General features: G+C 42.2%; 1 protein-coding gene and 1 pseudogene across 11 annotated transcripts; one reads left to right on the top strand and one right to left on the bottom strand.

Moving 5' to 3' along the window:
• The first annotated feature begins 73546 nt into the window (after positions 1–73546).
• On the top strand, positions 73547–207009 carry Arhgap21 (Rho GTPase activating protein 21). 11 transcript variants are annotated; one of them, XM_037206019.1, is made up of 27 exons: positions 73547–73569; positions 75751–76195; positions 129798–129977; positions 132462–132486; positions 163597–163689; positions 165341–165419; positions 167788–167842; positions 172333–172362; positions 173554–175438; positions 183136–183294; positions 183413–183515; positions 184042–184134; positions 186254–186290; positions 188459–188584; positions 190594–190878; positions 193524–193588; positions 193664–193803; positions 194283–194425; positions 194693–194848; positions 194938–195016; positions 195620–195693; positions 195774–195863; positions 198734–198859; positions 199041–199082; positions 199393–199498; positions 201397–201428; positions 204544–207009. In XM_037206019.1, exons 2-27 carry the CDS (start codon positions 76115–76117, stop codon positions 206224–206226), a joined length of 5967 nt encoding a protein of 1988 aa, XP_037061914.1. In that variant the 5' UTR covers positions 73547–73569; positions 75751–76114; the 3' UTR covers positions 206227–207009. The 11 variants fall into 11 exon arrangements, with proteins under 11 accessions (XP_037061914.1, XP_037061912.1, XP_037061911.1 ...); XM_037206017.1 differs by lacking the exon at positions 73547–73569 and adding an exon at positions 73803–73882; XM_037206016.1 differs by lacking the exon at positions 73547–73569 and adding an exon at positions 74794–74912.
• On the bottom strand, positions 88877–88995 carry LOC114708620 (annotated as a pseudogene).
• Positions 207010–212738: the final 5729 nt, after the last annotated feature.

Below are 212738 nucleotides of genomic sequence, written 5' to 3'. Positions count from 1 at the left end.
GTAGAGAAGGTACCCTCGTCTTTTACACAGCAGGACAGCACCCGTGGGCTTGACAAAGCTGTGGTACAAGGACGGGCGAAACAACAGTTAACACATCAGGACCCGATGCGGTGCGCAGTGTGGGGAGAGGCAGGAACTGTGGAAAGACAGTCCACACCAGTCACAAAAGCCACGCTCCGGAGGCTTCATGCACTGCAGACACCATGCCCAGAAGGACCATGGGACAGGACTGTTGATGGACGTGTGGAGGAAACTCAGAGCAGACAGGAAGGAGCACTGCTGAGGTGCAGGCTGTCTGCGCTGCCTGAGCCTGCTGAGGACACTGGGCTGGTCGGACTCCACGCTCATCCACCCAGGATCCTTGCTAATGGCTGCCGTGGCCCCGGAAGTGGTTGCTTTTGCCGAAAAGGCGTCTTTTTCTTACCTATTCAAAGTTGGGTTGGTTGGGTTGTTCTTGATGCATGTGGTTTCCCAGCTGGAAGTGGATGGCTTTTCCCACCAGAGCAGACTTCCCTCAGAAATGAAAGGCAAACATGAAGACATATAGACATGAAAAGTTGGGGCACAATCCTACATTTTCAAAGCGGGGGAAGTAAGCCTGAACTCACGTCACCATGGCCTCATTTGGGGATGGGGATGGGGGATCCAGACAGGGTTTCTCTATGTATCCCTGGAACTCACTATGTAGACCAGGCTGGCCTTGAACTCAGAGATCCGCCTACCTCTGCCTCCCAAATGCTGGCATCTACAGCATGGCTCCATGGCCTCACTTTTTAAGGAGAGCCTGGTGAGTGTTGAGTAGACTTCAGAAGGCTGAGTGCAGAAGGTTCACTTGAGAAACCTGGGTCAGAAGAGACAGATGGTGGCCATTTTCAGTAGATAGGTAGGGTTGTGATGTACTGCAGTGGTACTTAACCCTAACAAAGAAAAAAAAAATAAGAAAGGACAGGGAAGACACTTGTGCTTTTTTGTTTGTTTGTTTGCTACAGAGAGTAACGCAATCCAGAGGGAGGGAATCAATTATTTATTGCTTTGTGTGGTGGCTAGTTTTATGTCAACTTCACACAAACTAGAAATATCTGAAAGGTGAGAACCTCAATTGAGAAAATGCCTCCACAAGAGCCAGCTGTAGGGCATTTTCTTATTTAGTGATTGATGGGAGAGGGCCCAGCCTATGGTGGGTGGTGCCATCCCTGGGCTCTGGCCCTGGGCTGAGCAAGCCAGTCAGTAGCACTTCTCCATGGCCTTTGCATCAGTTCCTGCCTCCAGGTTCCTGCCCTGTTTGAGTTCCTGTCCTGACTTCCTTCAACAACAGACAGTGATGTAGACGCATAAGCCAAATAAACTCTTTCCTCCCCGACTTGTTTTTGGTCAAGGTGTTTCATCATAGCAGTAGAACCCTTACTAGGATGCTTTGTAACAAAACATCCCCAGGCTGAGGAGCTTAAACCAATAATAGGTATTTATTTGGCATATCTTGTGTCTGGGAGGGGCATGGTCTGGGTACCTCTGTTCCATGAGGTCTGACGCTTCAGACAGAAGACCTAAATTTTGAGCGCTTCAACACTGAACTGCCTAGTAGGAAGGACAACCATTAACTGCTCAAGATTAAGTTAGTGCTAAATAAAAGCAGCGATGCACGTCCTCGTTCAAGCCAGCTATACCACCGTTGCTCAGTAACCTGGCATGGCATGCGATACCACAAGGGGCAGGGCAGACATGGGACATTTCCCTTCTCATAGAAAGTCACATAAACACCCTGACCTGAACGTTTATGTGTCACTGTTGGATCTCAGCTGAGAGCATCTCCCGTGTGCCTTTCTCTAAGGCCCAGGCTTCCTCAAAACATGGCAGCTGTGTTATAAAGGTAAGGGGTGGGCCTACATTGGATTTTGTATGGCGGATTCACTTCTACCACATTTTTTTTTTTTTAGTTTGGAGTTATAAAGGAAGGAAGAAGACTACCACAACCTGATAGAAGAATAGTAATGTATTATAAGATCAAATGGGATGGGTGTATGTTGCTGTGACTACTTTTAGAAAGTCAGCCCCCTCAGGAAAGTTATATACCGTGGTAGTTTGAATAGATACGGCTCCCATAGACTCATGTGTTTGAATGCTTGGTCCATAGAAAGTGGCACTATTAGGAGGTGTGGCCTTGTTGGAGTAGGTGTGGTCTTGTTGGAGTAAGTGTTGGGGGCAGGCTTTGAGGTCTCATATGCTCAAGCCAGGCCTAGCGTGGCACGGTCTCTTTCTGTTGTCTGCTGATCAAGATGTAGAACTCTGAGCTTCTTCTCCAGCACCATGTCTGCCTGCAGGCTGCCATGTTCTCTCCATGATGATAATGAACTAAGTCTCTGTAGGCCAGCCCCAATTAAATGTTTTCGTTTACAAGAGTTGCCGAGGTCAGCAGGGCGGTGGTGGTGCATGCCTTTTATCCAAGAAGTTACTAGGGAGGCAAAGGCAGGCAGATCTTTGTGAGTTTGAGGCCAGCCTGGTCTACAGAGTGAGTTTCAGTACAGCCAAGGCTACACAGAGAAACATGTCTCTGGGTGGGTGGGGTGTGTGGGGGGGAGTTGCCATGGTTATGGTGTCTTTTTATAGCAATAGAAACCCTAACTAAGACATATATCCTGTGCATTTCCTATTAATAAGATCGATGAAGAAGTTATTCAGTGGTTATAATGTGTGGGTAAAAACATATCTATTTACGTATGTTCTTTGTGTATGTTTATGTGTGTGTATGTATATGTGTGTGTGTGTACATGTGTATAAAATGTGCATGTGTGCATGAATTTGTATGTGAATGCAGGCACCTGTGTGTAGGGATCAGAGGACAACTTTGGATATCAGTCCTCACTTCCCACCTTGTTTTAAAGCAGGATCCTCTTTGTTGTTTTCCACCGCGGATGCCAGGCTAGCCTGTCCACATGCTTCTAGGGTTTCTCCTGTCTCCACTTCCGATCTCCTACTAAGAGAGCCAAAATCGTGGATGTTTGTGTTATGTGTACAGCTGTTGTGTGGTTCTGGAGATTCTAACTGAGGTCTTCACCCACCGAGCCATCTCCCAGCCATGTTTATATGTATGCATTTGTTTCTCTTTGTTCTTGAGGGTGGATGTGCTATGAGCAGCTAGCTCCATCTTTTGCCTCTGTGACTTCCCTGCAGTGATGGACTATGGCCTGGAATTGTGAGCTAAAATAAACCCATTCCTCCCCTAAGTTTCTTTTGGTCAGGGTATTTTATCACAGCAACAGAAACAAGTATGTGTGTGTGTGTGTGTGTGTGTGTGTGTGTGTGTGTGTGTGTGAGAGAGAGAGAGAGAGAGAGAGAGAGAGAGAGAGAGAGAGAGAGAGAGAGAGAGAAAGAGAGAGAGAGAGAGCACCTCAGTTAGGGTTACTATTGCTGTAATGGAACACCATGACCCAAAGCAACTTGGAGAAGAAAGGGTTTACCACACTCACAGTTCCATGTAACAGTCCATCATCAAAGGCAGTGAGGGCAGAAATTCACATGGGGCAGGAACCTCAAGGCAGGAGCTGATGCAGAGGCCATGGAGGGGTGCTGCTGGCTGACTTGCTCCACATGGCTTGCTCAGCCTGCTTTCTTATAGAACCCAGGACCACCAGCCTAGGGATGGTATTACTCACAATGGTCCGGGCCCTCCCCCATCAATCACTAATTAAGAAAACGCCCTACAGGCTTGCCTACATCCCAATCTTAAGGAGGCATTTTCTTAATTAAGGTTACCTCCTCTCAAATGACTTTGGCTTCCATCAAGTTAATGAAACTATCCAGCACAGCGATAGCATATAAAAATATGTAGATATGGGATTTGTATGAACAATGGGAACTAAATTCAAAATCAAAATTCAAGGGCTTCTACCTCAGTAAAATTTCTAGGAGTGTGGTGCATGTAGAGATTTTTTCCTTCTAAGTTGTTTCATCTGCCCCTCCCACCACCAGGAAAGAAGCACAATGGTTAGTGAGCCTAATTAGATCCCATAAGCAGCATATTCCCTTCTTTGTGTATTACTCCAGCCCATGTACCAAACGGCTCAGAAAGCTACTAGTTTTAAGTGGGACTGGAAATAGAAAGCTCTAGAACAGGCCCAGACTGCTGTGCAGGCTGCTCTACTCCTTGGTCCATACATTCCAGCAGACCCGATGGTACTTGAGGCATCCATGGTAGATAAGGATGCAGTTTGGAACCATTGGTAGGGCCCTAAAGTTGAATCCCAGAGGCGGCCTTTGGAATTTTGGATCAAGGATCTACTGTCATATACAGACAACCATTCTTCCTTTCAAAGGTAGCCTTAGTGGAAACTAAACATTTGACAACGAGCCACTAAGTTACCGTGCGACCTGAGCTGCCCATCATGAGCCGGGTGTTATCCAGCTCACAAAGTTATAAGGTTGGATGTAACAGCAGCAATCCATCATCAAATGGAAGTAGTAGAAAATGATTGGGCTTACAGTCTTCTTCTTGGAAACAGTAACCACCAAACCAGCTAAAAGACATTTTTAAAACAGTCTACTGAGTACTGACCAGCATGGTTCCACAATGGAAGTTCATTGGTGCTACCTAATCTAACATCAACGGATGGTTACATGGAAAAACAGAAACAAAACCCCAGACCTTCCTTATTATAACAAGGAAGCTGGTTCTGCCATGTGAATAATATCCAACAATAACCTAGAAAACGGTTTGTCCCACACAACTTCAGGATGTCTGTGCAAGTTCTTAGGTGTCTTCAGAGGACTCTGTCACAGGTGTAACACAGCAGATTGTGGAAGAACCATGCCTCAGGCTCACCATGAAGGCTCACAACCGTTTGTAACTCCAGTTCCAGGGGATCCAAAGCCCTCTTCTGACATCTGTGAAAAGTAGGCATGTGTGCGGTACACAGATATGTATGCAGGTAAAATACTCATACACAAATAAATCTAAAATATCTTAAGCTGTTAGAGAAAATAAACTAGACAGTGTCATCCCAAATCAGTTTGCTCAGAAGCATATTGTATTGTACATGCCCTGAACTGCCGTTCCATCCACATCGTAGAATCCCCTTTTTACCCTCAAGTTACCTTAAATTCTAGACTTGACATGTGACAACTTGCACAGGACCAGGTGACGGCTCCCATGGCAGCCACGTGTTAAATGCTAGTAAGTCTTTACATCTGGTTTTTAAATTTAGAAAAAGAAACAAATTTCATATTTCATTCCTACCCACGCAGTATATGCACCCATCTTGAGACAGAAATAACATTGAAATCTCCCACAACCGTGCTAAAAAGCTTTGACAAATACTTGTTGATTGAATAATATGGGGTAATAAGGGTGGTTTGTTCTCTTGACCTAAGAACAAACTTGACTTTCTATCATATCATCAGTACCATGGCAACAACACATTTTAAAACTACAGAGGAAGCAGGGCAGGGTAGCATAGACAAGATGATCCCAAGTCCAGGGCCTACCTGGGCAACTTAATAAGACCCTTTCTCAAATGTGAATTATGAAGCTATAGCTCAGCACTGGGATAATATGTGAGAAGTCCTATGGTCAGCTCCCAGTGTCATAAATAATAAGTAAGAAGACAGAGAAGGATAGAAAATGGTGAGGGGAGGTGAAAAGTCTATAAACAGGAATAAAGAAACCCCAAGGAGATCTTAGGGATGGTAGAACTTTGGGGTATCAGGTTATGTTCCAGGGGAAAGGCTGACTCTTGAGAGTCAAGCAGAAAGAGTCTTGATTGCCACTGGAAAGAAAGATTGGTAACCTGGATTCATTCTGATATAAGGAGGACATTCGTCTCCATTCTCTGTCCTGTAAGATACAAGGGCCTGGTTTCTAGTCCCAGCACATCTCTCTCTCTCTCTCTCTCTCTCTCTCTCTCTCTCTCTCTCTCTCTCTCTCTCTCTCTCTCTCACGCACACACACACACACACACACACACACACACACACACACACACACACACATAAGCTTTTCTGAAAGGAGCCCTGGGGAACAGCATGATGCACATCCCTGCAGCTCTGTCTATAATGGAACATTGAGACACAGTCTGTGCTGTGACTCCATAGCTCTTAATTTATCCTACCTGGCCCTTTCCTGCTCTTGGTAGCATATGCTATATTGAACTAAACAAAGAGATATGAGACCTCCTATCAGATCACCAAAATCTTATAAAAGTCTGATATTTGCTCCGGGAGTTTCTTCGAAGACCCCTTAACCCTGTCTCTGAAGAGCCTCCTCGGGCTCCACCCCCTCCCTCTAATGGCAAGCTCTGTCTCTTTCTTCTCACTCTAAATGAAGTTCTCCTCCAGGTTTTAAAGGGAAGCCTCTCCTTTAAGGCCCTGTTATACGGTGGGTAATACATTGAATACATTTCCTGTATAATGTTCTCTTCCACCTACAGGCCTAGACAGCTGTCATAGCTTAGACATCTTTCCTTCTGGTAAACCACGTTTCAGCCTCCTCTCCATGTGGACTGGTACGCTGCTGCATTTTTAAAGCCAGTCTAGACCTCCCAAAGTCCTTTTAACTCTCTTTAACTATCAAGATTCCTGAATGGACAAAGGTCAAAGGCATTTTTCTTATCTCTAAAATATGTGTGCAGATATCCACTTTGATAATTAACCTTGACTAAGTTTAGGACTTCCTAGAAAATAAAACTCTGGGATTGTCTGTGAGGTGTTTCTAGATGGTTTAACTGAGAAAGGAAGATCCATACTGGACGTGAATGGCACTGTCCCTTACACAAGAGTCCTGCACTGAATATAAAGAAGGAAGCAAGCAGAATAGAACATCCATGGCTCTTGGCTTCCTAGCTGTGTAGGCAAGGTGACCCACCAGCTGCCTCATACTCCCGTTGTCTGCCTTCCCGCCCCCCACTCCCATGAACCATGGACAGAAATAAACCCTGACACACCTATACACACTTGATAATAAAAGACAGCTAGGACTATCAACAGCTAAATAGGACTATCAAAAGCTAAATATCTTCCAGAGTATTTTAGATCAATTGGTCCTAAGTTTAGCTGTGTGTTTGTTTTTTTGATCCTACACTGTATACACAGTTCTCATTCACTTCCCCAACATTCGCTTTCAATATCATTCACATTTATAACTTAAGGAGTCCTTGGAATTCCAAAACTGTTTGCTGCAGAATCAATTCTCCTCATTTTACAAGTTGCTTATCACACATATTACAACGTGCTTTAGCTGATGGAGCTGCTAAGCTCTGCTGCTCTCTATGACTCATGAGCTTTTTTAAAAACTTGAGTTCAACAACATCTGGCCGCTTATATAAGGAGAGAGGATGATCTTTACCATCCGTGATTTTTCTGGACAGCGTGTTTCTGCACCTGGCAGCCTTCCATTTTTCTCTCAGTGGCTGCTCTCTTTGTCTAGTCCAACAAGCATCTCCATTTCCCCCATGAAGATTAACACATGCAGGAACTTGGTCGACTGCTGCACCATAAACTCTTGCGGTGATTGATTCCTGGATCTCTGATGTTAATCTGCTCGGAGTTGATTCAATGATCTCAAGAAAAATGAAAACTAGAAATAATTGAAAATGGATTCAAAGAAATAAAAATCCCCATGTTGTATGTGTCAGTGAAGAATGTGGTGGCCTTTTTGTTTACTTTGGTTTGGGTTGTGACTGGCCTCAAGTTTATAGCCATTCTTCTGCCTCCGCCTCCCAAGAGCTGAGATTTTGGTTTATATACCTGGTTTGGAATGGTATTTCTTAGAGGGAAATTTATATTATGAAATTTCTGTGATCTCTCTGATAACCACTACAAGAAGACAAAACTTACGGTTTCCAAAGTGCATCTCTAGGTAAACTAGTTTCTTTCTACCCAGATGTTTTACTCATCCTTTCTGCCTCACAGTCCCTTAGACAGGAATGAAGTATGCATAATATTCATATGATGGAGGGGTCTAACAATGTTCCAAGATCTTCTTAATTCATAGTTTAGTCTGCTCTCTCTTTATCCTCTGGAACAGCAATAAGGGAAGGAAGCTTGCTGATGGGAAGGAATCACATTTGCAAATGCTTTTAAACCTTTCTACCATTATTACTTCAAGCAGAAAATACTTACAACAGCATTAACTGCAGCCACTGTTCTCCACATGTCTTCATTTCTATTTCTCCAGGGGACACGGAAGGGTCCAGTGGGGAGCCCAGGTGTTAAAAAAAAAAAACTGTAATAAAACTAGTATAACAATGAGATGATAATTGGTTCAAGATATTTAATAAGATCCAAATGACTTTGAAATAAGATGATGTTAACATTCAATTTAGGATGGTCATGAATTAATATTGGTTACAAATCAAATGTTCAACAAAAACTAGTTTTTATTTATCTTCCCATGGAACTAGTTTAGTTTACTAATAAATGGATGGGCCAAATTTGATGGTTTGAAAGATTTTAATAAGTGTAACATTTCTATATCCTTTGCAATATGTACTTTAGAATATTTCATTTCATACTAAACACTGTCAGCCAGTCCAAAAGGAAAACAATTTTGTTTAAAATAATTTGTTTTGTTTTCGAAGGAAATGAGCATATACACTGAAGATGTGGCCAGTGACATTCTTTGAGGTCTTGACATAGTTGGAGATGTTGGTGATTTTGTAAAGCATTGCCCCTACTCCTCGGTGAGGCCTCACGTGTACCTACTCTTCCCTGGGGCAGCTTAAGAACTCACTATTTCCTAGAACATCTACATTCATAACAGCAAATGTTCACAAATAGCTAAGAAATGGAAACAACCCAATCATCTGTCAAAGGCATTGATGGGTAAATGAATAAACAAAACCTCGGATGTATAGACAATGGAGTGTTCGATACCCAGAATGTAACAACAAAAGATGGGGATGTTGCTCAGTTGGCTGACTGCTTGCCCAGCATACACAAGGCCCTGGGTTTGATTCCCCAGCACCACATAAATGGGGCATGGTGGCACTTGGGTTGGAGGAAGGAAGATTAGAAGTTCAAGGTGTCCTCAACTATGTAGGAAGTTTGAGACTAGCCTGGGGTGCATGAGACTCTGTTAAAAAAAAAAAAAAAAAAAAAAAGGCAAAGCAAAGACTGTGGCATGCAACATGAATGAACCTTGAAGAAAATATGCCGAATGAAACAAACCAGTCACAAAAATACAAATCACACAAATGCTGTGCGATTCTGTTCATACAAGGCCTCTAAATACCTATGAGATAGATAGAAGCAAAGCCATAGAAGGCATATGGAATGGCCATTGCCAGGGGCTGGGAGTGCTTAATGGCTATGGAGTTTCATTTCTGCCAATAAAAAATATTCTAGAATTTTGTGTGCACGTACCTAACACTACACACCGCATCCACTGGAAACACTTAAGATGGTACATTTGGTATGTGTTTGCTACCAGGATAATAAAGAAGTATTTCCTCAGAAAGTTTTTTATCTCTCTCGAGTTTTATGCTTTACATTTTCCCACCATGGTAAGAAATGAATGGGAACCTGTTGTCTCAGGGCAACCAAAAACCACATATGAACTTCTGTTGCTGAATTTTATCAATATTAAACAATTCACTCTGTCAACGTCTGGTGGGATGTTATAAATTCCCAGATTTGGGGCAGGAGGATGCTTGGAAATGAAACTGGGAAGTAATTGAGTGCAGTGTTCCTTTTACAAAGCTATTGAAAACTGCAATTAGCGCATGTCCTCCCTGTCTGGAGAAGTACATGTTCTCAGTGTTCAGATCTGGGATGGAAAACCCACTTCTGAAGTGAGAAGGGTGAAGGAGCACAGGTTCAAACAACTGAGTCTCCGGAGGTGTGCAGCTGCTCTGCTCCTCTCTTAAGCACTGGGGTCCGTCTCTGTTGTGTGGGTGTTTGAGGCAGAGTCCAAGTGACTAAGATCTGTTTCAGATGCTCCCACATGCAGCATTTAAGAACCTGGCATTTAGCTCAGTTCCTCATCTGCAGCTGGTGCCCACAGACTTCAGGCAGCTGAAGAAGTCCCCTTTTGGACTGGCATCTGTGTGGAGACAGGCGGCTGCAGGGCTGAACCGACCTTCGCTGGTGATTCTCCATCCTCCCCACATCTCTTCTCCAGGCAGCCTCCAGTTCCTACTCCTCTTCCTCCCCATCCCTAGACCCCTCCTCTCTTCCTCCCCATCCTTTTTCTCTCCTCTCTTCCTCCTCCTTCCCCCATTCTGCTTCCTCTCTTCCTCCCCTTTCCTCCTCTTTCTCTTTTGTGTTGGGAATGGAATCTGGGGCCTTAGTATGCTACCACACATTCTCTACCATGGAGCTAGGTGCACTGCAGCCGTTTTCACTGTGGAGGAGTTAGAAGGTTTATTCACTTCTGAAATACACTAAGCAATTCATCATGTATTGTTTTTAGGTTCTTGGATGTATGGAGGCTTCCCAGAGTTTAAAACTAAGGAAGACTGTCTCCAGACTTACAAAAAATACAGATCTTTCCTCTGAATTATTTCCTGTTTATGTGTGTTATTTAATAACTACTAGACCTTAGTCACTTTCAGTTAGAATAGTCCTTTAATGTCTTAGAGATCCTTTAAGACTGATGAAGATCTCAAGATTATATTGAAATGGAGCCATCACCTTGACAACCAGCTAAATACGAGCTATGTAATGAGGCAAAACATACATAGATTTTTGCCTCACTTATGAAAACAAAGTAACCAACAACCGTTCAAGTATGTTATCTTCCAAATCACATATGGAGATGCTGTGCAAGCCTGCTCATAAGGAATCTATTCCATGCTTGTATGTCACTTCTGTGGCCAACTCTAGTCCAGGGTTTGTGTGCCCAGCTGCCGGCAGAGCAAAACTTCTGACTGGCTTGCTGGATTCTGGTGCCCCGCAGGCAGAGGGAGGTGTTGACTGGTTGACACTTTGGCCCGCCTGGCCTTAGCACACAGAAATTTCTCTGGACCCACACTTGACTCCTATCGAGAGGCTCTCTGGCTCCTTGGTAATCCCAGCTTGCTCCAGGCTTTGTACCCGCCGCCATTATCCACTGCTACACGACCCCCAGCTTAACTGCTGTGACAGGAGGGTTAAGTCATCCCTTCAGCTTCACGCACTTCGCCCACCCCATCCTTCTCCCACAGCCTTTCTCCCCAGCCCCAGAACCTCAGTCATGCTCTGTGCATTTGCTTCCTAGACAGCAGCAAAGAGACCAAACGCCCTTCAGTCTCAGTCATTCTTTCTCTACGTTACTAATGCATCATTTTGCCATTCTGGAACTCCTACTTATAATAACTAAACCAACCCTTTTCTCCATTGTTAATAGTGTTTTCTGGGATAGTGTTTTCAGGAGCTTAAGGGCACAGATTTTGGAATCCAGCAGGCCGATGTTTTTTAGGTTTTCTGCTAACAAGTGGCCTAACCCATTGGGCTTCAACTCAGTGAAGCTGATTCCTACCTCCCAGTGTTAGTGTAGGATTAAGTGAGATAATGTAAGTAAAGTCCTTGCTAAAAATGCAAATATATGGTCATATGTAAATACTTCATTCTGGCCTTTTCCTGTTATTTTCTCTGAGTATTCTTTTCATCTCAATTCTTGCATTTCACAAATATTTATTTTTGGGGGTTTTTTGAGACAGGGTTTCTCTGTGTAGTTTTGAAGCCTGTCTTGGATCTTGCTCTGTAGACCAGTCTGGCCTCGAACTCACAGAGATCTGCCTGGCTCTGCCTCCCAAGTGCTGGGATTAAAGGTATGCGCCACCACCGCCCGGCCATTTCACAAAAATATTTTAAACAACTAACAAGCATGTCTAGGGAAAGTGCTACAGTTTGACTCTGAAATGTCTTCCAAAGGCTCATGTCCTGCAGGCATGTTTCTTAGATTGTTACTAATGGAAGGTTTTGTAAGCCCTTGAGAAGCTTTGGATAATTGGGCATACCCTCCAAGGAACTGTGGGAGTCCTTCCTCACCCCCACCCCCACCCCTTCCTTGAGGCCTTGCTCCACCACACACTATGACATGAAGCACAAGGGTCAACTGATCATGGATTGAACCTTCCAAAACTGAAACCAGGATAAACCTTTTCTCTTTATAAGCTTGTTGTCTCAGGCATTTTGGTGCAGTAGTGAGAAGCTGACAATGAAAAGGTAAGATTTCTTGAACCTTGGTTTTGACGTCAAAATACGGAATGTGAGCTTTTGAAATCACTCTTACTCAAATTATGGTTAAAATAGTTGTGGAGCTGTTTTAATATGAACAGATGGCCTTTTTTAAAAAGTACAAATTGTTTTGGCAATCATCTTCGAACTGACTATAATCTTAAACTTTTTAAAAGAAGTTTCAATTTGCTATCAAGAAACCAAAATGTCTTGTTACACCACTTCCACACAGAGTAGAAACCCTGGGAGAGATCCTCAGCCCTTCCTAGGCCAGTGTCTCAATCTCAGAAACAACTCTGTCCACAACAGCCTTCAAAAGGAGAGTGTGCCCGCTCACAGGGGAACAAGGACAGTTTTTCAGAGGTCTTTAGATGTGTGTCTTTTAAGTGTTTTGACTGCATGTGTGTATGTGCACCATGTGGGGGGGGGGCCCACAGAGGCAAGAAGATGGTGCCAGATCCCCTGGAACTGAGTTACACATGGTTGTGAACTGTGATGTGGGTGCTGGGAATGGAACCTCTCTGCAAGGATAATAGGTACTCTTAACTGCTAAGCCGACTCTCCAGTACCGAGAATTTTAATCTCACCATACACAAGCCTACAAACAGTTAGGAGTCAACAAGCTCCACCCTCCCTTACCAGTGAGAAGCAAAGAGGTGAAACGCCAAAGCCAGGACTCTGAGCTTCCGACTTCTCCACCACTGATGCCCAATCTAGGTACCAGCGAATCCACCCTAGTGCTCACTCCACTTACTCTTACTGTTCTTCTCTGGAAACCCAGACACACGAAAGGTTCTGACTGTGTTGCTTCGTGGCATAAACAATTAATGAAACACAGGTATTGGTAAAACAACAAACTTTAAGATGCCTATAATTAATATGGGACAAAGACGCGAAGATCAAGAGCGGTCCTGGGATACTCGCCCTCGTCTCGAACTGCCCTTGTCACTGAGTCAAAGCTGCTAAACCGCCACCACCATTTGGAAATGCCCACTGCAGAATCAAACATCCTTGGGATTTCTATGGGGTCCGGAGAAGTATTTTTCAGTATGAGACCCATTAGGTAAAGCCCCATGGTGAGCAGAGGCCCTGGAAGGAAGTCCTCGGGTTCGGCCTGCTGTTCTTTCCTTCCTAATGTGGTAGTGAGGATTGTGGTCCTGAGAGTGGTCCGCACCCCCACTCCCAGATGGCGCTGCTGCTGCTGCACCCAGCAGAAAGGGATTTTCCGGTGGTTGAAGTAAGGCTTCTGAGATGAGGAGGTTCTCCTCTTTTGTCCAGATTGGCCCAGTGTGTTCACAGGGGTCCTTATGACAGGGAGGGTGGGAGAAGGGGCAAGGGAAGAAAAAAGATGATGGAAGAGGGTGTCAGACTCAGCAGCAGAGGTGCTTGAGGATGTGGCTTGACCAGCTTTGAAGATAAAGGAGGGGCACATGAGCCAAGAAATGCAAGTGCTCTAAACAAGCTGGGAAAGGCAAGTCGAGGAGGAAAGTTCCACACTGAGCTTCTGACAGGAACATAGATCCCCTGACAGTTCTAGCTTTATGAAAAACACTTTGAATTTCTGACTCCCAAAACTATAAGATTAGATAGATAGATAGATAGATAGATAGATAGGTAGATAGATAGATAGGTACTGATGTTGATTGGTATTGACACATTGTGTTAATGAGGTGTAGGGATATGTGTTCATATTTATACAAGTCCATGTGTGTATATAGGGGGTTGGAGGACAAGTTTATGTGTCATTACTTAGGCGCTACCCTTGTTTTGTTTTTTGAACAGTCTCTCACCAGTCCGGAGGCTCACCAACTGATGAGGCTGACTGGCCAGCAAACCTTCAAGGCCTTCAAGGACCCTGCTATTTCTGTCTCCCCAGACTTGGGATTACAAGTAAGCGCCATCCCATTATGCCTGGGTTTTTTAAAAAAACATCCATTCTAGGGATCAAACTTAGATCAGTCTGGGCTACATAGTAAGACCCTGTCTCAACAAGTCAAAAGAAGTCCAATAACCACACAGCACCACTGTACACCTGTTATGGTGTAATCTTAAATGTTCCCCCAAAAGCTCATGTGCCAGAGGTTTGGTTCCCCAGTCTACAGTGCTATTGGGAGGTAGAAGAACCTATATGAGGTGAGGGCCTACTTGGATAAAGTTAGGTCTTCAGGGTCACACTCCTGAGTGAGGATATTGGGTCATAGGTCACTTCTCTCTTCCTGACCGGCCATGAAGTAAGCTGCCACACTACCACCGTAATGTATGTTTTAAGCCCAGGTCCAAGGCAAGGGCCCGGTGACCAGGGAATGACACTCTGAAACCATGACCCTAAACAACCCTTTTCTCTTCTTAGTTTTCTTAGGTGTTTCCCCCACAGCAATGGAAAGCTGACTGATGCCATGTCTACATGCTGGTAAGGCAACAGCAGGTCGGCTGGGCTCCTAGCCAACAGAGCGAGAAGACCCATAAATGGATGCCTATTTCTCTCCTCAAGTTGGTAGCAGGGCAGAATAAGACCACCGACTACTTGCTCCTTTAAACATGCATGAAACATGTATTGATTATTTACTGCTCCTGGAGAGAGTTTCAGTGATATTGAAAATGTAGGTTTTCTTCTAGAACTAATGTAACAAAACATATCTGTTAAAAAAAAAAAAAGTGTACCATTCATGTCCTTGAAGCCCGGCATCATGCCTGGAATTCAGTAGAGCTAGCTCATCCTCCGGCACTGATTTATGTCTCTTAGTTAACAGCCTCAGGATCACTGGTGGTGGCTAACTATGGTCTTCTGGGAAAGCAAGCAAGGAATTTCTTTGTTTTGCCGAGAACTAGCCTCATCCCTTACCTATCAAACCAGGGTAGATTCTTCCGTGTCTCCAATGACAGACAGTCCCTACCTTCAGGTATGACAGGAATGTTGTAAAAGTCGGTTTGTCTTCATGAGGTCATTCTCCTTGCTTGTTGGTACATGGTCTACAGCCCAGCCACACAAACCAGTTTGCTGCCTGCGATCAGGGCCCTCCCCGGCTGCTGCCTTGACCTCTGGCATGAATGGTATTTTGCCACTGGATGCTTTTCACTTTCTCCAGGTTCACAAGGCTTTTTGTGTGCTTCTGAGTTACCACCAACCCAGGTAAATGGTCCCGGAAGTCGGTTTTCTCTGTTCTTACACTTCCGCCAGAGTCACAAGGGAAAGGTCTGCGTTGTACTCATCAGTGCAGGCTTGTGTCTGCTGGGTACCCCCAGATTTCAATGCAAGCTTCAGAATGGGAGGAATCTTATCACTGATATTTTCCCCCATACTTCCCTGCCAACCACAGGCATTGGGAGACACTGGGACTCTCAGCAATTTAATCAAGTTCACACCTCAGGAGCTTAGATTCTAAGTGTACCCCAAAGGCCCATGTAAAGAATGGCACTCACTGGCTTTGCTCTTTCAGGAAGACACAGTGTAGCCCTCATTTTAAATCCTGGCTCCATCGTCAACCCTCATGGGTGGTATTAGTCAGGACACAGTGATTCATGCTCCTCAGCCTCCCGTGACAGTTCCCGCCCCAAAGCACCATTTCTGTCCCTGCAGCGTTCCCTCCATCCCACCTTCTCTCTCCCCACTGCCACTGTTGGACCCTCCAAGACTCCCCCAACATCTCGAACATTCTTGACGTATGGTAGCTGTCCAGGAGATGACAGCAATGTGATGAGCTGGCCCGCCAGCCCTCCCCCAGCACGTGACTTTCTGGAGGGTTTGTCTTGGAGTCAGGCAGGTTTGTTGGGACCACAAGTCCCAGCACAGTCTCATCTCAGACTAACTCTTAAAAGGACACCCGACAAGGCTCTTGGAGACTCTTTTCCTGTCCTGTGACAACTCCAGAACTCTCTAATGGCAAGGGCCTAGCTGGCCATTTCATCACAGACTCGGAATGAGTCACCCGCACTAGTGGAATGCTCCTCAACAAAGTGGTTTCTCTTGCAGTGTGAGCCTGGCTAAGTCCCCGGGGACGGATAATGGTACCCACTCCCGGGGTTCTTATGAAGAGTCCAGGAATCACCACTGGACTGGAGACACAAGTGCTCAGCAGATGCTTGCTAGCATTATTATACTAGGGAGCCTCTTCTGTATCAATTCTCCACAGGACCCTCGCCCACGTGACCACAGAAACCCAGACAGGGCGGGGAGGAGAATCATGGAGCAGCCAGCAACTTGCTGAGCAACACAGAATCCGGGGATTCCTCCTGCTAGTATTTTTTTATTATTATTATTTAGCAATGATGGTGAATCACAAGCATTTAGTGTCAGAAAGACTTAAAATTGAAATGACTTTTAACATCTTTACATTATTTTTACCACATAATTTTATATGGGCATTAAAAAAATATGGTTTTAATTATATCTTGTGCGGCAGAAAAAAAAGGAAGAAAAGAAAAGAAAAACAAAAAACCCAATCACTTGCCATGTCTCTTTCTAGGCCCGTCCTTCACTCCCATAGAAAGCGGGCTTCTGAAATCATCGTCCCCGGTGAAGGGTCTCTTGGTCAGGTGGAGCTGGCCAGTGAAGCCCACTGTGACCGCAGGAAATGAGTGCATTGTGTGGCCGGCTCTTTGTTTCCCCATTGTTTCCCAGGCACGGGCCTGTGTGGGAATGTTTGTCCGCTAGCACACACAGCAGCCATTGTGTCCTCTGCAACATCCTACATGCAGCTGTGAACACTTGTGCCTGGGCCAGTTTCTGGGCTGTGGAATTCACTCAGAAAGGAACTCTGTGAGCCACATACCACGGCAGGGCCCTGCTTTTCTCTGGGAATGTCCTGCGCTTTCCAACATTCCTCCTTCTACTTAGCCAAGAACAACAAGTAAATAGAAGATCTCTGTGCTGTACGTAACCCTAGGCTACTCAGAGGTGAGACTACAGGGGAAACCGTTTCCAATCTGTGCAAAGAATCTTTATTCACAACTTTCTGACCCGAAGCAGGGAATGGGGATGCCCACTTGACCAGGTGTGGCTTTGGCCTAAGGCAGCAGCACCCTTGGTGCCACCATCTCTGGGGCCACGTGTGTCTGCACGAACAACATCTAGAGGATGTCCCACCTGGTCATTTGACACCCATCCTAGCCAGAAACCTAATCTATAGTGTGTCTCTGAAACCCATATGGTCCCTTTCCACATTTCCTTCAGCCCCTCCAGCAGGAGTCTCACATTTAAATCATAGAACAGGAGAGGATGGTTCCCAGGGCTTGAAATGTGTGTCCAGGATGACAAGGCCTTGAGTTCACAGAACAACCAACAGCTTATCATCTCTGTGGATGAGCCTAAGGCGTGGATTCGCAATGGCTGCCTTGGGAACGATGGGAATTGCTTCGTAGGCACAACATCCACGGTTTCAGTTGTCAAATAACGGTATCTGAAGAATTGCTGGTTGTTACCCTCAAGATATAAAGTGTCTTCTCAAAAGGCTCAGGAATTGACTGCTTGGCCCCCAGCTGGTGGTTGGCTGAGAGGTGATCGGATCATGAAGGCACTAACTTCATTCATGGGCTACTAGGAAGGAGAGGCTGACTGAAGGCCACTGAGGCGTCTCGTTGAAGGGTAGATCTGGTTGCTAGTCCCTTCTATGTTTCTCTTTCTGCCTCATGTTCACCATCAGGCAAGCTCCTTTGCTTACCACATGCTCCCTGCTGGGATATTCTGCCTCAACACACATGAGGCCAGAAGCTACAGAGTAAAATGACCAGGGACTGGAGTCTCTGAGTCTGGGAGCCACCATGGTCAGCACAGGGTTGGTTAGCTTTTTGGTTTTTTGGTTTTTTTTTTTTTTTTTTTTTTTTTTTTTTTTTAAATCAATTTGACATAAGCTAGAGTCATCCGGGAAGAAGGAACTTCAGCTGAGGAATTGTCTCCATCAGACTGGCCTGGAGGCACAACCTCAGGGCATGCTCTTGATTAATGAGTGACATGGGAGGGCAGTGCCACCTCTCAGCAGGTGGTCCTTGGTTAGATTAAAAAAGCAATCTGAGCAGGTGGTGAAAGCAAGCCAGTAAATATTGATCCTCCATGACCTCTGCTTCAGATCCTGACTCTGGGTTCCTGCCCTGCTGGAGCTCCTGCCTTGGCTCCCCCTGACGATGTGGAGCAGAAGTGTAAGATGAGATGAACCCTTCTATCCCCAAGTTTCTTTTGATTATGGTGTTTACCACAGCAATAGAAAGCCAAGAAGGATAGCCTTTTGGTTATCTTCTTGGGTATTTTGTCTGGGTAGAAACACTGGCCACAAGACATATATGTGTATGTATACCTATAATCTATGTGTACATATCAAACTGTGAGTGTATTCTCATCAGGATAAATTTTTAAGAGTCACAACTTTTAAAAATTTGGCAGTAAATTTGGAGAAGACGTCACTAAAAATGTCACGTAGGGGACATATATATATATATATATATATATATATATATATATATATATAGATGCAGGCTTCCTGTTTTCATTTTAAACATGACTGGTGTTCATGACCAGGATGAGGTATGAATGAGCTTCCCTGACTCCCAAGCATCTTCTCATAGTCTGAGGCCTTTCTAGGGCATATGCTCAGCTTCCTCACAGCACTTAGACATTAAAGGCTTTTTTCAGTTTTCTGTGATGCTAGTATAAATGACCCACTGATGGTAACTCCTTCTGAAGAGCTTGCTGTCTTTGGCCACGGATCTTGAAGACTCCAATTCTCTACAGTTTTGTTCAAAACGCCTCTCCCCCAGCAGACCTGACCACTGCTCATTCTGACCACCAGCAATGCAAAGTGTAAGGAGGGTTGTGGAAAGTACATCCCCATGAGCCACCTTCTTTAGCAACCTCTTTTCTAGTTAGGGAAGACTTCTCTTGATAATCGAGTTTCCCTTGATCTTTGGAGTTTGGAGAGGCAATGAAGAAAACCACACTTCTTCCTACCCAGACTCCTTACCAAGCAATCCTGGGTTCCGCCACTTATTTTTAACAGAGCAGAAGGGGAGGAGGCAGCAGAGAATGAGTGAGATTGGGTTTGGCTTTAAAGCAAAGGTGCTGAGATGGTTTCCCTGCGGGACCCGCTTCTTGAGTGGCAGCCTGCCTGCCCTCCCAAGTGTCCCCAGAGCAGGAGACTGAACTGCATCTAAAAGGAAGGAGGGGTCAGGCAGTGGGGGCTCCTGCCTTTGATCCCAGCACAGGAAGCTGAGGCATGCAGATCTCTGAGTTTGAGGTCAGCCTCGTCTACACAGAGAGCTGCAGGACAGCCCCGGCTACACAGAGAAACTCTGTCTTGAAAAAAAATTGAAAAAATAAAGGGAAGGAAGGTTGGGTGATTTGAGTAAGAATAGCTCCCCTAGGCTCATATATTTAAATGCACAATCACCAGGGAGGGGAACTCTTTGAAAGAATTCAGAGGTGTGGCCTTGTTGGAGGAAGGAGTTTGTCACTGAGGGTGGACTTTGAGGTTCCAACGCCCTTGCCAGGCCTAAGCTCTCTCTGCCGATGGATCTCTCAGCTACTTCTCCAGCACCATGCATACCACCATGCTCCCCAACATGATGACAATGGACGAAACCTGAGACTGTGAGTGAGCCCCCAAAGAAATGGTGTCTTTCCTCAGAGTTGCCTTGGTCATGGTGTCTCTTCACAGCAATAGAATAATGACAAAGACAAGGGTAGACTAAATTATTAGAACTTACTGCTCAGTTTGTTTGGATTTAGGGCCAGGGTCTCATTCTATAGTCCAGACTGACCTCAAACTTGGGATTCTCCTGCCTCTACCTTCAAGTGCTACAATTACAGGCATGCACCACCATGCATAGCCTAATTTAACTTACTTCTCTAAGATAATTATTCTCTTTCAAGTTTTCCAATGGAAAACAAGCTTAAACAAATTTATAAAATAAAATGCGAAACCCATTCATAGAAAGTAATCACTTCTTTAAAGCATATTTACAAAAATCTACACTGGAGATCCTTAAACATTTTGTTCACACTCCCTGTGACCCACTCGAAAATAGAAATTTAAAAAGCTGATCACTTTCTCACTTGTCTGAAGGGTACCATGCAACAATTTTCAACATAAGCTTAAGTAACTGCTGGGGCTGTCACTTCCAGCAGACTTTAAATAGTAACATTTGAAACTAAGACATCATGCCATTTTTACATGTGTCTGACCATGTGTCTAGACCATTTAATGCCCATTTCCATCTACTAAAATATACAAGAAAAGCACTGTTTAATATGTGGAGATGGGATAGCCTGTCTTTTTCTCTATTCCATTCCACTCATATCATTCTATCCTAATGAAATTGATTTTTAATTCTTGAAAGTCCTTTATTAGCCTAGATATAATTCCTTGCAATGAAATAGGTTCATGAACTGTGTTTATGGCTGGAATGCGGAAGGAGATTTGGAAGTAGACTGATGCTTTGAGGAACTGCAGCTCCCCTAGGAAATTATTCAGCGGTTTAGTTCAACATCATTCTCATTGTGATAAACTCTAGCAGCACAGGGGTAGAACAAGGCCATTCCTCCCAGTTCAGCCTCGGTGAGCAAGCTTCAGCATCTTACCTAGGAAAGGGAAGGAGGCAAGTTAAAATGGAGACTACCATTAGCATGGGATGCTCTCTGTGGAACCTTGGGAGTATATGGCAACACTTCGTTGGCCTGGAGTGTAAGAGTATGTATCCCCTGATGGCTACAGAAAGGTTTAGCCCTGATTTTGGCAGGCCATCTCTGTACAGGGAGTCACAGACACTATGAGGCTGAAGTCCCGGGAAGCAGCAAGCAGTCACAGCCACCAGACCAGCACCCACCCTGGTGGTAGTTGTCCAGAAGGAGTGAGCGAATGCACCCTGCGGGCAGCAGCTCCATTGGCAGGCCCATCAGAATGCTTTGGCTGTCTCAGTGTGGTGTTGGCACAGCAGCTCTGCCATAGCAACACATTCAGTGCTGGCCAGTGGCTCCAGCAGCAGCGGGCAGCACCAGCTCCAAGGGTCAGTGCCTTTGCTGCGTGTCTTGTCGCAAGTTCCAAGGTGACATTTCCAAGGGAGCCAAAGCAGGAGAGCATACAGCCAACACTTTAAGGATTTATAGGCAGAACCACAGGAAACACTAACTAGGCATCTCTCAGAAATACTTACTGTACATGAGTCCCAGAGGTACTGTGACAGAAGAATGTGCCAGGACCAAGAAAGTGTGGACTCGTTTATCTGTGAAATATAAACTAGGGATGTTCTAGTATGGGAGAATGCCCAATCAAATGAAGTGGACAAAGTATTACTGTGGATCACACCAGAGCCAAGTGTACATGCAGAGGAAAAAAAAAAAGCAGAATCGAACAAGGCAAAGACTGCATTCTAATTCCTATACAGTAAAAAGGGTGGGAAAAGGTCATGGCTGAAAAACAGCCTTCTGTTCCATTCATCACCATTTTAGTTGAAGGGCACTACATGGCTAATTTTAGTCATAGCTTCAGAGAACATGAAGTTAGGTGATGACAAATATATAGAGGACCTGAGTCTAAAGCAGTGGTCTCCTCCCCTCTGAGCAAAATGGGGCTGTGGGGCATGGGGGTGGGGGGCAGACAAGAGGAGACTCTGTGCTCCAGGGAAGACATATATACTACAAAACTGAGGCCCTGCTTCCAGCAAGTCTCTAAAGTGAAATTCCACAGGCAGCTGAGGCTGAGATGGAAGATGTTCTAGGAAGAAGTTGTACCCGCTGCCACGCTGCCTTTTTGTTTTGTTTTCCTAAGAGGATGAGAAAACAACCCTTTGCTGAAAAACAGCGCTGAGTTCCGAAAGCTTCTGGCTCCTGAAGACAAGTCGGTGTGCATTCCCAGAAGCTTCCAGACCTTGCCTCACACTGACAGGTACCTCCCCAACCCATCAGCTTCAGGCAGGGGAAAACAGTGCCATCAGGTCCAAGGCTCTGCAGTGCAGGTACACAAACGAAGCGTCAGGCTCCCTTCCTCCTCTGAACTCAACATAGCAAACTTCCAGACCAAGATCCATAAATTGGTTCAGTTCTGTATTATTTGGGGGGAAGGAAATCCTTTTGAAAAATTATAGACTTTTCTCCTTCCTTTATATCCTCTGTACTACACAGGACACTGGCCAGGGCTTAGTAAATACTGTTAAATGTAAAGCAGAAGCCTGGGATTCAATTGCCAAGCAAAACAAGCCATTATCAGGGGGTCATTTAAGACAGCCCTGAAAATCCTCCTTTCTGTAGCTCCTCCCATAGTGAAGAGTATAATCTCCATGTCTCCATGTAATCTACGGTATAATCTTCTAGGGCCTGTGCATTCTAGTGTGGCCTGGACCGGATCCCTCTTGTTACCAGAAGCTGGAGATGTATTTGTGGACTTGTAATTATCTGTAACTAGAAAAGAACAGGGAAGGAATAAGAAAGAAATGAGAGTAGAGTCCAGGTTATGCCAAATCTTACATACACTAACTCTGCTTTATACTAGAACTCAGAGAAAACTTTGGATCTGCCGATCTTTACAGAACATCACAGGTCCTGCTTTGGGAGAGAAGTCAAGGTTAGGGCAACTTTGTGGCTGCTGGTGCTCACTGACCTCTGCCACAGAGTGCAGGTCCCACCTCCTCCACCCCCATCCCACCCTCTGCTCTCTACCTGCCCTCCCTGTTGGGCAAGGGTTGAGTGTGGCAGGTCAGCCAGAACAGAGTTTCTCACCCAACCCCACATTAGTTCCATCCTCCCAAGTGTTTCTCATCTATTTATAGAGAAGGAACCAGATGAGAAAGAGGACTTCCTGAAGACAAGGAAGAGGAAATGTGGGGATGCCGTGCATTCATGTAAGGTTCTTGACCCATCCTGTGCCCGTGTAGAGAGCGGGGTTTTGTTAGGCAAGCTCCAACGTCACTCTGCAAATACTAACTCCGTATAAATCTTCAGAAAAGTCCTTTGTGCTCTACTTGAAGCCTAGTCACTAAAGAATAAGCCACTCGTCTAGTATTCCATCAATAGCTATGACCCCAGCTGTTCTGTTTTGTTTTGCCTGCAATGTACTTACTGAAAACCAAAGTAACATTCCCAACAATGTGTCGCTTAAGGTAACAGCAATAATCATGATCAGCACCCATACTACTTAAAATGGATAAGCATTATTCTGTTTTAACGTATCCTCAAGAACTGGTTTCTATTGTGTCCCCATTTCACAGATGAGGAGTATCTCATTCAAGGTCATATATCTAACAGGTAATGTAGGCAGAATATAAACACAGGTGATTCAGATTCCAGATCAGATTTATAAGCAGTCACCTAAAACAACTCATAGGTCTATATTTCTTGTCAGCCCAGGTATGTAAATAATAAATATTTATTTCTTATCAGCCAAGGAGAAATGGAGACAACAGTAGAGGATTGGACCTTAAGCCAGAAGAGAAGTCTAGAGTCCATATTGTTTGCATAATTTTCTGCCAGAAGGAGGGAGTTAAATTTATAAAGAAAAGAGAAATTGTATGCTCCAGTTCTTTCCCTGATTCTGATGTGTGACCCTCGCAAAATTCCTTGGGCAGAAAATAATGGCCATCTCTAGCTTCAAAGACTCACTTTGAGAGTCCTTTAGAGTTTTGGTTACATACGATGAGTTTAACACATAAATCTAATAAAATATCAGAAATAAAATTTTGAAATATCAAATGAACAATATGCTAACATATCTTTTGTAAAATGATCCTCCACCCCCACCCCTAGACAGGGTCTCTCTGTGTAGCCCTGGCTGTCCTGAAACTCACTCTGTAGACCAGGCTGGCCTCGAATTCATAGAGATCAGTCTGCCTCTGCCTCCTGAATGATAGAGTTAAAGGCATTCGTCACCACCACTCGGTGATTTATTTATTTTTATTTTATGTATATTGGTGTTTTGCCTGACTGTATGCCTTTGTGAGTGTGTTGGATCTCCTGGAGCTGGAGTTATAGACTGTTGTGAACTGCCATGTGGGTGCAGGAAATTGAACCTGGGTCCTTTGGAAGAGCGGCCAGTGTGCTTAACTATGGAGCCATCTCTCCAGTCCCAACATCTCTTAAGAAAACAAAAAAGAAAGAGGCAGAAAAGATGGATGAGATTGCATTCAGAATGGAAGTCCTAAATTCTGTCTACAAAGAGGAACAATATTGAAAAGAGTCACACACACACACACACACACACACACACACACACACACACACACACACGGGGTGGGGGAAAGGGAGAGAGGAAGGAAGGAAGGAAGGAAGGGAGGGAGGGAGGGAGGGAGGGAGGAGGGAGGGAGAGAGAGAGAGAGAGAGAGAGAGAGAGAGAGAGAGAAAGAAAGAAAGAAAGAAAGAAAGAAAGAAAGAAAGAAAGAAAGAAAGAAAGAAAGAAAGAAAGAAAGAAAGAAAAAGAGTTAGAAAGCCACAGCATTGAGGATTTCGAGGAACTTGGGAGGCTGTGGGTTGTTAGAGGCATAAACTGAGAATACGGATCCATAGTCTCTCACCTGGGGCTTCAGGCCCTGTGCTTCCCAAACCTGTAGTAATTCTGGGTTAGGAATAAACATTGCAAATAAACAAATAAACAGACACAATAAAAAACAGATCCTAAAACTTATAGGGAGAAAAATTAGTTCACACAAAGAGTACCAGAAATTAAAACAACATTGGTTCCAGTAACAGAATAATAACAATAACACACTGCTTTTTGATCTCTAGAAAGAATTAAGGGAACTTTTTCAAAATTCAGATTTCTAAACACAGCCAATTTTAACCAAAGATAACATCATTTTAGATGTTTAAATGCTCAATGTTTCACCTTTCATAGACTCTTGTTTTAGAAAAAAAAAAAATGTAGACTATGGCTCTTTGAAAACTGAGGAGATCTATAAATGGAAGGAAGTAGAGGCTCCTCTGAATGTCAGCTGTGGAGGAAGCGTGGACGGGAATCGGTCTCTCTTACACAATGCTGAGGAAAGCATCCAGGGGAAGAGTGCTCAGATTTAGACCAGCAGCGGCAGCAGCAAACCCTGGTGTACTTGACTCTGTGGTGGACAGAACCAAAGGGCATACACAGAACTGTGAGAACAATTAATACTGGTGGTTGTACAAGCTAAGAAAAAGATACTAGGTTAATAATTCTAGGAACACTTTGAAAATGTGAACAAAAAATGAAACAAAATTATGTTATGCTGTTCACCTTAAGTAAAAAAAATAATAATAATTTCCATAGTCTTAGTAATATAAACTCTACTGATTTACCAGCAAAGTACTGTGTCAATTAGGAAGAGTGGGAAGCAGGGAGAGCAGTGAGGAGAGAATGTCATAACCTCATGTGTGATGACAGGTCTTTAAATTTCAAAAACAGTAAGTCCAAAATGGAGGTTAAAGCACATTATTTTAAATTATAGAAGAAGAAAAGGCTAAAGATGTAGCTCAGAGGTAGAGTGCTTGCCGTAAGATGAGTACATGGATTTGGTCCCCAGCTTTGCAAGGAAATAAAATCAAGACAGAAGAGCCACTCATGATAGAACACATCTGTAATTCCAGCAATCCAGAGGCTGAAGCAAGAGGATCATGCATTGAAAGCCAGCCTGTGGTGTAGAGTGAGACTTGGTCTCCAAAAAAATTGTTCTAATTAATTTAATTATGGAGAAAAATGTCACAGGAAAGTATGTTGGAACTCGTGGGTGGAGCCATTCTCCTACCCCACCCCCCTGAACAACGGGATCACTCCTTTTCTTAGAAAGAACTTGGAGGAGGCGGAGAGGTGCGTCTGTGGTTAAGAGCACTTGCTGCTCTCCCAGAGGACCATGCCAGGTGGCTCGCTACCACCTGTAACCCCAGTGCCAGAGGAACCAATGCTCTCTCCCGGCCTCCACAGTCAGCCACACATGCTCACATACACACATGTGCAGACATGCACACAAATAAAAATAAGATCAATCTTTTACACAAGCATCTTGGAAATACTATTGGATTTCTAAAAATACGTTCATGAGTTGTTTTTAAGAAGAATGAAAACTGGTGTGCAGGCATCTGGGGCTCCCTGATGGTGTGTCTGCAACACTTGCAAAGATCATTATACAAAACGAGAAAAACCAACATCCAAAGAAGAGGAAGGGAAGCAGCAGGCTATTATTGGCTTCGTTACTGAAATAATCACATGGCAATTTGGTAGAGAATTCAAGAGGCAGTCAAAGTGATTTGGAGAGTTTATCCTTATGCCCATGTATATAATAGTATTATATCCATGCATATCTATTTATAATAGTTATATTTCATAGGTGTATATGCTACATATATTCCAAATGTGGAAGAGCTTGGTATCCTGGTGAATGATAATATCATGAATGATCTTGGATTTCATCTCTGTGCTGTAATAGAAAAAAAAAATCATGGCTTTTAAATGAGCTCATTTATTGACTGTGTTTTCTGTTTGCCTTCTGCCTTGTACTTATAGAGTTATAACACTTAGAATTGGAAGGGACAGGGGATTAGATTAAGATGGCTAACTGGGCACAGATGTCTAAAACTGACAGAAGAGATTCTGTGTTTAAAATGATAAACTCGTAACAGAGCTGGAGCACGGCAAGGCATATTCTTGTGGGTCAGAAAGAATGAATTCCTCAGGAAGAGAAGGCAGGCAGGATTGGATCAATAGAGGAAGCTCTTTTTAAAACTCCACAGTGTTGTTGTTGTTGTTGTTGTTGTTGTTGTTGTTGTTGTTGTTGTTCTTCTTCTTCTTCTTCTTCTTCTTCTCCTTCTTCTTCTTCTTCTTCTTCTTCTTCTTCTTCTTCTTCTTCTTCTTCTTCTTCTTCTTCTTCTTCTTCTTCTTCTTCTTCTTTGGTTTTTTGAGACAGGGTTTCTCTGCGTAGCTTTGCTCCTTTCCTGGAACTCACTTGGTAGCCCAGGCTGGCTTCAAACTCACAGAGATCCGCCTGGCTCTGCCTCCCGAGTGCTGGGATTAAAGGCGTGTGCCACCACCACCTGGCCACAGTGTTTTTAAGACAGTTGACTCCATTGGTAAAGAGATGATATCTACAAGTTTACAGTTCTCTCATTTAGAGTCTTACGTCTTTATAAATAGCAAAGGCCTGTTGTAGAAAGGAGGGTTCAGTCTGGATTGCTCTGAGCCTCTATCCACAATTTGGGGGTGGCAGTATGAGCAAAAAGGAAATCCATAGAAAACAATTGGGGGTTAATGATTTCTGAAGTACATAAGGAACATCGCATGGGGTGACCTCTGACCTCTACTTACCAAACAGAGGTGGCTATCCTCAGGAGGTCAGAGTGATTGTAAACTGCTGAAGAGTATTTTGTTGGTTAGTTTTTTTGTCCACTTCATACAATGTGGAGTCATTTGAGAATAGGGAACCCCAAATGAGAAAATGTCCCTAAGATTGGTCTGTAGGCAAACCTGTGGGGGATTTATGTGCAAAGGCCCAGCCCACTGTGGGTAGGGCCATTCTTTGGCAGGTGATCCTGGGTAATATAAAAAATCAAACTGAGGAAGGTATGGAGAGAAAGCCAATAAGCAGTGTTCCTCCGTGGGCCCTGATTCAGATCCTACCTCAGGTTCCTGCCTGAGTTCCTTGTTGGCTTCCCCTGATGATAAACTGGAACCTCTAAGCCAACAAACCCATTGCTTCCCAAGTTGCTTTTGGACATGGCGTTTGTCAGAGCAATAGGAAAGAAACAAACTAAGGCTGGTGCCTTAGAACTATCTAGAGTGTAAATGGAGAATCCTCATACCTAAGAGACTGTTGACGCACGGTCTGACAAGGCAGACCCAGCAGTGCTTGAGAAGGCTGGGAGACAGGTAGAGTGATCACAGACAGGCTGCAAAGAGACTTCACGATGAATAGGAGCTCATAACTGAGAACAGTCAATCTCTGAGAAAAGCTAATATCCCAAAGAGTAAGAAGGAGATATTTTTTTTTTTTCTGAGAGCCTTGCATTAATATCCCCAGAAGGGTAAGAGAGGATGTTGTGTCCTTGAGACTAGGACTTGTTTTTTTTAAAGAGAAAACTTCTAGGTGACTTGACGGGGGGGGGGGGGGGGGGGGGGGGGGGGGGGGGGGAATATGATGGTCACACTAAGGTTCTTTGGGATCTGATCTGCATTTCACTTTGTACTGTCGAGAGACAAGGAAACACCCTATGGCAACAGGCCGACCACTGTGTTGCTGGAAAGCTCACGTTTGTAAGCCCTCATATGGGCTCTTGCCTCTTTGCCCCTAAGCCTGTTTGTCCCGGGCCTGTCATTAGAGCCTATCAAGTCACCTTCCTTTTCCTTGAGAATGCCTTTCCAATATCTGCTTTTTGCCTTCATGGTCTTATCTCCAAACTAAATAGTAGCTCATTCATGGGCTTCTCGCCCAATCGCTGACTTTATTCTTCTGCTAACCTTGTCCCAAAGCTCTTTTTGGATTATCCTTAACATCCAAAACAGAGGCCATTCCAGAAGGCCCATAGTTGTCCTGTACTTCAGATGTTTTGCTTTATTTTTCACGATGATATTATTACTTCCTCTGATTATGCAGCTACTATTAATACATGTAAGTCCACATGAGCATAGTGCCTTCCCCAAAGAACTCCAGGAAATGAGTAAGCAGGTCTGTTTCTCTAATGTTTTCTGTTGGGTTCATCTGTTTAGTAAATATTTATGAACTTCAAGCCATGTTCCAGAGACAGTGCTAGGTGCTATTGGGACTCCTGGGGGATTTGAAGCAGAGCTCCTGCCTGAAGAAGCTCATCATCTGGTAGGACAGAGAAGATATGTGTCTAAATAACCTCCAGCTTAGAGCATGGTGCAGATGGGGGGGGGGCGGAGCTGTGAGTAGACAGGCACACACGAATGAAAAGCAGAAATGCTTCCCAATCAACAGGATTTCAGAAGTCTGGAGTCAGAATGCCAGCTCAGATTCCTTCCCTGGACTTGGATCTTGTTATCCCAACTTCCTGTTCCGGGTGTGTCCTCAATTCCAGGACTCAGTGAGTGCCTATTTGTTCTTATTATTCTCCTGGGCTTAAAGATCAGCAAAGAAGCCTGGCTTTCAGAATCAGGCATTCAGTAATCCCATTTCTTCATATAAGCACACAGACACACACACACACACACACACACACACACACACACACACACACACACTGAAAATTGTAAATAGGGAGTTGAGTTGAATGGATATGTATGCATCCATTATATAAAAACACTATTCACATAACCAAGAGGCAGAAGCACCCCAAGTAGCCACTGATGGATGAATAGATGGACAGCCTGTGGTTACACACACAATGTAGTATTGTTCTGTCAAAGCATGGAACTTCTGACACATGCCACAATAGGAATTACTCCTCAAGATGTTATAGGAAATGAGATGAGCTATTCACAAAATGTCAAACATTAAATGATTCCACTTACGTATTATTCATAGAGATGGAAAGACAATGATGTTTGCCTTGGGACAGGGCCCTGGGAGAGAGGGGAAACAGGGTTTGATGGCCACAGAGTTTCAACTGGAGAAGACGAAACAGTTCTACAGATGGTCGTGCTGGTTGTGCATCAGTGTGAACGTGTGTACGTGTGTGTGTCCATTTGTATTTGTAGGTACGCAGCCCTGAGTGTCCACCTGTGAAGGCCAGTGTGTGGTCCTCTTCTACTCCTGTCCTACACCTTGTTCCCCCGAGGCAGCATCTCTCACAGAATGAAGAGCGTGCTGCTGTCCATCAAGGCTAGCAGGCCGAAGTTCCAGGGACCCTTCTGTCTCTGCCTCCCAGCTCTGGAGTTACAGGTACATGTGGCCACAGCTGGCTGTAGCAGGCTTTTTTGGACCGCCAGTCCTCAAATCATGGCACTTATTATGACCTATTAAGAAGCCTCTCTCTGCCCAGCTAACTTTTTAAGGGAACAATGCATCTCCTTTACTGTTCAAGTCCAGTCAACATCTAAATGCTTCTCCCTTGTTCTCAACTTATGAGAGGAATTTTTGCATCGCACTTGAAGACAAAACAGCAGCAGTATTTACTGAAAGCTGGGCAAGAGATTTGCCCTTATGTTGTCTTCCATCAGTATCGTCTGTCTGGCAGGCTAAGGCGCACAGCCTGATTTCACACCCAAGTACATGTTAGATGCACTAGGAAATATCGTTCACAAAACATAAAATTTAGCTGGCTACTCTCAATCGAAGCTTGTGAGTGTACTGTGGGAAAGGTATGAATGCACACTTGCACACACACACACAGGTTGAGGCCAGAGGATAACCTCAGATATCAGTCCTCTTGCACTGTCCATCATTTTGCATGTTGGCGAGGCTGGCTGGCCAGTGAGCTTCAGGGACCTGTTTGTCTCAGACTCTCCAGTGATGGCATTACAAACTTGAGCGTTCACATCCGGCATTTTTTTATGTGAGTTGTGGGGATCATACCTGTGTCTTCATGATTTAAGTAACTGGGCTATCTCTCCAGCCTTCATTTATGCTCTTTAAATTTTTTCATCTTTTGTTTTGTTTCCGAGATGGGGGTCTCTACTTTGCCCAGGTTGGTCTCAAATTCTGGGCCTCAAGTCATGCTTCTATCTCAAACTCCATTTTGGTTGTTGTCTTTAGGGGTGGGGAGGGGGGGTGACCAATGAAGTCAGCTAAGCCATGTTATTTTACACACTCCTACTGGCTCCTAGACTGAATAATACCCTTGCTCAGGTCATCACGCTCTCATTCTCTTCATCTAGCCGATTACAAGCTGCCACAGTTCTGTGATGGCTTTCTTTGCCCTCCCGTTGCATTTTGAGCATTCTCACTCCAGTGTTTCTCCCTGTTCAAAGCCAGACCATTGTGTGTGCCGAGCTGATTCTGCCCAGGCTGCGCAGGGTGTGCTGGGAGCGGTGTGGACTTTGTAGCACAGAGAACTGCTCTTGGGAATACTAATGGCATGGCTGATAAACTGGGGTGGGGGGAGCCTCGGGGACAATGGCAGACCCGCCTGAGAACAGAACCAGAAAGCGCATCTGCAGAAACAGCAGTCAAGGGAAGCAACCCTGCTCTCTCTCCTAACTTTTCACGTCCTTTGGCATCCATCCTCTCTTAGGCCATTCCAGGATCAACCATTTCAAGAGCCTGAACAAAGCAGAACCATCCAAAATTAAAAAAAAAAAAAAAAAACCACAGAGCTCAGATTCAAGGTCTGTTTTGTCAAGTTCAGGATTAGCTGGAAAAGCCCTGCCTTTCGGGTCTCGTCTCCCCCCCCCCCCCCCCCATCATGAAACGCCATTTTCCCAAGACATTCTTGTGGTACGTCATCATTCACCAATCAGAGAGCCCAGTGGGGTGATATTTAATTCATGTCTGTCAATCAGGACACAAAGAAAAGGCCTTCAGCTGGCCAGAGAGAATCCTGTGCTCACCAAACAAAGAGTCCACAGGGATCTCTGGGCCCAGCCGCCAACCACTCTCAGGGAGCAGGCTTCACGCTACCAGCCCCTTGTGTGGTTTCAAAATAATTGTGGCTTTGGAAGCTGCGAGGCAGATGAAAGAGATTAAACAGAGCATCCCCGCGACAGTCGGGATGGGACTGGGACTCTGGTGTTTGAGCCCCTCTGTCGTGGATCAGCATGTCCTTGGCATCAGACCTCTGTGTCCCATCCAAATATTTGAATTTTAGAGACAAGCAGAAGTCTGACCCTCCCGACTTGCGGTTATATTAGTTCCATGATTTTTAAACACACATATCAGCAAAACCAAATCGTGAAGATAAGAATCTTGTGTATGAAAAAAAAATTTTTTTTTAAAGCCTCACTTCTATGCCTGTCATTGATCTTTGGAAGCTGGAGGGATATGAACAATAAATAAATGAAATGAAATACTTCCGCGGCAGTTGTCGGCAACACAAACACAGGATTCAAAGCAGCAGATGGGCGACAAAGGAGCCGGTCCTCGCGTTCAAACTTAGCTCCCTGAGTACTTCCTCCACCACTCCCCCAGCCCCCATAAACAGTCCCTGGGAAGTGCAGCGAGCTTCTCTCCTCCCTTTCGCTCCGCTCCGGAACAGCGGTGGACCAAACTGCTTGTGCACTTGACCCGAAACACAGGACCCAGAGCTGCTGCTGCGCAACCCAGTGAGGCCCTACCCCTCATTTCTTTTTACTCAGAGAACAGTTATTTCACACCTTTTTCTTTCGAATTATATTTCCCTTGCTCGCTCATTTTAGTGGCGGTAACAAACGACCAAATAGGAGGGAGGGTAGGAGGGAGATGAATGAAGAAGGGCCAAGAGCCAAGGCAAAAGTGTGCGGCCCGGAGAAGACCAGCTTTTTAATCTTAGCCCTCCCGACTTCGGGCTCTCTGGGACTAGCAAGAGCTTAAACGCCTTGATCTTCAATTTCCTGTCTGGTGAAGTGGGAAACACCTACCCGCAGTATTCTCATTACAATTAAGTGAGATTACAGGGGTGAGAGCTCTTGGCAGGACCGGAGCTCTTAGACACAGTCGTTTCTTCCATAACACAAGAGGAGGTTTAGAGCATGGCTGAACGGTCTGCGCGTAACCGGGACGCCCCTGGACCACCAGCTAGCTCAAGTCCCTGTTTAAGGTTGTGGTTTCGCTGGCATTGGTCTTAGGCTAACGCCCTTAGATTCCTTTCTTGCTGCAGCCGCAGCAGGACTGGCAACTGTCCTTCGAGAAGGCTCTCTCCTGCTTATTTACTGCTGTTATTATGAACATTGGGGGCACAAGAAATTTCAAGAACAGGTTAACCCCTGTGACGGTTAATCTTGATTGACAACTTGACCGGATTTAGAATCACCATAGAAACATGCCTCTGGGTGTGTTGGTGGGCGTTTCCGGAAAGGGTCCACTACAGAGGGAAGACACATAGCACCAAGGATGAGTTGAATAAGATGGACAAGTAAACAGCACCAGCAATCGTCTCTCTCTGCTTCTTGACTGTGGACACCATGTGACCAGCCACCTCACACTCCTGCCAGTGGACCTTGTATCCCCACGGACTATAAGCCCAAATAAACCTGCCTTCACTTAAATTGATTCTTGTCTGGCATTTGATCACTTCGATAATAAAAGCAATTAACACGCCCCGTTAGAGTCAGGCAGGTACACCATGCCTACCAGCTTAGACTATAATTAAAGGTTCAAGGAACTGTAGTCTCAACTACTTGGGAGGCTGAGGCAGTAGGGTTGGTTGAGCCCAGTCTAGGGCCAGCCTGGGTAACAAACTCCTTATTAAAAACAAAAGCAATAAGCACTATTTGGACTAAGTATACAGCTCAGTGGTGAAACCTATCTGGGTTGGAGCTTAAGCACTAAAAATAACTGTCTTTGGAAAGGGAGAAGTGATAGTGGTATTAAGGTTGAAAAATGGCAAGTTGGAGCTAGGTGGTGGTGGTGGTGGTGGTGGTGGCAGCGGCGGCGGCGGCGGTGGCGGCAGCTGCGGTGGCTGCTGCTGCGGTGGCTGCTGCTGGGGCGGCCGCGGTGACGCACTCCTGAGATCTCACCACTAGGGAAGCAGAGGGGAGGATGAGGATCCCAGGCCAGTGGAGACTACAAAGCCAAGTTCCCTCACTGTCTCCACATCTTAGTTGCCTCGGTTATGAAATGAGGTGTTTGACACTGTTGTTGGTGTTCGTTCTCATTCTTTGTGTAATCTTCCGTTTTAATGACTGTAGAATGGATACAGGAGTGCATCCTCCTGTGCTCTGCTCTCTTCTTATCCACTGAACGGCTGCACACAGCTGCCTCCACTCTGCCGCCTAGCGCCATGCTTTCTCTGCCACTCCTCCAGCAAATGGCTTCTTGCTGGGTATTGGGTCAGAAAATCTTTTGTTTGGGTTTGTTTGTTGTTTAGTCTTGTTTTTGTTGTTGCTGTTGTTTGTTTAAGTAACCAATACAGAAAATTGGTGGAGAGAAGTGGGGTTGTTGTTATGATACCCTAACTAAGATTCCCAGGCCTTTAGAGCCAGCTTGTGGAAGGAATGGGGAAGGATTGGAGCTGTGGCCTGGAGAAGTGCTAGCCGCTTGCAAGCAGAGTTTAATGGGCCATGCTGCCCCAGCCTGGAAGGCAAGAAAGCAGATAGAAATGGAGAGTGGAGGCTGAGCTCATTAGGTTTCTGAGGAGAACAGGATTCTACTGGGAATGGGGCCAGAGGCCATTCAAGCTATACTCTGGCAAAGAATCATGCTCTATCTATTTCCTGAAAACCTGAATGAGGCTGAATTCAGAGGCAATGGACTAGCTTGTTAGACCAAGGTAATTTCAAGACAGCATAACATTTAGGCTGTAATGTGGTTTTTACTTACTGCATTTATCCAGCTTACACTGAGAGAGACTAGAAAGTAGAGTGTGGGAATGTGAAAAATGACCATAGTTAGAGCTTAGGACAGGACAGTTTCAGAACAAATAACTATAATTGTTAAGTAGATCAGCAGCAATACAGAGAAACCTCTGACTTCTTACAAGGACAATAGTGTTGTGGGATAACCTTTTCGTACACTGTAAAGATGTGTCTCTGCCCAAAATACCTTGTGATTGGCTTAATAAAGAGCTGATAGCCAATAGCTAGGCAGGAGAGAATAGGTGGGACTTCCCGGGAGAGAGAGGAACTCAGTGTTAGAATCTAGGCACACAGGAGAGCTAGAGAGACACTGAAAAGGTCGGACATACGGTACAGAGTAGAGGTAACTGAGCCACGTGGCAAAACGTAGAATAATAGAAGCAGGTTAATTTAAGTTATAAAAACCCATTAAGGACAAAAATAAGCTAAAGGCCAAGCTTTCATAATTAATATGAAGTCTCTGTGGTGTTATTTGTGGGCTGGGAGCCCAAGAAAGTTCAACTACACAATAGGGAAGGTGTCTGTATGGGAAGATGTACCCATGAAGAGTTCCAGGTTGTAATCATGAAATCAATTTGAAAGAAACAAACGCGAAAAAGAAGAAACTTTGGGTGCCCCGTTTGAAAGTTGTCCAGGAAAGTGTTTTCCTAGACTCATCTACAAAGGCACAAGGAGGCTATTGCCACTGTAGTGCAGTGAGCAGGTTATATTTGAGCTGGCAGAAGAACTTGCTGGTGGGAGCCACAGAGCATTGGTTTTGTAGGCATGCAAGTGAGAGACACATGGAGACTGGCAACAGCAAGCCACCGAGGTCCAGTGACATCGCAGCAACACCAGACTCCCTTCCTGGAAGTCCCGAGTGGGCTGTACATGGAACTTTGAAGGAAAACCCTGAATTTCAACGGAGACCTTAAAAAATTGGAAATAGCCAGGTGGTGATAGTGCATGCCTTTAATCCCAGCACTCAGGAGCAGAGACAGGTGGATCTTGGAGTTCGAGACCAGTCTGCAGAATGAGTTCCAGAACAGCCAGAACAAAACCTTGTCTAAAAAAAAAAAAGAAGGAAGGGAGGGAGGGAGGGAGGGAGGGAGGGAGGAAGGAAGGAAGGAAGGAAGGAAGGAAGGAAGGAAGGAAGGAAAAGAAAGAAAGAGATACTGGAAACATGGGTGTCTTTTGAGGGAAGGTGCAGGCATGAAGTGGGATAGACTGAGCAGAGAGGCTACATACAGCCTAGGAAACAGAGTTTCAGGAGGAGGGCTACCTACCTGAGGCTGGTGGAGCCCAGGCAGAGATACTTGATGTGAAGCTACAGGGTCAGCCTGCTGGCACTGATCTCTTATTTTTAACCTATGCTTGCCACACTCCTATGTCTCCCCTTGGGTACGTTCACTCTGCCACTGTATATTGAAAGTATATGACTTAATTTTTAATTTACACTTGTTCACTGTTGGGGCTTTTGGACTGTTAAAACTGTTAAGACTGGGGATTCTTCCAATGCACTAAGTGCTTCTTGCATTCTGAGATGGCTATGAGCCTTTGAGGACTGGGGGCTGGAATGTTATAGGCTTTTGTTTTCGTTTTTCAAAACAGGTTTTCTCTGTGTAATAGAGCCCTGGCTGTCCTGGAATTCATTCTCTTTGTAGACCAGGCTGGCTTTGAACTCACAGAGATCTGCCTGCCTCTGACTCCTGGATGCTGGAATTAAAGGTGTGTACGGACCACTGCCAGGCTTTGAACATTATAGCTTCAAAGTGATTTGTTTGAGTCCGCGTTAACAAGATGTGGCCTTTTGATGATTCATCATCACTATCAACTTCAACGGATTCAGAATCACCTAGGAGACATACCTCTGGGCACATCTGTGAAGGCATTCCATTGGGGGGTTCACTAAAGACGGAAAACCCATCCTGACTGTGAATGGCACCAACCCGTCCCAAACTGAATACAAAGAGAAAATGGAGGAATCCAGCTGAGCGCTGGCTTTCCCCTTTTTCTGCTTCCTGGTCTACTGAGATGTGGCAAACAGTTGTTACACATAGAACCAGCAGCCACAGAAGCACCTGCCACCATGCCTTCCACACCATATTTCTTCAAACAAGAGCCAAGATAAACCTCCCTCTCTCTCTGAAAGTGGGGAGGATAATAATAGTCCATATACAAGATCATCATGAGGCCTAAAGGAAATGATACATCTAATTGAATAAATCCCAAACCACAAATACTATTATGAAAGTGTGTGTATGTATATGTTTGTATGTTTTCTTTTACATGCATGTATTAGTCAGGATTCTCTAGAGAAACAGTACTTACAGAATGAATACACACACACACACACACACACACACACACACACACACACACACGTATAAGGAATTTATTAAAATGGCTTATAGGCGATGGTCCAGCTAGTCTAACAATGGCTGTCTACCAATGGAAGAGCCAAGAATCCTGTAAGTATTAGTCCATGAGGCTAGATGTCTTAATCAGTCTTCAGCATATGCCAGAATCCCAAAACAGTAGGCTCTAATGAAGTGAAGGAATAGACTTGCCAGTGAAGTGAGAGCAAGCTTCTTTCTCCCATGTCATTTATATTGGCTGCCATCAGAAGGTGCGGCCCAGATTGAAGGTGGATCTTCCCACCTCAAAAGATCCAGATTAGAAGTGATGGTGGTGCACATCTTTGATCCCAGTGCTTGGAAGGCAGAGGTAGGCAGAGGCAGACCTCTATGAGTTCGAGGCCAGCCTGATCTACAGAGTAAGTTCCAGGACAGCCAAAGCTATTACACAATGAAACCCTGTTTCAACCACCCCACCCCAAAAGTAGGTCTTTCTGGGGCTAGGGAGAAGGCTTAGTGTTTGAGAACACTAGCTGCTTTTCCAGAGGTCCTGAGCTCAATTCTCAGCACCAACAAGGCAGTTCACAAACGTCTTTAACTAGTCCCATAGGATACAATGCCCTCTTCTGATGTGCAGACATACATGCAGACAATAGATACATATACATAAAATAAATAAATCTTTAAAACAAGTAAGTAAATAAATAAAAATGGCTCTTCACACTTCAAATGATTTAATTAAGAAAAAAAAATCCCTCACTGGTACCTAGCCTTTTTTTTTTTTTTTTTTTTTTTGGTTTTTCGAGACAGGGTTTCTCTGTGTAGTTTTGTGACTTTCCTGGAACTCACTCTGTAGACAAGGCTGCCCTCAAATTCACAGAGATCCGCCTGCCTCTGCCTCTCGAGTGCTGGGATTAAAGGCATGCGCCACTACCACCCGGCTCCTAGCCACTTTTTTAGTTAATTCTAGATATAGTCAAGTTGACAACCAAGAATAGCCATTACATATATGTATTGTATGTATATATGTATGTACACACATATATATCTACAATGACATGCATGTATAGTATGCATGTGTATATATGTGTATATATAACCAACAGCATGTATTCTAGTATGTATATGCAATACATACACATATAGTATATGGTATATACATACTATACATACATGTCATTGGATATATATAAATATAATTTTTTAAAAAACATCACACATTCTCTGAGTCATAATCCCCTGAGTTAACAGGAAATTTAACTTCAGACCCTATTGGGAATTTCCACCCATATTCCTGGGCACCATTTCAGTGTCTCACATAGATGTTGTCCATTAATTTCTACCAGGATGGTTCCAGGACCTCTTGAGAATACCAACATCTACTAGTGTTCAACTCTCTTATAAAAAACAAAATGATATTTGCATATAATTTACCTATGTCTTTCTGTATATTTCAAGTCATCTTTAGGTTGCTTATAAAACCTGATAAAGCAGAATGGTTTATACATCTTATCATTTCATGGTGTCTGTATATGTTCAGATTTTTAAAAATGTCTTCCATTCATGACTGGTTAGATCTAAAGATGAGGACTCTGCAGAGGGCTGATTTCCTAGTGTTCAGCAGGAGATGGAGGCAAGGGCATCCTCCCGTGTCTCTGAGATGCCTCTTGCATTGTCGATAGAGGCCAGTCAGTAACTCTTCTGCCGTGTTTGGATAAAGGCTCCTGGGCTGAGACTAGGAAGTCCAGCATCCTGATCTCTTCCCTTTGCTGAGATCTGACGCCTGTCCTCCATGACTGGGGAGTTTCTTCATAGTCTAGTCACCACCTAGGTCTGGGACCAGTCTCTAGTGCTTGAAAGGCTTTGACACCAAGGAAGTGCCTGCAGCTCTCCAAGCCCGCCATCACCTCACCAGGTCTCCGAAGGCAGCTCATGGTCCACATTTGCTCTCCCTGACACCTCAGATGACTTCCCTCCATGCCCTCCTCTCAGCTAACTCACCCTGAAGCTTAGACTAACTTGTGGTCTCATTCAGCGGAGCTTCTTCTATCTTGCCTCCAGACAGAGCGGGCTCTTTCACCTCATTGCTACCACCCAAGTAACACGGTCCTGACTCCATCTTGTTACATATCCTGAGTGAGTGTCTGTTTTCACTGCTCGTTTGAAAACAACGTGAGTTCTCTTTGTCTCCGGCTAGTGCTGGACCCAGCAAGTACCCAGTTTAGGTTTGGTAAGTAGACTTTCTTAACAGCAATTCTATGCATTTAGCTTTCTCTCCTAATAGAGCTTGTCCTCTGTACTTGAACCCGTGGCAGTGCTGTGCACATTTAAGCCATTTAGGTCTGTGACCACCAGTGACCACAGACTAAATGAATTCCGTGGCTTCCTAATTGCAGATCCTGGAAAAGACCCCAGCTGTCAGCCATTCCAACCTCCTCTTCTGTGTAGTGTAGAACTCATTTATAGATGCTCACTCACTCTCTTCTTAAATAATCCCCAAGGCTTTCACATTAACTAGATTCAGAAGCACATTGTGGAAAACACTAGCATGTGGGTAGACATTACCAAGAGAACATCCTGGCATACAGCACCTGACTCATTCTGTGGATGAGAACGGAGCAGTTCAGAACACACAGATGCTGGGAGATAGGACATTCTGTTTTTGATGGGAGCTTATTTTTCTTTCGGATTACAGCCCAGGCAAATAAGGAGGCTGGGCGGCCCTAATCTTCCAGGCCCTGCTCTCTTAGTTGGTTTTGACTCCAGTTCCACAGGTGACAGACACACCCAGAGCCTTCTGCTCACTCTTCCAGGAGCCATTGTTATCACCACCAAGAGTTTTGGACTCGAACAGTTTTTGGAGATGAGGACGAGGCAGGGACAGTGGCTCTTTGTGTCTCTCAAAGGCAGCACTGTTTCCTCGTGCTGGCACAGACCACCATCAACCATCAACGTGCTGCCCGTCATGCGGGACTGTTTGACTTCCCTGGCACATGGACTGCACAGTGCCAGCCCTCACGAGGGAGAAACGCTGGTGTCCCCGGCAGTGCCTTTGCAGGGCAGCAAATGGGGATACCTTCCCAGCAGAGACTGTCCATAACTCATCCTCCTCCCTGCTGCTGGCTCCTTCGTGTCTCCTCTAGCTAGCTGCCAGCAGGGGCCCTGAGCTTTGAAGTGGAGTTGCTAAAGGTCCCTCTCATGTTCCTCTATTTGGATTCATCGTCCCAGGCCATACGTCAATAGCATGGTAATCTGTAAAGGTACCTGTTTGTTGATGCTACTACAATTTTCAGATTCATCCTCCACCAGTCACTCGTTGATACAGTTAGCAAACACTTGCTGAGAACAGCTTTTATGTCACCTGCCTCAGCTACCAAAGTGCACATTGACACACCTAGCTTAAGAGTTTCCTTTGCAGCCTACCTGTCTCTTTTGTTTTTTTCTTAAGAAGGGTGGAAATGGTGATCATGATGTTGAGATAAACGGGCCAGACTCAAGAAGACAAATAGTGCATGTTTTCTCTCACACATGGAATCTATACTATACATGACATATGTATCTTGGGGGAAGAGGGAGGAAGGGTACAAGGTAAATATTAAGGCACAAATATTGGCAAAGTACAATGATACACATCTGTGGAAATGTCATAATGAAACCTATTATTTTGTATGCTAGCTAATAATAATAATAATAATAATAATAATATGTAACTCTTTATAATGGGAAGACTATCATTGTTGGTGTTAGGTGCTGTGGGTCCTTTGTTGGTTACAGAAATACCAGGGACAAAGGACCACACTGCCTCCTTGAAGCACAAAATAAGCCCTTGCTGTCTCAAGCCTCTGAAATTCTGGGTGCATCTGTAACTACAACATGAACCATTCCATCCTAATTAGCATGGAGTTTATCATACACTGACATTCTTGTACTTAGGTCATAGTTATCCTTTGTTTTAATTTCTGTCCTATGTTTCTATGGTGATGAATCTTGATTATTTTTCCTTTGGTTCCATACTGTTTATTGAGCTGCAATAATCCTCTCCGATGATTTTCCAGTGGGTTTTATTTTCTGAGAAATAGTCACATCACAAAAATCTTTCTTGAATGACTATCAATAGTGGAGTAGTTGGAATACATACTTTATTCATTATATTTGGCAAAGGGAAAGTATAGTTCTTTTTAGCGGGTCCCCACCCTTCAGCTGCAACTCATTACTGTCTACCTAAATGGCCTGAACTAGCCAGAAAGCAAATGTTTCCCATTACACATGACATCCATCAGCTAGTCTCAGCAATAGGCTCCCTTCAAAATTGATCTAGCTTGGAAGTAACAGTTATGACTCACTACTGGATCTCTTCATGCTTTCAAAGTGAAAAAGGACAATGGATGATACGGTTAATCTTGACCCACTACGTCTTTCTTAGGCATGCATCAGCCTTAGCATTTATTTCTCTGGTAAGATACTACTTTTGCCTATCAGTTCTAGAATGCCTTCCTCTGCAGGTCTGATAATCCTTCATCTGCAGGCATAGACTATATTTAGAAGTTTTTATACTTTTTTTTTAGAACCTGTTATCTTATTCTGTAATGCTACCCACAAGCTGAATTATGTGGCACAATGTTTGAGTAGATGCTAGAGTTCAGACATCAATGCTGATTGAAATGTATGAAGTACCCCAACTTCCACATGGGTTGTATTCTGAAAATGTATGATCTACATTTTTGGAACTTAGGTGACATTTCCCATAGGTAGTTCTGAAATCCACCATCTGTTCCATCCTAACTACTCAGATCCAGTTTAACCATAAGAGCAGGTGAAACACACTCCTTCAGTATGTTATTTTGTGTGAGTTATCTTCGAAATATAATCACTGTTTATAAAAATGTTTGTTGAAACCAGTCTGTTGATATAAAAAAAAGTGGTGCACACTGGTTTGGGGAAATGTGTGGCCTCCCAAACTATCGATGTAAAGGAAAGCAACATAAAATCCACAAGAACATATTCTGGTCACTCACATGTATTTCAAAACAGCAAGTGGCCTGTGCATGTCTGATCAAGAGGGAGAAAGCATCAGAGCCTTTTTTAGGGGCTCTGGTGGGTTCCTTAAAACATGAGCTATGGCTTAAGATGGAGAGTTAAGATCAAAGGGTCATTGTCAAACAGATAAATCTAATTTCAAAGTTAATTTTATGCAATAACTTTGAGAACCCTTGAAGTCAATCCATGTCACAGCAGCATAATGCAAAAGTAACTCAAGTGCACTGGACTCTGTTATTCTGATTCCAAGCATAATGTACGAGTGGCCACCTGATAGGAACATCCATCTAATAAAAAGTATCATCGCCAGCTGAGAGGGCTCTGCAGTAGCCTGCCAGGAGGCATTGAAATGCCTCTGGGAGTCTTACTTTAGTAGAAGTGGAACACAGAGTGTGTGCTGAGTGATAAACTGTTGCTACTGTCCTGCCTCCTGGACTCAAAGATAGACCAGCTCGGTACCAAGTCCACAAGTACCATTTTTTCGTACCATTTGCTCCCTTTTGAAAGCAAAGTTAAACAAGAACCCATAGTCGACACAGGGAAGTAATGAGAAAAAACCCAGGACCCCATAGCAGTATTATATAACAATTCTGCCGTTGTCTGTGATAATTCATTATGATTAGCTCATTTTCAGAAGGAAATGGATGGTATTGAAAATTCAGCTGATAACCCAGGTCTGGGGAGGGTGTAGGCCCAAATGGAAGAACTTTGTTTTTTAACTAAATTGACATAGCATCAAACTGCCTTCTAAATGTGTAAGCTTCTACCAATAAGCAAAAGCCACCCCCAGCCTCTATCAGAGAACCTCTCCTTGCAGCAAATGGCAGAGAATAAAGAGATTCATGGCTGCCCAAGAAGTTCAGATTAAGTGGTAGTGGTGGTTTCATCCCAAAACAAGACATTTGCATCATTCCCTCTGAGGCTCAGGGACCATTTCAGAAAATGGGTTGGGAAGTGTGTAAGAGCCAGAAGCTAACTAGGATCGAAGGGCAGTGAAATGCTACCTCCTAAGCTCAATACAACCTTGGCAATCACTAACTTTGGTTGCCTACACTGGGCGGACACAAGACTGACCCCATCAACAGTCAGCCATGGATGGGGTTCGGAGGCCCTATCCTTTCCCCCTGAACTATTGACGGATTCTAGGACAGGGGAATTGCTGTCTCTTCTTGTATGCTCACCATTGAGTCTACTGGTCTCCACTGGATAGTGCCAAAGCAATGGACACACAGATATCATGGTTAAATTCAGTCATAAAACAAATCAGACATGAACCTGAGGAGGGAGAGAGGTTTGTAGGGAAGTGGCATAATAGGAAAAAATGGTAGGGAAATAGGAGAAGTGTAGGCAAAGAGTGGATATAAGAAATTATCTAAGAACACATTTAATTAATAAAAATAACTTTTTAAAAATAAATAGAAAATGCAAACAAAATAAGTATTTCAATTTTTAAATTCTCTTAGAAATAGCTATGAAATGGAAATTTAATTTAATAATGAAAACAAGAGGTTCTTTCTCTCTCTCTTTCCCTTCCTCCTACCCTCTCTCCCTTCCTTTGCTTCCTTCCTTTCTTTAAATTTTGACAGGGTCTTACTATATAGTCCAGGCTGGCCTTGAACTGACAATCTTTCTGCCTCAACTTCCTAAGTGCTAAAATTATAGGCAGGCACCACTGCACCCAGATTTCCTATACTTATTAAAGACTTGAAACCAGAGCCAACCACGAGGGTAAAAGTCTGGAAAATATTAATTTGTTACTGTAAAACTGCAATAGAAAAACAAACCTAGTTTTCTTTTTCTCCCTGGACCAGGGATTGAACCCAGGATCTCACACACATGAAGTGAATGCCCTCTCACTGAGCTTCATCTCTAACCCTGGGATGTCCTATAAGTTACCAATATTGATTCATTTTCTCCCTTAAATTGGATAGACAATTCTGAATGAGAAATCTCTGGCATTAGCAGAGCCTGAATTAAGTTTCTCTACTCCTGGGCAGCATACTTTCCATGGTCATGTAAAGGCACTTCAAAATTAACCACTACATTCCAACTTAGTAAGCATCCATAAAGTATTTTGAATGTTACATATATTTTAAAAAGATAGCCGGGCGGTGGTGGTGCACGCCTTTAATCCCAGCACTCGGGAGGCAGAGGCAGGCAGATCTCTGTGAGTTCGAGGCCAGCCTGGGCTACTAAGTGAGTTCCAGGAAAGGCGCAAAGCTACACAGAGAAACCCTGTCTTGAAAAACCAAAAAAAAAAAAAAAAAAAAAAAAAAAAAAAAGATACGTGTTTTGCGTGTTTTGGTGTAAATATCATGGGTTTATTATGATTGAATTTTTAAAGTCAATAAATTAAAAATGCTAAGGGAAAAAAAGCCAGGTGTGATGTTCCACTCTCGTAATCCCAATATTTGAGGAAGAGAAGTAGGGGTACCAGCACAAGTTCAAAGTCAACTTAGTCTCCATAGTGCATTGACATCAGTGACTGGAAGTTCCCAGCTATGCCTCTGTACACACTTGGCTAATTCTGTAAACCGTCACTGACTCCCTCTGGCACCTACCATGCATGTTAACATGGTAACTACCACACAACTCAAGACCTCTGGATCTACATCTTCCTTTTCTAAAGCTCTCATACAGCCTAGAGGATGCAGCTTAAGGTGAAACATAGTCCTACTCAGTTTCACTTCGAAGGGAAGGAAAAGGCATCGAGAGTCAACAGATCTACTCATTTCCAGTTGTGGTTCTCGGGTTTTGTTAATCATGGAGTCTGGCTGTTCCACTACATTTCTAAAGATTAAATAAGTTAATACCATGAGAAATACCTCAACCTGGTTCTGCCTCAGACACAAATATACAAAAGAAGAACTCATACAGGTCTGTTTATAATTTAAAACAATAAAATAAAATGAGATTGAAAAAGTCATGGAGATGAGTCCAGAGTGTCTGAGCCAGCTTCAACTTATCTGGCCTCTGAGTTGCTAAGGTTTATTTTTTCCATCCCCTTCTGAAAGCATTGTTGCTACAAAATCTCAGAAACAGAACTGCAGTGAAGGGACAGAACTACTTTATTCCATCAACCCCCAGTCACCAAACTGTGATTAAATGGGTGTGAAGAGGAAAGCAGCCCAAGATTCCTAAAATGTCACATATTTGCAATTTGCCCAAAATGGAACCAAGCCTAGAGAAGCCTGTCTCATTACTTTTTGGCAAAGGACAGGGAATATCCATGGAAATGCTCTTAAATTTGTCTTTGTTTTCTTCTGAAAAGTGGTATCAATTTATAAAATAAATTTGAGCCCCAGTGTGAAAGGGATCAGCATATCCAGCCAGGGACCCTCAAAGAAGAACCTGTCCACCCCAAACTTCACTGTTAGCGTTATGCTTGGAGCGAGAGCCAATAGCCAACCAAGCATACATGTCCTAACATGCCCTCACCTTTATTAACTGTTAGAAAGAGTTTTCTCCCATTCAAAGTGGCTGCCTCTTTGGGGGGTGTAAACACTAGGCCTTCCAGGATAATCACTGTGCCTCTTCTCTGAAGTAAATGAACCAGTCCCTTTGGACTAATAGAAAGCATTTTAATGATCTTGGATTATGGTTGAGTTAGTTCTTTCTTTGTAGAACTGCCCATTAGAGAAATCAGTAGGCCCAGTAATCCACTCACAGAGTCTAACCATAGTTTCACAAGTAGAGCAGTTATGGACTTGTTCATACTTCTGCTTATTTGTCTAGAAGTTTCTGAAGCTGATAATAGCACACATTGGCACATCTTAGCTCTTTATTTAAGGAGGTGGCCATACCCATCAGCTTAACCATCTTCAATGTCCCTATCCTTTGTTAAGGATGGAAATGTAAATCAAAAAGATAGACCTCTCTGTGTCTTTCTTATATTCCTTACAGCAGCCTGTGCCTTCCAGGGTGAGTATCTGACAACCTTGGAGTCCTGGACCTGCTGCTCTGGGCTTTTTGGCATTAGAGTTGTGTTGGTTTCATTCCTTATCAATGAGACAAAACATCTACGGAAAAAAACATAAGGGAGGAAGGAAACCCAGTGCAGGGAAGGCATGGCAGAGTTCTTGGTGTTGGGATTCTTTAAGAGAGGACTGTTTATATCTTGGTGGATCGGGGAACTTGAGATAATCAGGTGAGTACAGTCTTCATGGCCTGCTCCTAAAGAGTCACTATTGCCAAAGGTTCTATGACCTCCCCAAATAGAAGCACAACCTGGAGACCAAGGGTCCGAACATACAAGATTGTGGAATACATTTCACACTCAAGTCCTGACAATAGTGCACTCATAAAAAATGTTGTTGATCTTAAGTGGTTTTGCATATGGCATTGAGGTAATAATGGTATAAAGTAAGGGAATTCTTATGTATTTAATCAAGGTCAAAGATGAAGAAAGAAAAAGCGTATCTCATCTATGTTTCAAGTGTTAGTTGATATAAACTTGTTTACAAAATAAAATGCTACTTAGTATCATACTGTAGTTTATAACCTGTTCAAGGGTGGGGGCAAGCATCCAGATTGAAAAGGGACAAATAGAACCTGTAGATACATCACAGAAGAAGGATGCAGAAAGATTATAAAAGCCAAGGACTTGGGAGGACTGCTGTGGAAGTGTCTTCTGGATGTGTGTCTCAGTTAGGGTTAGCATTGCTGAGACAAAACACCATGACCATGAAGAGGTGGGAGAGGAAAGGATTTATTTGACTTACTCTTCTGTATCACCGTTCATCCTCAAAAAAGGAACAGGCACTCATACAGGGCAGGAACTCAAACTTATCAGGACAGGAACTCAAACAGGGCAGGATCCTGGAGGCAGGAGCTGATGTTGAGGACATGGAGGAATGCTGCTTACTGGCTTGCTCCACATAAGCCTACTTTCTTATAGAACCCGGGGACCACCTGCCCAGGGATGGCACCACCCATAATAGGTTGGGCCCTCCCCATTCAATCATTAGTTAAGAAAATAATCTACAGGCTGGCCCACAGCCCAATCTTATGTAGGCATTTTCTCAATTGAGGTTTCCTCCTCTCAGATGACTTGTATCAAGTTGGCATAAATCTAGCCAGCACATCATGGCAGGGTTGTTGCACCGTGAACCCACAGCAGCTATTGAAAATCACTATTGGGGAGTGGCTTCCAAGTACCCACCCCTAGCCGAGGGACGTTTTTTGCTGTTGAAGGCTGTTGAGGGCAGGAAGAATCAGTGTTCCTCAGGGGTGTGGGCCCTGGTGGGTTTCCATGGCATCAATGGATGGTCCCACACCCATGGGCATTTGGGCAGCACTAATTGGACTCTGTGGGGTTTCGTGTTTGGTTTTATTTATTTATTTATTTTGGACGTCTTGAAAGGCTGGATGTGGTGGTGCACACCTTTTACCCTAGCAACTGAAAGGCAGAGGCAGGCCTTTGAGCTCCAGGCCAGACTTATCTACATAGTGATAACCTATTTTTAAAAAAAAAAACTCAAAATGTTGGAAAGTTGTGAGGGAAATATGGAAAAGGGATCCAGGAGGCTTTGGAGGAGTATAAAGAGTGTGAATAGGATCAAGATGCATTGTATAACACTGTATACAAGTATAAAATTCTTAAAGAATAAATGAAAAATATCATATTAAAAAAACTTGTTCACAAATGACATAATAGTCTATGTAGAAAATCCTTTAGAATTTATAGAACAGAGTTCAGAAGTAGGTCAACATTACAAAGAAAAGTAAATAAATTTCACAATGGTCTTAATGTAATTTAATGAATCAAAGGAATGTTTTTTTGTAACAAAATTAACTTTAAACTGTATCAATATACCAAAGTCCATGCCAATGCAAAATATCTGAGATTAATAGGGTATTTTTACCTTATATTCCTATATTCCCTTACATATAACAAATATCCAAGACCCACCAAATAACCAAAAGCCTCCCACAACCCAATCCTTGGGAATGTGGACATTATTTTCTCTAGACTGCATCCTGTTGTCTGTAGGCAAAGACATCTTTAAGGTTCCCTGAGAAAATCTGAGATAATGGTCAAGTCCTGGGAAAACCAGCTCTAACCTTTGTTGGTAGATATCACCTGTCAAGTTTCAGGAGGTCTCCTTTGACCAAACCTGGTCTGTGTTAACAAGGCCTCTCATTTCTTGTGGAAGCAAAAGCAAAATCTCTTCTCCAAAGCATTTTAAACTTCCATTTGACAAATATATTTTTCTGACTTCCTTTTTAAAGTTAAGATAACCCTAAAGTGTTGTCGGAAGTTTTCCTCTCCTGACCACCTGCTCCCCATCAAGGCAGCTGCTTCCAAATTACCACACAGAGACTTAATATTATTTATAAATGATCAACCAATATCTCAGGCTTGTTACTAGTTAACTCTAACATTTAAATTAACCCATATTACTATTTATGCTTTGCCCTGTGGCTTCTAGCTTGTTGTTTCATTTTCTACACATCCTGCTTGCTTGGCGGCTGGCTGGCATCTCCTGTGACTCCACCCTTCTTCCTCCCAGCACCCTCTGTGTCTGACTGTCCTGCCTATACTTCCTGCCCAGTACCAGTCTGTCAGCTTTTTATTAACCAATGAGAGCAATGCATATTCACAGTGTAGAGAAGGATTATTCCATAGCACTAAAGTATCTAGGTTGGTCTAATTTGGCAGTCCTGTTCACAATCCCTGCGTATTTTCCATTGTTACATGTGGCTTTTTTATTTTACATTATTTTTACTCTCTCTTTAAAGACTTTGCTTTACTATTTTTTTAACTATTCATTTCTTTCTATGACTGTCTATACCCATATTCTTTCTTTCTTAAGGCTACACACATTGTAAAACACACAGGAACTTGTTTAGAAGTTTTTTTGTTTGGATCTCTTTTACTGAATATGTTTTAGCCTTTTTTGTCTGCATTAACAAAAAAAAACATGAAGTGGTGAGGTTATGACCTCCACACTGCTTTGGTGGCTGGCTCCACCTGCCTCTCGGGTCAAGAAAGCCAAGCCTAAAGCTCACAGCCCGGTTGGAGGTTCATGATCAAGAACTGAATTAAACCTTCCTCGCTGTAGGAAACTGGTACCTGTATTGCCACAAGCATTTTTTACTTAGCTTGCTGTTTTTATTTAGCGCTGCCCTGTCAGCTGAACAGCAGTGTCTCTTAAGGGAGCAATATCCTTTTTCTTTTTTCTTTTTTAGCTTTCTCGGGCCTTAGATGGAAATATAGCCCATGTTGGTATGCCAAAATGTTGTTAGTTTTTTTTTTTGTTTTGCTTTGTTTTTTTAACTCTTTGACTCTTTGGGGGATCCACAACCCTGCTCCCAAATAAATACACATGCAGACTTATTATTACTTATAAATGCCCAACCTTAGCTTGGCTTGTTTCTAGCCAGCTTTCCTTAACTTCAAATTATCCCATCTACCCATTGCCTCTGGGCTCTTCCTTTTTCTTACTTCTGTTATCTTACTTTCACTCTTTCCGGGCCCCTCCCCCCCCTCGAAATGAGGACCAAACCCAGGGCCTTGCGCTTGCTAGGCAAGTGCTCTACCACTGAGCTAAATCCCCAAGCCCCTTACTTTCACTCTTACTCTGTGGCTGGCTGGGTGTCTGGCCCCTTCTTTTCTTGATCCTTGATTTCTCTTGCTTCTTTTTCTTGCTTCTTCCTTGGTCCCCTTTTCCCAGATTTCTCCTTCTATTTATTTTCTCTGCCTGCCAGCCCTGCCTATCCTTTCTTCTGCTTCACTATTGGCCGTTCAGTTCTTTACTAGACCAATCAGATGTTTTAGACAGGCACAATAACACAGCTTCACAGAGTTAAACAAATGCAACATAAAAGAATGTAGCACATTGTTTCATCATTAACAAATGTTCCACAGCATAAACAAATGTAACACATCTTAAAATAATATTCTACAACCGTTTTTTTCCAACAAATTGTTTACTCAGTTGAAGTTCCTTCCTTTCAGATGACTATAGGTTGTATCAAGTTGACATAAAACTAGCCAGTACACCTAGGTTAATTACATCTTATAAAAACAAGGAGGACAGCACATGAGGGGGAAAAACTTTGGAGGTTGTTCCCTGGCCTGTATGAACTCATGTATGTATTTATGAATGTGCATGTGAACACACACACACACACACACACACACATAAAATAAAATAAAACTGACAACATCAAATGTTGATATGGCTATAGACCTAACAGAACTCTCATAGAAGCAGAATATTATATGTCACTTTGAAATGCTATAAGATTTTATGTAAAGCTAAACATATGCATACTTTATGATATGATAATTCTTCTAGGTATTTATTCAAGAGAAATACAACATACTTAAAAAATATTTGTACAAGAATATATGTAGCAGTATTTGACTTTATTTATAATAGTCCCATACTGAAAAAGGAAATATATGTTAACAGTTGAATGTTTACACATGTCATGGTGTAGTCATATAATGGAATATTACTAAGCAGTTAAAAAAAGAACTACTAATGTACACATAATATTGGTAAATTAAAAAACAGCAGTACAGTAGGTTAAAGAAGGCAGTAACTGCTTTAGTTTGCTTTCTATTGCTGTGATAAAATAGTAAACAAAACTAACTTGGGAAAGAAAAGGTTTATTTGGCTTACACATCATGATTACTTCCCAACATTAAAAATCAGAGCAGGAATTCAAGTGAGGAATGCTGCTTACTCACTTGCTTTTAATGCCTTACTTATTCTACTTTCTTACACAACCCAGGACCACCTCTAAGCTATGGCATTGCTCCAAGTAGGCTGGGTCCTCCCATGTCAATTACCAATCAAGAAAATACCCGACAGACCCATCTCATGGAGATAATTCTGTAGGCAGAGTTTCTCTGTGTTTTGGCAGCCACTCCCAAATACCACTCAAAGGCTTATTATTAATTATAAATGCTTGGATGATAGCTCAGGCTGGTTACTAGCTAACTCTTACATTTTAAATTAACTCATAATTCTTATCTATCCTCTGCCATGTGGCTGTACCTTCTTTCAATAAGGCCTGTTCATCTTGCTTCTCCTTGCTTCTCCTGAGACTCCACCCTTCTTCTTCCCAGCATTCTCTCCGCCCTAAAAATCCTGCCTATCTATCTGACAATTAGCTTTGTATTAACACTGAGAGCAACACATTCTTACAGTGCACAGTGTAATTCCTCAATTGAAGTTCCTTCTTCCCAAGTGTACTGTTTGATGGTACCATTTGGGAAAGATAGGAGGTGTGGCTTTGTTGGAGGAGGTGGTCACTGCGGGTGGGCTTTGAGGTTTCAAAAGACTCCCAGTATTACCAGTGTGTTCTCTGTCTGCCTCGTGCTTATGGATCAAGGTGTGAATTCTCAGCTCTTCCTGCTAGCATGCTTTTGCTCTGTCATCATGGACTCTATCTAACCCATTGAAACTATGGCACAATAAACACTTTCTTTTATATGTTGCCTTGGTGATGATGTTTCTTCACAACAATAGAAAAGTAACTGAGACAGAAATTGGTACCAAGAAGTGCCTATACCCATGACCGGGCCTACGCGTGCTGTTTCTTGGAACAATGTGGAAGACTTTGAGGCTTTGGACTAGGAACTGGGTTGAATGCGCTAAGCTGTGCTTAAGTTACAGGATTTTAGAAGAGAGAAGTGCTGAGAACTATGTGGACTGGGGAGGCCCAGCTCAAGAGATTTCAAATGAGAATAATATTAGTAACTCTGCTAGAAACCATCCTTGTGATATTTTGGCAAAGAATGTGGCTGCCTTCTGCCCTTGTCCTAAGACTTTTCTTGTGTCTAAATTGAAAAGTAGTGAACTAATTTCTTTGACAGAGGAAATTTCAAGACAGCCTAATATTGACGTCTTTGTATGGTTATTAGTAATCACTCTTTTTTTTTTTTTTTTTTTTTTTTTTTTTGGTTTTTCGAGACAGGGTTTCTCTGTGTAGCTTTGCACCTTTCCTGGAGCTCACTTGGTAGCCCAGGCTGGCCTCGAACTCACAGAGATCCGCCTGCCTCTGCCTCCCAAGTGCTGGGATTAAAGGCGTGCGCCACCACGCCCGGCTAGTAATCACTCTTATGCAGGTCGCTAATGAAAAAAAAAAGAAAAAGAATGTGGAGCAAAAGGAAATACAAAATACATGGTTTGAAAGAAAAGGAGCCCTGGGAAATTTAATGTTGGAGCCAAGGCTTGTGCTGAAAGAGATGAGATCAAGCCTAAACTGCATTGGGACAAAGGGAGGGATGCCCCCAGGACAAGACTTCACCTGGCTAAGCTTCCAACTTGTGAAAAGAGGAGGCCTAAGGAATTTTTTGCTCCTAAAAAGCAACAACAAATCAAAGCTGTCATAAATGTGATTTAAGGGTGCCAGGATACAACCCACATTTGGTAGTCAAACCACGGTACACCCCACAAGTGTAGTCAAAGTCATGAAGGACATATGAATAAAGGGGTTGTCGAATCTTCCTCTGACATTAAGGAAAGCCTCAGAGGCCAGGCATGTGAGAGGCATGGAGGCCTGGAGAGGCCATTGCATAAAGTTGTGAAGGTAAAACCTGGACTGCATTGGAGAACCCAAGATGTTGGAGATTCCAGAGCCCTGGAATGTCTTCCATGGAGAGCTGCAGACAGGGGATGTAGCCAGACCAAGAGAAAGAAGTTTGTTGAAGGCGATAAAGCCGGAAGGTAAGAACCATCTAATCCCCTTGCCACTGGATGCAGAGCTACAGAATTCAGTTTTCCTTGCTGGATTTTGATCTTGTTTTCATTCAGTATGTTCTCGATATTCCCTCATGCCTGCCTTTTGGAAAGGTAACATGCATTCTGTTCCATTGTGTGTTGGAAGTATATAATTGGCCTTTTGATTTTTGCAGGGGCGACAGTTAAGGGATTGCTTTGAGTCTCTGAAGAAACTTTGAACTTTTAAACAGCATTGAGACTGAAAGACTGTGGGGACTTCACAACCTGGACTAAATGCATTTAGTATTATGATATGGTCACAAGCCTATGGGGGCCAGGGAGTGGGATGTGGCAGTTTGAATGAGAATGGCCCCATAGGCTCATAGGTTTGAATAGTTGATCTCCATTGGTGGAACAGTCAAGGAAGAATTTGTTAAAGGAGGTTGTGTCACCACCACAGGTGGGCTTTGAGGTTTCAAAAACTCATGTGATTCCCAGTGTGCTCTCTGTGCCTGCTGCCGGTTAATACGTGAGCTCTCAGCTGCCTGCCTTTGTTCTGCCACTGTGGACTCTAACACTCTGAAACCATAAACCCAATTAAACACTTTCTTTGATAAGTTTTATAAGTTGGCCACAGTGTTGAAGCAACAGAAAAGTAACTAAGACAGATGGTGACTGTATTTTCTGTATTTTTTAACGCTAAACAAATACTTATTTCATAAATAAGTATGCATTTAATATTTTTTAAAAGCTGGTTTTTAATTTTTACTCTATATTCCACTATACATCTTGTTTAACTAGAGTTAAAATGCAGGTGTTTATAAAGAGTGATGTATTTCTGAGCCATTTCTTCACCTAAGAGTTAAAATTTGAGAGAAAACCCCAAACAAATGCCGCTACAACATTGGGTGAGATTGATGGATTCAAGACCACAATGAAATGCCACACAACAGGAGGGAACAGTAAAAAATGGAAAACAAGTGGGCCTTAATAATAATTAAGCCCCCTGGGGGTAAGCCACACAAGCAATGGATGTGAGTAGCCAGCCTTCTATGATCCCCACGGAGGAGCACAGCTCACTGCCAGCCCTGCCGTGACCTTGGGTCTTGCTCTCATGCCATGCATATCTCTCATTCCATGGGACACAAATATGCCTTTCATATCAGAAAGAAGACTATCCCCTATATGCCCAGCCTTCGTGTCCTTCCACAGACACAGGGACAGACAGCTGGACAGAAGCTATTTATGTTTCCCCAAACCTTTATTTCTTCCCAGATCAGTCAAATTTTTCTTCAGAACTGTTTTCACTGGACTCACTAGATGCTGTCTTCAAGAACAAGATTTCACCATCTGTTTATTTATTTTTTTTAAAAAAAAAAAGATATTTTGTTTGAGAAGTAAAGTGTGTTGGTACAAGCAGCCGTTATTGCAAGCTGTGGAATGGAGATGTCCCGAGGGCTATAGGTGTTTCCTACGGCTTGCTTTTGGTTAGAAGTGCTTGTTTCCTTCACAGCTTAAGCGCAAACTCCTATGGGCAGGCACCATGTTTGGCTTCTCCTCCGTGTCTCTCCTGCAGAGCTTTTAGCACGTCTGGACTTTGACAATTTACTGTATTAAAATGAATTGACGAGTCTTTCGCCCGTCCCTCTACATCCTCAGGGGCTCCAGAGTGTCTCTGGCACAAATTCCTCTCCTTCAGCCGTCTTCCTTACACTTCTCAGTCTGTTTGGAAGGTGGGTATGTTCCATTCATCCGTGCATCTCATCCCAACTCCTCCTGGCTTCTCTCTATCTTCCTAAGAAGGTCAATTGCTAAATAGATAAGTAAGAGTTGGCCTGAGTCCTGTTTTCTCTACAACTTCCTCCCAAAGAAAAGGCAATAAATAAAGCAGAGCAAGTGGGGGCTGTGTCAACACAGCAAAACACCTGCACAACAACTCCAGGCTGACAAAGACTTATGCAACCCTCAGTGGCTGTCCTGGGTCCAACAGTAAGCTTTTCCGGACCATAACTCTCTCCTTGCCAAGGAGTCATGACCTTTGAACCTGGTGGAGTTCAGTGTAACTCCATTATTGCATTATTGCTTCATGGAGCAACAGGATAAAATACATGATTGGAATTGGTCATAGACAGAGGCTATGTGTCAATTAACAGATGCTAGAAAATGGTAAAAATGATGACAACCCAAACAACCTGAAATGTATAATAGGAGTTACTGTTTGCAAGCCGATTTTGCATACATTATATCAGCCTTCTTTACTTCCACTTCCATTAATAAAATAAGCCTCAAAGTGGCTGAAGTTTTCTTTATGGTACCCACGAGGAAAAGTGCTCTGAGTGATGGGGGTATTTATTCAGGGTCATGAAATCATATTCCTCTTCAATATTCTGTCTCTCAGGTACTAGTCATCTAACTCCATTGTGAAATGTGTCCCATAGCCAAGTTTTATTCTAGCCATCACTGAGCTTTGATATAGTGTTGTTTAAAGCTCAAAAGTGACTTCTCTTTGCTAATTTAGTTTCCCTAATTGTGCACAGAAATAACCATAGATCCATAGCAGAGGAGGAAGAAAAGTCACCACAAGGAAAATGGGAATATATATAACTCATAATGTTGGGTGTATTTGACCAATATTAATGAGAAATATTGAGCATATATTCCATATCAGGCATTGTGTGAGGTGCCTATAGAATCTTTGGGCCTGTACTAGGCTGGGGTGTAGACTGGCTGTAGAGCATTTGCCTAGTAGGCAGGAGGCTCTGAGTTCAGTTCTAGTACCACACAGACACACAGACACAGACACAGACACACACACACACACACACACACACACACACACACACACACACACACACACACATTCTCTCTCTCTTTCTCAGAATAACCCAAGAATAATAGTCTATGAAAATGTAGTATGAAGCCAGTGGAAAGGAATGATCTCTACAGAGCTCTGAAGAATTTCAGGAATCTTACTGACATCTTTACTAGAATGCCAGAAGATGCTCTCTCCATGAATAAGAACATTAAAAAAGAGAGAAAAAAAGAAAAAGATTTGAAGAAGAAGAAAAAGATCATGAGAGAGGAAATGAGTAGAGATAATTTGGAAAGCAAAGTAGATAAAATAAGAACATTTTAAAAAGCAAAACAAGAAACAAAATAACAACAACAACAAAAAAACCCAGAGTTAAAGTTGTTTGTGTTTGAAAACAACACAATGACTTTCCTAAATATGCAAGAATTAAGAAAATATAATATCTGACTACACATAATAACAGTCTATAATCCCAACACTGTGGAGTCAGAGGTAGGAAGATCCTGAGTTTAAGGACAGCCTGGGCTAGCTAGACCTGTCTCAAAAACAAACCCCAAAAGTAATCAAAAAGAAAAAGAGAAACCAAATATAAAATGCAGTGTTTCTGTGCCTGGTCATTGCTTCTATTTAGGATTACTCAGGGCCTTTCAGTCAGAAATAGGTCAAGAAAAGGGAATGGTCCATTAATCAGAAAGGAGAAACAAGCTTTGGGGGTTTAGAGGATTCAATGCTATTTATTAAACAAATATGCAAAATTATTTCCTGCATATAAAGAAATAGTTCGAAAATATACAGGCAAGAATTTCAATCACAAATCAGAATGAGTTATAAAACACCTCAGAATAAACTTAAATAAAGGCAGGGTGTAGGCAAGAGGGCTCAGTGGACAAAAAGTGCGTGATGCCAAGATCTGAGTTTGATCCCTGGAACTCACATGGTGGAAAGAGAGAACCAACTCACTCCTGAGAGCTGTCCTCTGACATCCACATGTGTGTTATGGTTCACACACACACACACACACACACACACACACACACACACACACACAAGTGTAAGAGAAAGGAAGGAAGGGAGGGAGGGAGGGAGTTGGGCATGGATGTACACATCTGTAACACCAGTGCTCAAAAGGCTTGAGGCAAGAAGATTACTGTGAGTTCAAGGCCCACCCGAGTTCCACAGCATAAAAGGACTATGTAAGTCTGTGAGTTCGAGGCCAGCCTGGGCTACCAAGTGAGTTCCAGGAAAGGCGCAAAGCTACACAGAGAAACCCAAGAAAAAAAAGAAAAAAAAAAAGGACTATGTAAGAATGACATTAAAAATTGTAACGCTGGGGCTGTGGAGATGGCTCAGCAGTTAAGAGAACTGGCTTAGTCCCCAGCACCCACATGGCAGCACACAACTGTCTATCACTCCAGGTTCAGGGGATCTGATGCCCTCCTCTGACCTCTGCAAGCACCAGGTACACACACGGCTCACAGACATACATGCAATCAAAATACTCAAGCAACATTAAGTAAGTCTGAAAAATGAAACACTTAAAAAATTATTAAACTCCACCCCAAGCGACAAACTAAGACAAAGTGCTGCAAAGAACATTTATTCATGCATGGGTAGAGAAACATAAAGTGCCATCATATCCTAAAAGCAACTCTGAGTCCATGCAATACCATTTCAGTTTCAATTTTGGTGTTTTTTGTTTTGTTTTGTTTTTTTGAAATGACTATTCAGAGAAGAAAAGCCAAGAATCAAATTAGAAAAATATTCCTGAAAGGGGAAGCTTGCTTCAACAAGGGAGGGTACATGTTAAAACAAAACAAAACAACATATGTATATATTCACTCTTAGTTCTGAGCTTGTCTAGACAGCCAGGCTCAGCTTTCCAATTAGCTGGTGGATCTAGAACTTCAAAATCAACATATCTGATACATTCCCTCCCCACACTGTGTTTACAGCCTATGAGACCACAGTTGGATGGATTCCAACTCCACATACTTCTCTTCCATTTCCACTCCTGAACCTTAAGACAGGCTCCTACACAGACAGAGCTATTGCCATACTCTGCTGCGGGTCTCTGTGACCCTCTCTGTCCTTGGCCCCAGGCCTGGATTCTTCTTCCTCCTTTGTTTCTACGTGACTAATCTCCATGGAGAGACCTTGGTCATGGCATTCCTTCAATCACATGCTTCAGAACCTTTAGTGACACCTAACTGTCTACTAAATATAGTCCAAACTCTTTAGTTTGGTATTTGTAAAAGGTCCTGTGCATTCTAACCCTCCGCTTCTGTTCTCGGCTTTACCTCTCATTAGCTCCCTTCTTGGCAATGAAAAGGACTAGAGTCTTCTGAGCAAAGGACATTTTAGTGGGAATTTCAGAGAAACCAAAGGAAATAACAGAGAGTGAAGCATATGCAGACCATTCACTAGAAACCTTTCATAAAGCCAGGCATGATTATGCGCATGCCTGTAACAAGAAGGTAGAGGCAGGAGGATTGCCAGTTTGAATGAGCTTTCGGTGAGACCTGTTTTCAGAAATCCAAGGATTAGGCATATAGATCAATAGTAGAAAACCTAGCACATAAGAGCTGTGAGTACCGTTTCTAGCACAAGACAAAAAGCAAAGCAAAAACAGAGAAGCACTCTAATGTGAAAGGATGGTGAAAATTGAATACTCTCTAATACTCTAGAAGAGGTTTTGTCTTACTTTGCCTTGGAATGGACTATTTGAAAGATACTTATTTCATGAGTTCCTCAGTCATTGCTCTGTAACACACTACCCCAATATGAATGACCATTTTATATTGGGTGCTTATTTAGTTCCCTACTCTACAGGACTGCTGATGGCTTGGCTGATTTGAACCATGCTTAGCAGATCTTGGCTGGGCTACCATTAGTCAGCTGATGGAAAGGTAGCGGACTCCTGATCTAGTATGGTTACAGCTGGTGCAACTCATCTCATTTGTGGAATCTTCATCCAGCATCAGGCTTGTTCACATGGTGGTGGGAAGGTTTCAAGGAAAAGCCAAAAGCAGCAGGGCTTCCAGGTTGTAAGCATCCCAAGGTGTGTAAAGGGAACTGAACTCAGGTCCTCTGCAAGAACAGTACATGATCTTAACCACGGAGTTGTCTCTTCAGTAGCCACATGGGGCTTCTTAAAGCTTAAACTCAGAACTGGCACGCTGTTGCTTCCTTTGGCAGAACAAGCGACAAGCAGCCTAAATGCAATGGACAAAAACACTGAAATCATCTCCGAACCGTAAAAACTTCAAGGACACACCAGAAAGGACAGAAATAGGAGGAACAGCGAGGATTTGAGGCCATGTTTGTAACCAGTAGTCACCAGTCCCTACAGCTTCTATTATCATAAGCAGGACAGGCAAGGGGCTGAACCCACAGCACTCAGTTTTGATTGACAGATACTTAGGCCAATCTGATTGCTCACGGTATGTGCTCAGCAAGGATCTCCTTTGTCCACTAATCTCAATGGTCACCTCAAGAGCTTTCTTGCAGATGCATCACTAAGAAAAGTAAGATGAAAGCAATATACATTTTTTGTGTTTGGGGAACTAACTCAATGTTTTACCATATCAATGTCATAATTTGTAAAATTTTGTTTACACGCTGATAAATGCTTCTTGCTCTTTTGCCCTTGAAGATACTAGAACTCATCCTGTACGGAATGAGTCCCTCTGTCCTCAAGATGCACCATTGATCCCTTCTACAGAGGTTGGAAACCATATTTTTAAAATTTTATCTGTTCAATTCTTCAAACCAGTTTACCTAGCACTAAAATAATTTTCAAATGGCTTTATTATTCTGAAGCAGCCTCGTTTAGTTGGCCATTGTTTTTAGTCTTTATGCAGCATAGCAATATCTGTATGTATGTCTGTTACAAATACTATTTGTTTTAAGGACTAAATGCAAAATCTCAGCTTTTTTGAATGACAACTTAAGTGGTTTATAGAAAGCAAGTCTACACTTTCATTCAGTATTTCAGTTTGTGCTGGCTCTGAGTTATTGTGGTAAAGAGACATCTGAGAAGACCAAAGGATTCCATCCTGTGCCAGCTGAGAGTCATCCCCTACCCAAAACAGCTTACAAATACAAACAAAAGCACCATGCCAAGAAATCAGATCACAGAAATTCCCTCCCAAATGAGTATAACTTATATAATAATCGTGTTTTCAGCTCATTTCATATATAACTGTGTTTGTACCCTAAAACAGTATTGTTACCTCACATTTAATACTAAGTAGAAAGGAAAATTAACAGACGTGTAACTAGATCCACATGCTAACACTTTCAAATATAAATTAAAAAAAAAAAAACAACTCAAGGACATTGTAGCCCAGCATAATGTTGGAGCCCTTTTAACATTGAAGATTTTCCCATTGTTTCTTTGCTGTTGTTGACTCTTCCTCCTTCATCAACTTATTCTCAGTCTCTTCCTTTTTGTCATCAAAGAAGCCTTGAATCTTTTAAAATTAGCACCACCTAGATCCTTCCAGCACAGCTACGCAACTACACTGCAGGCAGCCTGAGTTCAGTCTTCTACTGCGGTAGCAGCCAACGTTTCTCTCTGTGGTCGTCAGTGTTCACTTGCTCGGACAATTTGTCAAGAGACAGAGAAGAGCTGGATCTGGTGGCGCAGACCAGGAATCTCAGCCACTTGGGAGGCTGAGGCAGGAAGACCACAGTTCAAGGCCTGCCTTGGAGAGATCTTGAGGCAAAATGAAGCTGGAAGAGGAGAAGAGGGCTAGTGGTGCAGAGACAGAGAGATTAGACCCCGAATTTGAGGAGAAGAGGGCTGGTGGTGCACAGAGACAGAGAGATTAGACCCCGAATTTGACGCAGCATTCTACCTATATTTAGATGTTAACACCAGGCTCTGAATGTTTTTCTCCACGTTGACAAGAAATAAGGAATGTCACCCCAAGCATCCAAACATCTTAAGTTTCTTTTAATGATGAATTAAAACTTTAAATGTTGTTATTACATACAACGTTAAAATTATTCAAATAGCATAGAAAAATAAATCTCAACCCCATCACCTGGCATCTAGTCCAATTCTTTAGTTAGTTTATAACTTTCCTGACAATAAATGTCTATCAATAAGGACATATAAGTTATACACAGATACATATAATCAATATTTATTGTGTTATTCCATAGCTTATGAACCAATCCATAAATCTCTACCCAATTCATTTCGACAACCACATAACGTTTTTACTAATCCTTTCGTATAATCATTTAAGCCAAATGTCCATTCCTTGTTGAGGAGCTTGGCATATTTATTCAAACTAAGCTCTACATTCTATTTTTCTATTTATATATCTACAATATATAATTTGCCATCATCTTTTTAAAGACTGCTCTAAGGCGGTGGTTCTCAACTTTCCTAATGCTGAGACTCCTTAATATAGTCCCTCATGTGTGGTGATCCCCCAACCATAAAATTATTTTTGTTGCTACTTCATAACTGTAATTTTTTTACTGTTTATGAATTGTAATGGAAATATCTGATATGCAGATGGGTTTAGGTGACCCCTGTGAAAGGGTCATTCAACCCCCCTCAAAGGGAACACAACACAAAGGTTAAGAACCACTGCTATAGATGATTCTTGTGTCACTCATGGTTTCATTATTCTTGCCTTGTTCCTGATGGAAGAATCTTCTTCATTCTGTTTTTTGTTTGTTCGTTTTTTGTTTTTCGAGACAGGGTTTCTCTGTGTAGCTTTGTGCCTTTCCTGGAACTCACTCTGTAGACCAGGCTGGCCTTGAACTCACAGAGATCTGCCTGTATCTGCCTCCCCAGTGCTGGGATTAAAGGCGTGTGCCACCGCCACCCAGCCCTTCTTCATTCTTATGATTGAAGGGAATAGTTTAATAATATATAAATTTGGGGCTGACAACACACATATGAATAAATAAAGTAAAGTAAAAAGTTATAAAATTTTAAATTAAAATACATATTTTGTATATGCTGAAAATATTAACTTACTACAAACCTTAAAAGAACCTTAAATATGACTAAGCCCTGTACATACCTTTGATTTTGAGTAGATAATCAAAACTTTCTTCTCACTCCTTGAAATGATGAAAGGAGTTTGCCGTGGAAGAAAAGGTGTGCCTTGCTCGTGTTTAGGAATTCAGGAATCTGAATCAAATCTCCTAAGACCTTGTGAGTTACAGAATTCCTGGCAGTTTCAGACTGGAAAGTTTATCAAACATTTGTCAGGAATGAAGAGAACCTTCCCTATCCACGGACAGCTAGGAAGTGCATGGGAAAAGCCCAGTCCCATAAGGTATGGCTCTAACTACGCCTTGGGCCAAAAAGCGAGATAACTGGGCATAAGAATCATCTTATGTATTTTAGTTTAAATCCCTCTAGTGAAGCAAACTTTAAAGTTTTGTGAAACTATGAAACACATGCATTCTACATAATAATGCAAACTTAACATTGTACTTTAAAGTCCTTTGCATGGGTTAGCTCATTAAATCTTCAAAATAAAAGGAGAGGTGGCACATGCTAGTAGTTCCAGCACTTAGGGGCTTCGGGAAGAGAACCAGGAGTTCCAGGTTGTCCTCCATCAGTTGCACAGGGAGTCTGTGGCCTGATCTACCCAAGATTCTTAACTCAAAAAAAAAAAAAAAATTCCCAAACACAACAGGTGTTTTGTCTGTTTTCAATATTGGAGAAATTAAGAAAACAAGAGAGGTTGCCTAAGTTTGCAAAATCAGATGTGGTCATAGCAACATTTCCTTTGGCTGCTTTTAAATAAAATATAGAGCTACAGACATCATATATAATACATAATATATAGTGATTAAAATCCACACTTCATAAACAATGCATGTGTGTATAGGTGAGCATGGGAGAAAAAGTTCTGCATCAACAACCATGAGGAAATACAAATTGAAACCACAGTGAGCCATCACATGAGAGACTTTCAAGTCCCCACTAGGAAACTCTTAGAGATGCTAAGCACTTTCAGCAGAGTGGAGGATACACAGCTAGCGTGAGAAAACCAGTAGCCTTCCTGGACACCGCTGACAATCATCTGAGAAAGAAATCAGGGAAGCAATCCTAGTTACAAAAGCCTTTGAAGAAAACCAAACAAAAAACACCTTGGAATAAACCCAAGTGAGGAAGAGAAAGACCTGCTAAGAGAAGGACCCGAGGAAGACACTGGAAACAGGAAGATCTTATGCTCACGGATTAGGAGAATTAATATTCGAAGAACAGCTATTCTACCAAAAGCCATCAGTCCCCATGATAACCTCAACACCCTTTTTCACAAAAATAGGAACAACAACAGCAATAACCCTTTAAATTTATATGGAGGTAACAAAGAGCCTGGGCAGGCAAAGCAAGTCTGAGTAAACAGAATACTGCTGACACGATAACACCTGATTTCTAGTTGTACTACAGAGCCAAAGTAATAAAAACAGCATGGGAGCTCGGCGGTGGTGGCGCACACCTTTAACCCAGCACTCCCGAAGCAGAGGCAGGCAGATCTCTGTAAATTTGAGGCCAGCCTGGTCTACAGAGTGAGTTCCAGGACAGCCAGGACCATTACACAGAGAAACCCTGTCTTGAAAAACCAAACAAACCAACACAAACACACAAAAAACAAACAAGCAAATGAAAAAAGAAACCAGCATGGGACAGGCACAGAAACAGACCCAAACATTAATGGGAGAGAATCAAGAACCCAAATACAAGCCCACATAGTTATAACCACCTGATTTTTGACAAAGATATGAAAAATATACAAACCCTTCCACAGTCTTCCCAAAACCAGTTCCTCAAGCCTAAGCACTACATACATGGTCAGGTTTATCTCAGCCATGGCCAGACTCCTCTGGACCAGTTTTCTGAATTAGTCACCTTTTTTGTTGTTAGGATAGACTACCTGACAGAAGTCACTTAAGGGGGGAAAGGTTAATCTTGGTTCACAGTCAGGCTACCATGCATCATGGTGGAGGACACGTGGTGTCCTTGAGTAAGAGCTTGAGTAGATAGTGTCTACAGTCAGGAAACAGCAAGACGAATTTTGGTGCTCAGCTCACTTGGACATCAACTCATGGGATAATGCCACCCATATTTAGGATGGGTCTTCTGTCTTCAGTTAACCCAAACCTAGAAGCTTCCTCATAGACATGCCCTGTTTCTTATTCCTTATTGTTTTTTTTAACCTTTCCTCTTCCTGTTTGAAGCCAATATGAATCTGCCCATGATTTTTGTACTTTTAATGAATGTGTGTGTGTTCAAACATACTATGTGACAAATATATACTATAAATCAACTCACACTTTGCAATTTCCATTCACATTCAGGATTCATTTTATTATAAATTGATATATATATATATATATATATATATATATATATATATGGACTTTGATTGATAATTCAACTTGTATTGCCTAAATAAAGTTGGTTTTATCCATTTCCTACAGAAGAAGAACTTATGTAGAAGGGGTTATTTTATACACATCTGCTTACACAGAGAAGATACATTTTGTTGGATGAAAATGCAGAAGCTTGACTTTTTTTGTAATAAGATTTGAGAATGCTCAACTTTTCAGCCATTATATTTAAAAGCCCCCTTTTCCCCAGAAGTGGTTATTCATTCAGTTTTCAACACATACTTTATTGAGTATCTCATACAAACCAGAATCTGTGGGAGGCACCGAGGAGACAGCAAGCCTCGAAAGAGAACTTCTCCCAGCTCTTCTGAGGCTTACTGTCTAAAAAGAAATAAATACACAACACCAGGTAATGATGAATGCTTTGAGAGACTGAAACCCAAGGGGCAGTATTATAGTTTGGATCTTAACTGTTCTCCAAAGGTGCATATGCTGTTGGCGGGACTGTCTGGAAATGGGACCTACGGAAGGAAGTTGGGCCACCGAGGGAGTGTTCTTGAAGGGGATCTTGGCACTCCAGGCTCTTTTTATCCTTCTTGCCCAGTGTGGCATGAAGAGCCTCCACCACATGCACTGTATAAACACACGGCAGTCAAATACCTGATCAACACGGACGGTGGAGCCATGAGCCTGAACAAGCCACGTCCTCATTTTCTGCTGCCCATCTAAGGTACCTGTTAAAATTACTGAAATCTAATGCAGGTAGAGGGAGAACCAACTGCAGGGCTGAGGTGGGGCCTGTGGGGGTAGCTAAGGGGCCATCTTAATTAGAGTGATCAATGAAGACCTCTTTAAAAATGACTCTTGGGGCGGGAGAGATGGCTCAGAGGTTAAGAGCACTGACTGCTCTTCCAGAGGTCCTGAGTTCAATTCCCAGCAACCACATGGTGGCTCACAACCATCTGTAATGAGATCTGGTGCCCTCTTCTGGCCTGCAGTCATATATGCTGTATACATAATAAATAAATAAGTCTTTAAAAAAAAATGACTCTTAAGTAAAAGGCCTCAATGGAATGATGAGGCCCCTTGGCTGTGGGAAGGAAGCCTATTCCAGTCCGGGAGGATGGCAGGTGTGAACAGTAGGTGAGCGGCAGTTGTGGTGGGAGCAAGCCCCCAGTGCTTGAGGAATGACAGTGAGCGGATCGGTGTATCCTGGAGGTGGACCAGGAGAGCCAGTGTAAGTTCTTGGAAGGATTTAGGCTTTTTGTCTTAACAAAAATGAGAAGCCACGGGAGGACTTTAAGCAAGGAGGTGTCATGATCTGACGTGGGTTCTCAAAGGCTTCCCCTGGCTCCTGTGGATTCTGGTAAAGATAAGGGCAGAAGTCAGAAGACTAATCAGAGGCTGTGGTTTAGTCCAAGTGAGAGATGGCTTGGCTGGCGTTAGGGTGACAGCTGTGGGGGTGATGGAGGTGACAGATACTGGGTGTAATTCAAAGTCGGAGCTGACCGATGTGGTTGTGGGCTGAGGGAGAAAGAGGGGTTCAGGGAGCCTCATAAGTTGTAGATGTGAAGCAACTGGAGGGACAGAATTGCCACTTATGTGGGCAAAGCAGATTGGGGATTCTCACATTGGAGACGCTTTGCTGGGAATACCAAGGTGGAGATCAGATTTTGTAGACAGTTTGGAATGGGGGCCTGAGCAACCAGCATGGATTGCCTTATGATGACCTTGAATTGCCCACATGCTGGGAAATCAGGGCTTTCCTCCCCCACACAGTGTGGTGGGTTTCAGAAGGCCTCATCCTTTCGATTGGCATTATCCCAACCACAGTGGCATGCAACACCTTTCTTTAGGCTTAGGGTCAGAGGTATTTTCTCTTTTGTGAACTATTGGTCTTTTCTATTTTTCTTACTGGCCTCTGGGAGCTCTTTCCACATCAGAATACAAATCTCTTTGAGTTGCTTATGTCTTGTGAGTCTGTGGTTGGCCTTTTCACTTTCTAAGTATTTAGTCATTAGAATTTAAAACAGCTCAAATAACTTAATGGCCTTTCAACTGTTCCTTGTAGCCAATGAAGAAATCCTCATCATTGACATTTCTCCACCTTCTTCCCCCCCCCCTTGTTTTTGTTCTGTCCTAGTGTGCTATTGCAATATTAGTACTACCTTTTTCTATAGTGATTTTCTTCTCAAGATTTTTAGTATCTGCGTTCTGTAATAACATAGTGTAGCTCTGGCTCTCCTGGAACTCACTCTGTAGACCAGGCTGGCCTTGAACTCAAGAGATCGGCTTGCCTCTGCCTCCTGAATGCTGGGATTAAAGGCATGTGTTATTTGCTCTTTATTTGAAAGTAAAATGGAACTGGGTGCCATTTATACATTATTTATGATTGAGACAGGGTTTCATGCAACACAGACTGGTCTGAAAACTTATGTTCAAGGATGGTATTGAACCTGATTCTCCCTTCTCCACCTTCCAAAGTGCCGGGATCACTGGTTATGCCACCATGGCCAGTTCTGTCTAGCCCTGGAGATGGAACCAGAGCACTGCATGCCAGGCAAGGGCTCTGCCCAACGAGTCCAAACTCTAACCCTGGCCTTTCATTTTTCTATGCTAAACCTGACCACCTATCTTGAAACACTGTGAAGTCAGGGACCCCTTTAAGGGTAGAATCCTGGAGTGACCCACAGTCATTCATGTTTTATGTAATGAGATGGTCACACTTGGGAGGAAGGCTGGGAAATAAAGCCTAACTTGTTGCCCCAGTAAAATGAGGACAGTACAGATACTGGGGTACACTCAGCTCTAAGTCCATTTTACCTCTGAAAAGCTTTTTAGTTTTGTTAATGCACACTCTTTGTCAGAGATCTTTATTTCTTTAAATTATATTTTTATCATTTATTCCTTATATTTATTTTTCTCACCCTCCTCCCTCCTGTTGTGAATAGTTTCCTCTGAGATTGAAACATTCTGTCATGCAGGAAAGTACCTTAAATAGCTTACAGGAAGGTAAACTATTCAAAAGAGCTTCAGGAAGTCCCTGAAACTGACCAGATTCACTAGCGCCCCTCCCTGCCAGAGTAAACAATAGACTCTGAGAGTCCCTCTCAGAGGAGTGAAGAAAAGCTGCAAAGACGACTTTTAGGCAAGCCAAATAGCAAAAAAGACTCTGAGACCAGACCAGCTGCCTGGAAGAGGTTTAGGCCAAATGAGTCACTGGGAAGGGACACTCACCAATCCGTTGAGCTGCCTGCAGGCTGTGCAGTGTGCTCCAGGTTCCCAGCTTTTGTGAGCTGTCACCATGCTGGGGTGGGCCTTGGTGATGCAGCTGTCTTTGAGTCATTTCTGCTCCTGTAAGTGACCCCTCACCTACACTTCTGTAAGTAACCTCAATAAAACTCATGGGTTTACCAAGTTGGATTTTGGAGGCATTTGTATTTTGGTCTGCTGTGGCTTTCCCGTCTAGGGTGAGTAGACGTGTGTGATTCTCCCCAGGAGAAGTAGAAGTGTTGTCACACAGTACCGCCCTCTCCTTCTCTTTTGTTCCCCCTTGCTGCAGAACTGACTATGTAGTTCAGGCTGCTCGCCCGACTCCCACCCCCAGACAGGGTTTCTCCATGTAACAGCTCTGGCTGTCCTGGAACTCGCTCTGTAGACCTGTAGACCAGGCTGGCCTCGAACTCACAGAGACCCACCTGTCCCTTCCTCCTGAATGCTGGGATTAAAGGCCTGGGCCACCACTGCCTGGCTTAGGCTGGTCTTGAACTCACAATCTTTTTGCTTGCTCCTCTGGCATGATTTTAATCTCTAGCCTATTCACTTTACATCTCTTCTTTTCCTTTGGGTTTCACATGGAAAACAACCAGACCAATGCTCCCACACACTAAAAGCCTCTCATTCAACCACACTGCGTTCTACTAAATATTTCTTACCCCTATTGCTAACTCACTCTTTACCTCCACAATGGTATGCTTCTTCCCTGTGGATATATTCTCTCAGCTCTCCTAGTGCTTTTTATATTGTCTTCATTCACTTTTAATATATCATTTTCACTAAGGTATAAAATGTTTGTCTACTTTTCTTCAGTTACTGGAGTTAATTTTCTTCCATAACATATTCTTTTCTCTCTTGTAAGAATATTCTCTGTTTTTGAAGTTTTTGCAGTTTATTAGTCTTCTGATAATCAGCCCCATCACTGCAGATCCAGTCCCTGCAGAGTTTCTGCTCATCCTGCTCTTCGCCCAGCTGCAGTCCTGACTTCACGATCCTGCTCTTGCACTCCACACGCCGATTTCTTGAGGTCCATTTTGTCTCATTCAGGGCATGTTTGCAAGGCTGTTTGGGCTGGGTTTTCTTTGCACAATCCAAGGAATCATCAATGCCAATGTCACTTGTTTTGCCACCACTAAACTCAGTTCTGAACCAGTACAAAAAAACGACACTGAGTATAGCCTTGTACATTTTGGATCATCCCCCTGCACTTTTTGTCTTAGGAACCATTACCTTCTCAGAGTGAGAGAAACTGATGACCATTCATTTCCTTTGAAGAGATTGATCACAAACCTGTTACCATTGATGTCCAGTTACCATTGATGATGGTAGATCCTCAGGCAGCCAGGAAAGGAAAACTGCATGTTCCTTTATTTTACCTTCATCCCCACAATGACAATGTAAAATGTTTCTATCAATTAAAAAAAAAAAAGTAGCCCAGGTATGCGTAGAACTCACTAAGTAGCCCTCCAAGTTGGCCTTGGACTTGTCTTAGTCTTAATGGTTTAAGTCTTCCTTAGTGCTGCAATTAAAAGCCAGCATGTCTGCCTCTCCATTCGGACTCACACTCTGCCTTTTCCATTTGTATATAAACAGACCTCAGAGTAGATGAAATATCTCTGAGCATCTCAGGATTCCTGTTGGATTCAACCAATAAGGAGCTTTTGGAAGAAGGCCAGGCAATGGATTTGTATGATATGAAGTCAGCTCTGCATAGTCTGAATGTTTATTTTTTGTTTTGTGAATCTTTTAGAAATTAAAATATAATTGAGCTGCCTTTAATCACAGCAATTGGGAGGTAGAGGCAGGTGGATCTCTGTGAGTTCGAGGCCAGCCTGGTCTATAGCTAGCACTATATAATAGACCTTGTCTCTCTTGTGCAAAGAAAACAAAACCAATTATATATTTATATATAGTTGAAATAATCTTTAGGGGGAACGTTATGCAAGCCTCAATTTATCCTTCTTAAACTTACACATGAATTGCCACATATTACTCTGTAATGTGTTCCTATCTCAAAGAAGACTCTTTAGTTAGTTGACTTTTGGATTAATAAGGAATTCAGGCAATTTTAGGAATAAGAGAATCTAATCTAGGGAGCTAAGGAGTATGGAAAGACAACCAGAGTTTCACTAATGCAAGGATGTCTTTCCTGCTTCTGCCCACGACGATGAAAGGAACTGTTAGGACCTTTTTTTTTTTTTTTTTTTTTTTTTTAATTCCTTTCTTTTTTAACTATGATGAAAAACTTGGGTTACTCTGGATTGGGCCTACCATATTAAAAAATCAACTGCTGGCAGTCTCCTGGTTAGAACCGACCAGCTGGAATGTAGCACTCTCTTCCAAGATGATAAAACACACTTCACTTCTACTGTAACGTGAGTTTCCACCCAGAGTGCACAGTGTTTGCACAGCATGTTCCAGTTCAGATTTAGGTGAGTGGGTGGAAACATTTTTAAAAATTGGTCTCATATTTTTTTTTAAATAGAATATTTCTAAATGAAAGTCACGATTCCTAGGACAAAATAAAAGCTGTGCCTAAATGTATTTAGTTCTATTATTCTTAAAATGCAAAAATAAACTCTTTTTAATGATGCTGATTCATTGTAGCACTACACTGAAATAACACAAATTTGAATGCTGAAACACCATTTGAATTCAGAAGAAAATGTTGGGTCTGTGATTCTGGATAAACTGTGAGCTGAGATTTTACACCACCCAAATGCAAGTGATACTAGGTTTGGGATGATGTGGTGAGCTCAAAGAGTCGGTCATCAGAGATGGAGTTAGGTAAAGAGCTAAAACCTGGCCTGTGTGGAGCCTGAGGCACACGGCTCCTGTTCTCTTTATGGAGACCTCTTTGAATTTATTCTCTCCAACCATATGCACTGTGATCTGGATAATTAGTGATCAGCAAGGAATCTGAGATAAAAACATTTATCAATAATAGTGATACAGACTCAGTGGTGGTACACTTGCCTAGTGTGTGTGAGGCCATGGGTTCTAACCTTAGAACTACAAGTAATAACAATCATAACAATGCTACCTTGATTATTTATTTGTTGAGTAATTGAGTACCAAAATCTGTGGGCCAAAGATGTGGCAGGTATTATGGGAATCTAAATTAAAGCTTCAAAATGAATACTAGTATTTTATTACAGAATTGGGGGAAAAATAAACTGAGAGCAAAGAAATTATTCACAATTAGTATTTAACTCTTTGCTGGTCACTGTATATTAGAAACTAAAGACTATTACCTTCACATTCAGAAATTAATGGTAGAAACTAGATCATCTGTAATGTGAATAAGAAATAATATATTTAGCAAATGCATAACATTAAACTAGCAAATAATTTACAGTATTTGTTTGAAAGGGTTGTGATGAAGGGCCCTAGGATTTCCTTACCTTGGAGAATCACTCCTGTCTCTTGATTACAACAGTTAAATGCCTTGTGAGTGAGGTGAGGTTTCTGTAGCTATTTACCAGGAAAGTGTCCTTTCAAAGAAATGTTAGTAGATATCATATCCCCTTCGAAATTGTATGAGTAAGAAATAAAGCACCCAGTGTTTTCCTCATTAAAAAGGAAGTCGCTCCTCCGATGGCATTTGGGCTCAAATATCTCAGACACATAATTTTGCAAGTGCTTCATACTGCATTACAAATTTCACTCGTGGAATTCTCTGGCAAACACTTGTGCCTCTCAGACTTGCCAGCTTCTGTATTCAGAGTAGAAATCATCCATAGATTGTCACAGAATGACCTCAGACCAGACCAGGCCAGGACATTGTGGTTCTATTTTTGGCTTTGACATTTTTCCCTGATAATGGGTCACCAAACAGTATTATTATGCCGTCCACAAAGCCAAAATTTATATTTTGAGGATATCGTTGCCATCTTTAAAAAAAAAATGTCTTGCTCGAACTGCAAGAATTATAGTTTATGAGTTGGCCTTCTAGTTGTTAATATAGTGATTTTTGAAACTCGAATTTCAAGTGAGATGATAGTAAATCACACATTAGACATGCTGTGGGAAGGAAAAGATCGGTCTCTCAAGTCAACAAAGCTAGAATTACTGTTGGTTATCACTTATCCAAGAGACTTGGGTAAACAAGAGTCCAGGTATCAACCATGAAATCCATGAAACCCGTCAGAGTTCATTCCCGTGCCCTCTCAGTTACAATGACCCCTCCCCCCCCCCACACACACATTGTTTCACCAAGTATCTCAGGAGAGCTTTTAACAAGTAGCCACATGATTGAAGCTTGGCTGGGTTTCCTTTCCCTTGACCCTCCCTCTGGTGGAGGTGTTAATGAGTGAAACGCCAAGATGGGCAGCTGAGAATTCCATGGGCTTGTGTCCGGTACCCTGTACTCTATTAGCCTGGGGCGTGGTGGTGAGTGACTGGTGTTGGTTGTCACTTTCTGGATGAGCCAAGGGTGTCTGTGCCCTTTTGTTATACAGAAGGAATCTAAATGGGAGACGAATCATTTATTCAGAGATTACTGTGTCTCACGTCTTCAGACAGGAAAAGACCCAACCCTTAACTGGCTAATGTGTTCCTAGTAAGTGTCAGTGAACGAGTGAAGTTCCATTGGAGAAACAAGATGAAGTCTTGCTTCACAGTAACTTAATGGTTTAATAGTTAATACACAATGATTTGGTACTTTAATTAATTAATTAATTAATTAATTATTTTGAGACAGGGTTTCTCTGCATAGCCCTGTTTGTCCTGGAACTAGCTCTGTAGACCAGGTTGGCCTCAAACTCACAGAGATCTGCCTGCCTCTGCCTCCCAAGTGCTGGAATTAAAGGCATGAGCCCCCATTGGCATACTTTAATATTTTAATAGCCAACATAATATTTTTATATTTTCAAAGTCCCTTTATAGCTGTGATTTCACTTGATGTTCTCAGCCCAACAAAAGTACTGTTATACTCACAGATTCTAGTGGAGGGACCAGAAGCGTGTTTCCCAGATTCTAGCCACACAGTCTTCTCCATCCAGCTTGTGGCTGATACATACAAGTCACACATGATGTAACTAACTTACAAAGTTATGAAAAGCATTCTCACATTTTTGAGACACCATGATCATACCTGTCCCAGGAATAGGATTAAATTGGTGCTTACAGACCACAAAAACTAGCACGTAGTAAGTTAATGTTAGCTAACGTGGTTATTATCATTGAAAAGGATGTTTGAGGTAGTATACAGCTGTATATAAAAGAATGGATTCTGGAACCAGACTCTCTGGGCTTGACTCCTGCCTCCATCACATAGCAATCTCATAAGATGTACATATAACTCTTAGAGTAGTACCTGCCAGGAGACAGCGAAGGAGACGGTGGCTGCTGTTGTTCCTCATTAGCTCTAGTACTTACGTACAAACAAGACTTTGCCTGTTACATGAAAAATGAAGAAGATAGATTATATTTTAAAAACACTTTATTTTTAATTGTGTGTGTGTGTGTGTGTGTGTGTGTGTGTGTGTGTGTGTGTGTGTGTGCAGTGAGTAGTAGACAGAGGTGTTGTGTTACAGATGAGTTAGCTGGAGTTACAGGTGAGCTGGCTGGTGTGGGTGCTAGGAACCAAACTCTGTTAACTGCTGAGCCATCCATCTCTCTGGCCCCTGGATATAATCTTGGTTCTCATATATTACTTCCTTTGACAGAAATATCGCATCTGTAGAGTATGTTCCTTTCCAGTATTTCCACAATGAATGTCATTTCCTTTCATGGCCAACCTTTTATTCTCTAGTACCAAATGGAAACCCTTTTCCCAAGCCAATGTTTTCAAAGATCTTCTGCAAAACTTCTGGGTATCTTCAGCTGTTAGGCACTCAGTTATGCCACGTCTGCACATCTGCACCTGTAAGTAGAGGATGTGAACTTTCGCCCATCTCCTCTTATTCTCTAAGCTCACTAGAGACAAACTGCTCGAATGTTATATTTTTATTCAGTTTTTGTTGATTTATCCAATAGCAGGGTGGAACTAGATCTGCTATAGAACAGTGGGGCTGCTACGGAGCAAATTACTGAGTAGTAGGATCTATTTTCTCCTTCTCTTTCCTTCCTTCTCTCCCTTTTTCATCCTTGGCTATTGGTTAACTATTTTGGTTAGAGCCTGTCAGACCTTGCATATCTCATGGCTACTGAAAATGATCTAGTTAATTTCTCTCCTCTAAGTGTGAGGGTTTGGTTGTAAATTCTTTCATTGTAAGGAACTATAAACTAAGGTTCAGGTTCTCCACCAGCTCCAGAGTGCTTTAAACCTGGAAAAGAAACAGGACCCTAGGCGGTGGGTGTGGAACGGGGAGGAGTCTTCAGAAGATAATTGTAGCCAAGAAGAAAAAGGTAACACACGTCCCACAGTGTCTTGTTTTTGTTCTGTTCTCTCAGGATGGTGGTGACAGTTGATCAGACACAAAAGCTGGCAGTCCTCTGCTGAAGTGAGGATCAAAATAACCCTCAACAGTATCAGCAGGAGGACAGCGATCGGGAGGAGGGGTGTGCATAAGAGGAGGAGAGGACGACGGTGACAAGGTGCCAAGCGCCACCGCCGCAGCTAGATGCTCCTCTAAGGATCAGAGCCGGTGAGCCACCTCCCGAGAAGGGGTGGGGGTGGGAAGGGGAGGTTGGAGGGGCGGGGCAGAGGGCCTGAGCCGGTAGCCTCTGATTGGCTCGCATTCTCTCGCAGCGTCTCCGGATTGGGCGGTTTGCAGCGGGAGATGTTGTGAGGCGCAACAGGGCGGAGCTAGCCTTTGGGGTCTGAGCGCAGGCCCGGGAGTAGGGTGTGCAGCCCCGGCCGCGGTGCAGGCGGCTGGCCCGCGGGGACGGGAGTGTGGGGGATAGCACAGCCGCCGCTCGGTTCCGCTAGCCGCGCCTAATCGCTCTGCCGCTCCGCAGGTTAAAAAAGAAAAAAAAAAAAGACAGCAACTCCAAAAAAATCTGAACGACATGTAGCCGCCACCACCGGGTCCCCGCTTACCGCAGGAAGCTACCTTGCAGTGGGGCGGGCGGGGACACTCCCTTATCTGGAAGCCCCACATCCCGTAGCCTCTAACCCCACCCGCTGCAGAAAAGGGGCCGCCGTCCCCCAAGACCTGTCCCCGCGGGTCGGGGACCCTCGGTCCCGCAGACAGCAGCAGCAGGGCTGCGCCAGCTCCCGGAGCGGCGCTCGGGAAGCGGCCGGGGTTGTGTGGCCGCCTTCGGGGTGCGGGGACGAGAGGGCTCACGGGTGTCCAGGTTTCGGGGGGCTTGGCGAGCACCACCCCTGTCCTGGCCCGTCTTCCTCCTCCAGCTTGGCTTCCCGGGCCGGGTGACTGCAGACCGAAAACTCCTCGCCCCCGAGCGTCCCCCGGGAGGGGAGGGGAAGGAGGTGGGGTGGGAGGAGGTGGATCCAGAAGGAAGGCGCGAGCAGTCCGCCCCCGGGAAGCAGCTCGCGCGCCCGCTGGCCCGGACACTCTTCGCGTTCGGCGATCGCGGGAGCCGGGGGGCCCCGGCCGGCCCGGCCAGGCGAGGGGAGAGTCCGGCGGCCGCCTCCCCGCCCCACGCCCTCCCGCGGCGCCGAGAGCCCGGGGCCGGCCGGGGCAGGTCGTGGCTGTGCCTGGGAGCGGACCTCTCTAGCCCGCGTCCTCCGTTGCGTGGCCGGCCGTCTTTCTCAGCGCCTGGGGCTGAGGCGCGGGCCCGCGGAGGCCGCGCCCGCGTGTGCGCAGCGAACGAGGCCGGGGCACAAAGGCGGGCGGCGGGCGCCGGGGTCCGGCGGGCCGCGGAGGAGGGGCGGCGCCTCATGAATATTAACCGAGCCGCGGCCTAGCGCGCCCCGCCGCGGGCCGAGCCGCCGAGCGGAGCCCTTGCTTACCCGCACGCGCCCGGGCCGCGCTTCCCGGGAGCCCGCGCCGGCGACCCGCCTCAGGAAGGGGCGGAGGAAATAGTGGTAGGTGGGTGGTTTGCTTTGCGCTTTGCCTTCTTCAGGTGGCCACCCGGGAGGGCGAGCCGGGGTCGAGGGTTGGGGGGAGCTGGGGGGTTGGGGGGTCTGCAGCGGCGAGCTGAGAGTTGCCGGGGCCGCGCGGCTCTCCCAAAGCATGCCCCGGGAGCTGGAGCGGGAGCGGCGCCGCGTCCCAGCCGCGGCCGCACGCCTCCCCACCCAGCCCCGCCGCGGGCCAAGGAAAACAGCCGCCTCCTCGGGGGCGCGGGCCGGGGCGCAGGGCAGGCTGCCACGGGCGGCCGGAGTCACCCGCGGCCCGGGCGGCCGCCGCAGACGCCGCCGAGCCCACGCCCGCCCGGGTCGGAGCTGGCTTTTTGTTTGTTTGTTGGGGGAGTTGGAGGGCGTCTGCGAGTCTAACCCCGGTGCGGTGCGGAGAAAAAACTTCACTTAAGAGTAGGTATCCGGGTGCTGCAGAATGCGCACACTGCCTCGGCACTGCCCAGGAAATGCAGCAATTAAAATGCACTTGAACCGGGAATTTTTTTTTTTTTTTTCTTGAAGGCTTCATAGCAGCCGGGCGTGTTTGACACAGCCACCCAGGGCAGTTCTGAGGTCTCGCTTGCTCATTCTCTTCCCCACGTTTAGGCTTTTTTTTTTTTTTTTTTTTTTTAAAAAAAAAACGTGTTGCATGCGAGGATTGTTTCTTTCCTTTGCGGGGTTCACCTTCGTGGACTGAGTAATCCTTCGGATTGTGGGAGAGGGGGAACTTGGTCTGGACTTGTGGGCAAGGCTAAAGATCGGCGCCTGGGGAAAGTTCACGTCCTTCATTAACTTCTCCCTGTTCTAGGAAGGATCTCCGAAAGCTGACGCCAGAGCAGCCCAACTAGGATTTTTCTCTGGCCTCGGAGTAACACCGCTTGGAAGTAGACCTCTTCTCGCTGCACTTGGCCTCCACCCGGCCTGCCAGGGAAACCTGTCGCCCCTATACTTTTAAGTCTGGAGACATGAAGAGGGCGAAGTCTGTTGACGAGGGCATTTGAAGGGGCTTCCTGCGAATCTTTCTTATCTCGCACGTTGTTTGACCAGTCCCTCCCTACCCTGCACCGGCCGCCCCAGAACCTGCTGTGGAATTGGTCCCCTTTTGGTGTGTTGTGGCGGCACCTCTCCAATGTGGACTCCAAAGGATTTGTCCCTTTACAGCGTGAAATGAAATGATGGCCACACATTGGACTGGTCTGCCTGAGGGAGATGGTGACAAACTCAAGGCCTGTGGGGCCGCCTCTGCCTGTGAGGTAAGCCAGCCAGCTGGGCGGTGGCTAATGTCCGTGGGCGTCCTGAGTGAGTGGGGTCCTTTACCGCTGGGCCTCACGAGGGGGCTTCGAGGGGGCGTTCAGCGGCTTGGTGGCAGCGTCCTGGTTGACCAGGAGGGAGGGGAAACCTGGCCTACTTTTGTTTCTAGCGACTTTAGTGATTTAATTGGGAGGAACGAGCCTCTCATGGCCACATACGTCTGGGTTACCCTTGGGGGCAGGGGCATCCTTCCATTCCTGAAGGCTGAGAAGCCTGAGAACAGACAGTGCAGCATCCATTTTTCCTCTCAGTGTTTTGGAGATCGAGCTGCTCGGGGGTGGCTTTATGTAACTCGTGTGTGTGTGTGTTACATCCCCAGTGGAGAGGGCAGATGGTGTGCTTTGCTGCACCTGGAAGCCAGTGTTTTTTTACTCGGGTGGGAGGGGATCCTAGCTAGTGGTGCCCAGAGCAGCTTTGGGTGGGAATCGAAGGAAGCCTTCCCACCGACAGTTTAGGCTCAGTCTTGGAAAGCGCCTGGAGTGTTGAAATTCTAACCTCCAAAAAATCTCCCAGCTTTGCTGTTCTTTTATTGATGTTCTCTGGGCCCTAAGACTGCTCCACAGTTCTGGAGGCTGCTCTGGGTGTCAGGTGGCTTGCACCACAGTTCAGAGAACGGTTAGCTGGGAAGAATGTACTCCAGGTTTCCTTTTTTTTTTTTTTAATTAACTAACAAACAGAATTTGTAGAAAATTTATCCATTTATGGCATCCACATGTCCTGTTGTCTTCTCCTGCCTTTTTATTCTCCTTGTATGTGAGTTGGTATATGTGGAGTTTATTTCTATATTGGAGCTATTGTGCTTTGTTTTTGTATAGTTTCTCTAATTTGATTGGTAAGGGCCCTGAACGTTGTTATTCTTTAAACTTTATCTTTGAGGTGCGTGTGTCTTTATTAAGATGTCAGCGATGACAATAATAATATCTCCAGTGAGCCCTCACTACCTCACTGTTTCCTTTGCTTCGTTTGTAAATTTTCACTTCTTGGTCTTTGGAACACGGCTAGTTCTAAGCATGTGAATTTGGGCTTTAGTCAGTTAAATTTTGGTCCATAAAGCATGCAGAAAACGTGCTTCAGACAGTTTATTTTGTGTGGGAATAGAAAGTTTGTGCAGAGGGGACATTCTGTGTGTTACCACACAGTTTATTGGTTGGAGCCTCAGGTTTACATCTAGAATAGGTATTCTACTTTTGGGTATCGGTAAACACCTGCTTGCAGGTAAAGCATGATTAAGTCTGACACCACAATCCTCTGATCCAGTAAACCATAATGACGCCTTTTGGAAGACCTACCTACAGCCTGGTGATTGCTTAATGGGTATTGTAGTTACGTAATGATATATGCTGTAGTCCGAAAGCCTTATTTGTCATTGTCTTGTGAACACTTTAATTAGCATATTGCTTGCATTATGTTTGCTAGCACTAACGTTTACTTGATAACATCCATATATGTGTGTGTTGTTGTTATTGTTTAAGAGTTGCTCTCAAACCAAGAATTTAGACACACCTTGTACTTGTCTATAAAGCATTGTGTACTTCCAGTTAGTTGCATACTGTCTTTTATTGACAGAAGCAGTATGTATGTGTGTATGCATATATACACACACGTATATATGTATATGCATATATGTGTGTATCTCTATATATATACATATGTATGGATATATGTATATATATATTTAAGAGCTTTGAAATTTGTTTTCATCTTGGCATTTTTTTTTTTTTTGCTTGTGTGGCTATATTGTTTCTAGTTGGGAATGAAGAAACAATGTCTGTATTTTGCTCATTTAAAGAGTACTTGAATTTGGTATTAAATTAATATGTTTTGGCTTTCTAAAGAATAGTCTTAGATTCTTTGTGCTTCAGGAAGCGTTTTCAGATTGGCAGGTGGGAAGTGAGGAGGAGCACTGTGACTATTGCCTGCAGTTAGCTGGGATGTGGGTTTCTCTCAAATGCTGCTTTCAGCTTGTGGATATTTCTGAATACTGGGAAGGGAGTTGCTATAGTTTGGTTTGATAAGTTTTTGTCATTGAACACCACACTCAACATTTGTTTTTAGTTTTACTGGGCATAGTCTATTCTGTAATACTGTCATTCTTCAATTAAAAAGAAAAAGGAACAAAAAGGAGAGGCAGTAGCTGTATTCCTGAATGTGTTTGAATAGTAAATTGATGTATATCTTTAACTAACCAGGAAACAAACACATATGTCTTGGTTGTAATGCTGTTTGCTAGTTGACCAAAATGCATAACTTTGTGAGACAGAAGAAACCAATTGGTAATTTAGTTGGAATTTCTTTCATGCCTTATCTAAGTAGCTCATTCCATGTTCTATGGATAAGGTCAGTTGCTTTGCTTACAACAGAAATTTCACGTTCCTATTAAATGATAGAATCCCCTTGGGTTGATAAGTATAATATTAATTTAGGCACCCTTCCTCAAGACTATTGGAAGACTGAAAAAGCAGATTACCAATTGCTCTCATGACTTAAAGAATTATGATAATTCAGAAAGTGTTTTGGACACAGTAAGGACAGTAGTAATTGTGTTCTTACTGTCTTACATGGACTTACTCTGTGCCTCTAAAATGTCTTTCTCCTTCCCTTCCCTCCCCCACCCCCGTCCGGTAGGGCCCTGCTGTGTAGCCCAGGCTGGCCTCCAACTCAAAGCAGTCACCCTCTGTCAGCCTTCCAAGTGGTGGGAAGAAAGGCTCGAGCCGCCAGGTGGGCTTTAAAGATGTGGTTTTTAGTGATGGTTTTAGTCACTCTGAGCTGTGGTGTGTGTGTGTGTGTGTGTGTGTGTGTGTGTGTGTGTGTGTGTGTGTGTAAAACTTGGGCTTGCTATTTTGTATTACATGGACTCCTTTAATTCTGTGATAAGATCATTTCCCTTACATATTACTTAGTTTTAGTATTCAAGGTTTAGCTTGCTGTTTTGTTAACTAGAGAACTGAACAGTTGCATTGATTTCCCCTTTCCTTCATTTTAAACACCAATTTCACCTTTTAGTCTGAAGCCCCGAGTATTCTATAGTAATGAAAATTTTAGCAACTTCATTATTAAAAACTTACTTGTTATTGTTAAGTTCATTAGTTCACTCTGTGTCTTGCCTTTTTTTTAACTTAGCCTGAGATTATTCTGTAACCGTGATGTATTTGTGGCTGATGAAAACTCTTTGCTCGTTGATAATGGAATAGTGTGTAAACACTATGATAGGGTGATTTTTCTGAGTAGGAAGTTGTGTGAAGTCTTGCTTCGGTTGTCTTTTATAATAGTGCTCATTTTCTTTTTGTCCCAGACTCCCTTGCTCCATCTCAGCCTCTTTCTGTCCTCCTCCCCCTCCTCCTCCTCTTTCTATAAGATTCTTTTACTGTCTGCCCGTTTCATACTGGATTAAGCCAGAGCCAGGCTCTTTCTAGTCTTATCCTCTGTTTTCATTCCCAGGCTTTATTTTATGGTTTCCTGGGACTTGATAATATCAGTGATTCTCAGTCTACCACTCCATCCCAGATTTTGTGGTTGTCTAATCCTAGACCCACATAAGCACTTTGTTTAGTTCTCGGCAGTGGTTCCGAAAACCCCACAAGCAATGCAGACTTGACAGTCTTAGCCCTGCCACCAGCCTTTCTGTCTGTCTGTCTGCTGTTTGCTGTCAGTGGGCCGAGCCACCGCCTGTGGACTGTCTCTGATCAAAACTAGGTGGGTCGTCTTGACTAGCTTCGTGCCTGGTATCTAAGTTCTGTCCCGTCTCCACTCCACATTGCTGCTGCCACTACCTGAGTTGAGGTCACCTCCTCTCTGAACCACAGAAACAGGTTTCTCCAGGAGCTTCCCAGTAGCCCAGCTGGTCTCTGTCTTCTTCCAGAGCTTAGTCTTAAGTGACTTCAGTAGTCAGGGTCACCTTTCTCCTTTCTCGGCTCTTTCTGTACTCCTATAGTTGAACTTGCGGGGTTGTGGGGCAGACAAGGCCTGTTTACCTTCACCTCCTCACAGGTGTCTCTCTCACCTTGCAGTCACTCTCCTCTGGCGTCCCCACGGCTGCCTTTATCTGATTTTCACTCAGACCTCCAGGCTTTCCTTTTCCATGAGTCCTAGGGAAGTCTGCCCCGAGTCTCCAAGACTGATTAGTTTGCCCCTAGTGCATTAGTCCAAAGCACACTGTACTTTATTGGGAACAAGTGCTTACAGCCCTGGCCATCTCGGTCTTCTTTGGACTGCAGCCGACATAAGAGCACAGCTCATGTTTATTTCCACAGTGTCAGACACGTAATAAAGGCCCAGTGTTTGTTGAATAGATGAATGAACACACTGGCAGGCTTTACATTTCATTGACTGGTCACTGAGATTCTAGTACACTGATGGTTATCTCGGTTACTCCACCTCACGGTTCCTTCCTTCATCGTCCTTAAAGTTTCTTCAACTTTCTGACCTATGTACATCTGAGGACTCAGTTTGACCCTCTACGTTTCCTCCTACATTTCATGGTTTTGACCCCAGGGTAGTCTCAAACTGGATGTCCTTGAATTTATGATCTGCCTGATTCCACTTCCCAACTTGGGGATTACAGGCATATGCCAGGAAGTCTGCTTTTCTCTGTTGTTTTTGTGTTTGAGACAAGATCTCACCATAGAGCCAGGGTGGTCTTGAATGTACCATCTTCTTGCCTCCGCCTCCCCAGTCTGGGATGACAGGTACCTGCCCCCACGTCAGGCCTCCCTTTATCTCTTGAATTCAGATGCCCACAGCCTCCTGACCTGAGTACTCAGAATCCATCTGCACTCGGAGAGTAGGCAGGCAACTCCAGAGCCAGACTGGAGCTTCTCTGCCTCCCGCTGCTCACCTTCTCCACTTGCTCCTTCTGGGCATGCTCATCACATGCCTCCTCTCTGCAGGGTCTGGAGTGATTGGTGTCTCTCTTTTAGTGCACACATGACATGTGTATTTGCGTGATTGGGGTCTCGGCTTCCTAAGCTGCTGTTTCTCTCCCTGCTGTAAGCAGAGCAGAGCGTTTACAAATCAAATCATGTCCTTTTTTTTCACTCAGATTCCTTTAATGGCCTTTCGTTTCCTTAAAAACTGAAGGACAGAGTTCTTTCAGTGACCTTCAGGGCTTTTCCCCTTTCGCCTTCCTGCCCTCACTTCCTGTTACTCTTTCTCTCATTTTCTACTGGCTTTCCCAGAGTTTTGCTCTTCGGCTGCCTCCAGCCTCCCATTCGCCGTCCCCGCCCTGCGGGCTATTCCCCTTCTCCTCACAGCTTGCTCTGGCTTGCTCTGGTCTCCCATTTGTGTGGACAGGCCGTTCTCTGGACGGAGCCCTGCCACCGACCCAGGTGAGTGGACACCTGCCCTCCACCTCCTGCCCACTGCCCCTTGGCTGGCGTTACTTATCCCCGCGTCACCCGTGTCTAGTGGGCGTGCCGAGCTAGATGATTTGACTCTTTTTTTTTTTTAGAGACATATAGAGAATAAAGGTTCCGAGTGCCGAGTGTGGCTGATGTGTTCATGTGCTCTTTGTGTTATAGTACATTTCTGAGATGACTGAAGACAAGGGAATTCCCACAGTGTGGTGGAGCTTGTTCTTAGGCAGGTTATATGGAAATACTGTGTGTGAACCATGGAGTAGGAAGTGCTTGTCCTTCAGGAGGCCTCCTCACTCCTTCAATTCCCTTCCATTTCCATCAAGATTACTGCTGAGATGGTTGAGTCATGTTTTTTTTTTTTTTTTCCTTTGTATCTTTCTTACCTTGGGGAAGTTGGTTACTAAGTTACAGTAACCAGGACGATTTGTAGTACAAATGAAGGAAATAATTCGCACCACTGGGTTTGGTGACAGACTAGTAGAAAGGTAGTTAGAGTGATGGGTGGTGAAATCGTACGAGAAGGTAATATACCAGGGGTTAGAGTGCTTTACCTAGCATGCATGTGGCTCTGGGTCTGAACCCCAGCACTTAAAAAAAAAAAGTAATATGCCTATATTTACGTTGTTTCCTTAGTGAAATGATTCTCTAGCATATGACCGACACTTATTGTCTATTTTTGTTTTTAATGTAACAACCATGCAAATTTAACAAGTGTTAATTTTGATGAGAGTATAGAGATGATAAGTTTTTATCCTTTTAAATTCCAAACTGCTGTTACATGTTACCAGTCTTGTGAAATTCTGATTTCTAGCAAACCCATACTCAAAGCAATACATGAACAGCCTTTCAGAGGCACATGCTTTGTTCTGGGAAGTCCTGGGATTGATTCTACCTAGTTATGGTATAAGACAACACCATTACTTAATTTTAAGTCTTCTTCCATATAAATAGATCCAAAGCCAGAATACCATTTTGCCAGAATCTCTGTGTTGAATTAGGAGTGGGGGTGAAGCCTGCCAGGATTGAGAGCAGTTCAGTAGCAGAAGCGCCTGTCACTTGGGGCATCCTGTGTGAGTCAGGATTTGAGTGCGTCAAGCAAGATCTTTCACTAGAGAAGAGCCATCAACAAAGAAAATTTCCCCATAAATTATTAGTATTCCTTAGCATTCATTTCTCTTAACACATTTGAAGTCTGTTGTGCTTTGATTTCATGGTTTTAATCTGAGCAGCTATGGGTCAGGTAATCTACAACAAAGGTAATGCTCTCTCTCTTTTGTTCTTTGCGCTGTGGAGAGCTTTGTCGTCTTGTTATATTAACAGTATGCTCGCTGAGTTAAGGATGGGCAGCGCTAGTGTTGATAGATGCACAGATGCTGTTCCTGAATGCAGCTATTTTCTGTTACAGAAGGACCATATGGTAGGCACTTGTTTTTCTTTCTGGTTGATGTGATTAGATTACTAAAATGAAAGGTTACTGTAGTTAAAGATGGTCCCAGTAGTTATCTGCTTTTAATTGACCTTAAGGAATTAAATGTGTGAACTATTATAAAATAGCCTTCTGTATAGTCTCTGGAGGAGAAAGACTGTGTGTAAGTTACTTTTCTAGTTTCGGCAATGAAACACCTGACATGAAATAGCCTCAGGAAGGACAGGTTTATTTTGGCTTAGAGTTCACCAGGATCTAGTCCGTCGTGGGAGGAGCAGCATTGTGCAGAAGGGAGAAGGTGCTGGCCACGCTGTATCTGCAGACAGGAGCTCAGGCTGATGACTGCCAGTGCTCAGCTGGTCTCTCAGTTTTAGCCTCTCTAGGACTCCAGCTCATGGAGTGGTTACACCTGTAGTCAGTCCTTCCTCAATTAAGTTTTCGGGGAACATCCTCATGAACATACCCAGGGGTGTGTTTCCATGGTGATTCTAAATCCAGTCAAGTTGGCCATGGAGACACAAGAGCTCCATTTTGGATTATTTTTATGAAAATAATTTTACAGGTTGAAGTAGTCAAACTACAAACCATAGTTTCATCAAACTGAGTACTATACAAAATAGTTTATTTCACAATGAAATAATGGAAGACAGCATTCTGTGCTATTAAAGTAGTCTGAAAGTAGGCTTGAAAGACGGCTCTGGGGTAAAGGCACTTGCCATGTGAGCCTGGCAGCCTGAACCCAAAGCCTGTAGCCCATGGTGGAAGGAGAAAACTGATTCTCCAGGGTGGTTTTCTTACCTCCACATGTGTACCATGGCATGTGCACACCTCCATCACTCTCTGTCTCTGTCTCTGTCTGTCTCTCTCTCCCTCCCCCCTTCTCTCTCTCTCTCTCTCTCTCTCTCTCTCTCTCTCTCTCTCTCTCTCTCACACACACACACACACACACACACACACACACACACACGCACACACACACACTGTAAATTTTTTACAAATCAGAGAGAAATGGATATACTGTACTGTAGCTTTAAACACTTCACGAGATAGAGTTTTGTTTTTTAGTTAATATAAAAAATTCCATTCTCTTAAGTGAGGATTAAAAGAATAAGGCCTAAAACTTAAACTCAGTATTTCTGAATATTTATCTATTTATGGGAACATAGTTAGACAGACCAGAGCAAACTGTCGTCCCTTACTATAAAGAAGGCTAAGTTAAGGACTTTTATTTACTTTCACGTATCTGGCTGCTCCCCGGCCTTCTGTTTGCTGTTGGGTATGTTTGCATTCTGGCTTGGTCACTTACTGCCTTTTGCCCTGTTGCTTATCTCAGCCCTGGATGGACATCTGGTGCAGCTGTGGGTCCGTGCCAGGCATTCTCTGTCCTTCTTACAACCTAATGAGCACACGGTGTCTTGACTTCCTGGCCTTCTTTTCTCTGCATTCATTACTAACATAGCTTATGAGGACTTACATTCTTAATAACATGTTGATTATTTGATATCAGATGGGTTTAGTACATTTGGAAGTTTCTTCTGGATATCATTGAACTTGTATGATCTTGGACTTATAGGCACTTTAAAAAGTATCTTCAGGAAAAGTGTTTGGATATACCAGTATCTCCTGGTATGTCAGGGTTCTGTATTGAAAATAATCTCTGTGAGCTTGATTTGTGAGGCCTGCTTTCTGGCCTCTAAATATTGGCTTCTGGAAGTAATAGGGATTGGTATGTGAGGTGAGGGAAGGAAATGCTTGGGGCACTCATTTTTAAATGGATCTTTATTAAAAAGCTTTTAGGACATTGCTTTTTACTTCATTCATCCATTCATTCATGCTTCTCAACAGGTTTGAAAACAGGAAAATAGAGACAGGAAAATAAAAAGCCTAGAATTGTCTCCAGGTGTACGTGTTTGCAAGTTCTGGTGAGCATTGCTGAAGTTATGGGCTGAGCTCCTGTCCTGGATTTCTTCCTTGACATTCCAGTTTGTTCTTTAATCCTTGAAGTGAGAGAAACCCAGGAAGGAAACAAAGGCAGGAACCCCTGAGGTACTGGAGACGTCTGAGAGGCCTATCATTTTCTAGAACATTCTCTCTTCCAGTGCCAGCAGTTTCTTACAGGGTTACTTCCACTGTGGAGCATGGGCCACAACTTTGATGTAGCGAAGTAGAGTGCAACATGATTAGAAACTTGTTTTCGCTTTTTTAATTTTAAAAATTTCATATTTTGCACTATATATTTTTTAGAAAATCATTTCATAATATATCATAGGCATATGTCTTTGTCCATAGGTTTTATGGGTGCACCATACCCATATTGTATATGGAGGACAAGAAACCTAAACATTATAGGCCAGAGGGAATTTCCAAGTCTGTAATGTAGAACTACGTATGATTCACCTCATTTCTGTGTCTGTGAAGGTAGAACTAGGCGATCCTAGGTAGATAGGCCCATTTTAATAGAAGTTTCCAGAAATTAAATGTATTTTCTTGACAGAGGTAGGACAACCTTCAGTTAGAGATGTTCTAGTGGCCACTTCTGCCTTGGCGGATTTTCAGTCAGGTGCCTTGGGGTGATCATTTGAGTAACTTTTTGAACTATAGATTTCTAGTCTATAATCACTAATGTAATGAATAGAAAACCCTGGAATTCACCCAAACCTTTAACTATTGAATGGGTTTGTGGTATATCAATGATCATCCCAGTTTGAGAACAGCATAACTCTAGATCATATTCACTGACCTTTCCAGGAAGATTCAAGCGGCCATAAACTTAGTTAACTATCTGCAAGATTGAAAGCGTATTGTAGCCCCTTCTTTGGCAGTCAAGCATTATGTCCATGTTGCTGCTCTCCTGAAGTGATATCTTAGACACAGGAAGCTGTCAGGAGAGCCAGGCATGGTGGTGCACATCTCTAGATGCAGTTTTGCTAGCTTGGAAGCTGAGGCATGTGTATAAGTTGAACCCAGGGGCTCAGGGCAGCAAAACAAAACGCATTTTAAAATTCAACAGGTGTAAGTGATAGCTAGTGTACTCTTGAAAAATATCTGCTGTCCCTTAATTAAATGAAACATTTTAAAGTGGTGGAATTCTGCTTCTTGGCTCAGTGCAGCTACAACTGTTAGGTTTTTTTTCTTTATTATAAAAGTAATTTATTTGGTTTCATTTGCACAAGACTGTACTTAGAAATAAATTGTAAGCAGTTGTTTTTACTAGTTTTTTAGCAAGAACAGAAAAAGTTACAGTGGAAGGATATATATGCACACCCACATGCACACATTACACATGCATGCACATACACACACAGCTCTGTCCCTGCGTATACATTGAGTACACATTGTGAGTGACAGAAATCATTACAACATAAATCTTCGATAATGAAGTGTTCATTAGTGAGATAATGTCCCCTGTAAATCCGTCCCCATTTCCCTCCAGCCAGCAGCTCTTCTGATTCTGTCCTTTGAGTCAGTCTGGTCTTTCAGTCTGACTCACAGTGGCCGCCATTGGATAATATGATGCAAACACAATGCAAACTAATTGCAGTGTCCAGTTGCAGTTCTGAAAAAGAAGTGGGGTTTCTTGAAGACAGCGAATGTGAAGGAGAAGGCGCACAGCCACTGACAAAGAGGCTCTGGCAGAGTGAGACCCGTTCCCAAATGGAGAAAATGTAATCAGGGTTGATAGGCATCTCAAAGGAGAGCAGTGGAGAGCATGTTTAAGGATTAAGAGCTTTTGAGAAATTGATGTCTTTGACTGTGATTGCATCTAGGAGGGTGCAGCTCTTCTCAGAGGCAAAGTTTAGCTTAGACTCAGTCTTTCAGCAGCTCTGTTTGCCAAGAGACAATAAAAAGCAGGTATGAATATATTGATGGATGGATGGAAGTAGTGAACAAATTTCTCTTACCACTGAGAATTAATAGAAAACCCTAGCTTTTCTGGTTGACTTTTAAAGGAAGCTGTTTAAAAAAAGGTGCTCAGGGGCCGGGCGGTGGTGGCGCACGCCTTTAATCCCAGCACTCGGGAGGCAGAGGCAGGCGGATCTCTGTGAGTTCGAGGCCAGCCTGGTCTCCAAAGCGAGTTCCAGGAAAGGCGCAAGGCTACACAGAGAAACCCTGTCTCGAAAAAAAAAAAAAAAAAAAGGTGCTCAGGGATAGCCTCATACAAGGTTGTGGTTCTTAGATGCCCAAGTAGTTCAGAATTGTGACTGTTTTAGCTGCTACCATTTGTGACTCTCACAGGTCTTTGCTGCTTAGAGTCCCAGTGATGCCTTAGCCAGGAGGTCAGGTGATTAAGACCAAGACTGATAGGCACAATTAGGTTATAAGTTCCGTGAGAGTCTTCCTTAGGATATATGACTCAAACTGTCTCTAGGTGATGATATTAACAGACCCATAGTTGGTGGCTACCAGAAATGTGTCTGCTCTAGGCATGTAGAATACAGATTCTCCCCAGCTCAGGGAGAACCTAAGAATCATTTGTTTCTGTTTGGCCTTTGATTGCCGCTGTCACTCTTGACAGTCTTTGGCCTCTGTAATCATCATTTCTAATTTTGACTTTTAAGCAGATTATTCGAATGATATGTTTAGATTAACCAATATTTTGAGAAGAAGGTAGACAGTTATTTAATGGCCTATAATATGTGTGCCCATTTGGAGAGCGCAGTGATTCCTCCAAACAGGGCTTAGAAAGTGCATGCCCCACGCTGTGCTGAAGTGTTAGGCAAGCATTGACAGGAAAATGGTATGTCTTTCCTAGCTGGCTCTTAATTGACCGTAGACTAAATAGAACTCTTAGTCTCTTAATAGGATTTGAACTTTGAAGTTATTTTGTATATTAACTAAGAGGGATAGAGTACTAATTTTATGAATAAAATAGAGGTCATTGTTCAGAGCCTATATAGATAATAAAAAAGAGAATTTCATTAATTAATTTATGTCAATGAATTTGGCAAATGAAATGGTCACATTCCTTAAGAAGGACAAATTACTGAAACGGACACAAGGAGAAATTAAGGAATCTTCACAGTGCCATGTGTTAGAGCAATTGCATGTGGAATCATAAGGCTTTGCAAATAAAAGGTTCTAATCCATTTGGTACATTGGTATATTTAAGGCATATATCTATATACCTATATATGTCTTATATATTAAACGTCATATTTAAGAAAGAAAAGATCCTATAAACCAATTTTTTACAAACTCAAAAAACAGGTAGAGAGAACTTTTCTGATCTCCATTTTTGTGAGGCCATTGTATGCCTTCCAGATACAAATGTAAGAAAAGGAGTTTGTATTAACAACTGTCATGTTTAAATGAATTTAAGAATATTAGCAAATCAGATCTAGGAATGAAATGAAAAGGGCAATATACCGTGAAAAGGATAACATGCCACAAGTCAGTTTGAGTTATTCTAGAAATGAAAGTTTGTCAAAAATGAATTAGTAACAAAACGAGAGAGTTCATATGATCATCTCAGAAGATGCAAAGTATTTTGACAATGTAAGTCAGAAAACTGGCACTATAATGAAACTTGCTGAATTTGATGAAGAGCATCTATCTATAAGAAAAACAGCTGTCATACTTTGTAGTCATGAGTGTTTACATTCAGGGTAGCACTGCAGACCTACCTAGTGTGTAAGTCAACAGAGGAACTAGAAGGAAGGAAGAAGAGAGGAATAAATCACTTCTCAGATAGAATGTGTCTATACACATTGAAAACTATAAGGGATGCACCCCAAACGCCTACTAGAACCAGCTAGTAACAGTTGCAAACTTAGGGATGCAAAGAGGCTGTGTGGTAGACTTTCTTTCTTTTTTTTTTTCTTTAATTTTTATTAATTTTTCTAAGCCTACAGCACCTGGTATTTCCAGGCAGTCTCCCATCCAATTACTAACCAGGCCTGACCCTGCTTAGCTTCTGAGAGCAGATGAGATTGGGCGCGTTCAGGGTGGTATGGCCGTAGACCTTTTTTTTTTTTTTTAAATAGAAACACTTTTAATTAATTTGAGTATCTTTTAAATGGATCTGTTTAAGCTTACCAAAATAAAAGAAAGTTGGCATGGTGTAAACAAAACAAAACAAAACACCCTTATTGGTAAAGGCTGGAAATCTGTGGGATATTTTTGGTCAGGAAATGGCTGTGTGACCCACTCCACATATTAAATTGAAATTAGTTATTCAGTTAAGATCCCAGTGTCTAACTGAAGCTTCATTCCCATAGGTTAGTGGTTCGGGTCTTCCTGGGAGGTGATCCTAGCATCAGTCACCAGGGGAGATGCAGGTCCTCAGACACAGGTATGGAGAGGCCTTTAGGTGGCTTCTTTCCCTGGCTCTGGATTACAGGGGTCTGAGTGGTTTCTGGTAAGTGGGGGTGAAGAGTGCACCGCCACACAGGGAAGTGGGGAGCCTGGCCGGTGGCGTGTAACACGAATTGCTAAATGGTCTTACAATAAAAAACCCAGAGCCAGATACTGGTGTAAATGCTAAAAGATCAGCGAGACAAAGGAAGAGACCACTGCTACCTCTTACCTCTAAAACTCCTCAGCCTGAAAAGGCTTTAGCCAATAGGCCTCTAGCTGAATGAGCTTCCTCAGCCAAAAAGGCTTCTAGTTCCTGTCTCCTCAGGCCTTGTTAGGCTTTATTTCTATATGCTAACAACAACTGGAAAATGAGACTTAGAAGTGAGCTTTATTTTAATGTTTGAAGGGGAACTAGACTGAGAGTTAGCTACAAACTGCTCCGTTAGATTCCATTTCGTTACAGTTAGAATTCTAGCAAAAGGTTGTTTGCTTGTTTTTTGAGACAGGGTCTCTCTCCATAGCCCTGTCTGTTCCGGCACTCACTCTGTAGACCAGGCTGGCCTCTAACTCATAGAGATCCACCTGTCTCTGCTGGGACTATAAGTGTGTTTTACTACACCTGGCTTTTAAAAAGAGAACTAAATAAGTATGTGGGAATGCAAAGGACAAACAGTTACTAAAGCTATACTGAAAAAAAAAAAAATACCAAGTTGGAGGGCGCACAGTATCATGTTGACTGAAAGCCGTGGAAATCAAGACAGTGTAGAATCAATATAATCTTGATGTATGCAAGAATGAAAGAGAGTTGGGAGACCTATTTGTCCATCCATCCAAATGCAGTGGGGAAAGGATAGTGTTTTCAACAAGTGGAAATACATACAGAAAAAAAAAGAGTATCATTTTTTATGTCTCATTGGACAGAAAAGTTAATATATTGATCACTGATGTGAACATAAAAGCAGATTATAAAGCTCCAGTAAAGCAATAGAACTGGCAAAGATTCTGGGAAATGACAAAAGTGTTAGCTAGAAGAGAATAATAGTGACTATTTCTACTTTATCAAAATTTAAAACTTCTGTCCTTGCAAAATGCCATCAACAAAATGTTTTCTGGCAGCACATGGTAGCATATGCCTTTAATCCCAGCTCTTAGGAGTCAGAAGCGGCAGATCTCTCTGAGTTCAATGTCAGCCTGGTCTATAGAGTGAGGACAGCCAGGCAGGGCTACACGGAGAAACCTTGTCTCGATAAAACAAAATAAATAGATAGCTGTATAGGTAGATAGACAGACAGATAAATGTTTTTTTAAAACCAGAGATAGGGAAGAGAGGTTTGCAGAATCTGTCTTGGATGAAGGGATTGGTTCCAAAATCTGTTCAGAAAATTATGACTCAGTGATAAGACAGCCTAGTTTTAAAAATGGGAAAAAGCTGAACTCCACAAGACAAGATAAATGAAAAGCACATGCAGACATGTTCATCGTTATTAGTAACCGGGGAGGGGAACAAATTAGTTTGTAGCATTAGCTGTTCTTTGTCACAATAAGATTTGCTGCTGTGATTTAACTACACTTAGTCAACTCTGATAGTTCGTGGGAAGGTCTTCATTTAGGTCCCCTTGGAAGTAGTAAAATAATACTGCTGTTACTTTTTTAAAAGTTATTTTTATTTTATGTTCATTTGTTTGTATGTATGTCTGTGTGAGGGTATCAGAAGCCCTGGAACTGGAGTTACAGACAGTTGTGAGCTGCCATGTGGGTGCTGAGAATTGAACCCTGAGCCTCTAGGAGAACAGCCAGTGCTCTTAACTGCTGAGCCATCTCTCCAGCCCGATTGCTGTTACTTTTAAATTTCATTTTCCAGTTAGCCATTACTACCACATAGGAATGGAGGATTTTGTGCAGCAATTTTGTATATTCAAAATATGAAAGTTTTGGCTACTACCGTCTACCCATTAGAATGGCCAGAATTAGAAGTCAGAATACCAAGTGTTGGTCAGTGAGGAGCAACTGAACTTGACATACTGTAGCTGACATGATGACAGAGCGTGGAGGAAGACATTTTGGCAGCTGTCAGAAATCCAGGCACTCATTCACTATGTAGCCCACTCTAGCTAATTATTTGTCTTATTTTGAGACAGTCTTGCTATGTAATAGCCCTGGTTCACTTAGTACTCGCTACATTGCCTGGGATACCAGGATAGCCTTGAGCTCAAGGTAGTCCTTCTGCCTCAGCCTCTCACATTCTGAATTTACAGGCATGTAGCACATGTCTCTTTTTCGATAGACACACACACACACACACACACACACACATTTGGTTTTTTTTGAGACGACGGGTTTTTTTTTTTTGTTTAACAGCCCTGGTTGTCCTGGAACTTGCTTTGTAGACCAGGCTGACCTCGAACTTACAGAAATCCGCCTGCCTTTGCCTCCCAAGTGCTGGGATTAAAGGCGAGCGCTGCCCCCCCCCCCCCCAGCTGCTGTTTATATTCTTAACAGCTAACATCTTCAAATTTGAAATAGCCCATGTGTCTACCAACAGATGAACCAGAAAATAAATTTTAATGTATTACATAGTAGAGTACCATTCAGCACTTAGAATGAGCTGATATTTGCAACCATATAGATGTATCTCAAAAAGAGAAAAAAGATGTGAGAGTGTATGTGTGTATATATATATATGTATATGTGTGTGTATGTACACACTCTTATTATATATATACACATTTATACACTTAGACATATATGTATACATCCATCCATACACACACACACACACACACACACACACACACACACACACACACACATTTCCACTTATAGGGAATCCTAGAACTGGGGAAAAAAACCTCCAGTGATGGAGAATGCACTGTTGGTGGGAAGATGGATTGCAGAGGCTCGAAGGAACCTGGGGTAACCTTGTGTGGTCGTGATGGTTATGTGTATACATGTATTTGCCAAGATGAATTGTGCATTTAATGGGTACATTTTGTTCTGTGAATTACATCTCAGCAAAATATATTTCAAAAGAAAAAAGTTTGGTAACATGAAATTGTGGTAACTGCTGACTGCCCTCTAAAATGGCACACTTACCCAAAGACTTGGTAGCTTCCTATGATTGACATCAGATACCTACAGTATGACCCAGAATTTTCATTCTTAGATGATGTCTCAAGGGAAATAAAGCAAATGCCCACAGGAGTATTCATAGGGCTTGCTCATGGGAGACTGGAAGCAACTCAGCTGTCTATCATAGGAAAACAGATCAAGCATTGTGTGTGGTTACACAGCCACAGAGGATGGATGGATAGGAAAATAACCTGAACAGAAGAGGCAGACAGACAGACATCAGGGCCCAACACTATGATTGCAGAACCATTACATGGTGATAGAAAGCAGAACTGAGTTTGTTTTTGTGCCTGAAGGCCAGGGCATCAATCACTAGGAGGCACACAGGCAACTTCCAGGGTAATGGGAATGTCTTCATGTGTGTGTGAATGGCATAGGTGCATGAACTTGGAAAATCAAAGAAATGGGGCTCAGGAGCTGCATGTGACTGTATAGACTGCAAAACACACTTGAACCATTTTTAAGTGTATAACTGGCTACACTAAGAGTATTCATGATGTTATGTAATCATCACTCTTTATCCCAGGGTCTTTTCGTCACACTAGAGTGAAACCCTGCCCCCTCTCCCCAGCCCCTGGCCACCTCTGTTCTATTTCAGGGTTACCGGTTTGCCAGTCCTTTGCAGTAGTCACACAGCGTTCATCTCTTCCTGTCTGGCTACTGCACTTAGCACAGTGCTTTCGTGCTTCTCCCACACTGTGTGACATGTCAGAACTCCATTTCCTTCTATGGTGAGCAGCATCCTGCTGTAGGAACATAGTGTAGTTGTTATGCATTCACTTGTGTATGGTTTCTTAGGCTGTGAATAGCACCATTGTGAACATACCCCACAAGTATCTGTTTGAATTCCTGTTTTCTTCCGAGAGGAGAACTGGTGACAGTTGCAGGCAGAGAGGACAACATGACAAGAGCAAATGGGAGAGAATGACTGATGTCCAGAGCAATCCAGAAATTTATGCACGGGAACTCCTGTTAAATATGCGGGAATACATACATTAATTTCCAGAGGAGATTTTCACTGTCACGTCTTCCAGTGATGATGCAGGGAACAGGCTCTAGTGTCTGAACAAGTCTTTGCTGCGTTCCATTCCAGCTCAGACCTGTTTTTGGCTCATGAGGGCACTGTGCAAGGAATCTCTGCTATAGTCTGCATCCAATATCTGACTTTTGAAAAACACTAGTGTTAGGAGCAGTAAGCCACTGGTGTTGGTTTGTTTATTTGTTGTTTGGTCAACCTGGATCATCTGTTAGTTCTCACAGAGAGTGTTTTGAGGACTGAGAAATGATAGTATTTTTTTGAGTTTTTCCTTTCTAGTGAGTTAAATCAGAGGTGTCTCCATTTTTATTATTTTAATAAGTTCTGGTTTTGTTTATTCATTTACTTAACTTTGTTTCTGCCCATCTCATTTCACTGCTGGTTTATAACCTGTAATCTGCTGGGGACTTATGAGTGGCTGTTTTACCTTTCTGTAAATGGAACAGACACAGTCATTAGAAATAAATTTACTTCTATCTGGTTAGTTTTGCAGTTTTAGAAGCTTGTTTGCCAAGTTACTTAAGCTTTTAGCAGGATACTAGTTAGATTGTTTTGTCTTCAGGTAAAAATAGACTATGAGAACAGATTTTAAATAGTTGGAGTAATTACATTAAAGACTTTAAAAAGTGTGTGTGTGTGTGTGTGTGTGTGTGTGTGTGTGTGTGTGTGTGTGCGTGCCAAATGGGTGCAGGTGTTGAGGAAGCCAGAAGAGGGCGTTGGATCTCCTGGAGCTGGAGTTAAGTTTTTGTGAGCTGTCTACCACAGTTAGGTGTCTGGAAGAACAGGAAGAGCTCTTAAACATAAACTCTTTCCAGCCCCTAGGGAATTAAGTCTTTGCAGAGGGTGATATGGGCTGTTGTTAAATAGCCATATAGCTTATGCCTTGGTTTATTGTTTTGTTTTGTTTTTTTGTTTTTTGCCTATAAATGTGTACATCAAAAGAAAGTAGTAGTTGCTCTGCTTTCTAACATGCAGTATGTAATTGCATCTATTTTCAGTTTTGAGTATTCACAACCTTTTAGTACTCGTTCCTACTGTACTGTAGGCATTTATGCTGCTGACATTTGTGAGCTATGTTTGTTTAGTCTGAGAGTACCGATGAGTTCTTTGTAAGCTCTAGACTGTAGTATCTGTTTCCTAGAAGTAGGCTATGAGACAAAGAGCATTTTAGATAATTTTATAGTGCTGAAGAAAGAGCATTAACACTCACTGAATATTTCAACACTCACAGCATTCCAGGAAGGTATGTATGACTGTATGTGTTTTCAAGGTAGAAACTGAGAGCCCAATTAACGTGGCCAAAGCTACACAGAAAGCCTGTGTTGAGGTTGAATCTGACCTAAGCTAACCTCGTCCTTGGAGCTCTCCATCTTGTCTTGGTAGCAAGTGTCATATCCGTGGTTCCTTGAACTCAGGAGACATCCGAAGTCTGTCATGTCTGTTCACGTTCATTGTGCTGAAATACCTTTCTCGTGTCTTCTCATCTATGTAAATCCTGCACTTTCTTCAAGCCTGCCTCAGATTGCACTGCCTGAGAAGCCTTTTTCTGACCTCACTGACCTCAGGTAGAAAATATTTTTCCAATTCTGTAGGCGAAGTTTTCCTGTTCCGACCGCCTGATCCCAAATAATCACTCAGAGGCTTAATATAAATTATCAATGCTTGTCCAGTAGTTCAGGCTTATTATTAACTAGCTCTTATATTTTAAGTTAACCTATATTCCTTATTTATGCTCTGCCATGTGGTGGTACCTTTATTGGCATGGCAAGTTCATCTGCTCCCTCTGTGTCTTGCTGGTGACTCTTCTGACTCTGCTCTTCCTCATCCCATCATTCTCAGTTTGGCTCTCCTGCCTAACTTTATCCTGTTCAGCTATTGGGCAGTGGGCTTGTTTATTAAACCAATCACAGTGACATATATCCACACAGTGTACAGAAGAATTATTCCACAGCACAGTCCCAAGGTGGATAGTCTTGCTTTTGGTGGCTTTTCTTCCTTTACTTTTATGCTTTCACTCCCTCTGGACTCCTGCTGTCCTCTACCTTATTTTTAGTATTGAGTAGATCTGCAACTCCTTATGTTCAGAGTTCAGAAGTTCTCAGATCTTGGAAGTGTTAGATGATGCAGATTCTGGCTGTGAACTGTGTGAGTATTTGCACTTCATGGAATAAACACAGACTTAGAGCCTGTGTTCAGCTTAGGTGAGGCTTTACTACCAGTATGTTAAAAAAAACATTTTCACTTTCAGGGCTGTTTGAAATTTAGGATAGTCAATATGTAATTACAGATACAGATCAACTGTTGTTTTAGAAAACCTATCTAACAGTCACATGATACTTTGACTTTTATATATATATATTTGGAAACAAATTGGTCTTGATTACCTTAGAGATGATGTGAATGTGTGGGTATTGCCTGCCAGTTGATCCATCATTAACAGGTAGATGTGAGCATATCATATCTTTCAAAGCTTATTATACTTTGATTTTTTGGTCACTGGTGACCTTTTGTAGTTTTCTCCTAAATCCTTTAGACACAAACCCAGTTATCACCAAAGGTTTTTTTATTTTCTAGTTCCATTTTATTTGCTGTTACAGCCTGAGATCTGGAATCAGTCATTGTTGCAGCATGTCCTGGTGTCTTTGAGTGGACACAGTATTCTAAGACCTCGTTTCCTGTTAGAGATGTTCATTCCTAATGAATTGACTCTGAGGCTTTTCACACAAACATACACACTCATGTCCTGTAATCAACCCTCTATACTTATTCAAACTAGGACAGTGGTAATAATATTGCTATAGTATTGTTACTAAGTTATAGGCCCATTTGCTGTTTGTTTGTTAAGATAATGAGATAGTGTAAGTCATGCTGTTTTCCTTTCAAATTCAGGGTTCGGAGGGTGGTGTTGTTTGAGACAGGATCTCACTATGTAGCCCTGGCTGTTTTGGAACTCACTGTGTAGACCAGGCTGGTCTAGAACTCACAGAGATCCTCTTGCTTCTGCCTCTTGAGTGCTGGGATTAAAGGTGTGCGCCACAACACTTGGCAGGGTTAGGAGTGTTGTTTAACTTCTTTGGGATTGCATTCTGTTCCTCTTTACCCCCAGAGTACTCATTTAATTGTATCTCAAACAACATACACAACAATCTGGAAAAAAAGTAGTGCCCGATGAATGTAATCACTGAGAAGTTACAGTCACCCCCCCCCATTCTTTCTCTACTACTGTCCTTCCCTTCTTCCCCGTCTGTTTTTCAAGTTGTATTATATCTGCCTTGTCAAACTATCAGGGTTACAGGTCCACTTTCCCCTTTTAACTGTCAATTAGTGTTAATTCTAAAATAGTTGAGTGTTTAATATCCATCTCTATTTCCCATGCCCTTGCCTATCTATCTATCTATCTATCTATCTATCTATCTATCTATCTATCTATCTATCTATTGGTTTGTTTATTTATTTGGCATGGGGGGTCCTTCTTTGTAGCCAACACTGGCCTGTGATTTACTATGTAGCCCAGGCTGGCCCAGGAGTCATGCTTCCTTAATTACAAATGTGAGTCACCACACCTGGTTGCTTTAGTAATTTTGATTGTCTAGAGGTGGTTTTCTGATAGGTTCTGTGGGAAAGTCCTAGGACACAGAATTCCTGGGGTCTCACAAGTTTGTCTGTGGCTATTACAATGGAAAGCTCTAGCCTGGGCAGTTGTTCCCAGACTCATTTTCTTTCTGAAAATGTCTTAAATCTGATGCTGCAGTTTGTTTTTGTTGGGGGAAAGTCAAATGGGCATTTAATTCTATTCCCATCGGTACTTTGCTCTTTCTGCCTCAGTTGGGCAATATTGGTTATTTTTCATTGCTGAGATAAAACACCATGACCAAAAGTGACTTAAGGAGGAAAGAGTTTATTTTGGTTTACAGTTCATGGCAGGGAGTCCATGGCAGGGAGTCTGCGATGGTGGCGGAGGCGTGGCAGCAGACAGCTAGCGCCAGACGCCGGGCAGTTTCATCTTTCACTAAAAACACTAAGCAGAAAGCAAACTGGAAGGGAGGCCCGGATAAAAACATTCACAGCCTGTCTCCAGTGATGCAGTCTTCCATCAAGAGTCAACCCCTCAAAGGTTTCACAACCTCCCCAAACAGCACCCCCAGGTGAGGACCAAGTGTCCCAATACAAGACTAATGGGAGCCATCGCTCATTCAGATCACCACAGTGGCTCCAGTTTTCGTCATGTGTTGATGGCCATTCTGAGGGTATTCTCTTTCGATTTCCAATGTTTATTTCGGGAAAGCATCATGAATTAACTCCTTGTACATGCTCTTCTTTCTGCTTCCCTGTGATTCTTTTGTTTGTTTGTTTGTTTTTTTTGTTTTGTTTTGTTTTTTGTTTTTCGAGACAGGGTTTCTCTGTGTAGCTTTGCGCCTTTCCTGGAGCTCACTTGGTAGCCCAGGCTGGCCTCGAACTCACAGAGATCCGCCTGGCTCTGCCTCCCGAGTGCTGGGATTAAAGGCGTGTGCCACCACCGCCCGGCTTTCCCTGGGATTCTTAAGGGACTGGGCTGTGCGCACATAGAAACTTCTCTCCTGTTTTCAGTGCTTACCACATCCTCTCGTGCCTCCTCCAGCTTTTACAGTTTACTTCTGGTTTTGTGTCTTTTTCTTCTTTTGAGTTTTATCGTCTCATTTCTGAGTTTGTGTAGTGTGGAAGTAAGCTTATTTGACCAGCTGGTGATTGTTTTAAGGCAATTCTCATTCCCGTTCCGTGTCCTATAGAAGAAGTGGGAACGTACCTTGTGAAACGGTGCTGTATCCTGACAGAAAGCAGCGGTGGAAGTGATGGACCCTGGGTAGTCCCGTGTTTAACTTTGCCTTTAAATACTCTGTTGTTAATCCTGTGGAGCAAGGTTTCAGAGAGGTGTGACAGAGTGGTTGAGAGACCAACCCAGGAGAAAGCTTCTGGGAGTCTAATTCAGCGGGAGGCAGAGGGGTAAGAAAGGGACAGCCTTTTAGAAGTGACAGATTTGGTAGCTGGGTAGACAGAAGGGACTCCGGGAGGACTGTTTGCTGTTTGGTGACCAAGGGCTTGAACTGCCCTGTCGTTATGTAGATTAGGAGATTATTGGTGCTGGGAGGTCGGGAGAGGGAAGAGAATGAGCTCTGTTTGGGGCATGTAGTGCAAGGCATCTAGGTACCCAGGCTTAGCAGGGGCTCAGTCATGCAAATTGGGGCTTTGGAGAAAAGGTGGCATTGGAGAGGGTTGAGAGTAATTCATAGTCATGAGCCTGGAGGATGACATCATCCAGGGAGAGCGTAAGAAAGGAGAAAGTGGGTCAAGGAGAGAATTCTAACTTAGATAAGAAGGGAAACCAGCCTTAGGCATATTAATAGGAATGACTAGGAGCCCTTCTCTTTTAATCTTGGTATGGTTGTTCATGCTAAAAGGCCCATGCAGGTGTTACTCGTTTACAAACACGATTTGGAGTTCAAAGGTTAAACCATTCCCTCCTTGTTGCTCTTGTAGCAGGCAGCCATTGAGGAGGAATCTGAGTCTGGGTGACTTGAACCCCTGCTTCTCACTTCCTCCCTGGCCTCTTGCTGGGCAGGAGTTAGGGAAATACTGCCCAAGTGCTGATGTGCTACCTGGGGTGAGAGCGAATGGAAGGTGTACGGTCCTGCTGAGAGATTAAGAAGGATAAGGCACGTCATCGGTTCTTCTGTTGGAATTGCTTTGCTGTGGAATGTAGGTAGCATGGTTAGTTTATTGCACCGCTTCCCTAAGCAGTGCTTTTATTGACTGAGTAAATGCCAGCTCACAATTCCCCAGAAGAAGAAGACAGCAAAAAAAAAACGAAGTGATGCTAAATACAGACCGAGACTGCTGTGAGACAGGCTCTCCTGCGTGATGTAATAATATCCTGGCGTTTGGGAGGGTGATGCAGCTTGGCCAGCTGCTGACGCGGCTCAGGCAGGAAAGGGAGGGGAAGAGCCTCTGTGCGCACTTGACTGCGGAGGGAGGGAGCGCTGCTTGCTGACAGAAGCTGAGTCAGAGGATGAAGAAGACTGCGCTATAGCAGACATGGCCCAGTTCAGGCTGCTGGACTGCATGATCAACCACAACTGGGGTCTGCTCTGCAATCTGTACTGTGCCTGGAGTGGCCAGGTGTGTCGGGTGGGTGCATGCTCTTGCTTTTTAATTTGAGGCTGCTGTGACTGTAGAGCAGAGTGGAAATGCTTGACGTGAGAACATCGCCTTGTTGCAGTCGTCTTTTCCTACTTTCTGCTGATTAATTAGGTTTTTGCACATGGCGTATGGTAAATCTGAGGATCTGAATTACTCTGAGAGACAGTTCACTCAAGTAGTACAGAGGATGCTGTTTGTAGAGCCTTGCGTGGTGGGGGAGGGGAAGTGGGCATGAATTACTTGACACAAAACTAATAAATATGCAAACAATGCAGGTGTAAAAGAAGGCAGACAGCACAGCCTTCCTAAGAGTTTAGGATTGTGTTAAGGTAGTAGGAGTCTGGAATGAGCTACCTTTTAGCAAGCTTTTTATTTGCAAAAAAATACGGTTCTATTTCTTTCACAGTGGTATTGAAAGAAGTTCCTTTCTGAACTTTCCGTGTTACGAGCCAGGCTTTTCTGAAAACTGTTGTTTTGCAGTAGAGAAAACTTGCTGTGCATATTTCTTAGAATAGCTCTCCGCTCTTGAGTGTTCTCTAAGAAGCAAACCGTTCGTTCTCTGTGCATCCCATCAACGCTCTTAGCAGGTAGAGTGCTTCAGTAAGCCGTAAATCATGTTGTACATGCTCAGCCTAATGGCTTTTAAAACACAGAAGACCCAGCCACACCCCAGGTATGTCTCAGTTCTTCCGCAGGCCAGACACTAGCTTCCTAGGTTGGGAGACTTGAAATTTGTTCCAAGCAGGACATTCGGGTCTCAGTTCTTTTCTATATGTCCTATTTTTCCTGGCCTGGAAAATAGTTCCATGGATGCAATAGACCAATAAATCAGAAAAATTAGAGATAGAGGTCATTTAGTGTCTGTTTCTTCCAGGCTAAGATTGATCCCTCAATGCACTTTCTAGTACTCTCCCTAATGCATTTACATTACCATAAAAATATGGGTTTTACATGGCTGCTAAGAGAATAAAAGAAGATACTGCAATTATCTTAACATTTAAAATTCATGATATCAGGAGCCTAGTGAAGCTGAAACTTGAGCTCTGTGCTTTCTTTATACTTGCTCCATCACTATTACTGAGGAAACTTTCTTGTTCGAAGTCTAAAGCTTCTTGGTCATAGCTAACCCCAGAGGAGTGCCCCAGGATGAGGAGATGCAGCTGCTGATCCTGAGAACTTGGTGTGTGCCCTGGCCCAACTGTTGTAGAACTGCTGTTGCTGCCTTTCCTGTGGTTTCCATCTTGTTGGCCACTTAGCTAGTGGCATCTCTCAGAGAGTTTGCAGAATGTAGCATAAGGAAAATGGCACAGGACACCGTCTCTTGTGATTTTGATGCCATTACTTAAAAGTATTTTGTTTGGCCAGGCGGTGGTGGCGCATCCCTTGAATCCCAGTGCTTGGGAGGCAGAGGCAGGCGGATCTCTGTGAGTTTGAGGCCAGCCTGATCTACAGAGCAAGATCCAGGAAAGGCACAAAGCTACACAGAGAAACCCTGTCTCGAAAAACCAGGAAAAAAAAAAGTATTTTGTTTGTTTGCTGGGTTTCTCTTTGTAGTCTTGGCTGTCTTGAAACTCACTCTATAGACCAGACTAGCCTTGAACTCAGATCGCCCACCCCTGCCTCTCCAGTGCTGAGATTAAAGGCATGTGCCACCACTGCCTGGCTACTTAGAAGTATTTAATAGAAGTCCCAGATGTAGTACCTTTGAGGCCAGACGATTGAAGTATGAACGGAGTAAAGAAAGAGCAAAGAGACTGGTTGGGTGTGATGGCACATACCTATAATCGCAGCACTTGGATGCAGAGGCAAGAGGACCAGGAGTTCAAGGCCAGCCTGAGCTTGAAAGAGTGAAGAGACCTGCATAGAGGCAGGTATTAGAGACTACAGATGATAGGAGAGCAAGCACTCGGAGATAGTTCCTCTGCCGGACCTGGGGGTGACAGATTCTGCCTGTGTGTGTGTGTGTGTGTGTTAACACACATAGCTGGTGCCGGCAGAGCTCAGAAGAGGGGGTTGTGTAGCAGGCTTTCTTGGGCTGCCAGCCCCCAAATCATGACACAGAGACTTATTATTAACTATGAATGCTTGGCCTTAGTTTAGGCTTGTCCCACTAGTGCTTATGACTTATTTTAACCTGTTTCTCTTCATTATGTTTTGCCTCAGGGCTTTTTAACTTTCTTCATTCTATATATTCTGCTTTCCTACTTCTTCCATGTCTGGCTGGCTGGCAGCTGCCTGGCTGGCAGGCTCTGGGCTTCTCTCCCTTTCCTCCTTGTTCTCTTCTTTTCTGAGCCTAGATTCCTCCTACAGATTCTTTCTGCCTGCCTGCCTGCCTTGCCTATTCCTCTACTGCTTAGCTATTGGCCATTCAGTTTTTTATTAGAACAATCAGGTGCCTTAGGTAGGCAAGGTGAAACAAATGTAACACAACTTTACATAGTTAAATACAGTATAAGCAAATGCAACACATCTTTTCATAGTTAAAGAAACATTCTGCAACATAAACAAATGTAAAACATCCTTACATAGTTAAAGTAATATTCCACAACAGGGTTGGATCCCCTGGAACTGGAGTCATGGATGGTTGGGAGCCACTGTGTTGGTGCCGGGAACCGAGCCCAGGTCCTTTGCAAAAGCAACAAGTGCTCTTAACTTCTAAGCCTCGTCTCTAGTCCCTCAAGATACTTTATTTTAAAAGAAGCTAAATTTTTAGATTTGTATGTGAACTGACATATCTTTTAAACATTGATGACTTATTAAAAAATTTCAGAACAGTAGGATCTGAAGCAAATACCAATGGTGGGCAGATGTGGCTCTAGGTTTCCAGTGTGCAACTTGTGATTTATAGTAGACTTAGGGTCGTACTTGGTTCCCTTGATTCCATCATTGAAGCTAAGCTGTGCCCAGAATGTTGCTGGATAAAAACATGTGATATTGATAGGGAAGGTGTACAGAGGATGAGGAAGAAAGGGAGTAAATGAAATGGTGGGTGAAAAAGGGAAACAAATTTGAGATGATAGAATGATAAACTAGGAATCAGGAAATGCCACCATGGGCACAATGCTGGTCAGCGTGGCACACCAAGAATTCTGATCAAGGTCATGTTAGTTGCTGCATTTTTCACTGCTGTAGGGAGACAGGATAGTGGAGAAGGATGCCAAGTTTAGTGTCCCTGAATACCTAAGGCAGAGGTAATGATGGTTCTTGATGGCCATATGCTGCTAACTTTGTGCACCTCAAATAGTGTGGACATCAGGGATGACCGTGAAGATGAAAACTAGGGAGCGTGGTTCAGCATTTAGCACAGTGCCTGGCACGTTATATTTGATGTGTGCTTACTGTTATTGTTCATGTATTCTAGTTTGAGACAGTGCTCATACAGGCAATACCATATGAAATTGATATTGGAAATTAAAATTACATGTAAGTTGAATGATCACGTATAAAATGAGAGCTATAAGTTAAAATTGATTTACACATTTCAGTCATTCAGCTATCACTCCTACTAATATTTGGTTATTATATGACCAGTGTTTTCCAAGTGCTTTTGAGTGTTTTGAGTAGTTCATAGTTTTTACAAACTGGAGTCATATTGTGAACACCTCTCTCTCCACCCCTAGCCCCATTTTAAAGGCTTCATAAAAGAATTATTTGTGTGTGTGTGTGTGTGTGTGTGTGTGTGCATGTTGAGTGCAGGTGTTCATGGAGGCCAGGAGAGGATGTGGGATTCTCCTGGAGCTGGAGTTCAAGGTGGTTGTGAGCAACCCTATGTAGATGCTGGGAACCAAATTTAGGTACTCAGCAAGCGCAACAGGGACTCTTAACTGCTGAGCCATCTAGTCCCCATGGCTTTGTTTTTAATAACTAATATTCTAGCTAGAAAATTATATATTTTGAATACATTTGTTGGGCATTTAAATTGCTTCTTTGTATGTTTTCAGGTGTGTCTGTATACAAGTGTGTGTGCATCTGTATGTGCATGTGTGCATGCACTTGGAGACCAGAGGACAACCTTAGGTGCCATTCCTTAGGTAGCATCTACTAGAGTTGTTTTTCTTTTTCTTTTTCTTTCTTTCTTTCTTTTCTTTTCTTTTTTTTTTTGAGACAGGGCCTCTATGTGGCCCTGGCTGTTCTGGAACTGGCTGTGTAGACCAGGCTGGCCTTGAACTCATAGAGATCCACCTACCTCTGCCTACAGAGTGCTGGGATTAAAGGTGAACACCACCACTCCAGTCTCCTAGGCTTTTTAGTGATAGGGCCCGAGGTTCTCTGATTAGGCTAGGCTGACTATCGACTGAGCCCCAGGGATCTGCCTCTCCGGCCTCTCCAGCGCTGGGATTTAAAGCCCAGGCTACCATGCCTGGCATTTTTGTGTGGGTTCTGGGGATTGAACTCAGGCCCTTGTGCTTGTGTGGCTCACTTTGTTGACTACCATTTCTCTAGTCCCCTCTGGTGGTTTTAATAACAATGACTCACACGGGACTGTGGGGTGTGGCACGGTTAGGAGGTGTGGCCTTGTTGGAGGAAGTGTGCCATTGGGGGTGGGCTTTGGGGTCTCAGAAGCTCAAGCCAGGCTGAGTGGCTCACTGTCTCTTCCTGCTGCTGTGGATCCAGATGTAGAGCTCTCACTACCTCTCCAGCACCCTGTCTGCCCGCATGCTGTCATGCTCCCCCCCCCCCCATGATGATACCGGACTAAACTTCTGAACGGTAAGCCAGCCCCAATGAAATGCTTTCCTTTACAAGGGTCGCTCTGGTCCTGGTGTCTCTTCACAGCAATGGGAACCCTAGCGAAGACCCCCTGCTTCTGTATCTTCGCTGTAATAAATTGCTGAGTATCCTTCAAGGCCAGGGCTGCAGCTCAGTTGACAGAGTGCTTGCTTAGCAGCAGGCAGAAGTCCTGGGTTAGATCGCCAGGGCTGCATAAACTGGGTGTTGCAGCACATGCTTGCAATTTCAGCACTTGTGAGGTGGAGGCAAGAGCATCAGGAGGTCATAGTCATTTTCAGCTACAGGAAGGTTGTGGTCAGCTTGGGCTACCCCCCCCCCACCCCAGTACCAGTACCAGTACCCTCCCCACCCCCCAAATCCAATATACTCCTCCAAGAAAACCAATAACCTCAGTTTTTCATGTTTTGTATTTCACTAACATAGAAGGTATTTAATTATTACTACTTTAACCAGCTAGGGGCTTCAGAGGGACTTTCGGCAAAGATCCCGAAGGTTTTGTTTCCTAATGGACACAGTGCTGTAAATGGGCTGTACTCCTTACTTCCAGGACAGCCCTGTTTATAGCTTTGTGCGTATGCATCTGGAGTCTTCTGTCTGCTCATTCTGTTTGCGGCTCACTTCCATACAAATGGCCTTCTTAAGATGCGCAGGTGACATCCGCTGGGAGTGGCACATGAAAAACACACTAGTGAGTGGGACAGATACAGGATGAACACAGGTAGGACTTGGAGATGAGGTCAGGAGACACGGGGATGGGAGAACAGAGGCGTCCTCGTCACTGTTGAGAGAGGTCCAAGCTGAGCCAGCTGTGTTTAACCACTGGTGTATAAGGACTGTTAGCCCAGGTCTCAGGACAGAAGCTCTCACACCCTTGGTCTCAGGAGGAGGAGGAGGAAGCACTGTTCCGCCATTAGCTCTGAGGTGAGCCCTGTCATAGGAAGCCTGCGCAATGATGATAAAGGCCACGAGGAATTTTAGTTCAGCGCTTTCAGAGTGATTAAAAATAGGTGACAGGCATTTCAGATATGGAACCTCGTTCAGTGCTTCTGATAACCCCACGGTGATGGTCTAACTGTCACATTCCTGTTTTTGCACAGGCAGAAACTAATGCAGTGGGAGGTTCAGTCCCCTGCCCAGGTTCCCACAGCCTCCATGATGCAAAGCAAGATGTTCTGACAGTCAGACTCAACAAGACAGGTTGGGCCGCCTGTTAAACTAATTTGGTGATTTCCAAGGATTCTCAATTCTAACAAAATAAGATATGATTTACATACTGCTGTATGTTTGAGAAATGACATTTTAATTGTGCTTTGTACCATGGTTAATGGTTAAGTCATAGTTGATGAGGTTACTTCTCCGAGTGGCCTTGGGTTCAGAGACTGACTGGGGAAGTTCTTAGAATGAACTTCACTTGGTGCATTAAAGAACACCGTGCTTGATTTTCCTGCAGTTATGCAGGCATAAGCAAATGCAGCAGCCATGGGCTCTGCTCACTTCATCAGCAAGAGGCCTGCCGATGTCTCTCTCCAAGTGCAGTATGTGTCTGCCTTATACTGTATTTTCTCTTAGAGAAAATTGGGCTCAACCACTCATCCGGCTTTAAGTTAGGAGCCATAAAGCCACATTCAGAATGTTTAAGAAGTAACGAGTTTAAAAACTGATGAACCGTTGGCGGAGTACGAGAGGTTTGGCCTAGGTCGGTAATCAGAACAGGAGAGAGGAAAGAGGAAGATGGCATAGGACACAAAGACAGCAGCTCCTTCTCACTGCTTCCCATCTTTCTCCACGCACGCACGCACGCACCCCTTTGTTTTCCGTTCCTCACAGTCCACTTGACGAGGCCAGCCACCATCCCCCTGTGGCCGACCCTTCTCACCACCCTCCTGACCGCAGTCCTGTAGCCTAGTGAGATTTGCCTCTCCTGTGACATTTCCCCACTCTTTTGGAGGCAGGTGGCGGCGAAGGTTGGGCCACATTTAGGAACAGTGTTTTATTACTCTTCTCTATCATTTCTGACTCGGGCCCTTTGGTACTGTTCTCACCGGAACACTCATTCCTGAATTTCATCTTGTAATGAAGGTTAAAATGCCACTGTTGGACCCCTGCCGCTCCCTGTGATGATGCCATCCCTGTTGCTTAGTCACAAGGCTGTATCTTCATTCTTAGTGCTGACTTGGAGAGAGAGAGAGTGAGAGCAAGAGCACGCGCAGCATCTTGGCATTTGACGCTGCCCTGGTAAATGGAGTGTCCTCTGCTCCCCCTGCAGATCCCTGCTAGCTGTTTTCTTTTCTTTTCTGATGCATTGGCCTAGTCCTGGATGTCCAGTTCCTGAGCATCATGGTCAGCTACAGCAGTTCTGTCCCCTCTGTTTCATATGAAGTCTCACTTTGTCCAGGCTTCTTCCCCTCCGGGTGGTATGTGTGAGCCTCCCGTTTGCTCTACCATCCCTACGGCCTACAGCTAGCAGTTCCCATGCACCAGTGGGTACTGGCCAGGGCCTGCAGTTCTTGGCGAATAAGAACCTTTTCCTCTTCGTCTTGTTGGCCGTGTTTCTAACCGTTATTGGGTGGACCAGATCATTTTCAGTCGGGGGCAGATCCACCCTGTTAGTGGGCAGTACCCTTAAGTATTTTGCTTGGTGGATCACTACTGACTGCATGTTCTCTTTCTCACTGGTAGGAACAGGCTGTGTTCCTGGTCCTGTGTGCTTTTTCAGGGACTGGCCATCCATCCTTTCAAGAGGTCCTTCCTTCTGGCAGACTAACCCTGGCTTCTTAGGACTGGGCTTCTGGGGTAAAATCCCCTGATCTCTCTCTCTGGTTCAGCCCTGTGAACTCAGTCTTCCCTGCCTGGATTTCCTTTCCCTGTGCCGAGGTCTTACAAATTGTGTAGAAGTGAGGGTGGTCATAGGCTCCCTTCGTCCTCTCAGGCTCATTGCTCTTTGTCATCTGCTGATCCCTGTCTGGAAGCCATTGCTTCAGAGCTATTATTTGAGTTTGGCTTGAGTACATGGTAGAATGTTAGTTATCTATTACTGAGTAGCAGATTACCCCTGCAACTTAATGGCTGAGAGAACATTATTATCTCAGTTTCTTCTTGGGTAGAAATAGAAGCATACTTTCCTAGGGTTGTGGGCAGCATCAGTCACAACACACTCATTCATCCTGGCTCTTGGTTCACCTGGGGAAGGATCCTGTTGTTGATGGTGGACTTCAGTTCTTCAGAGGCTGTGGAACTGAGCACCTGAGTCCTTTTTTCTTTCTTTTTTAAAAGAGATAATTTCATTTTATTTAAATACATCTTTTACAAAGAAGTAAATTTTTATTTTTAATGTGGGTGTGTTTGCCTGCATGTATGTGTGTGAATCTCATGTATGCCTGGTACCCATGGAGGCCAGAAGAAGGTGTCAGATTCCCTGGAACTGGTGTTGTAGATGGCTGTGAGCTGTCATGTGGGTGCTAGGAACCAAACTCTCAGGTCCTTGGCAAGAACAGCCAGAGTCATCTTTCTAGGCTACCTCCCAACATTCCCCCTCCTGCATAAGCTTTGGTTCTTAAGCAGACCGCTGAGTGGAAGGCACCTTCCATTTTGTGTTTTGTGCCACGTGACCCTTTCCAGAGAGAGTAGTGTACAGCACGGTAACCTGTTTCATAGGAGGATGGAAGGGAGAAGAGGCAGAGAGTGGACAAGGCAGTGATTCCTGTGTTTTGGAATCTAACCTTGGAAGGGACATTCCATCACTTTTATGGAATCCTGTTCTTCAGGAGCTAATCACTAGGTCCAGCCCACACTCAAGGGAGGAGTTTGCACGTAGACAGGAATGCCAGGAGGTGGGGAGATTGATTAGAATCCATTGCAGAGTTGGGGAATGTGTTGGAAATCATCCCCAAATCCCTTGGTTTGTGAGGCGGCGCCTCACAGATCTGCATCTGTAGGACTCAGCTCTGGTAGATCTATCACAGTGAAGGGACACAAAGCAGATCAGCAAAGAGAAAAGGAAAAGGCCCCTGGGACAAAGGTCAGTGGAAAGCACACACAGGCTTCCAAGAGTCCTCCCTTGGTGAAGTCACACAGGATGTGCTTAATTGCTTCAGCAACAGACTGTTACAGTGAATGGAAAAGAGCAGTGCACCAGGGAAACTCATTCAAGGTGAGATTTTGGTTTTTTTTAACTGCAGCCCAGTCAGTCACCTTGTGCCTAGAATATACCAAAATTCTAGACTCCTAGAAAGCAAGTGCTTAGCATAAAACATTGTTTGCACTACATAGTTTAGGCAAAGAAAGCCTCTTTCATCAGCTAGGAACTGATGGGAACATTCTTAAAATCTAAACAGCATGACACCAGTCTGTGGCTTCCTTGCAAGCAGCTCGCAGGTCCTGTTCTTCTGAATAGGATGGAGTTGGAGTTTATGTCCATCTTACTACAAATCATAGTAACCAGTCAAAATATTTTGTTAAAACCAGGTGTGGCAGTGCATACTTGTGATTCTAGCATTCAAGAGATTGAGTTAAGAAGATAGACAGTCTTTGCCAGCCCGGGCTATATAGTGAGACCATGGCTAAAAAGAAAATAAAGTAAATTACTCATATAGTGGAATAATGTTATCTAATTCTTTCTTTTAGTAGTCTCTTTTTTTTTTTTTTTTTTTTTGGTTTTTTGAGACAGGGTTTCTCTGTGTAGCTTTGCGCCTTTCCTGGAACTCACTTGGTAGCCCAGGCTGGCCTCGAACTCACAGAGATCTGCCTGGCTCTGCCTCCCGAGTGCTGGAATTAAAGGCGTGCGCCACCACCGCCCGGCTAGTAGTCTCTTGTTGAGTAAACAAAACAGGTTAATAATGAATTATAAGACTTTGTATTTTTTTCAGCAGTTCTAAGAACTGAATAACTAAACATTAACTATTATTAAATATTTTCTACACAGATAGTGTCTATTTTGGATATAAAGAGTTTTCAAGAGAATAGATCCGAAGTGTGAATTAGCATTGTTAGAACTCAACTAGAGTTGGGAGCTGGCTCACTTGGTAAAGTGCTTGTTTCACAAGCATGAAGACCTGGTTTGAGTCCTCAGAGTCCACGTGAAAATGGGCATGACGGAGCACACTTGTCATCCCAGTGCTGTGGAGGCAGCTCTGGGGCTCCTTGGCCAGCCAGTCTCACCTGATAAGTGAATTCTAGATCAAAGGTAGACCTTCCCCCAAAAGAGGTGCACACAAGGTTTTTTGCTCTGGCCTACACACACACACACACACACACACACACACACACACACACACACACACACGCATGCACACACAAATGAATGAAAATCAACTTTCAAAAAAATAACATTAGTTGGGGATGCAGGTGAGTTGGTAGAATGCCTAACATGCTGGATGCTCTGGTTCAACCCTAGTACTGTGTTAAACTGGGATGGTGGTGGCACCCAGGCCTATAATCCAACGCTCCACAGACAAAGCAGGAGGATCAGAAGTTCCAGGTCATTCTCAGTCCCAGCCAGTTCCTGGCCAACCTGGATTATATAATATCTTGTCTTAAAAAACAAAACAAAACAAAACAACAACAATAACAAAAAATACATTGTAAGAAGACTCTTGTTCTTCTTTCACAAGAAGAAACAATTTTTAGAAATAATTTTTAATTAATAATTAATTATTTAAGCCCAATTTACCTGTAGGTTACTCTTCTGAACACAGGTTCATTTTGATATCTAACTGTAAAGCCTCTCTACATGCACCTTACAAGTACTTAAGGACTCATGTTAATGACTAGTATATCCCTGTCTCCCAGTACCATATCCAACATCTCTCAAACTCGGACAAGAATAGCATATCAACATCAACAAAAATGTAGTATTTGGTTTTGGAGATGTCCTGACTGACAAGTATTTCAAGACATGCCCCATGGCTTTCAATGCACCCAGGAGCATCTGCTCATGAGCAAAGCAGAGCAGTGCTGCCCATCCTCGGCTGTTTACTGTGAATGATGCATGCTTCCTTTAGCTTCTACATTTGTATGCATTTGTGTTTTCAAAAGTTTGATACAACTTTAAGACACCTGAAAATATTCCTTGTGTAATATGCAACTTTCTTAAAAGTTGTGATGGATTAGGTTGTAGTGTGGAGCACTTGGTCAGCATTCACAAGGCCCTAATTTGATCTTAATATCTTCACATTATAGATGGTTTCTGAGTTCCCAATTTCTATATCTTTGCTTCTTGATGATTGTTGGGTCACTTCTGGGTTTGGGAAGCATTTGTCTTTGTAATCTATTAAAACAATCTGTTCTATAATGTCGTTTCTAGAAATACAGTACATTGAAAGGCTGTATTGTAGAATTGTTGAAACCCTTCAGTGCTTTCTAAAAGATTTACATCAAGGTTCTCTTAAATATCACGCTTCCCCACAGTGCTCAAATGTGTTTAAAATACTTTCTCGATATTTAATTATAGCTTTTTCATGACCCAATTGTAAAATAAATATGTCCTTCATTTGGAACGTTTTACTTGGCTGAGTTTTTAGTGATTTTGACCCTAAAACGACCTTTGAAAGTTCAGGAAGGAATTGTGTATTTCTACAATGGAAGTGGGACAGTAGGAATCTTGGGGATTGGCTCAGTGGATGAGGCACTTGTCGTGAAAGCATGAGGGCCAGAATTTAGGTCCTAGAACCCATGTAATGCCAGGTGCGGCATGGCTGCCCATCTCTAGTCCCAGTGCACTAGGAGAGACAGCCAGACTGGTGATCACCATGTTCAGCTGAGATGTCTTGCCTCAGTTTATAAAGGTGCAGAACAATTGATGAACACACCTGACATCAATTTCAGGCCTCCATACTCACATATGTACCACGCACATACCTACCTCATACATGACATGAATGCTTGCTCATACACACACACACACACACACACACACACACACACACACACACACACATATGCACACAAATGCATGTGGACAAAAAGACAGAAGGAAGGAAGAAAGAAAGAAGGAAGGAAGGAACAGTAGCCTCCTTGCTCCACCTAAAGGGTGTGTCTTCCCCCCCCCAGGGAACCTTGCATTTCTAGTTAACTGTTCCAAGGTCAACCCACTCTGCTGGTTCTACCCATTTAGGGTGCATCCCTGTGCTGTGACTAATCAGATTATAAAGCAGTTCCAGCCTACCTTGGTTAGGACATTATCTCCTCTGTGAACCCAAAGGTCTGCTATCTTTGGTGATAACCTCTGTGTATCTGCAGCTCTTGCCAGCCCTCAGGGATTTTGTTTTGTTTTGTTTTCTGCTACCAGGATTTAAGACATTCCTGTCAATTTGAACTGCATTCTGAATTTCAATGAACCACACACTCTTCTCTTTGGGGAAACTGTGCATTCTTTTCTGCTATTTATATTATTTATATTTATATCTAGGAAGAGTTTAATGTGCTTAGCTTTGCTAGATGAAAGAAACAAAAAATTAAGTCAGTGAAAACCTTTTTCATTTTAGCATATTTGTAAAACTTAAGAAAATCCCAGTGCTAATTGGTATACAACAATGTCCTGCTGTAGATGGGTTTGTTCTCTATTTTATGCTTAGCACTTTGAAACTTTGAAATGAAAAACAAATAAAATGATAATATAGTAACAAGCCCATTCTCAGGAATTTATCCTAATGTGATTCTCATGTTTTTTCAGACACTAGCCTACAAAGAGGTAGTAAGTAGTGTAATAGTAAGAGAAGTTCACTGGTCGTATAAAATGACCTGGCTAGAGACTTGGCTCACTGCTCTTGCAGAGGAACCAAATTCAGTTTCCAGCGTGGAGGTGGGGCAGCTCAAACTCAGTTTCAGGGGATCCTTTACCCTCTTCTGAACTGCAGGCACCAGTACTCATACCAGCACTAATGTGCGCGCACACACACACACACACCCACACACATGCTCCTTAAAAAGAAAACAATCTTTAAAAAAAGATAGTGAATGTAGCCCATTGTGGTGGTGCACACCTTTAATCCTAACACCTGAGAGGTAGAGGCAGATGGATCTCTGAATTTGAGTTCTAGGACAGCCAGAACTACATAGAAATCTATACCAAAAAGAAAAAAAAAGTGAACAGTGTATATGTCCAATTTAAAAAAGTTTAAATGAACAAAGTATGTTTTATTCATGTGATGAAATAGAGTTTTAAAGATAATAAAGACATATAAGTTTTTTAAAAAGCAAATTAGAAGAGAAATTTCTCTAAAGTATATTTTCATATGAAAAGTGTCTGAGAGTATACACATATAACAGAATTTTGACTTAGTTTTCTCTAAAGAGGTTAGTTTTTCATCAACTTGACAGAGAACCTTAATTGAGGAATTGCCTCCATCAAATTGGCCTGTGGACATGTCTTTAGGGTATTTTCTTACAAATTCTTGATTAATGATTGATATAGGAGGGTGCAGCCCACTCTGTGGTACCCTGGGCTTGTGTAAGAGAGCAGTCTGAGCAAACCCCTGGGGAGCAAGCCAGTGAGCAGCATTCCTCCATGGCTTCTGCTTCAATTCTTGCCTCCTCCTGCCCTGAATTCCCACAGTGATGGATTGACCTAGGTGTTGGAAGATGAAATAAACTCTCTCCTTTCCAAGTTGCTTTTGGTCATAGTGTTTATCATAGCAACAGCAAACAAAATAGGACTAGAGTGAATGGTAGATAAGTTCAGTTATTTTCTCCTTTGCTTATTTTTATCTTTAATGAACATTTATTATGTGTCTACTAAGAAGAGTGGAATGTCACCCGCTAGCTGTCTCCTTGTATTGCTGAGATAGTCTTGTTAATGATGTACTTTACTGGGGAAGTTCCAGTTCAGGAGACTGGAAACTTCAGCTGTAGTCCAGGCTGTGCAGCTAGTTAGCTATGAGACCGTCAGCGAGTCACCGTGTGTGTGTGTGTGTGTGTGTGTGTGTGTGTGTGTGTGTGTGTGTGTGTGTGTGTAGTAGTAGTAGTAGGTTGGTTGAAGCAGATCTCGGATTCTGGGGGTTCTGGTTGTCAGAGCTCCATGTATGCTCCCCGCCTCTCTCCCCAGCAGCTCTGTGTAGTTGCCCATGTAGTTTCTCTTTTCATCATTCATAGATGGGGAGAGGAAGAAAAAGAAAACCCACCCTCAAGACTTAGCAGTCTGTGCTGGGCATGGGCAGGCGGCACCTTCAGTCTTCTCTCTTCTAATACTGAGACAGACCGTTGTGAGTTCAAGGCCAGCCTGGGTTATGAACTAAGATCCTAATTGAAACATAGTCACCTGGCTTGGTGGTGCCATACGTGTCAGGATGCCCTTGCTGGTCTGGAACTCAACATTCCTTTAGCACCTGTTGGTAAATGAATGATTGTTCTAATGAGCTCCGAGAGAACTATGCTTTTACACACGAGAAAGCTGTATCAGCACTTGCTCTGTGCTGTTTTCTCTTAGTCCTGACCCTTTGAGCATACTGTCTTCTGGTCTGCCCAACTGAAGCTGGACCCTGATGTATAGTTTGAGCTGCCATATTTGCAGAGTGTTAGGCCATTTGCTTGAGGTTTCAATGTTATGCTTTATAAATTAAAAAATATTATTTATTATTAGCATGAGTGTGCGTGTGTGTGTCTATACATCGTACATCAGTATGTGTAGCTGTGGCGCATGGTGTGAAAGTCAGAGGACAACTTTGGGAGTTGGTCCTCTTCTTCCACAGTGGGTTCCAGGGATCCAGCTCATCAGGGCAATCGCCTTCACCTGCTGAGTCATCTCACCAGATAGATGTTTTGAAGATGCCAAATAACTGAGTTGGCTTATTTCATCTCCAGGTTTCCTTTGGCTATAAGTTTCTGTGAAATTATATGTAATCTTTACACTATTAGCTAATGAGTCCACTGTTAAGTTGATAAAACTGTGTGTGTGTGTGTGTGTGTGTGTGTGTGTGTGTTTTCTTTTTGCAACAAAGTTTCTCTCTGTAGCCTTGCCTAGCCTGAAACTCACAGTATAGACCAGGCTGGCCTAGAACTCATACGTGATCCACCTGCCTCTGCCTCCTGAATGCTGGGATTAAAGGCACTCACTGCCACACCAAGCTGATATTACAGTGTCTTAATACTATATTTGGGGTGAAAGGTGCCAAGGCTGTGTTCATGTTCATTATATACAAAGTCCTGAGATTGCTCAGCAGAATAGTAAAAGCCTGTGCTGTGGGAGGGAAGAAAAGGGGGAGTTAAAATAATTTTGATTATATTGTGAAGTTTTATATCTTATTTTCTTTAGCATTACACATTGGGCATCTTCTCATACCCTGAAGAGGTTTCACACTCATGACTTGAGTAGCTCGGTCATAATTCTTTTTTGTTGCTGTTGGACATTGGTTTGTTTGTTTATTATTATTATGGAGCTAGAACTCAGGGCTTGACCCATGCTTGGAAAGTGCTTTACTGCTGAGTCACACACCTAGCCTCTGAACATTTCACTAGTTCCAAATTCAATTTATTATTATAATTAGGATCAAGGAGAGATGGGGAGGGGGATGACAGAGGGAGAGCTTTGCTTTTGAAGAGATGATGAGAGGATTAGCTGACCGTTAGATACTGAGGTGACTTCTTCAGAAATCCTTAGCAGAGCAATACTTTGGATATTGAATGTTTTTTCTTTATAATTTGAAAGTCTCTTAGAAAGGTATTTTAGGAGGAGGCTAACTTCATAATGGAGAGGATAGTGTATCACAGTGTAGTAATTAGAAAAGAACAGGGTTGTTGGTTGAACTGTACTTGTGGACAAAACTTTTCCTGGGGAGAAACAACCCGGATCTGCTCACCCCTGATAGGGAGCCCATGACAGACCAAAGTCAGGATACCACCAAAGTTCAACTTAGTAAACCCATGAGTTTTATTGAGGTTACTTACAGGAGTGTAGGTGAGGGGTCGCTTATAGGAGCAGAAATGACCCAAAGACAGCTGCATCACCAAGGCCACCCCAGCATGGTGACAGCTCACAAAAGCTGGGACCCAGGAGCACAGCCTGCAGGCAGTTCAACAGGTCGGAGAGTGTCCTTTCCAAGTGACGCTGGTCTAAGCCTCTTCCAGGCAGCTGGTCTGGTCTCAGAGTCTTTGCAGCTTTTCTCTCTGCCAGTCTGCATTGCAGCTCAGCTTCTCTGGCTCTTCTTGGCCCCTCAGCTCCCATATGAGAGTCTTCTTTGCAGCTTAGCTTCCTTTAGTCTGAGAGGGACTCAGCTTCTATGGCTTACTCTGGCAAGGAGGGGCCTAATGACTCTGGTCAGTTTTAGGAACTTCCTGAGGCTTTTTTGAGTTGTTTACCTGCCTGTTTAAAGAGCTTATCCGCAGGATGGAATGTTTACATCAGTTATTATACAACATTATCATTCTGTTATATATGTTATGGTTAGGAAATGCTTAGGAAAGTTAGAAGCAAATAAAGAATGAAAGTAAAATTATGGTGCCAGGCTTTGGTACCATGCTTGAAGGTGATGGACTATGAATGCTCAGTGCAGTTGGAGTGGCTTTAAAAGGAAGGGTGGAACTACTTGTGCCAGCAGAAATCGTAGTAAACTGCGGGTGTCTACACTGATCTAGTGCTGTGGTGTGGTGTCACCCTTGGCCTGTGCCAAATGTGGTTGACTCTTGTCTCTTTTTATCTTTAGATCTCTCCCTGCTGTTAGGAAGTTGCATGTTTGTCAAAAGGTAGGAAAGGAAAAGCAATTGATCGGAAAAGCTAGTGCTTATTAATACAAAGCCACAACATGACTTGTTGAGGAAGAAGTCAATGAGTGCCTAAAATTGTGTTACCAGATTGTTTTTTCTATTTTACCATGCATTTGATTTGGTCACTCTAGTTGGTGCTCCTTAACAACTAAGTAAGTCATTATTCATTGTAAACCTATTCCTAGTATGCTTAGAGATACTCAGCAGTCAAAGTGATGCATTCTTGGGATTGAAAATCATTTGTTCACTGGCAGTTTTGTACATGTGTACAGCGTATTTTACTCACATTACCGTTGCTGCCTCTTCCTCCTCTGTTTCCTCCTCCTCTTTTGTTTCTCCTTATAACCCACTTGAATCCAGTTACTGATAACCTGCATGTGTTGGACCTGGAACCAAAATTTCTAGAAAATTTTTATTTCTGACATTTAGTTTGAAAATTTTGTTTCTAAGTTGCTTAATCTTTTTTTTTTTAAATAAAATACCTGAAGTATATATCTCAATGAAAATAATTTTCTTTTTCACAATGTTCTAGTAGCAGCTGTTCATTGATTCATTGAACTTCCAGTCTCCCATGTCCTTGTGTTTAATCATGATTAATGTTTGAATTTTTATTGCAGTAACATATCTAAGTAGAAACACTGTCTTTTGTAAGTAGAATTTGGACCTTCGGTTCCTTAGGAGACAGCCCCTTAGTGTGCTTACATTATTCAAAATACCTTCTTTTGTTTTTTTAAAAGTTTAAGCCATAAACCATTTTTAAAATAATAGTGGACAATTTCAACTTCTTCTGATGCAATACTCAGGAGAGTTTGAGTAAATCTTTGAATAAAATTCTGAGCAAATCCCACAGATGTCCAGAGAGAAGTGACATCCTTCTCTTGTGCCTGTCTGGGTGGAAGATGGCAGAGCAGACCACACTGTAGTAGCTCTTGGTGGCTGAGACCCAGCTCACATGTTTCAAATTCACTCCATCTTAATATTATACTGTAGAGACACTCTATCCCAGCCAAGTTCATGAAAAAGATAGAAATACTATTAAGCATGTGTAAGTACCTTAGAGAACTCATAAAAATACTGTGTAGATACCATGAAGAAACCACAGCACAATGCATTTCCCTACAGACAGATGTTCCGAGGAACATTTAAAAATTTTATTGGTGAAATAACTGGACACCCACATTTCCATTTACTGGAGAATGGATAAATATAATGTAGTTTTCTCCTATAAGATCCCCCCCTTTTGTGGTGGAGCACCTAAATCTCATGGCCTTGCATCCTCCCTTTAATGAGTATTGTTAATAACAGAAGCAATGCCAGAAGATGATAAAGAAGTGGCTGCAGACATATTACAGATGCAGTCATTTGTATTTCGGAAGGAGAGAGAAGGGACCCCCCCCCCGGGTTTCTCTGTGTAGTCTTGGCTGTCCTGGAACTTACCCTGTAGACCAGGCTAGCCTCGAACTCACAGAGATCCACCTGTCTCTGCCTCTTGAGTGCTGGGATTAGAGGTGTGCGCCACCACTGCCTGGTGAGAGAAATTCTTTTAAATTATAAATACAAATGCCAGAGGACAGGTGAAAATTTTTGTTCCAGGCACAATTTTGAAAACTTTACCCTTTACTTTCACTTTTTAAAAATTTTTGTGTATTTTTCAATTTGTGATTGAAGAGAGACACACATGTTGAGGTCAGAAGACAATTTTGTGGAGTTGGTTCTTTCTGTCTACATTTACTTGGGTCCGTAGGCTAGAATTCAGGTCACAGGGCTTTTGTGGCAAACACTGCCTACTGAGCCATCTGGCCAGCTGAACTTTCTCTTTTAGAAAGACAATTGTCCCTGTTATCATGAAGATATGTATTGTTTGTTACAAGGAGACCAAGGGAGATAGGAGCACATAATTGGAATATGTCATTACTACCAATAAAACAACTCAGAGAATATGCCTAGAAAATAGTCTGGGGGACTGTTGTTTATGAGACATACCAGATGACATGACACCCTCTTGTTATTCTGTGAGGTGATAATATTGTTGTAGGATTGTGTGTTTGTAAATTAATGAGATTACTTTCAATGTCTGCCTGTTGTCACAGCTAACCTACTTGTGAAGCATTCCTGGATGCTTCGTAACCTTGATGCATTTTTGGTTTCTTTTGCTATTATATAAATGAAGTATAAAGTGATGATGATCTAGGAATCTCTTTGATGGGTTGGGATCTAAAAACAGAAAGAGGGAGCAGGGAGACACGCCGGGGAGGTGAGAGAAGGGGAGCTGTTGAGGTGATAAAGACAGTCAGAAGCAGATGCGGGATAGAAGGGCAGTCTAAGAGTGACTAGTCTAGCGAGCAGAAACTCTGCACAAGGCGGCTTCCCAAGTGAGCTGCAGGGGTGGTGCCACTGTTCGCCCTAAGACTCGCCAGAGAAAAACCAGCTTCATCATTTTGACCAAGTTCAGCCAGCTGTTGATGAAAATGTTCAATACTGACCAAGATGGGATTTGGTCAGGACCACTCCTGGAAACTTTCCCGATGAGTGGCCCGGAGGCACATGTTGGGGCTTATATGGACAAAACCTGTAGGCCACCATGCTTTCCCAGTTTCCCATGAGGCTTTGTTGAGAACTACAACTCAAGAACTACAACTCCCAGCATTCCAGGAAGTTATTTGGTCTTTGGGTAGGTGGGGCTTACCTGTTACCTTAGGGTCTAGCAAACAAAAGTCTACCGAAATGGTAAACTTCAGATTGAGCTGTTTGTAAGAATACTGACTCTCAAGGGTTTCCTTTGCAGTATTACAGGCAGAAGTTACCTGGGTCTTCAAGCTCCAAGCTATGAGTTCATTTCTTTTGTTATATTAACTGTGCCGTGAGCTAGAGTCACTGTTTAGAAAAATATGTGCAGGTACTGCAAGATACATAGTGTCAAAGCACATGTCCTTGTTTTCAACCTGGATTGGCAAAAATGTCTTTAGGGCTGGAGAGAGCTCAATGGTAAAGTGCAAGGATGAAGATTTGAGTTTGACTCCCAGAACCCATGTCAAAAAGCAGGCATGGTGTGGAATATCTATAATCCCAGTTCTAGGGAGGCAGAGGCAGGTGGAGTCCCCTGAGGGCTCTCTGGCTAGCCAGTCTTGCCTGGTGAGTTCCAGAGCAATGAAAGGACCCTGTCTCAAGAACAGTGAATGGCATCTAAAGAATGTCACCCAAAGCTGTCCACCAACTGGACTCATTTTCCTCTGCAGTGCTCGCCCCCCCCCAGACACAGATACACACACACACACACACACACACACACACACACACACACACACAGATACACACAGACTCACTCTCTCTCTCTGTCTCTCTGTCTCTGTCTCTCTCTCTCTCTCTCACACACACACACAGATACATACAGACTCACACACACTCTCTCTCTCTCTCTCACACATACACAGATACACACCAACACTCTCTCTCTCCCTCCCCCCCCCTCTCACACACACACACACACACACACACACACACACACACACACACACACGCACACGCACTTTCTCCCCACCACCCCATATAAACTAACAATCACACACAAAAAGATTTCAAATTAGGGGGAAAAAAGGAATTTGCCAGCAAGCTGCATGGTAAGAATGAATTTCAAGCACACTTGGCATATCCAGATTACATTTAAGAGTTTTTTAACTAACTTAGAACCTAAACCAATAGACCAAAAAGCAAACAAACAAACAAACAAAAAAACTTCATTTCAAAACACCAGATTATTTCTCTGACATGACTTTAGAGAAATTACAAGCTATATCTAATTTATCAACACCATATTATTATTTCATTTCTGCTAATGGTGTGCATCGGAGAAGGTGAGCTAGCTCATCACTTACTAGCTGTCTGGTTTTGAGAAATTACTCCCCACTGTAAATCCACTTTTCTATCATACTCATGATATGCAAGATTTTGGCTGGCAGTGTTGACTTAGTCTTAGAGTGAGGCCCTGAGGGTCAATCTCCAACAATGAAAAAAAAAATCAATAAAAGTATAGATATTCAGGCTTTGTTTTTCTTAGACAAAATCATATTTTACACTTGATCTCAGTATCTGAACAGTGATTGTTTAATAATTTTTCCAATAAACTTTTTCTGTTTAGTGACACTTGTGATTTTATTTTACAAAAGAAATTTATTATTTACTTTGCAAGGTACCATTTTAAGTATTATGTACTTTGAACTCATTAAAAAAATTCAGGGATGGTAATGCTTGTGTATAGTCTCAGCACTTGGGAGGTAGAGGATCAGGGGTTTAAAGTCATCCTCTGGGGCATAGCAAATTCAAGGCCAGCTTGGGCTACATGAGACCCAGTCAAAAAAATAATTAAAAATATCTCTGAAATAATAGGTAATAATGACACAAACAGGCATATGATGTCTTTTTTTATATAGTTTGACTGGTCCTTATCCCAAATGCTTGGCCTAGAGTGTATTTAATTAATGTGCTGGTTTGTTGGTTTGTTGGTGGATGAGATCTGACACTGTGTACGCATACATCTGGCCAGCATCTCAAGTGCTGTCTCTCTAGTGCTCTCTGGTTTTCCCGAGACCTGTTAGGTGAAGTAGGGAGTTTCTACTTCTGCTGTCATATAAATACTCAAAAAGTTTTAGATAGTGGAAGATGGTTGAGTTTTTAATTAGTAATACACCTTACATTATCATCCTCAGAGCCAATCAGTCAAGGCATAGTCATGCTTTAAACAGCTTGCCAACCACAGTCTCAGCTATAAACCAAGGGTCTAGATCAAAGAGTCGAGTTCAGAGACCATGTCCCTCTATGCCATATCCTAGAAACAACAACAAAATAACTTTGAGCCAGATGAAAGTTGCAACCATAAAGTTAATAATACAAGGACATAAAAAGAAAACCAGTGTTTTGTGTTTTCTTAGCAAGTAAAATCATCAAAAGAGGTTGGATGGCTGTGAAGAAGATCTGGCTCTTTAAGTAGACTCTGTCTTTAAGTCACTGTATGACCTGTGGTAAGAGGTAACAGAGAACAGTCTTATATTAGGACTTGTAGAATTTATGTGAGGGCCTCTTATGACAAATAGAATGCAAAAATGCTTTCTCAGGAACACATCCTGGGATGTACTAATATACTAGGAAGCTGACTTCATTATACGTTAAGTACAAACAACTATAGAAGGAGACGTGTATACTTACTGTGTATGTCAGTATCTGTCCTGTCTTATTCACTTGGAGGACAACCCTATCTCTTTTCCTCCTGCCTCTGCTTTTCTTCTGTCATTGATCCTGGAGCCTTCCATGTTCTAGGCAAACACTTTACCCTAAGTAGTCCCCGCAGCGATTTTCAAATAAAAAAATTCATCCACTGTAAGCATGCAAATTTACTTGTGTAAATGTTTACCTCAGTCCTTCAGAAAGTTCCATCATGCCGTTTCCCGTTTTTTTTTTTTTTTTTTTTTTTTAACAATGACTTTTATATCTTCTGATTGGTGTTTCCCCCTTACACTCTATCTCAGCCTTCTTTACTTTGCTTTGTCTAGTTACTCTGATTTTTATAGATCTGTTTGTTATCCTTTAGTTTCTTCTAATTTTGAGCTTTTGTTTAATCAAATGACCTTGTTATAAAGTCTTTCACAGGAATTGAATCTGATATCCAGCCATTTCTTACCTTCTTTCACTCTTAGTTAATGGGCACTCGTGGTTGGGAAGTGAAATGCACAGGGAGATGCAGATCAGAGTCTTCTTAACTGGAGGGATCTGTGAGTGCTGTCTTCTTTCCTCACAGTCCACAGTTTGCCCTTGTTACTAAATCCGGAAGATCAAAGGCTCTGTGGGTATGTAGGAGTGAAGAGGCACTCATGTATGTTTCTTTTTATCTCTTCTTTGTATACAGGCCAATGAAAATGTAACCTTCCCTTCTTTCCTACAGGGGAAAGGTCAGAGACCAGAAGGGCTTGGATGTGTTCTTCTGGGTGGATGGAATAATTGAAACAACTGAGCTATGTGCTGTTAAAAAAAAATCAGTTTGTGGAGGGCAAAGTGAAATTGCTTACACTTACCCAGAAAGAACGCAGTAAAGAAGATGTAACAAAGCCAATCAGAGACTGAAGAGGAGGAACCATGAATCATTAGAGGTTCCTGTGTGATTGAAAACAAACTGGAATATATCTGGGGTTGTGAGGCTGTCAAAAGAATATTCTAGCCGGGCGGTGGTGGTGTACGCCTTTAGTCCCAGCACTTGGGAGGCAGAGGCAGGCGGATCTCTGTGAGTTCGAAGCCAGCCTGGTCTCCAAAGTGAGTTCCAGGAAAGGTGCAAAACTACACAGAGAAACCCTGTTTCAAAAAACCAAAAAAAAAAAAAAAAAAAAAAAAAAAACAAAAAACAAAAAACAAAAAAAAAAACCCAAAAAGAAGAATATTCTAGATGTGAATGTAATGCACAGGTTAGCTTTAAAGTGTTAAAATTAGAGTCCAAAAGGATATTTAAAGATCCTAACTTAGACTGAAGAACAAAAATACACACTGCTTACAAGGTAGAAGAGATGATGAAAGACGCTAGTAAAGGAATCAGGTGGATTCTTGACATAAGATCTTGCTATATATCCCAGGTTGGCCTCAAATTCAATCTTCCTGCATCAGCCCCTTCTCCCACCTCCAGTGCTGGGGTTACCTTGTCCATTTTAGAAATCATGTCTTAATTCCATACCAGTGCAGTTGAAGGAGCTCATGTTTCTTCTAAGATTTCAGCTTTTTCTTTCTCTTTCACATTCTTCTTTCTCAGAAAAGCCATGGACTTGAGTTCATGGCCCTCATTCCATAGCATCTTATTTTGTTTAATTTTCTTTAGGAGCTATGTTAGTCATGTAGTCAACTGCACATATTTAACTTGTATGATTAACTATACGTGTAAAAATGTTACGTGATCAGGGAAGTGAGCATCCTTACTCCCCCCCCCCGCCCCCACTACTCTTTCTGTCTCCTCTGTCCATCAGGGTGACTGCTGTCTGCTTCCTGATAATATAGACTCAGTTGTAGAAATTAAGTCTTTTGTGAATGGAATTATGAAGCAAGTACTCTATTGGTCTAGATTCTTTAACTTAGTGTAATTAATAGATACTTACATAGACAGGAGTTCATTTCATTGCTAAGTATTGATTAATGTATCACAGTTCATCTTTGTTTCAAAACCTTTGAGATATTTTTCAGTTATAATAAACGAAGCTGCAGTGAACAATTTTGTGTAAGTTTTTATATTGACATAAAAAATCTGAGTTTCTCTTGAGCAAATGGCCGTGTCACAGGAAAGACACATATTTAACTGTTTATGAAACCATAAGGTTGTTTTGCAAAATATCTGTACCATTTTAGTTGTCCATTAGCAGTGTGTGAGAGGTCCAGTTGCCTCACAGCCAGCACGGGCTGGTCTTCACAGTAAATAGGTCTTGATGTTCCATTGTGGTCCAGTGTGCATTTCCTGATCACTTACAATGTTGACCATTTCTTAGCTTCTTTAGTAAGGCATGCTCTGATCTTCTGCCCATTTAAAAAAAAAACAACTGGATTTCTAGACTCATTTTTATGTTCCATATGTCAGTTCTTGATGAGATTCCATTTATAGATACTTTCCACTTCCAACAAATTGTCTTTTTATTCTCTTACATATTTCACACAACAAATTTTGATGAAATACGTTTTTTTTTTTTTTTAAATAGAATGTAAGTAAAGGAAATGTCTTCCTTAGAGTTAGATTCTTAGCATGCTACAGTGAATTTTCGAAATAGTATGTCTTCATGCAAAAGTGTTCTAAGATCTTGATTGGGAGTGCTTTGAATCAATATACAAATATAAATCTATAGATAAATCTATAGTTAATATGGTAACAACTCCAAATCTTGTAATCACGAATGTTCTCCGGTTATGTGGATATTCTTTCAGGTGTCTCAGTAATGCTTTAGACTTGAACCTTCAGTTTTAGGTCTTGCAAATGTTGTGTTATCTCAAAGTTCAGTGCCATTTTAGTTGATATGTCCGGTTTTTTATGCATATGTGTTTGTGTGTAGGTGTATGCAAATGATCACACCCTCTTCAGAGGTATAGAATCCCCTGGAGCTGCAATTATAGGCAGTTGTGAGCTGTCCAATATGGATGATGGAAATCAAATTCAGGTCCTCTGCAAGAGCAGTACATGCTCTTAACTACCAAGCCGTGGTTATAGCCTGGTTGATACATCTTTTTAATTGTTAAGTTTCAGTTGTTGATTGCTGATATGTGAACATACCATGACTTTTTTTTTTTTTTTTTTTTTTTTTTTTTTTACATTGCATAGTACTTTCACATTCCAATTACTTAGTTACGTTGCTTTACTACAAGCTTGGCTGGGTAATGTTTCTGTCTTACCCTTTCACCTTCATATTGTGGAAATAGACTTGCTGAGAGAAGATAATAGGAAAGGAGAGTCAGCATTTCTAAGTATTTGCTATCGGATGAAGGTGACAACTTTCAAGTTGCTGCAAGGAGCTTAGTTATAATTTAAAACAAAATTTTATTAACAACTCAGTCATATAAAGTTACCTATTGGATTGGAGGTATGCTTGGACAATAGATACCTATTTGATGTTGAGCACACGAGACTAAATGAAGTCACCCAGAGAAGAAAGAGTTTAAAGAAGTCAATGGGTTCACTGTGGGGGTGGCGTTGCTGGCACCTCAGCTTGTAAGAAGCCTGTGGGGTGCACTGCGCTTCTCTGGGACGTGAGCCCGCTGTCAGTCGTCCCTCTCATGCTGGATCCAGCCTCTCCAGCAGCCAGACCAGCCAGATCTCCCACATTCTTCTCCCGCATCTAACCCGGTCTACACTCGGTCCCACTAGTCCAACCACTCCTGCCTGCACTGCCACAAACCTCCAGGCTTCTACCAGGACCCTGCCTGCATGCCATCACCCACTGGTCCCTCTGGCACCACATCTAACCTTTCCACTCATCTCCATCTCCCAAGTCCTTCTCCAGGGTCTAGCCTGGTCCCCCCCAAAGATTCTCTCTTCTGCCGCAACCTACTCTGTCCATATAAGATTTGAAACTAACAAAAAAAGTCCATGTACCCAGATACCATCAAAAAATAAAATGTGAAAGATCAAGCCAATATCTTCTCTTCAAAACCCACCAGTTTAGTCTTTAGGAATGTTTGCCAACGAGAATTACCTAGAAGAACCTCAGGACACAGAATTTAAAAGAACAATCATAAACGTCAAAGAATTCAAGGAATTTAAAGAAGACACAAAGAAACAGCTCCATAAAATTAAGGAGAAAGAACTTAAGGAAAATAAATGTCTAAGTGATGCCCGATAAACACAGACAAGGCTGATGGACATGATGAAGACAATCCAGGATCCAAGAACAAAATTCAGTAAGGGGATGGAAACACTGAAGAAGACTGAAGCTGAAGTGAAGCTGGGATTGAAAAACTCAGTAACTCAACTAGAAAACGCAAAGGAAAACTTTACAGGTAGACAAAGGATCTAGACCAAATAAACAAGGAATCTGAAGAAAAATATTTTTAAAAATTAAATGTGAGACACCATGAAGAAAACCAAACCTTTGAATTAGAGGCACAGATGAGGGAGAAGAATCTGAAATCAATGATATAAATCAGATCTTCAATAAGCTGATTGAAGAAAACTTTCCTAAACTAAGGAAAGACATACCCATAAAGATGCAAGAAGTACACAGAACACCAAATAGACAAGATCAGAAAAGAAAATCCCTATGGCGTATCATAGTTAAAACAGTAAGTATGCAGAACAAAGAAAAGTATACCGAAAGCTTCAAGAGAAACACACACACACACACACACACACACACACACACACACACACACACGACACATGACACACGACACATAAAGGAAAACCCATCAAGATAACATCTGATTTTTCCTTTGGAACATTTGAAAGCCAGAAGAGCCTGGAACAGTGCATTCTAAATCCTAAAAGACCACTACAGCCAGTCCGGATTAATAAGAAAGAAAAACTTTTGATGGCATAAACAGCCTAAAAAGATTTTTATATCCAAAAACCAAAATAAGAAGATACAGGAAGTATTCTTTTGGGCTAGAGAGAGGAATGAGCACAGCAGAGACTGGGGAGAGAAGTACAGAGCTTTACTGTACCACAAAGTACCACCAAGAGCACAAACAGCACCAAAAGTCAGCAACAGGATGACCACAATTAACACACATGACAACATTGTAGTAACAACTTTAAATATTAATGTCCTCAATTCTCCAATCAAAAGACACAGACTGGCTGGATCAAGAAACAAAATCTACCTATCTGTTGTCTACAAGAAACATCTTAGTTTTTTTTTTTTTTTTTTTTTTTTAAAGATTTATTTATTTATTATGTATACAGCATGTATGACTGCAGGCCAGAAGCGGGCACCAGATCTCATTACGGATGGTTGTGAGCCACCATGTGGTTGCTGGGAATTGAACTCAGGACCTCTAGAAGAGCACTCAGTGCTCTTAACCTCTGAGCCGTCTCTCCAGCCCTCATCTTAGTTTTAAAGACAGACACCACAAGAAACATCTTAGTTTTAAAGATGGGTACCACCTTAGAATGAAAGGATGGATAAAAATACTCTAATCAAATCGGGCCAGGAAGTAAACAGGCCTTCTTATCCTAATATCTGACAGACTAGACTTCACATCAAAACTAAAACTTCATTCTAATTAAGGGAACAGTTACATTACCATCCTAAACATATATGTACCAAACCCTTGTGCAATCAATTTCATTTAAAAAAATGTACTACTGATTTAAAGACAAAGATTAACATCAATCCATTAATAGTAGGTGGTTTGAATACCCCACTTTCTCTAAAAGACAGGTCATCTGGACAAAAATAGATGCACCAGGATTAATTGACATCATACATCAAATGGATTTAACAGATCCACAGAATATTCCACACAAACACCGAAGAATACACATTCTACTCAGCAGCACATGGACTCTTTTCTAAAATAGATCACATCCTGGGACACAAAGCAAATCTTTACAAAGTAAACAAAACAAACAAGCTTAAATAACTGCTGTACCCTGTCTGACCACAGTGCAATAAAACTTAAAATTGATAGCAAACAAATCTCTAATAAATGTACAGACTCATGGAGATTAATCTGAATGATGAGCGAGTCTAAGAAAGAAACAAAAATTTATCTGGAACTAAATGAAAAACAAAAATACAATACAACAAAACCTCTAGGACTCACTGAAAGCAGCCTTATGAGAAAAATTTATAACTAAGAGGTTACATTAAAAAAAAATCACAAATAAGTGACTTAATGATGCAACTCAGAAATCTGGAAAATCAAGAACAAACCAAATCCAAACCTAATTAACGTCAAGAAATAGTAAAAATCAGTGCAGAAGCCAATGACATAGGAACAAAGAAAATAATACAAAGAATCAACCAATCTAAGAGCTGGTTCTTTGAGAAGATAAACACGATTGACAGAACCTTTGCTGTGGGATGTTCTGTATGGCAAATGTGTTGCTCTGATTGGTTAGTAAATAAAACACTGATTGGCCAGTAGTCAGGCAGGAGGAAGTATAGGTGGGACAAGGAGGAGAAGAATTCTGGGAAGTAGAAGGCTGAGTCAGAGACACTGCCAGCCAACACCATGACAAGCCACATGTGAAGGCGCCAGTAAGCCACGAGCCATGTGGCAAGGTATAGATTTATGGAAATGGATTAATTTAAGCTCTAAGAACAGTTAGCAAGAAGCCTGCCACAGCCATACAGTTTGTAAGCAATATATGTCTCTGTGTTTACTTGGTTGGGTCTGAGTGGCTGTGGGACTGGCGAGTGACAGAGATTTGTCCTGACTGTGGGCAAGGCAAGAAAACTCTAGCTACAACCCTTGGCCCAACTAACCAAAAGAAAGAAAGAGAGGATCCATAGTAATGGAATCAGAAATGAACGGGGAAATACTACATCAGACACCAAAGAAACTGAAGATATTATAAGGGAAAAGGGAATATTGTAAGGAAAGGAGAATTCCCAAACCTATCTACGAAGCCTGTATCATCCTCATACCAAAACTAGTAAAGGCACAACAGAAAAAGAAAACTACAGGCCCATATCCTTAATGACTATAGACTGAAAAATGCTTGCAAACAGAAAACAGACATATGTCACAAAGATTATACACTATGACCAAGTTGGCTTTATTCCTAAAATGTAGGGATGGTTCAACACATTCATGGCAATAAGTGTCATAAACTATATTAATGAACTTACAAAAATCCCACAATCATCTCAATAAATGAAGAAAAAAGCCTTTGACAGAATCCAGCATACTTCATGATGGAAGTCTTAGAGGATGTAGGAAATGGGGCCATTACAAAGCTGTGAGGTCTTACACACTTCAATCTGTTATTATGAGAGAGGACAGGGAAACATGGGCATGGTAGGTAGGTACATGTCAGGGGAATACATTCTCTTTGTGTCTCTGTTTTCTCACTGTGAAAGCCCGATAGGGACATTGACTCCTGTGAGGATGAGGGAGAAGGGATGAAATAGCTGCTTAGGATAAGGATACAAGATGTAATGTATCTGACTGACCATTCTGACTGATGATTCCTCCTGGACTAGTCAGGTGACAGTGAGGAGTTTTGAAGGATCAAAGGTAAGGGAGTAAATTAATGCTGTTCTAGAGTGTGAAGAGTTGGGATAGGTGAGGCACAGTGTAAGGATTAAGACTTAGGGCACAAAAGGGAATGAAGTACTGAATGGGGGGGGTGTCTTTGATTTTAATCTGTAAAGGACTTTTTTAGTCTTGGTCAGGCAAAGGCTGAAGAGCAGAGGTCAAGGGACCTCAACAGTCAGAATCTTGGAAGGATTGTGATCTCTGTGCATATGGAATTTGGGCTTAGAACTGAGCTTTTCTGCTATTTTTTAGTATTTGTTGCATTGAACTATATGGAAAGGCTTAGTCTCCTTCCTTGCTGAGAGTTCTACATCCCTTCCATTGTTTCTCCTCTTCACCCTTTGTGTTTTGTGGGGTTTCCTTAGTATCATCTTCCATGCCTTCTATGACATTTTTTGTTTTAATTATTGTGCCAGTGATTTTCAAGAATTCTCTCTTGTTCATTAATTTCCCACAGTATAGTTTTTTTCATAGTTTTAGTTTGGGCGTGGGGATGGAGAGATGGCTCAGCAGTTAAGAGCATTGCTGTGTAAGCTTAAGGACCAGAGTTTAGATCCTAGCATCCACTTGATAAGCTAGGAGAGATTCTGCATACACCTGTAACACCATCAATGAGTAGGTCACTCAGAGGAGGATTGCTGGAACTTGCTGCCTGCCAGCCTAACCTAGCCAAACACCACAAACTCCAGGCTCAGCAAGAGACCCTGTCTCAAAGGACATAAGGCAGAGAATGGTAGAAGACACCAGACACTCTCTGGCTTCAGCATGCATGTAGAGGTGCCTACACATGTGCATACACCATATGCACACACGCACATATATGCACATCTTTTTGGTTTGGGCAGTTGTAATGCATCTAACTCTATCAGCAAATATACATCTTCTCCACTAAGTTCATGCTTATACTTGGGTATTATGTTTGTACATAAAAATTTTTCTAAATTAAGTACCTTGTGCTCTGTAGTTAAGTGTTACTTATCTTTGCACTGTAGGTGTCAAAAAATAAAGATGGAAAAGAACAAAGTGAAACCGTGTCACCATCTGAAGATGAACCGTTCTCCTGGCCAGGTCCCAAAACAGTTATGTTGAAGAGAACATCTCAAGGATTCGGTTTTACATTAAGACACTTCATTGTTTATCCCCCGGAGTCTGCAATTCAGTTTTCATATAAGGTAAGAGAATTCCATCTCCTCTGGGCTTCTTCCCTTTCTCACCTCCCCCCTTGCCTCCTTTCTATCTTAAAATTAGTGGTATATTTGCATTAAAAAATTTTTTATGTATTTTTTAAACCTATAACAAAATTTTTGCCGGGCGGTGGTGGTGCACGCCTTTAATCCCAGCACTCGGGAGGCAGAGGCAGGCGGATCTCTGTGAGTTCGAGGCCAGCCTGGTCTCCAAAGCGAGATCCAGGAAAGGCGCAAAGCTACACAGAGAAACCCTGTCTCGAAAAACCAAAAAAAAAAAAAAAAAAAAAAAAAAAAAATTTAATTTCCAAAATATACTGATTCTAAACTATATATATTTTTCAGAGACTTATAGCTTCGTTTTATTCTTTGTGATATGTAACTTCCCCTACTGTCTAGACAGATTCTGTATTCTCTGGGCAGACAATGGCAGTTGTTGGTTAAAATACGATGGTGGTTACAGATACTTAAGAATAGAAACTGCTAACTTTTGGATGTATCATATGGTGGTGAGTCAGAATCTTAAAGCATGGTGATCAGGGTAAACTGCATGAGCTTGCTTCAGTAGAGAGCACTCCTGTCGGAAAGGGTTCGTGTGTGGTGATTTTAGCTGCAGTTGACATATTGACTCACTGTTCTTTACCACCATTATTAGTGTTAGCTTACTTTATCCACAGCAGAGACGTGGAGCAAGTGGTATTAGCCTCATCTAACAGACATGAAAACTGAGTTAAGTCCTATAAGTAGAGAGGGCCTGGAATTTGAACTTGGCTAATGTGTTGATTAGAGACATGTAAAGATAATTGTCCAGTTGTACCTAGAGATCACGCTTTTTTTTTTTTTTTTTTTTAAGTTTTTGAGATACAGTCTCACTGTGTAGCTCTGGCTGACCTCAGACTCAGATATTTGCCTGCTCTGTCTCCAGAAAGCTGGAATTCCAGGTGCGCCACGACTCCTTGACCCTCACTTCTTTTTCTCTAAATACCTCTTTCCAGGAAACTATTGTAGGATAACCTTTGAAAGGCACTGAATATCTTTTAAAGGTTATGAATAATTTCTGCTGTTGGAATTAGAATTTGCTAGTCAGGTTTCCTAAAGTGTCTGTACAGCTACTGTGTAGCTACTTTAAGAACCTATTGATCTTTAAAAGCTCTGGTAGTATTACTTACATTTTCGCTAGATATACATGCTAGAGCTGTGTAATTTTTGTCTGTTTCATTTAGATCACAAGGAGCATGTAAGTAATAGAATTTCTATAAAATAATTTGCTTAACACAGGTTAAAAATATATCTGTATTAGTAAGTGTGGATTCTAAGGAATCCGGGTCTGACCCCACCTCTGTCCCACATTAGCTCTGTGACCTTGAGCCTGCACTTGGGGACAACAGCAGTGCCTTGTCACAGGTTGTGTGCTGACTGTGCAGCATGACACATTTGGAGTGGGAACTAATAGACAGTAATGCTCAGGATAGCTATGTGAGGCCGGGATTTGGCGCAGATATTCACACACGTAGGTCTGTCTTTATATGCTTTCCCTGGGAAATAAATATTGGAGAATTTTCCACTTTAATATTGAAATTTTATCTATTCACTCAAAGACTGTGTGTGTGTGTGTGTGTGTGTGTGTGTCTGAGGAGTAGACCTAGGGCCTTACACATGACACTTGCTAGGTGGGCACCGCATCACTGAGCTATACTCCCAGCCTTAAGAGAATTTAAAATAATTTTTAGTGTTATATGGTTTTTAGAAAGTGTGCAATTGATAAAAACAATGTCTCTATTATGTCACTTAGCTGGCAACCGATTAGTCTCAGAACAGAGCTTATAACCAGAAGAAGAAAAACAACATTTGGGCAGCCAAAATAAAGGTCAAGAGTTATGTAATAAATCACCAGCCTTCAGCCAAAGCTCCGTTTTCCTTTCTACAATGCATGGTAGCTTTGATTCGGTCAAAGGCTCAGCAAGTACTTGCCTTGATGTGTTTTCATACTAGTTTTTTAAAGTTGCCCGTCTAACTTCTCAGCTAGACATAGGCAGCATGGCAGCGAGAGCCTAAAGACAGCAAACAGATGAATTTCCAAATGAGTACAAGAACTTAAACATGGAGCGATTAGCCCTGTGTGCTGTCATGGCCACCGAGAGCTCACTGAAGGTCACTGCATTACAGTAAATAATGACCCCCGGCTCTCATTCAGCCTCACCTCTCCAGCTGCTTGTGCGCTGCCTCCCCCTAAATACCTCTGTGACGTACCCCACCCTCATGCCACTTTTCAGAACTCGGTTGATTTCTTGTCCCTAACTTGGCTTCACTCACAGCCTTTTTTTCTTGTGAAAACTCCACCCTTCTGACAAAGGTGCTTAGTAAGATTCTAATTGGTATTATTTATAGACCAGGAATTTGCTTGAAGTTCAGCTGTGATCAGATAAGAGTTTACTGTTGGTGCTCAAATGTATATTTTGTTTTATTTTGTAGGATGAAGAGAATGGAAACAGAGGAGGTATGCCATAAAATCTTCATACTTCTCTAAACGTTCCCCTGTGCATTCTCGCGGTTGGGGGGGCGGTTGTCTTAACTGAATTGAGTTCACGTGTAGAGCGGTTTTGAGGTGTGAGAATCATGGGAGTTGAATGTCCTTTGCTGCCACATCAGGGCTTTGTGAATTCCTTCACTGGATTGGTATTGTTTGAACACTAACGCTTTCCGTATTTATGCAGCACAGTTCTAAGGGCACTGTGTGGAGGGTTTTGATTGAGGTCCGAGGGCCTTTGTAAACTTAGTGCTCCATTCAGGGCTGGAGGTGTTGTGCTTCGGTCAAGGTGGCTTCGGGTTCTTCTTCCCCCTACTCTTTTTCTTAAATACACGTAAGGACCTTCGTAAAAGATCCAGGCGGAAAAGGGGTTATTTCTTAATAATTCTGATTTGATCATTTTCAGTCAACTTTAATGAGTTAAGTTCACATGCAATAGAATAGATTCATACAAACTTTATTTCTGGGGCTGGAGAGATGGCTCACCAGGTAAAAGTAGTTGCTGCTCTTCTGGAGAACCTGAGTTCGGTTCCCAGGACCCGCATCCAGCGCTCAGAGGTGCATTTTTCTAGCTCCAGGGGACCTGATGCTTGCTTCTTAAATATCCATAACTGTGAGACAGTGAGCAAAACTAAGAAATTGACATTGATGGGGTGTTAGTACATTAGCTACAGGCGTTTAATGTCATCGGGTTTTCCACTAGTCTTGTTGGTTTTGTTGTTGTTCTAGAATCCCACTTTGCACTCAGTTGTGACACTTCCTTAAAGTCCCCCTAGTCTGTCTTCCCTTCATTCTTTCTGTATCTCGTGACCTCGGCATTGTTAAATAATCTGCCAGTTTTGTTTTGTGGAATTGTTTATTCACTTGGTTTTGTCTGATGTTGTCTTCTTACTACGAGTTCAAGTTTAATGTGCTTCAACCAACAATACCACATTTGCACCAATTATAAGTGTAGTGTTGTGTGAGATTTAGTAAATGTATAACCCATGAATCTTCCATTCCCATCAAGCTATGATTTAAAAAGTAAGTATTCCACCATTTTGGAAAGTTCCTGTGTATTCTTTTGTAACTCATTTGGTTTCTTGTCAATATAGAAATTTGCATTTTATGGAATTTCTTGTCAAGTAGAACAATATAGAATATTCTTTCTGTGTCTTTTGCCTGACTTTTTTTTTTTTTTTAATGTATGTATGGATACTAACAGTATTACTATTTTTTTTTTCGGCTGAGTAATTTCATTTGAATCTATTCCACTTAGCCTTACTGTATCTTTGTTGTCTGTATCTTGCCAGCCTGCTTTGGGGTCCTAGAATTACCATGTTTAGGGTGAACATGAAAAGGAAGTCATTTCTTTCGGTATCCTCATGTAGAAAGCATCAGAAATGTCATCTGCGCAAGCTGGGGCTCTCCTGTCTCCATCTGTCACACACGAGGCTTAGGACGAGTTCCAAACACTCCTGCTGGGACAGGAACGGGGCAGCTGACAGAACCAGCCCGGGATGAGCAAAGGGCGTTTGAGTTCTCTCTCATCTTCCCATCATGGCCCAGGCTGGTGTGCTGAGGCAGATATGGCACACACAGAATCTAGAATGTCTTGCTTGTTACAGGGGAGATGCATGCTTAATAAATCTAGAAAAATATAATCAGAAAGCTGTGTGTGGGTGTTATGTATCTGCCACGGCCTGTTGAACTAATTGGATGTAGTTATGTGTGTAAGTGGGAAGAATAAATTTAAACACCTCAAGGGGCCAGGTATTAGAGAAAGAAACTTAGAGAGGAATAGTAACATGCAGATAAAGGATAATCTATCCATTTTATACCCACTCTCATTCAAAATGGGCGTTTGTCCACATGTAGAAATACCGTGTTGTGATTAAATAGGAATAAGTTAATGAAAAGAAAGGGCACAATGTTGGGGGGGGGGGCAGGAAAAGGGGAGTGGTTCTGGGCACAGTATGGGAGGAGTCATATGGTCCAAATAGGTGAAATTCTCAAAGAAACTGACACATTTGGGGGTAAAAACATTAATTTGATTGACAGAAGATAAAGTACATAAATTTGTGCTGTGGGTCCAGTGTCATTATTAGAAAAAAAAAGCTGAGTTTGCTTTTAAGCTTCCTAACAGCCAAAGGATCAAGTAAGAATAGTAATAGTTAGGAATACACATCACCTGTTTTTTTTTTTAAAAAAAAAAAAAAAAAAAAATCTTGTTTGCATTGAAGTCTGAGGACAGAGCATCTTATATGGCCCTGTTCTGGAAAACAAAGAGAATGCGCCAGCAGCATTGCTCCAAATGGCTATTTTTCCAATGAGTTTGCATCCCAGGGTGGGTGCAGTTCCTTTAAAGCTGTGGTTTTCCACCTTCCTAATGCTGCAGTCCGCTAGTACAGTGAGGCCAGCCTGGTCCATAGAGCCAAGGCTACGCAGAGAAACCTATCTCGAGCCCTCCCCCCATTACTATTATTATTTTTTGGTTGCTACTTTATAACTGTAATTTTTCTACTGGTATAAATCATAATATAAATATCTGATGTGCAGATGGTCTTAGGCAACCCTCGTGAAAAAGTTGTTTGACCCCCAAGGGGCTCACAACCCACAGGTTGAGAACCACTGCTTTAAAGGGTTTCTCAGGCTGGAGAAACGTTGTGCCTCAGGCACACGGGAATGCCTGTGAACGAGTTGGTTATCCCAGCATGGCTGCTGGTATTTCACAGGTGAGGCCAGAGGGCTCTGAACATCCTACCAGTAAGAAGTAACTTAGAAAGTCCAGAAGGTATGGCCCTTTTGTCCCTGAGGAGAACTTGGGACACCTAGAGACGCTAGTCTGTTACACACTAGATATACACGTTGGTATGGAAAAGCGCTGCTTGGTGTGGGGAGGGCGAGGGAGTGTGCCATCAGCAGGCACTTGAACGCTTAATCCAACCAGACATCAGAGTGTGCGTTAGGGGTCTGTTAACCATGAGGATGAGGTAATAGTCCTCTTTTGTAGATAAAAGAGCTAAAATAGCTCATGCAGATCACATGGCTAGTGAGGGGCAGAGCTGGACTTTTCCAATCAATTCTCTCAAGTACTTTTTAAGTTCTTAGTTTTGTTTTTAAACTTGCATCTGTTGACTTACTTTTAAGTATTCTTCCTGATTTCTTTTTTGTTTTTCACAAGCATTTTACTTCAAAAAAATGTTCTCACATTTAGGGCCAAGAGTTATTAGGTAAATATATAGTGTGTTTTGAAATTGACCCTGGGAAGCCTACATGGAGAAGGTTAAGATCAATGGAACTTGTTTCCTATTTGTGAACACCTAAAGATAAAACATTCACATTAAGGTGAGGGAGCCCTAAATACCTTCTGGAAGGAAATTTTACTCACAATGACATTCTGAACAGCTGTTTAGCAATGGACCTAAAAAATCCCCTGAGCCTGAGGAGTTTCCAGTGGTCTGCCTGCCTGATCGTACTTCCACCTTCCAGGGCTGCGTGTGTTTTCCCAAGTGTGCTCCCGGGCTGCACAAAGCCCTCTCAGCCTAAGCACAGTCATAGCGTTTCGCTAAACTAGTTGTGCATTGATTATCTTCCGTGCTAAAAAACTGCCGGCTCCTGAACAATGACTTATAGATGCGGGTTTTTTTTTTTTTTTTTTTGAGTGCCCCCTCCTCAGAGGCAGCTCGGATATTATTCACTGTATGAATTCAATGGAATGTTATGAGTTTTATTTGTTTGTTTCCTTTTAAAATGTGTTTCCAAGCCTGTTGAGATTATGAAACTTTCATGTGAGTTGTGTTTAGTGTACTGGAATCCCAGCCTCCAGTGTAGTGATCAGAGACGAAATGTGGCCTCGCTGGAGAAGAGGTAACTGCTAGAATTGTATTCTAAAGCCTAAGAGACCCTGCTGGAGTGTCACCATTCTGTAAAGCAACTAAAGTCTATGTCTGATATTTTTCCTGTTGGCCATTTAGTAAAATTTCTTTTGGCATTTAATTTTCTAATAATTAAATTACTCAGCCTTTTTTTTTTTTAACATCCCATACTTGGGTGTTATTTTATGTTTTAAAACATTATTTTTCAGCTGGGCATTGGTGACATATGCCTTTAATCCCAGCACTCCTCTGGAGGCAGAGACATACAGATCTCTGAGTTGGAGGTCAGCCTGGTCTACAGAGCTAGTTCCAGGACAGCCGGGGATGTTACATAGGGAAACCCTGTCTTGAAAAGCAAAATGAACCAAAAAATAGTTTCCATTCTTGAATTTTCTGTACAGTGATGTAATCCAAGACTGTATACTGTTTTGGAGAGAATAGCTGTTTTGGACAATTGACCTTTAAAATCCTGGAGTAAATACTCATAATCATATGAGAATAAGGTTGGCTGTTGCTATTATTTCCTTTTCTTAGTTCCATTGTTCTAGCGTGTTAATAATGGGGTGTCTCAGTTGTGACCTTTGTGATTTGGCTATTTCTGACTGAATAGCTCTGTAGTCTGTACTAGTGTACGCCAAGAGTAACAAGGCCCAGGACAGGCCACATGCAGAGGAAGTCGTTCGCTGGCCTCAGGCGTGCTGGAGCGACTCAGCATTAGCACCTTAGAGTTGGAACCACTACAGCCAAAGCCCTTGGATTTAAGGCCTGTGGGAGAGTCCATCTGGGAAATCTTGGTTGGCCTCTGTGTCCATGAGCTTTCGCTCTGTTAAGTCCAGCCTTCACCATGTATTCTCTCTTGTGCTTCTCAATCCCCAGGGAGGGAATTGCATTGGACCAGTTAATCATCCAGTGCAGATGTACCTTGGTGCTTCATTCAGAAACAAGTGTGCTTCAGGAAATGCATTTTTAGTGATGAAAAGAAGGCTTATAAAGCTGAGAAAATGCAGTCTATTTGTGTTAGTATTTCCATTAATTTGCTGAAAACACATTCTTTCAGAATAGCGTAGCTAAAATATGGACCTAAAATTGTGTTGCAAGAAGTTTTTCTTCTGGGCTGGTCAGTAGCCAGAGATTTGTTGGTAAGCATGAGAAATACATTTACATTTTCTTTTCAAATGCAGCATTCTAACTGAGCTGGGTGGAGGCCTTAGCTGAACCCTGTAGGATACAGGTTTAATTGTTTTTTTTTTGTTTTTTTTTTGTTTTTTGAGACAGGGTTTCTCTGTGTAGCTTTGCGCCTTTCCTGGAACTCACTTGGTAGCCCAGGCTGGCCTCGAACTCACAGAGATCCACCTGGCTCTGCCTCCCGAGTGCTGGGATTAAAGGCGTGCGCCACCACCGCCCGGCTAAGATTTTTTTTTTTTTTTCGTTAAGCTAGTGGCAGCGGTGGGATTGGGTTGTTTTTAATGAACTTGACTGGATAGGTATTAATTCATCGCATATTTTCTGTTAATTTTTAGAATAGCCATAGGTGTCTTAGTCTTGAGCACATCTTAGGAAGAAGGAGAGATAGATGGTCATGATGGTGAGTGACAGCAGTGCCACAGGGCAGCCGTGGTGGTGACAGCGATATTCTGGGGCTTCACTCTTTAATCCTTAGGTGATGTAACCGAGACATGACATCTAAGTCATTAGCAAGAGGTAGAGTAGCTGAGTTCAGGCGTTTCCTCTCAGTTTCTGCCATGGCCTCTCAGAGCTTAATTTTTGTGGAATTCACGCTTGAAAGTGTGGACGACAGAGGGTCATATGTTCTCTTAAATTGTACACACTATTAACGAATCGCTTGTGCAGCTTCAGGTGTGGTTTTGGTTTGCACAACATAGCATTTCAAACACATTCTTTAATTTCCTCATTTTTACAGGCTAGCTTGTTACTGGCTTTTGTTTGTTGAGCCTCTGTTTAATAACAAGGCATAGTTATTATCCTTTTTTTCCCCGTATTTCTTTAAATTTATTTATTTATTTTACAGCACCACCTCAGTTTCCCCTCCCTCCTCTATTTCCAGTCCCTCCCCATATTTATTATCTTAATGTCTGAGTTTGCTTTTCATTTTGGTTCAGTTATATTTTTGGTATGTGGAATGTTTTTTGTCAGTTATCTTTATGAGATAAGGGAAGTCTGAGGTATGGACCTAAAATAAATTAGATGTGAGCAAAAAGTATTTCTATAGAAATATAACTGTCTTTTCAACATAAACACTAAATTTGACCAAAATATTCATTGACATATAAATAGGCAAATTGTGGTATATCCACACAGAAATGGATGAATCTTGAAAACTTTTCTTTTTTAAACAAATTCTCCTTATATAGCTTGGTAATGTATAGACCAGAGTGGCCTTGAACTCACAGAAATCCTCTTGCCTCTGCTTCCTCAGTGCTAAGATTAAAGGTGTACACTACCATGTCTGGCTTGAGAACAATTTTTTTGTCATTAATTATAATAAAATTTACCACTTTAAAGCTAACAAGTGAGTGGCAGGTAGATACAGAATGAAAGGCATGTGAGAGGTTCATCTCTATATAATATATACTAGCACTTAACTTTTTATGGTTGGAATACTATTTCATATCTACATCTTTCTCTCTCTCTACACACACACACACCCCACCCCACCCCACTGTTTATCCATTTACCCATTGTTGGACAAGTAGACTGAATAGTCCTTACGGCTGTTGTGGTTGGTGTCACTTTGAACATACATGTACTGACTTTTGAGCCCATGTTCTCAGTTCTTTGGATGGATACCCAGGAGCTGGTTGCTGGGTCATACTTTTCTACAGAGGCCTCAGCATTTCCTTATGTCCATGCAGTACAGGCGGGTCTTCAGTTCTCTGTATTCTTTCCAACAAGTATTACTTCCTGTTTTTGTATTAGAGCCAACCTAATGGGTATGAAGTGAAATTTCATTGTGGTTTTGATTTGCATTTCCATAACTGATTAATGCTTTTGGATAATATCTTTCTGTGTGTTTATTGGCCATTTGTGTAACCTATTTGGAGAAATATCTGTTGATGTCCATTGCTCATTATTTATTTTTAAATTATCGTTTTGTTACTGTATATATATATGGGTGTTTTACCTGCATGTATGTCTGTGAACCGTGTTTGTTCCTGGTGCTTGAGGAAGGCAGGTCAGGGTGTTGGATTCCTGGAACTAGAGCTACAGGCTGTGAACCACCATGTGGGTGTTGGGAACCGAACCCATGTCCTCTGGAAGAGCAGCCAGTGCTCTTAACCACCGAGCCCTCTCTCCAGCCCTTGTTGCTGATTTTACAATGCACTTGTGGTTTTGTTCTTCAGCTGTAATAGCTCTTTATATTTTTATTTTTTTCTCAGTTTGTAGGCTCTGCATGTTCGAGATTTTTTCTTATTTTTTTTGCCCTTTTTTAGAGGAGAGGTTAAAACAAGAAAAAATTATTCCCTTATTGGCCATCCTATCTCTTCATTCTCCTGATAGTGCAGCTGATGAACAAGTGTTTTTGGATAGTATTTAGTTCATCTACTTTTCATTTTATTACCCATGTTGTTAAAGCATTTCAGTGAGTGAAAAAACCAAGCATAAAGAAGTATATACTGTTTGATTCCACTCATACAGACTTGCAGGAAAGATGGACCTAAACTCATGCACGCTGGTTTGAATGACTGGAGAGAAAACAAAGATTTTTTTTTTTTTCAATGCTGCTTGTAGAAACCATGGTTTTTGGCAAGTTCCCTAGATAGAGCAGTGTCCTCAGCCTGAGGGAATACTATATTCAGATTATGCTGGTGCTTATCTAGGATATACATTTGTTAAGATAATTGAACCTTGCACTTGATGTAGTTTATCTTAGTTGTACGTTACAGTTACATCTCAGTAGATGATTTAAAGAATGTGTACGGTTTGTTCACCCGATTTAAAGAATATGTACGGTTTGTTCACCCAATTTAAAGAATATGTACGGTTTGTTCACCCTACCAGTTATAGACGGTAGTGTAGGAATGTTTTGAACAGCACAGCTATGGACCTTCTTTTACCTGCTTTGAATCCAAAGGCATGCGTATGTGGGAGTGGCGTTGCTGAGTCACAGGGACAGGCACAGGCTCCTGCCGGTGTCCAGTGCGGTTGGACCAGCCTGCACTCCAGCGGGCACACACACGCACTCCAGTTGCTGTGGGGTCACCTGTGCTGGTGCTAATCTTTTAACAAACTTTGGTCTCTGTGGTTGGCATGTACAGTGGCACGGGTTCTAGCTTTAATTTACATTTCCCAGAAGACAAAGCTGATTACTTTTTAAAAGCTCAAGTCCATTGAATTATGAATTTGTAGGTGTTCTTTTAAGTATTTCAGGTGAGGAATTTGTTGGCTACATTATGTACAGTGGATGTCCATTGATCTTGCTTTCCAAATTTTTACTATTTCTGTTAAGTTCCTTATTTTAATGCAGTCTGAATGGGTGATATTTTGTCGTTAATGCTTTGAGTTCTCTTTAAGAATTTTGTTAGCCTCTGTGGACAGGAAGCGTTCCACTGTGGCATTTCTAAGGTGCTTTTTGTTTCATGGGTCACAATCAAAACTGCAGTTTGCTTGTCTTTATTGTCTTGGTGTATGGTTTGAGTTGAGTTGAGTTTTTTCTTATGATATTTATTTTGATTTCCACAGCGTTTAGTGTAAAGTCTGTCCCTTTTCAATTACTGTGTAGCGGAAACCACCTTACTCATAAAGTTGTCTGTCACAGTGTTGGTTTGTCCTGGACTTTGCTCTATCCTGGGAGTTGGCTCGTGGCTTGTTATTATATAGCTTCCAAACGGAGAATTTTAAGAAGAAAGGAACATGGCAGAGACCATAAGTACTTACAAAGCCCAAAATATTTCCTAGCTGATTCTTTTCAGACACACATCATCTGTTCTGTTGTTCTGTTCCACTGGTCATTTTATTTGCATCAAGACAATACTGCTTTTGATTGCTGTGGCCGGACAAGTGGTTCTCCTGTGGCATATCCTCCCGTTTGTCCAGGATACCTTGCTCGGACTGAGGGATGACTAACTCGGTGCTTGTCACTAAGCCAGCATGCATGAGGTTCCAGATTAAACCCGTAGACAAAAAAAAAAGAAAAAAATATCCTGGCTAGTTTTGTTTATTTTGGATTTTCAGTTGCTAGAGTTTTTGTTGCGTATGTATTACTTAGAAAATTTAAATGTTTAAGAACACTTCCTTCAGGAGGCAGAGGCAGGTGTGTCTCTGAGTTATTCCAGGACAGCCAGGGATACACAGTGAGACCCAATCTTAAAAGAGAAAGTAAGCAAGCAAACAAACAAAAACCCCTTTAGCAAAACAAAATCCTTGACATGTTGAAGATTGTAGATTAGTTGGTCTTCGTTTTTTGAAATAATCCTTTGCTTTTTCTCTGTTCATCTTTTGATATAGTGAATGTATATTGATTGGATTTTTAGCTGTTAAACCAAACTTGTATTGCTGAACCAAACCAAGCTTGTTCATACTGTTGTGCTTATCAATATTAGCTTTGTTTGGTTTTCTACTTGAAGATTCTTGCTTCTCTGCTCAGTGACTGCATTGTGATTAGCAGACACTGAGCAGCAGCAGCTAGCAAGATGGACTCATGCAAAAGAATTAGTAGGGGAAACGATTATGATGTATGTAGAACCGAAGAGGACTGGGAAAGGATGGTGTGATACAGATCTGGCCCTAAGGGAGAAAAGTGAAGGGAAGATTTGTAAGGAGAAGCCTCAGATTCATTCTGCATCTATGGAAGTCTCAGCTAGGCCAGCAAGCAGTGGGAGCAATCTTCTTAAAGAACTCTGCTTTGGGCGGCGGTGGGGACATGCTGGCTTAGTGTGGACCTGGCAGTGGATCTGATGGATAGGAGCTGCTGCCTCTGAATGTTCTCGGAGGGCAATGTGAGCACAGTATCTTCTGCTTGACAGGTAGGCCTCTTTGTCTCCATCCAGCTGAAGGCATTAGATTCGATTTGCAGGCTGCCCTTGTTGGCTAGTCCTTTACACCTTGCATCCCCTCTAGCCTTTGGAGACTGTGGGGCTCTTTGCCTTGTCTAGCTTTCCTGTAGTGGTCCATGGGAGAAAGAGTTGACCATGAAGCCAGCTAGCAAGCTATGTGTATTTAGAAGCTTTTATGTCTTTATAGCTAGTGAGAATTTTCATTTTTTGTTTAATCTTTTACACATGTGTATGTATGTATGTATGATGTGTATGAGTGTTTGTTTTCCCTGCATGTACGTCTGTGTACCACTTTCATGCTGATATTCTCAGAGGACGGAAGAGGTCATCGAATTCCCCGAGACTAGAGTTACAGATGGTATGAGCTGCCATGTAGGTGCTGGGAATCGAACCCCTGTCCTCTGGACAGCCAGTGTTCTCAACTGCTGAATTCTCTCTCCAGCCCCTTGTTTAATCTTTGTTGTAAGAATCTGCTCATTCAGACTTACTTATAAATTCCTTTTTTGAGATTAAAAAAGCCATTTCTCCTTCATGCTTTCTACTTGATATGCTAAATAATATATTTTCATTTGTTTGTTTTTTTGGGACAGAGTTTCTCTGTGTAGTTTTGTCTGTTCTGGAACTCACTCTGTAGACCAGGCTGTGTGGCGGGTGCATGTATGAGGGGTGTTTGTGTTGTTGTTGTTGTTGTTTATGAGACAGGGTTTCTCTGTGTAGCTTTGGAGCCTGAACTCCCTCTAGCCCAGGCTGGCCTCGAACTTACAGAGATCCACCCGCCTCTGCCTCCCCAGTACTGGAATTAAAGGCGTGCGCCACCACGCCCAGCTGTTTTCATTCTTTTAATAGTTTGGTAACTCTACTTATCGCCCTACTGCCTGCATATCATTTTGTGCTGTGTTGAAATTCAGTTTTTATTTAATGAAATTCCTTTATCTTTCCCCCATTTTTGTTCTGTACATTCTTCAGTCATCTTGGAGATCCAACTCTAATCTTACTTGGCTTCTGCTGTTACTACTAAGACATCATAATATGGTCATACATATTTGGAGGTAAACACATAGACCTATGCATACTCGACACAGACACACGCACACAAAACACACACACACACACACACACACACACACACGCTCTTAAGGTTTTTCTCTGTATCTTTAATGCTCAGCCATTTCCTAACAGCATAGTAGCTGATGATATGATGTCTGGTGGGGTCAGTGGAGCTTCTTGAGACTGTGGACATCTTTCCTCCTCACGTTTCATCAGTCTATGCTTCTTTCTGGGGTCTCTGTTAAATATTTTCATTTTAAAAAATAAATATGACTAGATTTTCGTGGTTTTGCTGGAAATAAAGAAGCTAATGGATAGCCAGTTTCGATTTTTTTGAAGGGCTACTTTATAAGAAATGTTTAACAATTAGAAGATTGAAGATATGTTCATTAACAATACACTGGCCAATCCCTGCTCATGGAGACAACCTGTTGGTTGTTGATGTTTGGTAAATTAGGTGAGGATTTCTGCCCCTTGGTTTACCTGTCCAGAGGAGCTGTGGCACTAGCTTGGGTTTGATACTCAGAAGTAAGAAGCAAAAATTGGTCCTGAGACGATGCAGAGTAGATAGTTGTGCAGTTGGGCTCCCCTCCTCCCTCCTCCCTCCTCCCCTCCTCCCTCCTCCCCTCCTCCCTCCCCCCTCCTTCCCTCCTCCCCTCCTCCCCTCCTCCCTCCTCCCCTCCACCCTCCTCCCTCCTCGTGCTCCTCTCCTTCCCTCTTTACCTCCCTCCCTCCCTCGCTTTTTGTAAAGGAACAGGGTCTCTTTATGTTCACTTGGCACTCCTGAACTCCTGGGCTCAAGGGATCCTCCTCTCTCAGCCTACCAAGTCAGGGACTGACTCCAGATCCACTCCACTTAGCTGTCAATGTGTTTTTGAAACGATTTCTGTGTATTCTTCTCAGAGCAGAGATTGTGACGGATAGGAAATGCCCAGATGGCTGAACTTTCAGTGAGCAGGTACCTGGTACATAGTAGGAGCTTAGATGCACCAGTGACTGTTGACTGAAGGGAAGGACGGTGACACTTGTTGTCATGGCTACCATGGTACTGTTTCTGAGTGACTGTTGTCTGCTACAGAGGTTAGCATGGCAGTCTGTGTCTGCTACTGGGCGAGAAAGCTTGTTCGGTGTCACCCTTCTTACTCCCCATGGTCTTTGTAACTCAAGGGCTAGTGGCATGTTGTGACTTAAAAACCCCATTTCAAATAACTAAGTGTGTGAATGGGAAAATAGTAAAAATAGGGCAGTCTTGGGCTTATGTAGAAATTTAGACACACTCTCTAAAATAAACTCGTAGGTAAGAAATTTAAAAGAAGGCTTGATAATACTTAAAAGTAATGAATGGCAATCTATGATGAAGGAAATTCAGTTGGATTAAAGTAGATACCAGAAATCCACTTTTTAGGAGTAGACTTTAAGATAATACATGAAGTTAACTTGGTGCTCAACAAGTCAGATGTGATTTTAAAATCTCTAAGAATTCTAAACGCTTTATTAACCAGGAAAGATGGCTTCAGAGAGCTAATCGGAGGTATTGGGCAGAGGGTGTAACTGTAAAAGAAGGAGAAGTGTTCCCGCAGTCTGACCAGGCTCTGCAGCCCAGCTCTCTGCTCTGCAGATTCCTCTCTCAGGAACGTCGCCTTGGGCAGTCCTATAATTAGGGGATTTTGGGCTGTCTTTTCCTAGCTGCTCGATAACTTGTGACCTGGCTCACAGACACCACCCTGCTAGATTACCCCGTTCTTATTTCTAATTGCTTTCCAGCTCGCCTACATAGAAAGAATGGGATTCCTAACTTCATAGAAGTTAATTGTGGGAATTACAGTCCCTGCCTTTGACGTGTAGCACATAACTTTTCATCTTTGGCATAAAATCACGACAGAAATACATTCAGCTAAATGCTGAGTACATTAAACTAAGACATACGTTTCTTGTTTTTTCATTCACTTAGCAAACATCTGTTCAGTCTGGACCATGAGCCAGAAACTAAGCTGATTGCGTGGAAGGAAGCAACGTGGCCTCTAACCTCACTTCCCTCAGAGTGTTGATCAAGTGTCACCTGATACAGTGGACTTCCTCGACCGTTTAATGAAAACAGCCTTGCCTTTCAAGCTTCTGCCCTTCTCTTTCTGTGTGGTGTTCTCCATGACATCGCCTCCCGCTAATTTCTGCACTGCCCATTTCTCCCCTCTCAGCTGAAATGTAGGGCAAGGATTTTTGCTTCTTTTTCTTTCTTTCTACCTTCAAACTCAGAATAGTTTCTGCCTTTATTGGAAACATAAAGACCCACACATATGACACTCTGATTTCAAGAAACTTGTACTTTGTTAGAAGATGAAAATATAAAATAATACTTAAAATACAGAAAGAAAGTGTGTACAATTGTTACAAGACTATGGCAAAATAAATCATTTTTGCCCAGGGAAGGGTGCTTAGGTGGAACATTTGTTAGGATTGTTGATGGACAAAGGAAACAATAAGAAGGAAGGAAAAATAGCACTTCAGAAGAAATGTCTGAGAAGAAATGTCTGAGACGTTTTGAAGTTATCTTTGCCTAACTTGGGGGGGAAATGGTGGGGGTAGATTGTGTGTATTAGTTGTGGGTTACTGATGCATGGAGAGTCATGCTTTTCTAGGTTGAGTAGGATTGAATGGATGAAAACTCCATTAGTCAAAGGATGCCAGAGGGGAAGCATCTTCATGTCCCCAGGGAGTGGGGTTCATTTTGGGATAAGGTGCTTTTCTGATGACTACTAGAGCACCTAGTTTGGAGTTCTTGAGGAGGAAGGGCCATTTAGTCAGTGGCAGCAGCAGATATGCTAAACTTAGATCCTGGGCATAATGAAACCATCCAGAGAGCATGGAACCACAGGGTAAGGATGGGACCAAGGAAGATAACGTCTAGTGATGGATGGCCAGAGTCAGAACAATCAGAAAGACATCAGAATAAGCAGAAGAAAGATCTGAGGACAGCCAGCATTGACACTTTGTTAATTAAAGGGTGGTAATTTTAGGATGTCAGTGAAAACCTTTTCATTGGTAGTAGAGGCTGTATTAGGACAGCAGCCAAAAGGATACTTTCCAACAAATAATAAATTAGGGAAGTTCCAGGGAACAGTAGAGTTGACAGAGGAGGAGGAAAGCAGGTGTTCATGAATTGGAATGTTAGAGCATCAGTGCCTGCCCAGGGACAGCAGTGGCATGGCGGCGAGTCTGTATGCCTGGCCTGGGGGTGTTTGTTCGTATCAGAAACCCTTGCACACAAGTGAATGAAGATCAGCGAGTGCAGACAGCACCAGAGGCTCACCGTGGAGGGGAGAGAGAGGGAACTTCTCGGGGATCATGTACGACTGACTGAAGTACGTCCACGAGAAGTGGTAGCCATGGACCAAGGCCCTGAAGGATGCTGTGAGGACTGAGGCCTTACCTGAGACAGGGCACAGGAGAAAACCCCCTCAAAATGAAAACTGAGCATTAAAAAGAAAAAAATGGAGCCAGCGCAGCACAAGTGCAGGAGGCAGATGGAGTGTGACCGCGCTGCAGGGAGAGCAGGTCAGAGTCTCCCAGAGGTTGGAAGAGCAGCCTTGAGGGAACAGTGCTTGGAATACAGCAGGAGCCTTTCCTGAGCATTGTAGGAACTTGCTTGAACTCAGGAAGGAGTTCCACTGTGTGGCTCAGCTTCTTTCCAAGAACTGGGGGCAGAACCGGTCGGTGTGTGGCTACCTTCTCTGTAGCTAGATGGGCAAATTGTGTGCTTTGAAAGGTCAATGGAGAAAAGAGGTTTGAGTTGCTGGTAGGTTTTGTTGGAATGTCGGTCCATAGGTGATCTTGGAAAGATAGATGTCCTGAGGGAGGCTGGTAGTCTTGATGGGTAAAAGGGGCACAAAGGAAGGTCAAGGGGTTGAGTAGTGGTAAATTCAGAGATGCAAAGTTGTTACTTGTGATTTAGAGTGTTGTATTCACAACTAGCCTAGCAGGAACAGGGCTGTGACTCTGTAGGCATGATACGTGATTAATGAAACTCTTGAAACTTATGGGAAAATCTAACAAATACTCCGAAGGCAATTGTGGGCTGTTTCGTTCATAATAAAAGAATCAGTATGAGACTGGGTAGATACTGTCGGGTGATAATGCTCCTACAGTGTTTGCCTAGCTACACCAACCAGCATTTTTTGATTCATGCCTGACACCTAGTGGTGTTACACTTACACTACTCTCAATTGCCTGCCCTGGCCCTGTGCAGATCTGGACAGGAGACAAACCTCAGAAATGCTTCAGGCTGTTTAACTGTAGGCATTTTCCAGGGTGACATTTTGAATTAGACAGAAGGTATTTTTTGAGCATCTGTTACATGCCAGGTACCATTCTGTGCACTTGAGATTTTCACATGGCATGTTTTCTCTTCTATAAACTCAGAATTTGAAAATATAGCTGAGCAAATCGGCTATAAACTCACTGAATTTTAACATACAACTGAGAAAATCCACTGTAAACTCACGGAATTTGAATATATAGCTGAGCAGATCCACTATTGACTCACTAAATTTGAACCTATAACTGAACAGATCCACTATTAAACCATGAAATTTGAATATATAGCTGAGCAGATCTACTATTAACTCGCTGAATTTGAATCTATAACTGAGCAGATCCACTATTAAACTGTGGAATTTGAATGTGGAATTTGAATGTATAGCTGAGCAGATCCACAGGATGCGTAACTTGCTAATAAACTTGACATAGGGTTGTCTTGTGATTTTCACATGTGAGACTTTCTTGTATTTGTCTCATGGCTTTGGGGGTTGTGTCCGTCCTTAACGTTACGTAGACATTTGAGAAGATAAAAGATGGGTTTGTGCTCAGCGTATGTGAGAAACTGTGCAGAGTCCTCCGTACTGTGGAGACACACTGGAGCATTTTGCTGATTTGCCTGTAAGTTAATACTAAAGTTCTTATCTTTTAGCTGTGCCTGCCGAAGTGTGTACAGTGTTTATGAATGAATCGGCATCTGGGATTTAATTTAGAATGCTGTAGAAGGATATGAATGGGCTCAAATGGAGCAAGATTTTCATAGCTCTTTAGATAGGCTCCTGCGGCTTTGTGCTGTTAGCCGCTCTGGTTCTGAGTGTATGAAACTTTCCCATGGCAAAAAGTTTTAAAGACCTAGATGTATCCGATTTGAAAAAGTTTAACATGAGTAAGTTCAAACATAGTCTGCTTTTTAATTTTTTTTTTTATCACAGGCAATTTATTTTGTTCTATTCATTCACAGTTAATACAGAAAATACTTGGAAACATTTCCATATAATATTTGACACAGAAATCATCAAATAGAAGTATACAATGTTGACAGGAGGCAGTACATTTATAATTTATAACCCCAAATGTATTTATAAATTAGAAATGGAAAGATCTACAAATGAAATTATGAAGGTTCACCAAAGTCATTTAATCTGTCAGTTTCTCATTCATTTTTATGTCTTAATAATATTCTATTGTATGAATAAGCCACATTTTATTTCTCTCCAGTATTTGATAGCTATTTGAGTTGTTTTAACTTTTTTACTATTAGCAACACACTGCTGTAAACCTTCATGTACATGTTTCATAGGTGCACATTTTCAGTAGTTTGAGGTTATATTCCTAAGGGTAGAATTGTTGAGTAACAGAGTAACAATGTTTTGCATTTTGACCAACCACCAGACTGTTTTGCCAAAGTGGCACACCATTTTACAATCTCACCAAATCCTTGTTTTTAAGGCTCTGATTTTTGTACAAAAGCATTCAATCATTCTGTCAGACCAAACCAGGAAAAGTAAGCTATAGTTCAGAGCTGTTCTATTCCATTTACTATGCAAAGCCAATCTTGGCGTTTGCAACTCTCAGCCCTTTTGAGTATTCTTACAGTGTTCACCTTTTCCTCCACCACTTTTTTTTTCTTCTTTTTTTCTGGTTTATTTCTATTACGAATGTATAAAAAATCCTCCATCAACACTGCTGATAGCAGCAGAACCTTGAGAAATATACCTTTGGTTTGCCTCAGAAAAGGAACACATATTGTACTGTAAAGTTTATAAAATTGGCGCAAAACATTGTAATAATGTTACAATACCAGTTTTAAGAGTTCAGTGACTAATGGGGAGCCGATGGGATACATGCAGAACTGTGAAAGCGATCTCACTTAGCCAGCTGTACACGTAGACTGTAAATCTACATTCAGATCATTTCTAAACTAAGACTATCATCTCAGTTTATCTGTTGAGGTCAACCAGGAAACCCTAGAATATACCTTGATTTTTGCAAAAGAACAAAATAGGGGGAGGGGTTTCTTCAGCATTTCAGTCCACAAGTAACAGTATCCTAACAGGCAAAGTGTTCTCTCACTGTCAACATAGAATGAACTGCTGCTGGAGGTCAACTTGGGCTTTAATTTGCATTAGCACTTACATGCATAGTAGTCCAAGTTGTTGACCTCATGACTTTAAAAAGTAACTCTAAAAAAGTAAAATGGCCCTTCTTGGAAGACTAAAGAAAGACATCCAGCCACAGTTGTAAAAAGTCTCATCAAAACAATATACCCTTTTATGAATTACGCCTCAATTAAAAAAAAAAAAGTAGCCCCAAACAAGAAGCAGCTCTGAAAAAGAAAATATAACTTAAGATATTTGAAAAAAACAAGGTGAATACAGGTTCAAAAGTAATTAAGATACATTTTCTTAAGGCTATCTAGAATTAGGATTTAAAGAATTCTACCATTTCAAGTTTACCACTAGTTACTAGATACCTATTTACAAACAAGATGTTCACCTTTTTTGTTCCTTTATCAAGAGAAAAATCTACCTTCAGACTATGAGGGTGGTGATGGGGAGGGACTAGAAAACAAGATTCAAACAATCCCATGCAAATATCACATTTTTCAAATGGAAGAACTCCAAACTGCACTAGAAGTTCCAATCACTAAGACACTTTCCATTGAAATGATTTAAGTACAGCAACATGGCACCAAGGTTTAGGCCTAATATAGGCCTGACAACCAAGTCCTTGTTTTCTGGAAGAAAGGCCTCAAAAGTCCCACTCAATTCCATATAACAATACTTCAAAGATCAATTAGGTTTTCCTTTCCTTAATATTTTTGTTTTTGACTTCTAATCCTAAAGACTAGATTAAAACTTAGCTCATTTCCCAGAAGGCATTGCTTCCCTTTGCTCTATGAAAGAGTCCACCAAGACCTCTTCCTCAAAACCATCTAGCCCCCAGCCTCCAGCCTTTGCTTGTGATGCATCTTTCTCAACATCCTGAAAAGGTAATGTAGGTAAAATATGCTCATAAACATTAAAACTAGTTGTTAGAAAGACATAACTAGCTTTATAATTTAAGTTTTAAAGCATAAATACTTGCAGCTTAATCTGCACTGACAATGATTGTCGAAGCCTAGAATTCAACATTTACAAATTCTCATTCACACACACAAAACACACTATTATCACACAACTTGTGTCTTGAGAGAATCTTCTGCTTTTTAAATCTTTGGCCTCCCAGTCAATCCCAAATTCAACCAACTTTTCCGAGTTCTGGTAGTTACCTGGACCACTGAGGCATTGCCACAAGACTTCTTCTCTTTTGAAACATCCTTTTTCTCTAGATATTAGGATAGCTACACCAGCTTGTTTCTTCTGTGGTGTATGTTGGTGTGGGATTATCTATTGCTTGATTTTTCATGGATGTGTTTAGCTTCTTTGGGTTGAATTTTCCCTTCTAGTGCTTTCTGTAGGGCTGGGTTTGTAGACAGGTATTGATTAAATCTGGTTTTATCCTGGAATATTTTGTTTACTCCGCCTATGGTGATTAAGAGTTTTGCTGGGTATAATAGTCTGGGTTGGCATCCGTGGTCTCTTAGTGTCTGCATGAGATTTGTCCATGATCTTCTAGCTTTCATAGTCTCTATTGAGTAGTTTGGTGTTATTCTGATGGGTTTACCTTTATATGTTACTTGGTCTTTTTCCTTTGCGGCTCTTAATATTTTTTCTTTGTTCTGTGTGTTTAGTGTTTTGATTATTATGTGGCGAGGGGATTTTTTTTTTTGGATCCAGCCTATTCGGTGTTCTGTAAGCTTCTTGTATCTTCATATGTATTTCTTTCTTTAGGTTAGGAAAGTTTTCTTCTATAATTTTGTTGAATATATTTTCTGTGCCTTTGAGTTGGTATTCTTCTCCTTCTTCTATCCCTATTATTCTTAGGTTTGGTCTTTTCATGGTGTCCCAAATTTCCTGGACGTTTTGTGTTATGACTTTTTTGTCTTTAGTGTTTTCTTTGACTGACGAATCTATTTTCTCTATCATGTCTTCAGTGTCAGAGATTCTCTGTTCCATCTCTTGCAATCGGTTGGTTATGCTTGTTTCTATAGTTCCTGTTCGTTTTGTCAGGATTTCTATTTCCAGCATTCCCTCAGCATGTGTTTTCTTTATTGTCTCAAATTCATTTTTTCAGATCTTGGAATGTTTCTTTCATCTGTTTAATTGCTTTTTCTTGGCTTGATTTGATTTCTTCCCATTTTTTGTTCGTTTTTTCTTCTATTTCTTTAAGAGAGTTTTTAATTTCCTCTCTAATGGAGTTTTTCATTTCCTCTTTAAGGGAAGTTTTTATTTCCTCTTTAAGAGAGTTTTTCATTTCCTCTTTAAGGAAAGTTTTTATTTCCTCTTTAAGGAAGTTTTTCATTTCCTCTTTAAGGAAAGTTTTTATTTCCTCATTGAGGGAATGTTTTATTTCTTCTTTAAGGGCTTCTATCATCTTCTTAAAGTCATTTTTAGGGTTGATCTCTTCTGTTTCTTCTGTCATGGTATGTTTAGGTCTTGCAGGTGTAGAATCACTAGGTTCTGATGTTGCCATATAGGTCTTTATGTTGTTGCCTGTATTTTTGCACTGGCGTCTACTCATCTTTTCCTCTGTGCGGTGCAGGTGGTGTCTGTGTCTGAGAGTGCCTCTCTTGTTCTAATTTTTAGTCTTGGTTTAGTAGGGGTTCTTGGTTAAATTGGTGCTATTGGGCTGTTTCTTCAGGGACAGCTGATTTCAGTCGGTGAATTATATACTTATGATTCTCGTGATCTGGTTTGGTGACTGGGTAGCGCCTTCTTCTGTGTTCCCAGGTCACGTGTTGTTCATTTGTCAACTCCTCAGCTGATCTTGTTTCTTCAGACTTCAAACTGTAGGCATCTGAATCCTCTCCCAGATGGGTTTCAGCTGAGCAGGGTAGTCTCACCAACACCTCCAAGTTGTTGGGTTTCACAGGATCAGCAGTTGGGCCCTGGGTTGTCCCCAGACGGAGTGTCCAGACTCGCCCTGGTTCCGACCCACGGAGATAGCCTCTTCCCCAGGTGTTGGGGCTAGGGGCGTCCCCGTTCCAAGCTTTGTCCGCCCCTCTCCGTCCCCGGGCCTGTCCACCCCTGTGGCCCACCGCCACAGGCCCACCTGCGTCCACTTGTTTCCACTGCTGGGCCTGTATGTCCCTGTCAACCGCCGCTGGGTCCGTCTACCTCTGCGGGCGGCCAACGGGCCTGTATGTCTCTGCCGGCTGCCGCCGCGGGCCTACCTACCTCTGCTTGTCACTGCTGCTGGGCCCATCCACCTCTGGGAACTGCCACGAGGCCTGTATGTCTCTGCCGGTTGCCGCTGGGCCTGTATGTCCCTGTCGGCCGCTGCCACCGGGCCCTTCCACCTCCGCAAGTCGCCGACCTGCGTCCGCCTGTCTCCGCTGCGTGGCCTGTCCACCTCTGTGGGGCGCTGCCAGGCCTGAATGTCTCTGTCGGCCGCCGCCGCCGGTCCTGCCACCTCCGTCTGATTATCTCTGCTGCAGGGCCTGTACACCTCTGTGGGCTGCCGCTGGGCCTGAATGTCTCCGCCAGCTGCCGCTGGGCCTAAATGTCCCTGTCAGCCACTGCCGCCGGACCCGTCTACCTCCGCGGGCGGCTGCCACAGGCCTGCCTGCGTCTGCTTGTCTCCGCCATCTTCGCTTTTTAATTTTTAAAAAGATTTTTTTACTCCATTATTTAAAGGTCAGCATGTGTAAAAGGAGTACATATTTGTTTCTAGTGTATGTAATTGTGATTGAATCATGACAAGTCCCACCCAAATTCCATTCCGTGATTACTATAACTTGAGAACAGGAACTCTTAAAGTTGTCAGATCTGCAGATTGGGAGGTAAAACTTGAATGTACTAACTAGCATTCTGAAAATGAGCATGTTGAATAGAATTTGGAGAACACCTTGTTTTAATAAATTAGTATTTTCATTTGTTTTTGCCCTTACCACAAAAGAAGAAAAAGAGGCTGACAAATCAGCTAAAGTATTTATTTTAGTGTTTGATTATATGATACATCCATTTTTGTTTGTTTTTTTGTTTTTTGAAACAGGGTTTCTCTGTGTAGTTTTGGTGCCTGTCCTGGATCTCGCTCTGTAGACTAGGCTGGTCTCGAACTCACAGAGAACCGCCTGGTTCTGCCTCCCGAGTGCTGGGATTAAAGGCATATGCCACCACCACCGGCAATACATGCATTTTTTAATGTTAGGTAGTGTGTCTTTTTTAGGATCTTAAGATGGCTTTTATAACTAGATGTGGTGATTCATGCCTGAAATCCCAGCCTTCAGAGTGCTGTGAGTTTGAGATCAGCTTGGTGACAGTGCATTCCTGGGCAACTTGAGCGTCAGAGCTGGAGTCATTGGTACAGTAGCCATGAAGCATGGGCACCTCTTCCACTGGTCCCTTTCCTTTGGCTGTATAACCAGCAATGGGATTGCTAGGTCTCATGGATTTTTGATTCATTCATTCATTTATTTATTTGAAGAAGCTTTATACTGTTTTCCATAATGGTGTGTTGGTTAGTTTTATGTCAACTTAACACATGCTAGAGTCATTTGGGAAGAGGGACTCCTTTTTTTTTTTTTTTTTCTGTCAGTGTGTTTTTTACTCATTGACCAAAATAGTCTACTGCAATTTTTTAGTCTCAATTAATTTGCATTTATATGTATAACATTTATTATTTGTATTGATCGTAGTTTTAATCGTAGTTTTGAAAAACAACCTAGTAAAGAAGTTCATATTTCAGTAGAATCAGACAATTCCAGAGGCTCCATTATTCCCTTGAAAGAACAACCAGTGAGCTCTTTTGCAAATTCCCTGTCTTAAATTTTCTTTCTGGTTAAAAACCATGTGAAGAAAATGAGTACATAAAAGGAATTCAGGTTTATTTTACAAATTAAACCTTACAAATAATATTTTTATTTTTAATTTGTTTTTTTGAGATAATTACAACATTTTCCCTTTCTCTTTCTCCCTTTCAACACCTCCTATATACCCACCTCCCTACCTCGCTCAAATTCATGGATTCTTTTTCTTTGGTAGTATTAGTTGTTACTGTTTTCAGTGTGTGTGTGTGTGTTCCTCTTTTTTTTTTTTTTTTTTTTTTTTTTTTTTTTTTTTTTTTTTTGGTTTTTCGAGACAGGGTTTCTCTGTGTAGCTTTGCGCCTTTCCTGGAACTCACTTGGTAGCCCAGGCTGGCCTCGAACTCACAGAGATCCGCCTGCCTCTGCCTCCCAAGTGCTGGGATTAAAGGCGTGCCTCTTTTTTTTTTTTTTTTTAAACCGGAGATGAGGACCGAACCCAGGGCCTTGTGCTTGCTAGGCAAGTGTCTACCACTGAGTTAAATCCCCAACCAGATGTATGTGTGTATTCCTGAATTTATAAATACAACCTGCTCAGTCCGTACTGTTTCTTGTGTGTATGTTCCCAAGACTGACCATTTGGTGTTGGATAACCAATTGGACGGCTCTTCATGAGTAGAGTTCTCCCACTTGGAGCATTCCTTAGTAGCCTGTAATTCATTTGTCTGTGAGGGAGGACTCCTGAGTTCCCCGCTTCCACGTTAGCATGTCTGTCTATTGGTATTGTCCTTGTTCAAGTCATGGTTAGGCTTCGTGTCAGTGTGACTTCGTGGGTATAGCTCTCTGACATTTCTAGGTGACAGTCTCACAGCCAACATCGTGTTCTCTGGCTTTTGTAATCTTTCTGCCCCTCTTTGGCAGTAACCCCCGAGCCTGAGCTGTAGGAGTTCCTCTTTCATATGTATCCGATGGAACTGAGATTCACAGCTCTGCATTCTAATCAGCTGTAATTTTATGTAATGATCTCCATCAGTCGCAAAGAGACGTTTCCTTGATGAAGGGTGAGGACTACCCTTATCTGTGGTTATAAGGATAAATATTTAATATGCAGTTAGGGATTATGCCTACTTAGTAAAGTGGCAATTACAGGTTTTCCAAAAATCTGTGACTTCATTAGCCCCAGGTAATTGGCTACATTTCCAGTATCAGGCGTGACTTCCCTCTTGTTGAGCAATTAGAGAGCTGTTGATGGCTGCCAAGGTCTGCACGCCACTACTGCACCTAGGGTTATCCTGCCATGCTGGCTGGCTGTTGTGGTTCATAGGCATCATACATAACTGGATAAGACTGTCGGTTGCTTCCTCCCCCTTTGGAAGCTTGTGTGACACATTTCGGTATCATGAGAGCTAGTCCCTAGGGAGGAGACATTCAGGTCAGGTCCAGCTCAGGTTCTCTGGGTGGAAAATGATCTGCCCATATATTCAAATTCAGTGAGTTAAGAGTGGATCTGCTCAGCTATATATTCAGTTTCATAAGTTAATAGTGGATCTGCTTAGCCATATATTCAAATTCAATTAGTTAATAGTAGATCTGTTCAGTCATATATTCATATTTCATGAGTTAATAGTGGATCTGCTCAGCTGTATATTCAAATTCAGTGCTTGGTGACTTAGCAGTAGTGACTTAACCTCCACCTCTTGGAAGCAACTGGAGGTAACAGCAATAGCCTATAATTTTTGGGGACTCCCTTGGACAACCTTGACCAATAACACATAAGAGGGCTTTCTCATGTCTGGTGATACGGTTTTTGTTAGTCTATGGCTCTTGAGAGGAGCATTATCAGCCCAGATGGGATAATTTCATTTAAACAATGTATGCATGTGTATATTCAGACTTAGATGTATTATCAATATTTTCAGGTAGATAGATAATAGTATCTCTTTCCTATGGTGTTTTCCTGACACCCTTACTGTTAATTTTACCCTCTTCCCTTCTTCTCTATCTATCCCCCACTCTCCTCTGTTACTTCACACCTCCCCCAGTTTTCCGCTCCCTCTTCAGATCAATTACATCCTGTTGGAAGAGGGACTGTTAATTGAGAAAATGCCTCCATAACGTCGATTCTGCCTGGCATTTTCTTGATTAATGATCGATGTGGAAGAGCCCAGCCCACTGGATGGTGCCAGCTTTGGACAGGTGGTCCTGAGTTGTATAAGAAAGCAGCTGAGGAAACCATAGTGAGCAAGCCAGTCAGTAGTGCTCCTCCTTGGCCTCTGCTCCAGTGCTTGTCTTGCCTTTCCCCAGTGGTCGGAGTGTGACCTGGCATCAGCAGTGTGACCTGAGAGGGGTAAGCTGAAGTACATAAACCCTTCCCTCCCAGCTTGCTTTTGGCCATGGTCTTTTACCACAGCGGTAGAAACCCCAAGACAGCCGTATCACTTTCCATTGCCACCAGGGTACAGTGCTTCCCTTTTTCCAGCCCTTGTTACTTTTGTCTTTTTCATGGGAGCCGCTGTGCCTGGGATAAAGTTCTAGCTCTTTGCTGCTTAGTAATGTGGAACAGTTTTTCCACTATGTTGACCACCTGTATGTCCGCTGAGAAGTGTCTGTTTACATCTGGTGCCCATTTTTTATTGGGTTGATTGTCTTTTTTTTTTTTCTTTTTTCTATTGAGTTTTTGTAGTTCCTTAATATTTTGAATGTCAACTTTTTTCAGGTGTGTAATTTGCAGAATTTCCTCTTGTTCTGTGGGATATCTTTTGACTGTAATGATCATTTCCTGTTTCTATGCAGAATCATTTTAGCTTGATATAATCACATTTATTTATTTACTTGCTTTTGTTTGCTATATTTCTGGGGCAATGTGAATATAAGTGTATACATATTTGTGTATATGTGACAATACATGATTTTTCAGTCTGACTGTAGTACATTTACTTTGTTCTGGAACTATAGGAGTCCCTGGTTGCTCTGTTACTCTGTGGGTCTTTTGGGGTCTTTTTTGTAACTGACTGTCTTAGTTATGGTTTCTATTGCTGTGAAGAGACACCATGACCACAGAAGTCTTACAAGGAAAACATTTAACTTGGGTTGCTCACTTACCACTTCAGAGGTTCAGTCTAGTATCATCATGGTGGGGAGCATAGCAGTGTGCGGGCCAAAGGTTGTTTCTTTATATAATCTGTTTGCTCTGTGTACTTTATACTTAAAATTTTCAGGTAATCTAAATGCTGTAGGCTATTTCAACTTGAGCATTCTTCAAGGAAGTTCATTATAGATAAGTCATCTTCTTGACTCTAAAGATATCATACTTCAGTCTAGACCACCAATCTCTTTGGAAATGGGCATCTAGTTCACAACAGGGATATTAGAACATTTTGTGTTTGTACCTTTATGTCCTCTTCTCTTTCATTTCTGTTTTCTTTGGGCTGTGCTCTTCCGCTTCCTTCTAATATGACAGTTGAATTTAATAGATAATTTCTCAGCCAGTGTTTTCTGATTACCTATGGGGATACAAGGTTGATGTCCTCTCACAGGGCTTGTCTCCATCTGTGGGTAAACCTTGTCTGTAAGCCTGGTTGATAATAAAAAGAGCATAGTCATATATATTTAATATCTTTATGTTAATCCTCACAGCAGTTTTGTTAGGTAGGCAGAAGCACTGTTGTTACCATCGCAAATGAGCAGACTGGCACGTGTAAGCAAGTTATGTAAAAATCACTCAGAGATATGGTTGCCAGGTCAAAGGAAGAGTACTCATTTAAATCTGACATTCGCATCAAAAACTAATCATTAGTTAGAACTCGTATCAAATATTACAAAATTTGGTAGCCGGATTGGAAAGTAAATGGTAAATGGTGACGGTGATGTTTTAAACCAGATGTTCTGGTGTAGGGCCTAAGTTTTTTTAAGTACTCCATCATCCTGGGCACAGAATCAGACTCCGCTGGACATTCAGAACTGGATGGCCCCCTCTACCTGTATATTACTAATTCTTTTTACTTAAACTGCAACGCATCATAAATTATTGTAAAGTTTATGTGCTCTCTGATCTCAGATGTAATCCAGGCTCTGAGTCAGTTCTTGGGTGCTTTCATGCCTTCTTAATCAAGCCAGGTTGCTTCAGTTGGCCTTCTGTCCCCACGTAAGCTCAAAGACAAAGATTTAGTTAGTTACACGGATGTGCATCAATAAGTACTTTGAGATGCTCAATGGAAAGACACCCAAATAAGATACTTGACCTTTAAAGCATGTTGTCTGTGTCTTCGAAAAGTCAAGGAATGGTGATGTAAAGGGAGGGAAGTGGAAGTGACTTTCTAAGAATCACCGAGACGCAGTCTGGAAGCAGAGGAATGATTCTCCCTGTTGGATTATTAAGACTCTGGATTGGGCTGTTCATTTCCTGTGTTCAGAAACTGATCTACAAGAACTAATGACCTGAGATTGCCTGACTCCCATTTTATTTAGTTACTGTCTTTCGTTTGTTTGGTGTGTGTGTGTGGGGGGTATATACACGTGTGTACAAGTGTGGATGTGGGCACACTTACTCATGCAGAAACGCCAATCACTTTGGCTGTCATACTCTATCACTTTCCACTTTGTTCTTTGAGACATGCCGCACTGAACCTGGAGCTCACCGTTACAGCTGGGGGACCGGCCAGCGAGCCCCTGAGATCTGTCTAGGACAGGTCGTAAATGTGTGCTGTAGGGCAGGTCGTAAATGTGTGCTGTCGTGCTTCCCTTTTACATGGTGGTGGAGGTCCAGACTCAGGTCCTCAGCTCAGCAAGAAGCACTGTATCCACTGAGCAGTCTCCTTAATGTACGTTTGTTTGTTCATTCATTCATCCTGAGACAAGGCTTTGCTCTGTAGCTGGGCTGGCCTCAAACTCATGATCCTAATGCCTCCACCTTCTGAGTGTTTAAATTAGAGGTATGTCCCACCACAATTTTAAGTTTGGTACATTTGAGCTCAAGTTCAAACAGAATTTCGGCACCCCCTCCCTTCGTGTGTGTGTGTGTGTGTGTGTGTGTGTGTGTGTGTGTGTGTGTGTGTGTGTACTATTAAAATTAATGAGCCAAATGTCTTAATTCAGAATATAAAGTCTTGAGTCTCGAAATTGAAGACATGTAAATTCCTCCTGAGACTTGCTTATATTTAAGGGATACTTGAAGAACAGTTTTCTTTTTTATAAGAGGAATTAGTTTAGACCCAGGTAGAATTTAGGAGAGTTCATTCTCAAAATCCATTATGGTTTATTGATATGGTTGGCTTCTCTTATTTTTTTTTTTTTTTTTTTTTGGTTTTTCGAGACAGGGTTTCTCTGTGTAGCTTTGCGCCTTTCCTGGAACTCGCTCTGTAGACCAGGCTGGCCTCGAACTCACAGAGATCCGCCTGCCTCTGCCTCCCGAGTGCTGGGATTAAAGGCGTGCGCCACCACCGCCCGGCGCGTGCGCCACCACTGCCCGGCTGGCTTCTCTTTTAATCTATTTCACCTCCATAGGTCTTTGGGCATAGGGTAATGATAGACTTGTCATTAGCAAAGTGACTTTACAAAAGAAGCCATTGCAAAGGTAGTATGCCTTTGTAGACGTTAGGACCCAATTACTCTGTAAGTCAGCTTTTCTACCAGAGTTTTTAGGGGTCACCACATTGCTACCCAACTTTGTATTATTTTTTAGAATGTATCAATAGTCATTTGCATTTAATATATATTTGCAGCAAGCTCTTTTATTTTAATTTTTTATTATTTTATGTGTATGGGTGTTTGGCTGCATGTATATCTGTGTGCCACATGTGTGCCTGGTGCCCAAGGAGGCCAGAAGAAAGTATCAGGTCCACTAGAACTGGAGTTATGGTTGTGAGCTGCCATGTGGGTACTGGGAATCGAACCTGGATCCTCTGAAAGAGCAGCCAGTGCTCTTAACTGCTGAGCCATCTCTATAGCCTCTATTTTGTATATTTAAATGAGACAGATGAGAGGATATCAAGAAGAAAACAAATGTCTTTATTTTATAAACCTTCCTGTGAAAGCAATGTCTTGATAAAACAAATGATTTAATCCTCAGATCTTTAGCTGAAAGGATAAGTAGTTTTCCTTTAATTTGAACTGTTGTAAATGTTGGGTTGCTCATAAAGGGATCTAGCCAGATTAGCTTCTTGATTAGAATTCATTGTTTGCATTTTGAATGACTTAAATTGAAATATACTTTATTTTCTTATAAATTGCAGCTGTGCATCACATAAAATGGCAGTACATTATGAGAAGATGTCCCTAGGTGATTTTTGTCATTGAGTTAGTGTTATAGTGTGTATTTACACAGACCTAGATGGGGATGTAACTCATTTCAATGCTCTCACCTAAAATGCAAGCCCTAAGCTCCATCCCAGCACTACAAAGAGAAAACAGCTAAAAATGTAGCTAGATCTAGTGCTATATGGTATAGTCACTATTGTATATGGTTTATCACTGACGAAATGTTAGGCTCATGAACTATAATTGTAAGTGGGCTTGTGTCAGTAAAGCTGGACAATTGGATTAACATCAGATGCTGAGATGCCACATTTGAATTCATACCTGGATGCAGATCTCTACTCTGCCTTTGCCGAATGCTTAGTTCCTCATTCTTGATCAGACAGATGACAGTCTTGGATCACACCGCCTATTTCCAAAGCTTGTGAGAGTTAAACTAAGTAATATGTTTGTTCATCAACTTAGTAATTGTTTATTAGAAGCCAGCACTGTGCCAACCATTGTTCTAGGTGCTATGGCTATCAGAAGAGTGATTTTTTTCCTGCCCATTAGCTTATTTGACACGGCAAATATGCATTTTTTAATAAATAAATCTTATTTATTTATTTATTTATTTATTTATTTATTTATTTATTATGTATACAACATTCTGCCACCATGTAACTTTGCACGCCAGAAGAGGGCACCAGATCTCATTATAGATGGCTGTGAACCACCATGCGGGTGTCGGGAATTGAACTCAGGACCTCTGGAAGAGCAGTCAGTGCTCTTAACCTCTGAGCCATCTCTCCAGCCCGCAGATATGCAATTTTTGTAGTAAGACATTTTGTGAACACGTTACGGTGGTGGCGCACGCCTTTAATCCCAGCACTTGGGAGGCAGAGCCAGGTGGATCTTTGTGAGTTCGAGGCCAGCCTGGTCTACAGAGCGAGATCCAGGAAAGGCACAAAGCTACACAGAGAAACCCTGTCTCGAAAAACCAAAAAAAAAAAAAAAAAAAAAAAAAAAAAAAACCAAAACAGAAAATTTCAAGTGAGAAAGGTGTCTGTGGCCATAGCCCCCTGAATGTTGTTTGATCTGAAGTGAGAAAGGGAACTGAGCCCATGCCTGCTGACTTCCGAAACAGAAACAGTTGCTACTGCAGTAGCATGGCTTAGGTAGTTGAGTGATCAATTACTGCTTTAGCGGGCGTCTTTCAGATTTCAGATCTAGGTGTGAACAGGAGCAACCAGTTGATGCTCTGTGACTGAGAACTGTCTTTGAGCCTGCTTTGTCTATGCATGATGGTATTCAGTTTTCATGTGGCAATAATGAAGGATTCTCATGTGTGGCACCCTCTTCTCCCCGGTGTTGCTACTTAGTAAGTAGCATTAGATTACCCCATGAGTGCGCGCATATACCTTGTTACTCAGTTACATTCTTTGTTAAATGTCTGCATACTTCAGTGGTTCTCAAGTTTGGACACTAACTTGAGTGTCTGGAGTCGGTCTACAGACCTACATTTCTAACACAGCCCCCGGTGATGTTGATCCACACTGGTCTGAACCTTGAAAATTGTGGCATTTCTTTTGTTGTTGTTTTGTTCTTTGGCATTCCACAGTGCTCATCATGGCGTTTATCACTCAGCTGGCCTGTTTTTTCTTCTCTGACTCGTTCCTGTTTCATGGAAACTATTATTCTCACAGTCTAGTGTTAGGGTCATTGGGAAACATGTTAACAAAATAAAATTCTGCTTGGACTCTAGAGCATTCATTTTTCATAAGTACTGTGGGTTTCCCTACAGGTGTGTCTGTAGACCACAGTTTGTGAAATACTGATTGTCTTAGGGTTTTTATTGCTATGAACAGACACCATGACCACGGCAACTCTTATAAAGAAAACATTCAATTGAGGTGGCAGCTTACAGTTTCAGAGGTTCAGTCCGTTATCATGTCAGGGAGCATGTCAGCATGCATGCAGATGTAGTGCTGAAGCTGAGAGTCCTACATCTTGCAGGCAATAGGAAGTCGACTGTCTGTCACACTGAGCGAAGCTCGAACAAAAGAGACCTTAAAGCCCGTTCCCACAGTGACACACTTCCTCCAATAAGGCCACACCTACTTTAGCAAGGTCACATCTCCTAACAGTGCCACATCTCCTAACAGTGCCACTCCCTTTGGGGGCTGTTTTCTTTCAAACCACAACACTGACTGTATCCAGGTTGGTGATCTCATTGTCACCACTGCACTGTATCTGTCTTTAACTGATTTTTATATTACCTTGTCATTGATTTATGTCTTTTTTTCTCTACTAACTCTTAGAAGAAAGGAATGTCTGCAGTGTTTAGCACAGTTCAGTATTAGAAAGCAGTAACCTGGGCATTGCAGTGTAACAAGCTTTGGCATTTGTTAGTTCTGTGACCTTCAAAGATCTTTAATCCCTTGAAGACTGGTCCTCGTTGTGCTCTGGTGGTCATTATATTTATTAACTATGGGAATTAGGAGCTGTGAGGTGTGCATGGCATATAATGTCGTCATGATTATGCAGAATATGCTCAGTAAATGGAAGCCATCAATTTGGTTGTCGTGTTATGGAAGAAGCAAATAAATGCTCCTTTAACAAAAATCCTTACAGTCTCATGTTCGCATCCAAATTCAGGTTGTGTTTAATACTTTATGAACAATCTCTACTCTTATTTTATGTGTGGGAGTTTTATTAAAGTACTTTAGTAAAGTAAAACCATGCCTTGGGCTTTTTTTTTTTTTTTCTTTCCTAGGAAAGCAAAGAAACCGACTGGAGCCGATGGATACCATATTTGTTAAGCAAGTGAAGGAAGGAGGGCCGGCCTCTGAGGCTGGGTTATGCACAGGTACTAGTCAGCAGTGTCTCCTCAATTCATTTTACTTTTCCTAACATTTTCTATTGTATTTTTACATTTTCTGTTCTTCTGGGTACTTCTGTCTCTTCACATCCGTTACTACTGTTTCTGAGATGAGTTATGTGTGTCTTGAAACTCATGGATGTAGCTGAACAGACAGAAGAATGGCACTTGATGAAGTATGGGCACTTTTAGTTAAGACACAGACATACAGTCTCTCTTAAACTTATAGTTGACTTTTGACAAAAGGATTACAAATGACAAACTGATGAAGATACTTCTTTAGTGTACTTGAGATGATCTTATCCTCCGAGTCTGGAAGTACCTGGTCAGGCAGGTAGCGTACAGAAGAATGGCTGAGATTTCCTGAATACTTGTTAGTCTCTTCATTTCCAGGTATAAGTGGAAATAGTCTACTGAGGTACACTTAATAGCTGCTTGCTACTATATCCTGTTAATTTGGTTTGTGATTTTAATAAAATTAACTCAAGATTAAAGATTAACAAATACTTTAGAATATTTTTATTGTTTTTATGCATAAAACAATTTAAAATAGAAATCGATAGCCTCTTTTTAAGATAACTTCTTTTAGTCCCCTTTGAATAAAGTGTATTTTCAGCTACAAATAAGTAGTGAGTACCACTACTAAGGTTTACCAGGATGCATTGTAATTATCCTTATCATCATATTTAAAGTAGCCCTTATATTAATATCATTAATATGTATAATAAATATTAGTATCTACACATAAGGAATTCCATTAGAAGGTATCACCTATCATATTGCAAGTGTCACAGTTTTGAGAAAATAAGTTGGAGATGATGTGATAAGCACACAAAAAATTTCCCATCCCTGTGTCTTTTGTCTCTTTTTTGCCTTTCTATTCCCGTTTTTCTTAGTAATCCAGTATTTCCCCCCATTAAAATAAAGAGTAAATTAATAGATACAAAGTAAAAAAAAAAAAAAAAACTATATTTAAATTTTATAGTACACATCAATTAACCAGATATATAGATGGGAAGGACATTGTAAAAGAAATCAGTGGATAAAATCAGATAATACTGCTGAAATGTTCACAGTCAGCATTTGAAACCTGGTGGGCAAGTGGAGGAGTAGCTGGTAGTTCTGCGGGTCTTTCCAGCTGGTGGGAACAGGAGAGGGGCAGCGCTCTCCTGGGGCAGTACCATCGCAGTTAAGTACATTGGTATCAGAATTCTTTCTTAGAACATTGCTCTACTTTATGAGAAGTTGGGTGCATCAACAGGTAGATTTCTTTTTGTAACAGGCACTTAAAAAATACGCACGTATATTTTAAAAATAAAGGCATATTGGGTCTGGGGTGGAGTTGAGGCAGCGAGTGGCTTGATCCCAGCACCACCAACATAGTGAAGAGGTGGGAGCAGTCTTGGCCTTACTTCACAGTTACTCAAAGTGAAGTCTTTCAGGAGTTCCTAATGTGTTTTGTTTATTTTCCTTCCTTTTTTCCACTTCTCCCTCCCTCCTTTCCTTTCCCTTTCCCTTTTTCCTTTTTCCCTTTCCTTCCCTTTTTCCTTTTTTCCTTTTTCCCTTTCCCTTTTTCCTTTTTCTTTTTCCTTTCCTTTCCCCCTTTCTTTTAATTATTCTTTGTGATTATTCTTTGAAGGTGACCGTATTATAAAAGTCAACGGAGAAAGTGTCATAGGAAAGACCTATTCCCAAGTAATTGCTCTCATTCAGAACAGGTAAGATTCTTGAAAACTGATTAATTTTGGTTAAAACCCTGTAGAGCAAGTAGGTTTCATACAGTGCTGTGCTCCTGTAAGGGACTGGGGTGACATTGTAACAGTCTTATTGACTAAAACCAATGGCTTATATTCTTCCATTTGTTTTAACAATCTTAGCAAGATATTCCTTTTAAATCCATTTGCCTGTATTCTACAGAACGATAGAATTTTGAGCTCTAAAGGTAAATACATATTTATAGAATAAGTATCTGTAGGACCACAAAGACAATTTAGTCTTACTTTCTTTCACCCACACACTTAGAAAATTTTAAATAACCTTTTTTTTTTTTTTTTAAATCCAAAGTCAAAGAGGTCACAATATTGTATTTCTATCAAACCATATGATATGAGTCTGGCTCTGATATCTAATTCTATCTCTGTTCTAAGAGGTTCTTCCCCAATTCAAATCCATAACTTTTAGATTATCTAATGGTTCCTCTTAGCCTTATTCACCTGTTTATAACTCATTTGAAATTCTTTATTTTCTAAAAGGTAAGATTGGATGTGTGTGTCTCAAGTCAAAGACAACCTGGCGTATCTTCTTCCTCAGGAATATTATCCACCCCCTCCTTTGAAACAGAGTCTCATTCCCTGGAGCTCACCAATTACGTTAGACTGGATGGCTAGAGATACCCCCATACACACACTGGAATTACAAGCTCGGGCCACCACACCGGGAATTTTTAGCTGGGTTCTGCAGATCCACCCAGCAAGCACTTTGTACTATCTCCCCACCATCCTATGGTTTTTATCAAGGATCTCTAGCTATGTCTACAGCAGTTTGTGCCATAGTATAAATTATTTATACTAATGTCCTAATGCATTGTGATGTTTTTACAGTGAAATGACATGATCGTGATTAATTGATCTCCGAGTATTCTATTTGATGTTTTAATATTTAATGAAATTCCTAGAGAAGCCAAGTCCTGAATGGAATGTAGGTGATGGAGGCAAAGCTTCTGCAGAGGCAGCAGGCAGAGATGTGCACATTCTTCCTTCCCAGTAACCAAGATCACCACCACACCAGCATACGATATATAACCTAATCTCTGCTTTCCCCAAATCCCCGTAATTCCTCTCTTATGGGCGCTTACGGGTGCCGATCTTACAGAGTAACACAAGAACGGTAGTCTTAGAATTTCAGCCACAAGCCATTTGATAACGAGAGAAAAGCTGTTTATGACGTTGCTTTCTTTCAGAAAGCTGTAGCAGTGGGCCAAGCAGCTGAAAGCCGCTGGGCTGCTGCAGTGTGCTCATGTAGGGCTTCACTGCCGGGGACTTCTGGACATCGTAGGTGTTTTCTGCCACCTGAAATGTTGAATTGCGGGGGGCCTTCCCTGTGTTGGTGGATGTGTTTGCACGTGTGGCTCATTGGTTCCCCAGCCTCCTGAAATTTATCAACCTAAACAGACATGGGCAAATTATTGGATTCTGAACTTTTTTCCATTTTAGGTTGGGATTATTTATTAGTCTCCAAGGGTACTAAAGGGAAGCTAGGATAATTGTTAGATTGAGATAGTGCCACTGTCCTTAATATATCTAAGTATGAATCCAGGCCATGTCACAGGGTTCAGTTCAGTTTTCCTCCTCTCTCCTCCTGTTTCTTTCATGTGCTGCAGATCAAACCAGGGCCTGGCAGATGGTCTTCCACTGCCCTGGGACCCAGGGAACTATCTCCATCACAGCTAATGGAAATCTGCAGTGCTGGCATGAAAATCTTTAAGCTGTACCTATAATGTTCTACGATTAAATCTTATGGATAAAACAAATAGTTGATATGATACTGAAAATCGAAATCGAAATGATTGTAGTACAGGTAATGGTGAACTGATGTTCATCACTCCTGAGGCTAAGATGGAATTTTCAAAATTAGGAAGTTTAAATCTGCTTAAAATGTTAAATTTGAGGGGCTGGAGTATAGCAAGCTATAGTTCAGTCACCAGAACTTAAAAACATCAAAACAAGAAAGTTGCTAGAAGAGTTTTTAGTTGATAATAAAAACCTATAATTTGTCTTATGGCTTAAATAAGCAATAAAGAATCATACTCTGATATTCTTACAAGTTTTGTCCTAAAATTATTTATTAAGTAACACTTTTTATTTCTGAATTCGGGGCGCATTATAAAGACAGCTCACTTGATTATGAACTATGCAAACTAATGTGGGGATGCCCCTTTTGTATGTCACTTAGCTCTGTATTAACAACTTTTTTCATCTGGCTTGTTTTGAAAGTCATGATTTAAAAACGCTCCTAAGCAAAGCATTCTGAGTTAGAGTTTGCTGCTCAGCCTCCCGCCCCCCCTGACAGTGTTGTGCTCAATTTCAGTGACACGACACTGGAGCTCAGTGTTATGCCAAAGGATGAAGATATTCTCCAAGTGGTAAGTTTTCTCCAAATAGAAAATGTTTTATAGACATGAATATTAAGATGATTTTGAAAGGAAGGTGAATTGCATTAAAAAAAAGATTTCAGAACAAAACAACCTCCTGATCTACTTAGCAGAATTTGGATTTCTGTACATTTTATAATAGAGACTGTTGTCTATCATTTGGAATTAGTGATACGGGACTGTTTTATAATTCCACCATGAACTCCTCTGGAGCTAAGGGCTGAACCCAGGACCTTGGGCTTCCTAGGCAAGCTCTCTACCATTTAGCTAATTCCCCAACCTCTTATTTCACAGTAGACTGTTAATGTTACCTTTTAGGATGAAATTCCTGAACAGTTAAGCTAAGATACATTGTTGTCCTTTGACCCTAAGGCCGGAGTATATATGCATAGCCGTAGGAATTAGAATTCTTGTTTTTTAATATGTGAATAGAAGTTTTAAGAAAGTAGATGCCGAATTTTCTCATATCTGTTACTGTTTTAGGTTAACCCTGCCGCTTTGTTAATAGTGCTGACTCATTACTTTAGAAGTGTTCGTTGTGAATGGACCCTAGAGCTTAGTAGGAAATACGCTTGAGGAAATGAAACAGCGTGGGTACAGACATGATCATTTAGTCTAAAACATTTTCCTGATTGTTAGAAAGAAGTATGTTTAATGGAATATTTAACAACCAAGTGTAAATATTACTTAAGGTAAAAGGAAAAAAAATACAAATTTCACTCAAAGTGATGTTTTCAGTGGAGTCGGCAGGTCGGTGACACTCCATTTACATGCATGCGACTGGCATTCAGTGGTGACAATCTTCCCGGTGACTTGTTTTTTTACTTACAGCTAAAGTCAACAAAATAGGGAATATAGTTTGAATGTAGCCTAAAAGCTCCTAAACAGTTGGGTTTTTTTTTTGTTGTTGTTGGTTTTTTTTTTTTTTAATCAAAAAAGTCAGTAAGGACACCCTAATGGTTCATCTTATTTGCTGACATATAAAATATGAATTAGCTGAAATTCATGGAGATCAACTCCAAGTGTCCTCAAGGCATGCTGGCTTTATTAGGAATGACTCACTATTGATCACAGAACGTTCTTCCTAAGTATGTGATAGGGGCTGGGGAGACTCAACCAGAAAGGTGTAGGTACAGCGCAGGGGCAGAACGTTATCCATGAGTGAGAATGATGCTCAGGGACTAGAAGTGGGGGATCTTCTGTAATGCTCCCTCGACTCCAGTGCTGCAGGGTGCTCTGTGAATTCAGTAAACCTGCAGTCTGAAGACTTAAAGATAGACGACTCTAAAGCTGAGTTGTCTGGAGCTTTAGTTACTTTTCCTCACCAGCAGCAGCTACTGGGGGAACAGTGTGGCTGGCATTGTCCTAAATTTCTAAGTTTGGAATTGAATGCAGATTTCTGTCACTGTCTGCGTGTGATAGATGAAGGATAGTAAACGACTTCATGCAACCATGAGAACAACTTTCTAATAAGATTAGAGAAGGCTGGGCATGGTGGTGCATGCCTTTAATACCAGCATTCCTCAGGTAGAGATAGTAGATCTCAGTGGGTTCCAGGACAGCCAAGGATGTTACACATAGAAACCATGTGTCAAACAAACAAACAAAAATCCAAACAAAAACCAACCAGCCAAACAAAAATCATCAGAGGAAAGCTAGGTCATTCTGCTGTATAATTCTTCACAGCATGTATACAATAAAAAGAAGGTGCAAAGCATTCCAAACATAGGGTGGCATGGGCATACAGGTCTAGGCTCAGCAACAAAGAGTGTGGTGAAATCTAAAATTTACTCTAAAATATATTTTTAAAATTACTTCAATCATGAATTTAAAAGCATGTACTCTTAATGATGAAAGAAAATTCCACCTTTATAATTCAACCTTATAACTCATTTCAAATCATTAAGAAATCAAAAGGGTGAATGTATAACATAGAATTAATCACAATATGCATTGTTCTGTGAAGGGCAGCAGGATATGGTTACTTCTTTTCTGAAGCATACTTTTATGGGATTATAGACAAGCATTATCTTAGTATTTCTATTGCTGTGATGAGATACCACGACCATGGCTGCTCTCATAAAGAAAAGTATTTACTTGGGGCTGGCTTACAGTTCCGAGGTTTAGTCCATCATTATCATGTGTGAGCACGACAGCTCACAGGCAGACATGGTGCTGGAAAGTAGCTGAGAGTTCTACATCTGGATCCCCAGGCAGCAGGAACGAGAGTGACACTGGGCCTGACTCAAGTTTTTGAAACTTCGAAGTTCACCCCAGTGATGTTTCCTCCAGCAGGCCACACCTCCCAATAATGCCTCTCCCAATGGGCCTATGGGGCCATTTTCATTCAGACCCACAAGCATCATTTTTGGAACTATTATAAATATGCAAAGAGAACCAAAGGTTTTGTTTTTGTTTTAACCTTACATAGAAATATACTGTGTTTTTGTATAAATCCTGGGGCTTAACTATTTCACAAGGGACCTTGAGGCCATACATAAGTACTTACATTGAGTTTAAATTTGTTTTTAATTTTGAAGAATCCATTTGGATTTAAAAAGAAAAACAAAATTAAGAGTAGCTAAATAAACAATTCTTAATGATATTGATAGCAATGATCATATAATTTCAAATAATTTTTTTCATACAGTATGACTTAATATCATCATAAAATAACATAAATTGATACCATTATATAAGAACATAATTGCTTTGTTTTGCTTAAGGAGTATTTTGTGCCATTTAATTGGTGCCCACTGATAATTTAAAGGTTCCCTGATGGGTACTTAAAACATTGATGTGTCGGACCATGATTACTCATTGGAAGATTTGGTGCTGTGTAACTAAGCACACCAGAGGGAGTACAACACAGTTACAGATCTGAGAAAGTTAGAATTATCAATTCTCTCCCGGAATGTAAAATCATATCTTTATACTCAGGGTTCATTTGCCTCAAAAAAAAAAAAAAAAAGTGTATATTCTGATCCCATCCAAATGACCTGTCTTAGGAATACTTCTTTGTGGAGCCAAAGCATTCTTTAGATGTCATGGGAGAAAAACATTTTGTAGTTGTGAACTGCCTATTTCTAACTTGCTTCCCCAGTATTCCTTGGGACTAGTTTGTGCCATGTATTTATGTTTCCTGGGGTTGCTATCTACAGCCCTGAATTATTCTACTGTACAGTGACCTTAAGAATAGTGTTGATTTCTCCATGGGTGGTTTAACTGGGGAGACCATTTGTTCCCAAATTTAGTGTCTAGAATTTTTGTAAAGAAATTGTATTTATATCTGAAGAATACAAAAATTTAAAGTATTTTATAGATAATGTTCCTCAAATTTGAATAAATAAGTTACCTTTAAATTATTGCAGAATGGCCTTTCCAAGCTTGGATAAAACCTATGGGGAGTAAATATGTGTATGCTTTCTTCAAGTACAATGTGTTCTAGTGCTGTAGAGGTTTGCCAAAGCTCACCAGCTTCCCTGACATTGCTGGCTGTAGGGACCTTCCCTCCTTTCCAGGCAGCACATGAAATTACACAAACCCACCACAGGAAATACTGCAAGACAGTCCACAGTGCTTAGACCAGTGTGTGTGTGTGTGTGTGTGTGTGTGTGTGTGTGTGTGTGTGTGTGTGTGTGTGTGTGACAGAAAAGCCCTGACATGGACATAATCAGCATGAAAAAACTAGACTTATGTCTAAGTATATACCCAAGATGCACACCTCATGTTCAGATTGACAGTGTTTATGCTATAAAAATATTATGGTGTGTATGTGTGTGTTTATAGTTTTAGCTTTAATTTCTCACTCCATTCCAGACTGTGATCTGTAATACTCATTATCTCTCAAGTTTTACTCTGGAAGTGATATTTTTATGTCTAGTTGATAGTTATTTCATAAATGAATAAAACACTATAAAAGACATTGTGTTGAAAGATCTTAATTTTTGAGTGAAAAAATCTATTTAAACCAAGCAGTTGTTTCCTGCAGTCAGACAGTGAGGTCTTCTGTAGTCAGCTGACAGCTTGTGGTTGTGCTCTGATCTCCCAGGGAAGGAGGAGGTTGCACTGTTTAAAATGCATAATAGAGTATTCATTTAGTTTTCTGGAAGCAGAGACGAGGAGCTCAGGGGAGAAGAGAGGCAGTGATGCTGCCCACGTTGAAGGGAAGCTTTTGTGGCACGTTATCAGATAGCAGTGCATACTGGAGGACATATGTGTCAGGGATACATGCCACCAGATGTGTTCTGCTTCCAAGAGTAGGCGACAAATCCAGGAAGAACAGATAAGAGCTCGAGAATAAGATGCTCAGGTGGATACTGAAGTTATTCTTATGCTCCACTGCCCTTTACCTCTCTTGGTACCTTCCAGAGAAATCAGTGTAGATGTATTTTTAGCTTGCTGTTTCCAGCATCAATATGACAACATGCTTCTGTCTTTATATCAGTAAGCAGCTTCTACTGTTTCCTATTTTCTGCTAGCTACAATTTACAAAGGATGCCACAGCACTGGTAAGAGATGCACAGTAGCCATTTCCTTGTTTTTTAAGTCGTGTTTCATAGAGATTTGTAACAAGCCGATCTATTAAAAATTGTAAGTTTGCTTAATCATACTAATTTGCAGAGAGTGTATGTGATAAATGGTTTTCCTTCCTCCTCTATGTTTTTGGTTATGCCTCTATAACTAGTGTTAAAGCATATTTCTCTGCATCTGTATTTTTTAAGCATCTCACCTTCTCCCTCTCCCTAATCCTTTGCTGTTATTTGGTAGCTGCACTTAAGCTTTATGGGCTGTGTAGTGTGGAGATAGGATGTGCTCCTAGCCAGGAGTTAAGCGCATTGGATCAGGGGTGATAGTCACCACACCTAACTGCCTTGGAGCTGAGCATAGTCCTGTGTCTCATCCATGAGCTCTGTTGGTGTGGAATCTTTCTAATTAATTTCAGTTCTTAAATTTTCAAAAAGCATTGCTAGATAATTTTATAAATCTTTTTTAAAAAATAAGAGCTGCATGCTTGCTTGTTGGTAATTGAAATGCCTTAAGTAAAGGAGACCTATTTATAAAGTAATGTTCGCTTAGCTTAAAATAAGTTTATATTCAGAAAGATGAATTATCTTTTTCATATTTTTTTGCTTTTAGTATGTGCTACTTAATTTCTTAAACATGCACTTTCATTGACTTTAAATATGAAAATAATTAGCATGGCTATTTAGGGGCTTAATTTTTCAAGATTTTTAATTCTTTATAGTTAATTGACAAGCCATTTCAGTAAATGTTTTGCTTGTTATAGTATTACTGCCTTAAATAACATGTTAATATTTTGACTTTCTTCCCTTGTAAACATTAAGAATCCTTTTTTTGCTGGGATTTATTAGATAGTCATTTAACTTGTTGATTGCTAAAAGATCTTAAAGCTTAAATGGAGAGATTTTAGAAATAGCATGCTATGTCTGGTTGGTTAGGAGCAATATTATATGTCTCATGAACCTTCTGGAAAAATTAATGATTGCAGTTTGTGTGTATGGCACGTTCCACAGTTTATTCAGTTTCTCTAAGAATAATTCTTGAGAATGTACCCTGTGCTGAGCTTTGCATGCATGCCATAATAAGCATCATTCGGGATTAAGGTAGGGCTTATTTAGTCACCTAGTGAACTGCAGACTTGACAGTTGTTGGTGACACCTCTCTCTGATTTCGTGCAGGCGTATTCTCAAGATGCCTACCTGAAAGGCAATGAGGCCTATAGTGGCAATGCCCGTAACATCCCCGAGCCTCCGCCGGTTTGCTACCCCTGGCTGCAGTCCACTCCTTCAGGCGCGGCACAGCCAGCGGACACAGCTCCTCCAGACCCGCTACCGAACAAACAGCAAACCAGTACACCAGTCCTGACACAGCCTGGCCGGGCCTACAGAATGGAAATACAAGTGCCTCCATCACCAACAGATGTTGCCAAGTCAAACACAGCAGTGTGTGTTTGCAATGAAAGTGTGAGGACCGTCATTGTGCCTTCTGAGAAGGTCGTAGACTTGCTGTCCAATAGAAACAACCATTCAGGTCCTTCGCACAGAACTGAAGAAGTAAGGTATGGTGTGAATGAGCAGACCTCTTCAAAAGCAGCGTCCAGAACCACGTCGCCGTCGTCAGTCCCCACTGCCCATCTGAGTCACCAGACCCCAGGCTCCAGAGTGTTGGAACCTTCTGGAATTTTACTTAAATCTGGAAATTACAGTGGCCATTCGGAAGGCGTCTCAAGTAGTAGACCTCAGGCTGTGGATTCTCCGTCTGTGCCTGTCAATCACTATTCCCCAAACTCCCACCAGCACATAGACTGGAAAAATTATAAGACTTATAAAGAATACATTGATAATAGGAGATTGCACATAGGTTGTCGGACAATTCAAGAGAGGCTGGACAGCTTACGAGCCGCATCTCAGAGTGCAGCAGACTATCACCAGGTGGTGCCCACCCGCACTGCCCTGCAGGTACGGCGTCGCAGCACCTCTCACGATCGGGCGCCCCAGTCTGTTCAGATCCGGCAGCGCAGCGTATCTCAGGAAAGACTGGAAGATTCTGTGCTGATGAAGTATTGCCCAAGAAGCGCCTCTCAAGGAGCGCTGACCTCCCCGCCTGTCAGTTTTAGTAATCACAGAACTCGTTCGTGGGATTACATCGAGGGACAGGGTGAGACCACAGCGGGAGCCAGTTCTGAAGGTCAAGTGCCCGACCCAAACGGGGAACGAAAACAGACGTATAAGTGGAGTGGCTTCACGGAGCAAGATGATAGACGAGGCATTTATGAGAGACCCAGGCAGCAAGAAATTCACAGGCCTTTCCGAGGTTCAAGTTTGACTGTGGCCCCTGTTGTTAATTCTGACAGCAGGCGACTGAGTGGTAGAGGACCCGTCTCACAGTTTAAAAAAGTCCCACCAGACCTGAGACAGCCACATCCCAACAGAAACTTTACAACTACCAGTGGCGTGTCACTGCCAAGGGGTGTTTCCCAGGACAGGTCCCCACTTGTGAAAGTCCGAAGTAATTCTCTGAAAGCGCCTTCTACTCCTGTCTCAAAACCATCCTTCAGCCAGCACTCACTGGTTTCCACAAAAGACCAAAGGCCAGTCAATCATCTACATCAGCACGGTCCACTGAGTCAGCAGACGTGGTTCAGACCAGAAAGAACCCTCGACCACCAGCTGGGGACCGAGATGTCCCCATGTTTACCGGAAACTTCTGCTAAGACCGGGCCTCAGCTCAGTGAGAACTTGGGAACCTCAGACTTAGAATTACCTGCCAGTCCAAGGAATGGGGATTTAAACTTACAGGAGCCTGAAATTCAGCAGCCAGATGTGCCAGATAATAAAGAATCTGTCATCCTCAGAGAAAAACCTCCATCTGGTCGCCAGACGCCACAGCCTTTAAGACATCAGTCTTACATCTTGGCAGTGAACGACCAGGAAACCGGGTCAGACACCACCTGCTGGCTGCCAAATGATGCTCGCAGAGAGGTCCATATAAAAAGGATGGAGGAGAGGAAGGCTTCAAGCACCAGTCCGCCCGGTGATTCTCTGGCTTCCATCCCGTTCATAGGTGAGCTCATTCAGAGGCACTGCACAGCGCCAACTATGTAAAAACGTGTTCAGTAAGGTCGGACTTACATTCCATAGACATAGACGTCTTAAACTGTGCTTTCAAAGCCTTTTAAGTGTTGTTTACTTAGTGGTTTTCATGCTGTATTTCACCGCCTGCTCAGGCTTTCCTGCATTGCATCTAAAGGAGCTGCTTATCAAATGTGTCTACAGATGTGCTCCAGGCAGACCCACGTTTGTACTTTGGATTGCACATCTCTCTGTCAAAGTAGAGCGTACATGGTGAGAGTGCTGGGATTTTAAATCTGTAGTTCATGTCATCATTCCCTATGCCTAGAACACCACCTGGAGGAAAGAGGCACTCATGCAGGAAATAGTTGTTGAAATAGTAGCTGAATGATACTTTGCAGTGATGACTAAATGTATAGAAAAATGGAGGGAAGAGAAAGGAAGGAAAGGAATTATGTCATAATTACTATGCAGTCCTAAGACATAATCTACAAGCATAGTTATGATAGATATACATAATAATGTCTTCATTTTTATAAAGAAGAAGTCTAGAGTATAGAGAACTAACTACTTCCCTAAAGGCACTTAGAAATGAGGGCTCTAGGTTAGCTTGATTCAGTGTCAGAAACACTCCAAGGGCACTGTTCTCTATGGAGCATATTGTAAAGAGGGACTGTGTAGCTGGAATTTTCTCCAGTCCCACCCGGGCCTGCAGCCGCTCAGACCCAAGTAAACACACAGACGCTTATATCAATTAAAACTGTTTGGCCTAATGGCTCAGGCTTCTTGCTAGCTAGATCTTACAGTTAATTTAACTCATAATTCTTATTTATGTTTAGCCACATGGCTTGGTACCTTTTCCCAGCTCTGCCTTTACATCTTGCTTCTCATGGTGGCAGCTGGCAGTGTCTCCTGACTCAAGCCTTCCACTTCCCAGAATTCTCCTCTCTCTTATCCCACCTACACTATACTTCCTGCCTGACTACTGGCCAGTCAGCGTTTTATTTATCATTCAATCAGAGCAACACATTTCACAGCATATAGAAGGACATCCACAATAGGACCATGCGTCTGTGTGTACACAGGCCTTGCTTTCCCACCAGTGCCTCCTCTTACAAGTTGTGAAAGACTCTCCATAGCTTTGTGATGTAATGTTTGTCAGTTTCTTACTTTTTCCTTTCTAGAGAAACAATTGAACTGGCAGGTGGCAGCATCCAAGTCATCCTGAAAGGAACAGTCTGCATAGTGTCAAATTTTTATAAATAGGATACTTTCATTGTGAGGAGTGTTTCAGCCAGAATTATACCCACCTGCATGTTTGTGTCCTTACTGCCAAGCCTACTGAATAGTTCCTGTTGTTCATAGAATTTAATACCTCATCTACATAGGTAACTGAGAACTAATGGGGTGTGTGTGTGTGTGTGTGTGTGTGTGTGTGTGTGTGTGTGTTTTAAAGTCCTACAACCTGAAGCCACATTTCACAGTCCACTAGGATCTCACCAGAATGACAGCATTATATTTTCTTTCCGCATAATGAGAATGTTAGAATAAGATGACATAGAATAGGTTTTTTTTCTTTTTTGAAGTGCTGGCTATTATCTGTTAATACTTAATCTTTCTAATCCTATGAAGTGCAGAGATAAAATGAAAATCAACTATTTTATTAAAAAGCAGCCATTAACTGAAATCTAGAATCGTTATCTATGTAATTCTGTATATAAGTAGATAATGAAAACAGACCATATTCATTAAGAATGAAATGCTCAGGGCTAGAGTGAGGGCCCAGCAGTTGACAGTGCTTCCTGGTCTTCCAGAGGATCTGAGTTGAATTCCCAGTTCGCCCACACCAAGTGTCCTCCATGGTATCTGTACATGTGTGATGTAGACTCACATGGATGCACATACAAAACAAAAATCAAGCTGGGTGGTGGTGGTGCACACCTTTAATCCCAACACTCAGGATGCAGAGGCAGGTGGATCTCTGAGTTCAAGGCTAGCCTGGTCTACAGAGTGAGTTCTAGGACAGCCAGAGTTACACAGAGAAACACTGTCTCAAAAAACAAAACAAAACATCAGTCTGTTTTAAAAAGAACAAAAGTGCTCACTGACTCCCTTCATTGATTTTGAGTACTTAATAAAACCTTTCTCATACTTCCTACAAATAAGCACATCTGTTTTAGGTACTTCCTGAAGTTACACAGCAAAACTGCACTTAAAACCCGCTTACCTCCTTCACAGGTAGCCTGTGGTCACTGTGGCACTGGCTGCACTACACCAGGAGTGGAGGCGGAGATGCCTGCCGTTCTTGGACTGTTTTCCTCCTGCGGAAACTGTCCATCACATGATCAGCCTCCCAGACTTTCCCAAGCCTGAGGGGGCAGCTAGGCATCTCCTGAGTTTTTTACAGCACATTCCAGCTTTTCTACTATTTACTGCTGCTTGAAGTAAAGACACTGAAAGGAATATAATTTTAGTATTCATCTATTTTTTTAGAAAATAAGCTTTCTTTTTACTTAAAGTATTTACCCTTTTCCTTGTGGTGCATTTGACTTTTTGATTAAAAATCTTTTATTGAAACTTTAAATTCCAAAGACCTCGCTGTGTTAAGTAGAAGTTGCAGAGCTTCTGTGTTCTTTTTGAATTCATAAAACCTCAGTCCTCAGTGCCCAGCTTTAAATGTTATCCTATGTGTTTTTCATTACTGATTGGTTATATAATTACATATTCTAGGGATAGTAGGATAGATAACAAGATCCAAGTAGAGAGAAGAGAATGTATGCAATGTTCTTAAAGGACTTTCCAAGAACACAGATTAGGTTGTGTTACTGAGAAACAATTGAGCAGCCAAAGAAACTGAAAAGTGTTAGCTTACTTGGGAAAACAAGCTTTTGTCTTTTTATGATGCACTCTTCAAGTCCTTAGTACAGTACTAGATGCGATGAACTTCCTAGGTTTAGTGTGATATCTCAAAAATCTCTGCTAGTCCATTCCTTTGTTTAGATTGTCTATGGGGTTAGTGGACTATAAGCCACATTTTGGTGTATGTTGAGCTATGTTTTGTGCTACTTCATTCAAATGTTAAGTAACAAGGAAAAAATTAAGGCTGCTTTTATGCCATCAAACCCAGGGGTCCTCTTATTTTAATAATGCTTTTTGTTACTTGAAAACATTATAGATTAGTGCCCTCAAATACCAAGTGCCTTGTCTTTTCCCCAAAATGTCAGTGTAGAGCCAGTCCACTGGTTTAGCTGTCTATCAGACAGAACTAATGTCTGACAGCAGTGGTTTTCAACCTGTGCATCATGACTGCTTTGGGGGTCAAACGACCCTCTCCCAGGGGTCCCCTGTCAGATGTATTTACATTCATAACAGTAGCAAAATTAGTTATGAAGTAGCAGCAAAAATAATTTTATGGTTAGGGGTTTGCACTACATTGGGAACCGTATTAAAGGGTCGTAGCATGAGGAAGGTTGAGAACAACTGTTTCACAGGAAGAGAACTCTCCTTACATTGTATTACACATTTAACATGTGTCATTAATCCTATACTACATCCAATGTAGAAAAAAAATCAACATTTCTTTTTTAAATCAAGAATATTAGTTATTAGCAGTAGTTTGCAAATCTGTTACACACTACATATACTTTACAAGGCTACATAAGTTTTGAGGACATCTTCAGATTCCTTTATAGGCAAATAGAAAATCCAAAATGATTAACCATTTGTAGAATGAAAACTGAGTAGGCTGTAGCAGCAGGTACTTAGGAGGCAGGATGGCTGATTGAACCAAGAAGCCAAGGGCAACACAGACCTGTCTCAGTAAAAATGAGAAGTGAGAATTATATCTCTTCTTACTCCCCTCTGTAGATTTAAATAAAAGAAATGGTATTTGCTGTATTAGAATAGCTTTTTAAATGGCTGTGTCACCGCTGAGTTTGTTTTAGAAGGTTGAAGGCCCACCCACCTCATCCTGCTGTAACGGGTACTGAGATGTAGCTAGAGTTTTCCTGCCTGGCCCACAGTCAGGACAAATCTCTGTCATCCACCAGTCCCACAGCCGCTCAGATCCAACCAAGTAAACACAGAGACTTATATTGCTTACAAACTGTATGGCCGTGGCAGGCTTCTTGCTAACTGTTCTTATAGCTTAAATTAATCTATCTCCATAAATCTATACCTTACCACGTGGCTCGTGGCTTACCAGCGTCTTCACGTGCTGCTTGTCATGGCGGTGGCTGGCAGTGACACCCCCCCCCCCTCGCCTTCCTGTTCTTTCTTTTCTCCTCTCTGTTATTCCTGCCTATACTTCCTGCCTAGCCACTGGCCAATTAGTGTTTTATTTATTGACCAATCAGAGCAATTTGACATACAGACCATCCTACAGCACTGAGAGGTAAATTTGCCTAGGGTGTAGAAAAGCATCAGATTCTTCACAATCTCATTTAAAAAAACATTATGTGTATGGATTTTTTGCCTGCATGTATGTCTGTGTAGCACATGTGTGCAGTGCCTGCAGAAGCCAGAGAAGGGCATCAGATCCCCTGGACCTGGTTACAAATGGCTGTGACCTGCCATGGGGCACTGGGAATAGAAACTGGTTCCTCCAGAAGAGCATCCAATACGCTTAACCACGAACCATCTCTCTAGTCCTGATTTCATTTCATTTCCTCCCTTCCTCCCTCCCTCCCTCCCTCCCTCCTCCCTCACTCCCCCCCCCCCTCCCTCCCCTATCTCTGTCTCTCTCTGTCTCTGTCTGCCCCCCTCCTCTCTGCCGCCCCCCCTTCAAGACAGGGTCTCACTAGGTAACCCTGGCTCTCCTAGAACTCACTATGCACACCAAGCTGGCCTCAGAATCACAGAGAGCCTGTCTCCCAAGTTCTGGGATTGGACACTACATGTGCCATGATGCTTGGCTCCCTTGTTTCATTGACAGTTGTAAATGCTTATGGGATATAAGGTGATATTTGATCATCTACATTGTACAATAACCAGATGAGGTGATTAGCATTTCCATCTCCTTCTACATTTATTATTTCTTTATGGTATATGCATTCAAAACCCCCTTCTAACTGTTTTGAGAACATAATTTGTTGTCAGTGCTTTCCCAGTGGTGCTGTAAAATTCCAGAATTTATTCCTCCTGTGTAGCTCAAACTTGGTACCTGTTGGCCAACCTCTTAACTTGGTGCCTCTTCTCTAGCCTCTGGGAACCACATGCATATGAAATCATATGGATGGTTGACTTTCCCCTCTTGACTTCACTTAGCAAAATGCCCCCACATCCACCCACCCCCAGGTTTGCTTACATTGCAAATGATCCTTTAAAAAAAAATGATTTCATAGTATTCGGTTGTATATATGTTCCAAATTTTATTTGTGTCATGATCCCAACCATGGGCACTTCTTCAGTTGATTCCATGTTGAGTCTTGTGAATAGTTCTGGGGCATACCTGGGGGATCGGATGCCTCTCCAACATACAGATGTCACTCCTCTTGGACATATGCCCAGTAGTGGGATTGCTGCTTTTGACTCTGAAGAACCTTCATACTGTTAACAGCATGTGAGGATTACCTTGCACACCATTGCCAACACTTGATACCTTAGTCTTCTGGGTCTAATGGCTGGAGTGAGGTGACAGCGCAGAGCAGTTGTGGTGTGTTTCCTGCTGGTGTGTGTTTGTGTGCCTCTGGCAGAGTATGCATGTCTTCTTAGAAATGTGGGTTTCTACTCTGATCTTTTGCTCATTCTAAAATCAGTTTATTTTGGGAATGATGGCAGCTATGGAGTCCTTAAATGTCCTGGACATTTTGAGCCCTTGTCAGATGTATAGTTTGTAAACATTTTCTATCATTTTCTATGTTCTCTTGACTCGGTTATTTCCCTTGGTTTTCATATAATCCCACTTGTCTGTTTTTGCATTTGTTACCTACTCTTTAGACATCTTATTGAAAGAAACAAATCCTTATCATTTTGGACGTGCAGGTCTTACCTCTAAGTCTGCCATCCATTTGACCTGGCTGTTGTATAGAGAAAGGGTCTGATTTATTCTGGGTGTTGATATATTTTTCCAGAGAGGGGAAGCTGATCCTCAGGTGTCTTCTTTATTCTGTCTGAGATCCCCCCTCAGCTGTGCTGCCCACGTCAGCTGGGTTTCCCCTCTTTAGTTACATCCTTCTGGAAATGCCACCACAGACATACCCAGAGAGTGCGTTTCCGTGATGATTCCAAGTCTAATCAAGTTGACAGTGGAATATTAATCATCACAATGATCATGCCATCTGCAAACAAAAAATTTAAACCTATTTCCTATTGTGATGGCGTCTTTTTTTTTTTTTTGGTTTTTCGAGACAGGGTTTCTCTGTGTAGTTTTGCGCCTTTCCTGTGACTCACTTACTTGGTAGCCCAGGCTGGCCTCAAACTCACAGAGATCCACCTGCCTCTACCTCCCAAGTGCTGGGATTAAAGGCGTGCGCCACCACCGCCCGGCTCGGTGTTGTCATCTCTTAATTGGGCTTTCTCTTGTTTTCTTTTAGAGTGACTAAGGGTTTGTCAATCTTGTTTATCTTTGCAGAGAATTAACTTTTTGTTTTATTGACTCTTTGTATTTATTTAAAGGCGTTATTGCTTTTAGTCATAAAATGGAAATGTTACAATTTTTTAAACATTAGTTCTTTTTGCTAAAATACTTATCATTAAAATGATAGATTGTTAGAATTTGCACAGAATTAGTGTTTGACTTTCTGAACCAAGTAATCAAAATTCTGTTTTATATCATTATAGTTTCATTGTAAAGGATTCCATTATGGGACATCTAATCGTATGCTTTATAGTTCTGGCCTCTTATTAAATTATATTTGGTCTAAAATATTAGAATTTAAATCATGGATGTTTTTACAAGAGTAAGAATTTAGAATGAAGTTATTGCTCACTAACGGAAGACAGGTGCCAAGCAGGACGAGTGTGAGGCTTGGTTTAGATGACGTCATTGAATTCTGCTGTCTTAGTCTGTAAAGTCCTATGTTTTGGGGTTTCATTTGTTTTACAGGAAGTAGGATATGTAAACCATTTACACGTACTAGCACATACTAAGCACCATTAATGTTAGCTGTCATGCATGCATACACATTTGTTTGACAGATGGTGACAGACTTGGAGATGGTGAAAACTCAGCACAGAATTTCCGTCTCTACAGGTCCATCTGCACAAAACTAATGGGAAAACCATGACTGACCCCTGTCGGGGGAAGAAGGGGCCTTCTTGTGATTTACATAAAAGTGCCAAATAGATCAGAATGTCCTGGTAGTACACCACTTCTGGCTGTTACAAGCTGGGCTGCCTTATCACACTCACAAAAATGAAAGACTTGTGTCGGGGGTGGATGGACGGACTTGCAAAGTAACTTTTCATATAATGTCTGATTATTTGCTTTGGCCCATTTGGGTTATAGATACCTACACATTTGGATATGCTTGTTTTCATTTACACATAGTTGGGAAAAAATACTCATTTTTCTTCTCTTTTCAGAGTTATTGGCGTCACTAGAGTAGTGGCTGTGTAAGGTGAATTTTAATAGACAACTGTGTCATTTACTGGTGGTTTGATGGCTGTAAAACCTTTATTGGCCCTTTAAGTAACAACAGTCGACTGTGAAGTTTTTAGGGTTGCAGTAATTGTTTTCCTTCTTTACAGATGAACCAACTAGTCCTAGCATTGATCACGACATTGCCCACATTCCTGCATCCGCTGTCATCTCGGCCTCTACCTCCCAGGTCCCCTCCATAGCAACAGTTCCTCCCAGCCTCGCAACTTCTGCTCCTTTGATTCGACGTCAGCTCTCCCATGACCAAGGTATGCTTAAAGTGATTCTGCACACCCAACCTCACATTGAATGGCAAACTGATCTTTTGACCAATCCAAGAATCTGGAAAACCACTTGAAAAGTCTGAATGCTGGGTTTTAATTGCAGAATCTGTTGGACCTCCCAGCTTGGATGGCCAGCACAACTCAAAGACAGAAAGATCAAAATCCTATGATGAAGGGCTGGATGATTATAGAGAAGATGCAAAATTGTAAGTCTCAGATGTATTATTTTAAATGTTTTCATATGAATGGTATTCATTGTGAGTTTAGCTTTTAAGGCTGTCTCATTTTTAACTTTGACATTAGAAGTGCAAATCAAATAGTATCAAAGTAACATCCATTTGATTTTAGAAGTTATATTTTTATTGATATATAGCAATATGCTTTTATATGTTATAGATTTAAGATGCTTTTCCTCCCCCAGACTTGTAGCTATTTATAGTGGTTTTATAATGTCTTTATAATGAGGTAGGGCTATTACTCATCATTATGATGTGTTCTTTCAAAATTCTGCTGGTTATTTTTATTTTATTACTTGAACCTTCCAATATGATTTTCTAGTTCTTTTTCATGTGATATTTTCATTAACACACTGTCTGGTTCATAGATTAGTTTAGGAAATGTTGACAGCTTTTATAGCATTGAACCTTTTATCAGTGACCAATTCTTATGTCACCTTGTTTAATACCCTCTTATACTTTCATCAGGTTGTCATTTATATTCTAATTCAATTAGTTCTTCTAGGACTAGTCACTTAAGAGTGGTTCCTGTGAGATACGGCCAGGGTACAGTGTTCCAACTCAGTAGGAATTGTCCTAACGATACCAGGTTGGATATGTGAGCTGTTTGAGCTTTTCACTAAAACATGTCTGCCACACTCCAGGCTCCTTCCCCACACAGGCTGTGCACAGCTTTCTTTAAAATGGCAGCACCGTGTGTTTCCTCGTTTACTTGCTCCATGTACGATGTCTTGGACAGTATTAATGCCCCATTGCCTTCTCTGGTTCCTTCCCTCTCACCTAGACCCCACTCTTCTTCCCGTCTGTGTCCCCGTGTCCCACTGAGTTCAGTTAGGGCAGCTTGTGTGAGCACGTGTGGAGTTATTCACCTAGCATGAACACCTTGCCAGTGGCCACACTCAGGAAGAAAATGTCTCCCCTCACTGGGGCTGGGTGGTGGCCGGTGAGTTTGTCACAGCTCTACCTTGTGTCCCATGAGTGAATGGGGGGGGGTTGGCTTTGATCTCAGAGACAGTGAACTGCGGTGGGATTTGAATTTTGCCGCTTATTGTGTCCTCTCTATTGGCTTTTAGCTGCTCTTCTTTGTACACGTACCTTTTCTTGAGAGTAGTTAGTATATTTTGCATCGATTCTCTGATAATTTCAGTGTCTAACTCATTTCTGTGTCTGGTTTTAAATCTTCCATATCTTGAAACTGGTTTCTTTTGTCTTTATTATTACCACTGCTATTTTTTTGTTTGTTTGTTTTGTTTTGTTTTTTTGAGACAGGCTTTCTCTGTGTAGCTTTGCGCCTTTCCTGGAACTCACTCTGTAGATCAGGCTGGCCTCGAACTCACAGAGATCCGCCTGCCTCTGCCTCCCAAGTGCTGGGATTAAAGGCGTGCGCCACCACTGCCTGGCACCACTGCTGTTTATTGAAAGCTGGACACTATAGATACACAAAATAATACGGGGTTAATGTTAGCACATTCGTTCTCAGAGGTGGGCACAAATTGTGAGACAGGCCCTCTCCAGGAGTTTAACCAGTAGGACAGAAAGAAAGGGTAAACAGTTTCAGTGTCTCCTGGTACTTTTAAGGATGGCATTTGTATACCTGTTTCTAGTTACCTTCTTGTTTGAGGTGGTTTTTGAGAGAACTATGATATATTTAGTCACATCTTTAATTAGTTTGCAGAATTAATGCAGGCCTGTCATCTCTTCTCTTTGCATCGACAGCCTTTGTCTCTCCCCTTCTGGAAAGCACTCCGAGAGTGGGTGGATGAGCATGTGCACAGGAGTGGGTGAAGAGGGGCGTCTCTGGCCTTCATGAGCCTGCAGGCAGATGATCCATAGGCAAGAAGTCTCGTTCAGCATGACTCAGTAGCCACTGTTGGTTCAGACTTTTGGAGTCTGACTCCGAGTAGTTTATTTTAGGCATGTTTAAGCACAGCACAATTGAGTGAAAACTATTCTGCTGATAATCAACTCAATCCTGGGAGCACAACAAAGCATTCATAAATCTCTTTGAGAAACAAAGTAAGCTAAAGAAAGGTGGGAGGTGAATACATTGAAACTCTTTGTTAAAGTACAATAGGACACCTTCCATAAGGGTAAGTTCTATAGCTTGACTGAGAAAAACAGGTTTACGAGGGTCTAGAGGAGGGAGGGTCCAGTGCCAGAAAGTCTCAGACTTCACAGAGAGTGCAAAGGTCAGCAGACTAGAAGCACATCTGCTTCAATCTTCTGGGCAGAAAGCAGGTTTTGCATTCCTTGTCTTGAAGGAACAACCCTGTGTTCTTCAAGTTCCAGGTTCCGCCAGTGCTTATCTGACCACAAAGACCTCCTGCCTCCTACAGGTGGAGGGACAGGTGTGGCTGGCATCACCTGACAGCTGGCTGACTGCTGCAATCAAAGCCCAGGGTTTTCACTGGTTCAATGGTTAGCCCAAGTAGCTTTTCCTTTGATACAAAGAAATATTTTTTTTAAAAGTTGCTCACTTGAACAGAATAGGCAGAAATGGCTGACGAGGCAAATCAAAGCTAAGAAAGCTGCTATCAATGAATTGAAAAAATACATATTTATAACTTAGCTGTTCTCACATTGAACAATGAACATATCAATCACATGGTAAGGATGAAATGTCAACTCAATGAAAATTTAATTGTAGTAGTCAATTCTTACATCAAGTTTTTTGTATTTATTACACATATTTTATACTTTCCCAACAGGTCCTTTAAGCACGTGTCTAGCCTGAAGGGAATCAAGGTCAGTATTTAATATTTTTTAAGATACCAAGTAAATGATAAATGTTTTATTTACCTTAGTTTATTTTAGCCTGGCAAAGAAAAGTATGTACTTTCTCTTTTGGATATTTTGTATTTAAATGGTGTAACTTTTTAATCCATGTCCACTGCATTTGAAAGATGATGGAAATGTTTAGAAATTAAGAACATTTATTCATGCAAATATGTAATGCCTTATAAACATTGGGCTGATTTTTCTCATGAACAACTCAAGGCCCAAATCAAACTGCCCGGCAGTCCTGTGTTTTCTTTTCTCTACTCACAATATAGCTGCTGCTTGTAGCCACATCTGTATTGTGTCTCCTTTACCTTTCCTTGTACTTCACTGAAAACTTCGGAATGACGGGACAGGAATATTCTTATTTCCCGCCCTGGGAAATGGCTGTGGCTGCATAGTTCTCTCCTTAAAGTCTTTGTGCTTGGAACACAACCCTGCCCAAAGCCAGCCAGCCAGCACACAGACTTCTGTGGTATACACCAGCGATTGCTTTCTCTCGCCCCGTCCTCTTCTGCAAAGGCAGTCTTCCTGTGTGTGTTCCAGTCATGCAGACATCAGCTACTACCTTTGGTAAACAGAAAACTTCTGGAGTCTATGTCTCTCTCTGCCTCTCCTGTTTTGTACTTTTTATACTAAATCTTCTTGAGAGCCATGTACACAGTCTCTCCTCCTCAGTTCACACACATGGGAATCGTAGGTAAGTGTGCCGAGGTTGCCAGTGACACTCGGCTTCACAGAGGCTGGTGACCTGGGTTTCTAACTGAATGCAACTTCTCAGGAATAGTTACACAATTCCCGCCCCCGTGGTGAAGTCCCTCCATTGCTGCTCGGACTTCATCATCTCTCCCTTTGACTTCTAAGAGTACATCTGAGTCTCCTTTGCTGGGTCTTCCGCAGTTAAAACTTTGGAATGCCTACAGCTAGTTTCAACCCGTTTCTGTACACTGATTTCCTCGTTGATTAATTCAGAGGCTTCCCAGAGTCTGTTTGCTGGCCTTGGCTTCCTCCCAGACAGCAGCTCCTGTAAGCCGCTGCCTCACCTGACATCTTCGTCCACATGGTTAGTACGCAGCCCTAGGTTTGAATAGCTCTTGATTATCCTGAGATGCTTTATCCCTTCTCTCCATCTCATTAATTCCACTTCTGTTCTCCCATTTGCTCAAGCCACACTGTTTCCCTCTCCTAAGTCAGCTGCCTACTGTGTCTCTGAGCCGTTGCCTGAGTGTTTCATTCCTCCTCATCTTCACTCCCATTCTCTCCAGTTCCTTGTCTCTCCATGCTTCTTGTCTCTTTAGAAACCATGCTCCATGAAACAGGGTGATCTCCTTCCTCACTTTCAGGTTTTCCTTCCCCTTTCTACCACAGACAAAGGACCAGAACACCCTTTCCTTGGCTCTTGCACTTTCATGGACTGTAAATGATTAAAATGATAAATCTGCGTTCCTGTTTCTTCCTGAACTTTTCATCTCTCGGATGAGTTATGTATGGCTGGCTCCTTCGCTGTGAGAGGCATTGCTGTGGTCCCACAGTCAGCTATTCAGTCTCCAGTGTCACTGTGCTCCTTCTCCAGAAGCATACATCACAAATGGCTCACTTTATTTTGTTTTAAAGCAGGATCTCATTGTGTAGAATAGGCCAGCTCTGAACTAACTCACTTTGTACGCCAGGCTGGTTCCAATCTCTGTAGTCTAGACATAGATTCATTATTTGTACACCTTGAGATCTCCTCCTGCAGCCTCTTGAGTGCTGAGGTTACAGAGTGGACCATATACCTGGCTTCTTGTTTGTCGTCCCATCTGTCCATCCTCATGTGTTTGTGTGTGTGCGCACATGTGTGCATGCATCCGTGTCCAGCCCACTATCTTTTTCTGCCAAAATGTGACTCCATGAGACCAGGGAAGTCAGACTATTATGTAGATGGCTTTTGAAAAACAATAAAGTCAGTTCACCTTAGAAACACTTCTAATCTTTTTGTTTGTTTGTTTGTTTTTAAGTGTGACTTCTAACCCCAGAACTTTCCACAGTGTTTTACTTAGAACATTAAATATGACATTTGCCAACACAGTTTCCATGTAAAAATACTTACAAAAAGAAAAGCTGACATTTTACTGTTCTCTTGGCCCATTCTGTAGATCACAGACAGCCAGAAGTCATCGGAAGACTCTGGATCCAGAAAGGGTTCTTCCTCCGAGGTGTTCAGTGATGCTGTCAAGGAAGGGTGGCTCCAGTTCCGACCCCTCATCACAGATAAGGGCAAGGTAGTGCACTTTCTTCGTCATGTGACATCAGAACCGAGGCCTGCTAAGAAAAGCTCAGACATAACATGTGCAGTTGTGAGGCGCCCAGGCGTTCCTAAGAAGGGAAAAGCTGGTCAGTGGGGGTAGTTTTCTGCTCCTCATATTGAACACCAACTACATGTGGAGTTCCTTACAGTGTGCCAGTGTGGACAGGAAATCGGGGTCTAAGGAGGAGCCCACTTTTATTTACCAGGATTGATTATCACTAAATAACAGTTCTCCTTATTAGTCATTAAAAATAGCCTAGTTCTTTTCAATTTCCTTTTTAATTTTTGTTTCATTTTATTTTATAAACTGAATTATGTAAATGAGTAGAATGGTATCAACATGTGCTTCAGTAAGTAGAATCCAACACAGTAAAATCTTTGCATAAGAATTACTTTAGTGTTGCCAAAGAATTTAAATTTGCATACATACTTGAATATGGACACTCCTGCTGTACCACACACAGCTGATGACTTTGGTGATGTCATTTCCTGTCAGTACGTATTTTGGGAACACTCCTTCTGGATGATATTTACTTGTTTTTTGTTTTTCCTTTGATTGGTTTTGGGTTTTGGTTGCTTTCTGGCCAGAGATACAGCTCAGTGGTAGAGCACTTGAACAATATTCTGGATTCAATCCCCTAGCACCAGAAGGAAAAAAGGAATATTAATGGATTTCTTTCTTTTAATTATGAAAATTTCTTTACTACTTTTGTGTTCATATGATTGTTATTTTTTTTAAGCAAACAGTTAATGCCCACTTTTAATGCATTTCTGTAGCACGTATTTTATTGGGTTTAGTTGTTCATTTTTGTCTTCCCATCTGAATTTGGTGCAGATACATTTCCTAATTGGTGTATATGTGACTTTTTTTTAAAAAAAAGTACTACTTTTTTTTTTTAACCTTTTTATTGATTCTTTGTGGATTTCACATCATGCATCCAGATTTTGTTCATCTCCCTGATACCTTCATATCCACCCTCTACCCTTCCAACTCCCCTACCCTAATAAAACTTAAAAGAAAACGAAACATCTTAGCATGGAAGCTGTAGTGTGACACTTCACAGGGAGTCACACAGTTTACCCTTTAGTCCATAACTTGACTTGCACGTAAGTGTTCACTGCCAAGAGTCCGGTTCCGGGCCTCTGGCGTCTGCTATGCTGTCGACACTGGGACTCCTCTTGGATAATCTGCTATGCCCTGCTGCATGGAGATCCTGCAGGTCTGGATCTGCAGGTCTGGCCCCGTCACATGCTCCAGCAGATCACAGATGAGGTGGATGTTGGGGTGGGTCAACTCATAGCCCTGGTTCTGGGCCTGGGTGGTAGCTGGGTTGGTCAGCCGGCCAGCTTTCCCTCATCATTACCCCCAGGGTGAGCTCTCCAGAACGGCCTTGGCTAGCTCGCCCAGTGCATCAGGCGTCAAGCAGTGGGGCCAGTTCTCCTGCCCTCAAGCCTGTGGGGCCAGCTACCGGCACCCAGACCGCCAGGGCCAACTCTACTGTTTTGAACAGGCACTACATTTAAATTATTTATTTATTTAGATAGGATCTCACCGTGTAGCTTGGAACTTGCTAAGTAGACTAGGCTGTCCTCACACTCAGAGCCTTTGCCTCCTGTGTGCTGGGACATGAGTCATCATGCCCAGCTACACTTTTTAACTCTGTCTCTGTGTCTGTCATGTGATTGTCTTTATGCCATGGCAAGCAGGCGGAGGTCAGAAGACAGACAGCGTGTGGGAGTCAGTTCTCTTATACTGTCAGTCTCGTGGATAGAACTCATATCAGGCTTGGCAGCAGGCTCCTTTCCCACTGAGCTAACCTGACATTTTTCCTTTCTTCTCACTCTTCATGTGTATTCAAGTAAATGAGACATCTGCTATACCAGGTACACAAGTATGCATCTGAAGGGCCTGACTTAGTCCTGAGCCTGTCACAGAGGTCTAGCCTTGTATTGCGCATTCACGGACCACTTACTGTTTTCCAGCGTGTTGGTGGCAGCATTAGGCCATGGAAACAGATGTATGTTGTACTTCGGGGCCATTCACTTTACTTGTACAAAGACAGAAGAGAGCAGACAACGCCATCAGAGGAAGAACAGCCCATCAGTGTCAATGCTTGCCTGATTGACATCTCGTACAGTGAGACCAAGAGGAGAAATGTGTTCCGACTTACCACATCCGACTGTGAATGCCTGTTCCAGGCTGAAGACAGAGACGACATGTTAGCGTGGATCAAGTCTATCCAGGAAAGTAGCAACCTAAATGAAGAGGTATGTTGTAAAAAGGATGTGGGTGAAATTTGACACTTATCAAAAGCATTGGATATATTTTTATAAAAAATAAGATATACTATTTTCAGTCATTAAAAAGAAAAACTCGGGTATACCTACATTAATTTTACTTATCAAAAAAGTACTATTTCCAAACAAAAATAGGATCTTCATATTCTTCATGTCTTTTCAGACACAACAAACCACAGGCAGGAGCCCATGTTATCGTTGATCATTAGTGTTGTCCATGGTGTCTCTGGGGAGGTCAGGACACCCTGTGTCTGGGGTGCTTCACCCTCTTACATAGGGCCTAGAACCTGCAGGCACCTTTTGACCAATTATTACAAGCCTGTCTTAGATATTGAAATTAGCATTGTGGGTTATGCTACGGTAAAAACATTTACAAAAACAAGTTGCTATGTAAAGGTAAATGATTTTTTTTATGGAATTGTATAGGTAAAACTATATCTTGGTATGCTCATGGGTTTCTAAGGAAGCATGTTTTATGAAAAATAACGTCATAAGCCAGTTTGTTTGTTTGTTTAGTGAGGAGTGATGCTTGACACTTATTGGTGAAATTATTATGGCCACTCCACGTAGTTAAAAGGAAGATTTATTTAGTGGGTAACTTAAAAAAAGGGAAGTAGGTTGTGGGGTCTCGGGAAGGTGTATCACAGTCCAGCGGTGTTCTCTGGAGCTCTGCTTGGTCAACCTCCACCGTCTGGGGTCCCTGAACAGAGAGCGCTCCGCCCATCCAGGTCCCGGGTCTCCAGGCGCCTCCCCTGGCCCCGCCTCGTAGGTGTGACAGTTGCCAGAGTCTCAGTGGGGGCTACCCACTACAGACACTTGTGAGGGTCTCTGGCTTCGGCCATCAAGGAGTTGCTTCTGCAGTAAGAATTTTTGTAGTCAAGGTATTTTTCAGTACAATGGAGGTCGGACTTTTGTTCAGTCCCCCCAGTCCCTTGTCTCATTAACACAGTTTCCTTCGCATTCTTCATGCTCTTTGTGCCCATTGCCCACAGTACTCATGAACACCTGCGTCAGCTGTGCAGCCGCACGTAAGATCTTCTCTGTTCGTGTTCATCGCCTAGCTTACACTGAAAGACTCACACCGTGAGGACAGCTTCCCTGCGCTGCCTTGCCTTCGCGCTATAGCTGCTCCCTGCAAAGTGTCAGCTGATTTCGGCATCAGCATCCAAATAATAGGATACATTGTGGCATTTTCTTTCTTTCCCCCCAAGACAGGGTTTCTCTGTGTAGCCCTGACTGTCCTGGAACTCACTCTATAGACCAGGCTGGCCTCGAACTCACAGAGATCTGCCTGCCTCTGCTTCCCAAGTGCTGGGATGAAAGGCGTGCGCCACCACGGCCCGGCTATATTGTGACATTTTCATGTGGGCTCTTTCTTTGTTGATCTCTCTCCTTACTCCCTTTCGTCCTGGTCCCCTTCTTTCTGCAAGTAGCCTGCATTCCACTTTCATGTCACATGCATTCTCTTGCCTTTTTATCGCCTCCATTTTTCCTACTCATGGTTCTGTTTCTAATTCCATGATCTGTACCCACAGTCATACAGGCACGCATATGAAAAATAAAATCTATAGTCTGCATAGGAAAAGAAAACATGTGCAATTTGTCTTCCTAAGCCTAGGCACAGTAATAATGACAAGCAAAGAAGAGATTCATTCAATGTAGGTACTCTGGGAAGAGGAGCAACGAGGTCCAGTGGCCTCCAGTCCATCCTTGGGAATCCTGCATGAGGGTTAGGTTTAAATAGATGCTAGAAAGGCGTGCATAGCTAAGCAGTCCTGATCAGAGTGTGATCCTGCCCATCATCATTGTGGCTCAGATTTGACAAGTTACAAAACTGAGTGAAATCTTTCTGGGAGACGTGCCCCCTCTTACTGACATGAAGCACAATGTTAGGCTTTCCTTCTTTGAGCATGAGATTCCTGGGAAAATTCCAACTTTTTGAGAATCATTGTTTCAATAATTTGATAGCCAAAAGAGCACAATCTCTTCAAGTACCTTCATTCCTGCCTGTGTGGCTACATGTATTTCATTACACTCAAAATAAGATATATTTTGAAAAATGTTTGCAGACATCTGCTCATGTATAATTGCAATTGCTACAAATAGAGTTACTCCTGTTTGCTAAGCTCTGGGTTCACCTTGGGGCACAGGACAAAGCAGGCCTTTGATGATCTGCCCCTCTTGATGCCATCTGACTTCTAATTCACTATCCCTACAAGTTAATCATTAACAAATTCTGGTGTATTTTTCCATCTTTGACTCAATGGTGTTATTATTGAATGCTGATCATTCATTCTGGTATTCGAGAAGAAGCTGGCTTTGTGCTCCCCAATCATGCATTTTATGTAGCATATTAATTCAGTACATGCTGAATCATTGTTACTTAAAAACTGTCCTAGGTATTGCATATATACAGAAAATACACAGCAAACTCCCTTGCAGGGGTAGGAGGCACATGGACCATATGCCACATGGTGACCGCTCCACTGAGAATAAGTCATAGCATTTGTATTAAACAAACTGATATAATAGCAAGCTTCAAACCCAGGGGTCACCCTCTGCCTCTAATAAGCTAATAACATTCTTTAATGTTACTCTCTCTGCTCATTCTGTAGGACACTGGAGTTACCAACAGAGATCTAATTAGTCGAAGAATCAAAGAATATAACAGTCTGATGAGGTGAGAATCCCATCATGCCTAGGGTTAATTTAGATGTCAAATATGCAGTTGTTAAGAAGTGTTCGTTTCTTCCAGCAGCAAGACAGAACAGTTGCCAAAAACACCTCGCCAGAGTCTTAGCATCAGGCAGACTTTGCTTGGGGCTAAATCAGAGCCAAAGACTCAAAGCCCACATTCTCCAAAGGAGGAGTCAGAGAGGAAGCTTCTCAGCAGAGGTAACTAACTGTAACATGGTTTAAGTTGGGTCGGCAGTGTGTGTTGCTGCTTCGCGATGTGATTTTTACCAGCAGACTCAGTCAGTGTCAGCCAGCTTAAAGCTCATGGTAAACCTGGTACAAGCTCATTGGGCCTTTTCCTTAAGGTGAAGCCCAAGGCATCTGTCTCTGATCAAGAGAAAGGGAAGGAGAGCCCACAGCCACATCTTTACAGATGTGGATGGCCAGACGTATCATTGTAAGACAAAGAGAAGGACATGCTGGTTCTGCTGCTTTCTGAAAGGGTGAAGAAGTGTGACTGATCTGAGAAGTTACATGGACGGGTCAGAGGCATAACAGAGTAGGAAGAGAATAATGTGCTATATGTAGACTGTTACTGTAGTTAATGGAAGCATTGAAGAATTAGGCTTTTAAAGTGATTTAAACAGTCTTGTTTCCATTTTTTATAATGTCACTTTATTTTCAATAACAATCAAAAGATGATACCAGTCCACCCAAAGACAAAGGCACTTGGAGAAGAGGCATTCCAAGCATTGTGAGGAAGACATTTGAGAAAAAGCCAGCTGCCACAGGGACCTTCGGAGTTAGGCTGGATGACTGCCCGCCTGCCCACACCAACCGGGTAGGAGATCCCAACCACCTGGACTAGTCAGTGGCCATCATAGCAGGGCCTGAGTTCCCAGCCCTTTAGATAAAGTGTCTGCCTGCTCATCTAGTCTGTGCTTTCCTCCCTTAGTATGACTGTGGGTTGAGCAATTTTTATCTTTCAACTTTTTATCTAACATATTAACTCTGAACTAGAGTAGTGATCTACTCAGAAATGGTCAGTAGGAATTCATTTCAAACTTTTGTACTGTGTTAAATAAAATGCTGGTTTCTTGTTTTGCAGTATATTCCATTAATCGTTGACATATGTTGCAAATTAGTTGAAGAAAGGGGTCTTGAATACACAGGTATTTACAGAGTTCCTGGGAACAACGCAGCCATTTCCAGCATGCAGGAAGAGCTCAACAAGGGGATGACCGACATTGATACACAAGATGATGTAAGTTCTTTTCTGTTTGAATAACCGGTCTTTTTTCCCCTGTCATATATTGACCACAAAAATACTATATTTCTGTTTTGCATATCCAGAAATGGCGAGATCTGAATGTGATAAGCAGTTTACTAAAATCCTTCTTCAGGAAGCTCCCTGAGCCCCTCTTCACAAATGGTGAGTTAGCTCCCACAGACCGTGCCAGGGAAGGCTCACAGCCTGTGCTGGAAACCAGGGCGTGATAAAGCACACCAGGAAGACAATACGAGAGATGAAGGAAATGGCATTTATCTCAGGTCTAAATTTAATGAAAAGCATAATTAAGAACTGGTTTTGTTCATTTGTAGTCTTCATAAATTTTGGTGAAAAGTCATTTGCAAAAAGTTGATATACTTCAGTCAAGTGAAAATAAGATCTCTATCGACCATGTCTATCATCAAACTAAAAATGTTATTATTGTTTCAGTCATAATTATTTGGACATAGGTATAGTTAAAAGACCCTGTGCTAGATACTGTTGTGAGGTGGGGATAATGGACAGGCTGAATAAATGCCAGACAGTAATTTCAAAGAAGTCCCATTGAGAGAACTCTCCTGTTTGTTGGAAAGGCTTGGAGATCATTAAAAACCATCTCTAGCATATAAATTTCATAGATTTGTATTTCAAAATAGACAAAAATCTTACACATTTTAAATTGTGGTTTAAAATTGAGCCCAGAAAGGAAGGGAGCTACAGTTCACCTGAGCAGTTTAACTTGTTCTCTTTTCCTACGGCTGCCAGATAAATATGCCGACTTCATTGAGGCCAATCGTAAGGAAGACCCTCTCGATCGGCTGAGAACATTAAAAAGACTAGTAGGTATTCCTTTTTATTTGGGGGGGGGGTGCAATTCAAATACAGCATTTAAATTCATTCTGAAAATAATATGTTCCAGATTCATGATCTGCCGGAACATCATTACGAAACACTTAAGTTTCTTTCGGCTCATCTAAAGACAGTGGCAGAAAATTCAGAAAAAAATAAGGTGCGTAAGGTACAGCCTATTGAAATACAGCCTCAGTTTAAGGGTTGGCCTTCATCACTCTGTGCTGAGTACTCAAAGGAAGGCCTTTTTTTCACAGAAGCCTAAGAATGCATCAGACTGGACTGGCTGGGTCCTTCAGAAGATCACTCAAAAGCAAAGGCTCCACAAACAGCAGTTGTCACTCTTGTGAAGGGCATTTCATTTAGAAATGTTTCGTTTTACATTCGTCCAGCGAGAAAAATGGAAGAGTCAGAATTTTGTTTTCAGCTTTATGTTACTACCTTAAATAAGTGGCATATATGCTTGGTAATTCAGCCCAAGGGTACCAGATGCCACACACTGAAAAGTAATGTTTTCTTTAGTTTCCTGTTAAACAGGTATGATGCCTTTCTTCCTTTTAATACCACATCACCACATACCCACAGTTAGCTGTCCTAAGTATTATCAAATACTCAGTTCATGTTCAGGTTTTCTTGATCAATTGTTTTTAAAATGTCTTTACAGCTATTTGTTTAAATAGCTGAATAAGATCCACATTGTATTTCACTGGTCCATTTTAGTCTTAATTTTTCATCCTTTTGCTTAGTCAATGAATGATTGTTACCCAAGTCCATTATATCAGGAGATTGCAAATGATTCTTTTTCTAATTCAGTTCATTCTTTAAAGTTCTGTGATGATCCTGTTGAGTTACGGAGGAAAACAATGAAAGAGAAAGCTAAAGAGCATTGCTAACACCCCTAAGACTACTTTCTGCCTAAGAGAGACAGAGCTCAGTGGTACAGGATTGGCTCATGAGCTCATCATCACCCTGTTACCCACAGTTGAAGAAGACTACAGCATTGCCTCAGCACCGTCCACATGCTCTTTGTCTCCAGTTGAGAGAGTTGTTTTAAAGGAAAAAAAAAAGGGGGGTGGGGAGACAAAACCCTAAAACATCAGTTTACTGAGCTGTCTTCAAAAGTTTGTTCAATAAGCCATAGTTTTCCCAATATAATTCTAGCTGAAATATTTTGTAGTTGATTATCCCTGAAGGATGGCATGTTTCAGTTTTGCTGGATGCTAGTGCTTCTTGAAAAGAGTGCCATATTTCTTAGAGAACACTTAACATTGCTAAACACGTTCAGCGAAGTGGCGTGATAGAAAATTCAGTCACCTTCCTGTGTACCAATGTCAGATATACTAAGGAAGAAACCAGGGAAAGAATCCCATTCCCCATAGCCTCAGAACTGCATCAGTTAGCGGGTGTCTGTGCTGTACAGTTGCTTTTGTTGTTGTTCTTTTTGTTTGGATAGAGGGTCTGTATGTAGCTGTCCTGGAATTTGCTGTGTAGACCCAGGCTAGCCTCAAACTCTGCCTCCTGCGTACTGGAATTCAAAGTGTGAGCCACCACACCTGGCTTAGTTTTTTTTTGTTGTTGTTGTTTGTTTTTTCTTTTAGAAATCAATTCTGTCTTAAAGTCTTGCTTATTTAGAAAAATTTTTTTTCTGGAGAAGGATCCCTGTTATCTTGGTTGGCTTTGAACTCAGCTATGGAGCCTATGTGTCCTTAGACACTTCATCCTCCTGCCAGTATTAGGGCCACAGGCAGAGACCACCACACTTGGCTTCTTCGAGTTTTTATTGGATTAATAGTGACTCTTGAAGACACTATGGTACTTTATTTCCCTGACTTTTTTTTTTTTAACTTCAGTTTTTGGAACTTAAGTTCAAACAATTAACCAAAACAAAAAAAAACCCAAACAACTTTAGGCTAAGCGTCATCTTATTTATAGGAGCTAGCTAAAAGCTACTCACATAGGACAAACCCGTCTCTGTACATAAATGTTAAAGTATGCCATTCGTCTGAAGACTTAAATGAAGCCATAGACAAGATTCTACTGAATGCCTAACATGAAGCATTTGATGTGGTGGATTTTTGCCTTTGGGCCACTCTTCCCAGCACAGGGGTTACATAAAATAACTGAATATTCCAGAAGGCGACACAAACATGCCAGAGCCCACATCCTTTCCCGAAGGTAATATTTTTATAGTCTAGTATTCTAGGAGAATCCTAAATTCAAAGAAAATTTATTTTTCTTCCAAGTGGTATGATTGCACATATAACACCTGTTACTGGATGGGTGGCATTTGCTTCAGTAGAGGAGATCAGCTGCAGACTCCTTGTCTAGTAAACTACATGCACATGTCAGTGCCTCCCAGGTGATCTAGTAATGTGTGATCCTGAATGATTCATTTACCCCAGTGAGTTCTAAGGTTGGCTAAAGTTATTTAGCAACTTTAATCAAACCTTAAGCTCAGCGTAATATAAAAGACAACAGGATCCATGCCTGTGACAGTCATAATTCAACAAATTCAGAATAGTATGTCAGTAGTGTGCAGACCGAATGTCATGCTAAGAAGGCAGCCAGCCTAAGCCCAGGACCTCAGGAGATTTGGATGAGGTGAGAGTTCATCAAAAAAGATATTTCCAGACTTGTTTTCCTCTGTTAATGATTTTGATGTATGACACAGAAGAATCTGGAACCTTGAGTGTATTCCCAAGTTCTTTGCCCCTTCCAATTCCCAAGAGACAGAGTTCCTTATTCTTTAATTTCACTTTTTTCTTTTTCCATCCAATCCATCTTTGGTTTAAAATTTACTTTAAGGCTTCTTAGGAAAACAGAAATACCAATTAGCCATTGTCTATTATCATTCGAGGATTTGATCATGAAAACCCTAACTAAGAAGAATTTACTTTTCTTTACTTTTCTTCATCCATTTTTTATACTTTTTTTGTCAAAAAGAACTTTCCAGAAATAAATTTCAGCAACAAAATGCCAGACCTGCCATGGAGGTTTAATCTAATTTTCCACTTTCTTCCTTTCCTTCAGATGGAACCAAGAAACCTAGCAATCGTTTTTGGTCCAACTCTAGTGAGAACATCCGAAGACAACATGACCCACATGGTCACGCACATGCCAGACCAGTACAAAATCGTAGAGACTCTCATCCAGCATGTAAGTTCACACTGCATCTCCTCCTGAAAGTTCTCTCGTCGCGGCTGACAACTGGTAGGACAGGAGTTGCTTCTACTTTTTTCCCTCTACGACATTTCCCTTATTTCTGTGCCATTCCCCAAGATAGAATTCCACTGAGAGGATTCTTTAATTATTCTCACCTTTTTATTTTAAATTTTAGCATGACTGGTTTTTCACAGAAGAGGGTGCTGAAGAACCTCTCGTAAGTATTGTCAGCGCGCGTGCTCAGCTGTTCTCACATGGGACACAGGCTCCTTCTTGACGCCACGGCAGTCTTGATCTTCTGCTTTGTGTGTTACTGTCAGCTTCACACCCCGGAAGCAGGTCTCTAGTGCCTCAGTCGCTGATCTGATAAGAATTTAACTGTGGCGCCTACTTTACCATTAGTGACATCCAATCAAATCAATGCGAAGTTAAGCTTGTGCTCCATAGACTAATGTATCTCTTACTAACTGTTGTTTGAAAGTTGTCTTTGAAGAGATGATGAAGAGCTCTTTGTTTGTTAACCATAGACAACAGTGCAGGAGGAGAACACAGTAGACTCCCAGCCAGTACCAAACATAGATCATTTACTCACCAACATTGGAAGGACAGGCGTGCTCCCTGGAGATGTATCAGGTAACTCTTGTGTGGGCAGTACTGACCTCTAGGTTATTTGACATTCTTATAACATGAACCAGCAAATCAGCCATAAGTAACAATCCACTATTGAGTTGTTTTTTTTTTCCTTTTCCTTCCTCTTTTTCCTTTCTACTAATAAAAGCTGCGACCTGCCTTTTCTGATTGACCTCACTTCCCTTCCAGTGATTATATTGCCATTGACAGTGCATGGAGTTGTGATGTTTGTCAGAATGGAAAGATGGGAACAAGGAGCATGCAAACCACTGTTTTGTTTTGTTTTGTTTTGAATTCACAGTTTCCATGTAATAGTCATCACAAGGTAAAACAGATAAATGCTGCTGAATATGTGGTTGCTGTGATGGCAGAAAGTATGAAAGTTAGACTGAATGCATAGTTCTTGTTTGGGGCCAGTTCTGGGAGAGCAGCATGCTAGACATTCTGAGCTGCCCTTCTCAATCCAGTGTGTCCTCTGTCACTAGAGACGTCGCAGTCAAAGTCCCTCTTCTTGACCTTGATTTTCTTCTCTCTCCTATTGCCACCCTAAAGCTCGGTGAAGTATCAGTATTTAATAGGCTCTTGATGAAACGTCTCCTGCCAAACTGTTGCGCTAATCTGGCATGCTGTTTTACATGCTGTTCTTCTCCCTTTGTCTCTAGTTCTTGTTTTAGCTCTAAAGGGTTTTTTCAGCACTTACTGACACAGGCAAATCTATATGATGTTGCACAGGCGAAGTGGGAGGAGTCTATCACACGGTAATGTCACTAGTGGATTCTGTGATGTCCCTGATGGACAGCTGGAACTGTAGGAAGAAGGAGGACTGCTGTCCACACTGTAGCTGCCTTGTCTGCAGAAACCCCCGGTTCTTGTAAATGCAAACAGAGCTGATCTGTGGTGTAATGTCTCTCTTAAGAATATTGTAAACAGATCACTACTACTCTCTTAAAAGTTTCTCTGCTGTCTCTTGTTATTTCTGAAGCGGACCCTGAGGAGAAATAGCATGGTATGGTCCACCGGTTCTTAAAGTCATAAGCATTTAGCCATGTGTTGAAAGGGGCGTGGCACGGGGCCCAGCTCATTCATTCTGAAAAGAATTTTCCCAAAAGTTCAAAGATAAAATTCTAAAATTGATATTTATTCTTCATTACGCTGGCCCCTTCCTACCCTCTTTATAATTGTATAATCTGAGTTTTTTGCCAGACAGCAAAATTATGGTCTCCATTTTTCCATTTCCATAATAGCATTTGTTAATAGATACTTACAAACCTGGTAGCAATTTAACCAAACTAACCAAAAGGATCCCTGACTGCACGGTTGTGAAACTGGGGTCGAGCACAAAAATGAGCATCCTCTAACAAAACCAAAAGTGACCCGGAAACAAAGTCACCCTAATGCCTCCATCACAGCCACTCCCATCCGGGATATCTTATACAAATTCCAATCTGACGGTCTGACAAAAATCAACACATAACACCAGTGTGAGTGTTTCGATTTGTAGCTAGGGCAGCCGGCAGTCTGGAAAGTCCTGCATTGTGTATCAGTTTCAGATACAAGATGCGGCACATCATTTGTAAAGGTCTTCAAGCTTCTTTATTGCTAGATGTACTCTTTAGAAAGATAAACACTAGTGTTTCTGTTTCTGTTTAGCACAGGGCTCCTTTGCCATCCTATCATTGAGCTGGTTCTGCCTACAATTCACAGCATCCTTTCATGGCGGTGGCTTTCTGTGGTGCAGCTTGCATCTTTGTGAGCTCTGACTATCCACTGTGTTCTATTGTTTTGAGTTTTGCTTTCACATTTTGTTCTGTGCCTGTCCTCTTCATAAGTTTTGCATTGTTTGTTGGAAGCGGTGAAGCTTGGCTCCCTCCCACTAACCACATTTTATTTACTCCCCACAGATTCAGCTACTAGTGACTCAACAAAATCTAAGGTAAGTTGCTTTAAACAGTCTGGAAACACTCCATAGTGGGTTTGAATGAGAGCTTTTATCATTAACATAGAATTGTAGTCTATACTGGAGCCAGAGCAGTCAAGTCCAGTGTGTGGAGAAGTTAATTTGGAATAGAAGCAGCCTGGGAAATACAAGATTGTGAGCTGGAAGATTGCAGCTGTGGGAACAGTTTAGCACGATGCAGACAACATTGGCTTGTTTACATTGTCAAAAATGTACTAACAAAAAAGCTGGGAGAATGGGATGAGGAATCTGCAGAAGCCGGGATAATGGCACAGGCCCGAGACAGGAGGATAACCCATTCTAGCCTGGGCGTTGCTGTTACAGTGAGACTCTTTCTGTGTGTGTGTGTGTGTGTGTGTGTGTGTGTGTGTGTGTGTGTGTGTGTGTGTGTGTGTAGACAGAGAGAGAGAGAGAGAGAGAGAGCCTTCCAGCACAAATTGGACTCAATGGGTCATTTTTTTTAAAAGAAAGACACAGTTATGGAGTGGCTCTGTGAGTCTATGAGGAATGAGGGATAAAAGTAATTTTAAAAAGGATTTCCATGCATGGAAAGTTGCTAGAGCATTAGTTTTCAAGCATGTGTGCATGCTGTACTGCACATAGAGAGGTAAGAGGACAGTGTACTAGATTGTTTCTCTCCACTTCGTGAGGCCAAGGATTGAACTCAGGTTGGCTGGTGATTTTATCCACCAAGTAAGTCACTTCTCACCAACTCTTAGAGTTCCCTTTCTGTTGCTATGACAAATACCATGACCTAAAGCAACTTAGAGGAGGAAAGAGTTTATCTCACCCCTATTTTCAGGTCACAATCCATCATTGGGGTAAGTCAGGGCAGGAACCCAAGACAGGAACATGGAGCAGAAACCTCAGAAGAACACTGCTAGCTTACTCGAGGGTTTATCCTTTTAGCTAGCTTTCTTACACAGCCAGAACCATCTGCCTAAATATGGTGCTGCCCACAGTGTCTGAACCATAGAAACTCAGCAATCAAAACCGTTCCCACACACACTTGCCCATAGTACAGTTTGATCTGAGCAACTCAAATAAGGCTACCTTTTCAGGTGACTCTGCCAAGTTCACAATTAAAGCTGATTAGGGCATCCACTGGGAGTTTTGTTTGTTTGAACATATATTTACAAGCCTTTTACCTTAAATTCATTGGCTGGTAAATTTGTGTGTGTGTGTGTGTGTGTGTGTATACTTGATTGTATCACGCACACACATGTAGACTTAGCTAATTATAGTACGGATGACACCACCCTAAATAGTGCAGTCCCTGTCTCCCACAAGCAAGAACATCCTCCTACATAACCACAGCCTAATCATCATAGTCAGGTACTAACACGAGCATGATACATTATTATAGAATGTAGTTTTTAATGCAATTTTTCCCAATTACCTGAGTAATCTATTAACCCCCTGTTCAGGAGTAACCAGAAATCTTTTCTTACACTCAATTGTCCTGCCTCCCTAGTCTTTCTAGATCTAGAACACTTCCCAAACCTCTTTTGCCAGAATTTTATTTGAAACAGGGTTTCACAATGTAGTCCAAGCTAGCCTGGGACACAAAATCTTCCAGCCTCAGCGTCCTAAGTGCATCACTGTATCCAACTAAACGATAAGCTTTAAATTACAAAGACGGGCTTGAAATTCCTTTTCCCTCTCACTAGACGTACATCCCCTTTCCCTGTATGTCCATCTTCCATTGTTTTGTACTATGCCTATAACAGATATTTGAATTTTCACATTGTAGAAAAGCAGAGTCATTTTCCCCAACACACAGAATTAGAGAATTTTTAAAGATGATATAATCCAGGTGCTTCTTTTATGAACAGTAAAATTGAGATGTGAAAATGAATTCATCTCTTCTCTGTGCCTGGCAGAGCAAGCTGGGGACAGGAGACCGGTTTCCCCACTCAGCCCAGTTTCAGCCATGGTCCACCAGTGTTAAAGAAAACCTGGAGGAAACGGGAGCAACCCATAGGAATGCTCTGGTTGAGAAATCCTTTGTAACGAATAAAAGCGCAAGCCTACTGACCTGTGATTTGTCCTTTTTAATAGAACAACAGCCTTTCAAAAGAACTTAGGAGAGCAGTCTAACTTATTTGATTTTTTTTTTGTAATAGAGAAATACTCTGATCCACTACTCCACATACCTTCAGCTAGACTCTCTTGACTGAAGATGGTGTTCTAAAAACAAGGACTTATTCACCTGCCCACCAACCACATACTTAGCAGGCAGACAATTCTGAACAAACTAAATAGTTGTCATCAAGAATTCCCAATACATAGCAAGTGACTCTTACAGTGACTGTATTGGAGCATTTTGTGGCAAGGATTTACAACTTTTTGAGTAACCTTATGTCATGAAATTTTCTACTTTGCTGTTACATGAGATGAATGAAGCCTTTACTAACCTGATTTCCCCAAGGCAAGTCCCTGAAGAGCCAGTCTTGGTGAGCTAATGGCAGCCAGACTCCCCTTAGCCGAATGAGTGCCTCAGGTGTCGTGCCTGTACCATATCCTGTCCACAACCAGAAAATTGAATTCAGCCATGTAAGATTAATCATGTCCAAATATTAAACTGTCAGAGTGGTGTTTATCTATTTTCCTTTTTGGATGTTTGAGACAGGATCCCACTGTGTAGTTGGGGTAGCCTTGGAACTTGTCCTCTTCCTGGAAGCCTTGGTGTGATTACAGATGTGCACCATCACACCTGGCAGAATACTGCTTAACTTTTCCACTTGTAGACTGGATAAAGGAAGTGGGGATATTTGAGCATTATGGATGTAGGGAACACCGATGGGGAAAGTAATAATAATTGGGAAACCTCAGGATCCCTAAGCGTGAAGTCTTTCCCTGAAGGAGAGATGTATCTGTTATGATGTGGCAAGAAATGGGACTCGTGATTAAATAAAAAACTAACACTGATACAAGTTCAAAAGGGAGTATTAAAAAAGAAACAGACTATGTTGTGGGTGCATCTGGAGCTTTGGTAGACCTTAATTCTTCAGGAAATATCTGGGGACAAGCCAGCCCTGACAAGGCCCTGGACAGTGTTCATAGCCTCATTTTTCTGCTTCTTTCCTAGGGCTCTTGGGGATCGGGGAAGGATCAGTATAGCAGGGAACTGCTTGTGTCCTCCATCTTCGCAGCTGCTAGTCGCAAGAGGAAAAAGCCCAAAGAGAAAGCCCAGCCCAGCAGCTCTGAGGATGAGCTGGACAGTGTGTTTTTTAAGAAGGAGAATGTGGAGCAGAGTCACAGTGAAATTAAAGAGGAGTCCAAAAGAGAAGGTGAGACATCAGGCAGGAAGCAGAGGACTGCCCTTGCCAAAGACGGTCATGCCAGGAAAGACATGGGTACAGCGAAGGAAGAGAAGAAGACGCCGCCATCGGAAGAACCCTCCCCACCACACAGCTCCAAACGCAACAAGTCACCAACTCTCAGCTGTCGCCTGGCCATGCTGAAGGAGAGCCCCAGATCACTCCTGACACAGAAGCCCCACTTCGAAGAAACAGGGTCTGACTCGGGGACTCTGCTGAGCATGTCTTCCCAGGCTTCGCTGGCGAGGTCCTCCACCAAAAAATCCACCAGTCCAGAAACCAAGCACAGTGAGTTTTTGACCAATGCCGGCACCATCACCTCGGATTATTCTACCACATCATCAGCTACCTACTTGACCAGCCTGGACTCCAGCCGCCTGAGCCCCGAGGTGCAGTCAGTGGCAGAGAGCAAGGGGGACGAGGCTGATGACGAGAGGAGCGAGCTAGTGAGTGAAGGGAGGCCCGTGGAGACGGACAGTGAGAGCGAGTTCCCCGTGTTCCCTACCGCCCTGACTTCAGACCGGCTGTTCCGAGGGAAGCTGCAGGAGGTTGCCAGGGTGAGCCGCAGGAACTCGGAAGGCAGTGAAGCCAGCTGCACCGAGGGAAGCCTCACACCGAGTTTGGACAGCCGCAGACAGCAGTTCAGTTCCCACAGGCTGATCGAATGTGACACGCTGTCCAGGAAGAAGTCGGCTCGCTTCAAGTCAGACAGTGGGAGCCCCGGAGACACCAGGACCGAGAAAGAAACCCCTGCCTTGGCCAAAGTGTTTGACGTCATGAAGAAGGGCAAGTCAACAGGGAGTCTCCTGACACCCAGCAGAAGTGAATCCGAAAAGCAGGAGGCCACTTGGAAAACAAAAATAGCAGATCGCTTAAAACTGAGACCTAGGGCACCCGCCGACGACATGTTCGGAGTTGGGAGTCAAAAACCTACCGCCGAGACCGCGAAAAGAAAAAACATCAAACGCAGACACACGCTTGGAGGCCACAGAGATGCTACTGAAATCAGCGTCCTGAGTTTCTGGAAAGCGCACGAGCAGAATGCAGACAAAGAGTCCGAACTTTCAGCTGTGAATCGGTTAAAACCCAAGGGCTTGGCCCAGGACCTCTCCATCTCAGACTGGCTGGCCAGGGAGCGCATCCGCACCAGCGCCTCCGACCTGAGCCGAGGCGAAGGTCGTGAGTCACAGGCCGAGAGCCCCAGTGTGCTGGGAACGCCTGCCAGCACCCACGCACCCCTCTCTCAGCAGCCCGAAGGCAGGGGTGCTGCCAGCCCCTTGGCTTCAACCAGTGGGCCCCCTCTACTCTCCACACCACCACAGTCACCTGACCAAATAAACGGAGAAAGCTTCCAGAACATGAGCCAAAATGCTGGTTCTGCAGCCAACACCCACCCTCACAAACTGTCTGCAAGTCCCGGCACTAAAGCAGAGTCTCCTCCCTGTCTTTAAGCTGGGTGTATCCACTCTAGCAAGGAAAAGCTACTGTTACACAGTCCAGTAACTCTGTAAATAGTTTTCTTGTACCAGAATTGTTATTATGCAGCCTTGGTTTGGGCTGGATTCACCACTTTGCACTGTGAAATAGCTTTACAGTGCATTACTACAGCCAGAAGAACACACACATATATTTAAAAGTATATCAGATAGTTGTATACAAATAAGCAAGGTGTTTGTTGCAACTTACTACATAGTATATTCCCCAAATTACTGAAGAAAAATCACTGGCTCATGCAGCAGAATTGTTCTTTTGGTTCCTCACTAACAAAAGTGCCTCATGATAAAAGTACATTTGATTTTTAGGGTGCCATATTGTTGAAATTAGATAACTTACATTGAATAAATGAATGCGGTTATCAGTAACAAATTTCATTACATTTACCAGTTTTAACACAGGTGGATACAGAACTTCCATTCTTTAGTCATTCCAGGTGGATCTGAGTTTTATATTCAAACTTTTAATACAGTTTTTGAGTTTTGTGTGACTTGAATTTTTAATCTTTCTGTAAAATACGTAATAACTTAAATGAACATATTCTATGTGTATCTTTTCTTCAGATACCAGATTTGATATAAATGTTGTAACATAGGTGTGTAGATAGTGGATCCTGGATGGAACTGGCTTCTTACGGAGAAGAATATAATTCTGCATGAGGACTTAAATCCAAACCTGTGTCATGCCTGTGTGCATACCCAATTAAACACTGGAAATAAAAATTGTTTTGGTGAACTTGGCACTGTTGGGAGCTCTCTCTATTTTAAAATGTTGCCCGTGTATAGACTATCTAGCCCTGTCATCAGAAAATGAGCCTCTGTGTTTGCACAGTCCGTCCACCTTTCCTCCTCCTGGCTGTGACTGGGAATGACCTCTTGGGAACACTGATGGTGATCTCACTGTGCATAGGTAGGCCCTAGGAACTCTAGCTACAGCCGTGCATGTCACCCACCTTTTCTTGAGGAGCACTAAGTGAAGGCTATTGTGGGGTGCTAAGAAAAGACTTTAAGAGTTCTTCCACGTCTACTTCTCAGATACATAGTGTGTTAGACTGTATATAACTTCTGAGTTAGCTCCTCGTATAAACAGTGACAGCAGTACTTTCCAGTGCCGCATGTTATAAATAATGCTTCCATAGACTCTAAACGTGTTAAGATTTGATGACCTTGGAAGTCACTGGAGCCACAGATTCTCAGTGTTGTCAGGCCTGAAACACTTTTTTATGGAAAAAAAGAAAGTTTTAAAGTTCTCCCATATCATAAAACAAAATTCTATATCTATATAACTTTATATTCAACATCACACAGGGGCTACATTCCCTCATTATAGGAAAGGAAGTTGCATAATCAGTATGCAAATGCTTTGACACAACTACATTCCAGAAATGTAGTCATCAGACACTGTTCTGGTAGGCATGGCCACAGAGGGCACAGTGCAGGCGATGCCATGAGTAACTGCCATCGGTAATGCATTTTCTTTCTTGTTTCAGACAGGGTCTCTCTCTGCAGCCCTGGCTGTCCTAGAACTATGTAAACCAGGCTGGCCTGGACTACACAGAGATCCCCCTGCCTCTGCCAGGCTGGCTGTGATTTATTTCCCTTAAACAGAATATGCTGTCAGTAATGGTCCAGAGAACACATGCTTTTTGTGTAGTTTACATAGCAAAAGTAAAAGTCAGCATATTATTTAAAATGTCAAAACAATCTTTTAGGCATTTTTTGATAGTCTGATTCAAGGCTCAAATGATTGTATTTCAATCTGCCCTTGAATTAATTATCTTTTTGGATTTAGTTGGTTGTTGTATTTTTAAAATCCCTAATGTAATTGCTTAGACTGTTGATTTTTCCAGGATTTCATTCTTTCATTTTCTAATATATGCATTTTAGACCTTTGGACTCTTATTTTTATTATTAACTTAAACATATTGGCCAGGAAGATGGGTCAGTGGATAGGGATGTCTGGCCCCAAGCCCAACAACCAGAGTTCCATCCCTGAAACCTACATGGTGGAAGGAGAGAAATGATCCCCCACATGTGTGTCCACATGTACACACATCAAAATATAATAAAGAAAATCTTAAATGTTTTTTGGTTTCCATCCTGAGTTTGTTTTTCCCAAACCTGTATGTTATTTGCATGTGGATCAGCTTTATTTCCAAACAACTCAAGGCTTTGTTTACTGATCACTGTCAACCATCCACATGGTCACTAAACAGAGCTCAGCTTTGAACCATTCAAAAATTAGACAAATTCTGAATTCATACACTGCCTTAAAATTTATTACCTGTGTATGCACGCACACACACATGTAATAAAAAAAATTTATTGCGCGCGCGCGCACACACACACACACACACACAGTCATGCACAAGCCACTGGCACTCCTGGAGGTCAAAGGACAACTCTCGGGAATCACTCTTGCCTCCCCTTAGGATCCAGGGTTGAACTCAGGATATCAGATCTGTGTGCAAGCATCTCTACCCTCTGAGCCATCCCACTGGCCCTGTTTAAAACATGTTAAAAATGTTCCTTTGCTACTTGGAAAGAATATTTGTGTCATTACTGGGCTTTTATTGGCTAAATTAGGTCAAGTTTATTACTTTTGGTTTTTCGAGACAGTTTCACTTGTGTATCCCTGGCTGTCCTGGAACTCACTCTAGACCAGTCTGGGCTTGAACCTGCCTCTGCCTCATTGCTGGGATTTAAGGCATGCGCCACCGTGTCTGGCTTATTACTTTCTTTTTGGATCTGCTTCCTACCTGATTATTCAGAACCTGGCTAGGAGGTGATAAGAGTTTACGACTGTGAATCTGTGTCTATCAACTTTATGTTCTGAGATTTGATTACTAAGTAAACATAAGAGCTGGCATGTCTGTTGTAGTGGATTAAGCTTTTCATCCATGTAGAAAGTCCTGATTTCTACCAAAGCTCTTTGCTTCCAGTTATTTCCATTACATCCATATAGCTGCATTGGTATAATCTTTTTCATCCCTTTGCTCTCAGTTTTTTTGGGTTTGTATGTTGGTGCTTATATCTTAGACTGGCATATAAGTTTTTCAAGTGTAGTCTGTAGTTGGTTACATTTAGTGCAATTACTAATGTAGAATGATTGAAGATCTGAATATGTACATACACACACAAGTTTTTAGCCTTGGCTAGCCTGGATTCCCTATATAGACCAGGCTAGTCTCAAATTCAGAGATCTGCTCTCAAGTGCTAGGATGAAAGGCATGTACCATCATGCCCAGCCAACATTATTTTTTTAAGTAGAATCACCATATAATTTATTATCTGTTGGTTTGATTTGTATTGCCACAGGGAAGTGCCTGAGGCTGAATACTTTATAAAGGTGTCTATTTAACTCGTAATTCTGGAGGACTAAGAACAGGTTTGCTGCATACGGGGAAGGCTCACTCCACAAGCTGTGTCACATGATGCCCGAGAGGTAGGGAGGACACTGGCCATATGCAGAAGGGGCCAAGCATGAGGGCTGACCTCACTTGACAGCAAACAGCTTGAAGAAGTCACTCCTTAAGACCATTCTCATTATCTTCTGAGGGTGATGCCCCTGGACCTAGTGAACTCTCTACTAGACACCTCTGGAGGGGTGAGATGGCGCAGTGGGTAGAGACCCTTGTTGAAAATATCACTACCACAGCAATGCTACACCAAGGACCATGCCTCCAAGGCATGGACACATGGACAGCAGTCTCAAACCATACCCAAACCATAGCATGGGGTAACACAAGGTTTTTCTCTTTAAATAATTTTTAAGGTTTCATTTCTTTATTATCGTGCAAGCATGGGTACACATGTGCCATAGTCCAGGTGTCGAGGTCAGAGGACAGCTTTCAGGAGTTGGTTCTCCCACCATGGTGCAGAGAACTGAGCTGGGGTCCTCAGGCTGGGCAGCAGCAAGCACCTTGACTTGCTGAGCCATTATGCTGGCCCATGGTAACATTTGCAAAGGATTTTGATGTAAGCTGTCGGATTTTGAAGAGCACATGATGAGGACTAATGGTTTTTGTCCCGGGGTGCCAGTTTCCAAGGACTGATGGTGCCATTTTCCCACTGATCCGCCACGCCTTGTTGTGTCTTCTGTCATTTGCAGGACTACCTGGGGTTCAGTGTCTTCTCTGCGCTTTCCTCCAGTCCCTGCTCATGGTACATACTTTATTAATGTTGATGGGAAGTTTTTCTTCCCGTTTCTTCTAAGCCAGGCCACTACAACTGCTGTAGACTTGCCTGTGAGTTTCCTAATTCAGGACGTTACCTTTAACTTGTTCCCTTCTATGGGAGGAATGTTTTTTTCTTTTCTTTTTTTTTTAAATTTTCTGAAGCTGGATGGTTGAGTTCATTATATTTTTAGTCTTTCAAATCCAATAAAGTTTACAATGTCCTTATGTTTTTAAGCTGTGTCAACCAAGTTTTAATTCCAAGTGTTTTTATAGTCTCATTATTTTTTTTTGACAGATGGGTTTAAATGTCCAAAAATGTGCATCTTTTATAGTGTATCATTTTGCAATATTTTCCTAAATTCATTATGGTAGAATATGTAGCCTGCATGGGCACTGTCATGATGGTTACCATATCCACTTGCCTTTTCTGGAGGAGGCAGTGAAGTCCTTTGGGACAGTGTGTTGACGACACTGGGTACATGTCGGGGATCCTAATGTGCCTCATCCCTGTCAGGAAAGCCTTTTCCAGGTCTAATTGTGAATGTTAACAGTGTGTGCAGAAAATGTCCATTGTAGCTCCCCTACCCAACCCCCCAAGATGTTTACAGCCTGAAGACGGCTTCCCTACAGAGACTGCTCCTGAGATTAGCTAAACCTGCCTCTGTTCAGCTGTATATAATAATGACATCTATTAAAATCAATTCCTGGAGCCATGCAGAACATGGCACTTCTTGCTGGTGTTTTTTATTGATTTCTTTTTATAAGTTTTAAATTGTCGTACCTTCCTGTCTAGCTAAGGGCAGTTGGGATTGCATGAGTAAACTCTGATCTTTTTCTACTGGGTTCAAGTCTATTTTGACTTGATCTTACATTCGTAGAGTGAAATTAGCCTTGCTCTGGTTTGTGTAATTTCCATCCTTGGTCTATTTTTTTCCATTCTTTCTTTAACCTTTCTCTATTATCCTTACAAATAGCTGCATTCCCTTATGTTCAGTTATGTTTTTTAAGTCGTCAAAGTGTCTTTCAACCTCAGTGATCAGTCTATCCATCTGTAGGTTTGGATTGTTCCATCCTGGCCTTTTATTTTCACTTGGATTGAGGTTTTTCTCTTTCCATCCTCTGATTTCTATCCTTTTAGTAATCTAGAAAGTGCAGTATTTGTGACTGGAGACATTGCTCAGTGATTGTGTACTGCTCTTGCAAAGGGCCTGCGTTGGGGTCTCAGCACCCACATAGGTGGCCCACAAATACCTGTAACTTCAGTCCCCGGGGGATCCGATGCCCTCCTCTGGTCTCTTTGGGCACTTGCACTCACATGCATATGTACACACACACACAAAAGCTAACAAAATCAATTTTAAAATGAAAAATGTAATGTGCATACTAACAAGAAACTTCCTCACTAGTTGAGCTTTGCTCTCAAGCAATACAGACATGCGAGAGCAAGCCCATGTCAGCTGCTCCCCTCCAGTTCTAGTGTGACATCTTCCAGAAGTTTGTTTTATTTTTTACTCCGTGATGTGGACAGTGTCCCTTTCTGGTACAGTTAGGCCAGTACGTAGATTTACTTACCGGCATGTCACTGACCACTGTTACTTGTAATGTAGGTTGATACTCTAAGATCATTTTCGACCTGAGTTATGACGTTGAGAAGTTCCTTCAGTGGAAATCATTGGTCATAAATAGCCACGGCTTCTATTTATCTTTTGGTGGAATTATTTTGCTTTTCGCTCTTGAAAGTGCTGTGTTGCTGGAGGAGCAGTAACGGGTTGAAGCGGTATTTTCCCTTCAGTTGGAGATACCCATGTCTCTGGTGTTGCTGGACTGACTCAGCAGTCTGTAAGTGACTTCCTTTTAAGAATGTCTCTCTGTCAGCATTCTGAGGCTTTGGTGTAATGTGTGGGATTATTTCATTATCCTGCTGGGACTTGTGTGGCTTTGGTACCTTCTCAGCTCTGTGCCTTCTCATGTCACCTTCCCCTCCTTACGCTCTGTCATCTCCTCCATGGAGGCCTTAAGAATATGCTGAATGAAGTCCCTCGCCTCCACATTCTTTTCTTGTTCCCCCATTCTCCCTGGGCTGCCCTCTGCCTAACTTCCTCGCGGTTCCTTTCCACTGCGCCGATTCACTTTTAGCTCTGTCTAATCTGCAGTTAAATCCGTTCAGCAAGTTTCAAATTTCACTTGTTTTGTCTTTCTCTAAAAATAACACCTTTTTCAAAGTGACCTCATCAGCTTTGAAATACCACTTGTCATATTTACAGCCTTTTGTAAAATGAAACAATTTTATCT

The sequence above is a fragment of the Peromyscus leucopus genome, chromosome 5 (assembly GCF_004664715.2).
Source record: "Peromyscus leucopus breed LL Stock chromosome 5, UCI_PerLeu_2.1, whole genome shotgun sequence".
NCBI lineage: Eukaryota > Metazoa > Chordata > Mammalia > Rodentia > Cricetidae > Peromyscus > Peromyscus leucopus.
This window is presented reverse-complemented; position numbering and strand designations above follow the sequence as displayed.

Excerpts from the sequence above, each read along its gene's own strand:
- Arhgap21 (XM_037206014.1), top strand. The coding sequence starts at position 99,565 with ATGGCCCAGTTCAGGCTGCTGGACTGCATGATCAACCACAACTGGGGT. Across the intron at positions 172,363-173,553 it reads CAAAGGATGCCACAGCACTG|GCGTATTCTCAAGATGCCTA; the intron begins GTAAGAGATGCA and ends GATTTCGTGCAG. Across the intron at positions 193,589-193,663 it reads GAATATAACAGTCTGATGAG|CAGCAAGACAGAACAGTTGC; the intron begins GTGAGAATCCCA and ends CGTTTCTTCCAG.